Genomic DNA, 281,726 nt, shown 5'->3' with positions numbered 1-281,726 from the left:
GGACATGGTAATGAAAGCCTATACATCACAATCAGACCGACAATCCTATTCATACTGCAACACATTACTCTCACTCCTCATAATTATAGAGGGGTGACAGACGGGCCTGTGAGGCAAGGTAGAGGAGGAGGCGGAGGGAGGGGTTTGCCGGCGAGGTGGCTAAGCAAGTGTCACAGTTTGTGAGTGGCTTCTTCTCTGCACTCCTGTGATCTCCTGATACTTTGAGTGACCAGATTAGGTGGAGGAGTCCACTGGGTTTAATTCTGCATAGTTCCAGTATCTGACCCTTAGATGGATCTGTGTAATTACACACACGCGCGCAAAAAAAGGGGGTCCTAAATTGGGCATTTTCCCCCTGTGGAAAGGTTGTTCCACGAAGACACACTGACCACATCTTCCATCAGGCTGAGTGACACGGGCACAAACACACTCCCTCGCTCCGAGGGATGTGATGAGATGTGAGGGGGACAGCTTTGCGATCAATACCATGAGCAGGAATCAGCGATGGGGAGAATAAGACAATGGCCTATCAGATTGAGGTTGACTTCTCCTTGTATGTTCGGCAGGCCTGTGACAATAGATTGGCCCAGAAATCCGATGGCACTCGGCGAAAGAGAAAAAAATGAGGAGACAGATGAAAAGAAAGATTGCTAATGCTCTCCAAGCAGGCATTTTAATCTGTGACAGAGGAGGGATTTGGTGAAAGCCATTATCACACAGCAGCCCCCACCTTCTCCTCGCGCCCCTTTCTTTTCTGATAAGGCAGCCTTATCAGACTGCTCTGGGGGAGACCGCGTACTTGTGTGTATGTGTGTATGCATCCACACCTTTGCATGTGTTTGTGCTGCAAAATGGGATATTCCAAATGCGATTCATTGGATTCAAGAAGCCCATCACCTTAAGGACTCAGTCAAACGGTAAGCATTGCAAAGTGGATTCAGATCACAATAACCCAGTTCACTAAAGGCAGGAACCTGCAATGCAGAGAGGCAAGTAAGGTGCATCGTTACATGTGTTCGTCGCTGAGGCCTGAGGGAAGAAGCCGACTCAATTTTGTTTGCATGGGGCTTTGCTCCTGTTTTTTGCATGCGTGCATCGCTCATCTTATAACTGCAGAGATTAGGCCAGGAAGGTGTCTTCATGAAAGGGACACTAGCTGCTGTGCACAGTTCAGCCGAGGCCTTCCAGACTATAAAAGCCGCCTGTCACACACTCATGTCCTGCTTGTTTTGTGAATTTAAAGAATATATGTTTGGGTGCAACCTTTAGGAGAACTCCCTCCTTGTCACATCTATCTGGAGAAAGTGATAAGTGTGTGCATGCATGAGTGCTTGCATGCATACATTTCCGTGTTTGTGTGCGTGTTGCACAGCAGTCTTTACACACCTCGTGTCACTCCTTTGTGTCTCCTCAATGCAGTGTCCCTTCTGTGATCAGGACAATCCATCAGGCCTTGCTGCTCATTAATCACCACACACACACACACACACACACACACACACACACACACACACACACACACACACACACACACACACACACACACACACACACACACACCTCTGGGATCAGGGCAGGCAGTGAAGAGCAGCAGGCTTGGAGCACTAACACCTGCACCACAGAGAGCAAGTAAGCACAACATGAAATGACCTCAGAGACCCTGCAGAGACACATCTGCACCTGGAGGATCTTTGTTCCTGTTTTGATGGAAACTTTTCTTCTTTTTATTCATTTATTGATTTGATTTTTATTTCATTGCATTTACATGTTCTTACATCACATTGAGTACAATATACTATATACAGTTTTAAAAAGACATCTAAAGCATAACTTAGTTTAGTGTGTTGTATCACACACCCGTGCCCTGCTTGGGTTGTTAGCATTGTATGGGTCTGGGGGCTTTGTGTGTGGAGTCTGCACCCACAGTGCACAGACATGTGTGGATTACCATCTCTGCCGATTCTAAATTGGCCTGAGGTGTGACCGTGAGGATGAATGGTTTTCCTGCGACAGTCCGTCCAGGCTGAGCCACTCGCCCGGTGACCCTGAGCTGGATGGAAGGAGTTTAGCTCTCACATTATTGGTGCTTGACACAAACACGGGGTGTCAGGCTCAGCGTCTGCACCTTTTGTTTTGATTGTTTTGTCTTTACTCAAGAACTATTTTCACACATAAACTCCAGACAGTGTTCGCAGAATTTGGTCATGCCACAGTCTGACGTTAGGCTTTCTCAGATCTTCTTCCTACCAGGACAAAACAAGCATTTCCTGAGCCGTTCAACCTTTTATTGACCCAACCATCTACCCCAGCCTCCTCCTTAGATGAGCCCAGTGGTTCTAGAGTCACATCGGCCCGCCCCTCCGGTGCTCCCACAGGAAACAAGTCATAATTTCTAAAGCTCTGAAATTATCGCAGTCATGCAGCTCCCCATACATTTCTTCTGGAGAAACTTCAGCACGAGTTGGTCACCACTAGACTCAAAGGCTTCTTTGCCTCTGCAGTTTGCCTCACACCTCCCCACACGGCCTTTTACTATGGATCATCAGATCAGATCTGAGCAGCCCTCCATAGAACCAGCCTACTGGCTAATTCACTATTGATCCTGGCCCATAGAGCAATTTCCACTCGTGTTTGGTTTGGGACTACAGTTTCGGTCACGCTCCGTCTCTCCCTTAGGGGCAGGGAGGAGCCCCTGCCACTCTCTTATCAGACAGAAAGCACACACACAAAGACTGCAGGGGATGGAGAGGGATGCGGAGTGTGAGGCGAGCGTTGCTTGTAGAGAAAGAGGGAGGTCATTAGTGGATGGTGAAGAGTTTGAGAGAAGGCAGCTCCGCTCTGGCTTTGTGTGAGGCTGCAGCGTGTTACGTAGTCACATGACTCTGTGGTTGTGCTTGTGTTAAGATTCACAGAAACAGGGGGGGAAATCTCCACTTCACTCTTCCATGCAAAGCACAGGCTGTTTATTTCAGAAGGTCATCAGCACTGGCTCTGAGCTGGTGACGAGGTGACGTGACCGGGCAGATTCGTTAGGATTGTGCCACTAAGCAAATGTGTGTTGAACCGGGCCGCTGACAGACAGACGTACTCCCCTCGTGCTGCGAGCTCCTGCACGTACACAACCGGGGGGTGGGGTGGGGGGCTCCACAGATCCACGTTCCTCTTTTCCCTTCCTCTATCTACTCACCTCTCACTCTCTATTGCTGCTGTCTCTACATCTCTTCTAACCTTCCCCGCCGCCCCCAAATACACCTTCTCTTTATCTACCCGCCTCTCACTCTCCATCCACGGGTCCTTTCCCTCCCACTTTTCCTATACCTGTCCCTCAAGCCTCCCCCCTCTGGTTCCCCTCTGTCTCTCTTTTTCTTTCTCCCAGTAACAGCATTCCCTGGACTAATTGCAATTCTGTCAGAAGGTAAATGCTTTGTGACCAATCGCTGACAGTCACGCCAGCCAGCCGCCCGGGCTGCCGCTGACAGTCATTGTGGGGCAGACAGGACAGCCTCGGCAGCGCCTGCAGTAAGTTAGGAAGCGGTGTATATGGATGTGGCCTCTCAGCTGAATAGTGAGACTCCAGCTGTCTGCTATTGTGTGACACTCCCATTACCCCACCACAGAAAAAGGTAGACAGCCACAGAACAGCTGGATAATGCACTGTCTGACTGACGACACACTCTACCTCTCACACACTCACTCTCACCTCGTCTCCAGGCCTATGACAATGCCGACTTGATGCTGTCAGGTCTGGAACCAGCCGGTGTGATATGTCAGCGCTCGCACTGCTGGCTCCCGACGTTCAATATTAGAGCAAACGCAAAGGTGGCTGGGTCAGGAGAGAGTGGGAACTGATGATGAATGATGGATTAGAGGAGATGCGGGGGAAACAGTTGTATTTTTATGCTGAATTGCAGCAGCGGTGTCGCCCACATCTTCCCAGTTACAACCAATGAAAACACAAAACGTTATTTTGCTATGAAACCGTGCACGATACGTTCTCAGGGAGCAGAAATTAGAATGCAGGATTAGCCTTACCAACAGCTCAGCTAATTAAAGCAGGCTGTTGACAGTTGTCAACATGACCCTTTGCACGATGGTCCCCTGGGGGTCCTGTTAGCATGCTAATGCTAATCCCCAGTGACGGGGGACAGGGCAGGGCTGTCCCCTGCAGCCTCTGCTGTTGTGACCACAGGATGTGTCAGGACAGGCACGATGATGTGCTAACACGGAGACGTCCCCATGTGCATGTCACACATCTGTAATTAGAAAAGAGGCAGCGGGAGAGCTGGAGGGGACAGTTGTTGTGGGACCACTTGATCTCTGGTGTCAACACAGCTCAGAAAAGAGCAATCTGTGCCTAAAACTGGCTCCTAAAAGAGCAACAAGCTTTAATGAGACGGTTTGCTTGAAGTAAGCCCAAGAAAAGTGGAAAAGAAAAGCACGGGGCCACAGATAATACCCCCCCAGCCGTGGGAGGGTTATGAGTGAGATTTCCTACACCTGTCTGTCTATCTCGCTCTCTCTTCTCCTTTCCAAGGGAAGGTCAAGGACACATGAATATTCATGGAGGAGCCTGGCACAGGATCGATGGCTTTTAATTGTTTTCTCTTGGTTGGTGGAGGGACGTGCCAGTGTCTATTGATCTGTTTGAGCAGAGGCCACTCACAGAGCACGACTCAGAGACCTTTTCCTGACTGAACGCACAATACACTGTGTGTGTGTGTGTGTGTGTGTGTGTGTGTGTGTGTGTGTGTGTGTGTGTGTGTGGTGATTACGATTTTCATGCACAAAACCACAGGCTGCGTGAAAGTGCCTCCAGGGCCTTAGAGCTACACAGGGAGGTGGAACAGACCAGGAGAACATGTATGAACATCTGTCCCACGGGTCCAGAAGAAGCTCCTTACATTACTGAACATTACAGGATCAAAGCTGTTTTTGAGGGTATGAAATGAGGGAGAGAGAAACATCCATGGCAGGTCATCATATCGTTCTTAACCGTGTTCACGTTTTAGTGCTGCTAATGATTTTGTTTCACCTTTATTTGATCTACTTCTGCTCCACAGAGGTGAATGCTGTGCTTTCTCATTCTTACATTATATTAAAAAGCAGTTATTTACTGCAATTTTAATTTAACACAGGACTCAAAACACAAAAAGCCTTTTAACTGTCATGACTTGTGGTTTTTAATCGGCCCAAGGTTGAAGACTCTCCTTCTCCCCAAAGTTTGCATTTTTATGTCAACTTCTTCTCTACACTCGGTTTCATGAAAGTAAAGCAAACAAAGAAAATCTCGGGGACACTAGGAAAAAAACAAATAGTACAGATTATTGGAGAAAGGGTGAGACAGATAAGAAGAAGGCACAGGTGAAACAGGGCGGGGCAGGAAGAACAGGAACAGGAAAACCCCAACCTTCAAAGGAAAAGAGAAACTAAAATGAGACAAACACTTCTGACATTTACAGACGTGAAATACTGCAGTCTGCATTCACCTGTAAGCTGGATCTTATTAGGTTTGGCTCGAAGGCATTTTCAGGAAAAACGTAAACTTTTTTGTGTCAAACTTCTGGGACCACGTGTAGCTCATAACATTTTTTTCTTCTAGTGTAAAGAAGCACAAACGCACTGTGGAAACACATTTCGTGAACCGTCTGCAGGACGCATGAACAGCCAGTGATGTCCTATGTAAAGTAAGTGCAATTTAAATTGTGTTTCCGATGTTTTCACATTCAGTCAATCTGCTGCCGTAACTCAAGACAAACGTCAGCGCAGCTCTGCGGCTCAATCGTTTATTGTCCGTGTCCAGACCTCCGCTGGCTCACAGGAAATTAAAGGTTTCGACAATCGCTTTGATGACGCGATCCATCCCTGAAAGCTTGTAAGAAGAGAAAAATACAGTGAAAAGGGATTCTGCGTTCTCTCTCTGCACCTTTCACCCTCCGCAGTATTATGATACTGATACAGTATCATAATACTGATACAGTATTATGATACTGATATATATACAGTATTATGGTAATACCGCAGTATTATGATTCTGATACAGTATTATGATACTGTATCAGTATTATGATACTGATATATATACAGTATTATGGTAATACCGCAGTATTATGATACTGATACAGTATTATGATACTGTATCAGTATTATGATTCTGATACAGTATTATGATTCTGATACAGTATTATGATACTGATACAGTATTATGATTCTGATACAGTATTATGATACTGATACAGTATTATGCGGTATTACCAAGCGGCCACTCTTTGACTGTTGTAATCACAAACCATCAGGTACACTGTGTCTGTCCTCTGAAGACCAGTGTTGGTCAAGTTACTTGAAAAAGTAATTAGTAGCTACTTACTGATTACTTCTCCAAAAAAGTAATCCTGTTACTTCACTGATTACTCATTTGCAAAAGTAATTAGTTACTTAGTTGCTTTTTAAAAGCATGATACACAACCTGAGTAGGTAATAAAGTAACAGATCTTTCAGCCTGTGAGGTAGTCACACTCAAATGTCAAGGAAGGAGGTAGGGAAGGAGGTAGGGAAGGAGGTAGGGAAGCAGACTACGCACCTCAGGCTTCCAGAGGCGAGCAATTTATTTACAGTGAACTCAATTTAATCTGTAACTTAACAAAACTTCCCCCCAAAGTAACTCAATTAACAAAACTCAACAGAACATGGATCTCACAACACAACACAATTCTCCTCTCTCCCCTGAATCTGGTGCAGACTGGCTTTAAATAGGGCCAGCGTTTCCCTTCAATTAGCCCAGCCAGTGCCACGCACTCACACTGAGGGATCTAAAACTCTACACAGATGATTAAAAAGACACAAAACCTCTTCACACTTCTAATTAGCACATTTACACAACTAAATGGCAGTATTAACGAAAGGAAAAAGATTCAACAAATCCCTTTAAACCTTGACTCAAACAAAAGGAAGCGTCTCTATGGAAAAAGAAACCCCTCCACTTGGTTCGACCTGCTGATGTCATGTGTGACATCAGCAGCACTTTAAAATGAGGAAATGCTAGGCGGGCGTTTCCCCACAGCTGACCTCATGAAGACTGAAAAGACAGAACAAAGTATGAACAAATGACTTAATCTGTAACATAATAAAATATAAAGAAACGTGTAACTGAGTATTCAGTGTAATTTGCAGAATGTTTGATTTGAAGGCAACAGAACGCTTCCACAAACAAACCCGAGATAGTGAGTGCAGCAATGTGACAAATAGCAAATCATAGCAAATACACAGAAACAGAATAATGTGCAAAAAAAAGGTCAACACATATGGGACACATGCAGAGCACTGCAACTGCTCTGTTGTCACACAGCCCAATTCAATTTTTCTGCATAATCCATCATATAAAATTGAATCCAATGGAAATCTCTTTTTTAAAAATTGTTTTATTAGTTTTAATTTTTTAATTTTCTGCACCTTGCATTAAGCAAAGATGTAATTATATGCAAGTCTTTGACTTGAAGAGATGTGTTTAACATTGAAACCTATTGTCTGCATGTTCCAGCAGATAAAATCAAATCACGTTTTGTGTTCACTCTTTCAAATAGATGCAAGTAAAACACAGTAAAAATAAATAAAATCAAAGACTCAGCAGCTCTTAAATCTATTGTCAGCTGTTTCGCAGGAGTGGGGCGGGTGGAGGTTTGCCCACAGCGGTCATGTCAGTGGGAGGATGCGGGGGTTTCTCTGTGAGCGTCACGTTCCCGTGGCAGCGCGCTCGCTGCGCGCTCAGATTTAAGTTTAATTTTTCGCTGTAGAAACAAGTTTCCCTCCCACGCAGAGTGAGCAGCTGACGCTGATGTTTGTGTCACTTTTTACAGAATTAAACTCAAAGTAATGTGATTACTTCCACGCTGTAAACGCTGCACGGTCGTACTCTCTCCATCGCTCCATGTTATCCATTGTTGATCTGCACACGTCTGTTACCACGGACGCCGCACGCTCGCACGTCACTGTCATGAGACTCATCACGACGGTTTAGTAACGCAGTAACGCAGCGTGCTAATGGGAAAGTAACGGTAATCTAATTACTTTTTGCAATAGTAATCCCTTACATTACTCGTTACTCGAAAAAGTAATCAGATTACTTTATTACTGCCCATCTCTGCTGAAGACTGAAACAAACAGCTGCTCTGAGAGGACAGAAGAGTTCGGACCACCTTTCTTTAAAAACACGAACATATCCTGTTACATTGGGGAGATTTATGTTTCACAGTGTTTGTACTGTTGTGAGAAACATTTACATCTGACTGTTTACACTGCGAATAACAGATGAACGCGCTCACCTGCCTCCCAGCCAACCACATCTTTTCCTCTGGAAAGATTATCCCCTTCAGGGGTCTCTTCTCTCTATTCCATTTATTCTCTTGTAGCTGGTTGAATTTGTCAATTTGAACAGGCAACGTTGGGAGATTGGCAGCAAGTGAGGAGTAAAGATGAGGGTGTGCAAAGTGGAACAGAGGATGGGGGGAGGAGAAAGAGAGACAGATACAAAAAGACTGTGACAGTCATCCATTTGACCCAGGCTGTTGAGTGAGATCAGTCTGGCTTGTCAAATCTCTGTGCTAACAGTGAATAGCCATATCTGTGCAGAGCATAGAAGGGTGTCATGCACTATGGTTTCATGGTTCAGGATAAGGCTGGATGAAGCCATTGGCTTGATGACACAGAGACAGACACACTTTCACTTTCCTTCAACTCCTCGTCTCCTGCTTTCTGCGACTGAAACCGAACTGAAACAGGGGCGCTTGCTTCAGTCCAGTGTGCCTGTTTTTATAGAAGAAGACTAACAACGAGCAGCTTCGCTATATTTTAAAGAGGGCAAACCATTTCTTGCTCACAGATTAAACCCACCCTCCAATTATTGTACAATAAGAACCCTTCATCCCTACTTCAGAGAGGCCCTCCTCCTGCTCACGTCTCCAATACACTGTAATAACCTTCTCATCCACACACACACACACACACACACACACACACACACACACACACACACACACACACACACACACACACACACACACAGGACCTATTACTGCCTCATTAGCCTGAATCATACAAGAATTAGACTGCAGCCTGGCGACAGTAGCACGGAGAATGGCTCTTTTTTTGCTCAGGAGTCAGGGGTTAAGTTACCAATCAAAATAGCCAGGCAGATGTATCGAGACATTTTAATATTGGCCATTGTGGAAGCTGTAAAAAATTTTAATCTCTCTCTGGCACGGTTGCCCCCTAAGGCAACTCAAATAACAGTCTTCAGGAGGGGGGTCGGTGTTCAAAGAATTGATGTACCCTGTGGCATTTGGATAATTGTGTTGGAATTGCTGCCACCTTGAACAGTTTTCAGGCTGAGCAGCTTTTCTTTCTTTAAACTATTTGCTTACCTGGACCACAGATTTCTCTGTTTTCTAACTGCAAGTGTTGAAATCTTCACTTTCTCCAGAAAAGATGTCGAGCCGCTGAGATCATCCAGGTACGCTTACACATAATAATGCAAAGGTGTCTCTGCTGCGCTCTTTCATGCAGGATAAATAAACGTGGACAGCTCAGTGAAAATGCATCACTTTATATCCAAATCTGAGCAACAAAGTCAAACCGTCACAATGAGAGCAAAACAACATATTAAATGATTCATATAGAAATACAATAATTATTATATTGAATATTTCACGGTTCTGTGCATTTTCATCGACATGAATCCAAATTAGAATCACTGTATGAAAATAATTGTTCTATGAAAGCACGATAGTCATTAGTGCTCTGTGATACTGCACGTTGGGCCGCAGTTTCCAGCACTGACACTTTGGCCTTACAGCGAGCAGCGTGTCATCACTTCTGCAATTCGTTCCACAGTAATTAAATAATTAAATAACACAACAACCTTTCAGCTTCTTTCAACAACGTTTTCTGGAGACTGGAGTTTAAACGCGCCGTCTGCACGCTGACTTATTATTATCCACTGAACTTAAAGACAAAGAATCGATCCTGTCACGTTAGCGTCGATCCGATACCAATACCAGCATCGACACTGTCGATCCGCCCACCTCTCACGGGCGCTGTGGTGCCTCTGACTGTGTCGGCTCCTTCCCTGTTAGAAACGAGCCTCTCCAGTGCTGCCGCACTCTTCCTTTGCACCGTGTAACCAGCTCCTGTCACGGGGACGTGTGAAGCAACAACGACAACAACCTGCTTTGTTTGAAACCACAGAAAATCAGGGTTCAGCACTATAGAGCCAGCATACTGAGCACTCAGTTTAAAGGGCAAACTGGGGCAGGTGTTTTTACTGGGCCCCAGTTAATATAATATAAACCAGCAGAGGGGGCAAATGATGAAGACTGGGCCGAAACAACAGGACGCTCAAACTCATGCAACACAGAGCACCTGTATAAAAAAGGCCAAAGCCGACTGTACTTCCTCAGGAGGCTGAGGTCTTTAACATCTGCAGGAAGCTCCTGAGGATGTTTTACCAGTCGGTGGTTGCTGGAGTACTTTTCTATGCTGTGGTGTGCTGGGGGAGCAGCACAGCAAAGAGGGACTCATCCAGGCTGGAGAAACTGATCAGGAGGGCTAGCTCTGTGGTCGGCATGAAGCTGGACACTCTGGTGACAGTGGCAGAGAAAAGGACATTAAAGAAACTGATGGACATTATGGACAATGCTGGGCATCCTCTGCACACGGCCATTAACAACCAGAAGAGTCTGTTCAGTGACAGGTTGCTTCTCCCCAAGACAAGAACTAACAGACTTAAAAACTCCTTTGTCCCACACGCCATCAGACTGTTTAACTCCTCTCTGGAGGGGAGAGGGAGGGGAAACAGGAGGACAAAGGAGGGGGGAACAACTAAGCTGTAGTGCCTCTTCACCTCACTGTACAATACTTTTTGTAAATAGTCAACAGTGCAATAGACTCAATACTTGAAATGTGCAATTCCCTTGTATTTTTATTTTTATTCCTATTTATTCTATTTATCCCCTTTGTATATTTTATTTATATTTGTCTCTGTATTTATGTGTGTGTGTGTGTGTGTGTGTGTGTGTGTGTGTGTGTGTATATATATATATAACAATTCTGTAACTGTAACTTCGGTCGTTGCTGTGCTTTTTGGAAGTCGAATTTCCCAGAGGAACCCACCCGAGGGATTAATAAAGTTCTATCTTATCTTATCTCACAACTCTGTTTATCAGGTTTTACACCTGCAAAGCAGATTGTTTCCATCTTACCTGTCGGATCTCCCTTCTTCCTCTTTATTTCCTTCTTCTTCTTCACGTGGATGTTCCTCCTCATCGCCTAACCCCCCACCCACCCCCCAACCCCCATTTCTGTGGTCCTGTCCTCACCCAGGGTTCAGACTAATGACTAGTGACAGTCCACTGAGGGGAGCGAGCTGTTTGCAGTCAGCAGTGCGTTTGTTGGTAATTATTTTCTAGAGTGTCACATTAGTGTCAGCCTCATGGCGGTGAGAGAGGAGCGAGGACGGGGCCTCGGCGCAGAGTGAGGGGAGGGGAAAGGGTGTGATGTTTGGTGGTGGGCAGTGTTGTATTTATGTGTGCAGACTGCATGGTGGGCTGAGGACACCGGCTGACAGCGCTGTTTGCAAAAGCTTTTACACGTTTCCATCTTTTCCCCTTCGAGTCTCACCTGGATTACAGGTAACATGGCTTTAAAATCCAAACATTAAAAAGGTGGAAAGATTACGACCAAAAAATGGGCAGAAAATCCAGGCGCAGCCACTCGAGACGGGTTTGAACAAGTGTTCAAAGGTGTTCTGTTGTCCAGCCGGCTAAAGACATGAAAAGCAGAAAGCAGGACCAGCTGCCTTTCAGAGTCTTCGTCGTCCATGTTTGTTAAATTAGTGCCACCCAAAGTAGACCCCAGAAATCCCTCTGACTGTGACAAACGCCCATTTTTTTCTTGACCTCTGTTTTTCCAAAGTCAGGAGGATAAACAAGCGTTTAGGTAAAGATGACCAGAAGATAGGAAACGCACACAGCAGGCAAGCAGCTTCCACATCAACGGATTATGATTCCCGGGTGGGACTGAAAACATTCCCTGATATTTATCGTTGAGAATAACACATCTTGTTACTGGTAAATTTGCCCATCTCAGCTTAGTTCGTTTGTTAAAGAGACCTGCTCAGCAACTTAACTACAGTGTTGACAGCTGGGCAGCAGGTCATGAATAATGCACACACGATGAGTAATCCATTTATTTAACCTCCAGATGTAAAGAGTGTAAGTGCGCGATTACAAGGCTGCCTATTTTAAACCATCAGCTGGGTGAGCGGAGCGCTGGAGCCGGCGGTCGTTATAAAAATGATATTTTCAGAGCCCAGTTTGAGTCATTTGGATTCACTGGCTGTTGTACTTCACTTTAGTGACGTGTCATTCCTGTAACGTGGTGAAAACCTGAAGAATAAATTCGTCATTATTGGCTCAAATCTGTGTTGTTTATTTCTGAAACACTGAACGTGCTGCACGTGTAACTTTCTGCTCGCCTGTCAGCTGTGTGCAGACGCACAGGCCGAGTCTCTGGACGAACAACAGGACTGCAGATTTTGGTATATTGACAAATAAGACATTAGAAATAAGATGTTTGGTGTTGTTCGACACAAATATTGTGCTGGCTATATGTTGATAATAATTAGGGTAAAATCATCATTAATTAATAGTAAGAATAATAATAATAAATATATAAAATAAATTTTTTATTGTATTTAATAAACTCTGAATTTAGCTGCTGTAATTGTTTTGGCAAATTTAGTTGGACTGTTTTCAGGCCTGTTTACCTCCAACAGACGATCTGTATTTTATTCTTTCTGCGATATTTAAATATTTCTCTCGATGAAACAACAGCCTGTTTAACTCTGCTGGGTTTATTAATATTTCTTTTTTTAGATGTGGGAACTTAGACGACTTGTTTCAGAATTATGAGACAGAAGATGGAAAATCAGCTGTTTTAATTCTGCTTATTAAGACCTAAATGCATTTAGTCAAATACATTATTCTGAATAATGCGTTACATATATTTCCCTCTGGCACTGCAAACAACAAACAATGATCAGCATTGTATGTGGTGATAATGGTTATAATGGTGATAATGGTTATTTTTTTGCAGGAGGTAACAAAAACAAATGTCCCCGTGTCTTTGAAAGCACGATGTAAATAACCGTGTTGGTGTACAGTATGATTTCTTATTGCTGTTTGCATCTGCAGCCTCTACTGGACCGTGACCTTTAACCACCGCATCACTTTGTCTTTCTTTTCTAATCCTTTCGTCCTTCCTGTCACTCATGAGTCCTACATCACCTGGTATCCCACCACACCTATCAGCGATGCATCGCACAGGTAACACGTTCCTTCAGTTTATCACCGTCACGTTTCCTAAAACTAGGCTCGAGTAAAAGCCGTCATGTGTCTGAGACACATTCCTGAAAGTGCTGAAGAAGTTGTGGGATTCTTAAACCGTCACACATTTGGCGGCAGAGTAGCGACAAAAGTTGAGGAAACACAACAGTGTGCTGTGAATGTGAACACACACAGCCGAGTGTGTTTACACGTGTGGCGGAGGGCAGACGCCCGCCCCCTCGGGAGGAAGCGATCAATGATTGAGACCATAATGCACCTCTCTGTATTCTTGCTCACATTCACGCTCACACGCTGCTTTGGGGACCCGTCACATGTTCGACAGCTCATCTCTCACACGTTCTCTTCCACTCCATCTTGCAGCTGTCTGGTCGATGGCCTCTCTGTGTCTCACTTCCACTGCTGAGTCTTTGGCAGACTGCTCTGCTCTGGCGCTGTCTCTCTGTATGTTAATATAGTAGCTAACCTCTCTCTCCATAGCACTGCTACCAGACAGTCTCTATGTTGATATACTGAGAAGAGTGTGGCACTCGGGTGCACGACTACTACCCAACTGACTCCAGAGAACTGAGCGCTCTTCATCTTCACTGCTGATGCTGCCGGGGCTCTTCCCGTCACCGTCGGTGAGACTTTGAATTGTGCCCGGCTCTCCTTTAACTTCACCAGCAGGTACACCCACCAAAACAAAACAATAATCATTCGGCCCGTTTTTATATCATTTTGCTTTTAATTTGGCAACATTGTATGAATTTTGAAGCCATTTTGCTGTAATTGGACATTGTGAGTCTCACAGCAAAAAGTAATTATCTCTAATTGGTCTGTGGGAATGATTACAGCAGTAACTTAGTTTATCCAGTGCCCCAGAAAAAAAGCAACAACAACTGATATGAAAGGCAGAGTAAAAAAAATAAAACTTGACGATTTACTGTTCACTACTCCAATTGAGAAAGTTAAAAGACTCTACAGATGACCTCTGGCATCCTAATAAAAGAAGTGAAGAACTCTCATCATGTTGATTTAATTCCCCTCATCTCATCTCTTACTTGCTGGGAATTACACTGAAGACCACAGAAACTAAGCTGTAACATTTAAATACCATTAAAACTGCTTGTAAATGATTCAAAACTCAATTTTCTTTTAAAGGAAGAAAAAAACGGAGCGAGATGGGGCAGATGAATATGACCACATAAACCAGAACCAAAAAGACACACACACACACACACACACACACACACACACACACACACACACACACACACACACGCACACACACACACACACACACACACACACACTCTAAGCATAAACTGCGTGCATTAAGATGTTATGCTCTGCGTGTGTACGGCAGTCAAGAAGACAGCCAAGTGACTCACCTCCTGCCAGAAAATGAAAGCTTACAATTAACATCGCATCCCATCATCCTCAGCTGAGCGGGCAGGCCTGTAATTGGCTGGCTGACCAGCCTGCGTGGCTTCGGGTGGCAATTTATTCTGGGAGCCGTGCAGTTACCCTGGGCGGCTAACGGTCCCTGTGCCGTAACCTGGCTGAGGCAGCGGGGACATCATTAACACTTCACTGGGCCTGCAGGACACACACCCATCATCCACTGCGCACCCCCCACGGCTACTAGCACACGGGGCAAATTGGAGGAACGGGGAAGATATAATAATCGTAATGTCAATGCAGCCACTCGTGGGGAGCGGGTGTTCACTGATCAGTTGGCAAATTAGGATATTTTTGGTGTTTCTTAGCCAAACAACAGAGGAGGGGTTTCCAAAAAAGGTGACTTTTGATTACACATTTGCAATTAAATGGAGGTCATTCAGTTTGGGAATCCTCTGCGTTTAATCCTCGCCTTTACCCCTGGCGTGTGCGGGTGTGTGACGGTATGTGTGACCTCAAAACAACAAGGACTGAATGAGAGGGAGCTCTCTAAGCGGAGCAGTGACCTTGCTTTGTCACGAGGGACACATGTGTTGCACGCTCCCGTACTGGTCCGAGGGCAACACGGCGACAGAGTCGGTCTGGTTTACGTGTCCCTTTAAAGGTCTGCATCTGCTGTCTGGCCCTCCACCTCTCCACCAGCGGCTGGGTGTGAAAGGAAGTGGTGCACATGGCAAGCTTCATCTCTGGGAGCATTTTAAGGATGCGGGAGACAGCTGAACTGTCCAGGCTAAACGGTGGCCCTCTTCACTCTTGGCTAATGCCATCGAGAGAGTCAGTGTTTATTTTTACATCTCAATTATGTGGTGTGTTTTCAGGCTGATTTAGTACAGCGAAGCCACTGATCTCAAGCTATGTTTCCCCACAACCCTCTTCCTTGTGTCTTCTTGGCCGGGATATTCCCATTTCACTCATTTCCTATCTCAGGACTGTGTCTCGCTCTCTGATTACACACACACGTACAAATGCAGGCACACAGGCTCACAGCCAAATGGCTGTTCATTAAAGACAGGGACCTGAGGGGAAGCAATCGTCTGAGAGACGGAAATTGCGTGTCACATTAGATTAGCAGTGTAAAGCCTCTGGATTGGCTCGAGGGAATAAGGAATTATTTCAATTACATTATTTCAAAAAGTCTTTAAGCAATACCAATACCGATAAAAACAAATTAAGAGTGATTTGGGCTGATTTGTGGCGCTCTGAGCTGTTCTTTCTGACAATGTGCTGGAAATCAGATATGAATAATGTAGATATTACGCCGCGCGTAATGTGTTGGACTTGAAAGCAGATTATCTGTGACAAATAATACCATTGGTTTGCACTGTGTCTCATCAAAAGGGAATATTCCCAAGTGTCAGTCACACAGGCTGGCGACTGTACATGCTCAGTGAGCCACGGAGGAGCAGATAACTCATTTACCTGCCATTCAAAGCAGCGGCGCCACACGCGCTCGCTCGCGCGTGCGCGGGCGCACAGAAAGCGATGAGTTGGTGAACTTAGTATATAGCACTAATGCACTGAAAGCAGCTGAAAGGTTTAATTTTGGTGCATGCACGTCCTTCATAAACTCAGACTGATGTGGTGGATTCGACTCTGCGAGTTAAGAAGCGCAGGTGACAATAACCGGATATTCACGAGTTTTCAGTGAAAGTTACCACGTTTGATTCTATATTCGCAGATATAATCTGACACTTTTAATCCCTCAAGTTCTCTTCTTATCCACACCCACCCTGGGCAGCTGATAAGTGCATTTTTCTTTTGACTCAATTTCACTGTAACTCACCTTAAACGAGGACGAGAAATTGAATGTGTCCATCGCACGCGGCGTGTCTCAGGGGGAGAGCGCGGAGGAGAGAGGGGTGGGGGGGACGAGGCTACAGAGAAAGAGGGCAGGGTAAAGTGGAAAGAGAGGGGTGGAGGGGGGATTGTCACACAGAGCGCACAGACCAACAGAGACAGACCGACCCGCAGCCAGTCCACTCACTGATGCCTCGATCCTGCGCAGGAACACAGCAGCTACGCGCCTCATCTCAGCCTTAACTCGTAAACACTCACAACATCTGGAGGAGGACCGAAAAAGCCGACGCTGCCCGCAGCTGCAGGTCTTTTTCCCTCTCTCATTCCTGCGTAACCGGGAGAAAGTGCCGCGTCCTTGAAATTAACTGTAACTTGGAAGAAAGGCAAAGTGAGAAAGAGAGAGAGTTGGCGGCGAAATAAATCTCGCTTCGAGACTTCATCACGGTAAGTGCCGACTGATGCTTCGCGATAATTCCAGTGATTACGCCTTCATTTGGTTTAATTGGTTTAATTGGCTTTTTGATTGCCATGTGTTCTGGTGTGAGGTTTTGTTGCGTGTGTTTTCCTAAAGTTAGGGAACTTGTGAGCTTACTGAGAAAAAAGCCCCCACTTTTATAACACACTCGTGGAAAGACTTGGAAAAACGGTGGGAGGCTAATTCCTGGGATAAACCGGGGTCGCATTTGCGCTCTTGGACGCGAGCAGAAAGTTCGAGGCGCTGAAAAACTGTCAGTAATTTGCAACGTTTCGTCTGTATTTTGCCAGTTTGTTCATTTAGGGGCTTTTTTTGTTTTAAAAAAATTAAGTCGTTTTTGTCCCTCTTAAGAGTCCCAACTTTTATTTTGTTTTTGGTAAATTTCCTGAATAGTTTTGCTTCTGATGTAAGAAAAAAAAAGTGCTTGTGTGGGCCCAAACCTTTTTCCCTGTTTGAGGCCTCTCATCATTTCATATGAAGCGCACTTTTTCAAACTTCTCAATAACTAAAGCGGCTCAGTCTTTTGCGCGTCAGCACAGATTACTTTTGTGCCTTAGAACAAAAAAGAATAAAAACAACAACAAAAATATTCCTAGAATTTAATTTTACCGGACACATTTGTCTTGATTTATTCTCTTTTCAAGTCTGAAAGAAGAAGGAGAAAAAAAGAATCGTCGTCTTTCCCAAATGCGTTTGCATGATTTCCCCAATTTAATCGCTTAGACTTCGCTATCAAAACGATCCTTTGCAGGCTCCAGCTACGTGTGTGTTTTATTGGCAATTTATTCCCGTCGTAATTATTTACAGGCGCAGTAGGCCTCCTCAAACCCATTTTTCTGCTGAAATTAGTCGAAACCTGTAATTGTAAAAATGCCTCACAAAAGCAGCTGGGTGTATTTCACAAAATGAAGAAATCAAGATCTTGTCGTTAAAGAGGACATCAAACAATTTCCTGTAAATTTGACAAAATGAAATAATTTCCTGTCTGCCTAACAACAGTCACTGAGAATCATTTCTTCTTGTGTCTCATCCAAACACTTTTCTCTCTCCTCTCGTTTGTCTCCTCGTCTTCTCAGAACCAGCATAAAGGAGGTGAATGGACCTCCACCGCCCCTTCAAGATGGACAGCCCCTCCTACCTACCGGCTCCACTGGCGTCCCCTGCCCTGATGGTCCTAGCTTCCACTGCAGAGTCTGGCCGAGACGCCTCTGTCCCCTGCCAAGCGCCGAGGCCCTTCGGCGTCCCCGTCTCTGTGGAGAAGGACCTCCACCTCCCCTTCCCTTCAGCCTCCTACACGTTTACCTCCATGTATCAGCGCCAGGGCCCCATGTCAGGCACCTTTTCGTCCCGAGACTTCCCGGCCTCCCTGCTCCACCTGCACCCACAGTTCACCCCACCAAACCTGGACTGCTCCACCCTGGGCATGCTCAACCACAGCGGTGTGGGCGCCTTCCGGCCTTTCTCCTCGCCTCAAGATGAGAGGGAGTCCGGGGGTTACCAGTCTGCTTTCACCCCCGCCAAGAGGCTGAAAAGCTGCTTTCCAGAGGTGGAGGGGAAGGAGTTTGACTTTGGCTCCCTCGGAGGCTCCCTCAAAGCTGGGGAGGAGTCGGGGAGGAAGCTGTTCTCCATGTCCGGCCTGCTGTCTGATGGAGAGGCTTCATCGAGCCCCGAGGAGCGCAAAGAGCACAGTGAGTGAGACGCACACGACGCGCTGTTATGTTTGCACAATTCTCCCAGCTCGTATCTAAAGAGAAAGCGCAGTCACTCATCGGGCTTCTTTAAAGTATGCAGCGTTTAACCAGCACATCAAAGGCTTTGCTCGCCCCTGACATGACAGGGCCAATGAGGGTAACATATCCTCTGCAGCTGCATCCACTAAAGGTGACAAATTGAAAGGAGCTTTTGTGAGTAAAGGCATATCTGAAAACATTTCCCCCTTCTGCACTTTAGTCGTCAGCATGTAGTCGGGCAAAGTGTTTACAGAGGCAGGCTGTGAGCGGCTTCCACACAAATAAATTGAACGCTGTCACTTATTCAGCTCAGTGATCATTAGCCACATATGACCATTAGGGCTGTTGGAAGTCAGATTTCTCTTGGTGGCTGAGGAACACAAATACATGGGAGCGTGTGGAGGGTTAACACGGGAGGAGTGAGAGTTGGAACGAATGACACCCTGTCAGAGATAACGAGGTGGCAGAGATAGAGAGGAAGGGATGGAGGAGGATACAGAAAAAGAGAGAGGGAGACGTGGCGATGCGCCTCAGCCTGAGCTTCCCTACGACAACCCTCAGCTCAATATGGCCGCCCACACCAGCCGTCTGATTTGTTGACAAATGAGTGGGAGAGGTGTCAGTCAGCATGCCGCAGAGGGAGAGACGCTCCTCATTACTCCCAGGGATAATTGCCCAACGACGCGGGGGCACAACACTCGCCTCAGAGGCAGCGGGGAGGGAGTGAAGGAGCCAGAGTCGGGGAGGCGATGCTAGGCATGATGGGAAATCAAACCCCCTCAGTGGCGGTCGCCAAAGGGGAGCGCCTGACAGATGAAAGGGACCAGGGAGGAGAGAGAGGAGAGAGCACCCAAAGGCTCAGCAGATCAGAGGGGGACACCATCGAAAATAATGACAATGAGAGGGAGCTGGGGGTGGGGGTGAGATGGAGAGGGGGCAAAGGCGGGGGGGGGAGATACGCGCTCTCGTACATTTCACCTAAAGGAAACTTTCATCCCACACATAAAGGGCGGCAGCAGGGACGAGTCGTCTTAAGAAAAGTTTGGATTGTGCGCCGTGTGTGTGTCTCTATGCATATGTGCTCGTCTTTGTGCAAACTTGCTGATTTTGTCGTCGGCTGGTAGCTGAGTGACAGGGCCAGGGAGGCGGAGTGGCAGCGAGGAATCTCAATATGGAATTTTAATAAGGACAGGGAAAGACGAGATGCCAGCCGGCGCGCTGGTGTGAGAGGTGTGTCTGCCTGACAGTGTTTGCTCGGCGCGCTCGTGCGTGCGCGCTTACCTCCTGATTTTGGGAATCTCATTTGGGGAATGTTGACAAGGACAAAAGACGGGGTCGACTGGAACATGGGGAGCATCTCTGTGCCAAAGGAAAAATGGATTCATGCACATTGGAAGCTGCTTTTCCAGCTTTATCCAATTAGATTGCAGCTCGGGCAAACTAAGAGCCTTAATGCAATTGAGCTCCCAGCACTTTCCTAAGTCTGACATACACTTGTTCCTCTTGACTGGGTAACAGACAGTCACTTCAGGACCAAAAGTCTTAAGTGTTAAGCTTGAAATCTTCTTTGGGTGCGAGAGCGCCTGCTGCTCGCACACAGCGGCAGCAGGCGCTCTCGCGGAAGTACGAAGCAGACCATAAAATCCTACCTTTAGTTTTTTCATCAGTGCAGAGTTTTGCTTCTTTTTAAATCTTCATTTAACATTTTCGGCCCTTTGTACTGAGACCCTCTGTGGCTCCGCAGCACACCTGAATATTTAAACTGACATTTACATTGTCAGAACGCACAGTAACTAATGGCTTTTCCCTGTGTGAGCTTCCTCCTCTGTGTTTTCCATCAGCAGAAAGATCTGCAGGAGTTTTTGTCTCCAGCAGTGCGCACAGGTGACCACGCGTTTTGTTTCCTCTCATGTTTCTTTGTCAGTCCAGACAAGCAAGCGGGTACACCGTACCTCTCCCCACCTGCGTCGCCTGTCATTGCCATCGGCCACCTTTTCTGTCCATTTAGTGTCTTCCTCGTGTCAATTTCCCCTCCCAGGCTCGCCGCCGTTTTATCAGGGAAGGTCTGAGATGCACGGTGTGCACTGACAGCTGTTCAAACAGCCACGCTCGCTTTCAAAGGGCAGATGTCTTCACTGGAGCGAGTCATGCTTATTTTCCTCAGGGAGACGCTTCCCACTGCAGGACTGAGCTGGAACTAAAATGCTCCTTTACCAGAAACACGAGTTTGGGAAACCGGAGGAGTAGAGTGGCAAAAAACATGCCAGGGCCAGATGCTGCGTGTGCGTACGTGCATGTGTGTGCGTACGTGCATGTGTGTGCGTACGTGCATGTGTGTGCGTACGTGCATGTGTGTGCGTCTCACAGTGGTGGCAAAGCTAAGTGACAGCTGTGATAATGGGAGCCAGATGTTTGAGAGCACTAGTGTTGTGATGCAGCACTTAAACGGCGGATTCAGCTGCCAGAACACCTTCACCTGCAGAAATCATGTGAAGGCAAACAGAATATTAAAAACAGCAGATAACAAAACTTTTAATTGAACTTTTCTTTGGTAAATAAAAAACGTCCTTGTCAGTTGTAAATCTTTAGCACTGTTTGGTGTATTTCACAAACGGCCTCTCCAAAACGTGACTGTACTTTATACTGCATGTTTACTTGTGTCAGGTTGGAAAAAATGATGAATGAAAGCCTAAACGATCTCCTGAGCGAGTGCCGAGCCTGCACGCAAGAAGGGCCACACTCGGCCTTTGAATGAGCCGCTGGAGGCGTTACCCTCACTCGGAAGAGAAGGCTCCGAGAGTCTCACCTGCGTGAAACGACGTCCCGCGGGAAGGTATCAGCGGGGAAACATTTAAGCATGACACACTCGGAGGAGTCTCCACCAGATGCGCTCAGTGTGCAAGTGTCCTCCACGGTTGGTTACTCACGGGTTGTTGGCACGCCGTGCGGCTCGAGCAGAATCGATATTCGCCTTAGACGTGGCGCGTGGCACATGATGGGTTTGAGCTCATTCCAAACGAAGCTGCAGCGAGTTTGGGTGAACATGAGTTTATTTATCATTTCTTAGGAAGTGAATTAAGGACTGCTGGTGTTGCTTCGGTCATGAAAATATGAATATTGTCAGCTTCTGCAGCCACCACGAACGCACATTTTAAAAAATGTACTTATTGTGCTTGTAACTTGTCTTACACGTTCACACCTCTGCCTCTCTCGTACTGCAGTTGTTTCTGCTGATTTGATAAGAAGGACTCGCCTGCCGTGTTTTGTGTGCAGCTGTCGTTGAAGGCTGTTCATATCGAGCTGAGCTTCTCGTTGAAAGACGCAGTGTTTACATCCCCCAGCAGACCACAGGAGATCAATAGCAGCCACTCAATGCTCATGCATACACATATAGTACCTGCTATAATTCCCTATGTGTACACTCCTTATCTGGCAGACTAGCATATGGACTGCATGCATCAACAGTCACGCTAACCTTATGCGTCAGGGCAGGGTTTGTTCTTTGCTATGATTTTGTTTTTCTGTGCTGTGAGAAAAGTTCATTGCAAAAAGTGACGTTTTGTAAAAATAGGAGGCAGGAAATGAAGAACTAAAGGAAATAAGACCACATTTATTGGAAAGTACGGTGTAGAAAAAAAGTGTAGCATCATTTTCTCCCGACTGAAAATAAAAAAGGATCTGAAATGTCACCGGGCAGCTTCACACACAGAGAGGCGATGCTGAGTCTGTTTAAAGTTGCATGGTGTAAGCACTTCGTACGCTGACCACACTGCAGTCTTGTTCCTAGTTTTCGGCGCTCGGGGAGGAAGCATTACAATATTAATGGTGGCTGCGTTTGATGTGAGAGCACGTCGTGGTTGGCTGTTCCCCCTCCTGTTGTGATGGTGGTTTGTCCTCCTAATGTTCTCCCAACTAAAGGAGGCTTTCATCCTGGCAGGAGGGGAAAGTCTTCTCAGCTTTTTTTGTTCTACCTCCTTCTCTCCGTCGTATGAAGGCTGGAAGCAGGGAGCTTGTCTTGGTGTAGAAGTGCGCTGTGTGGTCCCATATATGTTTGTGCATGTGCGAATGGAGTGTGCAGCATTTGTGTGTGTGTGTAGGCGTTCTCTACACATGCCAGCGTCTTCAGGAGGCTGTGGACCACACTGCTCGTCACAGACAGACGAGACTTCTGTGGGTCTGGAAGCAGATTTTACAGTAGCAGGGGGGAGGAGGGGGGAGGAGGGGGTCTTTTTTTGCAGTGACCATCAGCACCTGTTAGACGGTCAACAGAACATGAGTCATAACACATCTTGTAGTTGATGCCTCTGCCGCCGTCTCCTGCCGTGATCGTCCCACACGAGCTGGTGTGGCTGCAGAGTGGAAGGCTCGAGTGTGAGACATCGAGGTAAAGAGCGCGAGTTGTAACGAGCGCGGGGCTCAGAGGTCGTTAACACAGCCTCCTCGTTGAAACGAACGCCTTCTTTCCATCTTTTCTTTGCTCCGTTTCTGCTTTTCTATACGTGCAGCTGATCGACCTGCTGCCTGTGATCTCACATCAAAGCCTTCGTACGTGTGTGTGCGCATAGGAAACGCTCGGGGTAAAGATGCTGTTTCGCTAGATTGAATCCGTGTTGGTAAGAAGTAGCACACACACACACACACACACACACACACACACACACACACACGTCCTTCGTCCTGTCCCTGGAGCTTAACAAATCAGCGAGGCAGATAGGGAGGGCATGAAGGCCAAATTCTGGGGTTAAACACATGCCGCTGAGGAGACAGACAGCAAGACCCCACCAATCCTGCATGCTTGGATAACAGCCAGCAACCAACACATATATATGATGGAAACTATACGTGTGTGTGTGTAAGCGCTTGTCTGCCAGTGACACACACAGACCTCATTACAGCATGTCAATTGTGCTTGTTGCAAGTCTCCCAGCTGTGGAGGAGCTCGACAAAAGCCAATAAGTGAAAGGCACGCCAGGCGTGGTAGTTTCACCTCCCAGATACACGACTTCCTGACATCACTCAGTGGCTCAGGGAGCAGGATTGGCACTTTTTGTTGATTAACAAGTGCGCATTTTTTGGGGTGATTCACAAAATAAAAAATGAATAAAAGGAAAATGACTTCAGGGGCCTGGAAAATGTCAGCGTATCCATATAAGAGACACCAGCAGTTTACTCCAGTGAGCAACAAATTGAGAGTTTGAACTTTTATGAATAATTGTCATTTTGCCCAGTAGGATGGTAAATTCTCCTGCTATAAAATGCAGCGTTATGCACTGTGGGACTGTTAGCGCAAAGTGGTTTATACACCACGGGCTCCTGTCTCTGCCTTCCAGTGTGGGAATTTCTTGACGGCGTTGTGTAGTGCATAAATTTCACACTCCGAGTTGGGAAACTCAAACAACTCAGCAAACAGGGAGTGATTTTACACACTGAAAGTTGGGGTGGGGGAGTTAAATAATTATATAACCACGTTCCTGCACAGGAAACGGCACAGATTACTTCCACGTGCATCCTAAAGACCCTCTGATCGATCAAGTCGCTTCCAGCGGTGCTTAACTGTTTGCCCAACTCTCTGCTATGCACCTCTGCCTGAAAGGTCAAAGTTTAGCAGGACTGACCCCTCACCCCGCTGTGTAGAGGTGTAAACACTCCCCCAGTTCTCCACAGAGAGCTGCATTGGGTCTCAGCCATAAATCACAGCTCTGATAATTGGTAGGAAAGCAGCAGTCCAGCAGTATATAACCTTTTACGTGTCGTCTCAGGTCTTTATTATGGTGCTAATGAGTGGCCGTGGAGCAGGGTTAGAGCTGCAAGCAAAAGGGGAGGAGACGAGGTTCGCCTCAGTAAAACATGGGCGACTTACACTCACGCACATAAAAATACATCAGCACAGAAGCTCAGTGCATCATCTGTACCTCGTCTTGAGGAGATGCCAAGCTGCACACAGGGAGGAAGGATATGCGCGTATTCAAACATTCCCTTACACACACATGCATATGCAAGGAAACCGGCGTGCACGCAGCGGCTGGCAGGCTCAGCAGTGTCCATTACAAACTGCCATTAGTATGGAGATTGTGCTAATTGTCCCCGCAGACCACACAGGCAGCGCTCGGCAGGCCGGCTGCGAGTCTGTGAAGCCGAGTGAGAGCAGAGACTCTTTATATGTCCTATTGTCTCGGTCACGACCCTATTAGCCCAATCACAAATCAATCGCTGAATGATTATGGGATACATGCTGTGGATTGTTTCAATGCAAATGCTGCCATCCTGAGACTCACAGAGGCTGATCTTACATAACGCTGTCAAAGCGCTTCTGTAATATCTGAAAAATGAGATCCGCACGCAGATGTGCAGTGCAATTGTGCCAGCTGTGAATCCCCAGGAGTTTTATTTGAACAGGTTTCAAAAGAAGGCGTAATTATATTGTTATTAGAAAAAAAAAGATTGTCGTGTAAGGAAACAGGAAGTTCAAAGTGCCAGAAATCTGTGTTTGCTTACTCGAAACATTATGAGATCCTTTCAGGATTGCCCTGAATGCTCACCATGGAATCAAACAAGAACACTAAGCAGCTCTTCTAAGTTTGCTCGTGTTAGCGCCGGGCTCCGTATAAAGTGCTTCGAGGCAGCTGCTGCTTCATTAAATAAATAAATCAGACTGATGTTGGATCATTATCACATCAGCTGAGGGTTAGAGCTGCTTCTGAGCCGACCTTGGTGCGTGTTGCCCGGTTCAGTCCAGTCTCCTGATCAGTCATGTGGAGGAGAGTGAACTGTGAGCGGCGCCTGTGTGACCTCGTGGAGTGACAACACAGCGGAGAAGATCTACACCCGCTGGCGCTGCCACCGGCCTCTTTGTTCTCCTGTGTTTGCTGACGGAGGGCTCACACGGCGCTGCGCTCACCACGGCTACACGGCAGTGAGTGTAAATGACACACACACTGAGATGTGTGTTTGCAGACACATTTCTTACCAGTCGCACACAAAAACAGCAAAAGCCTTTCCAGCTTGTCCCCTCTGCTCAGAGCCTTGTATTAAAGCTCACTATATCTTTTTCCTAACAAGGCATCTAATTCGGGAGAGGCGCCCGTCTGTGCCGGGGTGCCTCACACTGCAGGCTGAGCTGTTGCGCCCTTTTGCCACAAAAGAAAACAGCAGCGTTATATACGGCTCACCTTTGTTTGCACTGTAATGGCTGATTGATGCAACGACTCACCTCTAAGGCAGTTGTTCTCACTTTGCTTGTTTGTCCTGTTGTAATTTGTCTCTTGTTTTCTTACTTCTACATGGACTGAAATGTAAAACTTTATTTTCACCTATAAAAGCGTGAACGCTAAAACAAGAACGACAAACATCAGCAAGTGCTTTCCTTCCTTGAAGAATACGTCGTCCTCGTGGATTTCTTTAGAATTTGGCGCTTTGTACACGATGAGTTATCACGATCAGCGCTTAAAAACCTCGCCTTTGTGTCTGCGGGTCACTGAAGAGAAGCTGCTCAATCATCTGTATCTTTCCAGCATTTGAAGATAAAACCATCGTCATCTGCTGTAATTGTTTGCTCCTCCAGGCAGACACAATAACATCCTCAGGAAGTGTGACTAACCCAAACACAGGTGTATCACACACCAGGTGCTCGTGGTGCTCTCGTACCAGCAGCAGTCGCGCGGCGTTTCTGACAGTATCAGATCTTATCTCGAGGAGAGAGATGAGAGCGATAGGTCTTATCTGCAGCGATGCTCACGGACGAAGCCAAAGTAGGATGCTGTCCGCTCACACTGCTTTCAGGCCCGTTGCGGGGTCCTTTTTTCCGGCTACACATTGCCTGGAAAAAACAAACCATTCAGACTTTGTTTGAAGTGTGCTACTAGTTAAGTCTCTCTAGAGTGCTGTTGCCTGATGGGTGAGGTTTCCACTGCTCACCTGCGCTGCACAAAGTGCATGTGGGACAGGTGTGTGATGGGAAAACAGGTGGGAGCGAGTTGGGCAGCGTATGCGCTTGTTTGTGTCAAAATGACTTGGCTAAAGCAACAATCCAGTGTAAAAAGACGGCACAGTAACAGCTGTGGATCAGACTGATCAGGCTTTTTTCTTGGCAAACGCTGGCGTGCACGACTGCAGTCGTTTCAGAATGTCGCAGATGCCAACAGACTTAATAAACTGATCCGTAAGGCCAGCAATGTTGTGGGGATGGAGCTGGACTCCCTCAAGGTGGTGTCGGAGAGGCGGATGCTGTCCAAGATAAAGACAATGTTGGATAACACCTCCCACCCACTCCATGACATGTTGGTCAGTCACAGGAGCTCGTTCAGTGAGAGACTGAGATTACCGAAAAGCACCACTGAACGACACAGGAAATCATTCCTGCCTGTGGCTCCCTGTACAACGCATCCACTTAACACACTGTTTACTGCTACAGCTACACATGTTTCTTTTCCAAATATTTATTTATGAGTGACTTATGTATGTATGTATGTATATATATGTATATATTGTACTATTCTTAGTTAGCGTATTGCCTGTCTTGTCTTAATGTTGGTTTAAAATGGAGCACTGTAACAAAAAATAATTTCCCCCAGGGATCAATAAAGTATTCTGATTCTGATTCTGATTCTGAAAACAGATTCTTTGAAACAGCATCTGCAGGGTTTTTGTTGGTTTTGAGCAAACTGTGCGATTTCCTCACGTTCAGGAGTTTTTAGTATTAATCACCTCAAAGACAGTAAGTTATTATTTCTCTGACTGTTGTTACTAAATGTGCGATCATTTCCTCTCTGGCTAACCAGATGAATTCTGTTCTTTCTTTATGAGCTCATCTTTCTCCTTTTAATCGGAGCATATTTTAATTGCCCCTTTTTTCCTGCCAGTCTTCATGCTGTATGTTTCCACTTTTAAACAAATGAAGCGAGTACAGGAGAACAAACAGAAAAATCACAAGAAAAATGCTTGAATTCAGTTAGTTCAGGTAATTTAAGAGCAGCCTTCTTAAGGCTGATTGATGAAGAGTGATGATGATGATAATGATGCTGATCCATGCGATCAGTTTTATAAAAAATGCTTCCTTCTCAGCCGGTCTGTTTCCTTCTCAGAGAGCAGTGTTTTAAAGAAGCTGTAGAAGCAAAATCTTCATTTTTTCTCCTTTTTGTCCAATCAGTCGTAACAGCAGAGCTCATGTTATCTCTGTTTTTATTATACTCCAACAGCTTCTCTGTAGCCTCTCAGCACCGTCTGTGGACCTCGTCTGCGTTTCCACAGCGTGCTTCATGCAACAGTTCAAATCGAGTTAATCTTTCTTTCCTGTTTTAAATAAGAGTGGCAGGCTTTGCTCCTGTCGAGTTTTGGTGCGTTACAAACACTAAAATTCTGGCCTTACGTTTGTTTAATGAGGCAAAGCTACGGTGCGTGCGTCTGCGTGTCACACCTGTCAACCACGCTCGTCTCCGGACCGGAGAACCGGACGAGGAGACGAGGTAATAAAGTAAAAGAAAAGTCCGCGGTGTCAGTGTCAGTGTCCTGCTGCACTAATTAAACTGTGAGTGTGAGACACACACACACACACACACACAGTGTTTGTCTCGATCTGTTTAGAAAAGTCGAGTCCTTGCAAGCAACAGAGCGATCCCCTCATTTTCTCCTTATTAAGCACTAATTGAGAGAACGAGTGAGAAGGGAAATGAAAATGAGCCGTGATGAGGACGCCACGGAATAATAGGAGAGCGAGCGAGCGAGCATTAATGTGTATTAATCAGCGGTCTGGGTAATAGCGATCTGTATTTTTGGAGTGATGTGTCTGTTAGCGTCTCTTTCTGTCATCCTGCCTCTTCCTCATAAACACCTGTGCTAAAGAAACACTGCAGAACTCATTGATCCATTGATTGAACATTAATGATTGTTTGCTACATAAAAGAAATATTGCATTAACCAGATCAGAGGAGTTGCAGTTGCTAACGTGCAGGAAACCTTTGCTACTGCTGGAAGGCTTTTCTGACAATTTGCTGGTGTTTCCCGACTTTCAGAGGCCAGCTCAAACACCTGCTTATTCCACCCTTACTTTAGAGGAGAGTGGTGGCCACTGTGTCGTAGATATTGTCATCGAATTGTCATATTTCTCTTCTCCCTCCTGGCAAAAATACATTTAAGTTAAACTTTGAAAACTGCAGAGGGAGATTGTTGCCTTTAGAGTCTTGAGAGAGCTTCAGGTTTTGACAGAGTGAGACAGAGCCGGATATCTGTGTGTTTCAGGCTGTCTTGTGAGTGCAGGTTGTCGCCATCAGAATGACTGACAGACCGCCGGTGAACGGCGCTGTCGCTGTCCGTTGTCACTGGCTTCCTGATCCAAAGTGACGGCATGACTTTGACAGACAGCGCTCAGCAAAAGCATGCCAGAGTCGAGAGCTGACACTTTGTGGCCCGCAGCTTTAGCCCTTTTCTTGTAAGCTGATTTCATTGCTGTGCAGCTGGTTTGGGTTTTTCCCTGTAATGGTTGTTGCAGGAATAAGGTGTTCAGAGTAACTAATACAAAGAAGTTACATCAAGTCAGGACCACTTTGAAAATGTACAAAGGAAAGTTTGACCTGATTTGAAGTTTGGCTGATCCAGTGACCCAAACAGACGCTCAGTTACCAAATTACACTGCGTTTGATCCTCACGTGAACAAAGAACCACATCACAGCTCTTTAAAAAGCGTAAAATAGTACCAGTAAGTCTGAGCAAATGTCCTGCACATATTTAAGTCTTAATGGCTCATTAAAATATTAAAGTCTCAGCTTAAAAAAGTCTGTTTTTATAGTGTGAAAACCTCAATATTTACTGAAACTCAGTTTTCTCTTAACCTTAAGTGAACCTTAACTTTGTCGCATCATGTAACTCATTTTAAACAGGGACAAATGTGCACGCTCAGTACCAACGCGGTTTTACAGTCTTACAGTTTCACACAGTTTTACAGTTTTACACAGTTTTACGCAGTTTCACACAGTTTTACAGTTTTACACAGTTTTACACAGTTTTACAGTTTCACACAGTTTCACACAGTTTCACACAGTTTTACAGTTTTACACAGTTTTACAGTTTCACACAGTTTTACACAGTTTTACAGTTTCACACAGTTTTACAGTTTCACACAGTTTCACACAGTTTTACAGTTTCACACAGTTTCACAGTTTTACAGTTTCACACAGTTTTACAGTTTTACACAGTTTTACAGTTTCACACAGTTTTACAGTTTCACACAGTTTTACAGTTTCACACAGTTTTACAGTTTTACAGTTTCACACAGTTTCACACAGTTTTACAGTTTCACACAGTTTCACACAGTTTTACACAGTTTTACAGTTTCACACAGTTTTACAGTTTTACAGTTTCACACAGTTTCACACAGTTTTACAGTTTCACACAGTTTCACACAGTTTTACAGTTTCACACAGTTTCACACAGTTTTACAGTTTTACACAGTTTTACACAGTTTTACAGTTTCACACAGTTTTACAGTTTCACACAGTTTCACACAGTTTCACACAGTTTTACAGTTTCACACAGTTTTACACAGTTTTACAGTTTCACACAGTTTCACACAGTTTTACAGTTTCACACAGTTTTACACAGTTTTACACAGTTTTACACAGTTTTACAGTTTCACACAGTTTCACACAGTTTCACAGTTTCACACAGTTTCACACAGTTTCACACAGTTTTACACAGTTTTACACAGTTTTACAGTTTCACACAGTTTCACACAGTTTTACAGTTTCACACAGTTTCACACAGTTTCACACAGTTTCACACAGTTTTACAGTTTCACACAGTTTTACACAGTTTTACAGTTTTACAGTTTCACACAGTTTCACACAGTTTCACACAGTTTTACAGTTTCACACAGTTTCACACAGTTTTACACAGTTTTACACAGTTTTACAGTTTCACACAGTTTCACACAGTTTCACAGTTTCACACAGTTTCACACAGTTTCACACAGTTTCACATTTTCACACAGTTTCACACAGTTTTACACAGTTTTACAGTTTCACACAGTTTCACACAGTTTTACAGTTTCACACAGTTTCACACAGTTTCACACAGTTTTACACAGTTTTACAGTTTCACACAGTTTCACACAGTTTCACAGTTTCACACAGTTTCACACAGTTTTACAGTTTTACACAGTTTTACAGTTTCACACAGTTTCACACAGTTTCACACAGTTTTACAGTTTTACACAGTTTTACAGTTTCACACAGTTTTACAGTTTTACACAGTGTTACGCAGTTTTACGCAGTTTTACGCAGTTTTACACAGTTTTACAGTTTTACACAGTTTTACACAGTTTTACAGTTTTACACAGTTTTACGCAGTTTTACACAGTTTTACGCAGTTTTACAGTTTTACACAGTTTTACGCAGTTTTACAGTTTTACACAGTTTTACAGTTTTACACAGTTTTACGCAGTTTTACAGTTTTACACAGTTTTACAGTTTCACACAGTTTTGCGCAGTTTTTAACACCCAGTTTGACTCCAAAGTTAAAAACAGGATTTTCTCTTGAACTTCTTACAGGGATTTAAGTACATGCAAACATCCTGACCTGTGGACTACAGCTGATTTCACAAACCTGTTTAAATAAAACCCTAAAACAACTACTAACGTGTGTTTTAGGACAACAAAGTACACGACTTTACTGGCTTTGTTATCAGTGATTGCAGTCACCATCTTTCCCCGTGCTCACTGGCGTGCTTCTTCTTCTTCAGCGTATCAGGATAGACAACAGCACACTTGTAGACACGCTACCTGCGTCAGCAGCAGCTGAAGTTTTGCATTGAGTGTGTTGCTATATCAGTGAACTGGAAACAGTAACACATTTCATGTTGGACTTGAAAGACTTTTGGTCCAGAAGTCCTGAAAATAGATTCAGGGTCAGGTTATGTAAACGAAGCTGGTCTGTAAAGACAGCGAGGAGCCCACGTTTCTAATCTAAAGCCACAAGATTTAATTACATTTGGTCTTGATTAAGATTAAAGCCTGTATTTTCACACACACCCAAGGACAGCTTCCACTTCCTCGCTCCAATCTGGAGTCACTATCAAAGATCATTGAGCCATGCATCTCAATGAGGGGCAGATTGATTGGTCGGAGCGGAGCGGAGGCAGGGTTCGATCTTTGCCCCGAGGTCCTGAGAAAGGAAATATGGTCACAGGGACGCAGTCGCACAGCTAGCCGGTCCACTCTCCATCAATGAGATGATTGGACACATGTATGCTGGGCCACACCCGCAGCTGATGGAACAATTGTGACTAATGGAGAAGATGAGAGAGAGAAAGAGCGAGAGGGGGAGGCGGGGGAGTCTGTGCGCTGATTGACCCGTGGTCAGAGAGGTTATGTCCATTGATCTGCAGAGCAGGAGGGAAGGGTTTTGGCCTGAGGTGCTTCAGAATGAGTCTATTTGGGGTTCAGGATTGGCGTCCATTCCCACCAGGAGCTTTTTCATCATCTGACTCTCTGCGACTTACAGCTGCTGTCTGCTGTTGTTGGCGTTATGCACATTGCACTACAAAGGCCAAAGGCCAATCAATGCGCTACAAGAGGTTGATACAGATCTTATTAGTCAATGAATGATCATTAGCGGTCTAACGAGGCATTGATTTGCGCAGGGGCCAAAGGTCGCCGTGGTTGTGGCGAGTGTCTTTAATACATTAAACACAATTGATTGCAGAGTAGGAGGGATATTTTGAAGGATGCTGGAATTAGATTGGACAGTGAGAAATCTGAGGTCAAGCCAGGAGAGGAAGCGTAGGTGCCTTCCAAGCCGCCGAATGCAGTTAGGATTGAGCACCAGGCCGAGCAGCACATTTGTCTCGCAGGTATTACCGCTGCAGCCACTCTGCAATTAATAAAAAGCAGATATGTAGAAGCACTAAGTCAAAGGCAACTGGACTTGCTGTTTCAAAGGCTGCTGCTACAGCCTTTGAAAGCTGAGGAAATGACTTTGCACATAGCAGATGTGTTACTACAGGGCCTATTATGTTGCTCATTAAATACCCAACCTCTCAATAGGCCATTATTTCCCCAATAAAAAACAAACGGCAACCTGCATGCTTTCCCTCCCCCCTCCCTCTGTCTCAGAGGTTTGCTCTACCTCACAAAAAGCCCTGACTAATATCCTGCATGTGATGCTTTTAAATAGGAAGCAGGCCGCGGGACAGGGAGGGGTACAGGTGTGGCAGGAGCCAATGGCTTTTATAGCCCTCCGTCTCCTCTGAAAGTGTGCCAAGGACCTGCCTGCACAACCCACCGCTGCAGCGCTCGCCGCCAAGCGTTAACTTTTCTGCCCCCGCCGATCCCTATGTGCCTACTGGTTATATAGAGTCTGTGCTTGTTACAGCTTTATGGAGGGATTTCTGATGTGCTTAGAGAATTGTTTGATGATTGGGATAATGATGCCATTTGGAGTGAGTTGTCTCAGCACTCAGCCAGTGAACAGAGAGAAAAACAGACCCAGGCTGTGCAAAAAAAGCCTCAGTTTCTGCCCTGGACGCTTGCTCGTACGTCCGTTGCCATTCAAAGCCGTCCAGTCCTGCTCACGTCAATCAGAATTACGCCACGTCTACAGGTTTGTCACCAGGGGGACGCTCGTCACCACGTCTGCCCCTGCAGAACAGCCGTTTCGTGCCCCAGCATAATGTCAGTGGGTGACATCCAGGCCTGATGCGATGTGGCATTCACTAAAGGTCACGTTAGGCATCGCCGCTTCATCTGCATCAGCAGAACTGGCAGCCGTCATATGGGCGTTGGCTTCGGCCATTACACTGGCCCCGGGGGAGGCTTGATGCTTTGAGGATTTGTCAGCAGGATTCTGATCCCGGGACCCTCGAGCTCCAACAGACTCGCACAAGTCGTGGACGTTTGCTGTTAATAGTGGCGAGGCAGAGACGTGGCACGCCGTGAGGCGGGGTGGGGTGAGCCGAAGACTGTTTTTAGCATGTTTGTCCATGCGCCTCCTGCACTGTACACGTCTATAAACTACAAAACAGTAAGAAATAAATATCTGATCCGTGCATTTTGTTCTCTCATGAACGAGGCAACAAATCCAGCCAAACAAGCTCAAGTGGGCCTCTGTAAGTCAAGGGTGAAAGCGGCAGCTGGACAAAGGCTAGACAGACAGGAAAGGAGGTGCTGAAGCGGCGAGACACAAAGACAGAAAAAGGAAACAATCAGAGACAGACAGCGAATCCATCAGGAGACGGGCCAGTCAAACTCAGCACAGTGCAGTGAGAGAGGGCCAGTCCAGCCAGTTGCCCCAGTGAGGGAACAGTTAACAAGCCCCACAGGCAGGTTTTACAGCCCCTGTTGTGTGTGTCGGACCCCCCAGGCTGAAGACGAGCTGAGGCTGACTGATACTGACAGCGTTTATGTGGGCAGGGGCGGAGAGCAGCAGGGCGATGGAGACGTGTAAAAAGGTGCTCATGAAGCAACGACTGTCACTTACAAGAACGCAGCACACACACGCACACACGCACACACACATGCATGCACACGCACACATGCATGCACACACACACGCATGCACACACACACACACGCATGCACACACACACGCACGCACACACACACACACGCACACACACACACACACACACACACTCCTCTGTGCATCCAAACAGTCTCGCTCCCTCACCATTAAATTTGATGTGTGTGGAGCAGAGGTGTAGGGTGGGGTGGGGGTGTAGTAAGATGAGGGGGGGCTTATCCAAAAAGTGGACCAATAAAACACCTGAAAATCAAATCCCATTGCTCTTATCGCGGCGCCATTCACAGACGTTATCTGTGCAGGTAATGTGGTTATAAATTCAATTTCAGCCCACAGATTTCATTGTTTACTGACGCCTGCATGTTCCGGGCGGCAGAGCGCGGAAAGCTCGGGAACGCTCAATGCGTGTCGGGAAAAGTCATTTAGGCTTCCGCTAGGGGATGCAAAAAAGGCAGGGGGGTGTGTTTGGTGGGGGGGAGCTGTCACTCTCTCAAGGACACCTGACTCCACTTTCTATTTTCAACCCCATGTTTTATTTAGAGGCCATTTTGCCCCATTTGTTTCCTCATTATGGGTCCCACAGCGCAACTGATGTCAGGGGACGACGGCTGATAGACAAGCCCGAGTATGGCTGGTCATCTGGACTCGGAGCCGAGCAAAGTGTTAGTCCAGTGTCATGACAGGGTCCTGAAGTTCAGTCCCATATTTACAGCACAAACTTGTTTGTCATCTTCTTTGCTAAAACAAACTGGGATCGCCACACGGCGTCATTTTCCCCCTCGGCTGTGCCCAGATGGAAAATTAGGTGCGTCTTGCCTACGAGCCCTCCCCGTATGATTGATGGCTTTCAGGAGTAAATCACCTCATCTACTAGGTAAAATCTAGATATAGTAGAGCTGCTCCCAGCTGTCTGCTTATGGCAGTAATCCATCAGTGGGGCCCAATGGGCCGAGTGGCCCTCCTGGGTAATGTTCCTATTGACAGCCTATGGTGCCAACACACTGACAGCAGGGGGCCGTCGCACCGTGTTAAGGTGTGTGTGTTACCTGATTTTACTCTCACCACCGCTGCCTGTCTGTAGTAAAGACGGGTCCACTAAACACACAGAAACACACTCAGGGCTCCAAGCAGCTACTGAATGTCTGAAGTAACCAAGTAGCCAACATTTACTCGAGTATTCTGCTTTTAGCCACCTGTTCAACTTTGATCTGCCACGTGTGCGACAGTTACTCGTCACAGTGTATTTGAATGCTGCTTACCTCTGATGTTTGAGATGTTTCTGGATCATTAAGCATAAAAACTGCAGATTTTAATAAACGAATCACTTCATGCTGTTGTGATTGTGTTCTGTTTCTGTAATGAATATTTATTCTTTTATGTTGTGAAACAGAAGCATTTGCTGACATGTCGCTGTGCAATAAATAGTCTTTATGCACCACCTTACGTATAAAGTCCCCAGAACACAAATTTAATGAAAATCATAAAACTGAAACTCTCAGTAGAAAAATCCTTCATGTGATAAAGTAAGTGATGGATTCACCTTGTTCTTGTTCAGCCTCTCAAACCCTCTGAAGGAGGAAGATTAAATGCTCTTTAAAAAAAAAGAAATGTCTCTTATGCGACTAATAAAATTTGTATCCAAGTTAAGGGTTAAGTATTTGAGTCTAACAGTCTGTGCACAGCAAACAGGGTTTTCATGACTGTCACGACGCAGTTTTCCATCAGCACCTCTAACTGTAAACACCTCACGTTCGCAGGCAAAGTCAAAGGTCTGTATGACGCTCAGGCCCCGGCGTGTCCGGTCTGCAAGGCCGTGCTGCGACCCGGAGAGCTGCAGGAGCACATGGAGCAGGAGTTAGCCAAACTCGCCCAGCTGCAGATCAGGTATCACGCTCACGCCCTGAGGATCCTCTGCTTTATTTCACGGCAAAGAACGTTTCCCTCTTACCACCGTCTAAAAAGTTTACACTACCTCCGTTTATCTGTTTGTCATTTTCTTGCTGTTCTCTTCAGCTTTGAGGTGATAATTAAAGTAGACAGATCCCTCTCTCTGGATGCCCCCCCCCCCTTCAGTTTCCCCAGGTGGTAGCTGCCTTCTTCTCTGTCACCTGCGTGCAGTGTTTACAAGCCGCCTCATTGTTCCCTACATATTTCATATTATAGCCTCTGGCCTCAAGGCAACAACTCATAGAGCAGGCAGATAATGTTCTGTTAATGGCTGCTTTGGTCTAAAACATACGCATAGATCAGACACACACACACACACACACACACACACACACACACACACACACACACACACACATTACCTGCTGCTTAGAACAGAAGAATGATTTCTCCAATAAAGGCATTACACTCCAAATCTGCTTAACGACCGCTCCGTGGACAGTAATGGTTTCAAATTGAACTTGGCCCACGGGGACACCGTGTGTGTGTGTGTGTGTGTGTGTGTGTGTGTGTGTGTGTGTGTGTGTGTGTGTGTGTGTGTGTGTGTCTACAGTATCCGTGTGACAGACACAATGTGAGAAGGAGTAAAATGAGGTTACACACGGACTCGGATACAAATCCAGACAAGATAAGAGCAGAGGTTGTTCACCAGATGACATTTAAAACACAATATTGTGTTTGTAGGTTTTGTGGGCACATTGTGTTGTTGACTTATGCACAGTAAAAACAGGTTTAACATACGAGCTTCTGTGTTATTATAGTGCAACTCCGGTCCAGCACGACCACTTCATAAGGACGCCAAAGGTACACGTAGCTGTGATGTTTTCAGCACATTCAGGAAGTCGGTCAGTAGCCGTCGTCCTGCCTTTGACTTGATTCTTTCTTTTTCGGGCTCCAGCCTCTTTCACTGTCCCTGCACATCAAGCGAGAGGGAAGTTCGCCCACCTCGCCCCCTCGACCGGCCGAGGAGGCCCACTCTGACCGATACCAGGTAGGATTTTAAAGAGTGCATTGTAATGAACATATTGTAAAGCATTAAATAAAACCTTACAATTACCAGTTTATGAAACCCAACGGGGTCTCATCCCAGAGTGTCAAACGCTGCATCCTTGTGCCGCTGACCTCACAAAAATATAAAGTTGTTGTTTTCCTTTTGCTGCTTTAGTTTCTAAGGATTGGGTTGAAATGCGCGCATGTCTAAGTTAGAAATACTCAGCCTGTGTGATGCTGTGGGGCCTTTACAAGTATCCATCTGCAGCGGGTAGGAAGTGAGACTCATCTCTTGTGATCACAACACAGGCGACAAAGAACAGCTTGTGCATATCTGTGAGAACGAAGGCAGCATTCGACCCTCAGAACGAGAACTAACAGCTTCATCAGATACAATCTATCCTACGCAGCATCTTCACAAAGAGCAGCAGACACACAGTGATGTAAACACAGAGAAGCACAGCGGCAGCGTTCAGATCACAGGGCACAAACATTACCTGCATAATTAAGTCTCTTTTTTCCGTGACAGCTTCCTCCAACAGCATCTTCTATTTTTATGGACAGTTTTTTTGAGTGCAAATGATGTTTTCTCCTCTGTTGCAGACGTTTCTCCGCGTCCGGGCCAACAGACACACCAGGTTAAACGGTACGTTGATCCACGTGGACCGAATGTTGTGTTTCTGTGCCGCACACTCAGTTTGTGGTTCAGAGTCCAGACCAGGCGACTGTCACGCCGTAAAGTTGAGAAGATGAAAAAGATATTTTGTTCACGCTCGTCGTCCCCACCCTCACCAGTCATTCAGATATCACCTCTTTTCCCACACCATCTCAGCTGGCCTAGCGCCCCCACGAGCAGAGGAGCTATTAACCTTTAAACTTTGACCCCTTGATATGTTAACAGTCGATGACCTCTGCTGGTGCAGGTGCTACGTCAAATCTGCCCCATTACGCCCCCACAGCGCAGGAGCCCACCTAGACTGCGCACAAGCTGGTAAGAAACACTGAGAAGCATTTTTCACTGAGGATTCGACACACACACAAGAAACATTTATTTTATTCATTTCTACTTTTTCCTATTTTATAAAAGACCCACCTCTGACACTAGTACATCAGCTCACTAATCAGTCAGTATTTATTTAGTTGAATGGATATAATTATGTTCATGCTTTTAATCCTGAAATAGCTGCTATTGACTTTTCAAGTGTCTCAAAAACTTTTCATGAAATGTGAAACATCCTTACGATACCAGATTAATATTTATTCCACCTGAGCTGCTTTTTTTAATAAAAATCTAAAAAACGTGTTTCCCACGTGTTTATTATAAATCACAGAAACTGTTGCCTCAGGGTGCTTTACATTGTAAGATAAAGACCCCCTGTGAGCACTTTGGCGACAGTGGGAAGGAAAAACTCCCTTTTAACAGGAAGAAACCTCCGGCAGAGCCAGGCTCAGGGAGGGGCGGGGCCATCTGCTGCGAGCGGGGGTAGGGAGAGGCACGTACTGAGATTTCTGACACTGTTACTCTCACACAAAAACCCACAAACAGTGTTGTGTAAATGTTTCACGTAGGAACTATTTTCTCCTCTGAAGCGTGCGGGTAGTTACCGTTACGGCTCAGCCGCGGAGCTTATGATGGTGTTCGCGCCGTGCGTCACGCTAAGAGACAAATGAAGGCTTTGTAGATCTGCAGTAACCAGATCAGGACTTGTTTCTGGTTCTTTTCCACAGAAGCTTGTAACAGAAACTCAGCCCTGAACAGTTTCCAGCCATTTCTAAATAAATGAATAAATGATAGCATGTAGCATGTTTGAAAGTAGGCTGACAGCATTTCTGCACGAATACAGAAACCTGCGCAGCGTCCCGGCGGCGGCTGACGCCGCAGACTTCCTGCTCCCGTTATTATTCCCGCGGAGACTCTGCAGCTCTTAGCTGACTCTTCAAACTGCCACTGCTGTCGAGGTCTGTTAGCCTTTATTGGGCCTTATAACCGGACAGCATAATGAGCTTCTAAATACACGTCAGGGAGGAAGAAGAAGAGAGTGGAAGGAGGAGGAGGAGGGGGGTCCTCTGTTGATTAATCAACCTCTCTCTCTCCCTCTCTCTCTCCCTCTGTCTTCGTAGTTTGATGAGCTCCTCCTCATCTATGACCGTCTCTTTAACCCTCATTATGTTTGCTGGGATTGCAGCACTCGGGTCACAGCCACCGGCTCGCCGTGCGTTCCCCTCGGGGGCCACTGTCATCCAGCAGGGAATTAGAGGGCCTTAAAACTTAATGTCCCCTTTTGCAATCTGCAGTCAGTCAGGGCAGGGAGAGGAGAGGAGGTTCAGTTGGTGTTCTGCCATGTTAGCTTTCATATTTTTAGAGAGGAAAGCGGGGGAGGACGGTGGGATGACAGCACGGGGACGGGGGGGCCGCTTTGAATCCCGTACTGCAGCTTCTGTCCACGCGAAGCATCTGCTTGTCTCTGCTTTAAGGGCCTCGTGCATCCATGCGGCCAGCTTGTACAGTTTGTGGAGTGAGCTCACACAGAAACAGAACTCAGTAGTTTTCAGTGTCGCATCCATATTTCCGGCTTTTAAATGTTGGAAGTTATTAGAAGTGAACGAGACGGTTTCCACAAGCAGGTGAATTTTACGTTTGAGTGTTTCCTCTGTCTGCACATGAACAATCATGACTTTTTGTTCCTTTAAGATTAAATTAAATACATGACACATCATTTATAAAGGTGAGGCTCTAATATTGAAAGGAAAAGAAATTTATTCATTTATTTAATGAACACTTTCACTGGATTTATTGTGTGAGAGCAGAACTTTACCTGTAATACTTCCACACTGGTTTTACTACTGAAGTGAAAGCTGTCGGTACCTCTTCCACCACTATTCGCTTTCTTCACTGTTTGCATGTGAAGTGTTGAGTGCAGGACGTTGGGAGCTTGAACCATTCATGCACTACTTTTAGCTGCTGACTCACAGTGTAGTCTTTGCATAATTTATCCTGTTATTTATCAGTATTTTTATCTTTTATTTAAATAAAAATATAATAATATGGAGGTAATAAATAGAGCTGTAAATATTAATATGAATATTTTTGGCTTGTCTTTCTTTTGCTCTGGGCTCAGTGTGAACCTGTTGTAATGACCCGTGGTCATGTTAGTCTTCACGCAGCTCGGTGACCTCCTATCACAGTTTAGGACAAAGCTCGGCTTCTTTAGATGGAACAGCGACTCAAACTCGCACGTTTTTATGTACAGGAACAAATAAGTTATACCCCAGTTATTCATTACACATAATTCAATAGTGTTACTAAAAATCATGCGACTTGTTTGATGGTGTTGATTTAAACCCCAAAGCTAATGCCTCGTCCCCTTTAACCATTATTAACAGTATTTCTTCTGTGTGTTCTGTGTTCAGTCAGGATGGGAAAGCTGAAGAGGAGAAAACCAGAGGAAGCACAGGTAGGCTCTCCAAGCACACGAGTCAGATGCAAGTATTTGTTTCCCTGACATTTGTGTTGTAATCAGAGATGAATATATGTAACGTGTGACACGCTGACCTTGAACCCCGAGACGTTGTTGCCTGGCTTTGTTCACGTGGCGCACGGATCACTGTCAGCTCGCTGTGTATCCACGTGAAAGCGCCGCGAGCGCCGGTTCACGGCTGTGAGGCAGATATGTAGCTCCGGGCTACAGGAGGCATATGGGCGTGTTCGTCCAGACAGAGAACATGTGACCCGATGTGTGTCTTTGTGTGTACATGCGCGGCGTTGTTTTCAGGAGGGGTCGGCAGACCTGTTGGCATTGGAGGACGACTGGAATGAGAGGAGAAGGATACAGATGGCGTCTATAGGCTTTAAAGGTAAGTGAATGTGTGTGTGTGTGTGTGTGTGTGTGTGTGTGTGTGTGTGTGTGTGTGTGTGTGTGTGTGTGTGTGCGTGTGTGTGTGTGCACCACTGAGGTACCCACGTGTGTGATCTTGTTCAGTGGAGGGTGAATACTGTGACTGAGTGGCAGCTGAAGAAGCGCTGAACTTTTCAGTCCAGATTACGGCGCAGCAGGATGCCTGGGAGGTTGGCTTAAGAGTAACCGCTTCTTTGGCGTGAGGAGCAGCTCTGACCTGGAAACTGACTGACAGGCGCAGTCACAGCAGATACACGGGCAACGTCGCATTTTCCTCATCACTAACGTGGCTGTTAACAATGATTCCCATTTGAATCTGTGTCACCAGGTGCAATGTTGGTGAGCACCACCTCTAAGGAGTGTCGAGACAGCGATGCAGACCTGGACGTGGACGGAGATGACACGCTGGAGTACGGCCGGGCACAGTATCCTTCTGAAGAGAACGCCAGCGTGCACGCTAAACAGCATGTTAATGTTAATGCGTTTACAGTAAAGTGGGGGGACTGGGATATACGCGCACATGGAGAAAGTTCTTCCTCGCACACTTTGCTGTATTTTTCTCCTGACTTCGTTTGCAGATACACAGACACAGACGTGATTCCCTGTTCGGGAGAAAGCTCCAAAGAGACAGCAGTGAAGTACGTATCCGTGATGTGTGACGATCACTCGGTATTCATTTAGATAAATATGAACTAAATTCATTTCAAAGCCGTTTCAGATGCTTTCAGATGGTAAATATACTTTGGTTTGTTTTCAGCAGCAACAGCAGCAGCGTGCCGCCTGAATCCAGAGTAAACTTGGACTTTAATAAATGGTCAAATGATGGTGAGTTAGGAATAATGAGGCAGCTGAGCACAGTTCCTAAAACTATGGATGTAACTGTAATCTGCTCATTGGTTTGTGTATCCAGGAAGTCCGTCTACAAGCAGTGGAGAGAAACAGGATGGCAGTGCAGCCGGTCTCACTCAAACCTGCAAAAACGCTGAGATAGAGATGTGAGTTTGTTAGATCTGTTGTTAGATCTGCAGTTTAACAGATTTATACACAAACTGAGAGACTGTTAAAGCCGGTCGCAGCCCGGGGAGTTTGTCCTTCCTGCTGGCGCCAAGCGCTTATTCATAGAAAGGTCTGATTGTTGGGTTTTCACCTTCCAACATAAAGCACACTGAAGCGACTGTTGTTGTGATTTGACGCCATATAAACAAATTTTAATCAGACGCCACCTCTCTGGGGACACCTCAGGCCCTCCAAGGTTTGGAGGCCTATCTCCACCCACCACCACTTCCCCTGCCGGTGGCGGACTCCCTCAGGTGTCGGTGTGTTGGTGGTTCTTTGTGTCTGGGGGTGGGCGTCCGGGTACACACCGGCTCACTCCTTGGCGACCGCTTGTCGGGGCCTGGAGCCTGGGGCTCGCTCGGGCCCCTTTGGAGGTGGGGTGCCCCCGGCCTCTCGGCCTGGGGCTCGGTCACTCAGGCACAGCTGGGGGCCGGCGGAGCTCACGGGCGCGTCACTGCAACTCCCCCTGACTTCTGCTCCGCGGCTGCTGGGCGAGCCCTCATCTGGGACTCTCCTCAGCTCTTACTGGGACAGTGGCGCGGCTGCCCCTCTGTTGGTCTTCCATGGTCTCTTGTGTTCTGGGGGCCTCTGGATGTCTGGAGTTTTGATCTCCTCCATACCTGCTTCACACCCTGGAGGACGGGGCTGTGGCCCCCCCACACTCCCTAGCAGATCATTACATGGAGAAACCTTTGGAATGCAAGCATGCTGATCCACACAGGTATGCACACATGGGTATTCACAGACGCGGACTAAAGCTTTCTTGGCTGCTGCCTCAAAGCACACTGTGTGCTGTCTATCTTGCGTGCTGCACAATATCGTTTATTATTTAGTAAATATTGATATCTATGACTAGCTAGTTTATTGTGATGGTGCTTTGTTTTCTCTATTATTATGTTGCTCTGTTGTTTGCTGTCTCCTCTGTTTGTTTTTTTTGTTTGTTTGTTTTTTTTTCTCCATACAGGTGACCCAGGAGTTCTTTTTTTTTTTCTCTCTCTTCCCCCCCCTTCTCACCGTCTCTTCTCCCCTTTGGTTTTCTTTCTTTCTCTCCCCCTCTCTCTCTCATTCATTCCCCCTGTCCTATTTATTAAAAAAAAAAAAAAAAAAAAAATGACAAAGGATGAACTGAAGCTCTGCCATCACGTAATGTCGCATACTGCTGTTTCTGATGTCATTTAAGGAAAAAAAAAAAAACAAAAAAAAAAAACAAATTTTAATGAAAAATTTCATTGGAAAAAGAAGTAAACAAAGAATATTTTTCCTTTAATCCATTATGTCGTTAACCCTTTCATGCCTACTCTGTCATATACAGCAGAAACGTTTCTGTGAGTTTATCAGGCTTCATCAGTGTGCCCCCCCCCCCCCCCCCCATCTAAATAAAGTGCACAATACATTTTTAAGCAATAAAAAAGTCTAAAACTCATATCTGCAAATTTCTGTTAAAGCCCAGCGTATCATATTTCATACGTGTGTTTTTGTGACATCATCAGCGTGATTTTTTTTTACCCTCAAAAAATGATATAAATTGCATGAAACATTTTTAATGACTAAACTGCAAAAACATGGCTCATGTAGCAAATTAAAACTTTCACATGCCGATTAAGACTTTTGTCTAAAGGACCAACAAACTGTCCGTTATCAAAAAATGAAAGATTTCAGGGAGTTATTTCATGGTTCAGGATTTAAAGGGTTAAAACATGTCAGAAGGTTCGATAAACATTAATAAAAAACGAAGTTTTAGAGGTTAAAGGTAAATCGTTTTTCCCTGCTGCGGGCTCATGCTTTCCTGCACTCTGGACCAACATTTGTTAAACCCAAATTTCATAAATGGTTCAATTAATGGTTTGTTTTTAGCAAGTCTGACACACTTTGTTCAAGTTTCCAACGAGCCCATGAACTGACTTTCAGTCAAAGTGAAAGAATCCGTCTTTGTTGAGTATTTGATGGATTTTTGAGCCGGTAACTCTGGAGACATGAGAGGAGACGTGGTCAGCAGCCATGTCCAAAGTTGTGCCTCTTCAAATTAAAGTTTGACGTCGTGGAGGCAGGTTGATCCAGCTGTTGCTTATCCCAGCATGCACTTGGTCCATCAGCCAACCAGAGGAAGCCATTCCTCTGTATCCTGGTCCTCTGTATTTATGCCATACCTGTTCGGACCGCCTGCTCTCACCAGCACATAATACCACACTATATCAGTGTGATGATGTCGTCAGTCAGGGTCTTAGCAGGTGATGCAGGCATGTACACGTTTCATTGCGCTGAATGCATTGCATCCCATCTGTACAGTATGTTTGCATATAGAGTCTATGCTATAATTGTGCGCGTGTATGTCTATTTCTGTGAGGACGCTGACACCTAACCCCCGCCCCGCTGCCCATGATAAATGAGACACCCAATGCAGGCAATGTGATTGCTGCTAAATTTCATGCTCAGTGTCCATGTTGGCCAGCGAATAATTTAATCTGTCTTCGATTTATAAATGACTCTCCAGTGTCTGCCTAACTCGTGTGTCCTCCCTCTCGTCCTCCTGTGTGTGTGTGCGTGTGTGTGTGTGTGTGTGTGTGTGTGTGTGTGTGTGTGTGTGCGTGTGTGCGTGTGTGTGTGTGTGTGCGTGTGTGTGTGTGTGTGTGTGCGTGTGTGTGTGTGCGTGTGTGTGTGTGTGTGTGTGTGTGTGTGTGTGTGTGTGCGTGTGTGTGTGTGTGTGTGCGTGTGTGCGTGCGTGTGTGTGTGTGTGTGTGTGTGTGTGTGTGTGTGTGTGTGTGTGTGTGTGTGTGTGTGCGCGCGCACAGGCTCTCGGAGGACTCCACGCTGACAACATTAGATGCACTTAAGGCTCGGATACGGGACTTGGAGAAACAGCTGTCTAAAGGAGACAGATTTAAATGTCTCATCTGCATGGTGAGTGTGGAGGCAAATTAAAGCAAAAGAGAAAAGAGCACAATTTCAAACTGTTGGTGTATGTTTGTTTCTTCATTAACATAATAAATACAGTAATATTTTTATGGAAAATGTTTGTCTGCGACTCCTCGTATGATCAGACTGTACTGCAGATGACCTTAATACTGTTTGATACACACGACAAATATTACAGTTTGCATCTGATAAAGCTCTGCGACATTTATTCCTTTAAATACTGACCCATTTTACACGGAAAGAATCAAAACACTGAACAATTATTCACTCAAATATTTATTTAGCCCAAATGCACCACACGCTGCTCTTCAAAGTCGACCCCAGTCTGAGACAATTTATTTGTTTCTATTATTTTACATGTAAAAATGTAAGTGATTAATTATTGGAAATATATAATTAATTAGTAATGAACAGATTTTTTGCATGGCTTTTTTTCTAAGTTAAATATTTTGTTGTGATTTTAAAAAAATTATTTTTAAAAATCAGTTACAAAGTAAAATATCACAGTGGGATGAATGAGATGAATAAATGAGAGATAATCCCAACAAACATTCAAGTCGCTTCCTCCAAAGCTCTGATTGTAGTTACATGTGGACACCTAGTGGCAGCTTTGTCGCACTGCAGGTAAACGTTGCTCACCTGTATTGTGCCTGTTCCTGTGTGCAGGACACCTACACAACGCCGCTCACCTCCATCCAGTGCTGGCATGTTCACTGTGAGGAGTGTTGGCTTCGAACGCTGGTAAAAAGCTGAACGTAAAAATGATGCAAAACATCCAGAACGAAGTAAAAGTCTGTAATAAAAGTCTCACCGTTCTTTTTCAAAGGGAGCAAAGAAGCTGTGTCCTCAGTGCAACACCATCACCTCACCTGGAGACCTGAGGCGAGTTTACCTGTGACTCACTTTCAGGGATTTCTTCTGTTTTGACCAATCAGGCTTGGACTTGTTGGGCAGCTGGCCTGTCATGCAAGCCCACCTTTCCCCTCTCCCGTCCCTCTTCCTTTTCCTCCTTCTTACCATCGTTGTTCTCCTAACAGCTACTAACTGAGTGCGACCTCTGACCTGTACAATATCCGTGTTTCTACTGCATCGTCCAGCAGATCAGAAGAAACCTCTGAAACCATCTGAGAGCTCAGGCACTGAGAAAAAAATGCTTTGAGACTATTTATCGATTTTTAAAAAAAATCTTTTTTTTTCTGTTTTATGGAAAGATGATTGAACTGCAAAGCACATGTACATAATTTTGTGTATGTATGTTTGGAGTGGTGTGTGTATAGGATGTTGACTAGCAGACTTTACTGTACAGAGTTTGTCTTTGCTTAGATCACTTATTCTTTGTTTAGCTCTTGTAGGTTGGAAACATTTACAGTAATAATCATCACATGGGGACTTGTTCTGTCTTTGTTATTGGCGTATTTCTTTGTATAGGATCACTCAAATCTAATTTTATCAACATTACTAAAATAAAATCTGTGTCTAAAGGCGGTTGTTTCCTGAAAGCTTTTAACTGTGAACACCTAAAGAGTATCTGCTGCACCTGCCGCAGGTGTGGGCCGAGGCGTGAATGGCGTGCATTCCTGTGTTGTTGCCGTTTGTCGACAGCCTTATGATGGCGTGTGTGCGCCCTTTAAGAAGTGGGTCGCTGCGGGATTAGCCAGGCAGAGCCCATCGCAGCTCATCTGGAGTTGAAAGACTCTAAAGCCTGCTATTCTGAGCCTTTACTGCAAGGCCACTTAGGTTCAGACACATCACAGAGAGACGTAAAAGAGCAATGCGCCTCCGCCGTAGAGTGGAGCAAGAGACGAGTCCAGTTTCTGACGGGCAAAAATTAATGCACACGTATTGAAGTGAGCGGGGTTGTGAAACAAAGTCTGCATGCAGTACACACACAGGACCAAGAAAGACCCGAAACACTCAGAAACAAAGATTCTTCATCCTCAACAAACACGAAGCAATAATTTTATATCACATAAAACTTTTATTTATTCAAATAATTAATCATCAAGAAAAATATAGTTAACCTAGTATAACCTGAATGTACAGCAGCCAGGTGAATGTCATTTGATCAGATTCTAATAAAAATGAAACATTTATGTTAGACTTGGACGGCAGAGTGTGTTTCTCAAAACAAGTCAGCATGCCCCGACGTGATTGGTTAGTGAGCTGAAGGGAGGCGGTGATAATCCAGACTGACAGAGTCGGTGTGACACACACGCACACAATCATCTGTTACTCCACGTCCCTCCGACACAGACGACACACACAGAGACGCTCTGACAAAAGGTAAGATCAATAAAACTCGAAGAAAACGAGAGTAAAACATTAGAATAGAATAGAATAGAATAGAATAGATTAGCTCTTTATTGTCACTGTTAGAAGAACAATGAAACACAGTTGTGCGTAATGCACAATAATGTAAGTATCTAAAGATGCTTGTGCACAAGTTATACACACACATGCGCAAATACGGATACACCCATACATAACACACATACATATACACGTACACACACATACCTACATGCACATACAGACACATTTATTAGAAAACAGCTCTGTTATATGAGTATAGAGTGAAAGAGTGAAAATTCAGTGTCTGCTCTTTGAATTAGGAAGGAAGGGTGCAGAGTTAAGATGTTAATAAACAATAATAGATAAGCTGTTGTTATCTTTTCAGGAAATGAAATGATGAGAACTAAGTGTTAATAGTGATAAACAGACTGTGGATTATCCTCCTGCTCGTGTGTTCGCTCCAACAGCAGTTACCTCAGTAACTATGTAACTGTAGATGAGGTCCCATCAGCAGTCAGCTGGTGTGCGAATGAAAGAGTGCTCGAACTGATCAATTCAGTCAAGGTGCCGAGTAAACCTGCTGCTGGGGAAGATTTTTGTGTTATTAAGTAATTCTGTTAACGGGATTCATCCGGTCTTTAGGTAAACGACTCACCTGTCCTGGACCTTGAGCGCCACCTGGCTCAGATCCAATTATCCCAGCTGACTGACCCCTCGCGGCTTGATTAACAGACATCCTTAGTGTTAACCTCCAGGCCTCTGGCTGTCTAACCAGTCAGCAATTAGGACGTGGACGCATTTTGATGCTTTAATTAAGGACACAGAAATTAATGTCAATTAATTCTTAGATTGCAACAGCAGCGATACGAGAGGAACAGCCTGCTTTTAACCCCACGGTGTGTCGAGAAGCTTGGATCAAAAGATTTAGCCTCACGGCACCTACGACGAGCAAACGGGATAGCTGAGATTTTTGCCAGGAGCAGCGATTCACAGGAAAAAGGGAGATTATTAAGGTAAAGCACCTGAAAGACACCATAGCTCACCGCCTGTGAAACGTGTTGGTCTGTACAAATCTCTAAGACATCCCTCTTCCCCCGTCTGCGTCCGTCCGTGGCTCTTAGGACGATGTCGGGACCGAGGCCCGTGGTGCTGAGTGGCCCCTCTGGAGCAGGGAAGAGCACTCTGTTGAAGAGGCTGATGAAAGAGCACGAAGGAGTCTTTGGATTCAGCGTCTCACGTACGTTTTTGTGCCAACTGATGCTCGGCTTCCTTTGCAAAACGTCCTGTCTGAGGAGGAAGCAGCAGCCTAATTCTGCACCTGCCAGTACCGGCTGTAAAGTTGACACTGATGTTTTTGCAATTCTTTCCCCGCAGACACGACGAGAAACCCTCGACCAGGAGAAGAAGATGGCAAAGGTACAACACTTATGAGTGAAACCCGGCTTTTTGCTGGCACTTTCTAAGTGGGTGCTCATGTTTAGTGCTTTCACGTTGTGTTAGGATCAATCACAAAACATCAGCCCTGCATCTGGATTTAAGCTTGCAGAGCTGAGATAAAAGTGGAGAAAAGTGGAGAATCTGACAAACAAGCTCCTTTTCATTTTGTTTCCTAGCCTCCCCCCACCCACTCCACACCCACAGCACTTCTTACTCCCAAGTGAACTGCAGGACTGGTTTGCCACCCTGTGAGGCTCCCTTGGTTTGGGATAAAGCTCTCTGTGCCTTTTTTGTTTTCTCCATAGGACTGAACAAGCTCCCCATGCTTCTGGGGGCTACTTTACTGCCCGTAGCAGCCGTCTTATCCTCTGAGGACATAGAAATGTCAGCCTCATGTCCAAATGAATCAGAAACCACAGATGAAGGTGATCTCAGTGTGATTCCTGATCACAGTGTATTTTTACCGCAGATGGATGGGGGTTACTTTCATCATCCTGGCACGTTGTGATTGGATTAATAGGAACTGGTCAAAAAATTGAAAATCATGTAAATATATATATTTTTAAAAAGTACAATGACCTCAGGAAGACGCGACAGTTTACACTTTGGAGTAACAAGCTTTTGAAAATAGCCCCCTGTGATGCCTCAGCAGTGATTCCCATTTCCACTCCCACACGTCTTTAGATCCACACTGGTGTTCCCATTTCCTCTTTTTCCCGATAGGCAAGATGCAAACAACCATTGGCAACATGCAGGAGAACAAAAGGTTATTTTTAAAATCCTTTTAGAACTTGTTGCATCCATTTTATTGCATTCTTTAGTCGAGGTCCTTTCAACTAATACTGAGTGATGAACAGGTTTCCAACTTTTAATAAACGAGGATTTTAACATGAGCAGAAATATCCGCACTTTGTTTAAATCCCCGTGACCTGTTCTCGTGCTTATTATCTCGTTGTTTTACAGTGTTTCTCTCCAAACTGATGCTTCAGTCTGACTCCTTCATGTTGTCATGTAATGATTGCTTCGTAGTAACGTGTTTGCTTTTGAAACTGCCCTGTGTGGGTCTGTGGGTCGCGTGTGGACACACGTGGAGAATGACAATCACAGTTGAAATTAGGCTCCGACACGCGTGATCAGCTGTGACAGGCTGTTACACCGTGACAGCTTTGCTACACTGTAGTGAGCTCCTGCTTGATTTTGCTTTGATAGATCGTTTTCCACGCAGAGCTCGATTCATTCCACACGTTGCTCCCCACAGACTATCACTTCACAACGAGGGAGGCCATGCAGGAGGGTATCGACAAAGGAGAGTTCATTGAGCACGCTGAGTTTTCTGGCAACATGTATGGAACAAGGTAAATGGATATGTGTGAGATATTTCACGCAGATTCATAAACACTATGACTTGCATGCATATTCTCAGAGGGGGGCTAGCCCCGAGTTAACCCGCTCTCTGTAACACTGCGTGTGCAAACCGCTCTGACGCGACAGCTTCTAATCTCGCGCGATTTCATTTGAACTGAACTGAGTTTATTTAAAAGCAGAACTGATCAAACTTTGCTGAGGAAACATTTGCAGGGACGTGAAGCTCGTTTTACGTCACGAGCCACGCACAGTCTTTCTGTGCAGAGAATTACCGACACATTTAATCAATGAGACATCTTAATGTAAGAAAAAGAGCCACGATGTCAACAGTGTGTCAGAGTCTGACTACATGCTACAGAAATGCAGCTGCAGTAAATGAAAGAAATCGTCTCGTTGGGCCTAAACTGTGAGAAGAAAATGTCTGAAATCTATAATTGAATTATGCAGCGAGTGTGAGTGGAAATCAGTAGGAAAAGCTGTGACACTGGAGAAAAGTCTGAAGCTTTCTTTACATTTTCCAAAGTGATCCAGTGGGCTGGTCCTGCCTGACGCTCCACACCCAGGATTCAGGGTTTGACTGATCAAACCAAACGCATTTCTGCTGAAAATACAATAAGATATCAGTGTCCTCATACAGGCTGAACTTAAGTCATTAGAAATGAAGACCGAGCCTTACATAAATGTCACACTGTGGGCTTAGTAACAAGGATCAAGCGGCTACATAATAGTCTGGTGACAGATGGAGCTTTAACCCCCATTAGGTCAAAAAGAGCAACGCTGCGGCTCAGCACCTTGTGTCACATTTAATCTCTTCCTCTTGTTCTGAAGATAACGCTCACTCTCTGAGTCTGAGCAGCTCGGATCAGTGCAGCGATCCTCTTATGCTCTTACCAGTCACTTCGTGTGAGAAGCACAAAATTACATTCAGTACCTGCTTGGATGTTTCTGCTCACGTGAACGGCACGGCTTATTTGACTCCTGTTTGTTCAGTAAGGCTTCTGTGGAAGACGTGCGAGCCAAAAACCTGATCTGCATCCTGGACGTGGATATCCAGGGGGTGAAGCGGATCAAAGAGACCGACCTGAACCCCATCTACGTCTCCATCCAGCCTCCATCTATGGACGTGTTGGTAAATCCTTTTATTGTGATTAATCCACAGCATATATCGATTCTTTTCTTGCGCTTTTAAGATGTATTATTTCTTCATATTTGCACTTTGAGCGTGCTTTAAAAGTGTGACAAGACTTCACCTGGTAGTAAGAAGCAGTTACAGGTAGGTGCTGTGATTGTTCTGTCGTCTCTCAGGAAAAACGTCTGAGGGACAGGCAGACGGAAACAGAGGAGAGTTTACAGAAACGTCTGGAAGCGGCACGCGTCGACATGGAGCTCAGTAAGTTTCCCATCATTTCCGGCGGAACGTGATCCCGAATGCAAAGCCAATTATTGCAATTTGATTTAATTTCTAGGTAAGGAGCCCGGAGTGTTTGATGCTGTGATCATCAACGACGACTTAGAAAAGGCCTACGAGGAGCTAAAAGAAATCCTGGATGAAGTAAGTAAAAGCAGAAAGTCTCTTTGCTCCTTTTACTTTAAACTCATCAGATGATTGGTTGAAGTATTTGTCACCTCTCTCTCTCCACAGGAAATTAAAAAAGTTCAGGAGGCCAAATCATAATAAGGAAATAAGCAGGCTTTCAGCAGGTGGACAGGAACACTGATGTGTCTCTGACTGGAAAAGCTCCATCTTCACTGGAACACGTGAAATAAGAAAAGCTCTTCCTCACGCTCAGCTGCATCCAGCTGCAGTTCAGACACACAGATGGAAACGAAGAGTCTGGACCGACGTGTCTCACATGTCCTTTGTGTTAGATTTAGTAAAAGCAGTGGCTGATATTAGGTGTGTAGTCCTACTTCATAGATTTCTGACATTTGGCTCAGCAGGTACGAATAAAACGCCACATCCAGCGCTACGTTCGGTCTTCACAGGCTGGCACAGATCTGCTTTAGCTCCACATCTAGAAAGTGTTCAGATACTATGACTTCTACCCGAAGTAGAAATAAATTCAGTCTTAGTCGAGTATATTATCAGGATGGACTCGTGCACATGAACCACAGAGCATCTGAAAATCACCGTTTGTGGTAGATTTAATCTAAAATGTGTTAGAGCTGAAATGTTCGTGTGTTGAACTGAAACGAGACAGAATAAAGAGTTTTAGGACAACGACTGAGCACTTTGAGTTGTTTAATAATGATTTAATCGACTAACTCCTGTAAAGCTTCACATAAAATACTGCGTTAAATAAGTTTTACGGAGACAGAACTGCAAAGCCAAGCATGTCCGTCCGTCTGCCAGAGGAGCAAAACAACATTTTGATCAACTTTCCAGCTCATGCAGCAGCACCGTGCACACCTTATGTGATCACACGTTATCCCTGATACGCACAAAATAAATCCCCAGACTATAAAACACAATCGAACACAGAAGCAACTCATTAAGACGCATCAACTTTTAAAAATCAAACGTTTTTCTAACCGGGCTCCAGGTTGGCAGACACAGAGCAACACTTGAAGCACAAACTGCTGCAGGTTTTCTTCTTCGTTGAGAAAGACGATGGTAACTTTGGCATCGTGGCGTCACTGGCAGAAGGAGGGACCCTGAAGCTTGGTGCGCACCTGATCTCGTTTCTCCTCTTTCTGCTTGAGGTAAGCTTTAAGTTTGTCGGTGGAGAAGCACACTTTGGAGTGACGGGCTTTGTGTGGGGCGCGATGGGCACGGAGCCACGGATTCTGGAGACTCTCGGCTGCAGTGGGTCTCCCCCTGCAAAGTTTTTTATCATGTCAGAATGAGTGCTAACGTGTGAGTGAGTACACTCTGGGAAAAGACTCACCAGGATTTGTTGTTCAGGCTGCTCTTCATGAAGTTCAGGGCTCCCTCAGACAGACCCGGGTAGCAGCGTCCAAACTGGATCTTCCCTTTCCTGATGTTTCTGTCGTGATCCCAGCTGTGCTCCGCATGAAACGGGCTGTCAGCACTCAGCCTAACGTAGGGAAGGATAAAGATGATAGTAATTCTTATTATAACAGAAGTCAGTCTGTAGCCTCCTCACACCATGACGTCTACAAACCCACATTTATCAGAACAGAACAGCCCTGCTACGTGTGGGATTGTTCTCAGATGATGAGATGTAATCCAAGTTTGAATAAACCTCTTTGCTTACATGATGAACGACAAAACTCCAACAGCCCAGATGTCGGTCTCTGGCCCAACACCCTGACCTTCGAGGATTTCCGGAGCTTTAGGAAGGATAATATACACTGAGAGAACAGACAGACAGAATATCTTTATAGAGAGTGGCACATTTACAGGCAGTGCATCTTTCTGTATCAGGAAAAAGGCTCAGACCAAAAAGAAATGGATAAAAGGATAAGAATAGACTTGGGTTTGTTAGACTATGGGAGCTAGGGTCAGCTGAGGTGGATGGAGTTAGGCGGAGTTATTTCCATCAATCCGTCCTCCGTAAAACAACGTGTACCTTTGCTGCAGGAGTCTGTCGGAAGGCCACGACAGTCAGAGGTTTAGTATGTTAGACCAATCAGAATGCAGCGTACAACATTTAGTGTGAATTTAAAAAACACACATCATTACCTCTGCTGTCAGAAAAGCCCTGGATGTGCTCGATGTTTAAAGGCTGTCCGGGCGTGAAGGACTGAGCCGAGCCAAAGTCAACGACCTTCAGGTGGTTACAGTCGTCCACCAGCATGTTGTCCGACTTCAGGTCCAGGTGGACGACTCGGCGGCCGTGGAGATAGTCGACCGCACTCAGGATCTGAACGAGCAGCTCGGCCACTTGAGTCTCTGCGTACAGATCTCTGAGAGGACGCAAACACAGACGTGATGGTCAAGCTTGACGTCAGCACCCGAGGTGCCATAACTAATGAATTAGCACAGAAATATTAGCTTAGCTTGATTTTTTTACATTTTGATATACAGTTCTGTTTGTTCTGCTTGATAACGTCTATTTAAATTCTTAGACTTCCCACCTCAAGCTCATTCATGTGTACAAGTTCTAACCTGAAGCTAGACTGAAAGACGAGGACACACGAGCGTTATTAGGAACTATGCTCCTCCTTCATGGCTGATGTTTTTGAGCGTCGCTTACCTCGCAGCCAGGCTGTAGAGGAGCTCCTTGCCGGGACAAAGCTCTTCTACTAACACGAGGTAGCCGGAGGTGATGAAAGCACAGTGCAGCTGAACCAGGTGGGGGTGGTGAAGCCTCCTCAGCAGCTGGTACTCCTTCAACACCAGCTGCCTCTGCTCTGCTTGGTAAGGGGTGATCTTGGCCGCAAACACCTGGCTGGTCTCGGCGTTCCTGCACAGGGTTACCACGCTGAAACGACCCCTGAAAGATGGATGGATGCAGCACTAAGTCACAACATAAATCACCCAAGGGCACTTTGCATAGTAAGGCCAAGACCTGAGCGTGTAAAGTGAGGTTTGGCTTACTGGGCCTGGTATCCTGTGTTATCATGCACACTGTTACTACCAACAGAAGGAATCAGCTCTTCAGTTATAAAGATTAGAGAAACAAAACATAACTTTATTGAACTGCTGCAGCTCGTTGTTGGATGTCTCACCTGTTGATCTCAGACAGGAAGTTGTAGTTCTTGTGTGCTGCTTGTTCTGATCCAATGACCTTTGACCCCAGTGACTCAGTCTGAATGAGAGGAATGTGGATCTCTGTATAACAAACACAAACAGCTGTTGCACCATGTTTTCAAAAAGAGCATAATAACAATGACGTGAAATCATAAAAAGACAACGTCCAATAGGAGACAGCGTTTCTCTTGCCTTCAGGATCAGTCGCCATAACAACGGGAGCTGAGGCGTCACTGAACGGTCCTGCTCCCGTCTTTGTGACACGACCCACCCTGAACACGTAAGAAGCTCCTCTCGGTAAGTCCTCTACCACGTAGCAGCTGTCTGCCACGTGCTCTGACAGGACTGTCCACTCCGCCCCTGTGGAGACATGAAACCATGACGCCAGTGTTGGTGCCGTTTTACAAATGATGTGTTTGCAATACATGCACACACAGGTACACTCCTCGCACTCCTCCGTAAGCATCACACTCAATCACCACCCAACCCTCTGCTCATAACCTGTGACCTCCTATAAGGAGTGCTGCATTCAACTACACTGTTTAAATTTAGGCCCGGGGGGTCCAACTCCAGGCCTCGGGGGCCGGTGTCCTGCAGGTTTTAGATCTCACGCTGGGTCAACACAGCTGATTCTAGGGATGCAACAATACCGATTTTTTCAAACCGATACAATAAATGGTAAATGGCCTGTATTTATATAGCTTTACTAGTCCCTAAGGACCCCAAAGCGCTTTACACATCCAGTCATAAGATAAGATAAGATAAGATAAGATAAGATAAGATAAGCTTTATTAGTCCCACACGTGGGAAATTTGTTTTGTCACAGCAGGAAGTGGACAGTGCAAAAGTTATGAGGCAAAAATTAGAATACAATAAGAATAAATACAGTACACAACTGTACAGAATAGAATAAAATAAAATACTATATACAGTAGAATAAAATAAAATAAATATACAATAAGATAAAAATAGAATACAAATACAAATACTATATACAACTGAGTAAAAATACAACGATGACAGAAAGGATTATTGCACTTAGTAGTCATCCACCCATTCACACACACATTCACACACTGGTGATGGCAAGCTACAATACCGATACTTGGATCCGAGTACTGGCCGATACAGAGTACAAAAACCTATCGGTTCATGGTATCGGTTAACTTTTACGAGTATGAGTACACACGCATTTTACAGTATCGGCCACGATACCGGATACCAGTATTGGTATCGGTGCATCCCTAGCTGATTCAGATGATGAGTTCAAGCCTCTGGAGAACTTCAGGACATGTTGAGGAGGTGATTTAGCCGTTTAAATCAGCTGTGTTGGATCAGGGACACATCTAAAACCTGCAGGACACCGGGCCTCGAGGCCTGGAGTTGGACACCCCTGATTTAGGCAATGGAAAACACCAATAACACAGTGCTATTAAAATTCCCTGGTGTTTTAGACCAGCGGTCCCCAACCCCCGGTACCGGGCCTCGAGAGTCGAGGCTCAGGAGTGAAATTTAAGGTTTTCAGGGTTTTAGCCTTATTTATTTATCGTTTTGATGGTTAACTCTGTTCCCTTCCCCCTGGGTCTGTTCCTGTATGTTATGAATAAATCTTCCTTCTTCGGTACCAGTACTGTTTTTATTTTGTTGTATTTATCCTCGACACCTTAAAGGTAAATATTGTCGGACATAAACCGGTCCGTGGCACAAAAAAGGTTGGAGCCGCTATTTTAGACCATAAAAATATAGTTTAGTCATAATGGAATAAACACTAAATAATTTCTTTTTCACACAAACAACAAAAAACACATTTCTGTCCTGCCATGTCTGCGAACGCACCGTCCGTACAGTACTGCACGCAGTAAGTGACGGGATCGCTTGAGCGAACCGGCCTCCACGCCAGGAGGACTCCGCCTCCATCCAACTGTAGCACCTCAGCCTTGCTGGGGTGAACGGGCAGGTCTGAATATTAACAAAGGGTAACAAAAGAGCATGTTCTCAAAGCAACAACTGTGATGTGAAATTTAAAGCAGATCAGTCACAGAATGTAACCTTTGTCCGACCTTTATTTTTAAACGCAGGTATTTTGAAGGATGGTAAGAGCTTTGAGCTCCTCCTTTTGGGACTCTCGAGGCTGCTGCTGCGCCTCCTTTCAGGTGGAGCGGGAGCTGATCCTTTCACTATTGGACCTGTTATAAATAAAACAGGAAAGAGCAAATGGTTTTAACTTCAGATTGAATAATACAGGATATCATTTCACAACAGTAACACAACGTAGTGCTTATACTGAGGTGCATCTGCGGTGCCTCACCTCCTTCACTCACATCCTCTTTACTGGAGGATCTGGAAAAGAGTTTGGTCAGACTTGAGGCTGACGCTCTCATTCTCTTCCTTAGAGACATGGTGGGTGTATCAGGCTTCATGATCTCGCCCAGAGTTGGTCCTAACTCCGTGTCCTCCAGATGGGAGTAGGAATGGCCAGTCCAGGATTGCCTGCGGAAGATATTAAGCAGTCCCAGTTTTGGTGACCTTCCTGTAGGTGGTGGAGCTTCGAGGGCTGGAGCAGATGCGTGCCTCTGGAGGCCGTGACCCTCTTTCTTGTCCCGGGCTCTGGGAGGCCTCTCTGGAGCCTGCAGAGAAGAGAGGCTGGGACTGGGGCTTGGCATTAGCGGCGTCCCCAGCTGACCTCTGCTGTTTGTGGACAGGTTGGGATTGGAGCGTGTGCGATTACGTGGTGGTGCCCGGGGAAACGAGCTTCGGGGTTTTACTTCTTGGAAAGAGCGAGGCGATGGTGCAACGAGGCGCTCACCCTGATCATCATATCCATCGCCGTCTCCTGATCTGTATCTCCCTCTGAGACGACCGTGACTCAGTTCTTCACTGGAGCCGAGTCTACTTGAAGACTCAGAGCCACCATGCTCCAAAGTAAAAGACTCAGCCAGAGACCCCTGGGAGCCAGCAAAGTCATCTCCCTCCGTCTGTGCTTGGTCCAAGCTCGAAGGAACAGAGGCTCCTCTAAAAGCCTGCCTCACCTGCACAGGAGTGACAGAGCCTCTTCTCGTGGCTCGCTGAGAATTTGGGATTGTCAGCAAGTTTGTCCCGGCCACTTCATCGTCTGTGAAATCTTCCTTTAGACTTTGCGACCCTTCTTCTTCACCGGCGTTCGCACGTTTGGGTGAAGTGGGAGACCGACGTGAATACTCATCTAGAGACCTGCTCCTTCTGTGAGGTGGTGCGTTAGCATGGGCGAAACCCACCCCGCTGTCAAACGAGCAGGACTTCTGCATTGCGGTCTGAACGGATGCCCGTCTCTGGCCACGGCTGGTCTCCGTCTCATCCTCCACATATTCAATAAGAGGCTCGTTGAGGCGTCCTGAGAAGCTCCTCCTGAGCGGCTTGCGGCCCCTCTCCTGCTTCTTAGCTTGAAATTTGTCCCTTAATGTCATGTGTCTGGCAGACAACGGCGAAAGCTGATGAGAGTTGCTATAAAAAGTGCTTCGGATGACGCTTCCCCGAGGAATACGACCTCCGTCACTCCCTGAACCCTCGTCCCCATCCGACAGGTAGAGCGATGGACTGCTGTCCTTGCTGGACCGACGTTCCCTCTGAGGTGTCCTTTGACACGATACTTCCGACGATGCGACCGATTGCCTGCTCATACTCCGCTCTAATACAGTCCTCCTTCCTACTATCTCTCCATCCTCTTCCTCGCCTAGTGTCAAATCCCCTTCCTCTTCTCCATCCTGGTGGAAGCTGGGAAAAGGATCTGGGATCTGTGCTCTCTCCATTAAAGGATCATAGTCTTCCTCTGTTTCCTCTTCCTCTTCAGTCTGGCTGCAGTGCTGGAAAAAGTCCCAGGAGTCAGCCTCGTCATACTCCGACGAAGAGCCACTGCTCGGGGAGGTACTGCTGTGTTCTTGGGGCTCTCGGGGCACCGTCACTGCCGTCTCCCTGAGAGGAGCATCTAGTAGCTCAGGAATGGGCCTCAGCGTGAGCACTGACCCAATGCATGTCAGAGAACGCTGAAGAGAAAGAGAGCACACTCAGACAAAGATGTTTAACACTACAGGAAACCATCTGGTATTTCCTTTTGTATCCAGGCAGGTATTAAAGCTGCAGCAGGAACTCACCTGCCACTTCCTTTTTGAAATGAAGGCTTTCAGACTCCTTGTATTGATTTCATCCGTGTCTTCTCCTGCATGTTCATCCTGACAACAGTCCCAGTGTTCAGTAAGTTTGACATTCACAGTTTAAAGGAAACACCTGATGATATGACCTCACCTGGATCCAGTCATGGCCCAAGCACTCAAAGGCAGACGGTCGCTTCCTAGGTACAGAAACATCAGAGACATTCTCTGTTTCACCTTAAAGCAACTGGATCCAACATAATGAAGCTATAAGAAGCTTAGCAGCGTTAGCATCACTGACACAGGGTACTTTCTGTCGTTTGCACATAACTTTAAAAATATCTCACGAGCCCACGTAAAACACCAAAAGCGCTTCCTTACTCTGGGTCAGGCTGAAGGAGCGTGTGGAGAAAGTTCTTGGCTTCCGGGCTCCTGTACATGACATCAGGGGCGGCCCAGTTCAGAGTGCCCTCCCCCACCCTCAGCAGTGTGGCGCGGTCAGTCTCGCCCACAAAAGGGCACCGACACACCAGACTGTCCAGATAAAGTTTAAGAGTCGTTACATTTTTGGATGTTCTGTGTTTTTAAGATTTCAAGATTGCTTTCAAAAGGCGGAGATACATACCAGAGAAACGCGACAACCCCCACGGCCCTGACAAGACAGAAACGATTCAAACGTTTTGTTTCAACTTTTAACTTTTGTGCACTACTGCAAATAATCGTTTACTTTTATTTAAATCTCCGTATAAAACTAGAGGGTTGGTTCTGCATCTGGATGTAGAGAAATATACAGTATTTGATTTATATCTAAAATACATGTAGCCGTTAAACTCACCAAATATCAGTGGCCACAGTTACTGGTTCTTGGTGAACAATTTCTGGGGCAACAAATTCAGGCGTCCCAAACATGCTGTACTGGTGCCTGGATGTGTCTATTTCCTGGCAGAAGCCAAAGTCACAGATTTTGATCTCGTCTCTTGGGGGATACACCATGAGGATGTTTTCAGGCTAAAAGGAAGAAACATGAAAAAGAGACTTCGTGAAAATAAATCCCAGAGTAAATAATGCAATGCAGCAGAGCGCTCACTTTAATGTCCAGATGCAGGATGTTCATGCTATGAATGTGACCAACTCCCTCCAGAATTTGCTGTATGAATGACTGAATCTGAAATAAGAAGACACAACACGTGTCATGCACCTTTTCTGCAAGACTCAAATCATTTAATAAAGTAAATTAAATATACCTCTTTTTCTGAGACCGATCCTTTCAGTAATAAATGATCCAGAAGCCCGTGAGAACAGCAGCTAGAAAAGCTGTTAAAGAACTCACAGCTTCAATATGTGGTCAAACACACAAATTAACTGTAACACGTAAGAGGTAGGATACATTTCTGTGATCAGCACCAAGGTGCGTCTGGTGCAAAAGAAGTCCAGCAGACAAGCCACTCGGGGGTGAGCGAGGCGGGACAGCAGGTCCCTCTCCTGGAAGGCCCTGGTCCGAGTGCTGCTCCGCAGAGGCAGAAACTTGGCAGCAAAGACTTCAGCGGTCCTTCTGTGGACGACGCGCTTCACTACTCCGAACGTTCCCCTAAAACACAGAAAGATGATTTACTGCACATGAAATCTTGGCAAAGATAATGCTAAAGAGAAAATGCAGATTCACCTTCCGATTTCATCGTGGACGTCATAGACAGAGAACAGCTTCCTTCTTTTTCCCAGCTCCACCTCTCTCTCCTGGAACTCCAGGAGTCCTGCAGGCAAAAACTAAAGCTGCAACTAACTCCAGCGCTGGAAACAACAAACACATGCTACAGCGACGAGCAGCCCTTTGGTTATTTTGAGCTCCCGTGTTACCTTCTTCCACTGTCAGCTCAGCCTGACACGATGCATAACCAGAGTTGTTGTGAGCGAAGCAGGCGTACATCCCACTGTCCTCACCCTCGGTGCACACTATGGTTAATGAGCAGCGGGCACCATGTTGTCCCATCCTCACATTCTCATTGGCTGCAAGCTCCTCTTCATCCTATTAATGTGAACCAGCAGTTTCATTTATAAATAAGCTTTCAGATTGAAACCAGCGGTTTGTGATCTTAGAACAATGTGATTCCCTGTTACAACCTTTGAAGAGTTGATATAGACCAAAAAATCCGTTTAGAAAACAACTCAAAAAACTCTGCTCATACCTTGTACCACTTTATCTTAGGTGCTGGTCTTCCTGTGATGATGGCTGTAAATGTCGATGGGTGACCCGGCTCTACAAACAGGTCCTCGATGGGTATCTGGATAGAGGGAGGAGCTAAACAAGAAATTTGATTCATGAGCTAATCATGTAAAATGTGATATTATTCTGCATGTTATGAGTAGGAGGCAAGGATACCATCTGCAATTTCTTGTATTTGCTCTGAGATGTAGATCTCCTCTTCTTCCTCGAGGTAACACATGGGCTGCTGTGCTGCTGGATCGGCTGACGTGGGGGCGTAAAGACTCACTTCAGCACCACCCTCAGCGCTGGAGACAAACATTAGATTAAGGACACAGTTATTATCAGAGATGGACAGTAACGTGTAATGCGTTACTGTAATCCGATTACTTTTTTCAAGTAACGAGTAAAGTAAGGGATTACTATTGCAAAAACGGTAATTAGATTACCGTTACTTTCCCGTAGGAACGCTGCGTTACTGCGTTACTAAAACTGATTTTTTTGCAGAATGTCTCATGACAGTGACGTAAGCGAGTGCGCCGTTCGTGACAACAGCTGTGTGCAGATCAACAGTGGATCATATCTCGAGTGCAGAGAGAGTATGAGCGTGCAGCGTTTAAAGCGTGGAAGCACTGACCTTACTTTGAGTTTGACTCCATAAAAAGTGACAAAAACATTAGTGTCCGCTGTGCGTGGGAAGAAAACTTCTTTTTACAGCGAAAAAAACCCCTAAACTTCCAACAAGCACCGAGTAGCTATGACGTAATGGGAAACTCACAGAGAAACTCGCGGATTCTTCCACTGACCGCGGCACACCTGCACCAGGGTAACCCTCCGCCTGCCCCACTCCTGCTTTACAGGTGAAAATAGAGCAACAGGACCGCTGAGTCTTTGACTTTATTTATTTTCTGCTGTGTTTCACTTGCATCTATTTGAAAGACTGAGTGTAAACACAAAAAATATTTTATTTTATGTGCTGGAATGTGCAGAAAATAGGTTTAAATGTTAAACTAATTTCTTCCAGTCAGAGAATGTTGCAGATAATTAAATTTTTGCTTGATGCGTAAAGTTAAAGGATTAAAACTAATAAAACAAGTTTTAAAAAGAGACTTTTCCATTTGATTACATTTTGTATGATGGATTATGCAGAAAAAGTAGAATTGGGCTGAAAGATCTATCACTTTATCACCTATTCAGGTTGTAAATCGTGTTTTTAAAAAGTAACTAAGTAATTAATTACTTTTGAAAATAAGTAATCAGTAAAGTAACAGGATTACTTTTTGGGGGAAGTAATCAGTAATTAGTTACTGATTACTTTTTTCAAGTAACTTGACCAACACTGGTTATTACACAGTAAATGCTTAAAATCCAGATCTAGTTTCACAAGCAAACCATTAAACAGAGACAAACATTCAAAACATGATCGGGATGTAATGTGGAAGCGAATGTCAGTGCATAAAGCTGAACTTACTGTTCAGGACTTTCGGGAGGAAAAAGCATCCTTGCAATAGAAGTTGGGTTGAAATCAGCCTGTAACCATTTCTTCACAAATGCAGCAGACCAGCCCTCTGAGTCGGGATCTACGAAGATCAAAACCAACTCAGACAGAAAACAATGGCAGTAATTATATATTTCAAAGGATTTTACTCTTATTAATATGTTGAAAAAGGAAACACGTAGGGTACATTACCTTACAGCGCAGGAACAGCAACAATGTGCTGTGATCCTTACCTTCAGCCTCTGGGTTGGATCTTACCAACCCACCACATCAACAGGACATGGACACATGCCCCCTGCTAGACGGGCGCAAAAGTGACACTTGCCCAGCACATGACCATCTTTTGTTCACAGGAGTGAAGAGTTAGCTGGGCATGCGTTGGCAAGAGGAGAGAGGAGGATGCTGAGTGGTTATTTGTTATCATGACAATGATGACTTACATGGAACTGTCCATGTGAGGAACCTCCTGCTTTAGGACCAGTACAGGGAAGATGAGAAAATACGTAAGTTACGGACAATGGAAGGACAAACATGGCGTCAACAGTCCAGAAAATATAGATATACTTAGATCGTACATGCTATACTTACACTGATTGCTCTATTCTACTGTATTGCTCTGCTTTAAGTGTGGATTCTGTAGCAAAACTAGCAGAGTTGGAAAATCACTGCATAATATTCAGTAACAGCTACTTCCAAGCTTTGTATATTTATCTGTTTAGTTTGAATCCATGCCTTCTGTGAACAGTGGAAATGTGATGAAACACACAAAACGTTGCATACGGGGTCTTCTCATGGGATGCTGTGCAGTAAGGTATGGTGTCTATGTTGAATGGTAGCCACTAGATCCCATCGTTATGGCAACAGAACAAATGTTAGCTTTGAGAACACCATGTGACCCTAAAACATTTCAGACGTCCCATACATGCAGAGGGTGACGTGCTACAGCTCTACAGTCTGTTATTAGAGAAGATCAACAATGACTCAGGTCTGAGGAGCTTGGAAAGAAAAAAGCGTCTGGACTTTCACCTCTCATCCGAGAAGCTTCCTCAGTTCTAGGGTCAAATGGTGGAGAGTCCCAGATTTACACACCTTGGCCGTGCGATTAGGTGGAGGATCATTAGGGGGTCCATGTCCCTCTTGGTGTCAGCGTCCTGGGTCGGAGCGACCCAAGGTCCCGGAGCAGTTATGAATTATATTATTATTATTATATATGTATTTTGTTATTGCTGTCCCTCGTTCTCCCTGCTTGTAGATATATGTGTGTATGTAGGTGTGTGGGTGTGGCCCTGGCAAGTGATTGGCCACACCTGAAGTCCGTGACACACCTGCAGCTGATCAGGCCTCGTCGGAGGAGCTACTTGAGAGTGTGGTGGAGCTCTCTCCGACGCGGGATCATTGCGTGAAACTTCCAAGTCAGTGTGTTAATCCAGGAAGTACTGATCGTGTTTGCCCGCGGGAGGAGGAGCGTGGAGAGGAAGGACAGCACGCACAGGGTGTGCAGAGTCACGACAGCGGGGAGCACGAACACGGACGCCACTGGAAGACACACACGGGAGTCTTGGGGAGCACGGGGATTAATTGTGCATCGATATTTACCACACTGTAAATAAACGCACTGCTTATACACAGAGCACCACGCCTGGGTCCTCCTTTCCCCACATCCCCACGGTGACACTTGGGGGGACACTCCCACAGGGCTTAAATCTGGGACTCTCCACCATTTGACCCTAGAACTGAGGAAGCTTCTCAGGTGAGAGGTGAAACGTCTTCAAGCAACTTAAAGAAGTCCAGGCGCCTTTCTTTCCAAGCTCCTTAGACTCCGATGACCTGGATGACTGAGAAGCTTCACAGACAATGACTCAGGTTTTAGATTAGTATTAGAGAGGATGAGATATTTATGTGTAAGTTGGTTTTTGCTGGAAGATGGTAGTTACAGATACTGAGATGATATGGATATGAAGTGTGCATTTTTCATGACGTGCCAAATGGGAAATGGGTTGATGGTGAATAAATGTTGACGTGGTTTTATCTCGTGTGATATATGACAGTTAATAGTTAGGATTTTGCATTTGCTGCACAGTGCAAATGGAAACTGCATCAACTCTGTGGCATGCAGCTACAGTGCAGACTACACCCAACGCCATAATCCTTAGGAATCTAGTGACAGCTGGTAGGGTGGTTGGAACTATTCATGATGTGAGTGTGTGTGAAACGGGGAAAGGAAAACGTGAGTAAAGTCTGAAAATGGTGTAAACTTGATCAAATGAATGAAGGGTGGAAAGGTGAAACTGATCCAAACTGTTTGTAGTGAAGGGAAGAGATGTCACATGGTGTGATGTAAGAACAGGGTGACTGGACAATGGCATGTGCTTCACCCTTTCTCCAACGCAGCTGAACTAGTGACAGTGTGACCCCCACCCACTTAAAAAGGCTCTTATGGGTTCCCATCCTAGGTGGAGGATGTTAACTTCATTGGCTGTAACTGTCTTACCTTTAGGAGGTAAGTCCTGTGATTGGTCATTCTCGCGGTCAGTCGGGGGGACATAGGCGGGGCATAAACCTGCCTTGCACTTGACGCCACCAAGTTCATTCCAAAGCTGAACAAAATAAAACATTTTCATACATATCAAAGGCAGAGCTCTGACATTAGTGACACCAGCTGTGTTCACACATGGACGATGTTTTATACCTCACACTCGTACTGCCCAATATCTGCTTCAGTTGCCCTGACGACGGTCAGAGACAGGATCCCGCTCCGTGCATCATTCATAATCAAGTATTTCTGCTGGTCAGTCAACTCTTTGCCATCCTTCAACCACCTGTCAAGAGCAAGCAGTGCTGCATTCAGAAACACAATAGTTGCAAAATCGTAAAGCGACTACAGCGGTCAGCTCTGCGCTGCGATACCTAATTCTCGGTAACGGAGTGGTGAATGTGGAGCAGGAGAACTGGATGTCCTCTCCTTCAATGAGACAAGCACTTTCCAGTCGACTCACAAATCTGGGTGGAGCTGGAGAAAAGAAGCATGAAAAGATCAGGTTTAGCCTAGAAACAACCAAAAGCAGCAGCTATTATATTAATATTATAAGAGGTAAGTATTCACACTACAACCTGGGTTTGCCTCTTATTTGTAATTTTATTTAATTTAATAACTGTACAGTACTCTGTTTATAGTAACCACTGTCCTTGATGTAAATATAAAACTGTATGTTTCTTTCCTGTGTCCTGTTTGTTTGTATATGTGTCTTTCTGGCTGCTGTTACAACCAAATTTCCCCTTGTGGGACAATTAAAGGATTATTCTATTCTATTCTATTCTATTCTATTCTAGTAACTCCGGAGCTCTCAGGGGAAATGTTCTTACCCTTACCCTTTGTAGGCAAATTTAAAGTTGGATTTATGAAACGTGCATAACGGTGTATGTTGTTGCATGTTAGTAAATCAAAATCATTCAGACACAGCAGCGTTGTGCAATCAGCATACTATCTGCATACTGCCCCGCTCCATTTCTCTGCAGAAAGAAGCACAGATGTGAAATGGCAAAACAGGTGACTATGGTGTAAGAACGAAGCCCGCACCTCTCAGGCAGGGAATAAGGTCAGACTATAGAAAATTACACAATGCTGTCTGAGGTCCAAGGAGTAAGACGGAAGAGGTGTAGCTTTTGTGATCAGGAGATATTTTATTTTGTATTCTCACAATCAGTTATCATTGATTAATCATTTACCATTGTTGAATCTGTTGACAGTATAATCTTTTAATTACATCTGTGTTACTTTGAGCAAATATTAATGCACACTGACTGTTTATATAAAGTTGTTGCACTTTAGTGCAGTCACACCATTTAGACCCACCAGTCCTGTTGGGCCCGGCCCGCCTGCGTGTAGTTCTGCACGTACGCCGCCCTGTGATCACATGCACGCACTTATGTAACACACACGCACGTTCACCTACACACTTAGTAATAATAGGAGGGTCGTCTGAGGACAGTTTTCTGATAGATACACTTTCACAAAATGCACAATGTAATACACACTTGTTTTTCTCTTAAGAGTAGCAGTTGATGTCTATATAAGGGAAAACTTTGTGATAGGCGGGGAATTGTTATCATTTGAGATCATTTCCAGTAAAGATCCAACTGTGATGTCATAATGGCAATATAAGGAGACTGATGCTTCAGTTGACGAGAGGATTCGATTGCAAATTGTCTTTTCCCACACTTAGTGCACAAAGTGTGTAATAAAGTTCACTATTTTCGACACCTACTTCGGCTTGGGCTTGCTTTCTTCTCTTCCCTAACTCGAACGAACCTTAACAATTCCTGGTGCCGAAACCCGGGAATTGTTAAGGTTCTAGTCTAAAGTATTTGATAGTTTGAAGGAATCGTAATAGTTTTGTATGTTACTCGCATATTTTTATACTCATAACCTTATACTCTTCTTTTTGTAACTTTATCTTTTTAGTATAGAGTAAAAGTAAACGAGCCTGGGAACAGTCATCATGAAATTGTGGGAAAATTGGAGAATAACGGGGGTGTTGGGGTTAATAAGTGTTATAACGTGTTTCTTTGTTTTTTGGCAGACAGGTGAATTGCCCAGACACAGAGGTTTATCTGCTCCAGAGCCCGAACCGATCAAATCGTCGAAAAAAGTCAAGCGTGCGGTTGGTTCAGGTGGGGATGATGGGTGTCTCAAAGCCAGTGGCGGAGTCGAGTTTGGGTATGTTAATGGATCTACAACAGCGTTCACATTCGATTTGTGTGAGGTAATTAAATGCTCGGGTGACGGGAATAGCTGGAGAACATATAATGTGTGGGTTTGTTATCATCCAATGATGTGTTACCCTAAGTCGGTGTGGGGCCCATCATGGGATAGTGACATCTACACCTATGTAACGGATCAGTGGTGTTCTTGGCAGGATGTGGTCGCGTGGACAGGAGTAGGATGGCAGCCAACGGTGCCACCGGCCCTTGAAGGAATAGCTATTCAGAGAGATTATTCTGTTACAAATAACCCTATTACTCTTTCCCTAGGACCATGGAGTGAACTCCCTGAACCTGGGTTTGATGGAGGTGCGTTTTATTTAGTAGTAGGGGTAGATAAAGTAGGGACAGATCCATTCGGGTTAATTCGGGTGAATTTATTTAATCCCAGGTCTAAACCGCTGGGAAATGACTCAGCACTGAATCTCACGGTGCAAACGGATCCCGTAGAGACAGTTACTTACAAGGATCCAGAAGAAAAATGGTTTGTTGCCACTGATTATACTAGGTTAAAACCTCAGGAGTTGATAGAGCGTGCCACAGGTTTTGGAGATAGGAATCTTTGGTTAGATTGGGTGGCTCAAAATGCTAAGGAGCAGAAAGTGGTTGATTGTGTTGCTTGTGCTACCGCTCGACCACATTTGTTTACTGAACCCGCTCCTCTGTATCCAGAGGATGAGTGGGGATATAATTGCATGTTGAGATTAACTAGAGAGGCGGTGGACACAGGTAACTGCACCACTTTGTCAGGTTTATATCCGCCAATTGATAAACGCACACAACCAGGTTCATTCACACCAAAACGAGATAATTATACATGTTTTGAGTTTTCTACAGACAGAGTGAGATTTAGGCTAGGAAGGATTGATCCAAGCTGGTGTCAGAGGACAATCACAGGTAGGACTAACAATGATGTAAGTGACCCAAGCACAATTATAGGCACCTGGGCGAGAGGTGGGCTATATTATTATTGTGGGGAGTACACCCTTTTGGTGCAGGTTCCCTTGGGGAGTGTGGGAACGTGTGCTCTGGTGCGCCTAGCTGCACCTTTGATGCTCATAGGCAGTAGGCTAGAGACAATTCCACAGCAAGGCGCGGATGTGTCTACAGCCAGACGGAGGAGAGCCACAGGAGCTATCCACAAGTATGATCCAAGACGGGACTCGCCAACCTGGATAGACTCAATAGGAGTTCCCCGAGGAGTTCCAGATGAGTATAAGTTAGTTGATCAGATAGCGGCTGGGTTTGAAAGTGTGTTTCTGTGGGTGACTCCAAATAAAAATGTTGATCGCATTAATTATGTTCATTATAATGTGTTGAGACTCTCTAATCTCACTAGGGACGCGGTGGAAGGTCTTGCAGAACAATTAGGTCCAACGTCGTTAATGGGAATCCAAAATCGCATGGCGCTGGACATGTTATTGGCCGAGAAGGGAGGCGTGTGCGCGATGTTCGGAGATTTATGTTGCACCTTTATTCCCAACAATACAGCTCCGGACGGAACGGTCACGCGGGCGTTGGAGAATTTGAAAGCGTTATCTAGGACCATGCATGAGCAATCAGGCGTGAACTCGAGGCTGGGAGACTGGTTCACATCTGTTTTTGGGCAATACAAGGGATTGTTTATGTCTGCCATGTTTTCTCTTCTAGTTTTTCTAGGTTTATTGCTGATCGGGTGTTGTCTCATTCCTCTGGTGAGGCAGGTGTTGGGTAATCTGGTGAGCAGGGCCATAGCTTCTGGTTCAGCTGGGTCAGCTGGTCCGGAACATATGATGCCGTTGCGAGAAGCCGCCTGGACGGAGGAGTGACACAATATCTCTGAATGTTGGCCTTTTTTCAAAAGGCCAAAGAGGAGGAGTGTGATCAGGAGATATTTTATTTTGTATTCTCACAATCAGTTATCATTGATTAATCATTTACCATTGTTGAATCTGTTGACAGTATAATCTTTTAATTACATCTGTGTTACTTTGAGCAAATATTAATGCACACTGACTGTTTATATAAAGTTGTTGCACTTTAGTGCAGTCACACCATTTAGACCCACCAGTCCTGTTGGGCCCGGCCCGCCTGCGTGTAGTTCTGCACGTACGCCGCCCTGTGATCACATGCACGCACTTATGTAACACACACGCACGTTCACCTACACACTTAGTAATAATAGGAGGGTCGTCTGAGGACAGTTTTCTGATAGATACACTTTCACAAAATGCACAATGTAATACACACTTGTTTTTCTCTTAAGAGTAGCAGTTGATTCAGTTGACGAGAGGATTCGATTGCAAATTGTCTTTTCCCACACTTAGTGCACAAAGTGTGTAATAAAGTTCACTATTTTTGACACCTACTTCGGCTTGGGCTTGCTTTCTTCTCTTCCCTAACTCGAACGAACCTTAACACTTTTCAAAGTGTTTCGACTGGAGTGACGAAACATTTAAAAATAAATCAATAAATAAAAAGCGACGAATATGATTTCCCCTGAGATCACTGCAGCTTAAATAAAAAACACAAAGTTGATACGAAAAAGCCCAACAGACCACGAGAAAGAAGAGAAACAGGTGGAAGACACGGACAAGGTGCCGTGTGTCAACCTAAAAACAAAAACTCACTACAATGAAAAGAAAGATCCAAATTCTCAGCATCAAGAAATCACGCTGCCGTGATGGAAGTCATCCTGAAGAAAGGTAATGTTTAAGCTATGATAAAATAAAATAACGTATAGGGGAATATGTTTAAATTACAAAGGTTAAAGGCCACATCGCTACATTTAGTAATTTGTTTAATTTACATGTTTTCTTTTTGTTGCAATTCTGTGCATTTTGTTGTTTATGCTGTTTAAAAAAAAGGACATTTTTGTAAATAATAACCAAAAGGCAATAATAAAAACAATAATTATTGTTGTTGTTGTTAGTTGTAGAAGTAATGGTGAAAGCAGTAGTAGGTGTAGTATTCATTTTAAAGATTTGTGTTTAAATTCCTAAGGCAACCAAGAAGTTCTTTATTTGTTTTACGTCTAAATGTGTTCCTAATATTGATCAATCATGGATACGTGCGTGAAACAGTCGCGTGATTTACGCACAGATTTGTTTGTAAGTAAATCAGCATCACAAAACTTTATCAATCGCTGAGAAATTATACAAAGTAGTTCCCTGACAACAAGGAGAACCAAAACTTTCTCGATCCACATGTTTGAAAAGACAAAACAAACACTAACATACAAAGTAAAAGACAAAGACAAAAGTAAGAAAAAGTTAAAGTAAGGAGACAAAAGCATCAGCAGCTGAAACAGGCTGCGTGCCGTCTGACGCATGCGCACATATCAATCGAGCCCCAGTGTTAGCATAGCTTAAACTCGGATTGGTAACTCACCCTGCACCACCACCTTAGCCAGAGTGCCAGCTCTGCCCATGAAGCTGGTAGCGTAGCACGCATACTCTCCGGAGTCCTCCGCAGTGAGGCTGTCCAGGATGAGACTGCAGGAGCCCGACCGGTCTGCGGTGATGATGTGACGTGGGTCGTCCTCCAAAGGAAGGCCATCTAGGAGGAAGGGATCAGGATCCAGGTAGGTTCATCACTGTGACCATAACACTCAATTATGTGGTGATAAACTCGTCTGCTATTCTGGACACTGTCTCCGTGACATGTCACACAAATACACGTTTTCTTTTCTTTTTAGGAACACAGTAATACCTGAAAGTGAAACCACCTTTTTGGGTTGTCTTGATGCATCTCAATCATCCAGGTAAGTAAATCTCCAAAAGTTGATTCTGTTCATCTGGACGTAGCGTTTTGTGGGAGAAACGTTTCGTCATCATCCAGGTGACTTCTTCAGAAGATAATTTGCATAATTAAGATGAAGGAACTGACCTCCCAGCCCATTGTTCCTTCAGTGGGCTGGTTTCAGTCATCATATGTACTCTTTATAAGATTGAAACCTGCAGTCAGCTGAGACTGAAGCAGTCACCTGGATGAGTGACCAAACGTTTCTCCCACAAAACGCTGCGTCCAGATGAACAGAATCCACTTTTGGAGACACTGGGTTGATTTTTAAAGTGGAAAAGGTGAAATGCAGTTTTATACCTAACACGAGTTCAGATGACAAAGGATTGGCACGTGATGAAGTGCGCAACAAACTTACAAGACAACCCGATATAAAAACACGAAAACACAAATGTATTAAATGTTGGATTAACCATTACAGAAGCATAAAAATGATGCTGGTACTTCAGGGCAGGTGTAAGCCTCACATTAGGTGGTCGTCTGATAAATGTGTTCAGCACAGTATGTAAAAGTTGGCTTAACTGTCAGTTCTTCATATAAGTCAGAGTTACTTTGAATGCAAAATGTGGATACACGACGGCATAAATAACAAGATATGTATGCGAATGAGGGCAAACAATCTGATCTGATAAAACATCAAACAGATGCAACCATGTGAAGTATAATTTTCTATTATGTGTCTATTTTCAAACCTTTGAGCCAGCTGATCTCTGGTTTTGGAGATCCTGACACTTTGCAGGTCAGCTTGATTGTTTGTCCCATCTTCGATGTGCAGTCAGACAGCAGTGAGCCAAACACTGGGGGACCTGTGGATGCAAACACACAAATATACATCAAGCACACAGCGTAACTGGACCCATCAGTTTATCTTTGACTGTTTATCACTGAAATAACTTTTAATCCAGCGTTTCAGAACTGAATGTTGCCGTGTTAGGTTAATGAATGAAACAGTATTTAGTTTTATGGTTTTATCATAAAAATGTTCGATGTTCAGTACCTGGACTAACAGACTTACTGTTAGTAGGCAGGCTGGAACGTTGCTGTAGCTCCTTCAGGTCTTTAAGCCAGGACAGTTTGAGCAGCGTGGAGCTGCCCTGCAGCGTGTACCTCCTTATGGAGCCTCTGTGTTCGTGCCACAAGCCCCAAGACCTTTCGTCTCCACCCACAGTCTCCTTTATTTCCACATCATTCAGCTGGAGACAATGAGGAGGACGAGTAAGTGGGAGGACGACATGAAGAATAGGAAAAGCAGTAAGTGTACGGCGTGGTGCGACGCAGAACGACAAATGACCTTACCTTCATTTTGTTCTTGAAGGTGTAGGTGTCTCGGTTCATGCTGGTGTCTTTTTTCAGTTTACACAGTACAATGCATTCCCTGAAGAGAAAGACTTGTCTCTGATGCCCTCTAGAGGTGGTCTTAATTTCTGGAGTCTCCTCCAACACTGTGAAGGATCCCTAAAGAGAAGAAGACGTGAAATCATTTGTGCGTTTCTGCACAACTAGAATGTTACGACAGTTTTTTTGGTTTGCTTGTTTCATGCTGGAACCAGATCTAAACTGTATATAAGTCATTTTTGCCCACCTGACGCACGGGCTCGCCCAGGGCAATAAGAGGAGCCGGGTAGTTCTCAATCAGAGACACCTTGTGCAGGTTGTCTGACCTCCAGGGAAGGCAGGACACCAAAGAGAAAGCATCCTCCAGCAGATGGCAGCTCTGGCCACTCTTAGCTTTATTCTTGATTAACTCCTGCAGGTAAAAAGTTGAACTTTTCATGTGACACACTTTAAAGAAGATTAGCCCTAATAGCCTTAAATGTTAAATGGTATTAAATCTATATGCTGACCTTTAGTAATGCTTGGTAAGTTTGAATTCTTTCCACTGGTTGCTGGAGGAATGTAAGGACATCCATAACAGCACCGTCCAGCTTACCAGCTTCTGGTAACTCCTGAAATATGCCAGGAAACAACAACACATTAGACTGATGTAGTAATCCTGCTCTCCACACCTTTGTTTCAGCAGCATTAAATGTTTATACTTGAATTCAGTTGTGAATACCTTGAAAAACTGTTGGATGGCCTTGTCAGCGATGCAGGCCTCTGCCTGAGCTTGACCCACCATGTAGTGCAGATACTTCTCAAAGTCTTCTCTGTGTTTGATCAGATGCATGGCCACGTCATCATCTGTGGCACACTCCCTCAACCCAGGAAGGACACACCTGAGAAAACACGAGTTCTGTTACTGTGATTTGACACGTTGATGCGTTTTGCCTTTGATCTAGCACGTGTGTATCACCTCTCGTGTAACAACACGATGTCTTTGATGTTCCTGAAAATGAGCTCTTTCTGGTTGAGGACGTTAACGGGGACGCGGTAGCTGGAGTCCAGAAAATTTAGCTGCTGAGATATAAACATCTTCATCTCTCTCACAAACTCCTCCTCTCCGTCAATCAGGCCTTGGATCAACTGACTAAAGATACAGGGAAACAAATGGATTCATCACAGAAGCCAAGATGTTATTCAGGACCAGCTGTGATGACCAACACCAAAGTATCGTAGAAGTGCATGAACATACATGAAATATGTATGCATGTATTTACTCTGACACAGTTTAGTCATCATCAGTATAAGTCATCCAGTATCCCAATACTAGTAAAGCTCATCTGGCAGTATGACGCACCTCAGGCCTCTCCTGTACTCTTCTCCTGTACATCCAATTCCATCAAGATCCTCTTGACGTGCTCTCAGCTGAGGGAAGGTCTCCTGTTTAAAATGACAGTTATAACTATTAAAAGCTCATTTTTTAAATCCTCAACGTCTTTGTTGATATAATAATAAACTAACAGTATAGATTTTCAACATGTTTGTCATGCGGATGTCTACATCCCACCTTTCTCTTCTTCTCCAGGTATGCTGGACACAGCCATCCCTGCCGAGCAGGGTTGGTTTTGGTGGGTTTGGTCCTCACCAGCCATCTGTCAGGATGAACAGAGTCCAGCACCTCTACAAACTGGCCCTCCTTCAGAATAAAACTCTCCTTACTGCCACTGTTAGGGCTACAGTGAGCTCGAGCCACATATATTTCAGACGTCTGAGGAAGAAAACAGCAAATACATTATTTATGCCTGGGACGTGTGCAATATTATTTTGTCATACAGTGACTTTCTCAGATTTGTTCCACTGATGCTTAAAAAGGACATAAAAATAGACGATAACGTGCATCCAATCAACGTAAATCACCTCTCGTCTGTCCTCTTCCCCCTCCGACTCAGATCCAGAGACTGTGCTGTCCAAGGGCGTGTGGGCACGATGTTTTGGAGATGGTGTCCTCATTTTACTGTCATGGGCCCCTAAACATTTGTAATAGAGGATAGCTTCAGTACACCTGCTCAGAAAGTTGCATAAATAATATATTAAATAAATAACCTTGCTGACCTTTGATCTTTAATAGCGTCTTCGGAGGTTGGGTTGTCTCTTCGTTATCATCCTTCGGAGCTGCTTGTTCTGTTGGTTTTGGTTCTTCCCTGTGACAATATTCATATTTTTGGCATCTTTACAGCCAAACAAAATGACATTCATAGAATAAATCAAATGTTTTATCTGGTACCTCGGTGTGATTGTGGACATCTCAACAGGTTCCATCATATCGGGAGCTGTGTCATAATCGGAGGGACTCGACACTGTTGAAGGCAGAGTAATGAATCATTAGTGCTTCAATGTGACCCAGTCAAGTTTTTAAAGCTAAGTCACTCACTGGAGCTGGCAGCCATGACAGAGGACCGTCTCCTCTCTTGGGGGGTCTGCTGGGGCGCATGCTCTGTCAGCGTGTAGGCCTCCCACAGCGACACGTTCATGCTTTCTGCATAGTCCTCTGCTGACGTGGGCACCTGCGCTTGACTCGGTGGCAGATTCTCATTCTGGTCTTTGGGCGGGGCTGCGGGCTTTGTTGGGGCGAGCTGCAAAGGAGTAATGGCTGCAAGAGGTGGGTGTACGGGCTTCTGTGCCACAGGAGCAGGCTGGGGGGTTTGCACCACTGTTATGTTTCCATTGTAGGAGGTCACACCAAACTTATTGACCGCCTCACAGGTATAAATTCCTCTGTCGCTGTTTAACAGGTTCTTGATCACAAGTGTGCATTCTCCATCATCTGTGGTCGTAATCCTGCATCTCTGGTCGTTGCAAATTTGTTGCCCGTTTCTGAGCCACCGTACTGCGCTGGGCTTTCCCTCGACAACACACATTAGTGTGAGCGTACTGTGAAGATCTGCTGTCTGGTTCTTAAAAACCTCTTTAAAAACAGGTCGCATGTCTTTGCGCGTCTTGAAGCCTTTGAAGGCAGCCTGGATCTTGACCGCAGCCTCTTGCATTTGTGGTTCATCCTCGGTGCTGATATCGATCTCCGGCGGAGACTCCTTCAATGGTTCTGTCGTCTGGAGTGCAATCTCAACAAAGGGTTCGTGGGGCTGGACATCCCTGTGGGCAGCTGGTATTTCAGTCAGAGCCTCTGAGAAAGTTTCATCTTCAGAAATATAAAGGAGGGGAATGTCTTCTGCCACCTGTGTTTGTTGTTCTTCCTCCCTCCTCGTTGGCTTCACTGCCAGTCTCACGTCCTGGTCCATTTCCGGTTCTTTTCTCATGGGTTGAACTGGCTGTTTTAATGGAGGGTTGGCAGGCTGCTCTGTTTCCTCAGTTGCTGACTGGTTCCTCTCAAATGCTGGTTTCTCTTCGGCCTGTTTTATTAACGGCTTTAGAAGCTGTTTCATAGGTTGGTCTTGAACTTTTACCACTGCTGTTGTTGGCTCTTGTTCCTCTCGATCCGTCTCCGTGTCCCGTGATACTTGTTTTTCTACACCTTTTACTTTGCTTTTTGTCCTCACAGGAGGCTTTGGATGAGTAAACGCATCTTCCTTTTCTACCGGCCGTTCTGGTTGTTCAGTCGGCTCTTTTTCTGGCTTTGTTCCTCTCTCTGACTCTTTGGACACTTGTTTATTCAGACGACCTCTCTGTTTGCTGTCTTCTTCAGAATCGATCTGTGTCATCTTTAACATTGTAGGAAGGATCTCCTCACCATCCTTCAGTAAATACTTGATTGGTGGCTTTCCATCTGTCAGTTTTCCTTTAGATCTTGTTGGTGGTTTCAAAGGCTCTCCTTCTGTCTTGTCTAGTTCACCTTCATTTTCTAAAGATGTCATATTTTGATCTTTCATTGATTCTTTGCTAATCAACCCTTGCGGTGGTTTCACAGGAGACTTGTCATCCTGGCTTATCGTTCCTACTTCTGCAGCTGGATGTTTCTGCTTCTCCTCAACTCCACTTGTTTTTGCCAAATGTATTTCTAGTTGTTCGGAGCTGTTTTCAGTTCCAGGTTTCTTTTCTTTTTGTTTCCTTTGTGCAAAACATGTTTTATCCAAAGCCCTGTCTGATTGAACTTCTTCGTGGTCAGCTTTAGCTAATTCTTCAGTATGTCGTCTTGTTTGTTTCATCTCCGGTAAAGCATCAGTTTCTTTTTCCAAATGCCTAGCTGGCTCCTCGACCTCCCCGTCAACCCTATAGTCTGTAGTCTCCTGTAGTCTCACAGGTTTATCAGCTTTCTTGTTCACCTCCCTGTCCTTCACTTTATTAATCTGTCCATGTGCTGCGTTCTGTGCACCATCCGTGCCTTTTTCTACAGCTCTTGCAGGCTGAGTGTCCTTTTGGACTTTATCATCATGCTTCAGCGCAGACGGTCTGAGGTCAAAAACAAGCTCCGTGTCTTTTTCTGAATTTGCAATTGATGCTTTTCTTGCCCTCTTTTTCGGCTCAGGAGGAGCTGGTTTACCCTCTGGGACCACTGGTCTCTGCGTCTCCTGAGCAGGAGTTGTTTCTTTTGCCTGCAGCATGATTGTTGGAGGTTGTGCCTCTGCTGGAGTCGGTTGTTGTCCTGGACAAAGGAAATGAACATGAGTGTGTTTACCTTCTTGTAACCTCGCCGATCAGCAATAAATCAACGTACCTTTTACTTGCACCATTGCAGTGGTCTCTATGCTTCCTGCCTGACAAGAGTAGTTACCACTGTCTTCAGGTTTGAGCTCATTGATGATCAGCTGCAGGAAGCAGCCGTCTTGCTTCATCTCGTACTTCCTGCTGGCCCTCAGTGGGAGCTTGTTCTTTCTCCACTGTATTGATACGCTGGGCTTAGACAGCTCACAATACAGGGAAGCTGTACCTCCTGCTTCAGCCTCTATGCTTTCTAATTCTTTGTTGAAGAATGGAGTGAGCTCTAGGTGGGATAGAACAGCCCAACAAATAGTTTGATACAGGGTCAACTAAGAAATACAGAATGCTACGATTTAGCTTACATAATGCTAAAGTGCCACAAGTGCTCAGAAACTGATATTAAGACTCCGTGAATGCAGCTGAAATGCACTCATGCACAAACCTTTCACTGTTACAGTTGCGCTGGTCTCTGCTTTGCCTGCTTGGCACGTGTAGCTGCCGCTGTCTTCCACTTTGAGTTCCTTAATCAGCAGCTGCATGAAGCAGCCCTCCTGCTTCATTTCATACTTTGCATTCGGTCTCACCAGTAGCCCGTTCTTCTTCCACTGCACCATAACTGCAGGTTGAGACAGTTCACAGGAAAGGGAAGCCACGTGTCCTTCTTCAACTTCCATGCTATGTAAACCTTGCTTGAAGAATGGAGGGAGCTCTGAGGTGAGGAAGGAAGGTAACGCTATGTTTTTAATATCTAGCTCATAGTGAACAATGGACTATGTACAAGAAGATGTAATTGTTTTACTATGTAAATGTCTGCTGTGGATGAGTTTAAAACCAGTGTACAAACCCTTTACTGTCACAGTCCCACTGGTTTCTGCACCTCCAGCTTTACAGGTGTAGCTGCCGCCGTCCTCAGGTTTAAGATCTTTGATGTGGAGCTGGAGCAGGCAGCCGTCCTGCTTCATCTCATACTTCCTGTTGGCTCTTAATGGTGTGTTGTTTTTCTTCCACTGCACTGACACCCCAGGTTTAGACACTTCACAGTGCAGGGCTGCTGTGCTTTCCTCCTCGGCTTCTACATTTTGTAATTCTCTCTTGAAGAAAGGAGGCAGCTCTGGTAAAATAGGCAAGGAATTTAAAATTCATAATGTATAAGGAACCATGCTAATACATCACTAACTATATTTTCTCTTTAAACTACAAATATTTCAAGTGTGTGAGTTTATTAAAAAAAACTAAACTAATAGATTATGAATAACAAATAATAGGACAGGATAGAATAACAGAAGGCAGCACTAATATCAGAGCTTTACCAAATGATTGGGAAAAGTCTTTTCTCGCTGCACACACCTTTCACTGTCAGAGCTGCAGCTGTCTCTGCAGCTCCTGCTCGACACGAGTAGCTGCCGCTGTCCTCGGGTTTGAGCTCTTTGATGTGGAGCTGGAGCAGGCAGCCGTCCTGCTTCATCTCATACTTCCTGCTGGCTCTCAGAGGCAGCTTGTTCTTCTGCCACTGCACTGATAATCCAGGTTTAGACACTTCACAGTGCAGCAAGGCGGTGCCTCCTTCCTCGGCAGCCACATCTTTCAAATCTTGTTTGAAAACAGGTGGGCGCTCTGGAGAAAAAGTCATCATACATACAGGATACATACAATACTTCAGGCATAAACAAAAGTCGTATAAAATATCTTTTCAACAGCTAATGTAAGATAGCAACATACAGAATGAAACGTGTGTGTTTGTATGGTGGATTCTGTTTTGCATACCTGTCACGGACACTTTTGCAGTAGTTTCAGCCGTCCCTGCTTGACACGTGTAGCAGCCGCTGTCCTCGGGTTTGAGCTCTTTGATGTGAAGCTGGAGGAGGCAGCCGTCCTGCTTCATCTCATACTTCCTGCTGACTCTCAGAGGCAGCTTGTTCCTCTTCCACTGCACTGATATCCCAGGCTTGGACAGCTCACAGCACAGCGATACTGTACTTCCCTCCTCTGCCTTCATATTCTGCAGCTCTTTTTGGAAAAATGGTGCAAGCTCTGCAAAAAAATAGAGGAAGTAAAGGTAATGAATAAAAATGTTCCTGGATTACCCGAGTGATGCTTTAGACGTTAAAATGTCCTGAAAATATACCAAATGCAAATCTATAGTTTAACGTACCTTTTACTGACAGATTTGCACCAGTTTCTGCGTTTCCTGCTTGACACGTGTAGTAGCCGCTGTCCTCGGGTTTGAGCTCTTTTACATGAAGCTGGAGGAGGCAGCCGTCCTGCTTCACCTCGTACTTCCTGCTGGCTCTCAGAGGCAGCTTGTTCTTCCTCCACTGCACTGATATCCCAGGCTTGGACAGCTCACAGCACAGTAAGGCTGTACCTCCTTCCTCTGCATCTATGTTTTGTAATTCTTTTCTGAAAAAAGGTTGAAGCTCTGGCAAAAATAAAAGGTTGAGGGATTATCATTAAAAGAAAAATTAAGGTAAGGGCAAATAAGTTATAGAAAGTACATGTGATGTAAAAAGATGACTAAAGTTTGCTCCACTTGTTTTTAACAAGTATAGATGATCAAAAGTAATTTTAAAGTAGTTCCCAGTGATCAAGGGCTTGTGAACACTAACGTTTACCATGTAACTGGCCATAATCACAGACCTTTCACTGTTACAGCTGCAGTGGTCTCTGCACGTCCTGCTTGACACGTGTAGCAGCCGCTGTCCTCGGGTTTGAGCTCTTTTACATGAAGCTGGAGGAGGCAGCCGTCCTGCTTCACCTCGTACTTCCTGCTGGCTCTCAGAGGCAGCTTGTTCTTCCTCCACTGCACTGATATCCCAGGCTTGGACAGCTCACAGCACAGTAAGGCTGTACCTCCCTCCTCTGCCTTCATATTCTGCAGCTCTTTTTGGAAAAATGGTGCAAGCTCTGCAAAAAAGAAGATGGCTTGAAAGTAATGAACAAAAATGTAGAAATGCAGAAATGATTTCTACTCAGATATTAACGATGCTGTAAAACAAACCAAGCAAATCAGCCATTCACACACCTTCCACTGACACATTTGCGCTGGTTTCTGCACTTCCTGCTTGGCATATGTAGCTGCCACTGTCTTCAGGCTTGAGCTCCTTGATGTGAAGCTGTAAGCTGCAGCCCTCTTGCCTGATCTCATACTTCCTGCTGGCTCTCAGAGGCAGTCTGTTCTTCTTCCACAGCACTGACACTCCAGGTCTGGACAACTCGCAGTACAAGGAGGCTGTACCTCCCTCGTCAGCCTCCACACTTCTTAATTCTTTCTTGAAGAATGGAGGAAGTTCTGGAAAATGTGTTAAAAGGGAGAAGAAAGTCCTTTTGATGTCACACCATCACCACGCATTATGTTTCTGCCACTGGAAGGATGCTAACACAGTAACACTTCACACACCTTTCACAGACACAGTCGCACTGGTCTCTGCACCCCCTGCTTGGCACGAGTAGCTGCCACTGTCTTCAAGTTTGAGCTCCTTGATGTGAAGCTGGAGGAAGCAACCGTCCTGTCGCATCTCATACTTCCTGCTCGCTCTCAGGGGCAAGCTGTTTTTCTTCCACTGAACTGGAACTCCAAGTTTGGAGAGCTCGCAGTACAGGGTGGCTGAAGCTCCTTCTTCAGCTTCCACACTCTGAAGCTCCTCCTGGAAGAACGGAGGAAGCTCTGGGGGAAAAGGACAGAAATGGGAATAGTTTAAGAAGAACGCCTCACTGTACGTGCTGATCATAAGATTGTTTAGCTCATTGCCCTGAAGTACCAGTGACGGCGAGTTTGGCAGTGCTCTGCATATCTCCTGTATCACAAGAGTATACACCAGTATCCAGGGGGTCGACGTCACGGATGAGCAGCAGGTTGACTTTTCCGTCCTTGCGCATCTCGTATTTATCACCATTTCGAAGAGGAACGTGGTTGCGTTTCCAGGTAACCAAGGTGGTGAGGTCAGAGGTGGTGCAACTCAAAGTTGCCGTCTCGCCCTCCATGACCACTGTGTCTTTGGGCTTCTCCTCCAATAAAACTAGAATTTGATATCAAATCCCAGTGATCATCAGGGGGTACATAACTTTGAAGCATTTTATTAGTTTTTACTTAAATACACCCTCTCTACTGTGTTCTTATGCTCACCTTTAGGCTTAGGAACAACCAGCAGGCGTGCAGAGGTCCTCTCCTCCCCGACCACAAAAGCAACCGTGCCCGTCTCCTCAGGCGTTGTGATGGTGAGGACCAGTCGGTGCTGGCGGCCGCGACACGTCATCTGGTTCATCTCGTTCTTCTGCAGAGGGCTGTTCCCAAGCCACCAGACGCCCTCGCTCACGTCTGCGTGGCTCAGCTCGCACACAAACACCGCGTCCTCTCCCGCTGTCACCGTTTTGTCTTGAAGCTCTGTAACGATCCGAACGCGCTCTGTGGAGGAAGCAGGAGCTAGATACAGCTTCAGCAGAAAAGGGAATTTGATACGTTTACATTAACTCAACTCAGAAGGGTCAGCTCTGGATTTCGTGTCATGTAAATAAATGAGCCCAATACTTCAACAAATAATGACATTAGACTGCCATATACACCCACCCCTGACAATCAACTTGGCAGTGGTCTTTTTGCCCCTGGTGATGCAGCTGAACTCCCCAGCATCCTCCAGATGCAATTTCTTGATCTGCAGAGTGTGACTGGGGCCTTTCTTTGTCACGATACAGCGTTCTCCTTCTTCCACCACGGTGTTGCCCTTCTTCCACGTTACGGGCACATTAGGACTGGAGACTTCACAGGAGAACAGCACAGACTTCCCCTCCACCACAGTTTGGCTCTCGAGTTCCTTTTCAAAGAACACCGATGCTGCCGCTGCGTGAAGAAAGAGATATTCAGATTACTTTTTTAACAAAGAGGCGATGATCACAGTGTGGTGGGCGTGGCTTGCACTGCCGTGCAGGTAAGGCGGACGCACCTGCACAGCATCCGCAAAAAAGTGTGTGTCGTGAACGTCAACCTTGAGTTGTAATAAAGAGATGCTTGAAAGCATGAACGTGCACCGGGTCTGCTGTGGGTTTGTTACAGTGGTGCTGAACCCCAGGAAGGGGACACAGCAGACCCGCGACTGGGCCAGCCGGGGAAGGAGCTGACCCAGATGGTGGCTGAGATGGTGGCCACACAGCAGGAAGAACTGGAGGACCTGGTTAAGTGCCGCACGCAGAGGATCGCGAGTCTGGCGGCTCAGATCCAGTCCTGGCCGACATCGCCGCCACCCCCACCGTCATCCCTCGAATGCATGGGAGTGGCCGACGTCGGGAATGTTCTGGCGCCCGTGCCGGTCCCCAAGTTGCAACCAGCCAGGACGCAGCCTGCCGCCGCACCCATCCCCACTCCTCAGGTGGGAACAGCTTGTACCGCCTGTTGTTGCCTTTTCCTGCTCCCTGGAGGAGGGCCACGAAACAACCACTGGGTCCACCAACAGCTCACCCACCTGCTCAGCCCGAGCCGGAGGTCAGCACACGGCGAGCACGGGGGGAACCTGCCAAGCTGTCGCTGGAGGAGCAGGCGGAGCACGAGGGTCCATGCCTGACGGGTGACAGGAAGGAAAAAGAGGAGCTGCGCGGGGGTTCACGCCTACTTGTGGAGGAGGCGCGTGAGGATCCGTGCCTGCCGGTGGTCAGGGAGGCGCGTGAAGGTCTGACAGAGGCGCAGTTCTCACCGGGGTGGTAAGCGGTTCAGGAAAGGGATAAATTAATGGGTTCATATCAATTGTGGGATTGCGGTTCCACAAATACAACTCCAGCATGTTTAATGCACAGTTATACAGCGCAGGTCGGGCCTGAAGGATAAGAGTTCAGCCTTGGCAGGGGATCAGTCCGACAGGGCCTCCACTCCTGGCCGCCGCCAGGCACACAATGCACCCGACCCCTACGGTGCCTCCTGCGGGTGGTGGACCTGCAGGAGGATGGGCCTGTGTCCCCTTTTTGGGCTGTGCCCGGCCGGGCCCCATGGACTAAAGCCTAGCCACCAGACGCTCTGCCTCGGGCTTGGCTCCAGAGCGGGGCCCTACCAGGGGGCAAAAGCCCCCAGACAACATAGCCCATGGGTCCAGGGTAGCAATTCGCAATAAAATGCAATAAAGAAAAGTAAACTGTTCGAATACCTCTCACGTTGACTTCAGCTGTCGTCTTCTGCTCCCCGAAGGCGCAGCTGTACTCGCCAACATCCTCTGGCTGGATGTTTCTGATGGTCATCTCAGCTACCCTCCCCTTCAGCGTCATCTGATACCTTCCTCCATGATAAAGCTGGTCCTCCCCCTTCCACCACTGCACGGGCACCCCGGCCCTGGATAGTTCACAGCGCAGGGACACGTTGCCTCCTTCAGGGGCCTCCTGGTTCTTCAGACCCATTTTGAACGTGAGCGGGATAGCTGTGGATGTGGAGAAGAAAATCGAATTTGAAGTCTAACGATCAGGAAAGAACATATTTCATTTGGTAAACGTAGGCTTTAGGAGCATGAATGAACCAGACACTTTCACATCTACACTCTTGGCTTACGTGTGATTGTGACATTGGCTGTAGTCTTGACATCTCCATAGAAACAGCTGTAGAGGCCGCTGTCCTCCAGTTGTGCGTTTTTGATCGTCAGCTCCATGACGCTGTTTCGATTTTTCATCTGGTGCTTGAAATTATTCCTCAGCAGCTCTTCTCCTTTCCGCCACTCCACAGCAAGGCCGGGCTTGGACAGCTCGCAGCTCAGGGTCAGGCTGTTCTCCTCCTCCACCTGCTGGTTCCTTAGCTTAGTCTTGAATGTGACCGGCGGCGCTGCAAGAAGCACCAAAGAGGAGTTATGGAGTTATTTGACTTTTATAAAAGTTCATTCTTTCAAATTGAGTGTTTCTAGTGTGGGAGCTGGGTTTACCTCTAACTGTGAGCTCAGCAGTGGATTGGCTGTCTGTAGTCTTGCAGGTGTATTTGCCGGCATCGCTCTCCTCCACGTTGTTGATGATCAGCTTGGTGACGCGTCCCTCCTGTTTCATCTCGTATTTGTATCCAGGCTTCAGAATCACTCTGCCTTTCCTCCAGTCCACCGGAGCTCCGGGTTTGGAGAGCTCACAGCAGAAAACGCCACCGTCCCCCTCCCTCACCTCCAAATTCTCAACCTCCTTTGTAAATGTAACAGGAAGTGCTACAGAAAAGAAAACAAAGTGAGTGAAATCTGAAATTACAAGTCATTTTCTAAATCTGCCGTGGTTAACAGGAAGTGCTGGGTGTTTTCTCCTGTGGTCATTCCCAGCTGGACAGTTTGTATCTCTACCCCAGCTGTAGTGAAGCTTACCTCTTACTTTGATGTCAGCTGATGTCACAACAGTCCCAACAGAACAGCTGTACTCGCCAGAGTCTGCCAGAGTTACGTTTCTGATTAACATCTCCGCCACTCGGCCTTCTTGCTTTGTTTGTATTTTTTCTCCCTCTTTCACCAGTTGAGCGTCTTTCCTCCACTCCACGGGGACTCCAGCTTTGGAAAGCTCACAGCGTAAGGTCACGCAGCCCTCCTCCACAGCTTCCTGGTTCTTCAGTTTCTGCTTAAAGGTCACTGGTATTGCTAAGGAGTGATAGCCAGAAACATTACAAAAACATTTGTAGATTGTTAAAGCTTAATTATAAATGGCCTGTATTTGTATAGCACTTAGTCCCTAAGGACCCCAAAGCTTTACACATCCACACACATTCACACACTGGTGATGGCAGCTACATCGTAGCCACAGCCACCCTGGGGCGCACTGACAGAGGCGAGGCTGCCGGACACTGGCGCCACCGGGCCCTCTGACCACCACCAGTAGGCAACGGGTGAAGTGTCTCGCCCAAGGACACAAAGACCGAGTCGGGGCTCGAACCGGCAACCTTCCGATTGCAAGACGAACTCCCAACTCTTGAGCCACGATCGCCCCGTGAACGATGTTGCTGAATGCATCTCACCAGTAATAATTGTTGTTGCCGTGGATTTTATCTCATCACAAATGCAGCTGTAGGTGCCGCTGTCCTCGGGGAGGCTTTTCCTGATGTGGAGCTCGTGGATGCAGCCGCTCTGCTTGATCTGGTATTTGTCTCCGTTTGAAAGGACAGTGTCTCCCTTTGTCCACTGCACGGGGACCCCAGGCTGGGACAGCTCACAGCACAGTGTAACAACACCGCCCTCCTGCACCTGAATATTCTTCAAGTCTTGAAGAAATTTGATGGGCCGCTCTAGAAAAGAGCAGAGGAGACATCCTGAAATGCACGTCAGCTTTATGCTGCTGTAGCTCTGACAGGTAGACACTGAGATGAAGTCAATGACATATAAAATAGATTTAAACAAAGATATATGTATATACTGCGTCATTTTTGAGTCACCATACTTCTGTTCGTCATCTTCATCTTTAAATGTTGCTTTATGACATTCAGGATGCTGGAAAACTGCTACAGTGAAAGCAGCAGCGCTCACCATTCACTCTGATCTCAGCTGTTGTCCTCTGTTCTCCACATATACAAGTATAATCTCCACTGTCCTCCACACAGAGGTCTGCGACCTTCATCTCCACCTGCAGGTCCTTTTTCCTCATCTGGTACTTGTCTCCATTCTTCAGCAGCTCTCCTCCTCTCCTCCACTCCACCGCGGACGCAGGTTTGGTGAGCTCACAGCGCAGAACCACACCGCTGCCCTCCGTCACCTCCTGATTGGCTAGCAGTATCTTGAAACTAGGCGGTAACTCTAACGAAAACCAAGAGCCACAGAGAACATCACGTGTCGCGCACTAAAGGGATGTGATTTTAAAATACATAAACAATTATTACAGATAAAATTAAAGGTCACACTGAAATCCATAAAGCATAGGAGGGTTGTTTATGGTACAACTTCAGCAATGAGTGGAAAACACGACTACAGGTGGAGAAATCCAGTATCCAGTGTCCACTCTGCTACAAAGCTACTGCAGAGGAGACGCGGGTATTCGATATGCGCTATAATGGATTAAACTCTAATCCATTATATTCCAGGCTGTGTTTGTCTCATGATGCCTGCATGAGACAAATGATGGACTGCTGCTCATAATAAGATTCAGGAAGCTTTGGCTTCAATGATGCAGGACTTTACAGTAGAGGACACACTGTGACACAAACTGGGTGACGATATGGAAACATGAGTGGGTTCACACAGTGATGACGGTCTACTTAGTTCATTCTGACTATTATGTGGCTGACCTCTTTGACGTCTGCGCTTGGGTGACTCTGTTAAATAATGACATCAAAATTCAAAAAGAAGGAAGAAGAGTGCTTTATGAAATCACGATCAGATGTCGGGGGTGCGTCTCACCTACGACTGTGAGCTCAGCAGTGGATTGGCTGTCTTTAGTCTTGCAGGTGTATTTGCCGGCATCGCTCTCCTCCACGTGGTTGATGACCAGTTTAGTGACGCGCCCGTCCTGTTTCATCTCGTATTTCTCTCCAGGCTTCAGAACGACTCTGCCTTTCCTCCAGCTGACTGCAGCTCCAGGTTTGGAGAGCTCACAGCAGAAAACGCCGCTGTCCCCTTCCTTCACCACCAGGCTCCGGATCTCCCGTTTAAATGTTACAGGAAGTGCTGTTGGAAAATGGATCTTTTTTGGTGATTGAATTTGCAAAGTGCCGTTTACACCTACCCGCTGTATTTGTTTCTTATTCAGTCTTTATTTCTGCTTTTTCATGTAGCACAGAGGTTAAATAGCCAGGACCGATGCAGTTAAGGTCACAAACTGATTTAAACGTACGTTTCACTTTGACTTCAGCGGTGGTTTTCTCATCTCCTGTGATGCAGCTGTATTTTCCTGCGTCTTCCGGTTGGATGTTTAAAACGGTCAGTTTAGCCGTCTTTCCTTCGAGCTCTGTGCGATACTTTCCCCGAGATCCCTCCTCAGAGAGCAGCTGCCCCTGCTTCTGCCACTGAATCGGGACTCCCTTCTTTGACAGCTCACACTGCAACGTCACGCTGCTCCCTTCTTCGGCCACCTGACTCTTCAGGCTCACCTTAAATGTCGCAGGGATCGCTGTCAAAGCAGGCACATATATTTTTATATGTGTGAAGTAAAACAAAGGCAAGAACGAGACAAATATGATTTACAGGTCAAAGTTCAGTGAAAAGACATTTTTCTCAGGTCTCTGTGCAGTACGTTGAAAAGCAACGTTTATCGTTACTGCTTCCACAGAGATAAAGAAGGTAAGTAGCAGCCAGGTGATGTGCTTAACGAACTGATCCTCAGGAAGTGTGACCGACAGAAGCAGAAACGATGGAAGTTTGCTAGTGTGAGCATTTGGGTCTGTGACACCTGAGCAAAGGTCAGACGGTGCAGGCCTCATTTAGCAGGGCTAAGTAATAACGAGATGTGGCACCGAGAGTAAACTCACCAATAACTTTAACCGTAGACTTTGTCCTCTGCTCTCGGCACACACATGTGTAGACACCGCTGTCCTCTGGTACGGCATCTCTGATGCTCAGCTCCAGGACCGAGCCCCTCTGTTTTATCTGGTGCTTGTCTCCGTGCTCAAGCAGATCTCCTCCGAGCCGCCATTCCACTGGGACACCAGGTTTAGAGATCTCACAACACAGCGTGATGTTGTGTCCTTCCTCGACTTGTACATTTTTTAGCTTTTGTTTGAAGACGATGGGAAGAGCTGAAAGGCAAAGTAAGTGGACGAGATAAGTGAAGCGCCTGAAAACAAACATGCAGCACGTCCTTCTTTCACGGGTCTGCTCTGAAATTCACTGAGGTAATTAATTAAAGCCGTAATGTGTGGGTTTCAAATGTGTGACTGCCTGTACCTGCCAGATACACAGAAAACACTAGAACATAAGTTACCATTAACAGTCAGAGTGGCGGTGGTCTCCACGTTTCCACAGATGCACGTGTAGATGCTGCTGTCCTCGGCGGTCGCATCAAAGATCCTCAGCTCGACGAGCATGTCTCTCTGTCGTACGTGACATTTCTCTCCATTTCTAATCGGTTCATCCCCGCCTTTCCTCCACTCCACCGACTGACCGGGTTTGGAGAGCTCACAGCGTAACGTGGCAGTGTTGCCCTCCTCTATCAACACGTTCCTCAGCTTCTGCTTGAAGGTGACTGGGAGAGCTGAGAAACCCATTAAGACCAGATAAATAATCACAGATGGCCTCATATTCCTTTATCAGCTCGTTGGTAAATAAAGTCCTACCAGTAATCCTGACAGTGGCAGATGTCATCTGATCAGCACACACACAGCTGTAGACCCCACCGTCCTCGGGCACAGGTTTCCATATGAGGAGCTCCAGTGTGGTCTCCCGTTTCCTTATCTGGTACTTCACACTGTTCTTCAGCACCTCATCCTCTTTCCTCCACTCTACCGGGATCCCAGGTTTGGAAATTTCACAGCGCAGTATGACGCTGCTGCCCTCCTCTGCTTGCATATTCTTGAGTTGTTGTATGAATGTGATAGGAACAGCTGGAAAATAAGGAGTGACATCATAGACGTGAATAAAAGAGGATAAAAGCTTGTGTGATAGTTTATTGCATTAGCAGCTGTACCTGTGTGTGGCTAACTGCCATATATCAGTGCACAGTAAGTTATTGCATGTTGCATGCGTCTGTATTTCTCACTGCTCCTTTTATACTTGCATGAGCTCGCAATGGATGTGAAACATGTTGTAAATGCTAAAGAAGAAGTTTTTGGTAAAGCTGTGTCAGGTGAGTTTGTAGTGTGATGAAGACTTTACCGTGTACTTTGAGACTTGCTGTAGTGTGGTGGTCTCTGCACTGGCATGTGTACTGTCCAGCGTCCTCGGGTTTCAGGGCTTTGATGGTCAGAGAGTTGATCGTCTTCCTCTGTTTCATCACGTACTTGTCTCCTGGCCTGATGCTCTCAAAACCTTTCTTCCAGTGGACGTGGACCCCAGGCAGAGAGTACTCACAGGTCAGGGTGACAGCTTCTCCTTCTTTGGCCTCCACATGCTTCAAATGGTGGATGAACTCTGCTGGGATGGCTAGGAGTGACAATGAGGAGGTCTTTGCTTATTATAATTTCTCCAATGTAATCATATACAATCTACCAGAAATGTTCGACCCACAGCAACCACGTGACAAATAAATCCCTATTGGTACCTTTGACAGCGACCGCGGCCCTGGTTGTAACAGAGCCAGCACTGCACTCGTACACTCCTGCATCTGTTTTACAAACTTCTCGAATGGTCAGCCGAGCTTCGCACCCCAAACGACTGGTAAAGTATCTTGAGGAGTTCCACATGAGACAGCCATCTTTGTACCACAGGATGTGACACGGCTTGGAGGTCACACAGGACAAAATCAAACCACCTCCTTCGATGGCCTCGCAGTCCTCAAGTGACTTACAAATGGTGGGACGCCTTTCTGGTGTCATGAGCAGATGAAGCACAGCACATGTAAGATGTGACAAAAAATACACGTTAAAACCCAAAGATCTCAGCTTTACCTCGAACCAACAGCGAGGCGTACGATCTTTTGTCCCCTGCTGCGAAGGAAATGGTGCCGGTGTCTTTACGGGCCAGCTGTTTAAACGTCAGGGTGTGGAAGCCTCCTGAAAGCACCTGGATCTCATTGAGCTCGTTGGTATAAAGCAAAGTCTCATCCAAATACCACTTGGCCCCAGCGTAGTCACTGGGAGAGATACGACACCTGAACGTGACCGTGTCCCCCTCCAGACACTCGACGTCTTCCAGTTCATCCAGAATCACCACCTTCTGACCTGCGAGACGGAAAAGACAAAACTCTGACAAACTTGCAGCATACATGACCCGATCAGCACCATTAGATTTTTACCAAACATTTTACTCAGCAATGATAAACGTTGCATTGCAGCACTCATCGTATTGGCATTTCTCCCAGTGTGTTGGTTCCTTTGTTTTACAGTGTTTTCCATCACTGCCTGATATGGCCCAGTTTGATTTAAATGATCCACGCTCACCTTGCACAGTCAGCTGTGCCCGGCTTTGCATGGTGCCAACGTCACATATATAAATATCTGTGTCCGATTTCTCCAGTGAGGTGATGGCGAGCGACAGCACCACGCCCTTCTGCCTGATGACATACTTCCTTCCAGGCCGCAGCTCAATCAAGCCCTTCAGCCAGGTCACACGCTTGGCTGGCTGCCTCGTCTCGCACTCGAGTGTCACCTTTCCTCTTTCTTCTGCTCGAGTGTCTTTCAGCTCCCTGGCAAATGTGTGCTGTAACTCTGAAATGAAAAGGCAGCTTAGTAAAGCCGATCCAGCCATGAAAAGCCCAAAGACATATAAGCGTGGAGACAATATCGATCCTTTCAATCTGCTGCAGCCTGTGTTTTACCACTACCTGTAAATGGTTGCTAACCAAGAATGAATGAAAAGTCAAATCGAGGCTACCTCTGATCTCAAGCTTGGCACGGGAGGCCACGCCTTCGGCCTCACAGCAGTACTCTCCAGAGTCTCGGATAGTGGTGCTTTTGATCACCAACCGTGCCAGATGTTTCTCCACGCTCATCTCATACTTGGGGCTCTCCTTGATCAGACGCCCGTTTTTCAGCCAACGGATGGTGACTTCTGGTTTGGTGATTTCACAGCTCAGCTCTGCATCCTCACCAGGCACGGCCTTGACGTTCAACAAGTCCCTGAAGATGTGCACTGGCTTCTCTGTGTGAGAAAGGGCACATTGGCTCGCTCAACATCTTGAAACAACTTACAGTGTAGGATATGTATAATGTGTATAAACTCTCCAGGCGTGACCATATCTTAGGAAAGATTATGTACCTTGAACAAAAAGCATGGTCCTACAGGTTAGATCTTTAATGGTGAAGACCACATCTCCAGCGTCAGTAAGTAACGCATCTCTAACTGTCATCGTATACATGCGGCCGCTGTTGGTGAGCTGAATACGGCTGTTGGTAGCCATGAGCTGGCCGTTAATGGTCCAGGAAGGTTTATCGTCAAGATCATGGGAGAGAAGACACTCAAAGGTGCAGGTGTCTCCCTCGAGGACAGCCGTCGTCTTCAAACGCTGGACAATTGTAATGTGTAAGTCTGTAAATAAATACAATCAGTGAATGACCACATATGTCAGCTGAATGCTATACTAACTGTGGATGAGAGCTCAGAAAGGTTTAATGCCACCAACACTCATTAAACATGGTGCAGAGTAAAGGAATAATGACCTTATTTAACTTCTTAAATGGTTTCAGAAATACAAGAGCTTTTACTGATAAACTCGCATAAAACAATTTACCCTGTGGTTTGAGAGCTTATTAGAAATGGCGTTTCTTCTTCTACTCACCATTAGAGATGGACCGATCCGATATTACGTATCGGACATGAAAAAGTGGTATCGGTCCATCTCTACTCACCATGTACTGTGACTTTGGCTTTGGTCTGACTTGTGCCGAGATCACACGTGTACTGTCCTGCATCGTCCTTGCTCAGTGAATGGATGATCAAAGCCATGGACTTCCCAAACTGGAGCAGCTCGTGTTTGTCATCAGCTGTCAGAACTACACCGTCCTTCTTCCAAGCAGGGCTCGCCGTCTCTTTGGAAATCTCACACTGAAGACAAAGCTCCCCTTGCTCCTCTCCAACTGCATCCTCCAGAGGCCTCAGGAACACTGCTGGGCATTCTGGGACACATTACAGGTTAGTCTTTGTGTTGTTATCATTGCAATTTATGTTTCTGAGAAATTTAAGCAACTCCTTCTGTCACTGACCTTTGACCTTTAAGGTGGTTGTCTCAGTGAGAAGGCCCGCTTTGAAGGTAACCCTGCTCTCCTGTGGCCGAAGCTTTTTGATTGTGAGGCTGTGCATGGTGCCCATGTGGTGGATCTTGTTGATGGCGTTGGAATAGAGCCGGACATTATTGAGGAGCCACTCCACATTGGCCACCACGTAGTTGAGTTCACACGAGAAAGTGGCGACGCCATTCTCCTCAATTTCCACCGGTTCAAGGTGTTTGATCAACTTCAGCGTCCGCACTGCAATACAAAGGCTCAATTCATCAACGTGTCCTGAAAAGGCTTCATATTAACGTTTGCATCACCCTGAACCTACCTTCTACTTTAACGTGTGCCGAGCTCTGTGACCCTCCAGCCAGACAGCGGTACTGTCCCGCATCCATCCCCGTCAGGCCGTGGATGGTCAGCCCTGCTCGTTTCCCCTCCCTCTTCATGCTGTACTTGTTAGAGGATTTCAGAGCTGTGCGGCCCTTAAACCAGCGCACCACCCTGGGAGATGGGGCGAACTCACAGCTCAGAGTCACAGAGCTGCTCTCTTTTGCCTCCACGTCATCCAAGTGGTGGACCACCTGAAGAGGCCGCTCTAAAAGGGGAGACAGGTTTAGTTCAGCAGCGTGTTTCCATTATTTCACTGGAGAATACCATGTTATCAGTTTGAGGCGGTGTGGGAGATTCACCTTTAACCGTAAGCTGAGCGGTGGAACGACTCTTGCCAGCGACAAAGACCACCGGGCCTGACATGGAGCTTTCTGTGGAGGTGAAGCACAGGCTGTGGAGGGTGGCCTCCCTGTCAATGTCCACTGCCGCGCATGGCTCCATGACCTCACCGTTCAGCGTCCACTTTGGTGGCCTCCCTGATTTCAAGTTGGTCTCTACCTGGAATCGTGCAGGCTCTGGCTCCATCACCTCCACCGATTTCATCCCCCGCACTATGGTGATAGCCTGCTCTGCACGTACAGCATAATACATATTACCTCTACTGCACAGCTCCTGACATCATAGTTTGATTTCATAAGTGTGGGAACCTCACCCTCCACCAGAAGCTGGCAGGAGGTTTTATCATCCTGTGCGTCACATGTATAGGTGTCTTCATCTGACGAGCAGACGTCATTGATAGCAAGCTGCCTGTAGATATCTTGGCTGATTAGCTGATACTTCTTGCTGGGAAGTAGCTCCTTCCTGTTCTTGTACCACCTGACCTCAGCGTTAGGCCGTGACACCTGGCACTCTAGCAGACCTCGGTGGCGATACATGGCGATTTTTACTCTCAGAGGACGCACTATTTGGACTGGAAGCTCTGAGAGTGGAAGAATAAACTCAGGTTTTATGATCTTTATTGTTTTATAAGAGCTATTTCTTGTGTGTTCATCAGGATTTCCTTCATGCCCAGTGTGAGGTATGAATCTCGGGGCTCACCTTGTACCGTGAGGGTTGCACAGGATGAGACCCACTCTGCCGTGAACCTGATCTCTCCTGCATGTTCTGGTCTGACTGACTTGAAGGACAGAGAATGAGTTTCACCTGAAATCACATTAAACCCAGTATTTTATTCTGCTTATTACCTTTTCCTCGGTTAATTCTCAGAGTTCCCCTTATGGTTCAGGTACCAATGACTGAAGCTCATCAGTTCAAGCAACTATAAGGCTAGTTCCCCCAAAATAAGGCCTACTGCTAAGATAACTGATCTTTTACCTTGGTGTCTGATCTTGATGCTGTCCCCAGGACGGATCCGGCAGTCATCTCTGTACCACCGACCATCCACATCCATCTGGCTGACCTCGCACACGAAGGTTACAGGTTGACGCTCGACTGTGTCGACATCTTCCAGCTCCTTCACGATGTGAATGTCCCTAGCTGGCAGGAAATATCCACACTATGACTCGAAACTTAGTGAAAGTAACCAAAGAGAGCTTTTTGCCACTAAAATATTGGCTAACTGCAATCTGACATATTACTCCATATCATTATTTATTTATTGAACTAAATGGCCTGTATTTGTATAGCTTTACTAGTCCCTAAGGACCCAAAGCGCTTTACATATCCAGTCATCCACCCATCCACACACACATTCACACACTGGTGATGGCAGCTACAGTGTAGCCACAGCCACCCTGGGGCGCACTGACAGAGGCGAGGCTGCCGGACACTGGCGCCACCGGGCCCTCTGACCACCACCAGCAGGCAACGGGTGAAGTGTCTTGCCCAAGGACACAACGACCGAGACTGTCGGAGCCGGGGCTCGAACCGGCAACCTTCCGATTACAAGGCGAACTCCCAACTCTTGAGCCACGATCGCCTGAACGAACTAAAATGAAAGACTGTGCGCTGTGACTGTATGTTCTGCGGTTCCATAGCTTTGTTGGGTTCATAACACTGATTAACACCGTCTGTCCAAGTCCAGCAGTTGTTGGACATTTCAACTACAGCATGCACTTCACTGCAGAAACTACAGCCTCTTAAAGACACGTATGAACCTCGAGTTAGTGGTTCAGGTTATCGAAGCCCCGGAGAAAGTCACTGACCTGATTTTGGGATCTAACACAGAGATGGTCTGGGCCATATAAAAACATTCAATCCTGTGAGCATGCAAGTAGTTCTGTCACATTACCTCTGACAGTGAGTCGGCCTGAGGTCTGAATGCCATTAGCTTGGAAGGAGAACAAACCGGCATCTCCCAAAGCCACCCTGTTCAGTAAGAGGGAGTGTTTCTTCCCGTGTGTGCTGATGCGACAGTTGGGTTTAGATTTGAGCTGCGTCCCATCCCTCATCCACACGCCCTCTATGTAGGCTAGGTTAAGAGATACCTCAAAGGAGCAGCTCTCACACTCTGAGACCTCTGCGTCATCCAATCCCTTCACCACCTGCAGACGGTTCTCTGGCAAACACACACACACAGGCGGCGTTAGAGGCCTAAAGGCCTTTGACTCATGGTGAGAACTCTGTTGAAAAAGCACAAATGCATTTAGAAATAAACATACTTGCAGCTGCTACTATTCCTCCAGGCTTATTGTCTCCCATGTCTCTTGTTCTTGACTGGAGAAGTTTGTTTTCTATCACAGTCAGCAGGCTGCAAATACAAACGTACCCGAGGTGACCCTGAGTCATGATATGTTGTCTAACCGTGTTACAAAAAGAGAAATCAGCTTTTCCACGAACTCATTCAGCTCACAGTTCAGGGGTACAGACATTACTGATTTCTGCATAAGTGCTTAAATCTTTTGGACATCATTGCAAAAACAGATTAATTCCTTTCAGGCTAACCATCAAACCACAACGTCCAAAATGGTAACCCCATCAAACTGATATACATGGCATCAGTGTCTCATGTTGTTGATCCCTGTGATGGCGTGCCAGTCAGTAATGAAGAGCAGAGTAATCTCTGTCACCGCACTTGGCTGAGTTCATCCCCACCAATATAGACTCAGCTGTGATCAAACCTCCATAAGGCAACATGAGCTGAACTCAGAGGAAGGGAAAGCTCTGAAAAGCCAACAAGCGATCGACCGATTGATATGATATTTGAGATCATCAAACACGCCAGCTCCTCCCAGCAGCGCTCCAAGCATAGGCCAGTCTGCTCCATTACATTACCTACAGCTAAAATGGTATTTTATGATGCGTCACACACGCCACTGTCTTTGGAACCAGTTATCTAGATTACCTAATATTTTATCATAAGCCTATTAAAATCTATTCTGCAAAATAAACACCAGAGAAATAAAAACTGAAATCCTTTCAGAGCAATACAGCAAACCAGCTTAATACAACTCTGCAATATAATTCAACTATATTCCAGTGATACTCTATTCAACAGGGTTTCTTGTTGGCTATATTCAACTGCAAAAATAAAAAATATCATTTCTATACACATTTCCAAATTAAAGAAGAATACATAAGCTTACCTGCACCAATGCACCAGCTCTCAAACTAAGCAGGTGATCTATAGGACGAACACATGCCTGCATGCACTGTTTCTGCACCTGTTTCAAAAAAGCAAAACTACTTTATCCAAAGCAAACACGAGCTGGATGAAACCTCCAGCGTGGCCACTGATCCTTTGGGAGTGCTGTGCTGTTTCTCACAGAGCCTTTAAGGTTAACAAGATGCATTTAATCCACCAAAGAGCGTGTCCATGCCTCCTTGTGCATCCCAGTTCCCAAAGTTGACAGGCTATAGTGCTTTCTCTTTTTTTCCTGCTGTTATGGAGCATAGTGCTGAACAGCTGACATATCTCTCCCCACACACTAACCTCCAAAATAGCCTTCTGTCAGTATGAGGGCAAAGATAGCTTTGGCTTTAATGGTGCAAGGCACCATATGCTCGACATCACTGGAACCATGAAAAACAATCAGAATGTAAACAGTGGTCCCAGTGTCTCTGATGGTTTTCCACCGTGCATCAATGAGGGGTTGACCAGCTTAGAAACATGACAACAAAACGTAGATTCACCTTATTTTAAAGCAACCTTTGTATTGCATCAGAAGGTCTGCAGCATTTTCTCTCAACAATGAGACCAAAATGACCGAACAGCATCAGACGAGTCTCTGCACCATGAGGCTGATGGGGTTTAATCGCCTGCTCTGTACAACCCCGACCCACAGGTTCAAGGTTCAAGGTTCTTTATTTGTCACATGCATCATAGTTATACAAGTATAACACACAATGAAATGTAGCCTGACATGTGCAAAAAAATTGGGGGGGGGGGGTGTAGAGGAAGAACATTATATATATATATACACACATTGGGTGCCACAGTGTCTAAAACCTGTTACAGATACAGACGTCAAACAGGTAACAGGAAAGAGGTGGTTTCTTCCACTGTTAATGCTAAAAGGTCATGAAAGATGCATACGTCCTTAAAATCGTTACAAAACAAGTTTGAATGTAGGATTTTCTGTCATCCACACAGGGTCAAAGCATACATACGCACATGTAAAATCAAATCAAGACCCACCTTCATAAGACACCTTTGGAGCCTCGGGCATAACTCTGGCTGCATATTTCACCACTCATCACGGCCTGGTGGGTTTCCTTTTAAACATAGTCAGTAAATTTGAAGTTGGGGTTTTGGGACGGTCCATCAGAGAAGCATCACAGAGCTACATCAGAACAGCTGCAGATCAAACACAAACAACTGGACAAAAGTACCAGTTATTTGGATATGTCACCACTTTGCTGAGGAAGACCAGCCAAGCTGTCGCCCTCCGCTGAGAGGATGTTCAGGAACAGCCCAGAAACCACCAGGGTTAAAGTGTGTCATGAACTCGAAACCGCTGGAACACCAGCGTCACTGTCCACAGTCAAAACAAGTTTTACACAGACTGAGAGGATCCCGACCAAGACAGAAGCCACTGCTCCATAATCGAAGCCTTAAAGTGCAGTTGAAATTTGCAGGCGTACACATGGACAAACCAAATGCCTTCTCCAAAAGATCAAAAGTCAAGCATGGTGGTAGTAGCAATATGCTCTGGGGCTGTTTTGCTGTGAGTAGTACTGGAGGCCCTAAGAAGGAGACCCTCCAAAATCCTCAATTTCACGATGGTTGGATAGATTTTGCTAAGGGACATTTAACCTAATGTTATTTGGGGCGGGGGTTAAGGAAAACACAGAATAAATCCAAACTTGTGCACCAATTCTTGTTTTTTAAAAGTTCAAAGAAATCATTAAAACCTCAAATTACTCTGACATCCATGTCCGTGATTACTGTATGTAACCTTTTGACCACAACTATGGTCTGTGTGGCTGCATCTGGGATCTGAAAAGCTCAGTTTGCCCCAAAAACCAAATACAGGAAACATTACAATGAGACGGTCAAAGCCCAGCAGCCAACCGTGCTTCAGCCTTTATGCTATTGTTTTAACCATTTTTACGTAGTTCAGATTTGTGGGAATCCCTCATCAAAAAGAAGAAAGCCAGAGCCAGGCAGCATTGTGTAAACCTCAGTCTGACAGACAGTCCCATGTGCCAGTGAAACTGTATCAGCAGAGATTATCTCTGTGGGGCACAGAAAATAACCTGTCATCACTGCGAAGGAGAACGGTGGTCCACAGAAGCCATTCTCAGTTTACAGAAGCTCATTCACTGCAATGTTTAACAGGTAAAATATCGAGTCGGTGTAGGAACAAATATTTCGTTGTATTTCTGACTCGAAGGCTGTCGCTGTTTCTGAAGATGAAAGACGAGCAGCCTCTGATGTCTTGATCCTGTGAAGATGTCCAACAGACGAGCTTTGCATGATGAAATGTGGATCTTTGTGTACAAACTCTAAAAATAGAGTCACGGTAAAGGAACCAAGTCAATGTGAAGATCTGCCGAGGGAATTTAGAACTTGACGAAACAGCTGAACTAAGCCTCTGGATCATGTTGGAAACACTCCCCCTCGTGTGTTTGGCATTTCTTCTGAGCCTGACTCTCTGCACCACACAGAGGCAATAACAAAGAGCACACTGTAGGACTCTGCAGCACGCTGTGATTATTTAAAATGTGGCTCCTGTCGTCGTCTCGGTGCCCTGGAAATGAATTTTACTCTGGCTTTGTGTGTGACACCTAAAGAAAAGAGGATCTCCTTAACCTTCATAACTGAGCGCTACAGCCAGGAAGCCACAGCCTGAACATTAAATGTCCTTGACTGAGCCGCCTTGGCACATCTAATAACAGCTTAGCCTTCAGTCTCACAGCTACAGCCACCAGTTTGACAGGTCAAGGGTCATATTTACATATATATACAAACTGCACCTCAGAGAGAACAGGCCATTCAGAAGTAAGGATGAAGAACCTGCATCTAGATCTTCTTCTTTGTATGGAAGCCCACAGTCTCGGCCTGGCATCCACCCAAACAAACATGACAAAGCTGAGAGGATAAAATCCGACACCAAGCGAGCGAAACGCAGAAAAAGCGAACGCACTGCAGAAGTGGGCGTCCTTGTTCCCACGTGCATACTGAAAAAAAGACCTCCCAACGTTTTGGAAACATTTTACTGACATAGAATTGAAAATCATCAAACTACTGCATTCAATAAAATGTAGGATGCTAATGATTTGAAAACGACTGCGTTCTGTTTACAGGTAACTCCTGCACAAGAGAGAAACTTCACTGATGTGGCTGCAAACACAGGGACTGCAGCTTAATGTGTGTTACTGACGCAGGACAGCGTCAGCCTCACTGAGGGTACAACTCACACACTTCAGTAAAAGACAACAAATAAAAGATCATTTTTTTCCTTTCTTCTTGGTATTTTTGTCTTTAGCTGGTTCTTCTTCTTCCTTTCCTGACGCAGCTTTACTTCTCTTCTTTCCCAGGGGCGTCTTTGCATACCAGCTCTGTTGGAAAAAGAAATCCTTTTATGATTTTAATGTCAGTGACAACAATACTGTCAAAGAATGTAAATGTAAGCAAATCCTAAAGAGTAACTTAACCTCTAATAATCTCGTGTCTAACCTTTATATAAAGTGATCCGCAGTACTTTTAGTCTATTTTTAGCCAGAGTAAAGCGGGCTTCAATATTCTGCTTCTCAGCCTGTCGTTGAGTTACTCTTTACATCAAAGACATCCACGTTACCTTCAGGGCCTCCTCCTCCTCCTGGAACACGGGGTCAATCTGGGCTAACGGGGCGATAAACTCGGCTGCAGTCAGCGGTCGTTTTGCCTGCTGGAAGACTCGATGTTTGGTAAGAACGCTCTGAATCACTTGGACGATGTGTCCTGGAGTATAGCCGTCAGAAATCTTTGCCAGAGAACTGAGGTCCAACGCCTCGGTCCCTTCACCTCCGTGTTTTCTGATCAGCTGCTTCCACAGGACTGAAGGCAAACAGAGTCAAGTTTAACACCAACGTCGTCGAAATATCGTTACATTCATTACAAAAACATGACGTTTAATTGTCTTTACTGCGTCTTGAGCCGTAGTCAGGTCTTGGGATGAGGAGGATTTTGCTGAACATTTTGCACAGAGACTTGATCTCGGCGCTGTGCGGGTCTCGAGTCGTTCCTATGATCAGAACGCGATCCTCCCCTTTGATCAGCTTCAGGAACTTGGGCAAATCTTTCTTCAGCCGCTTAGGGTCCAACTATTAACCACATGGAAAAATCAGCTTTACAACATTTGTACACAACGACAATCCCTTTGTCTGCTTTACCTCTTTTTCCTCTTTGGGGATTTTCCTGTAAAACATTTTCTCTGCATCTTCGATCCAGATCACTGAAGGCTGCATCAGTCTCGCAACCTGTAAACGATCAGGAGGAACTTAGCAGGATGCAAATGTTCATGGTGATGTGGGTCATTTCTGCTGCTACGCCAGCTGAACACAAGCCTGTCTTTAGATGCACTCTAGTCTGTGAGCCTCAGCCCTCTTTCTTCCGCCTTATTTGGGTTACACTCACGCTGCATTTTTCTATGCACTGGCTTCTTTATTCTGCTTGACATTAACCAGTTTGTCATGTAAGTTCATTAAGGTTCTGCCTTCATAACTTTGAGTCTTTAAGATAATGACAGAAAAATCTGAATGCAGTCTGATTTTACCTTTTTTAAAGTCTTTAAATCACCAAATTCTTCTCATTTGTGCTGCACACGCGAGATTAAAAGCATTGATTGCGGTTGGCCGTTTCACCTTAAACACCATGTGAAGCATCATGGCGAGCCCGCTCTTGCCTGGGTACTTTCCGGCTGTGTTCAGGGGAGACAGATCAAACAGGCAGGCGCCCGTCTCGTGGCAAACCGCATGGACCAGCATCTTTTTACCCACACCCGTGGGTCCGACCAGCAGGACCGACTTTATCAGAGGAGCCTTCTCGTGTACCACCTGAGAGCCTGAAAGTGACGCGCATGTTATTTCAAACTACAGATGTTTTCTGTCCCGTTGATGTGAAAGATCGGTGCTGGCTTTAATACCTAACGGCAGAACTGCGTACAGAGATATGACTTGTCGCACATCTGACAATGACGGCATGGGCTCAATGTCGTGTTGCCTCAGCGTGGTCCCCAGGTAGCTATAGTCGCCTAGGGAGTATGCAGCAAGTCACCTGTTTGTTAGTTTCACATCGACACAATACAAATGTTCTGCAAAACCATAATCAGTGAATAAATCTCACCTTAACAAAGGCTGGGATATAAAATGATGTAATAAGTTACAGCATTTTATTTAATCTGTACTTAACTGAACTGTGACGTATGAATATAGACAGTCGGTGCAAAATCATCAACATTACATCGAACGACTGCGTGAGATTAGTTTTAGCAACGCGAGCCAAAAGAGGGCAGCACAGCCACGCGCCATAGTTTCTACTTAACACAGCTCAGTGGTGAATTTCCTGTGGAGTACCAGCACATCATGCACAAGCACACAAAAACAAGTTACAATTAGACAAAAGCATTTCTGTCACAGTGTGTCGTGTCTTACCCAAGAAATCCTGCAGCTGAACATTACGTGTCTGCTTCAGTAAGCCCTGCTCCACCAGCTCCCGACACAGAGACTGCAGAGTCCTACAGATGTGAATAAAAGATGAAATCTCTTCTGCATTGTGCTGAACATCCAATCAGGCTGCGCGTGACCTCACCGATCAGCCGTCAGGTCTTTTTCCTTTTTCTTCTTCTTTCCACTCTTAGAGCCTTTCTTCTTCTGCAGAAACAAACACAATCAGCAACACGCTTCAAGGAATCAGCGTAAACTGCGGCCGCCGTCTCTCAGTCAGGTACCTTGGCGTTTGCTTTCGTCTTACCGCCCTTGTCTTTATCCACAGACAGCTTCCACTCAGCCAGTTCGTGTCTCATCTGCTCATCGACCTGGTGCGAGCAAAACATCACCAGTGAGTGAGGCAAACCCAAGCATTGCATCGAACTCTCTGTTAAGACCAAACGAAATGTTAATTTAAGGCTAAGCAGAAGCAAACGGGTGTTTTGCTGTGAAATGAGCCAAGAATTGCTTTTACAATGGTGGCTCGTGTGCTGGAGCCTTCGCCGCACCTTCACTCGAATTTCCGCCTCAATGACTTTCCTCTTTTCTTCCTTGATCAGCTCCGGGTCGTGCATTTGGTTAAAGTTTCCGTACTCGCTGCGATTGTGCCAAAAGTCTGAGGATGACAAAGATGCAGACTCTAAGTATGCGCGTGAAAGGTTGGCGCTGCTCATCAGGACGCAGCGTGGGGGAAGCGGCTCGTCACTTGGAGGCTGAAGAAGTCACCTGGATGAGTGACGAAACTGAAAACGTCCAGATGAACAGAACTTACAGAGTTACTTACCTGCATGACTCAGCATGCATCAGGATAAACTGTGATACTCACAAAGACTCATGATTGGCCAAAACAAACAAAAACCTTTACGCTTTGTTGCAAACTGGATGTGAATCACGAGTTTTAGTGTTAAAGGTTTTTAACATTTAAACAAACTGTCAGTGTTTGGCGCTGGACCGTACCTGCGTAGATTTTACTTTCAACTTCGAGGTCCAGCAGAAATGCAGAGGGCAGCATCTTCAGCCCTGCCTCCTCCACCTGATCGTGATGCAGTTACAGCGATGAACACAAAGTGAAGCGTTTGGTTTTGCTTTGATTGAGCTCAATATTTTGCTATATTCTTATCTAAGATACAGTAATAATCATTTTACAGATTGTTCTACTAAATTAAAAACAGCGGTGTCTCCCCACCTCCTCGTCTTCCTTCCTCTTGTCACTTTTCCCCCTTTCCTTCTTTTCTTCTTTTCCTTTAGCTTTGGCGTTGGCCTCTTCTTCTTCTTTTGCAGCAAATTCTTCCAACAACTAAAAAACCCACCAACGCCACTGTTTACGAACAATATTAAAGCACAAATAAAACCTTTAAATCAGACTGGATTCTACCTGCTGAGGGGTCTTTTCAGCAAAAATGAGGGCAGAACCTCCATCTTCTTCATCTGGGTAGTCTGGAAATGTTCCTGTAGCATTGCTAAAACATCGAAGATTCAAACGTGAAACTAAACCCACCAAGTGTGAAAAAGCTCCGTGACCAGAGGGAAAAATCATGGAAACAAACTCTCTGCCAGCTTACCGGCACTCAGTGAACCACTGCTGAATTTGCACCTTCATGCTTTTGCTCATGTCGTCCCCTTCCACATCCCGTAGTTGGTTCATGACATCCACTGTGGCCTTTTGGTAAGCCTCCTCGTGCTCCATCTGTTTTACTCGTGTGGAAGCCGCGATGGCCTGGGCCGTCATTTCCGCAGGGCGTGGCTCCTCATACTTTGGATCCATATTCTAGAACAAAAATTCAGCACTCTAGTGTTTCCTTATAAACATTAAAAAGTATCTTGATGAAGCCGCATTTTACCCACCATTCCCAGAAGAATCATCTCCTCCTCTCTGGCAGTTTTTGTCCTCTTCCTCTGCACGTAGCCCTTCCACACCTGCGAGTACATTCAATTGTACCTGTGAGCATGAACGAGTGCTTGCACAGAAAAAGAAGATGGCACGTGACACGTGGTGTGTGAGTAACGATGGACCTTTTGGATGCAGACTGCAGCGGATTCAGCACTTTCTGCTCCAGGTTCCTTGATCCTGTACATGGTGTTCATATTTAAGTTTTTCATGTTGAACTTTGCCCTTTCACGTCCTTGTCGTGCCCGCTCTGCCACTTGAATAATCTTCACTGCCTCCTCTTGACTCATCTTCTTGGCCATTACAGGCTGTGGGGACAAAAATAGAACAGACAAAAGTACGGGAACACCTTCTGCATGACGCCGGCTCATTAAATGTAACAGTTGTTGCATAAGCGTGTAACAAAATGACAGGAACAAATTAAGCGAGAAAGTTTCAGGGCTTTAAAAGATTTGGCTGCTTTTCCACTCACCTCAGGAGTTTCAGTGACCTCCGCCATTTTCAGGATGTCAGTCAGCATGGCCTTTCTTTGCTGCACCTCTTTGCTGCGTTCACTGTGAAAGTAGCGAGGGATGGGGATCTCGAGGTCGGCCTAACAGGACATCAGAGTAAACAGTGGTTACTATGTTGGCCCTGGGCGCCGGTGTGCAGAAGCTTATTTTGGTTTTATCTTGAACTCAGAAATCAAACGTACAGGTATGAGCTTCAAATCATGAAGCACATCATCCATGTAGTGGTACTCTGAAAACTCTTTCTCCACCATTTCATTTTTCAGCTCTAACACTCTTCCCATCACACTTTCAAGAGCTGAGTGAATAAATCTCCTCTTCTGAGGGTGGACCACCAGGTCATAGGCTTTCTCCAGCTGTCTGAAGATTTGGGTGTAGCGCACAAAAAGCACGGCCAGACGCTGGAAGAAAACGACTCTGTCTTTTTCAGGGCGCGGGGGCTCAGCTGGTAGTTCTTCTTCTAGCAGACAGCTCAGCTCTAACTGGGCATCTGCCCACAGCTGGTTGTATGTCCTGAAAAAGTGGAAGCAATCTGATGAGTTTGTGCCAGAACGAGCAGTCTGTGAGTGAGAATCCTGAAAGGTACATAATGCAGGTTAGTGATTGTTCAAAGAATAACAAGAATAAACGATCATGACTTGCAAATGCGAATAACAACAAAGCTAAATATTTAAAGAGCAGAAACCAGCACACGTGTCAGCGCTGCTATTCAGCTGGAGTCTCATTACTCATTGGGATTGACAATAATAATAAGACCCTTTATTTATTCTGTGATCAAATATGCTGCTAAATTTGAAATATCCCTGCTGTGATACTTTCTTTAGTTTGACTTACTGGGCACAGATATTTTCACGTTTTACGCACAACAAGCAAACATTAAACACTTCACAACAACAAGCACGTGGCTTTTGAACAGGTTACCTTTGCGACATATTTAGATAGAAAACGTGTCTCTAACCAAAGAAAGGTCCCACGGAGCCGAAACTAAACCAAGGTTAGCTACAGCTAACGTTAGCTCAGCCTTCAGTGCGTGGTCTGTTTCCATAGTAACAGTAACACAGGAAGTCTGTCCGCGTTGAAAGTCGTGTTTCGCTCCGCATACCCTCCAAAGGTGTCAAGATACCTTTGGGCTCCAGTTGAGCGCCCCAGAAGACAGTGGTTATGTTCAGGGACCAACACCTGACGCACAGTGCTTCTTCTCCACAATTAATATAAAAACATATAAACATCTACACCAACAACAATAATAAAAACAGTAATGTCATCTTCCTCCTCCTGTGCTTTTTAAACCACCAATAAACATCGAATGACGAAATGCACATCTAAAGCTTCCACATGAGCTCTTTACGCAACTAGGTGACGTGAATGCATGCAAAGTGCAAACGTGGATCTCTGTTAATAACTGATTACACATGAAACAATGACTCAATCTGAAGACTTCACGCATTAATAGATTTGCCTCATTGTTACACTCATACAAACTTTGTATTTTAAACTGGATTGGAGCCACAGTTCCAGCAGCTGAGTCAGCAGGTGTGTCTGTATCAGATGCATCTGAAATGTAGCGACCCACTAATTACACCACTCCGTAACCCTGCCACACCTGTAGGTAAAGTTTTAGAGTTATACACGGACATGACTCTGTTCAGCATGTGTGGGAAAAAGCCGGATGGCTGCTCCAGGAGGCGCAATATCTGCGGCGCTTAGGCGGTCACAAGACTTGGACATCGGTGAGCAAAAACATCGGCACGCTGACAGGTCAGCTAGAAGCTCACATGCCCACAGATTCTTCACTTCTCTGCACCCAACATCCAACAAGTCGCTCTTTTTGGAAAAGTGGACACTCGTGCGCTTCCGCGCCACGGTCTTTGTCGGGTTTTTTTCTTTCTTTTTTAATGGAAGTTATAGTGCACGGGGGACTTTTTCAGATCTTCGCCCATTATTGCATCTATAAGAGGGTCGTTTTTATTTGCAAGTAGCCTGTCCCGTTCAACTACAACTAGTGATGTTTTTGGTGCGTAAAGGAGTGGCTCATGCCTAAGTGAGCGAGTGCCACTGGAAGAAATTACACCAAAGATGTCAACATTGCTTTCCCACCCACTCAAAATCGATTGTATTACCTTCAAGAAGGTGGCTCCTCGTATAAATAGGAACGCATTATTTCAAGAAAGACGGTGGTGAGCACAGTCTGTTGGCTTTCTCTCCTATCGGATCGGAAGAATTTGCTGAAGACAACTGTGTCCACCCTCCAGGACATAAGCATCTTTAACTCCTAAACTAGTAAGTTTGAAGTTCAGTTAAATGCATTTGCGTTACTCTTGTATTAAACAAGGGGAAAGTGGAGATTTTTTAGAAGTTACCTATTTTATCTCCAACATGCAGATTTTATTAATTTTGCTGTAATAATGAAAATGTGAAGGACTTCAAATATCAGTGCTGATTCGTCCCTTCATGTAAATCATAATGCAAACTGTCCAAGTGTGTTTTTGGTCAGTCCAGTCAAACAAATGAGGCATTTCTTTTCGTGTAATGACTTTCGTGTAACAAAACCCGTCTGCTCATGCTTTCAGACAGTAAAGTCATGCAGGTGGAAAGGAAATGGCACGTACTGCTCACTATCTTCTTTCTGCTCATCACTTCGGGTCAGTGTATGGACAGCAAGGAGGACAAGCAGAAAGAACGAAGGACCCTGTTGGATCTAATCTTACAGGTTATCAGAGACAGCCAGCAACGGGAGAAACCCATCTCCAGGCGCTGTAGCAGTGGACTCTTCACTTCAGCACAAGACATGAAGTTCTCCTCCCGGGAAAAGCCTTTCTATGTCCCTAGGCTGGATAACAGTAGACTCTCAGGTAAGCTGATAAGATTTATTTTTAGGTTCTGATGATGAAGGCATAATCCCCATTTTACAGTTGGGGACAGCTGTCAGTGTTCTGGGCAGTGCTGCACGCCTTATTCAAGAGCTTCTTTTAGCTGAATGGAAACTGGTTTGTTCGAGTTAAATTTTGTAATTTTGTGTGTCACTGGTGCTCAGAGAGGTCAGCATCCACATCCGTCTGGCCTCAAGTGTCCAGCTAAATTTAAAGTGGTTTCCATGAACACAATGCAGGTGTGCTTCATTTTGAAGACCTGTTTTCTGACCATGTTTCTTCAACACGTGTTTAACTGACTGTTGGACAGATGGAGATGTGGATAGGCTAATTAAGGTAGGAGGGGCATGGTGATGCTAAACTTGTGAATGAGTCATTCAGTATGATTGGACTCTTTAACGTGAGTGATGAGCGCCCAACATGCACACAGGCGCTGTAGTGTCCTGGAAAGCATCTCCGGTCACATTCACGTCTGCAGACAGAGCAGATAAAGCAGACTGGTTGTGCTGTGTCACGTACACGGCATTGCATCAGTGATACTCTAACTAAAATACTGTTTTGACCGTTATGGAATGAAGAGCCTGTATGAGGAGACTATAAACACTGGACTTTATTTATCTGGGAAGACTATCCAGAGCATGTTACTGAATGTTGCCCTTGCGACATTTAACAGGATTTTTACTAAAACTGAGTCGTCTCAGACATTTCAGTAAATCTGCATTAATGCTGCAACTCTTCAAATATCTAAAACCTGGCAAAGAAGGTGCGCTCGAATGTGATAAAGAAAAGGAATCCAGAAAATCCTTTTATGCAACTGTTTTTATCGCTTTAACAGACTCAGAGAGTAGTCGAGGGCTGTGCCTCACTGGTATGTGTGGGAGTATATTAAGGGCTAAGTTAACATAATGTGCTGTTTATTTCCAATATCAGACTGTGTCCAACACCACTATCAATTAGATCCTGTCGTAGAGATGTTGTGCAGGCGTTATACAGCTTAAAATCTTGGCTCCAGCTCATGCAGTTGGAAAAGTACCTTTCAGACCACTGACTGGATGGAATTCATCTTTTGAGGATATAAAAAGCAGCACATTAGCAAGCGGTGCGTGCAACGCTACCAAAGATTTGTGGTCACGCAAGGATGGATGTTTTGAACACAACGAGGAGGAAAGAGAAACATCGATAAATCCACTGATGTGTGCGGCACACTCACCTCTTCCTCTACAGCTACGGTTGTTTCAAGAAACACGCCATGAAGCCAGGCACTTATTTTCTAGCTGGTTTTATCTGTTACATTGTTACAGTTTAGGACTGGCAGCTAAAAACAGTGTCGACACATTCACTAATCCTCCACATATGTAGACCCTGAAAACCTGACCCGTGTTGCTCTTATGGGTTGTCTTCTGTCCGTCTTCCTAAATTAATTTTGTAATATTCTCTGTGATTTTTCTTAGTGCATCTAAGTGATTTTCTTCCATATTTATCCCCCCGTAGAGCATTGCACAAATCTCTTGCTGGAGGGTTAATGTAGCTACTTACTTCTTCTGATGGGCATTAAACTCCCATAAAATAATCTCTTTAGCCTGTAAGCATGGCCATTGTGTTGCCTGGATGGACGGTTAATACAAACAGAGGTCCTTGGTGTCTTTATGAATACACAAAATTTCCTCAGAGTGCAAACCGTGGACAAAAACACGAGTGTGTCAATCAGTTGGAGAAAAACTACATTTGGTGCACATCTGAGGAACTTAATAGAGAATGAATAATGTTCATTTATGATTCTGCAGTTGGGACGTGTGCAGTAAAATCCAAAAACATTTCAAAGTTATTAATAATGCAAAGCAGCTGTGCATCGTCACGTAAAGCAGCGACACTGCTGAGATTCTTGAAACATAATGCAGGATGCAGGAGGGAGACTGTTAACACTGACGATCCCTCCGTCACTGTGGTTCATGCATAACTTTGCTCAGATGGTGAGAAGCTAACAGTGAGTTTCTTTTCCAGAAATCTTTTCCAGAGATGCAAACATGAAAGAGAAAATCATTGAGCATTTTGGAGGTAAGAAACCAAAGACGACACTAGGAGCACAAACTCTGTCTCTAATGCAAGACCGTTTGTTTCTGACAACTAACTGTCCCAGCATTGATGGCACTAATCCAGTGCAAATTCCTCCTTTTGCCCCTGTGAAAAAATCCTTTTCTTTCCAAGCCAGCATGCAGTCTGCTCAGGTCATAGAAAACATCACGAACACTGGGGGCTGCAGTAAGTTAAGAAAGGGTTGCTTGTAGGGCAGCAGTGCTGAGAAACAGCACATGGTCTGAAGCTGACAGTATTAAGCTGAAGGCAGCGGCACATTAAGCTGATTATTTGTCTCAGGAACTATGTGCAGGGTTCATGAGTGATGTGAAAATCTGGAAGCTTAAATGTTAGATGTGCTTCTAATTGAAGACTCGATTCCCCTGCACACTAAGGCCAGGTCCAGCTTTAGTTAGCACATGTCTGTTCACATTAACTGTAAGCTTAATTACACCTGCAAATAAGATTCAAAAATGATTGCTTTATCTGATGAGACCTTTTTCTGTTAAGCAGGACCAGTCAAGTTCTCATCGGAGTGCAAAACACACTTTCATAGAGTTTATCACAACACGAGGGACTGCTCGACACCAGCATGTATGTATGACTTCTTCTCCTGTTCTGTTTCTGCTGATGTGCTCGATGATCTCTGCGCTTCCTCAAAACCTGCTTTTACGGGTTTACTGTAACGTCTTAACAGTTTGTTTGGGTTGGAGTTGTCACACTATGACATTTAAATCAACTACCAGTCAAACCTGATCCGAGTTCAGTTTATGAGTGCTAAACTCTGTGCTTAATAAGACAAACTTTATTGCTTTAAACTGTTCTTAAATTATAAAGTCATTTTGATTTGTGGATGAGGGGGATATACACCACCGCTGGCTAACATTTAGGGAGTAAAAACTGTAGTGATTGAGGGATATCGTATCTGTATTTATGCCAGAAGCATAGATAGTAGAGGTGGGAATCACCAAACATCCCACGATACGATATTATCACAATACTTAACGCACGATACGATATTATTGCAATTTTAAAAAATATTTTGCGATATTCAGATTCTGTCCATAAAGGTAAACTTCATCAATATTCATTTTATCTAATAACAAAGTCTCACACTCAGTCTTTCTCTCATCTCAGTTTTATTGTTGACAAACTGAACGGTTTGTATTACAGTCTAGTCCAACTTAACTGAAACCATCTGGTACAATTACAGCTATTCTGAACTATGCAATATGAAAACTATGCAGCCCCTTCAGCAACTGAAGAATTTGAAAGTAAATTAAAACAAAATATAATTTTACATTAAATAAAAAAGTTTTAAACGTAATTAAAATAAAACATGTCTTAAATTAAAATAAGTAAACTGTCATGTTTATTGCTGCCATAAAAACAGTTAAACACATTTGACAGCATCAGGATTGTTGCTCAGAAAAAGGATCAACATGCTCTGAAGTCAGAGCACAAACTTTTTCTGTAACAAAATATCGATTTGTGCTGTCCCTGTATCGATATATTATCAGCAAACAAAATATACGATGCTACACAGTATCGATTTTTCCCCCACCCCTAATGAATAGGGGATCATATCAGAGCGGCCGTCCAAACAGAAGCCTGAATCACTGTCAGCCTTCTCTGTGACAGCGATGTGACCCACGGCCTGCAGTACCACACTAAACTGTGTGATTTACAAGACTGACTGCAGAAATCGCAGCTACACTGGAAATGAATCGTTCACGTTATGTAAAAAAACTGTGAGTGTGTTTTTAAGTTCTCATGCAATCGTTCTTACTTCTGAGATCAAACCTGCGCACACGCAGCATTGAAATAAAACGAGTTTGACACTTGAGCTGTACACGATAACGCCGAGGGTTTCTAGTAAAAGTAAACAGAGCTAACGCGCTGCAGGGATTTCAAAGCTCAAACACGATGTTTTATTATTTGATTCTGTTGTTAAGACAATTTGGTGATGTATTATGAAAATCCCGGTCTTCCTTCTGGGATATTAATGATATGGGAATTATGAGGAAACCGTCCACAGACATCAGTGAGTGCAGACGGTAATGCTGGGTGCGTTTGTCACACAATAAATTAGAGCGAGAAGCTCCTCCTCTTCCTGATGTCTTTCACACATGTGACCGAGTCAAACAGGCATCAAACTACATCACATAATCAGGATTGTCCCGAGGTTAAGGAAGTTTATTTAAAGCCTGACAATAGTGAGACAATGCTGGCCAATGGATCACATACAGGATGCTGGGTTGGCCCAGAGGATTGTGGGACGCAGTTCATGTCACGCAGATATTACAGATGTCAGGGTCAGAAAACGGGACTCTGTTTGTATTTCAGGAGTTATCATGTGGCAGCAGCGCTCAGAACCTTCTCTTAGGTCTATTTCTTTTTATATATGTATGTGTATGTATATATATACACAGACATACATACATATAATTGGCTTTTTATCTTTTACCAGTAAGTTAAGTATACTTTACTATAGATGCCACAGCAGAACATGGTTTAACAAGTATTTCACTGTGAACCTGAGACCTCATGTCTACGTTACTATTTTTACCACAAATCAAAACGTTTCATGTTTGTTTTTTACTGATATGGTTACCAGGGAGGCGTTATATTAACATCATGTTTTTCTCCCCAGATTACAAACGATGTGCGAGATTGCTAACACGATTAGCGATGAGTCCACTCTGCATGCAGTCCTAGATATTGCATGTAAGTTTTTCCTGCTTTCCTGACTGTCATCATTTGTTGTCATCATCCTCTGAATAGACAATAAACGAGGTTAAAGAAGACAGAAATATTAATTCAGAGGTCTTTGTTGCTTTTGGTCAGTTTAATTGAATGTGTGATACAGAGCTGGGGGGGGGGGGGGGGGGATTTTTCACGTAAGTAGAAATGTTAAATTCAACATTTCTTTACGTAAGAAGACTGTATGCTTTGATGACATGCTAGCCTGTCAGAACAGGGTTTAAATTTAGGTCTGTAGTGGAGTGAGAGTCAGAAAGAACAGAGATGCAGATTTTATACATTCAGTTCTCTTTATGCCAAACATGCACATTAGAGCATGTAATTCATGTTGTCAAGCACATGTGAGGAAATGGCACACAGAGATAATAAGACTTCACCCGTGGTCTCCTGCATCCACAACAACAGAGGGGTTAAAGTAAAAATACATACATATATATATATATATATATATATATATATATATATATATATATGTGTGTGTGTGTGTGTGTGTGTGTGTGTGTGTGTGTGTGTGTGTGTGTGTGTGTATATAGTCTTTTTCCATGAACGTCACTGCTTCCCGACGTTCGTGGGAGAAACGCCACTCGTGTACTTCCTCACACTAAATCTATTAATACGACCGCTCTCAGGACAGAGCACGGACATCAGTGGAGTAATTTACGACGCTGTCGTTGTCAGGCCTTTTTAAAATTGATCTTCTGTGACAGCAGGTCTGAAGGGTTCACTGCTGTCTAAATGCTGCAGCGTAAACGCACACATTCAGTACAGGAAATTAGCTGGAGAGTGATTGCTCTTACAGTTCATCTCTACAAGCGGTCATCTTGGTTCATTGGATTTTTCTGTAGTGGAGTTGGTGATTATAAATTTGAAGAGGCTGACACATCCCAGGTATTCAGTTTCTCAAGTGAATCAGATAATAAGATCCTGTCGGCGAAATCTGACAAATGTAACAATCAGAGGGAATATTAAAGGATTCGTTATGTCGTCATTCTGGTCATTTCTTAATAGAGATGTTAGCAGAATTACATCGTTGAGTGGAAAACAACAAAAATTTGCATGGAGGTGTTGGAGGTGAACGTGGAAGTATAATTAGTTTTCTAGTTTTAGTTTTCTAAATACAGTTCCTGCTTTGCGGGGGCGTCTTAGCCTTCTTCTGTTTGCCTTGCAGGGAAAATCTGATTTGCAAAATTTTAGTAATGAACAAATCTACTGTAGCTAGCCTAGCAGTCGTTAACTGTTAGCAGAGGAGCTTCTGAAAACCATCACGTTTGCAAATAGAAAAGAAATAGAGCGTGGGAGACAGGAAGAAGAAGAAGCAGTGTAATGGCGTGCAGCAGTGGTGCACAAACACGTGGGGAGTGAAAAGGAGCCTGTTCCAGCTGAACTAAAGGATGCCTCAGGGTCACCTGATCCTAACTGTAAGGAAAAGCCTGAACTTGCATGTACGCTGGGGGTGTCTATCTCCTGGATCCACAGTGGGAGCTGCTTCCACAGAAGACGCTCTGCCTCCCATTCTACAAACTCTGGGAGCCACAAGCAAACATGCAGTCTGAAAGGATGCAGGAAGGAGTGACGGTTCATCCTCATCGAGGTTTTGTATTTTCTTTTGATTGCAGGTCCCAGAATAACAGAAGAAGGATCGACGTGGTGCCAAGGAAGTGCCTTCAAACCCACAGCAGTCATGAGAACGTGGTTGTGTTTCTAGTGTTTCTACTTTCTGTTGTTCTCGCTGTCATCGCCGGACGCCGTTGGTTGTTTTTGAATGGATGTACCTGTATATACCATGTATCTGTAAAGAAATATTAATTTAATATTAAATGCACCTATTTATTGAGAAGGAATGTATATAATAATTTCACAGTCATTCAAAATTTGATTCTTTTTTGGTTATTACAGTTATGGATGAGGAAGAAGCTTCTTTTCTCATCCATATATAAGACTCCCACTGTTATACTGATGTTACGCTCTGTCATTGACTTCATTACATTTTATTTGGCACTGGAGTGAACTAAAGGATGTGGCTGACATTGAGAATATATGGAATAAGAGCAATGGTGATAATGCACTGCAGTACTGAACAATAAAGAATACTGAAGCACAGCATGTCGCCATCATTGAAGATGAGGGGAAGCTGGTGGAGAGCAGTGTGATGAGCTCAGGATTAAGCCAGCCTCTCCAGTTTGCAGAGGAAACACCGTTCGGTGTCCTGAACGAGACTGCGTTTCATTACAGCTGTTATGCTGTGGGAAAGCCACAGCCAGTGGGTCTTTATGCTCCTTCTGGCCCGAGTATTTCTTCTTCTTTCAGTTTTCAGCACCTTTCTGACGCTCTCTGAACAGGGACCACCATTACTAAACTCTCTCCTCTAACTGGAGCTTGTTGCAAAATTTCTGGCAGATTCCTCTGCTTGTCTCTGGCAATCACACACTCAATCTTAGCTGTCAGATATCTTGGACTCGACGGGATGTTGAGCAACCCGAGCTCCAAAGAACCAGCTTTGGATAAGCTCAGCAAAGGTTTGATGAACTCCTCAAGTAGTCACACGTGAAAGGCATTTTTCAGAGTTGTAGCTGTTGATAGGGAGAATCTAAATTAGCTGCACGATGGCTGATGGTGGGCTTTGAAAACATCTGTGTACCGTGCGGAAGACTTGACAAATTGGCTCTGGCGAAAGTTTCTTGCAATTTACAAGTGCAATCAAGCAGGGAAAGAAAACCGTTTGAAGAAAGTTTGTTCACGATCATCAAAATTCACTGATTGAAATGTGCTTTGTGTTCAAGCCTCAGGCCACCTGCTGTATCAGTTAACAGGCTAAACTGAGCGTAGTCTCCAACTCGTCTGACTTTGTGCCAGGAAAGAAAGAAATGTGTGTTTTTTTCTTCCAGAGGTTCTCTCGTGTTTTCTTTTAATTGAATTCACTGTGAATTTCGGGGACAGGGGTCAACTTGGCTGTGGTTACAGTACAGAGCGCTTTAAACTGCTGACAAAATAAAAAGGTCAGAAATCTATTTCTCTTTTTCATGTCGTACATTTGTGCTCTGAGAACAGTGACAGTGATTGCTGTTTTTATTTGGGGAGTGAAATAAATGACCCACGTACACGTGAGGATGCTGATAAGCTAAGAAAACATACCCTAAGCCAAAGATTACAACAGCTCTGTTCTCACGTCAGTATGTCTCTGCAGACTTAGCAGGAAAGTGTTTCTTACAAGGGATCATGCATTATTCAACAAAGTTTGGCCTGTTGTGGGATCGTTAAAAAATCATCTGCAGCGGACATCAGTTCAAAGGGTTGTGAACTTAAACTCCGTTGAAAATATGTGGGTGGGGGGCGGGTTGGGTTGTTTTTTAGTGCTGATGATGTACAGATCCTATCAGTGCAATGTTTCCAGCATGATAGGAGATGTCCTTGTGCTGCAGGGCAATAAAATCGGTGATAGCCTCCCTTCCACAAATCAAAGTTGCTTAGGAACAGACGAATCCGGCTCAGAAATTTATGCCCCACCAAAAACCAGCATATTGCAAAACCAAATAGCCGAAAGGATCCAGATGAAGCACTTCCTCTGTGGCGTACTGTGCGGTAATGAACTGGACCAATTAGGCAAAAGGGTGATGTTTTCAGCCCAAACTATAAAAGGATTAGGAAGCTAAAAATACTGCTCGCACCCCACGGGATACACTGGGGATCCCTTTCCCTTCGGGCAGGCAGAGCAGGGACACCGGATCCTAATCTGAGGAGGATATCACTTATCTGGAGACAAACAGCACAGATTAGGAGAGGAGACAGAAGATGCACAGGGGACAGTATGTGGGAGGGCGTTAATACAATTACACACAAGCACCAAATCCTTCCTCTGGTGCCTCTGAGAAATGCTGCTGTAATAAATAGCAAATAGAGACCAAAGCCATGCCATTTCCTTCCTGTCAGGCGGTACCGAGCTCCATCAGAGCTCAAGACCAGTGAGGAGAAACGTGTTCATGGAGCCATGTTTAGATGGAGGCTGGAGGACACGTTGCTGTAAACTTCGGGCCTTGTTCGGATGTGATACCAGCTCACCAAGTGGATGCAATGCTCCCATTCCTGCAGTTTTGTTAGCCATTTGGCACTTACTAACATATTTCATGCTAAAACCTAAATATGGGCTCTTATGACGTAAATATCAAAGCCCTGCCCCATCCACAGAAGAACACTTTGATCCAAATGCTTGGACCCCAAGGCTTCATTCAGTCAAACCGCCTTATTTATAGTGATTGCAGTCGTCTTGATGACTGTAAAATTGCTGTCGAGGGTTCATTGATTCACTTCATGTCTCATGATTAATTCATCTCTCTTCTCATGTCTTTTGCGAAATGCACAAATCCTACATGAGTCACCAATAATGTCAATTCAGATAATACATCCTTCATCGGGAATCTGACAGCTGAAAGACGACTGCATTGTCATCTTCATCATCACAGTCCAGTTCCTTCGTGGCTTTTTCCATCGTGCTGAAAGAGCCGTTGTGGGTTTGAGTGATGTGAAGAAAACACCTGTTGTTCTTTTGTGTGTTTATAAAAAGATTGTTTGGGGATTCTGTGACCCCTGCGCAGCCTGGGCCGGTCCGTGCCGTGCCGTGTGATTTGATGAGAAGTGCGCCGCCGCAGCTGTCTGTGCGCCAGCCTCTTTGATCGCGTATCCTGGAGGTGTTGGAGCTGTCTTCCTGCCACCCCCTCTGCATGCCCCACACTGAGTGTGCTGCCACGGTTAGGTCTGAACGCACCGATTAACTTCAAGGCATCTTTTTTTTCACCCAGACGTGACATATAGTTAAGAGTTAATTTACGGTCAGTTTGTTCCCATTATGTGGAGAAATTACATAAACCGTCCTTTTTCATGATCGTTAAAAATAAATGCTTCACATCACAGAACATCAGCGACATCAATGAAAGTGATTTGTGCACGTGGAATATCGTTTAGAGTAATGTTTCTGGGGATTTTACTGTGTTTTGAATTCATGCCAGAGCCACAGACAACCGACGATAAACACGTCATTTTCCACAAGATGCTTTCATTTATTTAGCAATTAATCTATCATATAATTACAAACTCTTCTCAACCTGTGCATGGAAACAATAACGGCTCCATGCGGGTTTGAAGTTTTATAGCCGTGCCGAGTCCGGCCCAGCCAGCTGGATGACTTTGGGAACATGTGAGAGGGTGAGGGAAGCTTTTTTATTCCAGGGAACATTGTGTTGCAAGTCATTTCGAAACGATCGAGTCCTGATCGCTGTTTTCATCCGAGACGGGGCTTCAAACACAGTTTTAGAGGCAGACAGAGAAAAGCACGATCTTAGAGAGCTCTGCTGTGTTAACTGATTATTGAGAAAAGTGAAAATCACACTGATTTAATGGTCAATAAAATGTGACTTTAAAAACTGATAACGATTCATCTCATAAGTCACGACTCTTTGCCTCCAGTACTGCGCAGGACATGTTTATGAGCTGTTGCACACAGACGCACAGACACGTTTCAATTGTAAATGTACTCAGATACTTTCTTTTGTTTGTTTTTAACAGACTCAGCGGGTTTATTGGTCTGGCTACCTGAGAACTGCCTGAACTACTTGAGTCTAAAAGACTTTGCATCTGGATGTGAGAGTTCAGTGATTTCTAACAAAGCTAACCTGCCCATGGACGCTAACTTTGCTGGCAACAACTTTGCAAAGAGTATCCAGGAGGCAGATCTTATGGGGCGCCGTTTGTAAACTGAAACATGCCGAAATTAACAGCAACATTTTTCCACATTTAGCTCTAAATCTTACAAAAACATGTTTTTTCGAGTCATTTTTTACAACATTTAGTAAAATATTTGTAACTTTTCATATTTAAAACAGGATTTTAAATGTTAAATCTAAATGCTAAATGTTAAATCTAAATGTTAAATGTTAAATGTAAATGCTAAATGTTAAATGTAAATATTATATTTAAATGTAAATGTTAAATGTTAAATGTAAATATTATATTTAAATGTAAATGTTAAATGTTAAATGTAAATATTATATATAAATCTAAATGTTAAATGTTAAATCTAAATGTTATATATAAATCTAAATGTTAAATGTTAAATCTAAATATTATATATAAATCTAAATGTTAAATGTTAAATCTAAATGTTAAATGTTAAATCTAAATGTTAAATGTTAAATCTAAATGTTATATATAAATCTAAATGTTAAATGTTAAATCTAAATGTTATATATAAATCTAAATGTTAAATGTTAAATCTAAATATTATATATAAATCTAAATGTTAAATGTTAAATCTAAATGTTAAATGTTAAATCTAAATGTTAAATGTTAAATCTAAATGTTATATATAAATCTAAATGTTAAATGTTAAATCTAAATGTTATATATAAATCTAAATGTTAAATGTTAAATCTAAATGTTAAATGTTAAATCTAAATGTTAAATGTTAAATCTAAATGTTATATATAAATTCTAAATGTTAAATGTTAAATCTAAATGTTATATATAAATCTAAATGTTAAATGTTAAATCTAAATGTTAAATCTAAATGCTAAATGTAAATATTATATTTAAATGTAAATGTTAAATGTAAATATTATATTTAAATGTAAATGTTAAATGTTAAATGTAAATATTATATATAAATCTAAATGTTAAATGTTAAATCTAAATGTTATATATAAATCTAAATGTTAAATGTTAAATCTAAATATTATATATAAATCTAAATGTTAAATGTTAAATCTAAATGTTAAATGTTAAATCTAAATGTTATATATAAATCTAAATGTTAAATGTTAAATCTAAATGTTATATATAAATCTAAATGTTAAATGTTAAATCTAAATGTTAAATGTTAAATCTAAATGTTAAATGTTAAATCTAAATGTTATATATAAATCTAAATGTTAAATGTTAAATCTAAATGTTACGGGAAACTAAATATTTAGCTAATATGCAAATTATTGTACGGGTCAACGGAAATACCAAAATAAAAGCTTCAAGAAAACCTCCCGCGCTAAAGTGTGCCGGTCGTGGTCAGGTTCTGTGTTTGCGCTCCTATCACGGTCACTTTTGACTGCCATGAGCTGCTTCGACTATTCCCTACCAGCATGTCCAGCGATTTAGCTGAAAACATTGGAAGAGCCGTTTTGTCGGCCATCCAACGATTCAGCGGTAATGCACCCTCGACCTCACAAACGCCGCAGCACTTGGTAAGTTTATTGTATAGCATTTTGGACGGGTTGATAGCAGTGTTAGCAAAACTAGCAAAGCTAAATTACTTAGCTAGTCCTCAATTATTTCATTTGGTAGGCAGCAGACAGAGATCGAACATCATACAACTCTATTTATTTATTTGGTAGGTAGGTAACAGTCGTTCTTGATGTAAATGTTTCCTTAGGAATCCAGCAATGCACCTGGACCAAGTAGACCTGCCGTCTCCACTGGGATACCATACTGCTCGGTAGGCCTTCTTATACATATCATTTAATTCATTTATCATGAAATTTCCCCTTGTGGGACTAATAAAGGTATGTTATCTTATCTTAGCTGACTGGTTTTGATATACAGTCAGGTTCATAAGTAGTTGGATACAGACACATTTTCTAATGTTGCTTCTGTACATTACCAGAATGAATTAAAAATGAAACTACTCCAATGCAGTTGAAGTGCAGACTTTAAGTTTTAATTCAGTGGGTTGGACTAAATGAATGCATAAAAATGTGAGAGGGAAAAATTAATTTGTAAACACAATCCTATCATTTCAGAGGCTCTAAAGTAATTAGACAAATTAAATAACTGAAAATAAAATGATAATTTCTATTACTTTATTCAAAACCCTTTGTTGGCAATGACAGCCTGAAGTCTTGAAGTCATGGACACCACCAGATGCTGGCATTCCTCCTTACTAAGGCTCTGCCAGGCCTTTACTGCATTGGCTTTCAGTTGCTGTTTGTTTGTGGGCCTTTCTGTCCTAAATTTAGTCTTCAACAACTGAAATGTATGCTCAATTGGGTTAAAATCCAGTGACTGACTTGGCCATTCAAGAATATTCTATTTCTTTACTTTATTAAAGTCATGGGGTGCTTGGACTGTATGTTTTGGGTCATCTTCCATCTTTATTATTAAATGCTGCCCAATCAATGTGACTACTTTTAGCTGGACTTAAGCAGACAAGTATGTATCTGAACACATTCAGCTGCTTCAGTCCTGTGTCACATATTCAGTAAACACTACCAGTGCCACTGGCAGCCATGCACGCCCAAACCATCACACTGCCTCTGCCATGTTTTACAGATGATGTGGTATGCTTTGGATCATGAGTCGTTCCACCCTTCTCCATACTTTTTTCTTGCCATCATTCTGGTAGAGGTTGATCTTGGTTTTATCTGTCCAAAGAATGTTTTTCCAAAATTTAGCTGGCTTTTACTAGATGGTTTTTTTTTTTTTGTTTTTTTTTTGTTAAGTCCATTCTAGCCTTTCTATTCTTGAGGCTTATGAGTGGCTTGCACCTTGCAGTGAACCCTCTGTATTAGGGCTGTTCGATATGACGATATGAAAACATCTATCATTTCATATTATACGCTATCATTTGTTCTGTGGTGTCGCAAAATAAATTTTACGTCAATATTTTTCATCGTTTTGATGGTCACTGTAGTGGCTGTATTAATTTCTTAATTTTCTTTTTTCTGTTATGTTCTCTTTGACCGCATGTTGTCTGTTCACAGTAAAATTTTCAAAATGCAAACACTACATCTCAAATCAATTCCAGGCCTTTTATCTGCTTAATTGGTAATGACATCATCATTTCATCGAAAAAACATGTTTTTGTAAGATTTAGAGCTAAATGTGGAAAAATGTTGCTGTTAATTTCGGCATGTTTCCGTTTACAAACGGCGCCCCATAGATCTGGTCAGTCTGGCATTAATTGTGGACATGCATTTTGTCACTGGTTTGTCTATTGGCTCCAGCTTTCCAGCTGTCCTCTCATCCAAAGACTGTTATTTCAGACAACAGAAAACAACATGGCAATAGCCACAGGCTACCTTACAACCATAAACTGTGGGTGCACATGTCCATCTCTTTTAAATGAGAATCCCCCCGATGAACAGAGCACTAGCAGAAATCCTTGTGGTCATGTCCCTCTGAGGTTTGCTTGTGCAGCCTGTTTTTCATCTACATTTTATTTATTTTTGAGCACCCCGTTATGGAAAAGAAAGGTGCCCGGTCCATCCACTTTAATTCCTGCAGGCAGTTCCCATAGCTCTGCAAGAGGCCTCATGACAAGCGACTCAATTGACAGGAATGCAAGTGTTTCTTTATGGGCTTCCAGACCGTAGAGTTTCCTCATAGAACTGGATTATTTTAATTTATTGCCCACTAGTCATTTATAGCTACTATCCATGAAAATGACGTGAATGTCTGGATAAATCTATTCATATTTAAAATAGAACAGGGACGAAGCAGCGTTGAGAAGAGAGCCAGAGAAGAACTAATAACTGAATTAAAGTGGTGTATAAACATGCGAAGAAACACAGTGCATCATGGGAATCCCAGCAGCCTGGCTGCCTGTATCATAACTAAGGATTCCTTGGTTTGTTTAACAGCTTTAAACAAAACTTTTAACGAAATGTTTGATAAATGTAAAGAATATTTGCTGTATAACCTTTAAATCGGAATTCACTTTGTGGTGAACGGTGCATGAAGCCTTTCTAATTATTATTATTATACTTTTATAATATTGTCCTGTGAGCTCTCTGGGTTGTATGTCTGAATGAAGGTGCTCTAAAACGGTACAAAAAACCATTTATTTAATAAACAATGAACCCAAAATACATTTAATCATTACCTAAAACAAAACAACAGTTAAACAGGCGTGTAAAAAACACGATTTAGCCCTTTGTTCCTGAGTGGTTGAATTTTTATCATTTGCTCTAAGAGGTGATGAGTCTCATTTACATGCTGAAGAGCATTCCTATGAGTTGGGTCCAAAACGTTTCTGGATGCATTTGATGGATAAATGTAAAGATGAAGCTCGGTATAGTTTTAGCTTCGGCTGCCTGTCGAGCAGTCAGCAGCTAACACTGACTGAAGTGGCTTTGTGTTCAGGACTGCTCCTTTATTTCTCTTTAAAAACAATAAGTACATGCTCTCACAGCGGTGACCTGCTATTACAGACTTGCTCTTGAAACAGAGCATCAACCCAGTAGTTCCATTAAAGCTGTTGTCTTTGTATGTGTGGTGAAGTATCCGTGGATTTTCCTGTCCCAGTCTGATCCTTAAGGCCATGTTCATGGTCTTTTCTGATTACCAAGATACAGACAACAAAGAGCAGCTTACATAACAAAGTTACTGCACTGCAGTATTCAGTACATACTCGGTGTTCTGCAGTTTCCATCAGGATGGCAGGCAGCAGGAGGGCACAGTGCTTAGTGTAGAAAACATCAAGCATGGAGACAGCTGAGGTATTCAATTATTTTATTGTCCACACAGGTGGTTTGTCCAACGTGAACAAGCATCAAGGCAATGATGAGGAATGTCACACTCACTAAAAGTTCATCTAGATTATATGTGTCACAAGTCCTTAAAATAATAACATGTTACATATATTTTGTATAGAGCGCTTTGAGTCCATTTACCAAATATTTATCAGCAGAGAAATCAAATTAATTTAGTGTAAAATGTGGATACGATGCTTTTATGTTAAAAGGACCAGCTGACAGCAGAAGGCCACTGTGGTGAACACTGTCCTGCAGCAACACATCTAAAATATTCACATGCACATGTTCTTATTGCCAAACTTTAGAAGACCAACTATTCCCCAAAATATGGTAAATGTGCGGGCAGCAGAATCAGGCTGTGACAGACGACACGATGGCGGCCGACAGCTTTCCATGTGTCTGCACAACGCTTCGTCTCAGACGGACAAAACAGCAACGCAAGTGCAATCGAAAGGTTCTGGGAGTGTTCCCGTTACGTGTGGATGGAGCACGTCGTGGTCGTGTGCATCAGCTCACACGCTGCCATCAGAAATAAAAACGTCATGTTAAGAACGTCTTTATTATTAGGAAACGTTTTGGCCTGAACAAAATGTGTCAACATCAAAGTGTTTCCTTTCCCTGTTCTCGGCTCCGTTTTTATGTTTCTGTGACTTTGTGACCTTCAAAGCCAACTGAGGACAAAACCTGCAAATTATGGCGAGCTCTGCGGCTCTTCGTGGACCGCCCCGGCTTCATTTTACTAAAGGGCATTTACTGGCAGTAGTCTGTAACTCATCCCTGTTGAATGAAAACAAATGAAAAAGTAAATGATAAAAACACGCGGAGTCATTATTCAGAGACATGTTGCACAACCAACATCAGGAGTGCACGTATTTTTGTGACCAGCGCCAGATGTGCCTCTAAAAGTTTAACTGCAGACCTCAGAAGCAGCACTTTGGGCATTCAAAATAAATAAATATACATCCATTAAAAAGCTGACTTCCAGGGAATGTGTCAGGCATGGCAGGAGAAGAGGAACAAAGCAACTACTTGGAAAAGGACGGCGGCCAAATTTAAACGGGTCACAGTTTTCACTTTCTTACGGGCTCAGGCTCTGAACCTTTCGATCACACTTTTCTGTATCCACTGTCAAGTTCGTACGTAATAAAACCGACGTGAAATAAACCAGAAGAATAACAAAAGCAAACTGAAAACAGATGATCGCTCAGAGAATAGGCTCCGTGTCATTCCAGCTGACACATGCATCCTTCCACCTGCAAGAAGAGCAGACTCGTCTATTACAGCTTCAGAACTCGTTACAGGATTAAAAGGAAAAGCAAAACATGTCGAAACATTTTATGGTTGTTTCAGGGATCTGTCTGTATGACGGCTCTCACCTTGTTCGGATGCAGAGCTCCAGAGGAGGAGTGAGGTCAGTATCCACCTCCTGACTGCTCTGGGACAATCTGCCGACCGCTAAAAGTAAAAACATTTTTATTTCGCAGCTTTAGGAACACTCAGAAGCAACGACTTGAAAAATCTGACTGAAAACAGGTCACGATTAACCCAACACATTTTAGACGTCATGTAAGGCAGCGGTCTCCAACCTTTTTTGCGCCACGGACCGGTTTATGCCCGACAATATTTTCACGGACCGGCCTTTAAGGTGTCGCGGATAAATACAACAAAATAAAACCAGTACCGGTACCGAAAAAAAGAAGATTTATTCATAACACACGTGGAAAGACCCAGGAAAACCGAGTACACGATAAAAACGATGACAAAATAACGCTGAAAACCGATAAAACCCTGAAAACCAGACATTTCACACCCGAGCCTCTACTCTCGCGGCACGGTACCAAACGACTCACGGACCGGTACCGGTCCGAGGCCCGGGGGTTGTAAGAAGACAGACTGGACACACGGGGCTGCAGACAAAGACAATCAGATAAACGATGCTACGTACAAACAGTGAGGCGGATCTCCTCCTGCTGGTTGGCCAGTCCATCGAAATAGTAGAGGTCGAACTCCGTGCCGCCGCCCTCGTGGGTCAACAGCTCCCTCTGCAGGCCAAACAGCACGCTGAAGTGGCTTTCACTGCACACCACCCAGATGGGGTAGCGTGGCGTCTTCAGGTAAGCTCCTACCTTAGAAGGAGAAAACCAATTGTCTTTGATCACATCAGCCATACAGAATCACTGAGTGATGCAATACGTGTACTGAAAGCAGCGCAGACATTACTGCTCTGTACGTAAGCCAAACCCATCTTAACCATTTATTCCCGACGACCTGATGTAAAGACGTCTCGTGTGTAAGACGCCAACGAAGCGAACTACGACAGAGTCGACGTAACAGGTCGCCGAGCAGAGCAGCAGAGGAGTGAAGTCAGACACAGATGGTGCTCCAAGACTTCATGAGTTTGGAAGCTCTGCACCGGCCAAAGAAACAACTACAACAGCTTTGAAGGATTTGGGTGTTTCTGGAGCTTTTGGTGTCCCGGGTGTGCACAAAAACAGCTGAGCCGTGACGCAAACCCATATCCCCCTTATTCAAACTTTTCAACTATGAGAGGAAAACCCTGCTCACCTCAGGGTGTGACCTGACCAGACAGTCTGTGAAATTCAGCCCCAGAATAATGCTGGTGGCCTTCCCGTCTGCGTGGACGGGGACCAACTGGTCAGGAGTTCACTCATTTACCAACACGCTACCAGTTATTACGAAAAATCCAGTTAAAAATGAAGATTTTTGAGTACTGGTTTCCAAATGCTGCGGCACATACGTTTACTTGAATATCATATAGATTCTATAATAGTTTAAGAATATACTTGTGGCGATGCTCCCATCATCAGAGTGAACAATGGGCCTGAAGTCAGGGCTTGTCGGTGTAACATGAATCAAACTGGGATGTGGTCTGTTAGAGGCTCGGTGTTTCTCACCTTACAGATGTTATAATGTTCAAACAAGGACAGCAGGCCGACGTCGCAGTGACCTTTGATTCCTTTGAGCAGAGTCATGTTGCCGTTGCCCGAGTCCAGCTCCACGTCATCATCGAACACATTGGAAACTGCTCTGCCACACAGCAACAGGTTGACCAGCTCCTGGTGAGAAAACACACAGTTATTACTGCGTCGTGTTTCTGTTACCTCCTGTAAAGCTTAGACAGCGTGGCGCGTACTGTCAACACGTATGTTTAAAAACAACAAAGACAAAATGAAGAAATGTTCCTCTGACAGCAAACGGCGCAGAGAGCGAGCGGCCTCGGCCGAGGGGTTCATTGCTTTTTCACTGTTCAGTTAAAGAGTATTGTTTAGGATTTAGTGACACCTAGAGGCGAATCTTCCAAGCTACACTTCAAAGACACCTGATGTCGCACCATCACTGCAGATTCACAGCCCAGAAACACAACAACACTGTGACAGCTTTACAAGCAGCTTAGAAGCTGAAGCTAATGAATCTTCTTATATCCAACTAGCACAATACCTGTGTGCAGTACCCATGGGCTCCAATCAGCGTGGTGGTGGGCACATCCATATCTTCCTGTACTCTAAAGAAAGAAGAACCACATCATAGTTGTTTCACAGTCTGGTTCCAGCTACTTTGTTCTGCATAAAAGATGTTTTTAAAAAAGTACTTTTGAATGGACCGCGAGAGAACAGCAGACACAGTCAGCAGCACGCAGCCCAACATCCCAGGTTCAAACTGTGGGGAAAAAACAGATAAAAAGGAAAGTGGAGGATAAACGTTTGTGCCCTCGAGAGGGAAAAGGAGAAGAAATGTGCTTCTCTCACTTGCTCAACATGCTGCTCAAGGATCAACTCCAGATCTTTGAGGTTCTCCACAGTCAAACAGGTGATCTAGAACAAAGACAAGTCGTAAAACGTCAACAGAACAAAGTTACGGTTACGGCTCTGAATCTTACGTAAGTTTGACAAATATCATTTCATGAACCTCACCAGTTATCTTACATTCATTCTGATTAGCTTCAGTGCAAATATAAAAATGTGTACCTTTTCAAGCACCCCCTCAGATCTGTAGGGTCGAGCTGGGGTGAACTGATTTCTCCCTGAATTTCTGTTTCCAAACAACAAAACCACAGCAACACCTTCATAAACGTAGCGACACGAGAGCAGACTCACACCAACGCAGTTCCTAACATCTGCACAATATCTGCAGATACAACACCAATAAAACGGCTGTGTGCTTCAGTAAAACTGGAGATCTCACATTGCAACTGTGGCTTGCTTTTCCTCGCCAGCCCTCCACAAGATCTCAGCCAGAGCCAAAACGAGACACTTTCTCCTGATGCTGTTGGACGGTCTTAATCTCCTGAAGGGGGAAAAAAATCTCATCTGAGCGAGAAGCTCTCTGGTGATAGTACGGTTGAAACTGAAATACAGAAGTCACTTGCTGAACATCATTCCCCCGTGTGAAGTAACAGCTTTAGAAAGTGACTGGAATAAAGTGCTCGCAGGTTCATGCCATGAACTAAAGGGTGACTTACTGCAGGCCCGTGGTACAGCTCTCAGTGCTTTCAAACAGCAGTTTCTTAAGAACAAAGGCTTGAACAGACGCCAGAACTCCACAAGGACCTCCCTTAAAAAATTCAAAGCCACAATTAAATAAAGCCTGTGAAAATAAAAACAATTTAAGCATCCGGCTTGATTGAAATCACCTTTCTCTGCACAATCCCATATCGGAGGTCATGCGTGTCTGAGAATGTGAAACCCTGATTCCTCCACTCAATATTGAAACAATTTAGGCTGGATCCAAGAAGAAGTGTTTTTAATTCCTAGAGGGAATAAACGGAAAACAAAGACATAATCAAAGGCAACTGCAGAAAGTCTGCGCAGCAGCTTGAGAGAAACCCACCGTGGCAGTGCCCTGGTCCATCGGGCGACCGGCGAGGCTGTGTTCGGGTAAGGTTCCCCGCAGAGGGGCGTCGCAGAGTTCTCGCAGATCGTCATCATAATCCTCGATGTCATCTAAATAATTAACACAAATATATCCTTGAAAATCAAAAGTTAGGCACCGATTTGTTTTCAAAGGGCGAGAAACAATCAGTGAAGCCCCGGACCGCACATACAGAAAGTATTTGCCCTAAAATAAACTTTAATACTAGATGAAGACAGCCCAACGCCGTTTTTAAACGATGAGTTCACTTTTAATGGGAAAAGATTATCCAAACCTTAAACTAATAACTGCTTGTGCCACCAACAGGAATTTTGGACCCGTTTTTTGGCAGAATTGCTTTGATCCAGTCACAATGGGGGCTTTTTTTTGCAAGCCCCTTTTTGTTTAAGGTCATTCCAAAAGTATGATTGTTTGTTTTGCTGCCGGTGTGCTTCAGGGCTTTGTGCACTTGAGCTTCACAAACAAACGTATGATTAAACCTTCTCCTTCTGGATTTTATAGCAGAGAGCAGAATTTGTGGTTCCATCAATTACAGCAAGTCATTCGGGTCTTAAAGCAGCGAGGCAGCCATCTAACTAATGCTACTAACTCATCAGGGAGAGTCAGGGTGTGGCTGCTGACATCCACCTCAGCTTTCCCGAAAATGAATTAACCACGGGTAATTTATGAATAAAGAAGGTTTGGATAACTTTTAAAATCTGCGCTTTGCATTTACTTGGGTTATCACGCTCTAAGGTTAAAATTTGTTTGGTTTTCTGAATGCTTAGGTGTGACAAATATGCAAAAGAAATCAAGAAATCAATAATCAGAAAGGGACAAGCACTTTTTAACAGCCCTGTACTGCACAGCACTTACCCAAGACCATCGCAGACGCATCCAGATCAGCCACACTTGGCCTGGTCTTTGCTCTAAAAAAGAAAACAACGTGTAAATATTGAGAACAAAGCCTGGGAAAGCAGTGAGCATGAGGCCATTACTTATTATGTGGAGTCAAACAACTTAAAGCTATTTTACTTTGCTGTCGTCACCATGCTCAGTCTCACTCGCTCAAAGCTGTTTTCACTCGGTGTTCTCTGTGAAACGCTCAGCGCCTCGCGCCCCGCTCGTACACGGTCAGCTGAGCCGATTTCACTTCTGCTGCCTTGTAAACTTCCAGTCACCAAACGTCCATCCTGAGTGGGTCTGGTTTCCTCTTCTCCTCTGAGTAGCGGCTGGGACACCTTTCGACTGTTACGTTTTCTGTTTGATTCCTGAAAGGAGAAAGTGGAGGATTAACAGCAGATGAGCACGCGATCACATGTGTTTTTAGGCATAAAAGCTTTAGTACCTGGGGTACCGGTCCAACCAATATGCCTCTCCTAATGCGATTAGTTCTGCTCCTTTGGGTGGTCTCAGAGGTGGTTTTTTCTGGTTCTTTTTGGATTAAGCTCTTCTTGTCTTGGAGGGAATCCATCGCTGGATGGTCTTGTTGAACTCCTAAGTCAGGACCCCGGAAACCTGTCTGATTATTACTGGACTTTCTATCGTTTGCTGGCATCAGTGAAGCATTTGTAGCTTGAGAAGGGAATGTTGCTGTTATATCAAGCCTGTGAAAGACAACAGCATATTCATTTAAGCACATTATTACAAAAAAGAAAGTAAAATCAGTAGAAAATAATCACAAACGCTGCCTGTAAAATACCTCGATCTGGTCTGTTTGCTTGGAACAGAAGCCGGGCTGCGGTCCTCCTCTCCTCCATTATCCATCGAACTAGTTTGGGCTCTCCGTGGGGAAACCTCACTGCTCACTGGTTTCTCATTCTTTACTTGTTCAATGAGATGCTTTACAATAACCTCCAGTAATGTTTTCAGAGGGTTATTTTGAAGCTGCAGTGACAGAGAGATCAGCTACACACGTTACCTGTTGCGCACCACAGCAGTCACCTTGCAGCTTTAACGCTTACCTTGTTCTTCCTGTAGAGATCCTCAATGCTGAGAATCTGCCTCAGCTCCGACCTGTTGTTGATACTGGCCTCTGTGCGTGGATGCTCCTCATCCATGCAGGCAATAGTCCTCTTCAGCCCCTGAACAACATTTCCAACAAAAAACAAACAAACTGGGAATTAGTCTATTTATTTCCCCTCATATTGCGAAAGCTTGCATCTTGGTCGCATGCTCTCCCTCGTGCACTGCTGCTACGACTACATGCACGTTTTCTTATTTTAAATAAAGCAGGGCTGCTTACAGACACGCTCGCTGGACCAGAATCGCATCGACACAAGCTCGCAGCGGAGCTGCAGCTGGCTAGCTAGCAGTGTTAGCGGTTTGCACAGAAACGCTGTGATGGGCTATCAGTCTGAATTACCACACGTTAGCCGACTCACCTTACGACTCAAATACTCCCGTACAAGGGACGAAGACACCTCTTCGACTGAAGGGACCATGCCGAGGACGAGTCTGTCCGTGTTAGCATACATGATCAACGAGAAGCGGCCATGGTGTTAGCAAACAGCAGCGGGATGCTGCGCCGACAGCACTGAAGAGCTGAGTTAGCTGCTTATTGTTAAGGTCTTAATAAATCATAGCTGGGTACAGTTTAGGTTCAAACAGGGTGAAAAACATGCAATCTCCACTCGGTGTCGTGGGGTGTCCTCGCGGGGGCTACAGCTCCGTGAAACTGCGGCCCTTCCTGACCCTGTACGGCTGCGTTACCATGGCAAAGCTAGTCGTTCACGGACGCTTCGAGCTTTTTTGATGCCCTGGGCTACTTTAGCCTTGGTGCCCTTCTCTCAGGTTTGTGGGTACAGCTTCTATCCGGTACAGCTCGGTAGCACTGGATTCGACCCCCCCTTTTTTTTTTTTTTGAATTACGTTCGTTCAATTTGTGTAGTGATTTGTTCACTACACATGATGCAAATCTCCTGTTGCACCACATCCCAAAGCGGCTCTATAGATTGAGATGTGGTTACTGTGGAAACCATGTGAGTACAGTGAAGTCACTCATGTTCAAGAAACCAGTCTGGGATGATTTCATATCTAAATACCACAGAGATGCACCACAGATAATAAATTGTTACGGACAACAAACAGCTCAGGAGCTGCTGCTGAAATGATGTTTCATCCTTCATTTAAATACATCACCACTGTGATTTTTTAAATATTTGGTTCATGATCATTTCCCCTCCGTGACTGTTAAGTTTGGAGAAATCAGTGACAGTTTACAATCACACTATTTCAATTACCACACCACCCTGCCAACAAAGAGGAACAATGTGTGCTTGGAGATGAGAGAAGGTCTACATTTAAAAGAGAAATTGGACGATAGCTTGAGGGAAATAAAGGGTCTTTGCCTGGTTTTAGCAGGAGACTAATGTTGGCAGAATTCATATTTGGTGGTAGTCTGCCCTTTTCCTCGATTTCCTGCAACATGCTGTGGAATACTGGTGCCAAAATTGTCCAGAATTCTTTGTAGAATTCTGCAGGGAAGCCGTCTGGACCTGGAGCCTTATTATTGGGCATACTTATCAGGGCTTCCTGGAGTTCACTTGGCGTCAGTGGCGAATCCAGTTCCATTGCTTGACTATCTAGTAATTTTGGAAGAGTTACGTTGTCAAGAAACAGATCAATTTCATTTTTAGATGGGTTTATTTGTGGTGAGTATAAAGTTTCATAGAAGTCCCTAAAAATGTTGTTTATTCTTCCAGGATCATATATTGTGTTCCCCGATAAATCTTTAGCAGCACATATAGTTATTTTTTCTTTATTTATTTTTAGCTGGTTAGCTAGAAATCGACCTGATTTGTTACTGTGTTCAAAATTCTGCAAGCGAAGTCTTTGTATAAGGAATTGTGTTTTTTTATTAATAGTTTCATTTAATTCTAGTTTTGTTTTGCATATTTTGTTCAATGTTTCCTGATCTTGGTCGCACGCGTAGGCTTCTTCTAGTGATTTGATGTTTTTTTCTAATTCCTGAATATTTTTGTTTTCTTTCTTTTTGTGTGATGAGAAAGAAATTATTTTACCTCTCATCACAGCTTTCCCTGCTTCCCATAGAACAGAAGCAGATATTCCGGGAGTGTCATTAAAGTCTAAATATGAAGTCCATTCCTTTTTAAAGTATTTAATAAAGTCTTCGACTTAGTTTTAAAAACCTCCACAGTGCAGGTCTGCCTAATATCTTGAGGGAGGCTGTTCCACAGAAACTGGGCACGAAAGGTAAAAGCTCTCCAACTGTCTTTTTTCTGGCTCTAGGAACCTTTAGAAGGCCAGAGTCCTGAGATCGGAGCGCACGAGATGGAACATAAAGGTGTAAAAGGTCGGAGAGGTATGAAGGTGCCGATCCATTTAGAGCCGCGTAGGTGAGCAGCAGGACCTTAAAATCTGCTCGAACCTGACGAGGTAGCCAGTGATCTCAGAACAGGGTAATGTGCTCAAATTTCCCAGTTCTTGTTAAAATGCAAGCAGCTGCATTTTGCAACATCTGTAGACCTCTGAATCTTTTCTTTGGTAGCCCAGAAAGAAGAGCGCTACAATAATCAATACGTGAGGACACAAATGCATGGACAAGAACCTCTGCAGTGTCGCTTGACAAAACTTGTCTGATTTTGGCGATGTTCCTCAAATGATAAAAGGCGGTCTTTGTTATATTTTCTATATACTACTGTTTAAGCTTTTTCATTAATATGTAGCTAAATTATAAACAGAAGGAAAGTTAATGAAGTTCTGAGAAATGTGTGTGCTTATAAACGCTCGTTTAAGTGCGTCTGTTTCACCTCCTGCTGTGCACGAGGAACAATGTGTTCTAGGACATGAGAGACGACAAAGGAACAGACTGACCATGAAATAATCGTGTTTGCAGAAAAATATCTTAGAGCTTTATGTGACCTTGTATCTAATCCATGTGTCTGAAAGTGCTATGAAACTATGCTGGGAAACCCACGGTTCAAACAAGCTGACAGGACTGCTCTTCAACGTCCTCTCAGACTATCACAATTTTGCTTCTTCTTGCAAGAATAAAAGAAAAAGCTCTTTCAGCACATCGATCGGGGTCTCCATTGCCTTGGTTTTTATTAAAGTGGTGTCACCTTTGGATTTATCTGACATTCCGCTCCTTCAAGTCAGATCCTACATCCCAGCCCTTTGCCAAAAATAAGGAACCTGCAAATTGTGGGAGGCCTTGGGACCATTGCTGGATACCTTATTACTCCCACTGACCACAAATTCAAAAGACCTGTCCGACAACATTTGTGTTATCTGAATCTTATCCAATAAATTTACCAGGAAAATGTTTGATGATAAAATCAGACTTAAGTGTAATTCCAAGTGCAAAGGGAAAGCGAGCCATCAGGTTAGTGAACGAGAAGCTTGCTTGTTAAGTCATTGAAGTGCAGGGAACTTCTGCAACCCGATCCTCAATAACTTCTGATCTTTGCAGAAAAACCAAGACATAATTATGCCATTTAAGACAACTTAGCAACAACTATCAGAACTACATTGTACCTTATATTATAAACACAGATACCCGACCTGATTTAAATGATCAACAGATCAAAATGGGAAGCAAGCCACACACAAAGAGATGACGTCTGATGCACTGGGAACTACTTTGAGATAACATAGCCACATTTAACTGTAGAGAGCCTTATTGAGCCATGGGCCATGCTATGCCTAAACAAACAGGAGGGCTGGTACAAGGTTAGAAAGATTTCTATGTGATGCTGAGGAAGACAGCAAGGGTGTACGATGTGCTCTGCCCTTCCAACCTTTCAACTGCATTGGAACCAAAGAGTGAAAAATCACCCTGCTCCAACCAGACTGGGCCAAGCTCCAACTAAGTGATGTGCAGCAGCTGACCATTACTGGTTGTTGCTGTGTGCCGTGTCTTCAAGGACTGATTCAGAGAATTATTATTACAGCACTGATTAAGGTAGATTGCATAGATGATATAATTTTGTATACAGAGGTACCCATGATGGGCAGATGGTGGCCATGATGACACCAAGTTTTGGCGATCTATAGCTTTGTGTTTGGTTTAGCTCCTTTACATATGAACTTGGTTGTAGCTTTTCTTTTGCGTTTATTATATTTTATTTGCAGTCTGTTTGGGTTCTGGTTAATCTTCCGAGTTCAGTCATATTAAGTTGATTCCCTTTGTGATCCTTTTTCCCAGCCGTCGATGGTCCTTCGTCTCGTGTGTGATGTTCTGCTTTGCTAGCTTTGGTTCTTTTGTGGGTTCTGTTCAGCTGTGTTCCCCAGATGTTTCCACTCTGCTCTTACCTCATGTGTGTGTTTACGTCTTCAGTCTTCCTCTGTTCTTTCTCACATTGTTGTCATACGTGTCCTCACGCTGTGTGTTCTACGTTTCCTCCATAGTTCATGGCTTTCCATGTGAGGTATTATTACCCTTTATACTCATGTATTTTGATCTTCTTGATATTGTTTAGATAATAATAATAATAATAACTTTATTTATAAAGTGCCTTCAAACAAAGTGCTGTACAGCTATTTGACAGTAAGAAGATGAATAAATAAAAGAGATAAATAGCAGTACAAGTAAAAACAGTAAGAATTTAAAAACTAAAAGGCAAAGAATTAAGACCTGTAGGATAGGGTGAACAAACATGTCTTCGACTTAGTTTTAAAAACCTCCACAGTGCAGGTCTGCCTAATATCTTGAGGGAGGCTGTTCCACAGAAACTGGGCACGAAAGGTAAAAGCTCTCCAACTGTCTTTTTTCTGGCTCTAGGAACCTTTAGAAGGCCAGAGTCCTGAGATCGGAGCGCACGAGATGGAACATAAAGGTGTAAAAGGTCGGAGAGGTATGAAGGTGCCGATCCATTTAGAGCCGCGTAGGTGAGCAGCAGGACCTTAAAATCTGCTCGAACCTGACGAGGTAGCCAGTGATCTCAGAACAGGGTAATGTGCTCAAATTTCCCAGTTCTTGTTAAAATGCAAGCAGCTGCATTTTGCAACATCTGTAGACCTCTGAATCTTTTCTTTGGTAGCCCAGAAAGAAGAGCGCTACAATAATCAATACGTGAGGACACAAATGCATGGACAAGAACCTCTGCAGTGTCGCTTGACAAAACTTGTCTGATTTTGGCGATGTTCCTCAAATGATAAAAGGCGGTCTTTGTTATATTTTCTATATACTACTGTTTAAGCTTTTTCATTAATATGTAGCTAAATTATAAACAGAAGGAAAGTTAATGAAGTTCTGAGAAATGTGTGTGCTTATAAACGCTCGTTTAAGTGCGTCTGTTTCACCTCCTGCTGTGCACGAGGAACAATGTGTTCTAGGACATGAGAGACGACAAAGGAACAGACTGACCATGAAATAATTGCTGTGCAGAGAAATATTGTTGACTTGCATGTAACCCTGTATCTAAACAGACACGGAGAAGCTGCATTCAGCTTTTATGCTCCTTATATCTGGAACAAACTCCCAGAAAGCCTCAGATCAGCTGAAACACTCAGTTTATTTAAATCCAGGTTGAAGACTCACCTATTCTCAGCTGCATTTGAATAAAGCACCAAATCCACACTTTTAAGCTTAAATTTCAAAACTTACACTAACTACTGATCTTATCTATTTCTGATTTTATCTGTTTTGATTTTATATACTGTTTTGTTTGTTTGTTAAGCTTAAATTTCAAAACTTACATTAACTACTGATTTTATCTACTGTTCTGATTTTATCTGTTTTGATTTTATATACTGTTTTGTTTGTTTGTTTGTTTGTTAAGTGGGTTTAGAGCTCTGGGTAGCTCCCCAGCTGGGTCTAGACTGGGTCTAGAGAGTATTTTAAATTCAGGGAATTTAAAATAGAAAGTAGCTCGTCCACAGAAGGACTGGTAGCTCCCCTTACGATAAGGGTTCAGATCGCGCGAACAGGTGTGAAATGTGTGTGTTTAGTTAATTTGTTTGTTTGTTTTAATCAATTTTAAATCATGCTTTTTATTTGTTTTTGTTTCTAATGTCTCTGTAAAGCACTTTGAATCACCTTGTTGTTGAATTGTGCTATACAAATAAATTTGCCTTGCCTTGCCTTGCCTAAACCATGTGTCTGAAAGTACTATGAGGAAAAGCTGAGGGGCCTGGCTCTCATCTTCCTCTCAGATTATAAGAGTGAGAGTGTTCTTGCAAGAATTAACAAAAAGCTTTTCCATCAGTCTGACAGTGACGTAGTTCCTCCTGCAAAGTGCAGGATGCAATGAGCAGCAGCACTGTATACAGAAGTATTAGCCTAAGCTTATGCTAGCACAACCTCGCCCAGAGCAAGGAGGGCTAGAAGGGCCGCCAAACCACAGGCGTAGACCCTCCAAATATGTGGAATGATTAAAAAAGAAAATACATCAAATGCATGTTTTTAAACTGACAGTGTGTAAATTGCTAAGACTATAAACCTCTTTTTGAGGAACTTGCTCCTTGGTTGAACATTATGACCACAGGCCCTGTTCCTGCTGTGTAACTCCTCAAGTCTGAACACAAACTGTATTGAAATCACGTTTCAGCTGAACGTGTTCTGAATACAAATGTAGAGATGCAGATAAAGAAAAATAACAAAACTAATACCTACGTTTTGTGACAGAACAACAACTAAAGAGGTGCAGTTCTCATCAAGTGCAGCTGATGAACGGGCAGTGCGACGATGCGGTTCGAGGGCAGTTGCCTGCTTTGTCTAAGGCATAGGTGTCAAACTCTGGCCCGCGGGCCAAATTTGGCCCGCAGCCTAATTACATTTGGCCCGCGAAGCCATACCAAATTACTATTAGAGCTGGCCCACTGATATTATACAGCTAATATATATATTGTTTAGTATTAAGCTCGGCTTGTTCCATATTCAGTTTTTCAGCAAAACGTGTCCATAAGAAAAGATTCATTCTTATATCTGGAGGAATAAATATATTTCAATAAATATTAACGTTAGCCCGCGACTTTGTTCCAGTTTTGAATTTTGGCCCACTGTGTGTTTGAGTTTGACACCCCTGCTCTAATGTGTAGTCAACCAAGGATGGGATCCAAACATGTCTTTGTAAGGGAGGAAAACTTTGTGCGGCCTCCTTCTTGAAACTGCTTCATCCTGTGTTCACAGCGTGTTGCAGTTTACTCAGCAGTGTTATCCTGTAGTTACAAGGCCCTTTGATTGCATTTGAACACAATACTTACAATGTCAGGTCACAAGACATTTTAAATACTTTGCTGCCTTAAAATAAAACTTATAGAAAAAAGCAATGAACCTATTCTGGCATTTCATTCTAGAAAGGTTACATTTATGTATTTGCAGTTTCCTTCCCACAGTCTTTTCTTATGAACATGTATAATGTTCTTTTATTATGTGCATGTCTTTATTGTTGTATGTTTTCTCTGCACAGCTCTGTGTTGGACAAAAAGATGTCCACCTCAGACGGTTTGGAGCCATGGTGCGCTGTCCATGTCTTAACGGATCATTCTGAGTATTCGAACATTTTCATGGTTTTTATGGGGAACTTTTCATTTTGATAAATTACCACCCACTGCATTTCCATGGCATACAGCTCCATTCATTGTGCTGTACTATGGATGCATGCTACACTGGGATGCTAGTGTTTGTGGAGTGATGATGGGTTTCCTCAGGTGTAGCTTGTGGTTACTCATTCGTGACGGGACAGTCCGTCCTTTCAGGCAACAGGTTGCAGTTTGTTGCTGCAAAGGTTGTAACAGTGAAAGAAATCAACAATGCAGTTCTTTGTGTTCATTTTATTAAAAGGTTTTTTTTCTATTTATAATATACGACAAATAATCGGACATGTCTACTTTTATATTCATTATCAATCCTCGACAACTTTAAGTGTAGTACATTTAACACAAAAATGGTTGGTGCATGAAAAATTCATCTGTAGAGGCTGCAAGTAAAACTCAGGGATGCAGCTGTTTTGTTCCTGCAACATGTGGCTGCCTCTAAATCGTCGATATAACTGCTGTTCTTTAAGTGAATGCACATCTTACATTTAACATTTCAATACCTCAAGCTTAACATTTGCCATTTATGGACCAAAACGTGTGATATTTACAGAACAGTACCAGAGCAATGCAGGAAATGTGCTGGTATGACGAGTATTGTCAGGGCCGCGCAGGAGAGATCGTTTTGAAGTTTTGGTGCAGCCCTTGTCGTGGGAACAAGAACCACGTGTTTTTGGCACAGGTATCATCTTCCATCCTAGAGGGGAGTGCAGCTTTACATTTGAGCAATACGTAAACAACATCTTGTCTTTGTTTTTTGCATATGTGTGTTATGTGTCCCTCCCTTAGGAATGCCAAGCATACTGCTATTTCCTTCCCTCTGTTTGACAATGCCAGGAGGGACGACGTTTTACAAAAGGAGTGAGAGACAGAGGGAAACTCTCTAGATCACGAGGCGGCATCAGTAGTCGTAAGCTGCAAGAAAGAAACAGAAGGACGGTTATCCAACTCGCCGTCTGGCAGAGTCTACGAGGAAGAGGAGCATGCGATCCACTTCGTGAAGAGAGGTTCATATCCAGACGGGCATGCAATCACACCAAGGTGGTCTTACTTTCTATTGTGAGGATGCAGGTACTTGCTGCCGTGCCTCTGCTGTTCACGGCCTTGCACATGTACTCTCCCTCGTCCTCGGGGAAGGTCTCCGGCAGGTAGAGGCAGTATGTCTCTCCTCTCTCTATGTACTGATAGTCCTCACAATCTTGAAGCACCTCTCCCTCAAACCACCAGGTCACCTCTGGCTTTGGTTCCCCGGTGATCTTTACGGTGAACCGAACTGGCTCAGAATCTACCACCGACTGGTTTTTGAGGGGCTTTTTAAACCACGGGGCCCCTGACCTGGCGTGATCCTCCTCATCTTCGTAAGCCGCAGAGCCGTTAATGATGCTGCCCTCGTCCTCCACGTCGTCATCCTTCTGCAAACAGAGGACAAAACAATCACAAAAAGTTGTTCGTTTGTTATCTCGGTGCAGTTTGTCATGAAAATGGAAGATTTACTTTTTGGAGCGCGGCATCAATCTCCTGCTGCTCAAACTGCATCCTCTGCAGTTTCTGCTCCTCTATCCTCCTCCGTTCCTCCTCCTCTCTTGCTTTGGCCATCTGCTCAAAGCGGGCTCGCATGTCCACTTTCTGTTTGAACGGTGACTCTTCGGCCCTCGCTGGAGTCGTTTCCTGGTCCTCATCCTCCGGAAAAAACAAAAACTTGTAATACATGCTGCCGAGATCATCTTCCATTGATATGAAAAAAAACCACATGTGCTATAAAGTGCTCTTACCTCCTGGAACCGCTCAGCTTCTCTCTCCTTAATTTCATCATCGATGGCCTTCCTCTTGGCTCTCTCCGTCTCGATCTTCTTCTGAATCTCCTCCTCAGTCAGCTGCTTGATCTTCTCAAACTTGGACTTGAGGCTTTTGGCCTGAATGGAGCCGGTTCTCTTGAGCTTAGTGAGCTCTTCGTACTCTTTGCTTACAACATCCGAGCTTTCATTTATTTCTTCCTGTAACGATATGTGGAACACAACTTTAAACATTTAGTCACATTTTTCTGTAAAACACGCTGTCGACTCGACTGGCTGCTGTCTGATATTTTCAGCTGTTCGAGACTGACCTCGCCCATCTCTTGTCTGAGTTGTTCGAATTCCTGCTTCTCTTGCTCCATTTTCTTTTTGCGCTCCTCTGCCTTGCGTCTCCTCTCAGCTTCCTCCTTCTCTTTCAGCAGCTCTTCAAAGTTGATCTCCAGTTTCCTGGGGTGCAGGGCTTCCTGAGACTCGCTCTTTACCATCCCTTCGTCCTCATCTAGTACCTAAACACACAAGCACCCACAAAAGTGTTTCAGTATTTTAATGTTTAATGAAATCCTGCAGCAGTAACATCTTCAATTTGCAAAAGCAAGTGCAAATCTAAAGCATTACAAACATTAGATAAACAGCTGCATGCAAAAAAAACAAGATGCATCGTCTGGAGGCCACTGTGTCCTTGTATGTGTAGGGAACACATTGATAATAAGACTCTTGGAGTAAAAATAATTTATACTATATCTGAAACTGAAAATCTCTTACTGTTTCATCTCCAAATGCAGACTTTTCCTGATCCAGACCAGGGCTCTTGAAGAAATAATTGAGACAAGGAAACAGCAGTGCAGTTGTAGCCCATCATTACTGATGTGCAGCATGAATCTATTACAGGCAACACTTCTGCAGGGTCACTTAAAGAAGGTGTTGGCTTAATCCACTGATGCTGAATGAAACTGTGTTTGATTGTTTTACAAATATCGTAAAACTGCTTTTCATGCATGTTTTCCTGCTCTGTAACAAGAGAGCTGAGCAGCAAAGCAGCAGCAAATCAACTTGAGGCTTTAACAGCACAAAAAAGCAGTAACACATTAGTGATCAGTCCAATACATGCAGACTGTGCAACGCTTTTGTCACCAAGTGATGGACGTTTACCATGCTCTTGCGGGCCTCAGCAAACAGCCTCTTTTCCTCCTCCAGTCTCCTCTTAGCCTCCTCCTCTGCCCTTTTCTGCTCTTCCTCTCTCCTCTGGCGTTCCAGCTCCTCAAAGCTGACACATATCTTCCCAGGCTCGCTGCCCTCCAGGTTCAGCAAGGCCATCAGCACCTCGTCATCCTCGTCTACAAGCTGAGTGAAAACCCAACGGTGCAAAGACCACATTAATGTCTGCCTGGTTTTAAAAAGCAGTTGATCTCACCGCCTGTACACACAGTAAAGGCAGCTCTGCACAGAAAGCTCGATAATTATCCAGACTAGTTTGTTTCACTAACCAGGCCAACCAGCTGCTGACTAGAGTGTAACGTTCAGTTGGCAGATGATCGCTTCCTCACGCACAAAAGTTCAATCTACACTTTTAAGGCAAACAAATTCATTGATATGATCAACAGATATGTATCCACTCTGAGAGAAAGGTTTTGTATTAAATGCAGATTTAATATTGACCATGCTTTTCCTGGCTTCAGCAAAAGCTCTTCTCTCCTCCTCCATCCGTCTCTTGGCCTCTTCCTCTGCTTTCTTGCGCTCTTCCTCTACCCTTTGTCTCTCCAGCTCTTCAAAGCTCAGTCTCAGTTTTCCTGGGCGAAACTCCTCCTTGTCTTCCTGTCCTGTGCTTTCCTCGTCTTCTTCCTGATGGGACACAAACATATCGCAAACGTGATTAGGCCATCTTCACAACACAAAAGTGATTTGGAAGCGCAAACACAAATCCCCTAAAGTTGTTTTTATGAGATGTTAATCCCAGGAGGACTTCTGAAATATTTTCACATGGCTCGTGATTTATATCTTGCTTGAAGTAACTGTACACTGGAAGATGCTGGCAGTCAGAAGGAAGGTTGTTATATCCGTCTGTAGATATGTATGTGTGGTTTCTCTGGTAACGCCCTAAGCTTGAGGGCGGTACCAGAGGAGGGTTGCAAAGCGACATGCAGATGTACAGCAACTATGGGAATGCTAAAGCTGCTGAAGCGCACTTGTTGCCTTCATGAGATCTGCCAGTGAATCGCACATGTACAAAAGCTATGCTTGCTGTTTTGCAGTCATGTGTACCATTCCCAGCCTGGCCTCCTCAAAAGCTTTCTTCTCCTCTAGCAGGCGGCGTTTGGCTTCCTCCTCCGCTTGCTTCCTCCTCTGCTCCTGCCTTTCTTTCTCCAGCTCCTCAAAGGTCAGTTTCAGCTTTCCAGGAGTGACTTGAACCTTATCGGAAGCTTTCTCCTCTTCATCCTAAAGCAAAAGAAAGCAAGAAAGCAGACCTGTGGCTGTAAAACACAATATCTCCTGTTAACACTGCGTTCACATTGACATCTTCATTTACCTGTTGATTAACTGAGCGTCTCTTCACTTCCCGGAAGGAGCGCTTGTTTTCGTCGTAGCGTCTTTTTTTCTCCTCTTCTGCCTTCCTTTTTAGCTCCTCCTCTCGATTCTTCTCCATGTCTTCAAAATTCACTTTGATTTTGCCGGGAGGTCGTGACGGCTTCGCCGGGACCACACGCACCAGGATTGTGTCATCTCCTTCCTAAAAAGTTAAAACAGCCGATAATCACGGTCTAGAGAATTCACAACAACAATATCATCACAGTTTATATTAAAGCAAATGTGACGAGTCAGATATGATATTATTATTACTATTATGTGTGTTGTCTGCAGCACTGAGAGAGCAAACCTCCCACGTTCACTGGGACTGTGTGTGGGTAGGGAGCGACTCTGCAGTTCGCAGTAGGTCAGTGTACGGGTGTCAGTCTAAGATAGCAGCAGTCGCAGCAGGGAAGGCTCGAGCTAATTCTGTCTGTGGGAGGTGTGGGAAACAGCTGCCAGTCATCTGCTGTCTACACCTGGCAGCTCTGTTCCAGCTGTTTCCAGATCAGTGCATTCCTATATGTGAACAGGCTCTTTTTAATGGTGTGATCTGAAGCGTCATTGTCTTATGTGGTCAACGAGGCACAAAGGAAACGGTTAAAGCAGCAGTCAGGGGTCAGAGTAGCTTTTTAGACACGCTTTGAAGAAACTGATTTGACTTCATGATCTGATCTTTACCATAATCAGGGTCCCAGATACACGTAATTGTGTAACGTAACGTACAAAGTACAATGGAATCTGTTCACTGGTACAGATTCAGCGAGATATTTGAATAAGCAAAAGTTATTGTTTCAAGTTTGAGGAGAAAACATCTTTTGGGTTTGTTTTTTTCCGATTGTGTTTCAGTGAAAGCAACAGTGTTACGCTCCTGCTCTTTCAGGCTCAGTGTTATTAGTGATGACTAAGGCAGAGCTTTGCAGCCACATTCAAAGTTTCACACTGAACAGGATCCATAGAAAAGTCCCATTTTCAGACAGCATTGTGAACCTTATTGCTTTGCTACAGCAGCAGAATCAGGTCAAAGAAGTAGTGCACTGCTGCTTGTAATTGCCTATTTGGCACGAGATCACTGACGTAACCATTTCCAAGAACTGCACCGTCTCAATGTATAAGAAGCCTGAAAGTGGACTAATTGGAAATCTCCGTCTGATTTAGCTTGAATCGTTTTCCTGCATAGTGAGGTTAAATGTGTGCCAGCAGTTCACAGACTGGTCATGTTAGCAATGCTACTGGTGGATTCAGACCTACATCCAGTCTGTGCCAACTCTTTGGACCTCAAATGCCCATTACAACTCATCCGAGAGGCAGCTGAGGATTAACCATTACAGTGGTAACCACACTGGTTCATCGCAGCCTCTCAAACACCAAAACACACTTTGTTTTTGCTTGAGCCCAGGTTCACTGACCTCAGCGGCTTTTTGAGCCAGTTCTTTCTGGATTTTGGCTTTCTCCAGCTTATCCTGGGCCTCCCTCTTCTTCCTCTCTTCCTCCATCCTCTTCCTCTCCTCCTCCTGTCTTTGTTTTTCCATTTCTGCAAACTTCCCCTTCACGCTACCTGAGGATTTCACAAAGCGAGACACAAGCCTTAAGCCTCGTCTTCCTCCTGGATAGTCATCGCTCATTACCATCCCTTACCTTTGATTTTGGGGACGTAAGATTTTTCCACCTTCGCTGGCTTCACCTCCTCTTCCTCATCACTGGAAGCAAGCAGTTCTTTTATCTGTGATCGAGCAGATAGAAAGTGTGACGAGGTGAGGTTACGGTTTAGCTGGGATCATCTCCTTTGCCACTCAGGAGCCATGCTGGTCCCAGCAAGAACACGAGCCTAATCCCTGCTAATAGCAGGGTCATGTGGCTTGCAGCAGGCCTCTGATTGGCCCGTCGTGTTGTTGAACAGATAGGGGATGAGTGCAGGTGTCCGAGCCTGGCCAGCTACGGCACAGCAGTACACAGGAAGGGCGTTTTGTCTGAGTGCCTGATAATCACACAACACCGTATCACTGCCTGTATTTCACTGCAGTCGAGTAGGAAGAAAAGCTGAACCCTGGAATTCTTGATCTCTGACCTTCTCAGTGGGACTGATGTCTGCTTTTTTCTAATGGATTAATGACGTTTTGGTGATATATTAAATCAATTTAAAGCAATTTACCATCGTGGACTAATCTGATTAGTTGATCACTGGATTCAGACGTTTCGGGCATCGTTCATGCTGCTTCACTATCACGTGACCCGCTGGATATTTGACATATGGTGAATTCTGAATTTAAAGTAGTGGTGAGAAAGTTGTTCAGTGCATATTAATATGGTTAAAGATGGCTTTTTACAAAAGGTCACTTTAACAACAAGCACAGGCCAGTTTGACTGAACATGGGCTCATATCTACAACGTTTAGCAGGTTAATACATGAGATGTGACAGATGTGACAGATGTGTCGGTGCAGTGTAAAAATCGAGTTCTCTCACAAACCGCAGTCTCTGTCACGGCGCCATGCCTCATCATGCCATGCAGATCACAGTGGGAGGTTAGTGGGGTTATCAGCCTTTGACCTGCTGCTTCCTGCGATGCCACTCTCTCTCCTTGATGTATTGCTCCTTCCTCTTCTGCTGCTCCTCCCTGTTCCTCTGCCTGCTGCGCTCCTCCCTGGCCTTCTGCATGGACTCAAATTTGCTCGTCACGTTCTCCTTGTCTTTGTTGAGCTTTGGCACGTAGCTTCTTGCCACCAGCTTTCTGGATCTGAGGAGTTTCTGTGGTTTAACAGTCGAAAAAATGATGAGTTCGTTGATGTAACTGTGGGAAAAAATGGTACCAGAAATGTAAAGATGCGGCCAGTGTTTTCCATCTCACCTCTTTTTTGAATGCCACATCAGAAATGTTCTGGTCTTCATTTGTTTCAGGCTCTTCCTCCTCCTCGTCCTCCTCCTTCTGTGAAACACCATTAACATCTCCCGAGCTCTCGTTTCGCCCTTTCTTTTCTTTGTGCTCCAAGCCGTTCACGTGTGTCTTGTCGGTCTCATTGCTCGCCGTTTCATTCCTGCCACGAGGTTTCTGATCTTCTGTGGATGCTCTCTCACCTCTACCCTCGACGTCATTGGCTGTCACATCGCTTTCTTTATCTTCCACGTCGTGGGCATCTACAGCTGCCACCTCAGTCATGTTTGTACCACAGTGACAGGCCGACAAACACACTCTGTTTAAAGTTCTTCACCTGCAAAGCACACAAGTCACGGTTCAAACACTGATGACCAGCCAACCTTGCTTTTTTATTCCACCAAACGTGTTTTTAAGAATCTGCTGTTAAACACACAAAGACACAACTCACTCATCACAGCAGAATAAAAGCTTAAAACTAAACTGACAGATACATGCTGAGTTTGTTAACCTTTGCCATGTAGTGCCGCACATAAGTGCTCCCTTTGGCCGACAACATGGCAGACTACATTAATTTTACATGATTAAAATCCTAATTTTAAAGTTTTTTTTTTATTAATCTGTGTTTTGAATCAATCATTTTAATGCCATTTCTATCTTTGCCTAATTTGATTTTCCATCCTTTAGCTGAATATCAGCGTAGCACTTTACTGTCGTTTTGCTACATTTCACAGTTACTGTCTGTCTGCACTGTCACATTTTTACCACTGCAAACAGAGCTGTTACTCAGTATCTGGAGAAAGAGTGCAATGGAAGCTTGCCGGCCCCTATTTATAGCCCACTTGTGGCTCTAGGGCATGTGATCGTGACTATTTCTGATGACTGATAGGCAGTTGGACACAGCTCGAGCTGGCACCCACATGTCGCCCCACAGACCCTCGACAAAATGGCCAAACTGAGAGCAGGACAACTGGATGAATGAGAGCTGTTTGGACTGTTAGTCACCCCACACTAAAACTGTTGCTGTGTATCAGCGTCCCCAAATACCTTTCAGACTCAGATATGAAGATCTCACTGTGACCCGGCACAGCTAATCAGAAGCTCTGCCATTGAACCAACAGTCGACGCACTGAGGCGGATCACTGTAGGCCTCACAGGTGGGTTCAGCCCGACTTCAGAAGTATTCGAAGCACTTTTACATTATAGCAGAGAGTGGCTAATTGAAGCAATTATAGTTATCAATTTTAGGCCTACAACACACTGCTGGAGCCAGGGTAGGTTGTAGCTTGATTTAGGGACGGCTGATTTGATTTTCCACCCTCGTTTTAAGAGGTGAATGCCAAAGTCAGACAGTGACAGTGTTTGTTGCCCTTTGTGGATCTTCACGCCATATTCTGACTGTTTAAATTCCAATTTAGAGGGATTTTGAAAGAAATCCATTATAACTCTATTGCTGCTGATAAATAAAAAGAACCTGCTTTGTAATAAATACTCTCAATATTTAAACAAACGCTAGTGTGATTTCTGTGCACAGCTGGCAAAATCATGCCATAAAAGCCTGATTCTAACCTCAGTCACGTTTAAAACTATTATTAAGCAGTGAAGCTAGAGCGACACCAATGAGCATGGCTAAACCCGCAGTAACCAAAGAGCTGGTTAATCCTAATTCAGGGTGTAGGTAAATAATCTAAAACCACACACTTTGGTCTTTTCCAATCCCCCTCGTGCTACAGAATTATGAAACCAGACTTTACCTCTTCAGTGCTTTCGTCCTCCTGCTTTGATTGATTTTCTTTCTTATTCCTCTGGGAAGCCACAAAACCTAAAGTGAGACCAAGCGGAACAATGCGAGGAGCGACCGCTTCCACCCACTCGACTGGCTTCTGGTTGCTGGTTGCCTGTTGGTGAGCAGTTTCCTTAAAAGTACCGTTACTTTCTACCGGACACTGCATTCCGCGCGCGCCTGCTGCAGGTTCAGCTGTTCAGCCCCGCACGCGCTCCCACACACATGCACGCGCACCGGCGCACGGCCCTATCCCGGTCATTTATTCACAGCTCGAAGCCTTTGTTTTTAATAAAATAAATACAGTAATTGTTTTGGAGGATTTCTGGCTGCAGACTCAGCGTTACTTTTGTCAGATTATTATTTATGTATTTATGAAAAGATCGTTACAAAAGTGTAATTAGCGAGCTAATTATTGCTGATTTTATACCAATGACAACAGATGGATAGGTTATCATTTTTGGTTTTTATTAATTTGTCTGATTAACGTTTTTGTTTTGTTTTTAGAATGAACAAAATGAGCATCATCATCATCATCATCATCATCATCATCATCATCATCATCATCATCATCGTTGTTGTTGTTAACCAAGGACGCACTGCTGAGATAAGAGCAGCTCGTTTGGACTGTTTGGTAGAACTGGAGTCTAAATGCAGACAGATTATAATTATCTGCTCGTTATCCAGTTCAGCGCAGATTCAGGACTTATCAGTTCAGAGGGACAGCAGCTTGCCCTTTCCTTTTTTCTAAAATGACCTAGATGTTGCTGTCAGTATGCTATGCAGTGACAGTTGGTGCTGACATTGTTGTGCCAACACAAATCCAGTTGTTCAGTGTGTCACATGCGCTCAGGAACCAGGCATCTGTTTAACTTATCTTAAGTCAAATAACTGAATAACAGCTCCACGGTAGTGCTGATAAGCCTTCTTCTTTAAACTGAGGTGACAAAGTGTTTCTCTCACTGTAGATGGATGTAAATAGAAACCTGGCTGCAGACAGCCCGCTCTAATGCCCCCATGCACAGCTGCTGACTCACTGACCACACAGGCATCCGGCAGAAAGTGCACAAAGTTAAGTCCCCATTCAAGCACTCCAGGGCCCGTATCCCTAAGGATTCTGAGAATCCTCTCAGAGAGCTCCTAACTTAACCTAAAAATTCCTTGCCAGGAGTTTTAGCTTAGAAGTGATTCCAGAACATTTTCAGTGAACTCTGAGCAAGGAATGGATGGAAAATCCTATCTTAGTGAGGAGGTGTGGTTGACCCCGTTGCTAGGTATGAGTCATCATTTCAAAAGCCGTGATTGGTTGATCCTACAAGTTTGATGGAAATGAGCTTTTGGTGATAATGAGCAAAGGATGTACCCTCAAATCAATAAACATAATTATACACTCTAATCTTATGCTGACTGTAATTGTAAATAATATTTCACATTCAAGAAAATATCTGGAAAATGAATAGTAAGCTGTAGGGGTTATAGCCATTAGAATCTAAAATATGTGAAAACTTAAACTCATTACACCCTGTTCAAATAATGATTCGTGTCTTATTTGCTCATATTAATATCCTAGCTGACATATTTTGTACTTTCACTCCCATATGGACCCCGTTGAAAACAAGATGGCCTATCTCAAGAGGCTGTCCTTAATGAAGTAGAAATCACAACGTTACAAGTCCAGTGTGGTCTTAACGAGGGTAACACGGCTCAGCTTTTAGCAATGTCTGTGATTGCAGACCCAAGTCATCACTGCTGCATTGTTGCATTTTCCCGGTTGCCAAATACCTCGGGGTTGTGATTACTTTCGTCTCCGGTGTAATAGCGTTGTAGCGTCGAGTTGGTGAAGTAATTGCATCTCTAAGGAGATCCACCACAAACATGATTCCTGCACGATCCAATCTGTAGCGTCTCAATAATTCCCTGTCATCCAGTGTTTGCAGGACATCTCTCCTGCCTCTTCTGTTGGCCATTTTGTGCAGCTGCTTAGGGGAACTCCTAAGCCACTAAAAGTCCTCTTCCCTGCTCTTAGCAGATCTTGCCTTAGGAGCCCTTTTAAGCGTTAGGAATCTTGAGGAATAGCTTTTATATTAACTGGGATTGTCGTGTCACTTTTAGGGGAAATTCTAAGAAAACGTCATGACTCTGAGAATTTTCTTAGAATTTGGCCGCTAGGAGCCACTTTTTGCACAAAGATTCTTTAGGGATACGGGCCCAGGAATGTTGCAGACAGTTTTTGAGAGGCTGCGCACAAAAGGCTCTGCTGATCATGCTGCTCATTTGTCAAAGCTTTGGTCATATCTACTTTTTGGACATGCCAAAAATGTAGGAAAGCTTCATGATTCTAGCAATTACACTGTGACTATGTGAGAGGTGTTGATATTTTGGACCCCCCCCTCCCAAACTGAAGAGCTAAAACTCGGGCTAGTGTTGCACTTCTAAGTGAAACATGAGAGTCACAGTGCCTCTGGAAAAGAAAGAAAGCTCGAGGAGTCCTTTGAGGAAACAACATTAAGACTAAGCTGTTGTGTTAACTCGTTCGGTGCACACAATTCATCAAAAGTGCACAGTGTAGATAATAAACACAGAGAGTTTGCCAAGGTCACTACACGTCTTCAAGCAGGCATCGAACTTTGGATTGTTGTATCTGCGTCTCGACTTTGACTGATGTTTGCATTTGAATGATCACATGAACTTCCTGCCCAGATTAAAGCATTAGCTGGTCAGGGGTACTGTTCAGTGAGCTCTCGGGGCACTGGGGTCGTGGTCCTCCTCTGTTTCCGAGTCCGGTGGGGTATTAGGGACAACAAGGGGACTGCTTTAAATAGCACCACAGCTGTGGAAACTAATCAGCACTGCAAGGACAGCTAACCTGAGTCAGACTGGGCCTTAGCATCAGCTGCTGCAGCACAACAACTCAGACTCCCCTGTGGATATTTCATGGTGGTACAGCCCGCGCCCCCACGCTGAAACCCCTGTAAAGTGGCTCACCGGGTCAAAACTGCGCCATGTGCTGCTGAATGGACACACCTGTCCACACCTCTAGCAAAGGTACACATAACTTATGAGCAAATTTCAAACCACATAACCAAGCAGTCAATAGAAAAGGCCGGCGCTACGTGACACGCTCATGAGCTCAGCAAAAGGAAAAAAACTCATCAAATCTTTTATGTCTCTTTTCATTTAAGTCACTTATAAACAGGCTGATTCACACAAGCAGGACTTGGACCAGTTAAAACACATTTCAGCGACCCTCTGATTCTTCCATCCACGCCTCATATAAAATATATTCCTGACACTTGGTCATGATGAAGCTCAGCCATGTCGGACTGTGAAGCAATCCTTCCTCCTGAGCAGACAGGCCAGTCCAGTGGCATGCAATCATGATACAAAGTTGTGCTTTGGAAACAGTTAAAAGGCAAATGGAAAGTAACAAAGTGTGATCATGAGCAACAGCCTGCTCGGGCCCAGAGCAGTACTAATCTGCAGGTTGAGCTGGATGATTGCATTTTTAGAAGAAATTGCTGTGTTCTGGCCAGACTTGGCAATGCACTGTAGGACATGAACTCTGTGATGCCTCTGCCTTTTCTCCAGCCTACATAGTTAAATGTAATCAAATTAGGTGATCCGGAAAGAACAGAACAACCCTTCATCAGCTGAGACATGAACAGATGTTTGTGCTGTTTTCAGAAGAACAAGCAGACTGTTGTTCAGCTCGTGCCCCCGTGTGTCTAAATCAAAATAATCAGAATGAATGCTTGTTAGCATCCGTGTTTGTTTTGTTGTTGTTGTTTTTAACAGTTTCTCTCTTGAACTACATTATAACTAATTTGGGTTAATGTTACATACAAACATGAGATCAATGTGGTTTTATTTGGCTCTTCTGTGTTAAAGTAGGGACTTAGAACATTTCCGTAATAATGATTCAAAACAGCCCAAAGTTAAAATATTCCAGTTATCTGATAACAGGCACTGGCTTCCACTCTGCACCACTGGCTTGGTGACAGCCCTCCGAGGGACGGTTATTATGGTACTACCCATGACTGGACACAATATTAACAAGGGCAGATTTATATGTAATCGTGCATCAGTCAGCAGCTGGTCTCATGGCCCGGGGCTTGTGTACATTTATTACCTGAAATCATGAGGAAAGCTGGTTTATCCTCCTGTGCTGTTAAACAAATTAAACCTTGTGTACATTTTTCTTTTCCGGACCTTCATCGAGGCGCCTTCCTGTCAGCGTGGATGCAGAATATGAGCGTCTCTCACTGCCCCCTAGTGGAAACAAAGGGAAAATACCTGTAACAGTCCTGACCGTAAAATGAAAGGCAAGAAATATATCATGTGAGCTGGTGACTAATTATAAATATTCATTATTCTGCACTTGATGTCTTTATGCTTCAGTTTAAAGGTTGTTCAACGACCTGAGCAAACTAAGAAACTCATTATGATGTGTTGACCTGAAGCCCCTTCATTAAAAGCCTGTGTGTATGTGTTTGCATTGATGTCGTCGGTTTGTGTCACTGTGGCTGAACCAGTTATTAAGTAACAAAACACGTTACTTCACTTTAGAATCAGAGCCTTTCAGTCTCACTGAAATGTGAAATTAAGTGATTTTATGGAGAGAACATTAAGATTTTCTTTGACTGTTGCTGAATTTTGGGTTTTTTTGTTACTTTATTTGAGCTTTGAATACTAACACCCTTGTTTCTTTTATTTCCATGATGTTGTGAAACATGTGTCTACAGGTGTGTTTATGCTTTATTGGTAGTGCTGTAAGAAAGTCAAACATTAATCATAAACAGTGGATTTCAGACTGTGGGCTGGGCGCTGCTGGGCACAGAGCCAGTGGACGTGTGGGTGTGGACTAGTGGAAATATCGATTGAAAATAAGTTAAATGAATGTGATGTTTGTTGTCATAAAATGATGACAAATATATGTTTGTGTGTGTGCGTGTGTGTGATTTTTGTAGAAAAAAGTACAATTTTCTTATACCCCACCTACCTTTATTTCACTAAAATGTGACATCTGACATGTTTTCAGCTTCCAGAGTTAAAGTATCTTCTTCTTTTGGGTTCCAACACATCAACCCTCTGCCTGCTCTGCTTCAGTACATCCATGAATCTTCTCTGTGGTCTTTCTCTTTTCCTGCTGCCTGGCAGCTCCATATTCAAGATCCTTTCTCCAACGTATCCATTGTCCCTCCTCTGTCCCTCCACATGTCCAGACCATCTCAGCTTTTCCTTTCTCATTTTGTCTCCAAGCTGGTCATCCTGAGCTTCCACTCTGATGTACTCATTTCTAATCTTGTCCGTTCTGGTCCCTCAGGCCAAAAATCTTTAACTCTGCCACCTCCAGCTCCTTCTTCTGTCTTGTTGTCAGTGCTGCCATCTCTGAACTATACATCATAGAAGGTCTCACTAAACCTTCTGGGCATGAGCTGATGGCTGGATATTCTAATAGAGAGCAGAAGTCACGATTCCATCAATTACAGTGTGCAGTCGTCCAGGTCCTGAAGCAGCAAAGCAGCTCAGACCATCATACTAACAGACTAGCTACGATGGTCTGTTTATGAAAAACCTTCCAAAAAGCTCAGTTTTTGTCTCGTCAGTCCGCAGATTATTTTTCCAAGAGTCTTGGGGATCATCAAGATGTTTTTTTTTGGAAAATGTGAGACGAGCCTTTGTCTTCTTTTTGGTTAATAGTGGCTCTTTCCGTTTTTGCCCACTCTGTCTTCCTTATTGTTGAATCATCAACACTAACAATAACTTAACAGGTGAGGCCTGCAGTTCTTAGACATTGTTTTAGCCCTGTGTGGAAAGCTTTTTGACACAGGGCCAGGTAGGTTTGGATGGCTTTTTTTCCCGTAATAATTTAAACTGTCTATTGTTATTTGCCTGAGTGTGACAAATATGCAAAAAATAAAAATAAAAAGATAGAATCTATTTATATATCTGTGTGTGTGTGTGTGTGTGTGTGTGTGTGTGTGTGTGTGTGTGTGTGTGTGTGTGTGTGTCGGGGGGGACTGGCTCAGTATTTACAGGAAATACATTGTTATTCACAAGCATTTGTGCCCCTGTGCCGAGACAAAATACTGAAAGCAGTTTAGCGCGCACGCTCCACACATGCGCACTATTGACAGCGCCCATCACGTCGAATAAACAACTTCCTGGTCCGGGAAAATCTGACATTATCGCGATAGACGGGCTGATCTGTTAGTACTTCTGCACTTCAGCGGCACGGGCCTGACGCTGGAATGCAAAAGCATAAGTTATTTAGCCCAAACAAAGAACCGGGAAACGTCGGCGCACCTTTTCAGAAGTATCACAGCTATCCCTCGGGACTCCGCTACAGCCCGAGACATGAAGGGGACTCTTAACGTGTGGTAAGAGCCATGGAGCCGTTTTAGTGGCTAACGTTGGCTGGCTTTAGCATAGTTAGCTAGCTAATCCATCAACACCCGGGCTTGTGACAGCAGCTGACCAGCCAGCCGGACCGAGCTAGGGTTAGCATTAGCATATTTAGCTGACAGGCTGTTGAATTAAGTTAGCCTGGTTTAAACGCATTGTTGGTTTAGGGGTTTATGACGCTGCGTTAGTGACAGGTGACATCGGAGCGTCTTCCAGGAGTGGCAGGATTGTCTTTTAGGGTGCACAGGTGCGGTTGTTTATGTGAGTGATGTACGGAGGCTAATTGATGCTGATAACTAGCCTGCTAGCTAGCATTGGTATGTCGTCGTTGCTTGGTGCAACAGTATGGCAAACAAACAACAGACTGACAGCCACCTCCTTACTTAGCACGCGTGTGCTAATGGGAATAAATGGCACAATAATCCATGTTTTCGTTTCGTCTGTGTCTTCCATTCACGGATTAACTGTATTCGGTTAAATAAGCAACATGACATGCCGCACAGTGACTGTTTAATTGATACGTGCGTTAAGATTACTGCTGACACATAGGGTGTGTGACTGTCATTTGGCAGGCCGACAGTCCTGATGGGATCATTGCAGGAATTTCCACGTTCAATTATTTGTTTGCTTTGTTTGTCATCAGGGGATGAGACGAGATCGGTTATTTCGACATTTGCAGCTCTGGGCTCGTTGACTCTCTGTTTTGGCTCAGGATGGCGCAGGGAGGCTCTCAGCTCGACTACCACATCCTGCAGGACCTCAAGCAGCGTTTCCCAGAGATCCCAGAGGGGGTAGTGTCACAGTGCCTTCTGCAGGTACATATTGAAAGCTGCTATTTGGATTGAGACTTGTTATAATATATGTATTAGTGCATCATGTGTTTGCACTAATTCTTGCATCGTAAAAACATTGCAGAAGATATTTATGATCAGAACATGATACCTATTAATCACACTCCTTTCTGCCTCAGAACAACAATAACCTGGATCTCTGCTGCCATCTGCTGGCTCAGGAGAGTAACAGATACCTGTATGGTGATTTCCATCCCAGTCCAGAGGAGGGGCGGCTGAACCGAAATCACATGCTACACATTAGCTTGGGCTACCCAGGTTCAGATGCAAGCAAATCAAATGGAGGAGCAGGAGGAGTAGGGCGCTCCCTAGTGCACAGCACCAGTGACAGTCACATCGATCCGCAGCGACCCAACTACCCCGAACCGCTGTCAGCCCCTGCCGCCATGGCTCCTTCCCCTGGATACAATCCTTTTTTCATGAATGATCAGAGCCGCTCGGCCAGTACTCCCACCCCTCCACCCACAATGCCAGGCATGTCTCCCACATACTCTTCTGTTTCACATTACACCATGAACCCTATAACAGTCACTCTTTCGCAAAGCATACCCAACGTCCCACAAGCTCTGCAGATCCCTCCTGGACACTACGCAAACAACACCAACCCAAGCCTGTACATTCGACCCTCGCCATCTCAAAGCCCGCAGCCAGCACCCTGGTCCTCCTCAGGTGCACCTGTCTATCAACATCAGCAGTCCCCTTACAGCACTCCCACATACGGCTCACCTTACAGCTCCCCACAGCATCAGGTCCAGGCGCAGCCCCAACCGCAACCCCAGCTGCAACCCCAGCTGCAGCCCCAGCACCAGCAGTATGTCTTCCTCCCTATTAGCTCCCCAACTCTTCCCAGCATGCCCTACCATCACCAGCAGCCGCCCCAGCAACAGCCTCCTGTTTACAGGCCGTACCAAACAAAGAACCTCCTTAAGAACCAGATAGAGATTACTCTGGAGGGTCCGCGGCCTCGCAGCAATTCACCTGTGCACACTCCTCACCCCCAGGGACAACTTTACATGTCTACCAGTTCTTCGCCCAGCTCCCCTTCGAGGGGCATTGCAATGAGTGCAGGTCCGCAGTCGTACCACCCTGGGGTGTACATGCAGGGAAGACCTCGGCCTGCCTCGTCCCCTCAACCGGGGCAGTCAGCCTATACGTTCAAAATCAAAGTGTCCCCAGGAGGCCAGGCTCAGAGGCCCCCGAGCTCACCACCCGTCACTGAAGCCGAGCCTATTCTCAACATAGTAGACCAAGGGGCGCACAACGCCGCCCCTGCACCCATCCTGCCCATCTCCGCTCTACCGGGGACTATCACCAGTCAGTTTCAGCCAATGCCCAGACGTTCCAGCTCGGGCTCTGATGACTATGCCTACACGCAAGGTAAGGGCTTCTTGTTTTGGTTTGTCCATCAAAATCTTATATTTCAATATTCATATCATTTTATATATGTTATGCTTTGCAATACTTAAGATCTCGCCTGTCATGGGTTTATTAAGCAGCGTGACAACTTCTGCTGCTCATTGTTTGGACAGTGTGGTTGCAGCTGCACCTTCAGCCTTGTGATATTTTTTTACTGCTTTGTGCTTGATTGTCATCTTTAAGTATGTTTGGTTGTCTGCGTGTTGTGATGAGAAAAGGTGATTGTCAGCCTTTTTCTTTTCTTTTTTTTAATTTAAGGCTGCATGTTGGTCTTTTGCACGTGTTAAGTACACATGACACTGCTTTCATGTGATTGTAGTCTTCCCCACGCCCTCTACCTGCACCACTTTCAGGCTTATAGCAGATTGGAGTCGCAGCAGAGCATTGCAGCTTTTCTTTTCTTTTTAAAAAAAGCCTTTTTGTGTTTGGTGCGTTTCCCTTCAGCTCTCCTGCTCCACCAGCGGGCGAGGATGGAGCGTCTGATGAAGGAGCTGCGGCTGGAGCAGCAGAAACTCGAGCAGCTGAAGGGTGACGTCAACAACATGGAATACGATGCCCTTCAAAGACGCTTCCGACGAGTCAACTCCACCAGTCTTATCCCCCGAGTAAGGCCTGAACGTGTGCTTGTCTTACATGTCAGTCTTTGTGTGCTGCTTCACTGACCAAAGCTATAAAGGCAAGCTGTGAAATGATCACTGATTTTATTGATTATTATTTTATTCACTGGGAACTGCTTGATTATTCTCCCAAGACCTTCGTGGCTGCTGCTTACCTTGCAGAGTTTTCACTTGACTTCATTTTCGTTGATGTGCTGAAGGACTTGTCTGTGCATGTTTGTCCTGTTTGTGCAGTATTATCTAATCTCACCCGCTGCACACGCCTCACCGGTCCAACACCTGCAGTGAATGGCTTTTTGTGGTGTTAAGGTATATTGCCACCACTTTGTGGTGATATGTTGCCTGTAAAAACACCATATTTAAGGAGTATTAGAAAATCACTGAGACGGTCAAGCTGGTGTTAAGACTGGTTTGATTTCACTGCTAATACATATGAAAGTGGAGTGCGAGTGTGGGAGTGGGCTAATCAGACCGGCTCGTGTGCTTACTGTCTGCAGCCTGAGGAGATGACCCGACTACGCAGTCAGAACCGACAGCTTCAAATTGATATTGACTGTACACTGAAGGAAACAGATCTACTGCAGTCTAGAGGTATGTACGCATCACTCGCACACAAATGCATTCCCACACAAAGCTTTGAAGTGTCTCTGATTTATTTGAAAGCACTGATCTTGAAAGAGCCGAGGCCTGAAGCAGACGGTGTCGGGTCCAGAATGATGGACGAGTATCCGCTGCAGCGCATGCAGATGCAGGCTTGTGAAATGACTGGCCGGTGCGTTGCAGGCCTCGGGCTGATCTGTGCTCGACCTCCACTCTGGGCCCTGCGTAGTATTTCGCTGGCACATGATTCTTGTTGATTCTGCAGTTGAAACACTTGGCCTACAACACAGCGTGTGGACATTAGTTCCAATCCTTTATCTGTTTAGCAGGAGTGATGATGATGATGGAAGCAGCACACTCTCAGGGACCGTTTCCTTCAGGATTCATTTGGCTGTGTTCGTCTGACCCTCTGCTTTGCAAGATGTGCTGCAGAGAGCAGCCCCACAACTCGATGCTGCCACAACACACTCCATGGCACATTGTGTGTCTGTGGATGTGACATAAATGTTGGCCTGTGCGATCAGACGTTTCGTTCAACAGGATGGCAGCAAATCACAGTGCTCGTGTTCACCTGTGCCAGCACCGTTAGGAGTCTGATACCTAATTTTCTAACAAAGACAAGATTATCAGTGCCGTTAATTCAAGATAAGCTCGTGTGCCTGTGAGATGTGGCCTCATGTTATTCATGTCACATCGTGAGATTCTTGTTGTCCTGAAATGGTAGCTGTTAAAGGTAAAATTAATTTGACAACACGCAAACATTTTACATAAAACTTGTTTACAACTTTCTTCTGCAAACTCGAGGACTTTGCTTACAGAGAAAATCCAACAGTTATTTAAGTAAACGTCTCACCAGCCTGATAAAAGCAATCACAACATGTGTGAATGTGTCATTAATCTGTAATCTATTATTTCAGTTCAAACAATCGTTGTGAAGCCTGCTTGTTTGTTGTTTAACGATTCTGTGTGTGTCTGTTTTTCTTTGCTTCAATTTAATATAAAAATCTTTGAGAAAAAATATTTTCCTATAGATGATAAAACACTTAATTATTTGTCATCAAACAGTTAAAGCAACAATTACTTGATGCTCCCAAAGTAGGATAAGACGTTTCAAGTAGGCCTGCACGATGCTCGTCTTCTTCCAGGTGTTTGATTGGCCGACAAGTTGTTGAGTAAACTGAGTCTTTGTGACAGCTGCCTCTGTCTGTCGTTGCCTGTTGGGACAGTTCTGGCTGAAACAGGCTCTCTTTAAAACAAACTAAAGCTTTCTGTCTGATCTCTGCAGGGAAGTTTGACCCCAAAGCAATGAACAACTTTTATGACAATATTCAGCCTGGTCCTGTGGTGCCACCCACATCTGGAAAGAAAGGTAAGCACTTCTGCAGAAGTCAGAGACATTTTAATATTTTACCAAGGTGCAGATTTGAGGCTTCATTCAGATCTTTGTCTCACTTTGGTCTTAATTCTTACTGTTTGGTCTGTTCATGCTGACAGCTGTGAAATTAAATGACACAGAGCTTTTTATAAAGTGCTGCAGATGCATAAAAATGTGTCTGTTTAAACATGTGGTTGCTCGGCAGCATCGTGATGCGATAGGTGTGTAATTCAACTATAAACGAGTTTTTGTTGCCTTAAGATTAAAACAAGTCTTTTATAAAAAAGGATTTTAGGAAGATAAACGTTAAAATCAGGTCAGTTTAGGTTACTTAGTTGCTAGGCAACGTGTCGACATTATATCAGACTCAACTGAACTTTAGTGGATAAAAATCTGATTTCACTGTTGTGAAATTAAAATGCTGTGTAGCTTTTCTAAGGTGCTGTGGTGGCCCCGCAGCTTACACGATCGCCTCACTGAAACCCTTTCGAGCATCTGGAGTTAAAGTTGGCCAAAACAAACATGCGGCACTTCCCACACTACCCACCCAAAAGTAGAACTGGCTGTAGTGCAGGACATCCACTAATTGGAAAGTTGGTGGTTTCTTAGCTTCTCCAGTTTGATAGCAGATACTGATCCCAGAGCTGCTTCACTCACATTCGATAAAATGATAGTTTAGCGTAGACAAAAGGAGTAGAGTAGGAAGGTGCTGTATGAGAAGCAGTTCATCTAGCATCATAATATCTGATGTAGAGAAAAACCTTCAGGGCCAGACGATGCACCTGTTGCTCAGCTGCTGAGTGTAGCAGGACCTCGGACAGAGATGTAAGATTCGCTCTGCGGTTTAGTAAATGCATGTTTCTGTCAGGTTTCACCCTTGGGCGATCGTGGCTCAAGAGTTGGGAGTTCGCCTTGTAATCGGAAGGTTGCCGGTTCGAGCCCCGGCTTGGACAGTCTCGGTCGTTGTGTCCTTGGGCGAGACACTTCACCCGTTGCCTACTGGTGGTGGTCAGAGGGCCCGGTGGCGCCAGTGTCCGGCAGCCTCGCCTCTGTCAGTGCGCCCCAGGGTGGCTGTGGCTACGATGTAGCTGCCATCACCAGTGTGTGAATGTGTGTGTGAATGGGTGGATGACTGGATATGTAAAGCGCTTTGGGGTCCTTAGGGACTAGAAAAGCGCTATATAAATACAGGCCATTTACCATTTTTACCATTTGAATGATTACCTGCATTCGTTTTAATGCAGCTCTGAGTTGCAGCCTTTCATTACTGATGCGCATGTTTTACCACGTGAATGAGCTTCTTTCTTTTTGTCAGAAGGGACACAGGCCTCGAAGCGGGTGCCCCAGACGGACGAGGACTTTGAAGGCGCCCAGTGGAACTGTGAAAGCTGCACCTTCCTCAACCACCCTGCACTAAACCGCTGTGAACAGTGCGAGATGCCACGCTACACCTGAGCTTACGCACTGTGCTGTATCTCCACTCCTGCCTCATCCCTTGCAAATCCCTGGATACTATAAGCCCCGCCCCTCTACAGTCTGCAGAATCTGTGTAGAGGTCTCATCCCATCAATCAGTATACGTCCCCTCCTACCTGCTGAGGAAGAGCCACTTATCCCTCTCGTCCTGCTCTGGTCCCCTACTCCTGTGCACTTTGACCTTTGTTTTCTTTGATGGATAATGACCACGGAGGGCTGGAGCTTCCGGCGGCAGACATGTAAGAGCATACTGCGGCTCAGACGGCGGGCGCAGCAGGCTTCAGAGATGTCAGAGCGCTTTAAGGATTGAGGAGGAGGAGCTGTGGTTTACCTGGCGACCATTCCATGCAGAACTAATGACTGCCCTGTTTACACTGTGCCCATTCCCGAAGTACAAATGGAGACACTTGTTTTATCCAGGACCTCCAGCTCCCCCATTCTGACAGTGGAACAATGAAAGCAATGAGTATATAAGTTGTGACTAATGCGAAATGTAGACTTTACACTGTATCTGGCTCTGTATGAGAGCTCACTGAAAGAACACTAAAGACACTTGCATACGAGTATGTTCCTGGTACTTTTATGCATATTATTACCACCCTGTATTATGTGTTCAACAGATGTTGATTTCCTGTGCAAATGCCTCAACTTGCTGTACTTAATAAAAGAGCTGATTCTATGTGACTTGATCCTGCGCAGGTGCAGAGTTTCTCTCCTTCCCAAATGAAACACGCACGATTGATTTATTTTCTACTACATGTTTATTGTGTTTATCAGACCAGTGGGAATTGTAAATGCATGCACACATTCATTTACTTTGATGTTGCAGGAGGGAGTTCATGAACGCTATAAAGGAGCTTTAGGAAGACGCCCGTTACCACAGCACGCCGCCGTAGGTCGTCTACCTCGCGGTCCTCGTTTCACTCGTACACAGCACGTCTCACTCTGGCGTGCACCTTCGCTCAGACGCTAAAACCGAGTCTGTTGCCTTTTTCAGCTACAGTCTAGGGAAGCAGATGTATTTTTAATGGTGCCTGTTGAGAGCGTTTCATTTCCTACTGAGAGGGAAGATAAGGAGGCATCACACGGGTAGGTCTGTGAGCACATGCTGGGTGGTATGATCATGCACACTGGCTCAGCAGACGTGGTCATTTGCCCTCTACCTTCCTACTGCTGTGCTTGTAACTAACAAGCTTTATTATTTTATTTATGATGCAGTTTCCTGAAAAAGAAGGTATGACTGGGGGTATTTGAAAGGTTCTCACAGCAGGTTTACTAAAGCCAAGACTTCAGGTGATCTCACGATCGGCCGCTACTTTTAGATCGCCCTCTGACACTGATGCTGGATCTTCCATAGTGTAAAAGCTATGATCCGGGGCCGGGCAGCAGCCTAAGCAAGGATGCCCAGACCTCCACAGCCCAGCCACCTCCTCCAGTTTATCCTGGGAAATGCTGAGGAACCTCTTCAGCGCGACTCCTGTAGCTGGACATCTTAAACCAGCGACTGTCCTCCCTACGGAGGGCTCAGGTTCAAACAATTCAATTCAATTTTATTTATATAGCGCCAAATCACAACATAAGTCGCCTCAAGGCGCTTCATAGATACAGAGAAAAACCCAACAATCATATGACCCCCTATGAGCAGCACTTTGGCAACAGTGGGAAGGAAAAACTCCCTTTTAACAGGAAGAAAACAGAAGCTAATGTTTGCAGTCTGTGGTCATGGATACTTGGAATTCCAGGGAGCGATCTAAAAATAACAGCTGTGCTGGAAGCTTTGTGGGCGTGTCGCGGGTAAAAGGTAACTTTGAACGTTAGATGACCAAATTAAATTCAGGCAATGCTTTGGATTTTTTTTATAGTTTTGTTCTCAGAACTTCTTGATCGCATCTTGTAAATCAGGTTTTGTGTAGAAGACACTCGTGAGTGAGTCATTAACTAGGATTGTGTTACTTCCACCCGTTTGGAAGGTGTTAGCTGTCTTAGGTAGCTTCTGTTTGTTTATTGACCCAGTTATAATAGACACAAGCAGGACAGGACAAATGCAGTGAGTCCAGGGAGCTCCGTGACATGCTTTCTCCGATATATTAAAGTCTGCTGGCAGCAGAAGAAAGCTTGGCCAGCCTCCAGTTATTGTTGCGTCTCTGGGGAAATGTGGCATGTTGCATTCTTTAGGTGTGCCTCCTCAGTTTGTCATCCTCAGGATATCACTTCAAAAGAATGTCTTCCTCTCTACATCTCCTTCTCTTCTCTGATTGGCTAATTAGTCCATCAATTCCTCCGGGTATGGGGCCAGCGAATCCATCTGTTCACAACACACCTTGTGTCCAGAACTAAGACCTACTGGAGTTACACTTAAAGGGGACGCAGGATTATCTGACCGGTGGCATTCGCTCCCAAATGAAAGTGCCTCGCTTCTTTATATGACTGGGTTCGCTGCCAACCCTCCTAAGAGACCTCTGGGCTTCAGTCCAATGAGCAAGGACAGCATTTCAGACAAGTTCACAGTATCAAATACAAGAGCTCCTTTCCAGTCCTGAAATTTTTAATGAGCATTTTTTTTCCTATTTCTGGTCTGGTTGTGCGATGTGTAACAGAGGTGCTATTACTAATGTGGACACTAGCTGGGTGAGGTCCCAGGTTTCTCCTCTTGTCTTTTCAGTAGTAGTCTTCATAGTTTTTGGGGTTGAGGCAGTAGAGGAGGGCGCCTCCGAAAGAGAAGATGGTGGATCCCCATGCCAGGCCGTAGCCCCAGTTAAATTCATGGTAGATCCTCAGACTGACCGTCTCTATGAACTTGATGGGGAAGAGAACCAAGCTGCACACTTGGAGCACAACTGCAAGAAAAACAGACAGTTCAGACGCAAGATGCATCATTAAAGTTGGGGTCTTCCTGTGCACATTCGATGAAAATGTATTTTCTTTACATACCTGCAGAGAAAAGCATGACGGCCACAGGCTTGTAGCAGCGACTCCTGGAGCCAAAGCACAGGGAGAACAGCGCCACGAGGAAGGCGAGCAGCGTGAGGGCTGCTCCCCCCAACAGCAGAGCCAGGGTGGCGATCTGCCAGTCTGAGACGAGCACAAACACAGGGGCAGAGAGGAGGGAGAGGGGGAGGGAGGAAAACCGTGAAATCACACTGAAACAGAGAGTGACACAGGTAGCTAAAAAAAGGTTACTCTGGAGAGCCGTGTCGGCGCTGCTGACAGGAGGGGGGAAGCGGAGAGACAAGATGAGGACGGATAAAGGGAAGAAGACAGAGGCAGCAGAATAGGTCACAGGCTGCAGTGGTTAGCCACAGTAACAGTGCAATACTCAGTCCCTCAAAAGTAAATAACACTGGTGGTGAATTGCCACAGTGTAAACACAAACTATTTGTGGTTCGGAGGCTGAGCGATGGCGGCGATGGCTCGGAACATTTCTGAGCCACCGGGGACCCGTTGGCGGGGTGCAGATGAGGAATGCAAACCCTCAAACTGAGCACAGCCCTTTTTCTGGCACGAACACGCGCCTGGTTACACGTGCACATTTCCAACAGTCCAGTAATGGATCCCAATGGAGCAGAAAGGTGACTCTGACAATGAGTATATCCCTGTCGGCTGATGACTGCTCAGCAGCATCCTCAGCATCCCATCCACACTTGAGTGGAAATAGCTGTCTGCCCCAAACAGACGCAGCTGTGAAAGGCAGAAAAATACGATCGTAGGCTTCTTCTTCTTTTTTAGATGCCTTGCCTTTTTCTTGAGAAAACAGTTTTTCTTAGTCTAAATTAGCCACGGGACACCAACTGACTGTTGAGAGACAATATACGTTATTGTTTAGAGATTAGGGGTCTCTTTCATTGCTTTACTGTTTACTTGCGGAAACAGGAGGTCTGCATGTAAACAGGAGGAGGATATTATGATGAAGCATTTGATTACACAGGAGGAAATCATTTAAAGTACGGTGGGTGGAAAAAGGTAAACATCAAAGCATAAAGGGGATTGGGCTCTGTATACGCGGCTCAGTATTACAGAGTGTGGAAAAGTTTACAGTGACTGACTAAAGTTTATTTAGTCTGTTTTTAGTACGTGTACGAGGTATTGTTTATTACGGAGTCTGGGAAATAAAAAAAGATTAAGCATGGCTGAGAATACTTCCTCTCTGCTGAGGCAGAAAATCATTAAAACAGCAGAAGAAAGTGACGGAACATAAGCTGCTTAAAATACAGTTCCCACTCTTGTTGGAGGGAAATTTTATTGGAGGGGCCAAGCCGCTCAAATATAAACAAACATCAACCACTTCTGACCAAATATGGCTCAGGATTTAGAGTTTAAAAAATGGGTCCTGTCACCACAGGATGCTGGAGCGAGCCCACAAAAAGCAGAGCACCACTTTTCCTTCAGCCTCCCTGCTTTCACAACCACAGCGACCCCCTCGCTGCTGCTGCCTCTCAGCAAAGAGGGAGGGTTACACTGACTTGACCCGCAGCTGTCACAGACCCATCACTGTTGAGATACTGTATCTTTCCTGGGTCATTTTGGTGCCCGCAGCCCAGCCAGCGCGCAACTTTATCATGAAAACAGCAGGATGCAGAAAGTCATCTCATCTCAGAATTGGAACGGATCCTGTTCGCTGTGCGAGAGACACAGCCAGAGTTAGGGTGCTTAAAGGCTTTGACGAGCAGGAAGTGCCAAACTATTAATCTGAGCCCCGCACGATAACAGATGGAAAAGGAGATACAGTACACAAGATCCAATCTGAGCATTAATTATGGTCCTCTGTACGGATGTCAGGAACTGCTGAAGTGTTAAGCAAATAAATCCTTCAAGGCCCCCGATTCAGTTGCTTTGTCTCAGACAACTGTGGAAGATCTGTGTCACAGAAGTGCCTCGAGTGTCTCTCTCTCTCGCACTGTCACACAATCTCAGCCTCACTCTCTCAAGGCAGCAGGATGAAGGCCTGTTTGAAGAAGCACCATCTTCAATCGGAGGCTCCAGGTTCGTGTCCTCTGTGTCGCTGAGCTGAGGCTCTGTCCCACAGAGCCGGTATGTGGCCTGCACAGTTCTGTGACCTCCCGTAAAGAGGAAGCAGGCCCCCAGAATGGGATAGCTAACATATTACATTATTTGCCATCACTGCATCTCACTGAGCTGGACGTGCTCACACTCTGGCTCCACATTGATATCCTGATCTCGCACCACCCTGGCATGAACACACTGCTGCTGCTGCATTCCTGGCTCTATGTGGAGTCTGTAGCGTTTATACTTGACCACCGGCAGCTCCTGACTACATGTGTGTGCGTGTCTGTCTGAGAGAGAAACACGCAGACAGGATAACCTATATGCATCTGCACAAACACTAGAGCACGTAATGAGGCCATACTTGATGTCTACCTTACAGCACATTATTACGGTTTAAAGAGAACTTTGTGCAGAACAAGTTCAAAACATCTGAGCTGCTGTTTCAGACTAACAGGATCTATTTAATGCCCGAAGCATGACACCAAGGAAATATCGCGGGTTGATGAGGGGAGGGGGTGGTTAGAAACTGATTACTGGGATTCAAATCAATAAGCCCTAGCCAAGCACGAGCCTGAGGAAATGGGAAGTTCACTGTGTGCATTTACTGTGGTATGCTGCTGCTGCTGGGAGCTGACACGGAGACTACGTGTCTTTATATGGCACCAAAGTGCACTTTGTCTGCGCTGACAGAGGAGGAATGGGGCCAGAGTGGCCCGCAGTTACTCATCTCAGACAGAAAGAAAACATTTTGTCAGTCTAACAAAAATGCAATTCACCAGTCAGCACGCAGGAGCCGCTCAGAGACAGCAGAAACACAGACAGGAAATGTTAGACAGTCTGCTCAGGGATACAGCAGGATAAACCCGTGTAAGCTTTAGGCACATTTACAAGAAAATTAAAATGACAAACCTTCTCTGTGCGATCAGTTTCGACATTTTTTTGCTTTTATTGTGTTGCAAGATGGATCGTCATCTACAAACTGTGGCTTGAAAGCCTGCCAGTGCGTTAGAAATGTCATAAAGGGCTGTTGCACTGCTTTACATATGCAGTAGATATTTTGCACAGCGCTACAAACACTCAACTAGCGATAGGATCAATTTTCTGAGAGTTCAGCCAGCTTCTCTCTTCCTTTCTCTCGGTGGATTAGTAGCTATGATGGAAATATGAAATGCTTCTAGAAAAAAAAGCTAAGTGAGGGGACTCCATAAATAATTTTTTTCCCTAATAGAGAAAATTTCTGGAGTGTTTCAGCTTGTTTCCCTGGTTACTAATCTGCAGGCATCTGGATCTCGGGGGAGTTCTCTGCTCTGAGCTGCCCCTGCTCCTTGGCCGGTGAAGAAACCCACACAAAGGCTCATTTTGATCGCAACAAAAGGCCAAATGAAACCCCAGCTGGACCGCTCCTGGCGAGGCAACATTCCCACATCATTCTGTGGCGCACTGAGCAAACGCTTTAAGCAAAAAAGAGTCAAACGGCCTAGAAAGAAACCAACGCGTCTTATTCATCAGACTTGTGAGACTTCACTTTTTCCTGTACTCGATTATTTCCCAATTGGACAGCAGTGCGCAACACACCGTTCTAGATCCTATTTCATGCAGAAAATGTCGGCACTTTAAATTAAACAGGCAATAGCTAATTATAAAGTAATTAACATCTAGCACTCTCTGGGGTGATGTTTTATAATTCTCACCCACAGAACAGATTGGTTCAGCAGCGCACTCTCCGCGGGGACCCTTTGTTATCCCTGAGAGCTGTGCATCGCACTTCATTTGAATATGAATGTAGGTGTCTGTCTGCGCCCACAACCCTGCGATTTCGAAGGTGAAGCATCCCTTAAAACTACAACACCCAACTGGTTTAAAACTTTCAGCCAACATGGTGGCACGTCACGCCAGCAGCCGCCAGTGTTAAGCGTGTCTGTGCGGGCACATGAGCGTCTTTCTCACCCGTGGCCAGCGTGCTGTTGCAGGACCAATCCTCGGAGCTGACGGGCTTCCAGCAAGACGCCCACAAGGACAGGGAGTACTGATCATCCGCGGTGACCCACGCCGGGCTCAACATGGCACCGACATCCAGGCAGAGAGCGAGAAAGACGCACACAAGTCCCACCAACTTCAGGGGCGTCAACGCCGTCACCCGCACCTCCTCTGTGCCGCTCACGGATGAAGCCATGTCTAAAGTATCTTACTCATTAAATAACAAATAGTAGCAAAAAACAATGAAACAAATGCGGGAAATCGCCAACCTTGAACCAGTAATAACTTGCGGTTGTTCCCTCTTGAACGCGCACAGTGTGGTGGCGAGCCTCCGCTCACTCTGCGTCCTGAGCCTAGAGGACGCTGCCGCGGTGTGTGCTGTGGATCCGGCGCTCTGCCGACGGAACCGTGCCACGGAGCTCTAAAATAACGGGGCTGCACCTGCTGGGTCCTAGTGCCAGGGTGTGTGTGTGTGTGTGTGTGTGTGTGTGTGTGTGTGTGTGTGTGTGTGTGTGTGTGTGTGTGTTCTAATGCTCTCACTGATAACCAGACAGATTTATGTTTCCATATTCAGATATTTGGGGGCTCCCAGCTGTTGTGGTCCTGCTCTTGATTTGAGATCAGTTAAATCTGTGTGTACTTATGTTACAGACCTTAATGTCACGGTACTGGGTCGTGTGACCCAGTGTTTGAGTTTTTATGTATCTTTTGTATTAATTTGGTTTCTAGTTTAGCTCATCTAGTTAATTTCTAAGTTGCAGTTTAGTCCTTTGTGTCTTAGTTGTTTCTGGCATCTCCCCCTGTACTGTCTACCTGTCATGTTTCATGTCTGTGTGGTCCTTGTTGTCAAGTTCGTGTCATGTCTGTCTCCATATTTCCTGTTTTATTTTGAAAGGCTCTGGTGTTCTTGCTGTCCTGTCATTAGGTTCATGTGTGGCAGCTGTTCTTCCTCATGTGTTCCCCTGATCACCCCTGTGGGTATTTAGTCTGTGTACCTTCCCTCTGGTCAAGTTAAGTGTTTTTCAGGATTCTGTGCAGTTCGTGTTTGCCATTTGGTTTATGTTGTTTTTCATGCAGCCGCACGATGAGGTTCCGTGCAGGTCATGTTCATGTCTGTTTCGTCACGCCATTTGGTTCACAGTTTCCATGCATCTGCACAGCATTCTGTTCACAGTGATCATAGTTTTCCCTTTCAGTCGTGTTAGTGTTTTTCCAGTTTAGGTTTCTGGTTAGTTGCCTCTCTGTCCCTGTTATGTTTTGTCTACTCCCCTCTATATCAGCCCAAATAAAGGCTCGCTTTCAGTTTAAGTTCACTCCCGTCTCCTCACCTGTGTTCGCACCTGGGTCCACCACACACACCTCCTTATAGCGCTTTATCACCCCAGTAGAGCGCTTTGTTCTCAGACTGTTGGCTTACTTGTGGTTCCAGGATATTTAAAAGTAGAATGGGAGACTTAAGCTTTAGCTCAGTTTGGATTTGGGCACCAGACACCCTCTTAGGCTTAAAAAAAACATTTTTCATGAAGCATATATTTAGGGCTGCATCAGGTGACCCTGAATTCTCCCTCAGTTATTCTGCAGAAGGCCTAGGCTGCTGGAGGCTTCCCATGATGCTATGAGTGTTTTTTCTCCCCGCCCTGTGTGTTTATACACCCCTCTGTATTTTGTTATTAATCCCTGGCTTTGTTCGACACCTTGTCTTTTGTCCTGTCTCCCTCCCCTCACCAGGGACCCGTCACAGCCCTGAGCCTGCTTGTGCTGGACGTTTCTTCCGGTTAAAAGGGAGTTTTTCCTTCGCACTGTCACCAAAGCGCGTGCTCATAGGGGCTCATCTGATTGGGTGCAGTTTTCTCTCTTTTCTCTTTATCATTGTAGGGTCTTTACCTTACAAATAAAAGCCCCAACTTAAAACCTTTTAATGACGCAGCCTTCCGATGTTGTTTTGTTAAGTTTTTCACTCCCTTAAGTCACTTTTCCAAAAACTGACTGCAGCTTCTACCTGGTGATAGGAATGTTCTTTCTGGCTCAAAAGGCATTGATGTTATTCCCGAGAGGCATGTTTGACATATGTTTGACGGATTATAGGCCAAGAAGTCATTTCTGAAAGTTTACATTCTTGCAACAATGGATGCCCAATGCATCCATAAGGCAGCATGTTAGTGCAAGAATCTGAGCTAATAATTAACTAATTTTTATTCTTTAACTGTGTGTTATTTTACAAATTTAAAGTATTGTGTACAATTTATCATCAGTTTTCACTGGATGCCTAAATACATGTCATAGTGTGAGTGTGACAGTAGGTGTGTTTTATTGTAGGATACAGGAAGTCCAAAAAGCATAGCTGAATATTCCTGAGATGCTGTCTGTGATCTCTATGTTATATGAAATCATTGTTCAAATTGCATTATATAACCATTCAATATAAACTCACTGGACACTTTATTAGGTACACCTTGGTGGTACTGGGTTTGACCCCTTTTTGCCTTCAAATCAGTCTTAATTGTTTGTGGCATAGATTCAACAAGATGCTGGAAATATTCCCCGCAGCTTTTGGTTCATACATGATAGCATCACACAGTTGCAGCCGTGTGACGTGTACAGACCATTCTCTGTAAATGCCAGATATTGCTATGTGGGAAAAATCCCAGCAGACCGTCTGGCACCAACAACCATGTCATGCTCAAAGTCACTTAAATCCTCTGTTCTTCCTCATTCTTATGCTCAGTTTGAACTTTAGGAGGTTTTCGTTTCTATGTCTACATGCCTGTGTGTTGCTCCCATGGGATTAATTCATTGGATATTTGCATTAACAAGCAGCTGAAGAGGTGTACTTAGGTAAGGCAGAGAGGGTTTGGACATGTGTAGAGAAAGGGTCGTGGATATATTGGACAAAATATGTTGAAGATGAAGCTACCAGGAAAGAGGAAAAGAGGAAGACCTCAGAGAAGGTTTGTGGATGTAGTGAAGGAGGACATGCAGAAGGTTGGTGTGACGGTATAGGATACTAGAGACAGGGTGAGATGGAGGCAGATGATCTGCTACGGTGAACCCCACAGCAAATCTTCTGCAGTCACCAGAAGTGGAAGATGAGGGCTCGGCTTTTGTTCATTCACTTTGGCTTTAAGATCATCCTCCCTTTAGGCCAGCTTTGTTCTGATTGGCTGCCCTTCCCAAACAGAGAAGCTGGTAGGTGGAGCTGCTGTGCTGATAAAACTACTTTAAGGACGTCTCCACACAATGACATCATCAAGAGTGCTTTGAGCAGTGCGAGGTTGTGGATCACAGCGCAGACACCGACTGTATCACTTTAAACACTCTGTGAGACAAACCTTTATTCTGTCTCACACAGACTCAGAGCTACGGTTAGAAGGCTGCTCGTGTTCTTTCTAATTGAACTCAGTGATTTTTGTCCCCATGGACGAATCTTGGAATTAATTCATATTGATCACAAATGCACCCTGAGAGAGACGTAGACGAGTAAATTAACTTCATAGCTACATTTAATTAGAAATGCACCATCAGCATCTGTGTTGGAGTCCTTGTTAGTTTTAGGTTATAGACCGCAGTTAGCATGAAAGGAAACTGAAAATAAAACACAACGTTTGAAGTTTCATGAACCAGTACATTGATATTATATGCAGGTCTGTACTGTACTGTGTGTGTGTGTGTGTGTGCGCGCGTGCGTGCGTGCGTGCGCGTGCGTGCGTGTGTGTGTGTGCGTGCGTGTGTGTGTGTGTGTGTATTTACCCATCCAGCCTCTCCTGATTACAATCTGTTTTCATCAGTAATGATGTTGAAAGACTTTGCCGGCAGGAACATTTGACCTACACTTTGGTAAGACACACACACACACACACACACACACACACACACACACACACACACACACACACCACACGACATCATAACTCATCAGTGTTAATATACTGCTCGGAGTTGCATATTTGATTGCACGTCTAAGGCACAAAATATCAATGCTTAGATTGAACTGATGACTGACACAGAACACTGAGCACGAGGGAAACCATGTGGAAACAAAGTGAAATGAACAACTGTATCTTCCTCTGCCACGAGGAATTGGAAAATGTGGTGACGTGAGCAAAAAATGAAATGTCAGGCAAACGCTAGAGATAAATATATTCTTTAATACTAACGTCGCTGCACAGCAAAATCTCCAGTGTTAAATTAACACTGGAGAGTGTCTATATGGGTCCACACTGTTATATGTTTAAAAGTAACCTAGTCAGTTTTGAAGATTAACAAAGACTAACACTGAGCAGTGCTGATTTTCTAACACTGGAATATTTCTAACATTTTGAGTTATTTTCCAGAGTTAGAAAATCAGCACTGCTCAGTGTTAGCCATTGTTAATCTTCAAAACTGACTAGGTGTGTGAAAGAGGATGGTTTTCTGGATCTGCATTTTAGAATCATCCTCACTATCTGAGATTTGAAGTGAAATTTGTCTCAGCTTGGCAAATATTAACGTCCCAAAATCTCAAACCAAACAGAAGATCTCTGTGAAGGTTCTCAGTGATCCAGGTCATCGTAGTCTAAGGAGCTTGGAAAGAAAAGCGTCTGGACTTCTTTAAGTTGCTTGAAGACGTTTCACCTCTCATCCGAGAAGCTTCTTCAGTTCTAACTGGTGGAGAGTCCCAGATTTAAACCCAGTGTTAGTTTCCCCCCAAAGAGGACCATCAGGGGGTCCTTTGTCCCTCTTTGGGGGGAAACTCCCACTGGGTTTGAAATACAGTGTACCCCTTTGGCCTCTACAATTCTCCTGTGGGAGCGGTTGGCGTCATTGCTTTCCTAACACTGTACAACACACATATAACGTATATTTAGCCACCCTGATGTTTCTGGTTGTTATTTTAGTTCATTTATTGTCATCATTGTGCCTGTTTTTGTTAGATAAATGTGTAGTATGTGTGTGCCACAAATGTGTTGTAGGCGCCGTTAACGCTGAATATATAATTCTGGCTAGCTTGGAAGTTGTGATGGGCTGAGCTAACCCCCCCTGTTTGTATTTGGCTGCAGGAGCTGGAGCGAGTAAGTTAATGACTTGGACGTCTTTCTTTCCTTTACCTTTCTTTGTCAGGCACGCAAGAACACACGGTTACAATAGCAAGGGTTCGATTTATTCTATTTAAATATTTTCTTTCACTTTTTGTTCTGCTTAGTTTCATTTTAGCGTCTGTGATTTGAAGGCATGTAGGTTTGGTTTTCGTTAGTTTCAGTCTTTTTATTGTCGTGCGGAAAGATCTAAGCAGCTGACTCAGTCTTAGACGTCCAAACTCTCAATAAACATGTCAATCAAAGCCTTATCAGAAACGTGAAAAATGTTAGATATAAGATTAAAATGTTTTACCTAAAACTACGAATATTTCCTCTTTTATTTTATTTGAGCTAGTTTTCCAAGTTCACAAAATAGTTTCATTATTTTTCATTATTCTTTATGTTTTTTGTCACATACGATTTTAGCTTCGTTTAATTAACCTTGCGGAGGATGGAGAAAGCAAGAACTGCCGCCTTTCATCGATGACCTTTGATTTTTATTGGGTGGCCTATTTGTGAACTAACTTGCATAATTAGATTATTGGTTACATTTATGTATCTTTAGTTATTTTTTCCACATGTACCTGCTATTCTTCGTGCTAACGGCGGTGTGTCTCTTTAACTCGGGGCAGTTCGTGAAGCCGCGATACCAAACAGACCTTGTGCGCCTGCGCAGTTTGTACAACAAATCTTTCGGGCAGCGGAGGAGACGAACGGTCGCTAATGCGCATATTTGGGGACGAAAAAAGGTAAGTCGCAGCGATAGGCGTTGTGTTTGCAGCAACACGCGGTTTCGAGAAGCAGTGAAGCCCGTAGCGTTTGGCGGGACTCTCTCCCGGGAAGTCTTTGTTTGGATCCTGTGTTGATGGCCAGATTGAATTTAAAGGTGAAGGCTCCGTGAGCCCACTAATCGACCTGCCAGGACACTAACCCGCTCAGCCACACACCACCGAAGCTAACCTAACCCGATAGAGACCGTTAGCACAGCGCCGTGTCCCCGGTGGCTGTGTGGGGCGGAGGCGCTTTGTGATGGATGATTGTGCTGATGGTCATCTATTTTTGGATCCGTGCGGAGCGCTGGACGGCAGCCGCCATTGGTCGCTGTCACTTCAGCCACGGATGTCTCGTGGTCATGGCGTAACGACGCCCTTTACCGTGTCCCTGTTAGAAAACGTCGGTCTGTGTGAGAACAGCAGAGATGTGGTGTCTGAGAAGGAGCTTGGAAACCGTGCTGCTCGTCTTTAAGTAGGACCAAAGGAAGGGTGTAGCTGCTGAGGTGGAAGTTCTTGTTAACTGTCATCTTACTCCATCAGCAGGTTCAAACTGAAGCTTAATGCCTGTTTGCTTTTCTGCAGATAAACCCCCCCAAACAGACCCGCGGGAATCATGGGGAGTGGTAAGTTTACCCACAAGCAGAGACGGAAACACGGATTCCTCTTTTTCCTACTCTCGCTTGTTTTTCCTGTTCCATTGTGTTGATTTTCCTCATTGTCCATGCTACTAAACCACTGCAGTGCCCCCCCCTTGTTGACACAGTAACAATTCCCATTCTGTCCGGGGGGAAATTCCTGTTTGGATTTTGCTCTTTGTCCTTTTTTCTGCTTTTAAGCCTTTTGCTGGTCCCATTCCCGAAGTTATGAGTCAGACAGCCGTTACTTGTTAATTTGGGCATGTTGTGGCATCTGACTGTTTCCTTGGGGGAGTTTATGTTTATATTCTGGGTGTGAGAAACAGAGAGCCACCTTGTCTCTTCAAGTCCGTTCTTCCAGTTTCTTTTATTTGGCAGAGGGACGGATGCCTAAATCAAAGGAGCTTTTGTCTTTATGTAGAAATGTGGGCACTGACCAGCGCTCGGCTCGGCTGCCTTTGTTTCAGTCCCCACCTCGCTCCTCTCCCCATTTTCCTCATTATTCTTTTCCCAGCATCTCTTTCCTTTTTGCCGCCCTTTCAATGCCGTCTAAATTCCTCCCCCATGCTGTTCTGCTTGCTGACTCGCCCTCACTTTCCTGTCATCTTCATTCCTTTCCTGTCTCTGCTTGTTGATTAATGCATTTTTTTCTTTCCCCTACTCGCTCCTGTCTTTGCTTCCTCCCTCCTCCACTCGTTTCAGTGTTCCTGCCAGCAGAAGCGGCCCACTCGGTCCTGCGGAGGCTGCGCAGGGCCAACTTTTTTCTGGAGGAAATAAAGCAGGGTAACATCCAGAGGGAGTGTCGGGAGGAGACCTGCACCTATGAGGAGGCCCGGGAAGCTTTTGAGAACGAAGAGAAGACGGTGAGAGGATGAGGAGGCGTGTCGCATCACACAGTGCACATCAGAACTCCAACATGAACCACGCGTCGTTTTTCTTTAACAGGAAATCATTTCCCATTGGGGCACATTTGTGGAGTGCTGGAAATAAACAGCTTAAAGTTTTCCTGATTCTTATAGATGAGGACAAAATTATTAGCCCACCTATGAAATTTAAAGTCTTTCCCGGGTGCTTCTTCAACAGAGCATGTTTGTGCACAATAACAGAACTGTTTCAGATTAGTTTGACCGGGGTCAGTATTATTCGCCCTTCTGGAAAAATAGACCTTTTTATCGTGCCACCGCACAAAGCACTGCTGGGAAATGATGTGATTTAACTTGGTAATGCTCAGAGCTTCTAGAATCAGGATAAAACTGAAGGTTATTTTCCTATTTTCACTCAGTATAAAAACTTCAGCGAGGGTCTGAGCTATCAGTTGAGAAAGCATACAGAGTTTCCAGAGTAGAAAGCAGAGACGATGCTTATGTTTGGAGAGAGAAGTGAGAGGTGTACAACCAAAGAGCGCTGGCTCCACAGTGAAACACGGGGGTGGGAGTATTATGCCGTGGGAATGCTTCAGCCCACTTTAAACAGAGAGTCTCAGGATGGAAGGAATCGCGAAGAAAGAAGGAAATAATAATAATAATAATAATAATGGATACTTTATTGATCCCCATGGGGAAATTACTTGTTTTTCTCTGCATTTGACCCATTCACTCAGTGAAGCAGTGGGCAGCCCACTAAGCAGGCGCCCGGGGAGCAGTGTGTAGGGACGGTACCTTGCTCAGGGGTACCTCAGGGTAGCCGTTAAGTGGATTCGAACCGCCGACCTTCCGATCATGGGGCGATCATGGGGCGACCACTTTACCTACTGAGCTATCCCTTGAACTTGAAAGGAAGCTTTAGAAAGAAAACCTCAGGCAACCAGCAGCAAATCTGGGTCCTAATGTCTTCCAACACAACAACAACCCAAAACATGCCTGGTGAAGAACAGCTGGTCTGCACGGAGCCCTGACACCAGTGCCAGTCTGTGGGGGGGCCTGAAGATCTAGGCCAAGGTGATCAAGTCTGGAGGATCTTGGGAGATTCACTGAAGAAGACACGTGTTAGCATTGGGGAGCTAATCATTTTGACCCTGGTAGTAAAATAACATGATCATCCAAAAAACTAGGATGTTTGGATAATTGAAACTGCTCGCCCTTTTTAAAAGCACTTGGGAAACTTGAAACATGAAAACATGGCTTCCACTGCAGCTAAATCCCACAGGTCAGCATCACCGGTGGAGAGTAACCCACGCCAGCCGCTCTAACTACAAGTGATATTTTGTGGCGTTCATGTGTCCAGCAGTGAAATCCTGTGCCGAGAGCGGAACGAGGGTGTTTGTCAGAAAGTGATTGCGATCAGCAGGAAGAACAGCCCAGTGCAGCATTGTGTGGAGGCTGGAGCTAGGTCATGTGTGCGCTCACGTGGTCTCTTTTTGTTTGTTTGGGTGCTGTTGTCGGTTTCCTTGCGTTGCAGTAATGTGGATAAAAAGCGCTTGCAGTGGGGGGGGGTGCACGTTTGGGCTGTTTTATTGACAGTGTGGATGTTCTGTGTGCAGAGGCAGTTCTGGGAAGAATATGTGCGTGAAAGCAGTCCGCCTGGAGGCCTGGAGCCGGCGGTGGGCGGGATCCACTCGCTCTACCTGATTGTGCCGCTGCTGCTGGTCGTGGTCATCATCGCCGGCGTCGCAATCACTGTGTGGCGCTGCCACTCCCGCAAACGCTCACAGCGCAGCCCCAGCATGGGACTCTCGCATCACAACAACGTCTTGTCAGTGGTCTCTATGGACCACTGGGGGAGGGAATACCACGGTGACCAATCAGAACTCAGCATCCACAGCAGCCCAGCGTATCCAGGCTCAGAGTTTACGTCAGGGCGCGGAAGCGCCGGCGACCCGCCGCCATCTTACGAAGAGGCTGTGGGCCACACGGACGTCCAAATAGAGACTGAGCCGCCCCCACAGTATGAGGACATAGTCAACAGCAGTTCTGTTAGTGTCAGTGGGGGCCAAGGGAAGTGAACGTGTTTTTAACCAGCAGCCTAACAAAAGCCCTAACACACACTAAGACTTATTGTTTAGCAGTGCTACTGCTGTGGTTTCACCAGCCCCCCCTGCAATCCAACACACACGACAGAAACACTAATAACTGTTTGGTCAGTGGACTAATGCAATCATCAGTGCTGGAACAGAAGTTGCACTAACCGTTGAAGGAACGAGTGATGGTGCAATACCACGCTGCTGCTTCTCCTCACGCTGTGTCACAGCTACAGATTCACAAACAGGGTTTGTATCACAGGTGTGAGACCAATGCTTTAGTGGCGCTCGGTACCGACTGATGCCAGTTTGAGACCCGAGTGGGCGGCGTCACATCATTTGTTTTTCATCTTTGAATACGTCCTTGTCAAAAATACTTCATCCACAAGTTTGTGGTTGTACATTTGCCGTGTGTGACTCGATCATAAGTGAACATAATGCAGACTTTTGAGAAAGGACATTATTCACCAGCCGGTCTCTCGTGGTGGGCCGGGAGCCTGCATGTGGCTCCAATGAGGGTTTTACCTGTAAACAGTAAACAGATGTCAAGGCATAATATATATTTTTTTATTTAACCAGGAAGATCCCACTGAGATTAAAAACCTCTTTTTCAAGGGAAACCTGGCCAAGATAGGCAGCAGCAGGTGTCTCCCAGTTACAGAAATGACTCAGTTAATATGCCTTTAAACCATGAGGTGACACGCCAAACCAAAGCATTGGTCCATCTTTAGTAAACACAAAGGGTTAAGGGAAGGAGGGCAGTTCTGCGTCATTACCTGCTTATATTTCGGTAACGCCTGTAGTTCATGCTGTCCTCGTGAGGTTAGAGGTGTCTCCGTACTGTCTAATTTGATTTAATGGTCAGGACTCACTGGCCCATGAACACCAGTGGGGCCTCTGACAGCTGCTTTAACTGTGGAACGCCCTCCTTCCCAAACGGACCTCCTGGATGTGAAGCTGCAGCTGTGCTACAGTTACTGACTTGCACATAAATGTGGGGCAGAAAGCAGCAGAGACGGGTTGTCAGGGGAAGCTTCTGTATTTACAGTCACCGTGGATAAAGTCTATGTTTAGCATGAGTAATGTATCTATGTAACTGTGTATCTGTGTGCAAACATTACGGGGAGGCATTTTTTAAAGCTTAAAGGCCAGTGACTGCACCGGTGCTGATGTAACCGTAGTACAGTCGGTTGTGAATAATGAAGGGGCGAAGCTCAGAATGAGCTGTTTCATGGAAAGTAGGACAGTCTGTTTCACGTTTGCTGTGTCACTCAGCAGTAACAATGACGTTGTAATCCTCAGAGTGCTCGGTCTATATGAAACGCTGCTGCTGCTGCATACACTCTAAAGCCAAATATGTCGTCACTAATGCTGATCACTGTCACGCAGCAGAGCACTGAACGTTTGCAGCGTGACCTTTGAGCCTCAGCACTCGCTGCGACACTGAGCTGACTCGTGCTGGTAGAGGTAGCAATTTTGGTTCGGCCACTTGTTGTACTGTTACTTAACCGAACCCTGTTTTTACAAAGCCTTATCGAGGAAAAACACGTTACATAACACTAAAAGGAAGGAGCTTGTTATAAATCTTTCACTTGTGCAAAAGCTTGAATTAATTTGTAATAAAATATTTAAAACTCGCTGCATGAATCTTTCAGCGTCTCGAGAACATGTTCAGTTTGTTTGGGTGAGCACTTGTTGCCCCCCCGCACTGTTACCATCATCACTCACAAAGGGACAAATTATTCATCGCCTGGTGGTTTTCCAGGCGCTCACAAAGTGAGATTCTTACCAAGGATACAGATGTATCCAGTGTGAGCTTCACTTTATTTTAAAGGAACAGAAGAAACTAGAAAAAGACAGATTGTTGTTTCCACCTGGCCTGTGACTCACATTCGTCCTCTGTGGGTCAGAGATCGTTTACTGCTGTTCAAACAAACCATAAAGTGATTCATTAACCACAAATCAAAGACCAGCACAAAGTGAATGGGCCTCAGCAGAGAGTGGCGAATATCCATTTATTCATTTTGTGGCAGAAACAGTCATTGTGGACATTGAAACCAGCTTCTATTAACATTAGATGGCAGAGCTGACACAGTGGCTCAGTTTGTCCTTTTCAGGTGTTTGTTGAAAGCGAGCAGAGGACGGCTTTAACAGCTTTGAGCAGAGCGAGCCACATTTAGCTGGTCATAGAACAAAACACACACGTTTAAAGGAGCACAACGGAAGTGCAGCTGACCTGAAAAGGAGGTCGCCCATTAAGTCACATTATTTGGTCTTGCAGTAAGCAATGGCACCAAGCTCATGAACTGAGTTTGACATTATTCAGGGTCCGTTTTACCACGGCTCGTTTGACAAAATGAAAAAGCTCTTCAGACATCTACAGCGCAGCTCCATATTATAAAAGCAGGGTTAAATGTTGCCCAGCTGGTCGATCAGCCAGCTTTATAAAATAGATGTTTTTGTCCATACTGACGTCCAAACCCGGGGGCGCTCCGGTCACACCCAGTCTTTGGGGTTTCGTAACGCATCCAGCATCTCAGCCTCCCGGGTGCCTTTGGCAGGCTCGTGCATGTACTCCCACCTGAGGATGACGAGTGATTCTGTTACCACGCGACGCGGGCAGCCTGCTGTTGACACAAGCGAGGTGCAAACAGTGCTTTGAAGAGGCAGCAGCTTACCTTGCGGTGAGTGGGAGGGACATGAGGATGCTCTCGATTCTTGAGCCGGGCGTGGCCAGGCCAAACTTCACTCCCCTGTCGTACACCAGGTTAAACTCCACATACCTGCAGAGCAACACATCCTCACTGTAGGCTCAAAACTTCCTGTTCATTGTTTAAGGTGATCAGGTGCTGTATGAAAACACATAAGAACAAACCAAGGCAGCCCATGCTCTGGGTTTACTTTCACAGGAATAATATTGTAATGCGTATTTATTCATTTTGTTTTCTTTGTTACTGTGACAGGTTTGTGGTAGAGATGGCACGATACCACTTTTTAATGTCCGATACCGATATCATAAATTTGGATATCTGCCGATACCGACATGAATCCGATAGTGTTTTAATCAGTACGACTGTTTTATTAATATCTTGCTGCATTTTGTACAAGTTCATACTCAAGTTTAAAAAAACAAACACTAAAGCTGTTCTGTTGAACCTGTGTGTAAAAACTATTTCATAGTTCAGCAACACTGATCAATCTAATAAACGTAAACCTGCTCCATCCTCCCTATTCTGGTATTTTAAAGAGTACTTAGCAGAAATATTAAGCAACCTGACTAATAGGGTTGAAAACGCCCCACAAAAAATAAATAACTAGGGAACCACCCCCACCCTCCGCTTCGTGATGCTTAATCGACGTAATCAACTTTCATTTCATGTGTGTAAAAGAAAATTCACAGAAATCAATTATTTTTCAAGAAATATTAAACAGATTCAACATCTTCCTTCAACAGATTTGCAGACTGCACAGATGGTACCTTCCCAAAGGAAAAAGTACTATAGCTTACTAGGGTATATTAGACTTAACAGTTACTACACTCAACAAAAATATAAACGCAACACCTTTGTTACTGCTCCCATTCCCCATGGGATGGACGTAGAGACCTAAAATTCATTCCAGATACACAATATAACCATCCCTCCCAAACAGTGGTCACAAATCAGTCCAAATGTGTGGTAGTGGGCACATCTGCTATATTGAGATAATCCATCCCACCTCACAGGTGTGCCACATCAGGATGCTGATCTGACATCATGAGTAGTGCACAGGTGTACCTCAGACTGCCCACAACAAAAGGCCACCCTGGAATGTGCAGTTTTTTGCGCTATTGGGGGTCTGGGGACCCAGAACCGGTCAGTATCTGGTGTGACCACCATTTGCCTCATGCAGTGCAACACATCGTCGCATGGAGTCTATCAGATTGTCAATTGTGGCCTGTGGAATGTTGGTCCACTCCACTTCAATGGCTGTGCGAGGTTGTTGGATATTCGTGGGAACTGGTACACGCTGTCGTATACGCCGGTCAAGCACATCCCGAACATGCTCAATGGGTGACATGTCCGGTGAGTATGCTGGCCATGCAAGAACTGGGACATTCTCAGCTGCCATCTGCCCTGAACAATGTGAACCATGATTCATCCGTGAAGCGCACACCTCTCCAACGTGCCAGACGCCATCGGATGTGAGCATTTGCCCACACAAGTCTGTTACGGCGACGAGCTGGAGTCAGGTCAAGACCCCGATGAGGACGACGGGCATGCAGTTGAGCGTCCCTGAGACGGTTTCTGACAGTTTGTGCAGAAATTGTTTGGTTGTGCAAACCAATTGTTCCAGCAGCTGTCTGGGTGGCTGGTCTCAGACGATCTTGGAGGTGAACCTGCTGGATGTGGAGGTCCTGGGCTGGTGTGGTTACACGAGGTCTGCGGTTGTGAGGCCGGTTGGATGTGCTGCCATATTCTCTGAAACGCCTGTGGAGACGGCTTATGGTTGAGAAATGAACATTCAATGCACGGGCGACAGATCTGGTTGACATTCCTGCTGTCAGCATGCCAATTGCACGCTCCCTCATTGCTTGTGGCATCTGTGGCATTTTGCTGTGAGACAAAACTGCACATTCCAGGGTGGCCTTTTGTTGTGGGCAGTCTGAGGTACACCTGTGCACTACTCATGATGTCAGATCAGCATCCTGATGTGGCACACCGGTGAGGTGGGATGGATTATCTCAATATAGCAGATGTGCCCACTACCACACATTTGGACTGATTTGTGACCACTGTTTGGGAGGGATGGTTATATTGTGTATCTGGAATGAATTTTAGGTCTCTACGTCCATCCCATGGGGAATGGGAGCAAAAACAAAAGTGTTGCGTTTATATTTTTGTTGAGTGTGTATACAGTAATGGACTTCTATACATCAGATTAAAACTTTGGGTGTAAGATTCAGATAATTTTTTTATTAAAAGCTCGACATTTTAAATGAGAATAAGAAAGAAAAGTATGTCTTTGTGCCCCCTTTTCCCTGTTCATGCCCTATCGGCCCCCCTGGCTAAACTTTGCTAGATCCGCCCCTTTGCTTTACTTCTCTGGGATAACTTCCTCGGAGATGAAATGCCGGGTTGGTAGCGAGGCAGCAAATGCTGAACCAGACTGCCGACAGGCCTCGCACGCCACAGCCGCTCTGTCACGTGACGCATACTGCCCCGACGTGCGAAAGTTATGAGCTGAATTACGTCATGTCACAAGTTTTGTGAGGTGCTTTCTGTATGTGCCAACACATACCACACTGAGCTAATCTGAACAGTCTAATCACTCTACTGGTTTCCAGCTTGCTATGTACTTCCCTCTCAAACTCGCCCTTTAAGTCAGTCTCTGTGTTGTTAGCGACTCCCTGCCAGGATCCACTCCAGCTTCAGACCACACTGCAGTCATTAAGTAGCTCAATCACACAAGTGAAGGAAGACTAAACCTGAGACTGGCAGTCACTGCAAGTGTGTGGCCTGAAAAACAGGACGGACTGACTTGGATCAGCTGGTCTGTGAACCCTTTATAATTTTGTGTTTATTTGAGCTCAAATATTCTTAAAGGAAAATCTGAATAAAAATAATATCAAACTTTGATGTTTTACTTGTTGTAGAAAATGAGCAAAGGTGCAAAAATAAGTGAAGCTTTGTTTCGGTGTCTAGTGTGGATCCCTCCTGCAGCAGTAACTGTAACTAAAGCTTTGTGTCGATCCGACCTGTAGCTTCTTCCTCTGCAAAGCACAGCATCACCTCTGGGACGTCTGCGTTTCCTTGCATGACGTGCTCACTGCAGGTTCTTCTGCAACATTTCTGCGTGTCAGGACGCTCACTCTGACTTCAAAACGGTCCCTTTAGTCTTCTTCGACTCCTCTATGATACAAAGACTTGTGTGTTTAAGGTCACTGTGTTGATGTGTGAATTTTATTATTTGTGCAAAATCCAAGACGAGCATGAACAGCTCTTTGTTGAAGACCTCAGAAGTCTTGTTTGTAGACTTCCACAAAGATCTGAAAATCAAACTGATCAGATGGGTTCTCTCTTATTTACCGTTTGGTGCTACTCACCGACCTCGTCGAACCTGCTGCCAGTCCTTCTCCTCATCAGAAAAAGAGTCATTGAGATGTTTGTACACGATGGGCAGATAGCAGGGCACCACCGTGCGGGCGCAGCTCTTGACGAAGCTGAACACTTCCTCCTGATTCGGGGAGTCCAGGTCGTCAAAGAAGATTCCTCCTATACCGCGGGTCTCTCCTCTGTGGCGGACGTAGAAGTACCTGTCACACCTGGGCAACATGCAGTAACATATACTGAGACAGAAGCAGGGCCAAATAAATATCCAAATATATGACATACGACAAATGAAGTCTGAAAGACAGATTTGCCTGTATGTTGATATCAGTATTTATAATGACCGAGTAATGAAAATTTAGAAAGTAAAATAAAACGTTTAAAAAAAAGAGAAAATGTCCTCTCAACCACGTTATGAGCAGTGATGTTCCAGTTTGTCCACCAGAGGGAGCTCTGCAACTTCTCTGTTGCTTGGACCACCACAAACACACCAACTCAGCAGATTCAACAAAACAGCAGTAATATCTTAGTGAGGATTAAAAATAAATATGAATTGTGTTTATGTTCCATTTTTCCTGAGAGAAAAAGAATATCGGCCAATATATCAGACTTTTAAATCATCAAACGTCAGTATAGGTATCAAAGCTCCAAATGGGCTCTAAATGAATTAACAGCAAGTCGACTGAAAGCATGTCTGTAGAGACAGTAAACTGTGCTACATTTAGTGGATGAGAGGGGTGCCAATCGTCTCTGTAACAGGAAAGGCATATTTATGAAAACATCACATTATTCCTTAAATGTAAAACCTCATACAGCAAACATCAGATAAACCACACCCATCATTTCCCACTGAAGTCAATCCCTGACTAACGTCTTGCTTCAACGGTTTTTCTGCAACTGCAGATTTTAGGCAAAGACTTCCTCTTATCATAACTCCACAGTGGGGATACACCCAGTGCAAATCCACACACAGCGTACGTGCTGAAGGACGCACGTGCAAGTGCAGGGGACGAGCGTGGGGCTAACCAAACCGTACCATTTCTTAAAGTCGGGGTAGTGCTGTGGGTGGTGCTTGTCACAGGCCTCCTTCAGGGTTTTGTGGAAATGAAAGGCATCCTCCTTATCTATATACACCGGGGTCAGGTCTGTGCCTCCACCGAACCACCACTGCTTAGTGCCTAGAACAAGGAAGAAGGAAACAAGGGTTATCATTCACTCCACACTCAGCTGTGTCACTGACACTGAGAGCCAACTGCTGATGTGATGAAGGCCTAATGCTTACCATCTTCCTCCTCAATCTCAAAGTATCTGTAGTTGAAGTGCACAGTGGGAATATGGGGGTTTTTGGGGTGAATAACGGAGCTTACTCCCATGGCAACAAATGGCAGTTTACCTGGGAAAAATAAAGATACCAATATTAAAGTTTAAACCGCTGTGTTCAAGAACACAAATCGCAGTAGTCAAAACTCACCATCTTTCCCTTTGAGGACCTTTCCTCTGCTCCTCATCTGCTTCGCCGCCTCCTCTGTCAGGTTCCCAAACACCACCGACACATTAACACCCGCCTTCTCAAACACCTTTCCGTCCTGCATCACACAGCTGATGCCTCCACCACCTGACACAGACACAGTCTGTTTACTTTTGGTTCTTCTTTAAGCAAATATAATCATGTTACACTCTGTTACGCTGTACGTGGATATTTTATGTCAGGCAGAAGCGCCTCACCTTCCTTCCTCTTCCACCGGTCAACCCTGAACGTCCCACCGTCCACTTTCTCCAGGGCTTTGCAGAAGTCGGCCTGAGTCTCCATGATCAGCATCTCCATCTTCGTACGCATCTCGTCCTTGTTCCCCTGCAGCACACTAATGTCAGTCACCGGCGGAGACATGAAGCCCCGGCACCTCTGAAGAATGTCCGCTTCTTCCCCCGTCTCCTTTGCGGCTCGGGGGACCCTCGTTGCCATCTCTGCGCGCTGGAAGTGGTCAGTGTTAGCTAGAAACCCCGCTACGGCCGCCGCCGCTGTTACTGCTGCGGCTCCGCTGAGCGCCAGGGCTCCCCTCCTGGTATTCCCGGACCTGCCTGCGGTCCCATGGGACATGAACCTCACGCCGGTACCCCTCGAAAACCATCTCGTTCCCGGAAGCAAAGGCACTGACCGACTGTGAGTGGAGGCTAGCCGCGAAACGGACTCTCCGGCACTAGCGAGCCCCTTTAACGGAGAAGTTAAACATCGTCTCGCGGCGCTGTGAGCCGTTTTGTTCACCGAGTAAAAGACGATGGTGGCCATCTGTGGACAAGACACGATTCTCTGTCCGTGTGTCCGGCCTGTCACTGTGTTCTCACCACCAACTTAAAACTGTGTCAGAAGTTTCACCTACGTGATATCAGGCATGTCTTAGATGAAGGGGCGTGGTTTGTCAAAGGAGATAAACGCAACATGGGAAATGTCGTTCTCCATTATCGCGGTGCGGGGCTCAGAATGATGCATGCCTACACAAAACTCCAAGACCCAGAGTTCAGTGCGCCACACAAACGTTGCATTCAAAGACTTCAAAGACTTCTCTGTTTGGGGAGGCATTTAAGGACCTCTGTTTCTCATACGATTGTTCATAACATTGATTGATTTTTTAGACTTCTGCGGGAAATCTTCGTCTTAACTTCGACGACGTAACCGGAAACCCCATTTAACCCTAACGCTGCAACCTCCTACAGCTTTCAGGTCATTGCGGGCTACATGTTACATATCCTGGGAGGTGCACATCCGGTTACATGGAAGTTTATCGGGGAGCGTTAAAAGGAGTTTGTGCTTACTTCATAAGTTATGACTTAGAATTGCAGCAGAAGTGTAAATCAGGCATTACTCTTTATCAGTGAGTCGAAATATAAAACAAGCTGATTCCCTAGCTTGGGGTGTCAAACATAGGGCCCAAGGGCCAGAATAGGCCCACCACAAACTCCAGTATGGCCCACTGGATGTCTTTGGAAAATGTGATGGGAGGCAGTTTGGACTTCTAACTGTACTTTCATAAGTTTAACAGCTTTTTCTACTGACAAACACCACCATGGCCATTCAAACTACACCAAAGTAATTAAGAAAAAGATGGGGAAAAAAAAATTTTTGGACCATCTACTATAGAAATATTTATATATATTTATAATTATTTCTTTATTTTAAAAGTGGATGCTTCTGAAAATTAGCAAAAACTTTGTGTTTAATAATTACAGCACCACCTGGCCAATGAGCTACCAGAACTTTCTGTAATTGAGTAATTTCTTACAATTTAAGCCCAGAGAGCCATGCTGATAGCATCATTTGTTTATCGTGTGCAAAAAAGACATATTGTTCAAATAGCACTTCTTTTTCTTATATTAGGATAAATGCAGGAATAAATGTGTTGTTAAACATTTTCACACTGACAGAAGTTTCACTGCTCCTACAAACATAAGATCAAACTGATTTAAAACTATTACAAATCTCTGCTCTGGATCCCCGCTTTTCTTATCAAGAAAAAGAAAAAAGTATAACAAGTAATGATTAAATTTTTTTCATCCATCTAAACTGGTTTGATCGTCCTGGCATTGTGCGTACAGACTCCCTATCATATCTTCTTCTTCAGTATTTTTTAATTATAACGTGTCTGGTTTTACACAACATTTCTGGATGTAAAATCCCCAGGCTCTATGGCTTCCCTTCTTATACATTTTTATCATTATCTGTAACAACGAAAGAGTTTCGGATTAGTGTAAAGTTTGTGTTCAGGGTTTTGACACACTGAGCTGCACTGTTGGAGGTGGTCAGTTCTGTGGAGCTTCAGTGTTTCTCCGCACTTAAAGAAGAGGCAGTTGGGAGTAAACGGGAAAAGAAAGGGTCTGACAGTGACACAGGAAAGGTAGAAAGGTAATAAAGAGGGTGGGGGCAATAAAGAAAAAACAGGGGTTATGAGGAGGTGGACAGATAAGAGGTAAAGAGATGGGATGGATGAAGGCTGGGGTAGATGGAAAAATGTTAGGGGAAGGGTGGAGACAAGGCAGAGGCATGGGGAAGATAAAGGAAGGTAATAAATAAAATAAAATACATATTCAAAGTGGGAATACGGTGATGACGACGATTATGATTAAAATATAGTCATACAGGGTGTAACAGTAACAGAGAGATAAACATATCTGTATTTATAAATGACATACTGGGTAATGATGTATAAATGATGAATTAAACACTTACTAATACCTTACTAATGCTTAATACTGTGACATTATTATTAAGTATATATATCCAGTTGCTAGCTTGATAAAATCGAGCTCTCTTGCTGCAAAGAGGCAGAAACTTGTACCCACGTAGTGTGCACTGTTGCTGATTCTAATCATCCACGAGTGTTTTTTTTATTGACTCATACATAAAGAAATACGAAATTTACTTTTGAAAAGTAAACACATCATATAATGTGTTCGTTTTTATAAAGTCCTGAATCATTCACCAGCATCTGCAGCATTGCTGCCACAACACTTCCTGCTGAAGGCTCCTTTCAGTTGTTTCATTTTTGAGAAACATCTTTGCAAAGGTTCACCCTTTAATCACAAGGCTTGTTATAAACAAATGAGAGCATGCAAAAGTATAACTTCCAAGTTTTTTAAACTACTTTGGGGTGAAAGTCTAGAGTTACTTACTTTAACCTGTGCTAACCATTTACACTGATGTGTTGTACACATACTTCTTATCAGAGAGGTGGTTGGAGATAAATGACTTCCTTGTAAATTTTCTCTTTTCTCTGCCCTCTTGACACTTTTTAATCTTTCATCTGTTGCCTGATTTTGTTTTACTTGCCTGCCTTTTTTATTCTTTAATAAAACCCAAACTTAAATAAAAAAAATGTCACGACGTATAAAATGCAAATAAAAACGTAATGCAAAGACTCGCGAATCTCACAAACCCAAGTTTTATTCAGAACATAACACAGAAAACATATCAGTGTTTAAACTCTTCGTATTCTGGTTTTGTTTACATTTTACACGTCGTCCTGACATTTTTGGAATTGGTTTGTTTTTTTATTCTCACCGTAGATAAAGAGGCAATTTTCTAAGTGCAGCCTATCCGGGCTCAAATGTGCGCTTTAGTTTTGTTTAGTCATAAAAATGTGCAATAATGGAAAGACTCGCACAAAAGGACCCAGTTTATCTATAGTGCTTTAAATTTAATCGACCTCAGCCTGGAGGAACAGATAACTCATTTAATAACTTTACTTTATTAAATATTTACGGTCTTTTAACACCCCCTGGCTTTTCCCTCATGTTTACGCTGTGTTCATGGAGATTTTCTTTTTTGTGAATGCGTTTAGCAGGTGGCGTGCGCATGCGCATGTGTAAAGCGTGTTGCTGGTCTCTATGACGACGTGTCTATTAAACCTTTTAGGGGCCGTGGAGAGGCTTGAAGCAGATTATGTGCACAGGTGTTGCTCCACAGGCCGGCGGGGACTACGCAGGCCAGTTAGACGGTCGATTTGTTGTTTTACTGAAACAGGAAGAGCTGCTGCTGGTGAGTTTAACATCACTGTTGTCACATTTTACACTGCTGCTTTAAAACCGATCGATGTAATCCGACTGGGTCCAGTCTGCTCTCAGCCTGCCCTCTATACGCTATAAAGCGATTGAAACAAATAAAGTAAAAGCTAAAGACGACTCGACTCTGTTTCTGTGTTTTAAGCTGCCTGGTGGAAGCGGCTGTGACCCAAACACACATGCACTGAATCAAAAGCGCGTATAAATCTATAGATGTTAGCAAGTGAGGGATATTATATAGGTATTAAAGCCAAAAAGAATTGTAGATTTTGACAGCTATTCAACTTTGATCTAATACATGAGATGGGCACAAAGCCCTGCTACAGATTTATACCTAACATATAAATGAACCCACTTAAAAGTGGCTGTGATGGAGTTTTTACCATAACATGGCAAATACAGGTGCTCACAAACGCTGCAACACAGAAATATATTTCTTTTGGATTGTCTGTTGTTAGTTTTCTTAAAGCACAGGCCCGCTGTGAATAACGCCGGTCTGCCTCTATGTGCTGATCTTTGCATTATTCTTTATACTTAATGTTAACGAGCTGTTAGTGGTGCCCAGGTCGTTGGACATCAGCCATCATTGGCTGGATGTCATGTTCCTACACTTGGGTAAATAAGGTTATCTGTGCTGATATGTACCTCCTTTGTTTTCTGACCTTTACTGTTATATTTCGGCATAAAATAAACAGCACATATTATAGAGGGACACTGGATTTATTCAGGTTTCTGTGTGATCACCACAAATAATGTATTTAATGAGGAAGACTATGATTATGCACTTTTTGTCTCATGTATTAAGCACCAGTCAAGAAATCATCCAACCTGTTGGTGGCAGCCTCTCTGTGATTAAACACTACAAGAGAAACCCGAGAACACAACCAGCAGATAAAAACAATATAACAACACAATCCACACAAATGCAGCATCATAAACAGCAGGTCAGATACTAAGATTTAAATCAAGGGAAATTTAAGCCTCAAGTTTGAGAACAATGCACGTTTTACTCTACAGGAAAGATGCTCACCGTGTAATCCCAGATGTATCCTGCAGGGTGTTTTCTGCACTGTGATCTGTACTTATTAGACTTCAATGAATAATATAAAACAGCTACTTTTCTCTTGAAGCCAAGTCACCCTCTCACAGAAAACAGTGAGCAGAAAATAATCATCAGTGATTTTAAACCTGAGGTGTGGTTGGGCTGCACAGGTGATCTCCACGGTCTACAGCGATGATCGCATCGTCACTGTGCTGTCTGAGGCTTGACTTCACTTTCTTTGGGTGCTACAGTGTGAGTGTGTGCAGGGAGAAAAACTTTTATAAGCATTATGTCACATCCTTCCGTCCCCTCTTTCAGTTCGGTGGTAGATGATGAGCGAAACAGTTTGCACAAAGACTCAGGAGGAGTACGAGGACGACTTTGAGAAAGATCTGGACTGGCTGATCAGTGAGGAAGGCCGGAGCGGGGACCAGGTAGGTCTGACATTACATCTCCTGCATCTCGTCTTTCTAATCTTTCTTTCCTTTTTAGCATGCAGTATATATCTGAATGCTGCTCTACTTGCTGCAGGCTGAATGAGGTGTGTATACCTGAGCCTGCTCTGTGAAAGTGTGACAGCGAGCAGTGTTGAGTTACCAGACCTGGCACACCGAGTTTGGATGTGAAACCTATGCTGCTGAAATGCAGCGGCATACTTTCACTGTTCCACTGCTGGATGTAATATTGATGAGCAAAATAAAACATACCTGTTATCTGTTGCTCAGTATTGATGTTGCACCTTCATTTATATGCAGACTTAATTAATGCATGCAAAGTACGTCTGTCTTATCCCCCACAGGGCTCTGACTATGAGGACATAGAGGCAGACATTGACAAAGAACTGGAGGAGGGTGAGAAACGACAGGGAATGAAAGGAAAGGAGAATAACTACAAGGAAACAAAGCGAGACAACAAAACAGAGCAACTGGAAGAAGATGAAGAGAGGTGGCCATCTCCCATGGAACCATTGGAGTATGACTCAGACAGGGACAGTCCCAGTAAGTCATCACCTACAGCCCCACCTCCTCCAGGGATGGATGACCAAACAGACGAGGAGAAGAAGTACATCCTCGAGAAGATCCAGCAGGCTAACCGGGAGCTGCAGGATCAGGAAGTGCCAGATATGACACGACGGAGGCGGTTGCATTTTAAAGAGACATTGGTGGACCTGGTGGTGCCTCCGCTGCAGTTTGAGAGAGATGGCAGCAGCGATGAAGTAAAGGGGAAAAATGGGAGCAAGGAAAGAGCTGAGGATGCACCGGCAGATACTGAAGTGTCGGGAAAGCTGTCCGAGCTAAAGATTTCACCTCGCAATGAAAGCAGGAGTTCTGAAGGAGGTTCTGGCAGGGCTGGGGAGAGCAGCGAGGGAGGCCAGGGGATGAAGGAGGGCAGAGTCCTTGTGGAGAAGGACGGGAAGTTTGACCTGGTCAGCCTAAAAGAGGTGGAGAGTCAAGCCCTTTTCCCTCCTTTAGCGAACAACTTCAGTGACAGTTCACGCTCCTCGCCTCGTGTTCAGGAGCAAAATGTAAACTCTGTTAAGATCCACAGTTCCTCCTCTTCTCCTCGCCTTCGGGCTGCCTCCTTCTTGTTTCCACAGGCAATAGATCACCTTCGGGCCCCCAGACCTCCAGCACAACCAAAGAGCAGGCCTAGCTCAGCCAGCCAGAGTCAGAGAGGCAGTCAGAGGAAAAGCAGCAAGAGGCGGGTGCAGTCTGCCACGGAGACACCCAGCCAGGCCACGTACACCCTGACCCCACAGCAGAAAGAGCAGCTGCAGAAGATCCAGGAGAGGAAGCAGAGGCTGGCCAGAGAGGTAGGAAATGCAGCGAATTAGGTCATTTCAAAAAAAGGTCTGGCTATGGTTGCTACATTTCTTCACAGTTATTATGTTTCTCAGGCAGAACAGAGGAGGCGTGAGGAAGAAGAGCTGAAGAGGCAGGAGAACGAGCTGGCCTTCAAAGCCTGGCTGATGAGGAAGAAAGAGCAGCTTCAGGAGGAGAGAAGGATCCACAGAGCCCAGGAAATCGAGAGAATGAATTGTCAAGTATGGCCACACGGGGGCACAGTAAGCTCATAACACAGTCGCTACACGAGGACCACTTTTCCCCCCAACACTTTCCGTGTCTTAAACTTGGATGCAATACAAAGAAAGTGTCTGGTAAAAGTGACCCGACTGAGGATGGTAATACGCTGCTTCTGCGTCCCCCGTTAGAGAGACTCCAACCCGGACCCGGAGGAGGCCTTCAGGTCATGGCTTCAGAGGAAGCAGGAGCAGCAGCACAAGGAGAGGCAGCTGGTGGAGTTCAAGAGGCTGGAGGAGGACAGTGGGTACCTGTTACACAGCCGTGAGGAGTGCGACGAGGCTTTCAAACTGTACGTCTGCTTTTAAACTTCGTAACCTGCAGAAAGTTTCATATGATGACTTCCTGGCACACGTAAGAGTAGAGACAATCACGTCTGTCACCGCTTGTTTCTGCTCTAAGGTGAAGTTAAAGATTTACAGGTTGAATTTTGGTTCGTTGATTTATATCCTGTCAGGAGTAAAGTTACATTTAGACAATATTAATAATAAAAAGCAGGCTAATGATGCAGCCCTCATCTGGCTACAAAGGGCAAATATTCTGAAAGCGTGCTGGAAGTATCAGCTGACTGACAGATACCTTTTTCCTCCCTCAGGTGGCTGAAGCGAAAGCGGACGGAGAAGCGAGCGGAGCAGCAGGCGGCCCGAGAGCACTCCCGCAGGCTGGTGTTAGAGGAGCGGCGTGCGCGGCGCATGAGGGACTTGATGTGCACCGCCAGTGAAAGCAAACCGTTCAGAGTCACTGAACAGCTGGCCTACCGCTTCTGAGCCGAACCAACCCGGCACGCCGACCAAAGCCACATGTTACCTTTAATCAGGGTCCCCACAAACTCAAACTAAGGACTCGGGCTCGTTACAGAAAGCAGGTATAAACTCCCAAGTTTGTTAAACACGAGATGAGCGAAATCCAGGTTATTTGTTCCAGAAAGAGGGTTAACTGAAACTCTGACTCCGCCCGACACACTGTTTCATTTCCTCATTGATAGGGTTAATATCAAAGTGTGTAGCAGAATGCATTAACATGCACATGAAACCCCAGGTTTAGTTTAGTGGTGCATTTAACACGAGTGCTTTCAGAATCAACCAGCCTTGGATCATGGATGTGATCAGCACACACTGTAGATTTATTAACAACTCAAAATCTGTTGGCTACATGTTTGTAACATGCTGACTCTGTGGTCAGTAAGGCAGCTGTCTGCTAAATATCTCAGTGACACTTTTCTGTCCACCTCTTTTCTTTTTTACGATAAATATGACTCAGTCCACTGGATGGGTAGGTGGATGGATGGATGGATGGATGGATGGGTGGGTGGATGGATGGGTGGATGGGTGGGTGGAGGGATGGATGGGTGGGTGGATGGCTGGGAAGATGGATGGATGGATGGATGGGTAGATGGGTGGGTGGCTGGATGGATGAGTGGGTGGATGGATGGATGGGGGGATGGGTGGATGAATGGATTGGTGGGTGGGTGGGTGGGTGGATGGCTGTTTGGATGGATGGATGGGTAGATGGATGGATGGATGGGTGGATTCCCTGCTATGGTGAATCATGATCAGTTCTGATCAGCGGGAAGCACAAGCTCAGAGTTTACTGACCCTGGTTTCTGTAGCAGGGCCCTGGTGGAGTTTCTTGTTCGTCATTTTTGAGCTCGAGTACATTTGTAAAAGTACCACAGTGACCTCTCCTCTGTAAATAACTGAATAACAGGAAATACAGGTGTGGCATGGTTTGAGTAAATGCTTGCACAAGTTGTGAGTATGGGCGGAGCTCCTGACAAAGTGCTGCGATGTAATCCTGAATAAAAATGACCTTTTTCCTATCGTCTGTCTTTTCTCTGAGAGTTTGGTTACATAAATACGTTTTCTGATAAATAGTATTGTTAGTTGCTATACGTAATTACACACAAAACAATAGGGACACAAAACACGTGAAATATTTTTACTTTATAGGCATGTACACATACATGTGTTCTTCAGCATTTCAGAATTAAACAGTAAAACATTTTGAACCCACGTAGAAAAGCCAAGTTACTCTTATTTATTTTTCTTCTCCACCTGATCTCCAGTGCACGACTCGACCGTTCTGGACCAACCACACAAAGTAATAAAAGACCGTTATTCAACACGTATTCCTTGAAACAGGAATAATTGGCATCTTTTATGAAAAAAAGTTTCTTATATTAAATGTAGCCAGCAGCTGTCATTACAAGACAAACACAATGAAAAACCAAACACACTCTGTCCTCGTGTCAGTGAGCATCTTAGGCAGTGTTGTGCAGTGATTTATTACAACTAATGAACTAAACTGACTAAAGATGTTTCCCGTTTCACTTAAATATTCAACAAGACACTAATTATTCAGATGAGTCTCATTTTAGACTGAGAAAACAACAGTGCACCGCATATTTAAAAATATATTACAGTCATAGAAATACAAACTAATAAAAAGGGATAATGTGCTTAATATCATACTTGCCTGTACCATTTGTGAAGACACAAGTTAATATATGAACATACAGTGAAAATGTTGGTGTTTAAGTCTGTTGACCAAAGCAGTGAAACTTCACAGTTGAGTGAGATTACAGATACAAGCTGACGACATCGTGTCGCTCCAAACACACGGAGGCTGTGATTGGATCGAACGCCCAAGAACCAAAATGTAAACTCAAGGTTGAACGAGAAGCAGGAGGAAAAATCAAAATAACACAAAACGACATTGACCTTGCACTTCCAAAACAGTAGAAAAATAGAAATGTTCTGATCCAGAGGTCATTCAATAAATAACATATACAAGTGTTTGACTGAAGAAGGTGGCGCCATTCTGACGTTTCTACAACTCATCTTTGGGGTTGATGTTGAGACCTTGACCGAACACATGCTGCGTGTCCAGGGCCCGGACCACCTCGTCCGCCTGCAGTCGCTCCTGTAGCAGGAAACAGTTTGTCCAACACATTTATTAAACAGCACAAATTCGGTGAGATTTTTTTGTGTTTGTACATTTTTGGTTAAAACATTCTTCCTTTCCAAACGGTCCCAGTGATTTCTACCCGTATAACCAGTATCACACAGGATTACTTTTCATAATAAGTTGTTCTACTGTTGAGACTTTAATACAGCAGCATGTAATTAAGTACACAGTGATCACTGGCACATGACTCCTGCCTCTTAAGAGGTCCTGACATATCGACAGAACACCTGAACCTTTTCTTGATAGAACGACAACAAAGTGCACGAAACAAAGTGTCCAGCACTGAATCCTCTGACAGCGTCCTCCATTAGAAACTAAGGTAGTTTTTATTCTACCAACTGAGTAACAATGTGACACTGTTACAGTGTAACCAGTTACTTCTCTCAGTTTATTCTGCAAAGACGGTAACTAGACACTCCACCAGCAGATGTAGACAAAGAAGCTACGTTTTACCAGTTCTCTGTAGAGTGGGTTCAGGGTGAACCAGAGAGCCACAGCACACCTCTGTCCACTCGTAACGGCCTTCACGCCGTGTGGATTTTCCCCTCCTGATGAGAAACCTACCATTCTGCCACACTTTGGTTTCACTGATGCCTGAAGGGGACGACAGAAGGACAGATGTGAGGCTACGATGATCTTGTGATGTGAGCACAAAGCTGAAGATAAACAGTGACACTTAAAAATCATCAACTTCACACATTATTAGGATTTTAAAGTAAATATTATGTTCATGAGTTTTTGGGTTTCCAACGGTCCAGATCCTGCACACCATGCTGGGATATTCCAGCTTTCCAGCCATCAACTCTGTGAAACACCTTGTTGGTGCAAAAATACTCATGCTTGTCAGACTATGTTAGCATTTTAGACTCAGCTGAAAAAAAAAGGGCAACAATGTGTCCTTTGGCTGGTTTCAATTTAAAATGAGTTCCTTGCCAGGTTGTCTTTGAATGATTAATGTGTTAAATAGCTTAAACAAAAAAACATTCCTCTGAAAACTAGTGATAAAGCAGCCTGAGCAACTACTGCTCAAGAACATTTAACACGAACTTACAAGTAAACGTGTTTGGAAGCAAAACAAATAAAAGCTATGAAATCATCTTTGCTGGGCAAACTTCTCACCGTGACGGTTTTGGCATCCATTTCTGTAAATATGAACTCCCCTCCTTCAAAGTCGGCATTTAGATATAACAGTGCACTGAAACAAAGAAGGACATTGAAACAGGAACGTCTCACAGTATAAAACAAACCTCACAAACACTTTAGTCTGGATAAACCTCGTACCTGTAGTCTCTGTATGTGTAAGCTGGAGGTTCCTTCCAGCACTCATTGGCATCAGGGTCCAACAAGCAGTTGTCAGCATGGATGGGATGGCTCAGGTCATTCCTGTGATCTTGCTGACCTAAGGGAAAAATGACAACACTGCTTTTCATGTGACGGTAAACGCAACAACCATCCATCTTCCTGGATATCCGGTCGTAAAGTCTGACGTCACTAGCCGTGTCTGGGCCTAAACTCCGCTGCAGGTCCATATATCAAACGATCACTATGGCATTACTGAGAGTTGAAAAACTGTCTAAAGTCTTTCATCTTTAATAAAATGATCAGCGTTCTGCTCTACCAGGTGTAACAATTGAGTTTAACATCCAGGCATCCATGAAAACGGAATTTATGACATTTAACGGAGTTAGAAGTTAGCAGGGAGTTAGCTCGCTAGCTTCTATCTAAATACAATATAGCATGTCCTGACTGCGGGGTTTTGGAAACAAATTAAAACGTACAGCTCTGCTATCACTTCCAGCATAAATGAAGACAGAAAACTAAACAGCAGTGACGTTTGTAGGGTTACTGAAGTTGGGCTAGCTGGTATATAATGATGTGCTACGTGACCGCTAGCGACACAGCTATGTTAGCATAATATAAACAAGCTAACTTTTTTTCCACTGGATAAAAGTTAACGTGAGTGTTCTCGGTGGTCAGGAACAAATGTAATCGCATGGCAGGATGCTGTAAAAGGACCAAACTTCAGCCAGGAGAACAACTGAGATAATCCATCCACAATACGAGGTTAGTCATTCATGTACTGCTGCATGGGCTGGGCTGTAGTTACATCCTAAGGTTTTAAAAACTGAGCTTAAATAAATGATTAGCGGTAATAAAAGCCGAGGGAGGTCAACAGGGATCACTGACTGTTTTAGGAGCTTTTTGAGATTAAATAGAAGAAAATACAAAACATTAAACATGTTAACAACACAAAAGCCATATTAAACGCAGACTACTTTAGGATTCGTCACGTCATCACTTAACGACCGGATTTGAAATCATTGGTGTGAAAGGCAGCATTTTATTTCCTTTACTAAACACTGGTTTTGGCATCAGCTGAAGACCTTTGATGGCTGTCCGGCACACCAGGTGTGTGTAGGAGAAGTGCAACGTGGAGTTTAGCACGAAATACGACTCGATGATTCGTCTCGCCCGCTCGCTGGTTTCGTAGAAGAGGCGAGCACTTCTCATTGGCACTCTGCCCTCAAAGCCGTGCTGGGAGGAGAGAGGGAAATTGTAAACGCCATCAGAGTGAAGGTAACCTAACAGTCCTGTTTACAGTTTATGAAGCTTGTCCTAACATTCATAACCAGACTGGAAATTAGAGACTTGTTTGTTTAGTGACCAGTGTTTACCTGCAGGGTTTTAAGCACACTGGCTCCTTCGAACTTCTCATTGGGAGTGTGAGGGGACATCCTGCCTTTGTAACCGTCTCCTGCCATCGTGACAGTCTTTAGGACAAGAATACAAAAACCACTTTAAATACAGTTTCACACACTGAGACAGAAACAAATGCACGATCTGTAAAACTGTCCTTACATGTGCCAGCTGTCTGAGCTCTGCACACTCTTCCTCAGATAAAACATGATCCAGCAGCACCCGCTGGGTCCCGTTCAAAGCCGCCGAGTTCTGCACCAGCTGCACGCCCTCGTACAACAAGGGGCCCCCTGCCCAGATCACAGCATGGGAAGAATGCAGACTGTTATCTCAGCCAGTGGTGGTCTTCATCCTTTTAGCTCCTCATTCTGCTGTGTTAGCACCAAACTTTACCTTCCTTGAGACTCTGCGGAGACGTGACGGTGACATTTTTCTTATGCGAGATGGGAACATACTCCATCCAGCCATCGGTGCCTGAGGGAACGCTGAATGTGGAGAGAACCTGGTGTGAAGATACCCACTCAGGAACAGCAGTACGAACATTTTCTGAATTTAAAGCTCACAACACAAATACTGGAACTGTGTTTAGCTTCGTAGACATCTCCACCTGCCTGGAGCTGGAACAAACCAGCGTGCCCTTTGAAGGTTTGACACACAGATTTAAAAACGTCCGTCTATAAAGCTGAGCGAGCGTGGCGAGGGCGAACCAGCACATGCCTTTAATCTAGAAACTTTGGATTTGTGAACTGAAGGCAGTCTTTTCATTACCAGACAAATATAATATAAACAAAAGGATGAATACACATCACGTTGTTTACAGTGTTTCACCTGTTTGAGTCATCTCTTCCACCTGTGCTCCTCCAGTAGTTCTGAAAGAAAAAGAGAAACTGTAAATGTGCATGTATTGTTACGTGTGGCGGCATGGCCAGCAGGTGGCGCTGTTAGCTGAGCAGATAGACGTGCAGCAGCCATGCCAGACACCTGTTACCCCTGCTTTGAATGAGCCAGCAGCAGCAGGGGCGCATTAAGGCTGCTACACACTCTGCAGGAGATCTGCTCTGCATCACAAACATACGGACTCACTTACCAACAACTGCTCGTTAAATTACAAACTAAATCTCCTTCATTTTTGGGGGAAAACAAAATTAAAGAACGTCGGTTTGTTATTAAGCGCTCAAAGGCTGCTCCAGGGTTTAATAGCATAACTTACCCCTTCTGTGAATTCTGCACCCATGATTTTGCTGCCAATCAGAAGGAGCTTTAGTTCCTGTTTGTGCCTCCTCAGGTACCATGCAGCTTTCTGTTGAACAAAAAAGGATTTATGGTGAACAGAGTAAAGGAAAATGTCATCTGCATTGTTTTTCTGCTCTCTGACAAACTCCACCTCTCTGAGGTTAAAACCCTGCTGTCGACTCACCTGATAACAACCAAACTAATTAGTTGCAAATTGTTTCTGTTTTAGTTCCACTTACTTTTCCAACCCTTGACTGCAGAGACACAACAACGGCATCAGATGGCAGCAAACAGTAAACATGTCTCACTTTAAACATTTGATTTATTTCTATGTTATAAATAATAAATAACGGTTTTATTTTGATCTCTCGTGCATAAAACACCTTCAGACAAAATTATTCATATTTTAATACGAGTCCTAGATAACTCAGAGGTCTGTCCATAATTTCTCCAAGCTCTAAAAGTCACAGGGTATTCCTCTTGTCCGTATGAAGGAAATGAGAATGAGACCGTGTTTCCTTTGGCTCTCTGCGCTTCAGTGCCAGGGCTAATGGTTGTGATGTGCTCATTTTCTCAGAGGGAAACTTTCCCTCCTCAGGGTAAAAAAAGAATAATATTGCAGTAACACAGAGAGCTGCTCTGCATTGAGGTGGATTGTATAAGATCTAAAGCTCCCACAGTGTCTCACACACTTCTGTGATTTTTTCCTCCTCCCGAGTGCCTAAGAAGCCAGACTCATCAGCGGGGAGGCGGTCGGACGTGGCACGGGACCCCGGACTCTGTAAACGAACTCTCCCCAAAAGAGGGAGAGGACGCAGAAGAAGAGAGTCTGCGGCCCAGTGACTCTTCTGTAAACGGATGGGGATGGAAAGACAATACACACACACACACACACACACACACACACCTGTTACATTACTGCACATCCATCTCAAGTGGAATCTTTAGCCTTTATTTAATCTTTACTGTTTCTTTGACAGTACACACACACACACACACACACACTGTCTCTAATGAATAACAGGCTTTAGGAGAAAAGCTGTTTACTTGGAGCTGGACTGAGGCAGCGTTTCCCTCTTAAAGCAGCTGATCAGAGTTTAGGAAGAACAAACGCTCAGCGCACAAGTAGCTGATGAGCAGTAGTCAGCCTCTGCAGATTTCATTTTCACTAGCTTGCAGACATTTAGCCTTTAGTTACTCAGAATAACAATAAAAAAGATGGCAGGGGAAACTATGTTGCCGTAAACATTGCATGTCGATAGAGTGAAATGTGCCGAGTGCTGCCAGCTGGATGGAAAACGTACACGAGTGAAAAGCAAACTTGAAGAGGCAGCAGCTGCCAAGTGGCAAGTAGCTGCTTCATCCAAGACATACAGCAGGAGGGCCGCTGCCTCTCGTCTCCTCGGGTTTCCTTAAATCCACACTTTTCCTCTCCAGTCCCGGACGTCTCACGCCAACACTCCTGTTACATTACTGCACATCCATCTCAAGTGGAATCTTTAGCCTTTATTTAATCTTTACTGTTTCTTTGACGCACTTGCCAGTTACCTCAGCCTCATTCCTCTCAGCGCAGAAAGGTGTTTGAAAGAGTTTGTTCTCATAACTTAAAAGAAACCGCATAAAGCCCGGAGCGCCTCGATTAACCTGATTACACCGTCCAGCTTTGAGTCTTTGAAAAGAGGGAAAAGAACAAGCAGAATCACGTCTGCAGATAATTAAGAAGTACCGGCGGCGATCAGTGCTACCCCTCAGCCTCCTAGTGATGCACATATGGGATGAATTTCAAAATCCTACGTCACCTTGTTCCCCAGTTATCGCATTCACAAGATTTTCAGGAAACATCACCTCTGACCTTGAGGTCAGAGGTCACTGAGACTCGAACTTTGTGTCCACGCCACCTGCCTTCCAGTCGCTTCAGTGAAATCTTCTCAAATGACTTGTTGGTGTTTTATTTGCATTTTTACTTTCATCGGTAAAACTTCCATCTTTACATACGAACTCAAACAAACAGAGGCCAAAACAAATGATCGCAGCTCTCTCATGCAACATCCTGCATACTCGAGCAGTAACGTAGCCGGGCACAGACACTAAACACACTCGACACGTTGCTCTTCTTATGAAGTTTAATTTAGAGGCCCATTCACTAAATTCATCTGGTGTCTTCACGTCCAAACACATCAGCTCCTTACCTCTCGTGGCTCAGCATCATGTCCCAGCTCCTCTCTGTAGTAATCGGCGTTTTCCTTCATGAACTCCTCTCCCTCGTGGAACAAAAGGTAGGTGAGGGCGCACTGCAGCGCCTCCTCCAGCCTGCCCGCTGCAGAGAGACACACAAAGCAAATGAAGGAGTTTTATCTTGGAGTTTCCACAGGAGTAGACTGTATCATGCATGTCACACATGTGCAAAGTGTGTACCGAGTGTTTTGTGAAAGGACTGGAGTATGTGAGTATATGAGACCCATGTGTCACAGCTGACGTTCCAAAACTCTCATTACAAACAAAGCCAAAGGTTGACGTAGTGGAGACGGCGCACACACAGGCTCAGGTTGCTACAACAGAAGGAGACCAGCGCCCGTCACCGAGCGCTTCCTGAGACGTCTGCGAGCACAAACGCACTCCTGACGAGAGGCTGAAGGTTAACCAAAGCTCTCCTACCTCTGCTGCAGTTTATTATCTCCTCCCAGGCGTCAGAGTGTGGAGCTTTGAGAAAATGCCACTGACGTGTTTAGGAAAAAGCTGCAACGGTATGAGTCCTGCTGGTGCTGAGGAGTGAAACAGCAGGAGGTCACAGGCAGCGACGTTCCTGCCTCGCAGGCAACAAGCACCTGCCTTAAACTTCCAACCTTTAACAGGATGTTAGCGCGAGCGCTCCGCGCATGAACTTTTTATCGAGAAAACAATGTCGGACAAAAGTTCAAACTTTTTAAGTCTGATTTTTGAGTCATTCCCATTATTATCACACAGCAGCCAAAGAAAGAGACACACCCACACTCAGACCCACTGATCCACGATTCCTTATTGGAGCCACATGTTTACAGGTCATCACGATAATCAGTGATGTCACAACTCCTCAGCGCCATCTTTTCCCGTCTACGCGTTGTTGCCGTGCCAACACTTCTGTGCTGAACTCTTCACTCCCTCGTTTAGATGTTTTCACACTCGCGCGCACCACAGAGCACCAGCATCAGGTTCAGCCACGCCGTTGATGCTCGTGATACAAGGTGAGACTCGACCGGCGTGCCGATCCACTCGTCTGCAGCTCTTTGTGGTCGTGGGGCCTTCGTGTACACACATGTCTGTGTTTGTGTGGGCGTTGGACTCATGGGTGGATCCATCTTCATAATTGTGCAGTCAGACTGAGCTTCACACAGACAGTGTCTGAAAGTATTGTGCAGTCACCATTTTTTACACTAAAGAACAACCTACCTTTGAAGTAGGCAAACTGAAGGTAATCGTAGTGCAGAGGCAGGTAGTTCTCCATAGGTGAGAGGCGGCCGGGTCGAGTGGCGAGGTCTCTGACACACTCGTGCTCGCAGTGCAGCACCTGAGTGAAGTGATCTGCAAACAACGAAAGATCTCAGAGCTGGTCTTTGATTTGAGTTTAGCATAAATTCCTTCTGCTGTGAGACGAGGACGTGACTCTTCCAGGCAGGTAACCACGGGGTCGTGCAGAGAACGAACTCTCATGTTGTTGCTTTATATGTTCATAGTTCCAGAAACTGAAAAGATGTTTGACAATAGGCCTGAAAGAAGCCGCAGGAGGGATCCTGTTACAGGATGTCCTGTGTTCAAAGTGCACAGACACGCCATAAATGCACTCCAACATACACACATAACAAACTTCATGTTATAGTTACTGCAACTCATACAGATGGTATGAGACCAGATCTGGGATTTACGCACATTAAAGGCCGACTTTCAGCTGGTCTAATGGAAAAGAGCCCGAGCTCATCTCAGGGCATCAAAACACTGACGAGTCCCAGTAAAGTCTAATCTAAAACACAGAACATCTGAGAACTTTCCGAGTCCAAATTTGGAAAATAACTGGATAAAAACGTTGATGAATAAATGAAAAAGGTTCTCGCAGTTTCCAGTCTTGGCAGATCTTTGTAGAATGAAACATTAATGGAAATTCAAAAAACAAGGCTCAGCACATGATTTCCTCATGTTGATCCCTGAGAGGAGAGCCAGCAGAGCTCGATGAGCGTGCTTTATGAGGACGTGTGCTCATCGTTTATGTGCAAGTATACTGAGGCGATGTCTGAGCAGCTGCAGCAGCGCTTTCCTTACTCTCTCGCAGGAGCAAAGGTCGGATCTGAATCATGCAAAGGGATTTGACTTTCTGGGTCAGTGAAGGAGAAAGTAATCCTTTAAAACTCCCGTATATGCGAGTCATGTTGCGCATTATGACGATCGCAGCCTGTGCCGTGGCAGCGCTGTGGAAAATGAGCCTCCAACTGTAAGTAAAACAAAGCCTCTCAGCGTTTATGCATCCTGGATACGACTAACCTGCAGCTACTGCTCAAACTCAAAAACTCTTACAATAATAATAATGATAATAACACCCTGCCCAGTCACAGTGTAATATAATAATACTAAAATTATAACTGTGATCTGGTTCAACAAGATCATTAAGGTCTACAGAAACAACACAAACTGACAGCAGTATGTGAAGCATGAGATAAATGCCTGTTATTTATCCAGCTCATTAAAAACGTTTGAACAATATTTTGTGATGAAGCTATGCGGTTAACCTTTCGCCAGCTGTCAGTGTGATGGACGCCAGGCTGCCAGTGACCTTTGGAGTTGAACTGAGAGACGCCATTAGGGAGATAAAGTTGTGTAAATTACACTAACTTTCATTTTTGTGGTTAAAATCCCCCAAAACTGTCGACGGGAAAAACACTGAACCGTTTAAAAAAAGCTTATCTCGTGGTGTGTTCAGGTACAAGAATAAAAGCTCCTAAAAGTCAGCTTCACAACACGTTTCCTTTTATCTGTCACACCTCGAGTCTCAGCTACAGAAACCTTCATATTCTGAATGAATAAAAACCAAAACACATCCAATAATTGCATGGATGTCACTACAATTTTAGTTAATGAGCCCAGGCATGTAGTAACTAATGCTCCTTTAAGCAAAGACGCCAAGAACAACGATCGCAGCAGTGGAATGAGGTGACGGGAGAGAGAGCTGGCCTGGGTTCAGGCCGTTTCTGCCAAACATGGTTATGAAGCATGTCGACTGCCTCCCAGAGCTAACCGCACAGCTCTGCTAATAATTCTGAACAGACTCAACTAAACTGGGATTTATTGGGACTCTTAAACATGCAGCTCAAACTCGACTCTGACTGGTGCAGACAGACGTGCCATAGCTTTTGACTTTGCGCGGGACACGTGAGAGAAGACGTGACCTCGGTTCTGGATCTCAACTGCTTTCTTTTGTTTGCTTACTGCAGTGAAAAGCGGGAGAGCAAAGCAAAGGTCAAAGGGCAGACTGGAACCCAGACGCCTCCTCGACAGAGCGCCTGATTTCTTACCTGATACGACTTCATGGAGGCTGTAGCGGTATCGGAGGTGATCTTGGCCCTCAAACTTCTGCGGGCCTTGGCACAGCGCCCGACAGTCCACGTCTGCCTTGTAGTATTCCACCAACGCCTCCTCAAAGAGAGCAGTCGCTCCTTCGTAGTCGCCTTTATCGTACAACTGCACTGCCGCTGTGAAGGAGCGCTGCGACAGGAGGCGATAACCAAGACAAAAACGATTTCAGCCATATAGTCGCAGAGCAATATGATTCCCATAATGATGACAGCTGGTGAACGTCACGTTCTGCCGCTGAGGAAGGGCGGGGCAGCACATGCTTCAGCAGAAACACTTGGGACTCATCCACAGTTAAAACTTTGAACTGAAGCACAAGTTTCACTCAGTGAGACACTCAGAGGCAGCTTCACCACAGCTGCCACTGAGATGTTTCCAGTCATTAAACTGCAAGCACCATTAACACAAAGCCCCTTCAAACAGGAAGCGCCGCTTCCCATGGTTTCCAACTTTTGGAAAGAAGCAAAGTAGGAAAAGTGAAACCTCGGGCAGAAATGCTTTTTGTAGTAAATTCAGTACACGTGGTTTATGAAGATGCATCAGGACATGAAACCCAAATAAACTGAAATGTCTGACAGATTAAGGTTTTGTGTCTTGCCTGGTGAGGCCGGGCTTCTCGGTCCACAAAGTGAGTTTCCTCGACGCCCTGCAGGTTTTTGTACTGCTCCAGGTCCCGGCCCATCTCCACATGCTCTGGATTGGCCTGGAAGTAGGTGTGAGCCGCCTCTGCAGCCTTGTCGGGCCGCTGCAACTGGAAATAAAAAGAGCATAGACAGAAAGAAAAAGGGGTTATTGAAATAGTCGTGTCAGCAGAATTAAGAACTTAAAGTTTGTGACGGGCATTTTTGGAGCAAACTACAGTAGAATTCAGACAATAAATTTATCTTCATGTTTGCAGCATTAAACAGATGGACAGCTCTCTGTTATCCATAAGCTGACGTGCTATACCTGGAAAGAATCTGCAGCCGTTCTTCTGAAGCATCTGCCCGAAGAAACAGATTACTTTCCTAAAATGTTTGGCATCGATTTTTGAACTCATAAAATAATCATTTGTACAGTGTTTCTTCCTCACTCAAACTCAAATGCATCCAAGGTGCTCGTCTGCCATAAAGCAGCAACACGGGGGGTCAAGCACACGCTCAGCATGTGCAGGAGCTGAAGCAGCAACGCTGCACCTGAACAACTGCTGCCCATAAAGCCAAACAACGAGAGGTTTAGACATTCAACGAGACGAACATTTGGGCGTGACCACTGATGCTTTTTACCTCTAGTTCTCCATCGCCTGCTGAAGTTCAAAGCAAGCACAAAATAGGAAAGAGAGAGACTTTATTGCCCGACAGGCTAATAAGAGTATTTCAGAAGCTGCTGACCAAACAACAATCAAGCTGATAGGAAGGAATCAACCAACGAATATAGAAGAGCATCTGTGAACACACACCACACTGAATCCTGAAGCAGCCACAGAGCCCACCGAGTGCTGAGCCAACAACAGGAAACTCGGTACCAGATTGGAGAAGAGAGGAAACTCGCTGCCGGTCTGCTGGCTCTCGGTGGGCTGAGGATTTGATGTAAACGATGTGAAAACCTGGATCCCTGTATCAATAACTCCTGCTGGTGTAATGATGTGGGGGATTGAACACTTTGGGCCGCTCAGTACTAAGGCAGCACTTGGTTACTGTTACAAACCAAGTCCATCCCTCTGCGACGGTGGGGCTGGTTGAAGCCACGCTGGGCTCAGCATATATTAAGCTGCTTTTTTTAGATGTAACCTTTACAAAACACCGCTGCTGGCTCCGGCCTCAACCGAACAGCAACAAACCAAACAAACGGATCAGGGGGAAGATTAAGGGCATCTTGAGCAATTTGAATTCCAACGTTTGCCCTTTTCATCTCTAAAACGACCCACACGGTTTTAAAAGTCGGCTATCAGGACGCGCCTGGTGCCTTTCAGATTAGATAGTCATCGCGTTCAAGCCTCAACACGGACACATTTCTCTCTGCAGCCAACTCTGTATACAGTCAACAAACAAAAGGGCTCTAAACACCAGCCTGCATTGGATCTGGTTCACTGGATGTCACTCTGTTTGAACTCAAACATGATAAGTGCCTGCAGGTTTTAATCTGCCGTTCTGTTGGATGGCTATAAACACTGTAAACATACACGGCAGACCCAGTGGCATTTTGATGCTTTTTATTAAAGCTTTGACGGTTGCTGTCCACAATACTCACAGAGCTGCAGCTCTCCCGCTGCCCGCTCAACACTATCACAACCACCCAACCACAGGACCCAGTACAATATTTAATTCGGCGGGGCGTGATTGCGGATGCCGTGCAGGTGCGTCCGCCTCCTCTGCACGGCACCGCAGGCCACGCCCCGCCACATACCCCCATCGCCCGACTGAGGCCGGGGAACCATCCGGCCGAACGTACTCCCCCCACCGCGAGCGGGAGAGGGGATCAGCCCGGACCGTCGGCGCCCCCGGGCCCTGGCCAAGCGACGGGGAGTTGTGAGTTCAGGTGGCCGCCTGCGAACCCAGCAGCGTCGGCGAAGCTGGTCCGGAGGTCGGCCGCGTGGCAGGTGGACGCGGCGCGGTCGGTACGGTCGTGCGCCCCGGCTCGCAGGCAGCTGGGCAGATGTCCGGCAGGCACCGGCCTCTGGTGGAGGTGAGGCCGCTCTGCTCACCCTGCTAACCTCGGGCTTCGGTGGCGCGGACTCCCTTAGCACGGGCACCACCGACTTATCCCGCGGCTTCTCCGCCCCTCCCGGTGGGAGCAGCTCACGTTCCCCTCGCTGCGCCGCCATCGCCGCTGCCCCTACCGGCTGGAGCGGCTCCTCGGGCGCCGCCATCGCCGCTGCCCCTACCGGCTGGAGCGGCTCCTCGGGCGCCGCCATCGCCGCTGCCCCTACCGGCTGGAGCGGCTCCTCGGGCGCCGCCATCGCCGCTGCCCCTACCGGCTGGAGCGGCTCCTCGGGCGCCGCCATCGCCGCTGCCCCTACCGGCTGGAGCGGCTCCTCGGGCGCCGCCATCGCCGCTGTCTCTCCCGGCTGGAGCGGCTCCTCGGGCGCCGCCATCGCCGCTGTCTCTCCCGGCTGGAGCGGCTCCTCGGGCGCCGCCTCCACCGCTGCCGGCTCCGCCGCCTTCTTCCGGGGCGCAGGAACGGGCACCGGGCCCTGCAGAGCCCCAGCGGCTCCTACGCGAGGTGTGGGGACAGGCGCTGTGGCAGGCTGCGTGCTAGCTGGTCGCAACCTGGGGGCCGGCACTGGCGCCTGCACGGACTGGATCTCCTCCACTCCAGCGCCATTGGGAAGCGCCGGTGGGGGTGGTGGTGGTGTCGGGCAGGACCGGATCAGCGCCGCCAGATTCTCCATTCTCTGCAGATGGCGTTCAGTCTGGTCCTGCAGCTCTTCCCGCCTGCGGCGCCACACCGCCGCCTGCTCCTGCTGCGTGGCCGCCAGCTCGGCCACCATTCTCGCCAGCTCCTCCCTCTGCTGGCCCACTCCTGGATCTGCCGTGCCTCCCGTCCTGGGTTTCGGCACCACTGTAAACATACACGGCAGACCCAGTGGCATTTTGATGCTTTTTATTAAAGCTTTGACGGTTGCTGTCCACAATACTCACAGAGCTGCAGCTCTCCCGCTGCCCGCTCAACACTATCACAACCACCCAACCACAGGACCCAGTACAATATTTAATTCGGCGGGGCGTGATTGCGGATGCCGTGCAGGTGCGTCCGCCTCCTCTGCACGGCACCGCAGGCCACGCCCCGCCACAAACACGCTACCAACAAAGCCAAAACTGAGCGATAAAGAGCTTCGAAATTCAAATGAAGTGCTCGACAGTGACCGAACTGTAGGCAGAAGCAGCCGAGTAGAGAGCAGAACGATTACAAGAGAACAAAACACAGAAAGGTGAAAGTTGACAAGGTTGGAGACGATGTCGGCTGCGTATCCCCTGGAAGGCTGCTCAGCAGAGCCATCTGACGCTAATTGTCTCAATCCATCATGTCGCCAACAGGTGCAAATTTAAAGCAGACCCCAGCATTTCACAAGCTAACCTCTCTCCAGTCGAGTATGTCGGACTGACAAAAACAGAACTCCACACACGCCAACCCCTCATTTGGCCACCAGGCACCGATTCATGTTTGCCAGTAAAAAGGCATTTGTTACAGTAAAGGTCTCGCTTTGTGCTCCTTTGTTCTTTATTAGATAAAGTTCGGGAAAGTCCACATGTATGCACGGATATCCTTTCCTGCAGGGACCTTAATGCACAAACTCACATGCTGAAGATAGACAAACAGAGACGTCTTTGTGTTTTCTGTGGGGGATAAAATCTTCCAAGAAGTGTACATCATGAAGATCAAGATCAGCTTCTTATTTTAAAAAAGCATGGATGATCTTTGTGGCACGAGTTTGGCTACCAGCCCACTCCTGCTGCAAACACTGGGAACTCCACATTTTAACTCAGCGTAACATAAAAGGTTTGAAAGCTTTTGAAAACCACACAGGAAGAAACGGAAACATCAAATTTACACAACCACGACGTGCACATACATGCACGATGACGAGTAATGCAACCTTCGCTGGAGTGCACGGTCTGAAGTGGACCAGAGGGAGGAGCTGATGGCACAGCACACGCTGCTGCGTTCGAGATACAACATTCTCCTTTAAGACACTGTTGTCAGCTCTGATCATCTGCTTTGTGCACAGTACCAGCAGGTCACAGCAGCTTGGTACACAGTACAGCCACCTATTCTCTCCCCAGCTGCTAACATACATTCACAGGGACGACATGGCTCAGGGCCTGCTTTACCAAGGCAGGAATCATTCCAGCCAATCAGACACAGCACACAGTGCGAGGACCCCTGCACACTCAGGACTAAATATACTGTTCATTAGCAAATAGCAAAGTTTAATAGTGCCGGAGGTCATCAGTCTGAGATGCTCGCTACCATTTTATGGAGAGATAAAACAAAGTATTTCTGAGAGTCGGTGTACTGACTCAAACTGCGAAACCCCCAAGTGAGTCCAAGCTGGAAGCTTCTGCATTGAAAACATGTTCATATATCAAACACTCCCTCAGCATGACGGAGCCCGAGTCAATCACGGCTGTGGGATTTCCATCACGCTATTCGGCCGAACGTTCGGCATAAAGACAGTCATGTGTAGGTAAAGCCAACTGATGTTTTATTAGCAGCAATATTTCTGCATGTGGTGCAAATATTGCATCGTTGGTATCACTTCTGACTACACTCAGACTAAATGCTGAAACAATTCATTTTTTGCTGACCGTGCAAATCAAGCACCTGACTGCAGCAGATGGCCCCGCCCCTCCCGGAGCCTGGTTCTGACGGAGGTTTCTTCCTGTTAAAAGGCAGTTTTTCCTTCCCACTGTCGCCACAGTGCTTGCTCACAGGGGGTCATATGATTGTTGGGATTTTCCCTGTATGTATTATTGTAGGGTCGACCTTACAGTATAAAGCACATTGAGGTGACTGTTGTGATTTGGGGCTGTATAAATAAAGCTGAATTGAATTGCAGTGTCGTCCTCACTCGTGCATGAAACAACACATTTCCCACACGTGGGACTAATAAAGGTTATCTTATCTTAAACCAGAGACATTACAGGCAGACTTTCTGATGGTAGTTTCTTTTCCTGTCAAACAAACGATTGCAACTGTGAAAACTGACGGATTTTAAATGAGTTAGCCATATTACACGTATTCATTTGATTGTTAGAAAACTGCACTGTCAGTCACAGTGAACAGAGTTCAGCTTTCACTCTCTCCAAAACAACACAGCAGGAATATTTTTCCTGTGCATTTAAAACTCAGTTTCTGCCACAGAAAGCAAATCTTATGATGTACAAGATGTAAACTGTGCTGACTTTCTCCTCCCTCGTGAATTTCAAAGCCGCACCTGTAGAGATGAATAAGCACCAGTCAGTGTGTCCAGCCTTGAAAAGAGCGACCTGTGTACGAGCTGCTGGACCGCCCTGCCACTCAGAGACGTGCTCTTGATGTGGGAACGTGTTAGTGCCAAGTTAAATGTGCATTTGCATGCTTTTCTCCTCTGGGGCTCCACCTTCCAGTCAAAAGTATGCAGATAGGTGTGGGCTGGCGCTGAAGACGCAGTGATGATGTGACACAGTGCACACATGGCAGCGCTACAAGTTCCTCTGCACACAGTTCTGAACAGCTGAGAGATGAGCAGTCTTTATAAGCTTCTAGATACCAAGAAGTTTGAGCTTTGAGAGTGTTACACAGATTTTAGTGTTTACGTCAAAAGTAGGGGCAGGAAAAGCTGCAGGATAGTAACAATTTCAAGATTATAGTGCACAACTCCTCTCCTATTCCACTTCTTCTTGCAAAGGTTTCAAACAAACTCCTCCCAAAATGTTACAGCTTTGAAACTTGAGGGTATGCAGGCTGAACACGGCGTTATTTTTCTGCCACTATTCTGAGCGCACGTAAAAAAAGTTTGGTTTTGTGGCACAAATATAACGGTGTAGAGAAAGAGTTGAGCGCGAACGGGCAGAAATGTTGAGAGCGTGAGCAACACATTGTGAGCGAGCGCAAATGCAAAAACTGAGCGAGAGGGGCTGCTGTTGTGTGTGTGTGGATAATAGCAAATACTGAAATACATTTTTTGTACGCAGCAATGAATTTTGTTCACTCAAATTCAGCTTTTCTTTGCTCGAAATAAATTTCTCCTCAAAATGCAACACTTGCACCTGCAAAGTTTGTTCACGTGCGCTCAGAATAGTGGCACAAAAATAACGCCATAGGCTGAAAGCCGTCGCTGCTGTATGCTTCAGCCACTCAGTGAAACTGCAGTTTGTGTGCATCTGTCCTGATAGAATTAGAATAGAATAGAATTCAACTTTATTGTCATTGCACATGCACAGGTACAGGGCAACGAAATGCAGTTTGCATCCATCCAGAAGTGCTTTAGTGATATAGATATATTACAATATATATTAGCAATAATATAGATATGTGAGTATATTACAGAAATGGGTCTATTATGGTATGTTATAATGTACACGGTATGAAGTATGTTGTGAATATTCTATAACTATAAGTATGTACAGGCTGTAGTGAGTACAAGCTATGTACAGGATATGAACAGGATATAAATATGAAAAACTATACAGAATATGAAATAAATAACTTTACAGAATCTGAGATATACAGCTATACAGAAATGGGAACTATGCAAGTTGTAAACAGTTGTAGGATTAAAAATTATCGTATTGTACAAAATGATTATTTACACAGAGCTATACAGATCTTTAGGATATGAAAATGTCAGTACCTCGGTTTATCTGCCAGATGCAGATATGAAACGCCGTCATAGTTGGCAGGAGACGAGTCAGTCATGGTTCAAAATACGTCTCCTTACCAGGGTTGTAATGGCTCAGCAATGGCTGGCTCTAGCAGATCAATAATAAACGAGGACAGGACTGGGATTGGTCTCACCTGGTGAAGAAACCTGCACACACCTGCTGACTCTTAAGGCTTTTTACTGCCAGTGAAAGCTGCTGCAGCTATACTGAGTGAAAACTTGACACCGGTGCCTGCAAGAGAAACCCACCGTGGGAAAATGTGTCCAGATGGATGATCGCCTCCGATGAGGCGAGCGCATGCTTCCTTCTGCTTTGCTTCAGAGGTCACCAGCGAGCGCTTTGATTGATAATTCAAGCGTGGAAGGAAGTCTGGAAAAGACCTCGTGTTTGACGCTTTCAGTGCCCGTTTTGAGACCACGTGCCAACATTAACAGGAATGAAGCCCATTTTTAAAAAACACAAACTTTAACAGAAACATATTACAAAGCTTGCTTTTGATTCACGCGACTCTAATTGGCAAGGAAAATGTTGTTACACCTACACATTAGCCTTTCCATCTCGCACACTTAAGTCTTTGAATCTCTGGAGCTTTGATGGACAAAACATTGCTTCAGTAGGAGCTAGCTGGACACACGGCCACATAATGTCTTTACTGTGTGAGGAGGAGTGACCGAGCCGCACCTTCATCTCAGCTACACCAAGGCTTGACTTTTTTTGCTCTACTGATATAATCAAAAAGCCCAACACATTATTTGGACTCCAGCTCAGTTTTTCCATGCTAGCGAGGAAAGCAGCCAGACGCTCAAGGTGCACATGAAACACGGCTAGCGCATGAAGCACACGCTGTGGGAGAAGACAAAAAAGAAAAGTGGGCCAGTGGAACTTTTCCTCTGAGTGATGTCATGGTTAAAGTGGTCCGCTTTGATCTGCTCCATCCTCCTCCTCTCTCATTTGTCCATTCCTGCTGACAGATCTGCACAGTGGCCTCTTTCTGCCCGTCCTTGACCCTCCCCGTCCTCGGCCCAGCATGTGCTGATCTAATAAGGTCACGCCAAAGGAATTCCTAAATAAACCCTCACCGCTGCTAAAAAGCCTCTTTCATTCCACCCATCAAGATAGGAGTCCCGTGTTTCTTCCTGAAAGTGCCTCAGACTGTACACTGAAGACAAAACAGCAGTAGATAATAACGCCACTGTTCAGCAGCGAGCTTCAGACACGTGTTGTGAAACTGCTGGCTGTCCTTAGAGAGCGAGGGGAGGGTGAGCGTAAGCGTAAGCGACCACAGTGGTCTGAACTCATAATGTACAACAGGCGCTCATGATCCAGAATCTCATTAGCTATCCAAACATAACGAGTCCATGTATGAGCTCAAGTGGATCAGACAACCTGACCTGAGGCGGCTGGAATCTGCAGGCATGTCTGGGCTGCGACTGACGACACCGGGCTGCAGGGGGAGCATCACTCCCTCCAACTTCAGCGACATCCAAGGAAAGACTTGCAGGAACGCCAAGACAACCTGCCTTTCCCTGTAAGCTATGCTGACGCCACCACATGAGCTACTGTATCCTTGGACAACCATCACACTCTTTCCCACGTCAGATCGTGCTTCCCGGGCAGCGTCAGGGAACACAGGACCGACTTTGTGTGGAAACGTTGAAGAAAACATTAGGTGCAAATGTTTGAAGCAGTGCAGATGGGGTGGAAAATCACCCATGATGTCTTTCTCCTTCCCCCTCCTCCCAACACCTTCCTCACATTCCCTCCTGCCTGAAACACAATAACACGCTCTCTTCTTCCAGGGAGAAACAGGCCAGCTTAGCCAACGTCTTTATTTGGTTATTATCCCGCAATCTCACACTCCATCGGTTTTCATCCACATAAAAATAGGTGCCTCTTTCCCAAACTGGAAAAGTGTTGACCAGTCCAAGAAGTGTGAAAACAGTCTTGTCTGTTGCTTTGTGTAGATCTTTTTTTAGACCCTGACAGAAACAGGAGCCCGTGAACGAAGTGCCACCGGCCCAGCTTTCTCAGCAGCTTCTACCATGTTGCACGGGATTCAAGGAACTTACTTCAGCTTTGACTCTCCCACAAGATTAAAGGGGAAACGTTCGGTATGTAAGAGTTTAAAAAAAGCTTTACATTCACACAGGTGGAAACCTACACACAGAGGTTATGGGTAACATGAGCTGACTAATCCCAGCATGCAGCGCTGCAAATGAAACAGGCTGACGCAGCCGAGGATCAAACTCGTCCTTGGAGTTGGTGAGAAAGAGACGAGATGTCACAATAACCTCTGAAAGCTGTTTGCTCTCATCTTATCTCTCTCTGAATAACCACAGAGCGAGGAATCCTCCATTTTGGAGGATGTTTTGAGAAACGGCACATTTAAACACACTGCATGCCAATCAGGCTCAGGGGTCAAAGGTCATTTCCAGATGTGGCGTTTGTGTGTCAAAGCTAAAATAAAGACAAATGTTGAGTTTACACGAGAGAAGCGCAACAAATGAGCGAAACTGTCAGTGTGGGAGAGACTGCCTCTGCAGACAGCATCCAGCTGCCCCCTCAGCCCGCACTCCCCAGAGGAACAGAAAATATGTTAGTTCATGGAAACCTGCTGATTACCAGCTGCCTTTCAGTGACACCCACCTACTTCTTCTGTGGGGCCTTTGCTGAGAGGCTGAAATGCATCCAAGAGCCACAGCTGGACCAGAAGATTTCAACAGAAGATTCAGGAATTTGGAAACACTTGAAGCCTTCAAACTTGTGTCCTTTTAGTTTGATAGAAATCTCCATTGAATGTGCAATTAAGCTCATTTCCCCACGTCTCTGTAAAACTGAGCGCATCAGCTACCACGGCAGAAGGAACATCCAAAAATGCACTCAGCTGCCGAGAGTCAGGAGCCGGTTCAGACTTGGTTCAGCTTCACTCTGATTGGAGTAATGGACCCACCTTTTCCCTCGGGATTAGAAAAACAAAGAGTGATGGAGTGGTTCTGTTCAAAGTGTCATAAAAAGACTACAGCCCATAAATCACACCACAACCCTCTGAGCCTCAGTCAGGGGGGAAAGAAAAACCCTTTTACTGCATGGGAAAGGTGAAGAAATGTCCAAAGAAGCAGAAACAATAAAACCTGCGTGAGTCAAAGACGGAGCCTCGTCTCTCTAAGCTGACGTGCTCCAAGAAACCAAAAAGAAAAACGTCTCAAACCAGCTATGACCGCTCTGTGTCTAATTCTTCCCTTTCACGACCGTCCCGCTGAGTTTCGCATCTCCTGCAGAAACCACCATCACTGGAGAGCGATGCAGCGAGGAGGTGGGAATGGGGAGAAAACGCAGACGGGAGTTCAGCTCGCAGTAAGAGGCAAAACGCCGAGTTCATAAAATATTTACTACAAACTTTTGGACGCAGAGAGAAACACTTGGCGTTTCTTCTGATGTGGCGTTCGCTTGTTCTCCTTTAAACCAATCACATTAAGGATGTTTTTCCAGGTTAGTTTAAAAGTGCTTTTTATTATAACTCTGTTATAAATCTGCCACAAAGGCAGCGGACTCTGTTTTGTGAGCTACAAACTATTTGCTGCTCCCTTATTTACAAAGGGCTCGTCACAGCAGGAAGACGTGTGTCGTCTCCGGGGAATCCAACCAGGAATCTTTGGCGTGTTAGCCAAGTGTGCAAACTGCCACACTACGGAGACACTCTGGGGAACTACAGAAGTGAACAAATAAATAAATCAAGCCACATCTGTGTCAGCTAATATGAACATAGGAGTGAATTTCGATTAGCAGCTGTTCAGGAATGAAAAGCTCAGGATAAATTAGCTGCATCATCCACTCAGACTGGAACAATTATTAGACGTAGAAGAAATTCTCGATGTAGCTGAAACCAAACCAGACGCGCTTTTATGTCCTCCCGCTGCGAGATTTCAGCACAGCCTGCTTGCACACGACAGCGACAATAACTCTGATTCATGAGCACGTTTTTAACAGCCCAAATACATTCTGCACATAATGGGATGATGCAAAGAAAAGCACATGAATCCTCAGTGGAAGCACTGGGACGAGACGTTTTCTCCGCATGTCGCCACTTCCCTCTTGGGGGCTGTTTGAATGCCCCCCCCCAGCCTTTGTGGGCTGAGCGTGGCTCTTTGCACACATTTGCTGGGGACTGCAGCGGAGTGTGGACACAAACGCACGTTCAGGATGTGTTGGGACATGTGGAGAGGAACTCCCGCTCCCATGAAAAGGGTGAAAACATGTGATGTCAAACTGAGGGTACAGCTGAGCAGACCTCTGCGCTGCATTAACAAGTCAGTTCAAAGGGCTGTGATTTCATTGGTCGGATACCTTCACACGTGTTTTCTAAATTTATCCTTGCCTAGAAAAGAAAATGAAGAGAAGGAATCCAGTCCGTCCACGGTGAAACCAAAATATTTTACTGTGATTTCTGGAAATGAACATTTTTTAGTGGAAGCAGTTATGAGGCAGATACAGAGCAATGCTGCTCTGCACTCACACACAGCACGACTGCTGATGCTGTCACATTACACAAATGTAACATTCCTGACACCCAGCATGGGGACTGGAATCCAGCTCAAGCCTGCCAGTGCATGCACACACACACACACACACACACACACACACACACACACACACACACACACACACACACACACACACACACGTAAAATCACATGATAATGGTTATGAGACATTTTAATGGGAACCTGTCAGACCTGAGGCTTTGTTTGTGTCCGTGCATCTTTCCACAGCAGTGGAATTCAGAGGTTTGTGCTGCAGTCACCGTAAAAAGAAGGAAAAAAGTCTCACCAAGCAGGTCTGTGCCTGTCTCCCTCTTCCTGTTTGTGGTCACATCCTCTGCAGAGGCATTCGCCCCCTACCGGCCCTGTTATTTGATGGGCCTGGCTGCGAGGAGCTGGACAGGTCTGAGGTCAGGGGTCGCGGAGGTGTCGGGCTGATGACCCAGAGGTGACACGTTGCATGCTTTGCATGCTTTGCATTCTCAGGTAGTCATGGAGGAAGCATGGAGCATAGTGGGGGGAAACTGTCCAATAAAGAGAATATCAGGTGTCGATTCAGATCCAAACCAGCTTCACTGGTTAGTGACATTTATAATTACAACATAAATACAACATAACCTAAAAATCCATATTTATTGAATTATCTTTAGCTTAAGAGTCAATTTAATATGAAATCTCTGGATTTTATTGACTCAAAGTCCGTGTCCAACAGTCAGGAGGAACAGATGATGGGTAACAGAAACAATAGGACAACATGTCTTCATTCACCACCAGTTGTTTTATGAGGCAAGACTAATGGGTTAGTGAGCCTTTGCTTGGCTGAATCACCTTATGCTGAATACATAACCTGAAGCTGCTCATGTTCAGAGTTTCAGTTTAAAATCAGCTGGAAGCAGAACATCTTTACAGGTTCTCTGCTCGGCCAAATGCAATTTACAGCTGAGGCCCGGCTGTAAAGTTACCGCAGCACAAACTGTCAAGTACTCGACTCTAGTCTGTGCACCTAATTCCTCATCTTACTGTGGACCAATCGTAGCATCTTTTACTGTAGTATTTGTGATGCTCTCTGTCATCAAATCAACAGGTAGTCGGCTAACTTTGATCTCCACTGTTGAAACCTAGATAAGGACTATTTATTTCCTTTTGCATTTCTAAAGCAAATCTTGATGTAAAACGTCATCAAAAGTGTTGACAGGCTCAAAAAGTGTTACAAAGGGTGAGATGTGACAGTGCTGCCGTGGAGAAAGGATGTTTTTAAAAGGTCAGTGCTCCTAAACTGCACAGTGGAATCTTGTTTGTGGTTTTTGGGAAGCGTGAAGGACAAAGAAAGACAAGTTAACCGTGAGGCGGCTGAATATTTATGTCACAGTTACAGAGATGAAATGATCTAGAAAACTTTACTGCTCCTATCTTACAATCATGAATCCAGACCTGCGGCGTGCATTTCCTCCTTCAGGCCTTAAATATGATTACAGGATTTCCCTGCCTCATTACAGAAACCTGTTTCGACTTCAGGTCCTCTGTTCGTTGTTAGAAGGGCAGCGCTCGCATGCCTCCGCTCTGCGTTTCCATTAACCTGCCCCCCAAGTTTGAGTGAGAGCACGTTTGGTATTTATTCCACAGCAAAATTAAAGAAATATGAAGTGTGTCTGTGTCTCCATGAGTACTGAAAAAAAGCTGAGCCCCTGTAACCCTCAGAATAATACGTCTCCACAGCGAGGTAGGTGACGGTGGACAGCGAGTGGGTCAGAGACCCCCCACGGAGCAGTCTGCCGATGGTCCTCAACTGTTTGCCACTGGTTGTAACAAATCCTACGTGGCCACAAACACTGAAAGCCTCACAGCGCCTCAAACTCTGCTTCCTGATTAAACACCTGCAGGACTGCACGAAACACTGAAAAGGAAAAAAGCAACCAAAAGAGAAAAAGGCCAACAGAGTTATTAAGCACAAACATTCAAATCCATCCGACTCGTGTTCATATTTCATGACTGTCACCACAGCAAAGATAAATGACACCACGACAACCGCGTTTGAAGGGTGGAGCTCGTGGACGTTACCAGGAAACCACCAGGAATGCCCCGCCCTCCGATGACAACACAAATCAAACAAGGACAAAGTGGCTAAAACTCTGGTGTTTGTGGCCTCTGGGCCCCATAAAGCCCACAGCCACAGAGCCTCTGCAGCAACATTATGAACCCAGAGCTGCAGCCTTTGAACTGTTGCTGCTTTGCTCTTTAAATACATCCAGGATCGACCACAGGCCCGTCCTTTTGGTAAATGTTTCTGTATGTGTCTCTAAGTGTCGCTCGTGATAGTGACTGACGGCAGCTGAAGCCTCAGTATCAGCCGTCATGAAGCACATCGAGATTTCCATCAGCACCCCCGAGTCTGCGCTGGTCCTGCTGCAGTGCTGCAGTATCAGGCAATGCAACCGAAACATCTGCAGAGGTTAATCTAGAGTATCGGGTCAGGAGATGTGTGTAGGCAGAGTGAGATAAAAGTGTTGATTTAGTGCCACAGAGCATGTCCCGCATGTGTTTGTGTGCAGCCTTGCATGTCTACACCTCAGCAGAGGTTTATTTGAGCATCCTCTGCTCGTGGATGATCCTGTGCATCTGCACTACACCCGTGAGTGCTCCAGCTTCCCGACAGGGACTGAGAGCTTACAGGCTGCTCAGTAACAGAGCGAGGAGGTTAAATTACCATAAGCGCTGACCCTTGGGTGGGAGGGGCACAGGTGGCCTCGTGTGTGTACTCTGTTAGTCTGGCAGCTCTGACACTGCTCGACTTCAAACTTATTTTCAGGGCGACGACTCTGCCAGCTGTCATAAACATTTCAAAGAGCAGCTTCTGGTCCTCAGCTACAATAAAACCCCGGAGAATATTTTGAGATGTTTGTCGGGCGTGAGCTGCAAATGCAGAGGTGACGTCTCAGCTCCAGGTCTGGGACTCTGCCCTATTAATAAACTGTGAGGAAGTGGTTTGGCAAAGATAAACACACGGGAGGACTTGAATTACACATCTGTTCATTACAAGAGGTCTGCTTCTGTTCTCTGAAAAATCTAGGTCATCAATGGCAGAGCGGGCAGCAGAACCCTTCACGACTCCCTTTGTTTCACATACACGTCGCTCCAGTTCACAGAATTATCAAGTAATGTGTTCAACATCTGAAAACTTTTCAAAAGGCCCAGAAATACTCGTAACTCATAATACCATTCACAAACGAGCCAGAGAAATCCAGGACGAAGGGAAATTCCCGACAAAACATTTGGCGACCAAAGCTGACAGACTTTTGGGACAATAAACAGATTGTCCAGCGGGTGTTTGTGCCAGCGAAACTTTCAAAACAACATTAAATAAACTGGTCGTGTGCAGCACGCAGGATTGGAGGAGCCAAAGTGCAGGAGGGCTTTGCTGCTGAACACCAAAATAACTAAACTGAATATCCTCCTGTTGGAGGAGTTTGGTTTGGGGAAAGTTTTTAGGCTGAAATTACATAATTGATAAAAGCACTGTCAAAGTTAACATCTCAGAGAAAACTAAGATGTACTGTCCAGCTTTCTGGGGCCTGGCTGGAGCTGAGACGTCTTACGTTTCATTGGTCTGTTTCAGATCGTAGCCAAAGATTTGTAGCTGTGAAGACCTCTGAGAATGCAGTACCTACAGATAAAAGGTCAAAGGTCAAACATGGTAAATGGTAAATGGCCTGTATTTGTATAGCGCTTTACTAGTCCCAACGCGCTTTACACATCCAGTCATCCACCCATTCATACACACATTCACACACTGGTGATGGCAGCTACATTGTAGCCACAGCCACCCTGGGGCGCACGCACATGTGCGACATAAGACATAACATGACATAAGACTGTTTTGTATATTGATCCTGAAGATCATTCTTCAGACGCAGACACACTACATGCGATCGCTGCTCCAAGTTCTTGCAAAGGAGGAAATGAAGAGTGGAAAATGTCTGAGGCTAAACTTGGACAAGACTCAGAGTCTGAGCCAAGACTTCCAGGAACTCCAGATTAATCATGAACCTGAGATTTGGTTTTTCAGACAAGAAAGAGGCAAACATGTGGATGTTGTGTGCAGACAGCTGAAGCATCCACATGTTTGTGTCTGGCTCAAACATATTATCGGTCTCAGCCTTTGGATGATGGCTTAGAAAATAAAAACAGTGAGTCTTAAAAACTCGTCAGGATCTTTTTGTTGTTAGTGTCAGCACTAAAAAAGCATATTTGGGGTCTGACTTTACAAGAGTAACATAAATAAGAGTCCACGGGGAGGGGGGGAGCAACAAAAAGAGACACAGCTGGGCACCGCTGGCCTACATTGCTCTACTTTCTCTAACAGCACAAAGAGAAAACTTATGTGACACATTAAGCATCAATCTGTTTTCATGGTGCTTAATTATAGGAGCCGAGGGCAAAAAGACTTCTGAGGTCAGACTTTTATAGCGGAGCGGGATCTGCCGAGGCCCCATTAAACCGTCAATCCCATTTGGACGACTGAAATATAAACTAAAGGACACAAAGAAGTAGCATCTGAAGGACAAATCCTCGTCCCATCTCAGTCCATTCAGGAATTTTAAAGCCACAATGCTGGACGTATTGCAGGACTTAAAGATGTGACGACAGTGTCAGAGCTGCGCTGACGTTCACACCAATCAGTCAATAACCTCAAAACGAGACTGAAAACTATTTTTGTTGTCCAAGTAGGTGAACAGCGACTTCGTCCAAATTCCTTAAAATCGTATTTTCCACAACCAAAAAGTAAATTTTGGAGCTGTTATTTGAATTTCCCTTCTGCACAAGAATGTGTTTACTCTTGGCCAGACCAAAGTCATCCCACACACAGCTGCTCGAGCGATACGAGGCAATGATGGATCGGTTGCCTTGTCTTACCCTTGCATGAACCGGCATTCACACCTAGAGCGAGGCCGCGTAAGTTTAAGATAAGAAAAACTGCCCTCGAATCAATCAACTACACTAATCTAGGGGGAAGAAAAAGTCCAGTCACTGAAATGAGGCCTTTCCAATGAGTCACAGCTCAGATAACAGGATGTCCCCGGGGGGGCGAGAGGAAATCCCCCACAGTCTGGAGAGGAAACATACCACCAGACCTCTCAAAGCTAGCTGTGTGGAAAAGTTTGAGTGTCGCCAACATGAGGTGCTTTTCCTACGCTACCTTCTACACAAACACGGGAAAGAAATGCATCATCATTACTGCTGATGTATGTGGGGGCAGATCCAGAAATATGACTTCCTAAGAAGAGGCTGATCTCATTTCCTCTCCATTCACAGCTGGCTCTTGTTGAGCTCCTGAGAAAGAAATCAGCTCCAATGTTGCCTTTTTTTCTCCCATTTTCTTGTCTGCATCCACCCAGGACAGAGATGTGACACAGCCTCCGGCCACGACTGCTCTTTCCATTAACTTCATTAGCTGCGATCCACAGACACGATATTCCAGAGACGTTTGTTTGGGTTTCATTGGCTTCAGTGTCAACGCTGTGATCTTCATCATGTGCAGTATTGTGAGGAAGACTAATAGATGGAAACAGGCAAGAAGAAGGAAAAAAGTAATCCATCATAAAAGGCTCACATTCTTCACCGTCAGTGGAAACGCACACTGGGTGATGTAGCCCGAGGAGGCGCTGCACAGGAATGCTTGTGTTAGCAGCTGAAAACATAGTAACACACTTACAACATGTGTGTTTGTCCCAAAGCACAATGCCTAAATTACAAAGCGGGGCTGACGAGTATGTGTCTCAACTTTCACTGAGGAATCCACCCACATGCTCCGAGTGCTGGAAAAACCCTTTGGTGCCGTAGGTAATAACCGCCCCGACGTGTTTCCTAGGCCTGCAGGATAACCACAGATGTTTGAAAGCAAGCCATGACAGCTGTAAGAGGTGGGACTGATAAAGCACACCTAAGACAAGAAACATCCCCCTGCCCTGCTCTGACATGACAAAAGTCAGTGAAGGTCTACTTAACACTTAAACACAGGACAAATTTAGCTTCACTTAAAAATCCTCACATACAAAGGCCTTGAATAACCAGGCTCCATCAGCCTACCTTAAGAAATTCATCCCATCATATTCCCAATATCCCAGTAGAGCACTTTGCAAAAGTAGAATGGGAGGCAGAGGCTTCCAGGCCCGTGTCCTGTAAAACCAGCTCCCAGTTTGGATTCAGGACACAGACACTCTCTGCTTTTTTAGATAAAGCTCACCGTCTGGATCAGCTGATCCAGAACTTTCCCTGTTATTCTCCTACAGGCTCTTTGTTTATACACCATCCTCATCCTCCAACAGGCAGGTGGCTGCCCCGCACTTATCCTGGTTCTCCTGTTAAAATGAAGCTTTTCCTTCCCACTGTCACCCAGTCCTTGTTCATCGTGATCATTAGATTGTTGAGGTTTTCCCTCTAATATTGTAGGGTCATCACCTTACAGCATAAACTGTAAGGTTTATACCTTATAAACTTTATACAGTATAAACTGCATTGAGGCCAAATGTGTGCTTGAACTGGTGATACCCAAATAACAGAGGAGTTGAACTGATCTACTACCAGATCACCTTTACAGGAGACACCAGAGCCAGTCAGGAGGTGTGTCTGGTGTGTTAATGAGCAAGAATGCAGGCTGATGTCATCAATATCACGTATACTTCAGTAAATTTGTTGTTATGGTGTTCACTCAGTGAAATATTTATAGATCTAAGCCACAGTTCCTTAACGAGACCCTGAAGTTGTTATCGTGTGAGGAAAACTGTCTACTGGCTGCTGGACGATCCAGTTCATTCATTCCTACATCCAATGGGGAGTACTCCTCATGATGTCATGGCTTTTATAGCCAGCTATAAACAGCTTCATTTGTTTTGTTGTCATACCTGCTGACACATACTGAACAAAAGCGTAAAAAAAGTTTGTATAATTTCCTTCATGTGTTTGGTGGGAACTGGGAACAATCCCATCCAAACATTTGGAACCACGGATTCAGATGAGCTCACTCTGACCTGGCAGCAGTGCAGCGTCTGAGGCCATTACAGAGCTTGCCCTTCACGCCACACGTGCAGCCCGGGTGGAAGCCTCCCACTCGCTGTCGGTGCACCGAAACCTCACCGCCTGTGCCATCAACCACAGCCAGGCTGTACTGTAAAGCCATGGAAACATGAATGACCCAGACTGCACTGTATGTATGACACGTCTGCATGCTGCTGAAAACCACACCGCCAACGGCAAGTAAGAGGACAAGAGGGGTTGTGATTGTTGGCTGTGACAGAGCCACCGAGTGGAGGCCCACACTGGAGTTTGAGTGAGGAGGCAGACAGGATGAAGAGGCTGCTTTATACATGGAGCATCTTCTAAGAAGGTATTAATGTGCTCTTATTTAAGGATAAAGCCGGCCTGCTGTCTGAATCTAGTGCCAGCTCCATCGTGATGAACAAATGAAGTCGTCATTGCTGCAAAACTTAAATTCACGTTTTTAGCCCAGAGCAGCGTTTTCCCCACAGACTATAGCAAACAAAAGGAGAGTTGTTTACTGTCCAACATCCACATGATGTCATGAAGACATTTCTGCACAATGGCTGCACTGTATAGAAAGTCGCTGGGCCTAATACGAGTCCATGGTACAGACTCTCTGGGGGAACTAACCACTCATTTCGTCAGAGTGACACAGTTTCAAAGGTTCAGCTTTCTGCCCAAACCATGTAAAAATTCCTCTTGGATGAAGAGATGCTATAAACCACTGACCCAAAGAGAAGTAGCCCTGTCATTGGGTCTGTTTGTATCCCCACTGCTGCTTAGTAACCAACCCACAAGGTGAGTTTCTGTGTGGGTTTCGTTAATATCGCCAGACGTATGCCAGCCTTTTTGAGGCGGACGCTAATTTTAGGAAGAATTTATTTTTTCCCCTACTTCATGCGATATTACACCATTACTAAATGATTCCAAGTATTTTTATTATATTATATCCTATAAAAAAACACCTCAAAAAACACCTTAATGCATCTTAATTCAGTTTTTTAAATATATATACAGTATATAGCACCAAATCTCAACAATGGTTGCCTCAAGGTGCTTTATATTGTAAGGTACACACTATGTGATAATACAGATGATCCCCCCATAAGCAAGCATTTGGCGACAGTGGGAAGGAAAAACTCCCTTTTAACAGGAAGAAACCTCCGGCAGAACCAGCTGACAGTACAGTACATCCAGAAATCTGTGGTGACGGGAGGGACACGGGACAAATTACACACTGTGGAAGACAGAGTTTAATAATTAAGTATGGAAGGCAATGTGGCGCATAAACACAGCGAGTGAAGATCGTTGAGATTGTATCGCCACAACACTGGCGAGCAGCTGATAACTGTAATTCTTTACATTTTGTCACTTCTGTCTGGAGAAAAACAAGCTGTGAGAGTTATGATGCTAAAGTGCTTCAACATGAAGAGTGGCTTACAGACAGGCTATGTCCATCTTTTAGCTAATATATTGATCTGGTCCAAATGAGAAGAAGTAGCAAAGTAGTAAAAGACGGTCGTGCGTAGTTCCACACTGTTGACCGACATCCAAAATGTTGATGGGCTCCATTGCACGTGAGTCACGGTTAAAGTAAGAAAGTCAGTTAATTACAGACACAGCTTATGATTGATTTCAGCTGTGCCAAGGAACACTACACTCTCACAAACATTCACCATGAACCAGTGAGATAATCTTAGGGCTTGACACCTATAATTAACAAAAACACTAACTACACTGTATGGCCTTTAAAAAATCTGTTTTATTTTACAAGTTTCTGGTCATCCAGGAAAGCGACATGAAAGGAAATCTCCTGCTATGTCAGCACGTTGTGGCTCCATGGAAAAATGTACAGAAAGCTCGCTGTAAACCAAGTGCACGTCTGCTCAGTATATGCTTAAAAGGCTTCTTTGGATTTATGTTTCTAATCTGCTCGGGTGTGAAAACAGCAGGACCTCATCCAGAATAAGCGGCATGGTTGCTCTACAGATGTTGTTTCTGATGCAGCCATGAAGTGTATACAAACGATGCATTGTTCTCAGCCCACGGCCCCACTCTGCAGCGCATAGTTTCCACATTTACACCACTTAATAGCACAGTTACACAACAGCACAGGCTGTAAATCACAGCATATTCTAATATGTAGTGAAAATCATTAAGTAACCATTATGTTGGAATGGCACAGTACACTTACTGTTGCGAGTTAGCGCCACACGACACTACTCAAACCCCCAAACACAGAATATATTTCTCTGAGTCAGTGAGCTTGGCCTGCTTCAATACATCAGCCGTTTACTTGCAGTTTGCTGTGGCTGTAAACAGAGTTCGGACCCTTTGTTACGGCCCTAGCAGGGCCTCCTCCTGAAGGTGCCTGTGTGGGCGTGTCCCACCACCTCTTCTGCCTGAGGTGCTACCTTTCCCTGTTACACAGCTGACTCACATCAGTAATTAAAAGTATTTAAGCCCAGGGAAAGGTGAGCTCTGGGCCAGAGTGCCGTTAGTGTGGTTACAGCTTGTGAGCTGAGTGTTTGTTGTGTTTGCAGCTAGTGAGCTGCTCTCTTTCTTTTTGGCTTACGTTTTACTTTATTGACCAACGCCTGAGTTTTGTTTGTTTTCTTAAATGGTGATAGCGGCTTGTCCGTCTCTTTTAGTTGAGCTACTTTAATAAAACTATTTAATTTAACCCTTTTGCCTCCTTGACTCCTTTTTCTGACCCGGACACTTTTTGTTACTTCCCCCTCACCGCCTGGACCCTTCTAGGGGAACGTAACACCCTTATTTAGAAACATTCAGCCTAAGCTGATGTGTTTATTATCAGCATGCTTCTAGGACTTAGCTTGAAGCAAAGTAAATATTGAAGATTCAAATCTAAAACTTAAAAATGTTCTTTATCATCTCTTGAAGGAAAATGTCCTGTAACACCATAACAAGTACGACAGCAGTAACACGACGCTGTAGGGCAGCTTTTCTAAGACAATGAGCACAAAACAACATCAGGCTTGAGGTAATGCGACATACATGTTCATGTGCAATACTGCAATGCATTGTGGGCTGCCTCTTGTTGAGTCTGACCGTGGCTGTGAATAGAAACGTACGCTGCAGACAAACTAAGGGCTGGTCGGGACCTCGACCTTTCCCGCCCGAGCAGTAACTCTGTGCCAGACCTAAAGCACTCCAAGTATTTGTGTCTGCTAAATTAAGAGGCCTGTCGAATCCATTGGATGGGTCATGTTTCCACACCAGGCAACAAAGATAATCGTGCAACTATTACATTCCTACAAAACAGACATTTTGCTGCATGAGAAGAGACACTGGAGCCTTCTAATCTATAAAAATAGTTGGCTGCTGTTCAGGAGAAGAAAATAAGAAGGACATCGTTCCACTGGCTGAACCCTCATTATCGTTAGTTACCGGGTGGAAATGCAAAGACCTGTCGATAATTACGACCTCTGCATGGACAGAAGAAAATGGCAACATATTCATCAAAAGCAGATTCAGTTTCAATTCTCAAATTCAGTTTTAATTATGAAAATGACTGAGCGAAACAAGAAGAGGCTTTCCTTTGTCCTCTGTGCAATCGAGCCGCGAACCTTCGGATCCTCGCGTCTTTCTCAGGACTCGTAAGGATCAGTAATATCCTCCATAACTAAAACCACACAACTCAGAGATTAAGCAAACAGGAAGCAGAGACGGCACAACAAAGCAGCTCCAGGCACAAGACAATAAACGACTGTAAACACGCCACCTCGCTATACAGAGCAGGCGTAGCTATGGTTACACTGGAGACGCTCGGGATGGACGTCAGACTAAACGAATGCGACTCTGCTTTCAGCATAATGTTTACGATTACAGCAGGAGGAAGCGTTTGTTCCCGTATCGCTCCTCTACACCCCCCCAAATTTTTGCACATGTCGAGGAGCGTGTCAGGCTACATTTCACTGTGTGTTATACTTGTATAACTATGCATGTGACAAATAAAGACAGCATGGAGGAAGCGTTTGTTCCCGTATCGCTCCGTCTAACAATGCCATCTGCATGTCGACACTCGTGTCTTCTCTTTCACTGAGTGTCAGGATGTAATGCATCGTCTTCAAGTGGCAGCTCTCAAAATCCCAATGGGAGAAAAAACGTTTACGTTCATGTGACGTCACATCGCAGAGAGCGCTTCATATCAGCCGCTCGTCCAAACCATCCACTGCTAAACTGTCAAACTGAATGCAAACACATCCAAAGCGAACCAAAAGACAGCATCAGAGTGGTGCAGTGTTTCAAACAGGCCGAACACGCCGCAGTACACAAACATTACATCGTGTGTATCAGCCAGACTGGATCTCTGGATGTGACTCAGCGAGGTTAAAACTGGATCATCATCATGTTACCTACAAAAATGTAACTATTACTTCATATTACATTATATATCTTACTTATCATTATCTCTTTGCAGGTTCTGGTTTTAATTCATTTGCCATTATATCATCACAAACACATAAATACACATTCAGTTCTGCTAACTAGAATTCACAGACCTGTACACTGTATTATTAAAAATAAAAAAAATAACAGACAGCGTCTAGTCCTGAAAGATGAAGCCGATGAGGATGTGCCTAAACTCGCTTTTGTTAGCCATGAGAGGATATCTGTTGTTGCAAACAGAAGTCTAACTATAAAAGTGTAAAAGAAAAAGCTCGCCTGCTCACTGTCACCGCAGTAAATGCTTTCCTTTAAGGTCTCAGGAGAGTTTCACTGAATGCATCACCGTCCCGTGAGAATAAAGAATGAGAAAGCATTATTAATATAATGCTATTAATTAACATGATGCTGCGAAATGCTTGTGGTGCCAACCCAGCAGGCCCGTTCAGAGGAGACCTACAGGAGGCCCGTCCTACTGTCAGTGTGCACAGTCCTGCTGCTACAACAGACCTGACAGACCTCTGCAGTCAGAGCGGGCTTCCTTTAACGTGGACAGACACGCCGTGGTGGCACTGAGGACAACGTTGTGCGTGCACCGGTTTTTGCGTCTCACTGGCTCGAGCGCGCGGCAGACTGATCGAATTCTGAGGCGTACGAGTGGATTTGCTTGTGTCTGACCGACCTCTCCATCGAAAGTATGTTTGGGTTGATTGACACATCGCAGTGAAATGGATTTGTTGCATTTCATGACATAAAACGTTTGTTTTTTGACTAACACGCAATGTCCCTTAGTCCCTCGCTCACGTCCACACGATGAAAGGCAGCTCACAGCTTTCCAGACCAGCGGGCGTCTTCATACACACAGCCTTCTTCTCTTGGCCGTTTTGAACAGACTCTTTCCATTAGACGCATAAATTCATTTGTTTTGAACTTTTTACTTTTGCCCAGTCCAGGTTTTAAGTCCTGCATGCGTTTGTTTGTCTCACACTTTCAGCCGGTAATCAGTCTAAGAAAATAAAAAGGTGCGAGCGGGAGCTGATGTAAAAACTGATTTGGGTTTCACAGATGATGCGATGCGGCTGCTTGGGTGGTGTCACGGCGGGGTGCGCCGATGTGTGTGGAAACAGGACCCAAAAGCAGATGATGACGAGGAATTGTAATGATTAACAGAAAGGTGAACCTTTAATGCGATGACGGCAGGGAAATGAACCAAGAGACCAAAAACAAACAGGCAAAACGCTAAGAAACAAAATACTAAATGGTACTGAGACCAAAACCTAAACTATGACTGTGGTGGAAAAATAATAAACAAAGACCATGACTAAGACTAATAATACATAACAGATGAAAACTAGAACTATGACTGAGGTGAGGTAAACAGGCTAAGACCATGACTAAAACTGTGACCCTGGTGAGATAAACAGACGAACCGACAATGGCATGAAGAAAACAAAAGGCTTAAATACAGACATGAGGTGATCAGGGGAAGTGGGGACACATGGGGGAACAGCTGACAGACATAAACCTAATGACAGGACCAGGAGAGAAAGCTAAATACAATAAACAAAGAACACATGACATTGTCAAAATAAAACAGGAAATACTAAAACATGACAACACAACTTAACAGACCTAATACGTGATGAATAATTACAAAACCCCAAAACATAGAAAACCAAGAACAATAACTGCCTAAACTAAAGGAAAATACGAAATAACACAAAACTGATCACATAACAAAATGAGACAAATACAAAGAAAACTCAGAGTGCTGGGTCGGAGACCCAGCCTGTGACAGAGCCCCCCCCTCAAGGGCGGATTCCAGACGCCTGAAAACACCCAGAAAACAAAACCACAACAACCCACCAAGGGCGGGCGGCGGGGGCCCAGGACGGAGGGCCAGAAACAAGGCCACAAAAAACAAAGAAACGAAAACACACAGAGCAAACACAACAATGGCACAAAAAGTCCGAGACCCGACTTCAGGAGGGCGACCATGAACCCGGCAGAACAGGAGCGAATGGCGAAGCGGTTCAGGTGGCCGCCCCGGAGGCCGACAACAAAACAAAAGACAGTTCAAAAGTTCAGGAGGCCGACCCGGAGGCCAACGGTCCAAGAGCCCAGAAAACAGTTCAGGAGGCCGGCCAGGTAGAAGGCACCGGTGGCGACGGAGCAGATCAGGAGGCCGACCGGGCGGGAGGCAGCGACGGCGACCGAGCAGGTCAGGAGGCCGGCCGGGCGGGAGGCACTGGTGGCGTAGCAGTTCAGGGGGCCGTCCATGACGGCGGCGTAGTTCAGAGGGCTGTCCATGACGGCAACGACGTCCAGTCATCGGCCGGACAGAACGTGCAGGACGAGCAGGCCGGACAGGACGTGCAGGCCGGACAGGACGAGCAGGACGTGCAGGCCGGACAGGACGTGCAGGACGAGCTGGCCGGACGGGACGAGCAGGCCGGACGGGACGTGCAGGAGCAGACGAAGCTGAACACTCGGAGGCCGGACCAGGCGGAGCTGCAGAGGCAGAGGCCGGACCAGGCGGAGCAGCAGAGGCAGAGGCCGGACCAGGCGGAGCAGCAGAGGCAGAGGCCGGACCAGGCGGAGCAGAGGCAGAGGCCGGACCCGACGAGGATGAAGACTCTGACGAAGCTGGACCAGACGAGGATGAAGACTCGGATGAAGCTGGACCAGACGACGATGAAGACTCTGACGAAGCTGGACCAGACGACGACGAGGCGGCCGCAGGTGGCGGCTGAACGGTCCCCTCGGACCCTCCAGCTGACGAGGCATGAGGCTGGACGGGCTCCTCGGGCCCTCCAGCTGACGAGGCAGGTTGCTTTTCAAGTTGCAGCAACACACAGTCTATAGTGGGTGAAATGAGTTCGTATGAGTTCTCAGACTGAGGTGTGGCAGAACCAGGTGAGGCGTCGTCCTCAGGCTGAGGCGTAGAAGCAGCAAGCAGTAGCGCAGCAGGTGGTGGTCCCGCAGGCGGCGGCACGGGAGCCGCAGGAGGTGGCGCTGCAGCCACAGGTGGTGAAGCAGAAGGTGGCCAGACGGGCTCCTCAGGCCCTCCAGCTGACGAAGCGTGAGGCTGGACGGGCTCCTCGGGCCCGCCAGCTGACGAGGCGTGAGGCTGGACGGGCTCCTCGGGCCCCCCAGCTGACGAGGCGTGAGGCTGGACGGGCACCTCGGGCCCTCCAGCAGACGAAACTTGAAGCCGGCTGGGTTCAACTGAACCTCCAGCAGACGAAGCACGAAGCTGGCTGGATTCTTCTGAAACTCCAGCAGACGAAGCACGTAGCTGGCTGGGTTCTCCTGAACCTCCAGCAGACGAAACATGAGGCTGGCTGGGTTCTCCTGAACCTCCAGCAGACGAAACATGAGGCTGGCTGGGTTCTCCTGAACCTCCAGCAGACGAAACATGAAGCTGGCTGGGTTCTCCTGAACCTCCAGCAAACGAAACATGAGGCCGGACGGGCTCCCCGGGCCCTCCGACTGACACTGAAATTGGCTGCACCAGCTGTACCTCCGTCTCCAAACCGGCCTGGATAGCAGTCCCACAGCAGCTTAGCTGAGCCTGATGGCTAGCTTTTCCAGGGCAAACAGTCTCTGTATAGCCGGGCTCATTAACCGGAAAAGTAGTGTCAGTTTCCATAACCTCCGGAGAAAAAACATGAGGTGCCAAGATGTAGTCACTCACTTGTGTTTGTGTAATGGAGCGTCGGCGGCGCGCACGCCGCTTTTTCTTAGGAGTGGAAGACGGCGGTGAAATAGGTGGAAGTCCCTGGTAACTCCGAGGTCCCCCGAGAGCCAGTCGAGTTCCCCGGAAAGAGTGCTCGTGCTCCGGAATGAGCCACGGCTTCCACCGGAGCTCCTCCTCCAATAGAGCGCAGTATATCGACTGACGCTCGTCGTGATCTAAATCAACGGTGTCCAGCGCTTCCTCGCGCTGGACCGTGGCAGGAGTATGGCGAGACTGTGATGAGGGCGTGGAAACTGGTGAGCTGAGAGGTGGTGACGCTGTGGCGAATCTCAGCGAACCGACACGAACACACTCAGGTTCCGGAGGCAGCAATGGAGATGACTGATTGTGGGGTTGTTGTGACTGGTGGGTGCTGGAAGCCATTTCCTGACTCGACAGTCCCTGAGCCTGCAGCATCTCCTTTATCCTCGTAAAGGCAGCAACTATGGCAGGTGAGTCCGGGAGCTGGAGAAGGCGGGGATCCCTCTCCATGATAGCTTCAGCAACGCTAATCATTACCCGCTTGCTCTTTAAATCGGGCGCTGTAAAGATGCGGTCGAGGATCACTTGGATCCGAGCAGTCTCCTCCAGACACTCGGTGAGAGCAGCATCCGCTGGGTCCATACTGGTCGGTTCGTTCTGTCACGGCGGGGTGCGCCGATGTGTGTGGAAACAGGACCCAAAAGCAGATGATGACGAGGAATTGTAATGATTAACAGAAAGGTGAACCTTTAATGCGATGACGGCAGGGAAATGAACCAAGAGACCAAAAACAAACAGGCAAAACGCTAAGAAACAAAATACTAAATGGTACTGAGACCAAAACCTAAACTATGACTGTGGTGGAAAAATAATAAACAAAGACCATGACTAAGACTAATAATACATAACAGATGAAAACTAGAACTATGACTGAGGTGAGGTAAACAGGCTAAGACCATGACTAAAACTGTGACCCTGGTGAGATAAACAGACGAACCGACAATGGCATGAAGAAAACAAAAGGCTTAAATACAGACATGAGGTGATCAGGGGAAGTGGGGACACATGGGGGAACAGCTGACAGACATAAACCTAATGACAGGACCAGGAGAGAAAGCTAAATACAATAAACAAAGAACACATGACATTGTCAAAATAAAACAGGAAATACTAAAACATGACAACACAACTTAACAGACCTAATACGTGATGAATAATTACAAAACCCCAAAACATAGAAAACCAAGAACAATAACTGCCTAAACTAAAGGAAAATACGAAATAACACAAAACTGATCACATAACAAAATGAGACAAATACAAAGAAAACTCAGAGTGCTGGGTCGGAGACCCAGCCTGTGACAGGTGGAAATCCTTCATTTATAGCAAAGGTTCATTTGGCTCGAGACATAACTCCACATATGTTGGGGTTTAAAATAACTGCTCGCAGCTTTCTTGTGCTATTTTCTCATTTAGAAACTAATGCATTATTTTTGTAATCAACAGTGTTGTTTTAGTGTAAGCACCATGTATAATGGTGTAAACAAGACGGGGAAATGTGATGTTATAAAGCATCTCTGTGATATGACAGCCAGTGCTTTTAGACGGCTTATTCTTACAAATGACATGAAGTTTACCCAAAATATTCAGACCAGCAGCTTACCCATGATGTCATTGGTCCATGACCTCAGAGAAGGATCTCTGCTTGGCTACAGATGACATAATGTGCAGCCAAAAAGGACAAACGTTCCTTTGGTTGCACACTTTCTCCTCCTTTCTCCCACTGCTGTCACATCACTGTGATGAAGCAGACAGGCCTGTCGTTGGCTGCCTGTTGAACTCTGTTATTCGTTACAATTCAGAGATCTACAGCAGATGTGAAGGCCCCGAGGTCAGTAACACCCAGGGTCAGGTCAACATGGGATCGTGAAAACACGGGGAGAAAAAACGTTCTCTAAAGACAAAGGAGCAGGTCTGAGCAATGCTGAGCATCAGGATGTCCCGCTGGTTCTTTGGTAGTGAAGAGTCAAAAGGAACGATCTGAGCAAACTGGAAATAGGAAGGCGTGGCCCTGCCAGCTGTTCATCTTGGTGATGTGTAGCATAGGGTGGATGCAGCTGCATGGCTGTGTTTGTATGCTCAGGAAAAACATCTGCAGTGGGACATTTACAGCACAGTCTGATAACCGTCTACAGTATGCCAGTCTCTTCTGTGCTAAACTCAGCAAATGCACTGCAGCTCTGCAGGACGTTAAACCTATTTCTAGTCTTCAAGCTTCCTACATGATCGGTCATCTCAGAGGAAGCATGTGAGAAGCACGTGCTCTGCTCAACACCCTCGATTAAACCAAAACCTCGCTGAAGCAGACCACCTCCCAGCGTGTGCCCACTGTGATAAAAACCAGACAACTCCGGACAATCTCCCAACACTGCCCGCTGTTCCTGTGGTAAAACGAATGCTACGTAAATGTGTGCACATGTCGGGACCCTGTGTGCAGCCTGATGACAGCAGACTGGGCTGATAAATGATCAACACTTTAAATTGGATGTTCCTGGAAACAGCTGTGGGTCAAAGAAAATAAACTGTCCTCTTAATATTAATGAGAAGCCTGGTGAAAGCTCCAAAAGGAAAGGACATTAGACACACTTCACTTTCAGCTACTTCCTGCTCACACTGGTGTGAGAGCTTTGGTGTGGACCACACAACTGAACCAAAGACAACAGTCACGTCAGCTTTTTAGGCAGAACAGAGGACAAACATTTCCCCAAGCATTTAGGGGATGTGTTTTCCACGTTGCATTGGAATTTAAGATAAAGACCTCAGAATTAACTTGCATGCTTCAGTTTTGGGCAAACCCCATCTCCTGGTGACGAGGTCTCCAGTTTCCAGAGTCAGTAAGGACTATTGGACCCATATTAGATCCTCAGCTCTTAACATCAGCCAGGTTACCACACAGCTTCACTATGCATTAAGACACAAGCCACACTGGGCCCAGCACAGCTGTGTTGCTTTATCCCTGCACTCCTTTTGGAGCGCTACAGCCAAACTACACTTGCACAAGCCTCGAGCTAAACCCATTATTGTCAACACAGCGAGGTCGAGAGGGTGGAGACGATCACAGCTCGGCCCAAGCAGAACCACAACAGCAGAACAGTATCAGTTACCTTCTGCTTTGCTAGTTCAGTGGAAATGTATACACTCACATCTTGCCATTGTCGTGTGTGCTTAACCAAACAGACAAAGGGGATAACAGGCATGTGACCTTACTCTGCTCTGAGGCCTGCAGCTCTGTGCAGCTGGGACCTCACACAAAGCACCACAAACCTCCTGCCATCAAGAGTCATTTTACCCACTTTAGTGAGGAAGATTCAGGTTCCTGTGCACTCGCCCTTCTTTGCGGTTTCCACTCTTAACGGCGCACAACTTATTGCGGTCGAGCACAAAACCAACTTAATGCGACCGCACAATTTATCAGAACAAGCTGTGGGCTGGATATGAGACACATCACAACCCGATGAGTATTCTACCTTTGAGAGGTTGGCTAACGTGGCTTAAACCAGTGCCAACAGTTCAATTGTTCAAAATGTTTAGTCTGAATAAGCAAACGAGTAAAGCTCTTGAAGTGACCGCTGGCTACGCGCAAGCAAACATTTTGATTAAAAGAAAACAGCAGCAGGGGAGATGGAGTTTAGCAGCGGGCATGCCAGTGGGTATGCAACTGATCAATGTAGGCTGTAATTCATTATCTGTGAGTCCCTCCTCGTGGTGTCAGCAGGCAGCTCTGTCTGCAGCATCCTCCAGACCATCCAAAGCTGACTTTAGTATTTTTCTGGGAAAGTCAACACACGTTACTCAGGCACACTTTGTGCAAACACACGTCTCCTCCCTGTGTGCTTTGACACACTTGACTGAAATAAATGTGGCTCCCACCCATCTACCAAAACACACCTCACGAGTTACCAAAATCAGTGAAAAGTGTGTAAATGCAAACCGACTTTTTCCACGCTAACTCAGGTTTCTGTGCTCAGACACCACAGAAACGTTTCAAAGCCACCAAACAAAGATCGACAGCCCCCATCAGAGGCATGCGAACCCTTCAATGTGAGAAAAGGGGGACAAAATCCACATGAACACGTCTAAATACTGTTCTTCCGCTTTTGCCCAAATCCTGCTTATCGGATAAAGAGGATATTGTGAACTTTCATGAAAAAGGAAAACAGTGCAGTCACCATGTGGTCAGTGTGACTAATCCGTCAGTGAATCCAAACTGAAGGCGTCCTGATTCCTGTCAGATCCAACTACGTCTGTTCTTCTACTTGGACTCATTTCCACAGAGGCCAACTCTGCTCCATTCATCTGTCTTTTTCATGACTGCAAACCGACGCAGTGTTTTCAGCTGATCCTGAACCAGCCTTCTGCTCTGCGGCAGCAGTTTGTTAATCAGGGCAAGAACAATATAGGTGCCACGCCCCCACATTCCTGTCATGGGTTCTCTGCTGAAATCCAGTCATGCAGAAGACTTTTGGCACTGCTAAGTGCCACAATGTCTGATCATCTGGGCAAATCGCAGCATGCTTCACCCAGGAGGGCATTATGATGGTGCAGGTGTGGAGCATTCTGACTCTGAATGAGGTGTTCAGTTTTACCACTCCTGTTTCCCCGTTACTGGAACAACACAGTAGCGCATTTGTTTTTTGGAACATTTCCATTTAATCTTCATTGTGTGACAGTTAAAGAAACACCAGTGAATCCATCACAAGCAGCAGCACAGCTAAAACCTTTTAAGGTGGACCTGAAGCATCAAGCCAGTTGGCCTGTTGGACTCACGCACACACACAGGCTGACTAAAGTTTAAACTCAACGCATCACGATGGTGAAGATGCAAGAAGATGTAGTCGTTTTTCTTGGCTTCGTGCGTAGATGATGAAAGTTTTTGGCTCTGGTGAGATAAGCCGCGATCTTTGAGGGCTTAATGTCTTGCAACTTTGAGCACGTGCAGTGGAAGCATAACCTGCTGGTGATCCTATGCGTGCACGTGTCCTGGTAGCCCTTGAAACTAAATTTGCGGCTCTCATTCATTTGGACAGCAGCTTGGTCTTGTTAACCCCAAATAACCGCCCAGAGGCAACCTTTTCTTGGCTCGCCATTTAACAGATGGTTACCAAGTGGCAAGCCAAGTCTTGTATACCTAAAACTAGAACTTGCTGGTTTTAGTTTGTGCTCAGACTAAAGCAGAACACGCTCGAGACCAAGAGCAGACACACACACGCCATTCATAGTTTCCTCTTTTCAATTCTCCAACACGTCAAACCAGTTCTTAAACATCACGATTAAAAACAGTCTGGGTGTCAGTGACAAACAAATCAAGGCGCTGCTGCACCCAGACGTTTGATGAGACCTTTAAATTCAATGATCTTCTCATCTTCCTTCCTTCACTTCTCAGGTCAACCACAGAACGAGTGCTGCCGACACAAACGCACGACTCAGACTCAGCAGCAGCTGGACTGTTTTTGTTTGCTGTAACTGTGCCAGATGCAGAGCTCACTCTCTGTGTGCTTCAACCCTCGTGTCCCCTTATTATGTGCAGATGACGACACCATCATCTCAGACTCAGGCTCACTGCTTTTAATACAAAATCTTTTCATTCTTTCTTAACAAACAATCACTTTGTCCAGGATCTCGAGTCCAAACTAATGTGGACGTCTCAAAACAAGGAGCAGACCCCGGCCCAGCCTCCCAGGGCGCTTGAGTCTCACAGGTTCGTCAGTTTCTTTTCATTTAGCTTTTCTCTGATTCACGTACACACCCGAGGTTTTATATAAGCATACAGGATGTATGGAGTAGTATCGCAATCACGACCTTCCAGCTGTGCTGTAATCAAATCATCGTACTCATGAATGAGTTCGAGTTTTAAACTATCCCAAGGAACAGCAGCAGACTTGAGTGTCCTGACCTGCTGCCACGTTCTAGCACCATGCTGGGAGACACGGGAAAGTCCTCAAAGCAGAAAAGATCAATGGGACAGTCGGACAAATCGTGAGAAAGCTGCTTTCCCTCTGTTCTCATCTCTCAGAGAAAAGTAAACTCGAATGAACAGATTTACATGATTCCTGCCAAGTCTTTGCATTTTTCCCATCACTGCTGATGCATTCAGTCCCGTTCATTATTAGAACAAAGCCCATCAACAGGGTCATTAGACCATCCCACTGTCCCAAATCTGTACGTGACGACTCTAATGACAGTGGGCAGTCTGAGACGAGCCCTGCTGGGTCTGAAAAGTCTCGGCTTAATCTACAGTAAGATGAAAATTATGTGAAGCAGGAGAAAATGTCTCCACAGCAGTAATAATGGACCATTACCTGTACACGATGGAGAAAGGGAGACGCAGCTCACTTTGGACCAGAACATCCACTATGCTGACTTTAATGCAACATGTTTTTACCTGCTTAACTAATCACAGCACTTCCCTTTCAGACTACAGAAAAGTAGACTGGGAGGCAGAGCCTTCAGTTTTCAGGGCCCTCTTCTGTGGAACCAGCTCCCAGTTTGGGTTCAGGAGACAGACACTATCTCTGCTTTTAAAGCTTGCAGGGCTGGATCAGGTGACCTGGTGACCTGGTGAGTGTTTTCTTCGTCACTGTGTGTTTATGCATCACTCTGAACTTAACCATTAGTTATTAATAATCTCCTGCACAACGTGTTTTTGTCGTGTTTTTCTCTCTTCACCCTGAACCGCTCACAGCAGACGGCCGCCCTTGCCTGAGCCTGGGTCCACGGGAAGTTTGTTCCTGTTGAAAGGGAGTTTTTCCATCCCACTGTCACCCAGCGCTTGCTGATAGGAGGTCGTTTCATTATCGATGGTTTTCTCTGCACCCTTCAGCGTGGTCTCCTTCTTTCCAGTTGGTGTCCTGTTTTAAAGTTTGCACGTGTGCTGGATTTTCTCCATTTTATCAAAAAGGCCATCCTTCAGCTTGAATTTCATTGACAAAAGCAATGAAGCCAAGTTAGAGTGTAACAATTGTTTTGGTGTGACACAAATCCAAAAGTGCCACGTCAGCACCCTTTGTGGGCATTTTCTCTGAGCTGTGGTTGAGGCCCTCACTCCCAGCGTGCTGCCTTCAGGCTTGGAGCACACTGCGGACTCATCCAAGTTTTTGGTGAACTGCTGGAAACCCTGATATAGGTCTAGTGTGAAATGCCAGAAAAGCTGATTGTAGTAGAAGTGCTGGACTCGCCGCAGAGATGCACAGGGAGAATATGGTGACGTAAACAGTGGACGAGAAAACTTCCTGAGCACACACAGTATTTGGTGTGAACTTTGAAGATTTAAAATGTGTGGTGTGGGACTGAATGATGGCTGCCCCACCGACTGTCATAACAAAGAAAAATCTTTCATGAAACTTTTTTGAGAAGTTAAAAAGAAGTTTTAAGTTTTTCAAAGCAGCTCTTGGAATAACAGTGGATTAAAAACAAACTGTTGCTGGGAGAGTTCAGCGAGCGCACAAAGACCGCTACACAAGTTTCCCTTAATACTTACAAAAAAAGGTGATGTGCATCTTTTTTTAGAAAGGTACACAAACCACAAAAGGAAAATAAAATATTTGCCCCGCTGAACGACGGGCGAGCCGGAGACTTTCACCCAACAGCAACATTATGCCGTACAGCGTCAGGAGGAGGGTGTGGCACAGCGGAGCGTCAGAGACTACAGGAACACGCCTTTTTATAACAGCGTGCACTTAATGGTCAATGTGGCCAAACAGAGCAGCCCCGCTCTGCCCCTCCTTACCTGTGGTGAGCTCGCTGTTTCCAAAGGGCTCACAAAGATGTCAAAACAGAAAAGGCAGGGCTGTGTGTGTGTGCGTCCTTTTGTGGGGAAATAAAAACGAACCATTATGTGCCATTTTGTTCTCAAAACAGAGAAAACATGATTCTTTGCAGACGTAGAGAAACGTTGTCATATCTGGACGAGCATCTGTCTGTAAAGTCGAGTCTATAGTCACGTCTAGACAGGAGAGAGCGCTCAGCTCTGAATCTTTCGCTGCTGATTCAGGAGAAAGAACAAAAACCACCTCACAGCGAAGCAGCAGCCCTAACACGATCAACTTCCTACCACAGTAGCAGCTGTGTGTCATCACCTGGGCATGTGGGGCTGGTCTACAGTCAGCAGCAGTCCACATGTGGGAGGACGGTGCCAGCTGTCAGCCAGCTGGGTCAAACTGCCCTCATCTGACTTCAGTGAAACAATCTTATTCCAGTTTTTCCTTTCTTACATTTTATAGCTTGATTTAAGGCTGCCACAAACGATTATTCTGATAGTCGACTAGTCACCGATTATTTTTGCGATTAGTCGACTAATCAGATCATCACCCATTGGACGTAAAACCTACAAGCTGTAGGTTGCACCAGCAGCATCTGCTCTTATATAACTATCATTAGCTTACAGCTTTAAGTGTTTAAGGTATGTGCTAACTAAAAATAAAGACAAGATGATAGTTTATTAAATTTTAATTAAACTTGCAGATAACAGGACACCGGAGTAAATTCTGGAGCATCTCACACTTCTGATAATCAGCTGTCTGCTTGACGTTTATTCAGCTGTGTAAAAACTATAACTTTAATCTCATCCAAACCGATTTACTCAGGAACAAATAAAATACTAAAAAAAGCCAAACAATAACATTTTTAAGTTATCTAAGTGACGGCCGGGAGTCCGGTGTTCTCACGGCTCTAGTTAGCCTAGCCCCCGGCTAGCTATCGAGCTAGTGGGTAACAGACGTCTCCGAAAACGTCGGAGCGCTTTTGAAAATATGCGGTGTCCTGATAAACTGAGCAGATATTTGAGGTTTACACAGCTACATTCTCGCCTGAAAATATGTTAAACGTTTATTTTGTGACTCAGAAAGAATAATAAGAGTAATATTAAAGCTAACTAGCTGCCGCCATTGTTGGAAACTGAGCTGGGCGCTATGAATTCTGGGACACAGCTTCTTCTCCTTCGGGGTTTAAGGGCAGCTGGCATCCTTGTACTTGCAGTGCTGCCATCTTCTGTTTCAGTCCGTTATTACACTCTTAAATCCTGCTATTATTCCTGCGTCTTTTGTGATCTTACAAAGCTTCAAACGACGCGTCGACTATTAAATCAGTCGTCGACGATTTTGATAGTCGACGTAATCGTGACTAGTCGACTAATCGTGGCAGCCCTAGCTTGATTGGCACAATCACATGCCGCGTGATAGTTGCACTAAGAATTAAAGCGTCCAAGCTAACGCGTTTACTGCTGAGGGACACATGAAGAAGTCGTGTCACAGCTGTAGCCATGTTGAAGAGTTCTGGTCCTCACGATCCATCCAAAACTCCAGGAGACGCTTCCCTCACCTTTTCTCCCCCCTCCCACACAAACTAAGAAGAACAGTGACTGGACTGACTAAACCAACACGGGGCTTTCCAACTTTTCTCTAAACATCCTTTAATGAGAATGACCAGCAGTGTTTACAGTTTGGTGAAACCGTGCACAGACAACCCACAAATATTCACAGACTGCCAGGGACACAAACCTACTCCTCCTTGGGGGACAAAAAGCAGCACACGGAGCCTGAATAAGCCATTACACTTTGTTCCCAACTCTCCTGCTTTATCTCTCTCTCAGATTGTTCCCACGCTTTGCTTTGCGCTCACCAAATGATGAGCCTCATGGGAAGTTCCATTTAGAAAGTCTGTGATAATGCAGACGTCATCTTAATTTGTGCCTCTTATAGACCTGAAGCTGTCCAAAGAAAAAAAGTCAAAGGACAGGCTGAATTTGTTAGTTCAGCGCACTTCAAGTGGACCTTGATGTATCCGCTTCATACAAACAAGCAGCTTTGTAACACTGTGGATGTGGGAAGAGAGAGATCGAAAACCCACAAACGTGTTGAAAAACCAACAGTGCACGCTAAGAAGCCACAAAGCCAAACAAAGCAAAGCACTGCTGTAAAACAAAGTGCACAGATCAGCACGACAGCATTCACAGCAACACAGTTTTATGTTACAGCACATTGTTGTGGATGGAGACTGAGAGCATCGCTGTCAGCCTACAGATGTATAGAGCTGCATTATCGTGACAAGCATGATTGATCTACAGGTAACTGAGCTGGTGGAAAAATCCAAGTATTTGTACTTGATTACAAAGTGTCACTTTGGCTCAGCAGTGTATCTACTGTATAATGTATTTATGAAAATGCTGTATTTGTGTTTTACCAAGTCTTCTAATATTTGCTGGTCTGGGTCTCTCAGCCTGAAGAACAACGATGGATTGAAGCACTTTGTGAAACTGTCGCAAAGCAGCAGCGCTCCGTGTAGAGTCTTCTGGGTGGGTGTGTTTCGTGGGGTATCAAATTGCCCCTCGGGGATCATAAAGCGTATCTTGACTCTTAAAGTGATGGTTGCCAAGTTTTCAGTAAAAGAAAACTGGCAAGTGTTTTTCTAAATACTTTCATTTCCCTTTGATGTGTATTAACGTGTCTTGCAACAATAACACACCTACTGCACGCACCGTGTACGTGGGGTACATTGCGCAACACTGGCACAAGCAAAACTCTGCTGTTCTCTCGTCTCTCTGCTTCTTGTTGTCAGGCAGCAGAAACTTTTTCCTTTTTGATGAGGAATGCAGCAGGTAGCGCTGAGCAGACCAGCCAGACAAACCTTCCCCCGCCGAGTCCACAACAATAGTGCTCATTCAGCTCCAGCAGTTCACTCCTTCTCCCCCTCCTTACCTTCTGATACGCCTGCTGGAGGTAGTTGTACGGGATCCTCCTGCTGAAGTCCTGCACCACATCTTCGCTGACTTTGTGCAGAGACTGCGTGCCAACTTTCTCCTCGATGCATTTGTTCATACACGCTGCTCTCCGCAGGACCGAGTCGAAAAAGCGCAGATCCGAGAAGCTTTCATCTAACGGATGCTGGTCCTGGCACCTCAGCCGGCATCGGACTCTGGTGGCCCGGACCTGTCTGTGGCTGCTGAGCGCTCCCTCCATGTAGCGCACCACGCTCTCATAATCGGCACTGTAAAACGCTTCCACCGCGTTATCATATAAAAGGTCGTACGGCTCCAGCACACCGGCGGAAGATGGCAACACGGCTGAGAGCAGGACCGGGAGGAAGATAAGAGTCGGAAACAAGTTTCCATCCATCCTCTTCTCTTCAGGCTGCGAGGAGCTGCAGGCGGAGAGCACACAAAAATCAGCTCAGCCTCCTTTTCCAGTTCATCCAAGCGCTCCTCTCAGAGGGATCAGCCGAGCGAGGCGGAAATGGAATAATTACTTATCGAGGACGCACTTGTTACGACCCCCTCTCGCTCCTTTAACTCCTCCCCTCCGAGATGAATGGCCAGGGTACACTCAAAGCTTGTTTTCGTAACAGGGAAACAGCCCCCACGGGGAAGCACGGGCAGTCCCGTGGGTCCCGTTTATTCAACGTTGAAAACACGAAACGCTGCGTTTAAAGGAGGAATGCACCGTTTAAACTGTTTGGGTTCATTGAGATAAAAAACAAAATCTCCAGTTTTAGACAATTTGAGCTCACTGAGACAAACCTGAAGATGTTTTCAGTCATAAAGAAACACTGAAAAGGAGACATTTGACTTCTCAGACCTAAAGAGTTTCCAAAAGTAACCGAGAGACATTCAAACAGGTAAGCAAATCCCCCAAAGCTGGTTCTGTTCACTGGATGTGTCGCCTTCACAGGGAGAAACGTTTTCGTCGCTCACTCCTTCCAAATGAACAGAATCAACTTTCTGGGAGTCCTAAACAACAAACTCTTCAGCTCATCCACATCAACGAAACTTCGTTTCCACGCTGTTTGGGCAACTTCAATAACTCTCATGTTAACTCAGCTACGCTGTTTAAGAATAAATTCAGTTATACTGCGAGCGCAGGAAACAACTAGAAAATTCTTTGTCAACAAAAGAAAAACGCGCTCGCTCCGAGTCCCCGCCAGACGCAGACCCACAGCTTTTCCCACATCAGTGGACACTGTCTCCCTCTTCAGGTTTTCGATGTACAAACACTTTTTTAAAAACACCACAAAACGACATGAAAGTAGAGTCCAGGTCAAAGCACTTGCATAGACTTCTTTGATAAGTCAAGTCACTTATTTACATAGCTTTTATTCCTGGTCTCCAAACAAGTAAATTATAAAGAAGCAAGAAACCAAACGTGACAGAAATAAAAAGCACACAAAGCAGATATTTCAGTGATAATAAAAATGTGATGAATCGATAAAATAGGGGGGAAAGTCTAATAAATAATAAATGGAGAAGTAAGGTGAATATAAATAAAACATATAATTTCAGAAAGAAGAGTCGAAATAAAAGAGCTGTAAGAAAACTGTCCAACTGTCTTTAGTTGGACAGTTTTTTGTGAGTCTGTTTTTTAAATGTTATTTCATCTGTTATTGACCTAATTACCAATTAAGCCAAACTGAAATATGTGATTACTTAATTTAATTAAGCCACTGTATGTGGATTGCACCACTAGGTGGCAGTCAAACCAAGGAGATTTACACCGATCACTCATAATATGAAGAACCACAAGAGCCCAATGAATGTAATACACCGCAGTGCAACACGTTTTAGACACACCAATGAGCTAAACTAGAGCTGTATACATGTTTACTATATGCTGTGAATACAATATTCTAATATTGAGATGATCTTTGAAAGTAAGTCAATTATTTGTGTGTATGCTACCATTGTATATAGTGTATAATCTTACTTTTTTCATTGATTGTACTAATTTGTATTTTTGTATTTCCTTCATATATCTGTACCTGAGCTGAGGTGACGCAAAAATTTCCCCGTTGTGGGATCAATAAAGTCTTATCTTATCTTATTTCAATGGAAGAAATGTAGATGACAGTCTATGCTGGCGGTGGCAGAGCATTTAAAGCTCCGCCCTCCCTGAGCCTGGTTCAGCTTCCTTCCTGATAAAAAGGAGTTTTTTCTTCCCGTTGTTGCCAAGTGCTTGTTCAAAGGACGTCAGATCAGATTGAATCAAATCTAATCAACTGATCACATGGCAGCAATGCACTCAATGCATTAAGGCATACAGGCATAGCTAAGATGGGCTGCTGAAGGTCAAACCGAGCATCAGAATGGGGAAGAAAGCTGGTTGTTGGTGCCCAACATGCTGCTCTGAGTATTTCAGAAACTGCTGATGGGGGATTTTCCAACACAACGATCTCTAGGGTTGTCAGTGTGAACAGTTCTCTGGGTGGAAATGCCTTGTTGATGCCATTTGAGGTCAAAGGCTGGTCTGCTGTGAGTCAATAAGAAGGAAACAGTAGTTCTAATAACCACTTCTAACAGCGAAGCCATGCATCTCTGAATGCACACAAGTTGAACCTTGAAGCACATGAGCTACAGCAGGTGTCACTCCTGTCAGCTAAGAACAGGAAACTGAGGTTAGACTTGACGTGGACTTTATAAACTGGACAAGAGAAGACTGTAAAAATGTTGCCTGTTCTAATGAGACTTTTTGGTGTAAACAACCATAAAGCATGTATCTATGCTGCCTGTGAGTTCACTGTACTGTAATGGCCTCTCCTATCAGCAGGGCTCAAACCAACAATAAGATAAGATAAGATAAGATAAGATTAAACTTTAAATCAAATCAAATCACTTTTATTGTCACATCACATGTGCAGGTACATTGGTACAGTACATGTGAGTGAAATTCTTGTGTGCGAGCTTCACAAGCAACAGAGTTGTGCAAAATACAATAATGTAAACAAGCAAAATACAAGAATGGCTACATCTGAGACTAATAAATATATGTACAATATATAATAGTATATGCATTTCTGGATGTGTATACTAAATATTTTTCTACGTGTGTGTGTGTGTACACATATTTTACAAATTAAATAGAGTAAACAATGAATAGAATATATAAAATAAATAAAATAAAATATACAGAGTTGAATATGTGCAAAACAGTGGCATTACTGTACAGTATGGAGTGCATAATGTTAAAGTTCCAGTAGTGAAGCTGAGGTGTCTATGACGTGTTCAGCAGTCTGATGGCCTGATGGAAGAAGCTGTCTCTCAGTCTGCTGGTACGGGACCGGATGCTGCAGAACCTCCTTCCTGATGGAAGCAGTCTGAACAGTTTATGGCTGGGGTGACTGGAGTCCTTGATGATCCTCCCCGCTTTCCTCAGGCACCGCTTCCTGTAGATGTCTTGGAGGGAGGGAAGCTCACCTCCAATTATCCGTTCAGAACACCGCACTACTCGCTGGAGAGCTTTGCAGTTGTAGGCGGTGCTGTTGCCATACCAGGTGGTGATGCATCCAGTGAGGATGCTCTCAATGGCACAGTGATAGAAGGTCCTGAGGATGCGGGGGCTCATGCCGAGTCTTTTCAGTCTCCTGAGAAAGAAGAGGCGCTGCTGCGCCTTCTTCACTGTTTTGTTTGTGTGTACTGACCACGTAAGATCCTCAGCCAGATGTACGCCAAGGAACCGGAAGCTGCTCACTCTCTCCACAGCAGCGCCGTTGATGGTGATGGGGGTGTGTACTTCTCTGCACCTCCGGAAGTCCACTATCAACTCCTTTGTCTTTGCGACGTTGAGGGTGAGATGGTTGTCTTGACACCAGTGGGTCAGGGCGCTGACCTCCTCCCTGTAAGCCGTCTCATCACCGTTGATAAGACCCACCACTGTAGTGTCGTCCGCAAACTTCACAATGATGTTGGAGCTGTTAGTGGCCGTGCAGTCCTAGGTGTAGAGTGAGTATAGGAGAGGGCTCAGTACACACCCCTGTGGAGCACCAGTGTGCAGTGTGACGGGGGATGAGGTGATGCTGCCCAGTCTGACCACTTGGCGTCTGTCAGACAGGAAGCTAAGGATCCAGCTGCAGAGGGAGCTGCTCAGTCCTAGATCCTGCAGTTTCCTGTTTCCTTTATTAATCCCTCGGGTGGGTTCCTCTGGGAAATTCGGTTTCCAAAAGCACAGCACCGACAGAAGTTACAGAACGTGAGCAGAATATTTTATATATACACACATATATAAATACAGAGACATATATGAATAAAATATATGAAAGGGATAAATAGAATAAATAGGAATAAGAATACAAGGGAATTGCACATTTCAAGGGAATTGCACATTTCAAGTATTGAGTCTATTGCACTGTTGACTATTAACAAAAAGCATTGCACAGTGAGGTGCAGAGGCACTACAGCTTAGTTGTCCCCCCTCCTTTGTCCTCCTGTTTCCCCTCCCTCTCCCCTCCAGAGAGGAGTTAAACAGTCTGATGGCGTGTGGGACAAAGGAGTTTTTAAGTCTGTTAGTTCTTGTCTTGGGGAGAAGCAACCTGTCACTGAACAGACTCTTCTGGTTGTTTATGGCCGTGTGCAGAGGATGCCCAGCATTGTTCATAATGTCCAGCAGTTTCTTTAGTGTCCTTTTCTCTGCCACTGTCACCAGAGTGTCCAGCTTCATGCCGACCACAGAGCTAGCCCTCCTGATCAGTTTCTCCAGCCTGGATGAGTCCTTCTTTGCTGTGCTGCTCCCCCAGCACACCACAGCATAGAAAAGTACTCCAGCAACCACCGACCGGAAAAACATCCTCAGGAGCTTCCTGCAGATGTTAAAAGACCTCAGCCTCCTGAGGAAGTACAGTCGGCTTTGGCCTTTTTTATACAGGTGCTCTGTGTTGCATGACCAGTCCAGTTTGTTGTCCACCCACAGCCCGAGGTACTTGTACTTGTACTTGTTGACCACCTCCACCTCCTCTATCTGAACCGGCAGTGGACCTGCTCTGGACCTCCCACAACTAGTTCCTTGGTCTTTGAGGTGTTGAGTTGCAGGTGGTTTGTGTGACTCCATGTGAGGAAGTTCCTCACCAGACTTCTGTACTCCTCTTCCTGATCATCTTCCAGGATGCAGCCATTTGCATCATGGCTGTACGGCAGCTGTGCGATGGCATCGTGCTACTACGAACCAAAATGTTTTCAGCACCTCGTTAAATTTTAGCCAGAGAGAATTAGGGCCGTGATTAGATATGACGACTGCTTTCTTTCTGTTAGTCTTTTGCTGGCAGTTCAGGAAGGAATCTGTGCGGCACACGGCCACTCCCTCCAGAGTCTGCATCCACTTAAATCCACACCCACGTCTTGTTATGTTTCGAGTGAGGAGCGAGATCATTTGTTTCCACAAATTAGAAACGCACTAATGGAGCAAATGTGTATTTGCTAATAATTAATTTCACTGTTCTCTCCGAGCAAATGATCAAATCAAAGCATGTATTTATCCTTCGATTTTCCTCTTGTATATTTGCCCACACAAATGTTCACATGGTGCTTATCTTAAATGGTTGGTTTTACACACTGATGACTATGAAATGCAGACTGAACAAAAGTAGGTTTCTTACTGTCGTTCCATAGTTTGTCTAGTCTGAGAGCAACCCTGTCAACGCTTCTGGTGTACAGTAATGGATTTAATGACAGTGTATGAAAGGAAGGAAACGAATACACTGGAGAAAACACACTCATTACTTGTACACTGTGGCGTTTAAGATAACTGCTGCCTGGATACAGCAAACAACAAACTCTTATGGACTTTTTATATTCAACCAAATGCAGTTTGTGTGTTAAAGCAAAGTCTGAACACATGTTAAACTTATGGCACTGTGTTTATTTTACAGCTGTGGTGGTTAGCAAGCAGAGTATTACTGAAAACTGGAATCTGAATAATATTTTAAATTATGCGACCACAGTTGCTCCCAGACAGTAAGAACAGCGACTGACAAAACTGAATCAATAACGACAAATATTACAAAGTTACAAAATGTAACAAAACAGTTATAAATATCCCTGCAGATAACACAAGTTCAATTTATATGGTGGAAACTGAGGCGCCCTCTTACCAAACTGTAAAGCTTGTTATTTTCTCTGCAGAGGACGTGCACGATGAAGCTTGTGCACGATGAAGGGTGTGCACGATGAAGGGTGTGCACGATGAAGGATGTGCACGATGAAGGGTGTGCACGATGAAGGATGTGCACGATGAAGGATGTGCACGATGAAGGGTGTGCACGATGAAGGATGTGCATGATGAAGGATGTGCACGATGAAGGGTGTGCACGATGAAGGATGTGCACGATGAAGGGTGTGCACGATGAAGGATGTGCACGATGAAGGATGTGCACGATGAAGGGTGTGCACGATGAAGGATGTGCACGATGAAGGATGTGCACGATGGAGGATGTGTACGACTACTGCCGTGTGACTGTTCATTAGATGGAGGAGCTGTACAGCCAGACGGCCACGGTCAGGAATCATTTCCTGTGTGGCTCAGTGGCGCATTTGGGTAATCTCAGTCTCTCGCTGAGCGTGCTCCTGTGATTGGCCAGCACGTCATGGAGCGTTGTCCTTATCTTGGACAACATCCGCCTCTCTGACACCACCTTAGCTCCGTCCACTCAGCATTCCTGGCCGTGCAAATCAGTTTATTGAGTTTGTTGCCACCTGCGACACTTAACCTGCTGCCCCAGCATGCAACAGCGTAGAGGATGACGCTGGCTAGACTACTGAAGAGTATGCAGCTGATACATGATGCTTTTGTATTGTTGCACGTATGGCACAACCTCCAAATTCTCCCTCCATTAAAAAGTGCAGTGGCTTCATGGTTGTGGGTTTTTGTTTTTGTCAGCATCTAATAATAAATAACAAACTTAAATAACTTCATATAAAGTTTGTCTTCACAAAGGCACCTTTTTAAAATGTTCAAGCTTTAAATATCATTGATCGAACACAGGAAAACCCAGACGAGAAAAAAAACAAAAACAAAACAATTTTATTTAATTATGCAAACAATAAAAAAACTGACAAGTTACGAAATGAATCACACACTTTAGACACAAACAGATCAAAGTACAACAGAAAGTACTGCACTTTATGGCCACACTTTAAATTATGAAAGCAAATCTTATTTAAAGCTTATTATAAACGTGATGATTTTATAAGAGTGCAGGAGGACGACAGGGTCCTTCACTAACATAAATCTGTAATTACAGAAGAAATTTCAATGTTGAACCTTCACATCTTTACTGTGGGAAACAACACACGACGACCGATCCTGATGTGACCTCATTATTCAGTGAATGTAGAAAGTTTTTTCTTCTTCTTTGCTTTCAACTAGACGTAGTTGGACTTTGGATCACTGGTGGGAAGCAGACGGCTGGAGCTTATGGACACCGAGGACATGGTCGTGCATCTCCGACAGCTCAGGAAAGCACCACCAGTCAGAGTGAGCAGTCCACCGGCCCAGCTCACAAACACGGCATTACCAAACTCAGATCTGCCGGAGAGAGCAAATAAACACTAACTTAGCGTGCTGCATGTTTGCTCACAGGGTTCATGTGTGACGATATGTGTCAGCTGTACCTGATTAGAGGAGGCGAATGATAAAAGTTCTGAAGAACAACTTTGACAAACCAGGAGGTGATGATGATGGTCAATAAACCTAATCACAGACAGCACATGATATTGTCCATCACTGCAGCCCATTGTTGTGAATACATTAGTCGTCTCTCCACTCATTTAATTTTGGTTTCATGTGTTAGTTTAGATCTGAACGCACCTGAGAGCATGAACATGATTCCCCCGATCATCGCTGTCACAGATTTGCTCTGCGAGGCACCGTCCATGAAGTGGGTGCACTTCATCCCCACTGTGGAGACGAGCATTGCCAGAGCAGAGAGGAAGAGGCTGAGTGGCAACGCTATCCTGGTTGCTTGAATCTCATCTAAAGGAAACAGAAGCACAAATATGGGAATGTTTGCTAAACTGTAAATGTAGATTATACATTAAATATCAGATTTAGAACATTTTTGCTTGCAAAAGCTCAACAAAAAGCTGGAAGTAATTCCACACAAACATTTTTACTTTGTCAAAAAGAGACATTTCTGACTAATTACAGCCCCTGTTGTAAGCTGGGGTGCAATCCAAACCTACCTGGCAGTTTGATAAAGGAATGGTAAATTTCACAGGTGGCTCTGTCTTGGACTCCACCACAGGACATCCATAAGCCCTCATAGGAGCGGTGCTTGCCCTGGACCAGCTTCTTCCAGTCCACCATAACAGTGGCGGCAGCAGTGGCACCGACTCCGACCAGGGAGAGAAAAAATCCAAGCAGCTGTAATCCAGATGCGGCCATCTTATCCAGCAGAGGAGTTAACTTAATCGACGAGTCCTGAAACGTCTTTGGGAATGTCCAAATGATCTGAAATGCTGATGAGTGCCGCTGAAGTCAGTAGTCGCTCGTAGTTGCTCACAGTTATGCGTGAGCGCTGCTGCCTCCTGTTTTTAAAGTCCAAGATGCGTCACGCTCTAGATCCCTTTTTCCTCCTGCAGCCGTTGATGGGAAGAAAATGTTCCAGGAAGTCTTATCTTGCTAATTAACTAATGATGATAACATAGATTACACTGACATCCTAAGGAAAGACCGCCATAACATGTTTGAACAAATACGAAAAAGATTCCTCTTCTTTGGATGAGTCCTCCTGATGACCTCCATGAGTAGAAGTTTAATATTTAGCATTTAATATGTTTCTGCAAATCTGGCCTGATGATCAAACTGGGTCTCAGAGTGCACAGACACAAGAATGGATTTCAAGATCGGTGCAAATCTGATTTTTCTGCAGTTTCACTTTGCATCAAACATGTGCTTCAGGTGTGGCGCATGCCTAGTGCATTTAACCTGCACCTATATGAGACTGCAACAGGCTACGTGCAGGGAACTAAACTGTGAGCCCATCACACAACAATGGCCTGATTATCTAACGGGTTTCAATATGTATTTATTGGATGCATCTTTGGGTTGATGTACGATACAAAACATACTTTAAACTTTAAGCTTTGCATGATTCAAACTGTGCTGAGATCTACATTTTTAAGTATAATTTTACAGTGAATGAAGAAAATAAGCAGAGTTACTTTAAGGCAGCACATCTTACACATGCAAACATTTGTTGAATTTATTCTGTAACTTCTGTGTTGCATGCTTCAACTGATAAACTATTGCACAAGCACAATTTACAATGCACAGTACTGTACATTCTGAGTCCCACGAGATCCATTAAAGATGATCTTTGAACCAAACATTTGAACGTCAGCGTCCTCATTGTCATTCCTTTCCTCCATTTAACGTAGCAAGCTCGCGCTTACGTGAACAAACTCTTCATTTACTTCAGCAGTTACCAAATTATCTGACCATATTTGGTTCACAAGATGCCTGTTTGTTAACATTTGCATTGCCTGTTAGATTGGATCAGGGTCCAGCCTTTCCTGAAATAAGCACAAACATTTTGCAGCAATTAAAGTTACAGATCCCATCTGAATGTGCCACTTAACTTATTTATTATTCTTTTTTTCTTTCCAGCATTGTTAAGTTTGACTTGCAAGGTCTGCTTGAGTCAAATCTTATTTCCAAGGAAGTTTCTTTTGTTGTTGCCTGCAGGCAGAAGATGTTGGTGACAGCAGCAGGAAGGATGTTTTTGTGCCACATGACTTTTTAAATTACTTATTTTTAACAAATGATTGCACCAAGAAGTCGACACAACGGTCCGCACAGTTTGACACTTTTTAACCTTTCTTTAACTCCACACTGTAGTCAGTCGAGTTTTGCTTGGAGCATCAAGCTGGAGATTTCATTGTTTTTACCATCTTTCAAAATCTGTCTTCGTGCTAACGATCCTGTACGCAGACAGACCCTCCACTATGATAAAGTACACAGGACTGGTATTAGCTTTTTAACCTGTTTATAGCCTCATACTGTTTTCTATTTTTTGGTGCCTCAGAGGTCAAACCATCATCGGGGCGCTGCATCATCACTAATGTAGCACCCAACTCACGTAGCTCAAATTCAAATTTTATTTGTCACGTACACAGTCATACACAGTACGATATGCAGTGAAATGCTTAGACAACTGCTCGTGAGCTAAAAAAAAAAGAAAAGAAGAAAAGGCTATGAATAAGATAGGAAATAAATATGAAAATTAAAAAGGGTAAATTTAACTAGGAAGGAATAAAACAAAATATGAAAATTTAAGTTAAAAATGAAATAACTGTACAACACAAATTAGAATGAAGTTATTTCATTTTTAACTTTAATTTTTATATTTTATTTTTTTATATATTATTTTATAGCTCAGGATTAACTCTCGGTTAAGGTGATGATAGTACTATGAGCGGGGCCCTGGTACGTTACTTAATTTCACTGGTAAACAGCAGAAACAATTAACCAGTTTTAACCTTTGTACTTAGAAGTCTTGATATTGGCGGTGCCTCCACTCAGTGAAAATAATGAGTTCTGTTTAATCTTCACTAAGAATCATGAATTTATCTAACATGTTAACCCGTTGTTACTTTGTAGTAACCGTTACCACTTACAAACTCTGTAAATAATAATTATGACACAAAACTTTAAATTCAAAATGTATTTAGTCAAAATAAAGTATGATTTAAAAAAACATAAAATATTCCAAGTTCTGAAGCGTTTCCTTACAATTCAATTGGATGTTTTCTCTTCACACTCACAGTCAATGTTTTAGAAAACACATTTATCCCACAATCCTTTTAAGTTCAGTTCAGATTTGTAACCTTTGCGAGCTCATGTACTGAAACCGTTGCAGGCCTGGTCGTTGCTCGGGCTCGATGGGCCAGAAAACACACAAACGGCCGCTTCACTTGTTAAACAAGCAGAAAAACAAAACGCACGTGCTCAGGTCTACTCCCAAATCCGTTGGGCTAAATGCGAGGGCGAGCTGAGGGGCAGGCTCGCTTTGTGACCGGCAACGCTGCTGAGTACACTGGGACAAACCCACGGAAATCCTATCCACAGCAGAAGGGTCCAGAGGATTCCTCCACTGTGCGTTAGAGATTACTATTTAGTTTCATAGAGTAATCTGTAGCTTACTACTCGGCATACATAGCTATTGCTGGCTCTAAAATGCTAACATGATACATTTTAAGTTCTTCTACATTCTGTTTAAGCTCAATACTACATTCAGTACTCACTCATCACAGGGTAAACAGCGCATAGCAGGAAGGTAAATAGCCTGTGAGCGCTTTACACATTCACACACTGGTGATGGCAGCTACATTGCAGCCACAGCCACCCTGGGGCGCACTGACAGAGGCGAGGCTGCCGGACACTGGCGCCACCAGTAGGCAGCAACGGGTGAAGTGTCTCGCCCAAGGACACAACGACCGAGACTGTCCGAGCAGAGGCTCGAACCGGCAACCGTCCGATTACAAGGCGAACTCCCAACTCTTGAGCCACGATCGCCGGTAGACTCTGCATCCACGGCTATTGTTTTTGACTATTCTCCCGTTAGCTCGCCATCCTCCTCCGGTAACGTGCAGCTGCCGACTCTCACCAGTTTAGTTAGTGCTTATTTTTCTTTCGCCTCGCTTAGATCCCGCCTTCCTTACGTCTGATTGGACAATAGGTTTACATCACCCAATGGGATAGACGAAAATACAAGATTGACAAGCCAAAATGAACTCGTAAAACAACTTGCAGCAAATACAAAGTTTTCCTTGTTTCACATTAGAAAACAAACCTTTGGTTTTCTTGTAACTTTTAACTCCGTGAACACTTAAATTATGATTGACTTCTATTTATTGTGATTTTAAACACGTTTTTAATGCATTTGAATTCTTTTTTTGTTTTTTAAACACATGTGAAATATTTACAATAAAGTCTTTACATGACAATGTTTATATCCTTTTAACCTGTAGGGTCTAAAATAGATATTTGAGACCAGGCTACACTAATAATCCTGGTAACAGAGTGTATGAACTTACCGTAAATCCTGGACTACAGAGCGCACCTGATTAAAAGCTGCATGCTCTAATTGTAGGAAGAAAATCAATTTTGTACTTGTACAGGCCGCACCGTATGCGTTTCACCTGTAATATGAGACACAGAAATATTACACGTGAGGATTTTTAACGTTTAATTTAATCCGTAAGGTAACATAAACATGGTAACAAGTACAAGTACAAGCTGCAGTGTTCACAGTGTGGGGGGAAAGTAGCGGCTTATGACCCGAAAACTACGGTATTTGTGTTGATCAAACTGTAACACTAAAATGACATCACCTTGGTTGAGTAGGTTATGACATTTATAAAATAAAAAAATGACAAAGTGAAACAAAGATTTCATTCCAGGCTCGATTCAGTCCCTCCCTCCACGGAGAGCTGGGACGTCTGGCCCACGTCTGCCCTGACTGTGATGCACCTCTCAGGCAAAGAATTCACTGTGTGTGGATATTCAGATTGCTTATAATAAGCCTGCTTATTATGAATAAAAGTCATGCAGGTCTCAAAAAAGAAGGGAAACAAAGAGACACGTTAACATGATGGAAATGAAAAGCAAAACATTTCAATAATGAGAAAGTTTTATGAATGAATAAAACAGCAAAAACAAGGATTAACAAATGAGTCTGATAAATAAGCAAAAGTAGAAAAAAAAGAGCTTCAACAAAACGTTCCCAGTGTGAAGCAGGAAGCTGCTGGGAGGCTGACCTCAGTGACGTTTTGGCAGGATGTGGCACCAAAAGCTTTTGAAAACAATAACTTTTTAAAGGGAACAGTTCTGTATTTCACAGGTGCAGATGAGCTTTGTTGTGTGTGTGTGTGTGTGTGTGTGTGTGTGTGTGTGTGTGTGTGTGTGTGTGTGTGTGTGTGTGTGTGTGGAAAATGTTTCAATTGCCTTTAAGCAGCCGGAAGGAAAGTTCGTCCTTATGTGTGGATGAATTTATGTTTGGATTGCATCAGTAGATGGCGCTAAAACCACAGAGCTCACTCACCTGCAGCTGAAGAGAATATCCTCCTGAGAACAAGGACATTTCTGTCCTCTGTAATGGAAATTTGTTTTTGGTCTATATCCAAGTCCGATGCACTTAGCAGACGACATCCTGGGCTTACCACTGACATCTGGTGTGTTTGGGTGGTAAACAGGAAGAAAATCACACAAAAGTTAAACTCTTTGTTCCCGGATCCTCAGGAGGAAATATTGAGGAGCTCCATCTCTCCTGTCTGATCAGATGATGTTCTCAGTTCCACAGTTTCGTTTTCACTTCATATAGACAGATGTTTGTCTTTCTGACATTCAGTCCAATGAATTTAAATAACCAGCTGTAGACATGCCAGTAAGTGTTGAGGGGCACCAGTCATATAAGCTGCCATACACTGGTTGTGCATATGTGTGATATGTACATGACACAGCTGGAAAAACAAATGTTGGTGTGAGCATGTAAACATCAGTGATCATCAGAGCACACCCTGAAACCTTTTATCACACCATTAGCATCCACATGTTACCCTAACGACCCCTCTGCACAGAAACAGACACAGCACACCTGGGCAGTGACCTGTAGGAGCAGCTTGAGGTTTCTGAATATCTGAAAGGGTTTGCTGGGTTTCAACGACTCATTAAGAAACTGAAAATTCACTTTTTCATGGGTTTACAAGTGTGGGGGTCCCACTCTGGGCAGGGACACAACTGGCTCAAAGATCCACTTTACCCACTATTAAATACTTGTTTGAAAACAAATAATTACAATAAAACTTCTGAAGCTAAGTGAAACTGTATATAGCAGATGTACATGAAGGTCCTTCACCACTGCAGCTTCTGCTTATATGTCTGACCTACACACACACATGCATATATGTTCCTTATTTAAGAATCTCTGGGTTCCTACAAATAAAGAATCTCGATACATAATTACTAAAGTGTTCCTGGATCAAATCAAATCAAATCACTTTTATTGTCACATCACATGTGCAGGTACATTGGTACAGCACATGTGAGTGAAATTCTTGTGTGCGAGCTTCACAAGCAACAGAGTTGTGCAAAATACAATAATGTAAACAAGCAAAATACAAGAATGGCTACATCTGAAACTAATAGATATATGTACAATATATAATATATAATACAATATATAATAGTATATGCAGAGAACACGTTCACGTAATGATTCATCAGTTAGATCAGATGTAATTATCTACAGATGACTCACTGAAAGAGGTTGGTAGCCTCGTTAATCACAAACAGGGACACGCAGCTCTGCAGGATTCGTGAGTGTTTATTTACGGTTCCCAGCTCACAGCTCCGCCCTGCTCTCCACCCTCCTCTGGGCCCCAGCAGCTACTCAAATAGGAAAGGAATGATGGAGGGTCATCTGTGGGGGCCACACCCAAACCCGCTGCTCCACCCCTCCCCTGCAGCTGAGCCACAAACCACACCTCGCCACAGTGCAGTTGTGAAACAGGAATGCTACACAATACAAATCCAACAAGGTGGCACCTCCAAAGTGGCCACAGAATTAGTCATATGATCCGTCAGCTCTGCTAGTGTTGAACAAGGGGCAGTTAAGGATTACTTATCGGTGTTCCTGTAGAGAAATTTGGGTGGAGGACATTTATTTATTTATTGGAGCAACGACAAGTAACAGCAAGCTGTCCAGTGCTGGATCCTCTATAGAATAAAACTATTTATCTGATTCAAATTGTTGTTCTCAGCAGTCGAGTTAGACATGAACAAACGAGCACAGTAACATCAAATATCCATTAACTGCTTTATTTTATCCCATTTTGCTTTGTCACAATCAGCATCGCAGCGGCACACAGTCGCTCCCAGACACGGCCTGCATCCACTCACGTCCACATCCGCTCTTTGTTATGTTTCGAGTGAAGAGTGAGCGAATTTCTCCCCACTGTGACTCAGAAACTCGGAAGCAAACGAACTCTCACCTGTGTTAATCTTCTCACTCTTGCTAATTATTTAATCGAACGAGGCATTCGCGTATCCCTCACACTCGGGACGCAGCCCAGTCTCATGACATGAACATGAACCAAAGTCGGTAAACAGCTTCTGTTTTTGTGTATTTGCCTCCTGAAAATGCAGCTTATAGTCAAATCTCATCAGTTATCACTTACTTCCTAAACAATGGCAGTGCTTATCTTAAACCCACTAAATGCTGACTGAATGCAGCAAGTAGGTTTCTCTGAGAGCGACCTTGGCAACTCTTATATGGTCCTAATGGTCTGGAGTAATGGGCTTAATGACAGTATCTGTGAAAGGAAGGAAAGTATGACATCATTACTCGTACACGGCGGCGCTTAAGATAAGTACTGCCTGGTTACAGTAAACAAGTCTTATGAATGTTTATGCAGTTTTGTGCTGACATTATGGCGTCACATCTGACTGACAGCAGCTGATATCCACAGTGAACGATCCTTTGGTGCTGTGGGAACGGGACTGCTGGTCAGGTCTGAGCTCGCTTCTCCAGCCACATCACCTCGCCACAGTAACATAGCTTCACATTAGGATGATGTTTAAAAATGTATTTCAATGATCTGAGCCTTATCAGTTAATAATAATAAGAAGAAGAATCTTGGTTGGTGGTTATTATCTATCAAATCGATGATGTCTTTTTGTCTTTGTGAGTTTCTATAGATGATTTAACTGCATTAATGTTTCATATGTGTAGATGTTTTGTTGCACGTGTTTCTGTCTTTCAGTTCTGCCCACTTGCTTCTGATTTGTTGATTTCATGTAACCTGTCAGGTACTCTGCAGAAACTTAGCCTGTGCGGCTAATTAAAAACAGGAAAACACAGATTATAAAAAACAACATTATTTTATTTTTCTTCTCAAAATATACAAAATGTTATCTGATCAGGGGAAGCATCACAGATACAAATAAACACATAAAACACACACAAACAAATCCGTATATCGGAAAAGTATCAGAAATGACGCTGTCTCCACTTTACATGCGGCCACACTTCAAACTATTAAAAACTGTTTGTCTTCAGTGCTACTATGAAGAAACTCCACCTGACATGCTCACTTGTATATTTATCGATTTGTGGACTTTTTCAGACTTTAAACTTTGAACCCTGACATCTTTACAGCAGGAGAAACCAGAGCTGTGGTGGCATTTAAACCCAGGAGATTCAAAGGAGTTTCTTCTGAGCGATCCTCACTCCGATCTCAAAGACCTCTCAGTGAATGGACGTATTCTTTAAATAATCCACAAAGGGAAACCGGCTCCTTCTTCAGGTTCTTGTGGCCTTTTCAACTAGACGTAGTTGGACTTGGAGTGATTGGTAGAAAGAAAGTGGCTGGAGCTCATGGACACTGGAGGGTTGGTCCTCCAGCATCTCCGACAGCTCAGGAAAGCACCACCGGCCGCAGTGAGGAGTCCACCAACCCAGCTCACAAACACGGCATTACCAAACTCAGGTCTGCCAAAAAGAGCAGAGCAACATTAATGTAGCACACTGCGTGTTTATTTACAATGTGTATGCATACGTGTGTGTGTGTGTGTCTTGATGACAGTACCTAAACAGCTTGTGTCCACTGTAAGAAAGAACCATGTTGACAAACCAGGAGGTGATGATGATGGTCAACACGCCTAATGAAAGAAAACATCTTTGATCATTGCAGCACTCATGGATCCTGACCCACCTGTTCACTACAATAACAGCCGCTCTCAGCTGCTAACTTCATTATGACTTCTGTCTTCAGTCTGAGCACAGGCTTTGGACACACCTGAAAGTATGAACGTGATTCCTCCGATCATCGCTATCATGGATTTGCTCTTTGGCACACCGTCCATGAAGTGGGTGCACTTCATCCCCACTGTGGAGATGAGTACAGCCAGAGCAGAGAGGAGGAGGCTGACCGGCAGCACTGCCCTGGTAACCTGAATCTCAGCTGCGGCGAACAGAAGCACAAATATCGGTAAGAAATCGTAGCTTTATTACACCGGTGAGAGAAAGAGATTTGGTTTGTTCTCTGATGGCTCGGTGACTAAAATCCAAAGAAGTAACTGTAACTACATTTACTTTACCCAAAAAGCAGCGTCTTGCTTTGAGATGATTGTAGGTGCGATGCAAACTTACTCGGCATTTTCAGGATGGACTGATAAATTTCACAGGTCATTCTGTCTTGAACACCAGCGCAGGACATCCATAAGCCCTCATAGGAGCGGTGCTTGCCCTGGACCAGCTTCTTCCAGTCCACCATAACAGTGGCGGCAACAGTGGCAGCGACTCCGACCAGAGAGAGAAAAAAGCCGAGGAGCTGCAGTCCGGACGCGGCCATGTTATCCAGCAGATTAATAAGTCCTGAGACTTGTTGTGAGATGGAGAACAGTGATGAGCAGCCGCTGAAGTCAGTAGTTGCTGATTTAAAGGAGTCCCTCCCTCGTAGTTGCTCAGACCTTTGTGCGAGCGCGCTGCTGCCTCCTGTTTTTAAAGTGTAAGGGTGAGGCCCCCTTTTTCCTTCCGCAGCCTTTGATGGGAAGAACGTTTTCCTGGAAGTGGTATCGGGCTAATTAAGTGATGACTGGATCACACCGACTATTCTAAAGAAGAGTCGCTTCAACATCACGTGGCCTTACAATAAAAACGGTCTTTGGAAGACACCTCCTGATGTCTGTCTTAACTTTTGAGCCTACAAATCTGCAGAAATGTAATATTAGCCTACATGATCCCCTAATTTGTTGTGATGACGATCACCTAATATGTACCCTGCATGTGCCACTACTCTGGACATCAGGGCACTGACTCTCTGATCCAGTTTAATCTACGCAGACACAGTTAGCGCCGTATGATCAGCCCTGAGCCGAACAGTCTGCAGGTCAGGTTGCTGGACGCAGTTTCTGAGCTGTCACGGATGAATTGGCCGATTAGTCATGTTGACAGGAAAAGCTTTGGCTAATTCTCATTGCAGCCGCTCAGAGAGTCACAATAGTGTTGTTTCTCTTTTTGGGTTTGTAACATGTATTTGCATTGAAAGCCTGCTAGCCTGTAATCACTGGATCACTGGACTTTTCCATGTTTTGTAAGGATGTGACTTTCAGATGCTGCTGATCTCTGTTGAGGCTTGTGATTTGTCCTCTACTTGTTTTTTAAGGGCACACCTCACCAAGCTGACATTTTGGCCGGTGTTCCCCTAAAAGCTCTTTGGGGATGTCAAACTGTTTCCTTTGACATTTTTTTATGGATTTAACTAAAAACAGACAAATGATTTGTTTTCTTTAAAGAGACGATACTAACTTAGAGGCACAATTGAAAATTGCTTGTTTGCTAAGTCGGGAGAAACTTTGCTCCAGATCACTTTAAGAAATTGCAAGAATGCGTCTTTGGCAGCCAAATATACAGGAATGAAGGATGTCTCAAGGTCTTTGCACAGCGCTGTTCTTGAGTCCCAAACATCCGTTAAAGGTCTTTGAAGCAAACGCTGACGGTCAGCATCCTCATTGTGACTCTTCCTTTGTGATGCACAGCAGCAGGCTCGTGCTTACGTGAACAAACTCTTTATTTTTCCTTTGACAGTTACTAAATTATTCGAGCATATTTGGTTCACAGGATACGTGTTTGTAAACACGTCGCCTGCATCGCCTGCTAGATTGGCTCAGGCTCCGCCCTTTCCTGAAATATGGCTTCATCAAAACATTTTGCTGCAATTCAAGTCCCAGATTTCATCTGACTTTGCCTTAATTACATCACGTCTGTCCTTCCTTTAGCACTTGGGTTATTTATTAATTAACTTATTTAAAGTCTGCTTAGGTCATTGTTTATTTACAAGGAAATAAAGGTCACTGGGGGTCGCGTTATGAGCCTGCAGGGAGCAGATGGTTGGTGACAATATCAGGAAACCCGCTTTTTTGTACCCGTCAAGTATCTGAATTGGCTTCAGCACAACACAGAAGCCTGAAGTGAAACTGTCTGATGAGAAGCCGGCTTCCTTCTATTCTCACAGCAAGTTGAAAGCATATGCCAGCCTGAAGAATAATATCGTTAGCTTCATAGCATAAGTGCCTAAGTCATTGACTTAGTCAAATGACTTAGGCAATTATGCTATGAAGCTAACGATATGTCATCTTTCATCTAAGCACACGTTATTCCCACTATAATAATACTGTGTTTGTCAGCCTTACTCCATACGAGCAGGGTTTAATAAGGAATGCAGTCTAAAGCTGATGGTTTGTAACTGTGCAGTTAAATATGTGCCATTCAGCAACAGTAGCAGGTTCCAGTGTGTGCTGTGTGTGCAACAAGTGTCCCTAAAAGTAAGAAACGTACAGGTCCATGCTTACTTGTCAGAAAAGCTCTGACTGTTTGGCGCACTGTCAGAAGGCCTTCAGGAGTGTCCTGTGGTGCCTGTGCAGTTGGCAGCAGACCCTTTGAGTCCAGCTGGTTAAAGTTTAAAACATCTTGACATCAATGCGAAATCCCTGCATGGTCACAGGACTTTGCATAGATTCACTGAGTCTGAAAATAAGTGTTTGTGGCCAGATCTCAATGCTCAAATGTAGCAGCTTCTGTGTTTCAGAGGTCTAATATGCATCTGTCACACTGGAAATTAAAGGCCAGCACTGAGAGTGTACTGAATGAAAAAAAAGATTTATGAACTTATAAAGTCACAAGATAAACAACTTTTGGGATTTAGGTTTTATTGATCCAGCGAACACAAAGAAATCCTGGCTATGTCAGAGCCATGCCCCCATCCTCTGGTTTGTCTGGATCCTCCTCCATCATTTGTACAGTTTAAATATTTGCCCAATTCTAACTAAGGTGGTGCAAAATGTCTTGAAAAAGTTCAAACAGGAGCATCAAAGGCTGGAAAAGTAAGTAGCACTAAAAACGGACAATTAGGGGAACATTTGAATCCCAAAGAGCTTTGAGCTTCTGTAATGTTGTTTGGGCCCTTCCTGAGAAGTTTGTGCTGGGATGTGACTCACTGTCCTCCGCTGTTGCCATGGGAACAGTGGTCTGTGACTTTGTTTGGGTATCATAACCTTTTTCCACGTGATTGTCAGTAACTAATGTTTCTCTGCAGAACGTTGCAGATCATCGTTTATTTTTGTGTTTGTGAAAATAGAGTAAGCATCTGTTTCAATCAGCCCACCAGATCCAGCGGCTGGATTCAGACATCTGGACCCTGCAGTCGCTCATCTTTACTCCACTCAGTTTTTCAGCTTTCGTACCAGCACAGACTTTCAAGACTAACATGCTGCCTTCAGCCTCTGTTGGTTATGTAAATGTCTGCCGACACCCACACAGATGGGGCTGCAACTATTTGGAGAATTGTATTTTTTTTTTTTTTATTGACTCCTGCATCCGACTGGTTAACAAGCCTGGTTTAGCTGATTCAAAAACAGGCTCTGTGAGGACAGTGCAGGGTTGCAGAAAGCAGGAAAGTAGGACTATACAAATACGTATCAAAACTACAAAGAAACTAATTCAAAACTAATCCTCTGGTTTGTCTTCTTCAGTCTCAGCTGACTGCAGGTTTCCCAACCCTTTAAACAGTGCATTTGCATAACGACTGAAATGACTGACTGCTTATTAATGATCAAGAAACTGACCTCAGGAAACAATGAGGGGATGCTAATAACTGAGAGGCTGCCATGTGGAGACATGTTTTATGCTCAGATGAGACAAAGACTGAGTTATTTGGCTCCAGGCTTAAAAAGTATGTTTGGAGGAGTAAAAGTGAGGCTTTCAAGCCTGAGAACACCGTACAAACAGTGGTGCAGCCCCAGGGCAGCATCGTGCTCTGGGGCTGTTTTGCTGCCAGTAACGCTGGTGTTGCACAAAGTGGATGATGGAGGAGGACCAACTCCAAATTCAACTTCACCTCTGGGTGTCCCAATAGGACAATGGTCCCAAACACACATCCAAACTAGTGTTATGTTCTTGGAGTGAACGCAACAAGAAAAGTGACCTCCTACTCACACACACCACCCAAGAGCAAAAACAGACTACTTTCCAAAGTGCTATGCAGCCATTTACATTGGCAGCGAGCAAACAAAAAGAATAACAAACAAAAGATCCCTGAAGGGCCCGAAGCTTCCCTGTGAAAACAACAACCAAAAGACAACTTTACCCAAACAGGAGAAAACTGACCCGTACCAGGCTGCTGCAATATAGACACAGTGACAGAGGGACACAAACGCTACTTTACAAATCTATTTACAACAGCAATGAACACACACACACACACACACACACACACACACACACACACACACACACTGATACCAATTTGATACCAACTGATAAAAGGTTTTAGGCAAAGACCGTCTAAGTAATCAGACCCACAAGTGGTTTATTGGGTGGTGGCTTGGCGCATGGCTGTTGTTAAATACTGCGTGATCAGCCAATTATCCAATCGCAGAGCAGGAATAATTCCACTCAGCCGGCACTGGACTCCAGTAAGACACATCCAGGTGTCCACACCTGAGAGAGAGGAGAGAAAAAGCCCACAGCCATCCTCTGGTGGGAGGAGTCACACACACATGGCCTACGTGATCTTGGGTCATAACACCAGTTTTTGGATAAAGCGGGCAAACTTAAGCTTCTGGAATGAAATCTAAACATGGTCTTTTCTCACTCTTACAGGCGAGCTTTTCAACTTGAACAGTGATAAACAGTAACCTTTACAAAAGGTCGAGCTTACATAAAAGGCAAATAAAAATTCACTGTCACTGAGGGAAAAAAGCTCGATTTTATCACACAGCGACATTCCCTGGAATTACTTCCCAAACAAAGAAAGCAGCACTTATTTTGATTGTTATCGAATTCCAGCAGGCTGTGATTGTTTCCTCTAACAAGTAAAAGTGTTTGTTTGGATGGGAAAAGTCTCAGAAGCAGAAATGCTGTGTTTCACCGGCACACTTTAGGCTGTTTTTCTTGGGATAACAAAATCCTCTGAGATCAGTTTTCTGTTAATGACCTCATTTCCAGCACCTTGTTGTTGAGCAGTGTTGGGGCATTAGTGCTCTGTGTAACATGATAGTAAGTTTTTAAAGCTGCTATATCTTTCTTTAATTTAAATATATATCTATACTTCTTTTAAGCACCATTGTGTCTTTAATGCGATTCTTTATAATCTGATTTGCCGTTTGTGCCCGAGCTGGCCAAACCAGTTTTCACTCTTGAGTTTTCTATTCTGTATCAAGCACACGGTGAGATGTGTGAGCCCAAAACGTGAAAAGCTGACAGGAGCATGCTTCAAAGTAAACTGGTGCAGTGAACAGAAAAGTCCCTGAACCCTGAGTGGACTAAACTGGACTAAACTGCCAGATTAAAGAGTTCAGTCGGTAATTAGCGCAGCTGATCAGAAATACTGCAGGCTTCGCTTCCCGTGAAAACGCAAAGCACCTGCCAAATATCAGTAAACATAGGTTATAACTTTTGATTTAATGGAAAGATTCAAGGATTTCCTTGCAAATACTGAATAATGCAGGCCTTTCTCACACAAAGGGAGGAAGCGGGCATCTGGGAGGAGCTACGCTGTAAACTCGTTTCTGAGAAAAGCAGTGAGCCACCAACAACATGACAGCCAAATGTTTTCAACGTGAGCTGCTGGGAGAGAGGAGCAGGAACTGTGGGAGAAAGTTGAACTCGTTCCCTGATTCATTAAGAATGTGAAGTAGCAGTGCACTACAGGGGAATTCTTAAAGAAGCCAACACCTGTTCCAAGAAGATGGGTGACTAAACCAGCCTTTTTTCCACAGCCACAGTCAGACACATGAAGATCAGTGCCACGCTCAAAATCAGGCCACAGTATGTGAGTGAGACGCCATCTAGTGGCATCACTGAGCAAGACGAGGTGCAGGAGGCACCGAGAACACAGTGAGACTGAGGTTTACGGGTTTACAGGGGGACCCGGCAAAATCACCGGACATGTCCGTACGTATTTATGTATACCCCCACACACCGGAGCTAACCACGTTCATTATGCGCACATTCCACTGGCTGATTCAGTGCTAAAGTTTGGCGTGGCACACGCTGGCTCCAGTCCATGAACCAAGTTTTTCTTTGTTCAATCAAAAGAATATTTGCGCAATAAAGCCAAACGACAAAAATGAATTGATCAAAACTTTATTTGGCCCACAAATAATTCATTGCTCCTAACTTGTCTCTGGCTTGAAACATTAACGTTATGTGCGCACATGCTCTCAGTGCTTATTGGTTATTTTAGAAAGCTTCATAAAACCGTTCAACAAACGAATGGCGACAGTGAATCTTCTCATGTCCACCAGCTGTAGCACCGATGTAATTCAGAGGGACACATGGTTTCCCTTAAAGATGGTCCAGGCTTCCCCCCTTATAAATGTGCCATTCATTTCCATTGTTAGTTTAATTCCTCGGGGTCCTCTCATACCATGCAGACAATAGCTTTTATTTGAACAGAGCAGATCCCCCAGCTAGTAGGAAATGTTTAGAAACGAAGAGAAGGCCTCTTTTACGCAGTGACTGTTTCACACACGGACAACGTGGAACAACCTGCCAGAAATCCCCCCCTACACACACACACACACACACACACACACACACACACACACACACACACACACACCATGTTGCTGATATCCGCTCAGGCTGCAGATTCGTAGGTGACTTCTTCTTACATGTGCAGTTGCTATATTGGTTCACTCGGTTTTTAGCTTGACTTCCATAAATATGACACGCTTTTTGTTTTTCTGCGCATATCCAATTATTCAGCGTCCTGTAACTGCACTGGCTGGTCAGTGTGGCAAAACAAATTCAGTACGTTTATGTTCTTCAGTGCCTGCTTTAACAACACTTGGAGGACTGCCTTGGCATGCATTCAGCAGAGACTCCCTCCGTAGATGGGCCTAGCTGCTGCTTCAAACCAGTCGGGTGTCATTCCTGCATCAGGCACAGCACAGAGCGCCTCGGGCCAAACGGCCTGCTAATTTTTTTTATTTTAGATGAGATGAGAAGGTTTACTTTTGTCAGCATTTAGGCGCTGAGCACTTTCTACAGCTTTGACATAACCGCCAGTGGGACTGTGATAATTCTGAGTCAGGGTTGTTTGAAAAAGATAAACATTATCCATCAGTCCAAATCTAGGCTAAACATGTCGCTCCCGTTACAGATTAAGAACTGCGTTTCTGGAAAAAGTCGCGATAGATGATGAGCTTTGTTCTTCAAGTGGCAGATTTGATGATCCTGATCGTAAATGGTTAATGATTTTTCTTCGTTTCTAGCTGAGGGTGGGGCCCTAGAAGCAACTCAGCTGATGCAAGGCTGCCGTAGGAGTGATTGTTGGCATGAAAAATATTATTACTGTTTAAAGTGTTCACATTAAATGTAGCCCTTATCCAGCCGGCCTACAATCTCCAACATGCTTATATACACCAAGCCAAAGGGTGTAGAAGTAACGATAATAATAATGACAACCTTTCTTTCTTTTTTTCACTTCACATTTTGTAACTTCTGGCCTGAACTCTCATAAAAGCAGAGCTGGGGTTTTCTTTGTCTCTCTGAGGGTTGGCTCGGGAAGGCTTAACAGAATAGTTCTCTGACAACCTCTACCGGTTTTTCCTGCAGATGCGCCCCAGGCTTCACGGGGACGAGCACACAAACTAAAACATGCAGTGAATTAGATTAAAGATGACGGACACTTTTTTTTTCTTTGCAGACTCACATCAACGAGTCATGAGAGGAAACGATGTTTGTTCTCTCTCTCCCGAGATGATTTACTCTTTAATAACGTCTCTAATCTGGATTGACAGAAATGTAAGAAGGCGGTGACTCTCGCTCTCTCTCATGAGTGGGTGTGTCTTCGTGTCTGAACACGGCGTGCTCCAGTAGATAGACAGCTGCATTCACCTTTCTACCTGCCAGGTGAGACACGGAAAAGACAGTCAAGTCCTCGCAGTAAACCCGCTTCTTCACCATTCTGAGAGGAGCTGAACGCGAGTGGTCCGCTGACCCTGCACGCCGGACAGGTGAGCTCATTTACCTGTAGACACACACCGTGCTGCTGTTTTGTTTGCGCAGTTATGCTAACCATTTAACCAACTGCCTTGCTGATCAGGATGTATGTAATCGTGTTTTTCCCCTCCCCAGTTTCCAGGTAAAAAAACCCCAGACAATCAAAAACACCTGTTGCGTCCGGCTGACCTGCGATTATCAGCGCGACCCGCAGTGCTCAGTATCATTAACCGGGTACCAACACCTCGGTAGGCCCGCAGTTGTGAGCTCCGGCAGGTACAGGAAGAGCACCAAACGCCTGCCTCTGTCCGCAGAGAGATTCCCGCCTGCAGAATTTGTGTTATCCGCACAGCTGGAAACTTTGCCTGGGAATTTCTGTGCTCAAATTTCAGTCATTGTTTCTGGTCGTGTGTGTAACTTCCCATCCCGGCCTTTAGCGCAGGGCTGCCTGCCACATGGTTTGGAGGGATTTCTGTAAATCATGTTTTAAATCTGGGCTGCATAATTGAACTATTCCAGCGTCACTGACTGTTACACGAGCAGAGTCAACATCAGTGTCGCCACTGTATCATTTGATTTAGCAGCACTACAACCCAACAGCTGCATGCTGGTGGGCCTGACCTCCTCATGCATCTGCTGTCCCAGCAGAGTCTGATCTCCAGAGGATTGTAGCGTTTCCTTTAAGACTGCCCAAACTGAAGCCGATCACAGGTTCACAGCAGCAGCTGCTTTTCTGGCTGTTCAGGTGTACTTCCAGTAGTTCAGTTGTGACATATCCCATGGAGGGCATGGCAGTGGTGTTACCACTTGCAGACAAACCTTCAGTATTTCAGGTATGTTGGTGAACCAGCTCTGTTCTCAGAGGAAGGGTGTGACTGTACTTTAGAGTGGCAGAATTTAATTAAAACTGACAATAAAAGGCTACCTGCTGCTGGCACTAAACACTTCACATAAGGATGTTATCGCACACTGAGTACATGACTTTAGCATAATGAAAGGAAAAATGATTGCTTGTTTCCCTATGCAGCAATACAAATAAAGCAGCACTTCCTGCTATACTGTGTCTTCCTTTCATTTAGCATGGCTGAAATCACCTAAGTGACACTAAAAACTGAAGAGGAGTGATACGAACAGTCGCAGTTCAAACTGACTTTTTTTAAGTAGTAGGTGTAGTTTCTTGAAGTCTAAGGTTTTCAAGAGGACTCAAACCCAGAGGCTTTGAGCAGTTTCTGCCTTTGGAAACTCAAAACCTGTACTACAGGTAACTCTGTGGTTACATGTGCCAGGGTCAGAGGTCACTGAAGGCTTCAAACGTTCTGCATTACGGGTTCTCCCACATCAAGCGGGCCCCAGAGGGGGTGACTGCAGGTCGTCATGAGCAGAGGAGTGAAACTAAGGTCACTGAATATCTTGACCAATAAACTAATGTGACCTTTGACACTAACCCCCCCCCTGTATTCTTATCAACTAAAGCTGTGGGATGAAGCGGGCATGTCAGGTGAGATGTGCTGAGTGGCCTACAGCTTCACAAACACGTTGTATTCATGGTGTAAATGCTGATGCAATTTATTACATTTTGAGATGCTACAAGTAAAAGCAACTTAAATTCATTTTACTTTAAAAGTCCAACATGTTGATTCATGATTGGTAGATTGCATAAAGCCCTAAATCAAAGAAAACAGACAACACATGAAAGTAAAGTCATATCTGAAGCACAACATACACAAATACACATCACTGTGATCTGTACCCTCACCAACTGGAAGCACGTCCACTAGGTGGCGTTCTCATCAAAGAATAAATTAGGGAGACCCACCACAGTGGGTGCGCTAGCTCCGCTACAACCACAACTTTTAATCGCTCCAATTTGTAAAGTCCCTGAAAAACAACACGTATATGGCACATCTCATTCTGTCAACAGCAAGTAGCACACACTGTAGTTCAATGACAGTTGCATGTTTGTTCAACGCACTACGAGAGAAGAGTTTCTGCGTACAGCACAGGGGCTTGTTCTCCACGCAGATTTATAATTTCAGCAACATTTATTACAAAGCAAAAACTCTACGCAGCACCAAATGCTCAATGAGTGAGTCATTGTGTGGCAATCACAAACATTTCAGCAATGTGCTCTTCATTATCCGTTTTTTCCCTCTCATAGCCAAAAATATCAGGACCTGAAGAAATATAAAACAAAACACTAGAATTTCTCCTTTCTGCAAGCAGGAAGTATGAGACCGGACAGTCCTGGAAGTGACAGCGGGGAAGCTTGGCCAATGAAAACTGAGGAAACAATGTGAGGAAAAAAGAAATTTACAAAAATAAATATAAAGCTCCCTTTCTCAATAAAGACAACGAGCAGGATACAAGTTTCATGGAGGGAGAACCGAACAGTTTCCACATGATTTGGTCGAATGTAAAAAACAAGAACGCAGATTTACACACAGCGTCTGAGCATGAACTCAGGTTTGACACCGGCAACACATGCATTTCATTTGGTACTGGTTCTTTTATGGGCCAGCTGGAAATGACAAGCTCATATGAAATATTGGCAGAAGACTGAAATACTGTACAGCAGTATATGTGAGCACATATTTAGTTTCTACAGAGAGATTATTATTGGCTGTTTGCAGCTTTAGCCCTTTCTGATAATAAAGAGGGAGCCAGTTAATATTGATACAGAGCTGAGATGCATGTACACATCTGTACACTCTCAGTAAGCATGCACATAGAAACAGTAAGTCATATACAGTCATACCACTACAGTTTAAGAAAGACAGGGTTAAGTGGAAAAAAAAAAAAAAGTTCCCCTCACAAGCAAAAAAACCGCAAACACATCGAGCTGATCGATGTCCACGGATCGCCGCTAAGCTCCACCTCTTCTGCGCTGGAACAAGGTGGGAAACATATGAAAGCCAGAGCTACCAGCACCGAAATCAAGGCTTTGTTTTATAATTACAGCAAATAAAACAAAATATAATGCATCCCCTTCAGAGTCAAAGGCTGTGTGGCACATGGGCAGCCCTCACAGGGCCTCGCTGCACAGCACGGCGAGAACAGAGGCGCAGCACGCTGTAACAAAGAAGCTGCCACGTTGGTATCTAAGACACTGTAACAGCCACAGTGGACCAGACAGGCATGTCCCATGAAGAGTCTCGAGGAACTGTTACATCCAGCAGAGGCTTTAAGCCCTTTGATGGCACACAATGACCACAGCAGGGGGGCAGTTCCTTCATTTACACAGCAAAGAATCATGGGAGATTTCTTTTGGCTAGGCTTAATGTCACATCAGTTCAAAGAAATATGCAATCACATTTTACAGATCATTAAAAAAAAAAGATGAGTATTTCTAGCACTCACACATCCACTTCCTCAACTTTGGAGGATATTAAAAAAAAAAAAAAAAAAAAAAAAATCCCACTGCCAACTCATGACTGTCCGAAGGATTCTGGCCAACAGAGTGTGAATGGGTGAAAATAAAAGATAAACACACACACACACACACACACAGGAGGACTGACAGCATGTGTGCGCACGGGCGAGAGCCTGAGTCACCGCTTGTGATGGGCACCTGAAAAAGATGGAAGAGACAGAAAATGAGCTCCATATACTGCAGTGTAGCGCTGCCACAAACGATTGATAGTCGACGTAATCGTGACTAGTTGACTAATCGTGGCCCTGCTGCAGTGCAATTTATGCTGCAGTGTTTATGAACTCAAGTTTTCCAAGGTAGCGTTCAGGAGTTTATTAATATGAGTGACGAGAAACCAGCTCTGGTCGAACTAAACGCCTTCAGCACTCTCACGTGTTCATGTAGGCAGTGCTAAGAAAATAAAGGGAGACGTTCCTATTTAGACATTTGGCCAAAACAAACCACTTGAAAGAAATGAAGATGTTCATTTTAACATTGATGATGTCAAAGATGAGGCCTGGGGACCAGAAGACTGGACATCTGGACAGCAATGAAAAATGTAAACTTTAGACTTTTAACTGGTTTTTTTCCTACTGATAAATGACCAAAGTAATCAAGTAAACTTTTTGTTTGTTCATTCCCAACTTCAAGCTTATTTGGATGCAAACAACATCGGGGAAAATACAGTCGGGTCTAAGCTTTAGCACGGAAACTGCATTACTGCTAGTCTTTAATGATCTTCTCTCAATCGCTGACTCGGGGCGCCCTGTGGTCTTAGCTTTGCTCGATTTGTCCTCTGCTTTTGATTTGGTGGACCATAATGTCCTTTTAATGAGGCTTAAGGTGGGCATCACGGGCAGTGCCCTTAGCTGGTTTAAATCCTATCAGAAAGGTCCTTTTCTGTCACCATGGGTACCTGCTCCTCCTCCATTGCCCCGGTCACCTCTGGTGTCCCCCTGGGGTCTGTACTGGGTCCTATGCTGTTCTCTTAATACTTGTTATCCTTGGGCCGAATCCTTGAAAAATACAATATTTCTTTCCACTTTTATGTGGATGACATTCAAATCCATTTTGAACTGGCTGAGGATGTCACGTCATCGTTGCAACACTTCTTCAATTGTATGAATGAAGTTAAAAACTGGCTGCTGAGCAATTCCCTCATTCTCAATGATAAGAAGATGGAAATCATAATCGTCGATAGTCAGGCTGAACTCAATGATGTATTTGGGCCCTTTGCTGACTCTTTCTGATACCCGGGTGTTGTCTTGGACAGTTCCTCTAAGCTGGACAAACACGTGTCCTCGGTAGTTGAATCCAGTTTCTATCAATCACGTCTAATCTCCAAGGCCAAGCCCTACATACCACGTAAGCACCTTGAAAAACGTATCCATGCCTTTGTTACATCCAGATTAGTTTACTGTAATTCCCTTTATGCTGGTCTCCATTCTGCCGTCGTTCAAAATGGGACTGGTAGGTTTGAGTCTATTACTCCGGTTCTTTCTGACCTGCACTGGCTTCCCATTAAAATCACATTGATTTTAAAATCTTATTGTTCACGTTTAAAATCATAAATAATACCACACCCAGCTATCTTACTGATCTCCTCAGCTTTTACACCCCCGGGGGAGCGCTTAGATCAGCAGGCCAAATGCTCCTGGTGTGACCTACATCTCGGCTCAACACCAGAGGTGACCGAGCATTCGCCTCTCTTGCACCCTACCTCTGGAATAATCTCAACCTATATCTGCGTGTTCGTAATGGCACTGTGTTTTATCGTTTTGCTCTGATTAAAGCTTATCGTGTTTAACCTTCAGCCTTTGGCTTGTGCCTACTGTATATTGCATAGTTATGTCTCCCACCTGTCAGTATATTTGTATCTGTAACTGCACTTAATCGATTCTGTGAAGCACTTTGGCACACCCCTGGTTTTGAAATGTGCTATATAAATAAAACAAATAAAAAAACAAAAACTTCTTAGTTAAATACTGTAGTATTACTAGTATATTTAGTTAATTAAACTTCTGAGCCAGTGTTGAGTCTGACAGCCTGATGTATTTCTATCTGCAGATTCAAAGTTAACTCTTTCTTTGCAGAACACACGCAGCCAGGAACGCTGGGAGAGACACGGCTATTAGCATCAAGCAGACTAAAGTGCAAAAACACCACAGTGTTGAAAAAGGGCAGCAGCTGCCTTGTTTAGGTTTTCATTTACCTCTGTAAGTTGGATCAGGTCTGGCTGGAGCGCGAGGGGCAGCAGGGTGATCTGGGTAGACGTAGCCAGGACTGACATTCTCATAGTCATGTGTGCGCGGCTGTGGAGGCCTGAAACACGTGCAAAACATTAATACATTTCTGCTTCTTTACAGACTGGACATTTCTTCTGGTGAGAGCCGTGTACCTCGGAGGCTTGTAGTTCTTCTGCCTTTGGTACTCGTACTCCTCTCGTGTCCTGGGCCGGACAACGTCCTCGGAGTTTGGCTGGAAACCAACAGAAATTATGGTTCTTGTCCCACAGAGGAAATACAGTCTTATATGGAAAAAGCACGCATGTTAAAAATATGCACGGTCATGGAAAATTACCCTGTAGTCTCCCTCTTGCCGCCTCCTCTCCACTGCCATCCTTTCCATGGCCAGCCTCTCCCGCTCCTTCTCTTTCTCCCATTCGCGATTCTTCCTGTACTCCTTTTTCTCCTGCTCCATCAGCAGTCGGGCGATTTCCTGGCAAAGCGAGGCGACTAGGTCATTTACCCCAGAATACGTCCTACATGTCACATGACATAACTCTACACAAGCGTCCCAGATGTCATCAGAGAACACCTGGTTCACACGAAGCAGCCAAAGCGACACCTCCAGTGCTGCAGAGCATCTTTGCACGTAACATTTATCCATGTTGGAGGAGGAGTTTCCACACACTCACCTCGTCTTGTGCCACTTGGGCTGCACGCACGTGCATCTGGCTCGCCTGAAACCAGAGAAAAGGTTACGTTCTCACACAGATGTTACGTGATGTTGGAAACACACAAGAAAAACACTTTCAGTTTGGTTTTTGACATCAAGGCTTCAAGTTCTTTACAGCTTTGATAACAGAGTCAAATGCTTTACTGTCATTGGCTGCTCTGGAGCCAATCACGTTTCATCATGTCAAATCAAATAATGCACAACAAAAATACATTTATGGGCAGAGTTATTCAAACATTTTCATTTCTTTACAAAACTGATTTCTAAACAAAGAAGAAGAAACTCAACCACACACAGACCGACAGACCTTTAACTTTGCTCTTTGTGCACACTGTTTGCTAACTATAAGCTAATGTGATTGTTCCCTGTACGTCACGGTGTGCGTGCACATATGGACAACACGTACTTCTCTTCTGGTTTCCTTCCTGACCTTAATTTCCTCCTCTTGCAGTTTCCTGGCCACCTCCAGGTCCTTCAGCTCTTGCTCGCGCAGATCGAGCTTGGTCAAACCCTTGGTGGCCTCACTCAGTCCGTACTCGGTCTCTGGCATTACTGACCCGCCGCCATGGTGCGCAATACGACCTGCAAAAGGCAAATCATGACTAACAGAGCAGGGCTGCGATGATTATTTATTAGGATTCGCTTCAGCAAAAGGAAATCTCATCTTAAAGGTGCAATTTACACAATTACAGAATAAAGTAAAGTTTGTATCATTTTTCTTGATAAATTAAAATGATTTATGGATCAAAATCATTTGTCTGTTGAATGATCAATAATTTGATGCCACATTCACACAAAAATACATTCAGCAGCAGTTTGATCAAAGCCAATGCACCTTTAAAGGGCTGCAGTGCATCTCCACTGGTGTTGTTCGCTGTGTTTGGGTCATTTAAACCTGTGGCAGATCTCAGATCAGTTAAAACCATGAAATGGTAAAGTTTAGCTTGTTCAATTGACAAGAACACACAACCAGCTCTGAAGCCCTTTATCAAGGAAACATTTGAGCTTACAAAGCTCATCAAGCCATAAGAAAGCACACAGCACACGCCTCACTCCAAGCACAGAGACAAGAAAACTCCACACTAGGCGAAATAAATCATTGGCCTCAAACCTGAAATCACAAGATCGCTGATCCTGAAAACAGTGAATCTAACGTGTGTGTTAGCGATCGCTGTTAGACTGACCCACCACCTCAGACTGCCACAGAAAGGTTTAGCACACCACACAGCCCCCCCGCAGAGCCCAGAGGGAGCTCGGGGTGATACCTGTCTCTCCGCTGGGTTGACTATGACTGCGTTCCCTGCCACGACCCTCCCCCTGCTGGAGGTCCCAGAACTCCCTGCTGTCTCCTCTGCCTTCATCGCCCCTATGATCTCCAAACAGCTCATTGGGGTTGGACTGGACACGGTGCCGTCCCCTGGTCCTCTCAAAATCCTCCTCTTCCCCCTCCCAGGAAGCCCTCCCTTCCCTCAGCCGGTCCCGGCTGTGTGCTGGCTCCACAAAGGCCTCTTCGAGTCCTCTCTCCCTGCTCCGGGTTCTCGCTCTTTGTCTTCCTTTATCTCGATGTCCGTGTCCCTCTAGCTCTCTGTCCAAACTTCGTCCTCTGTCTCTGGATCTTTCTCCGTCCCGCCCCTCTGCTCTTCCCCACCTGAGGTCCTGGTCTCTGTCCCTCCTCCGATCTCTGTCCCTCCTCTGGTCTCTTGCAGTATACCTCTCATATTCCGGTTCTCTGCCTCCGTCTCGGTCGTACTGCCTGTTCTGCTCTCTGACCCACGTTTTGTCCCTCTCTTTAGGAATTTGTACTGGAGGTGGTCTAGCTGGCCTCTCTTTCCTCCTCACCACTCTCTCTGTGTCCTCGTATCCTAAATCCCTGGCTCTGCCAGTCTGTGAGGGCTCGTGCTCTGGATACCTGTCCCCGTGTTTGCCTCTGTTGTGCATCAGGTGCTCAGGAAAAGGATCTGCGTGCCTGCTACGGCCTCCTTCTCCCAGCAGATAGCCTTCTGGGTATCTGGAGCGACCACGGGGTGCTGCAGCATCCAGTTTTGGGTGTCTGCTCCTTTTAGGTTCTGTTGAACTATAATCTGGAGAGTAATCTCGACGTGAGCTCACCGGAGCATCGTATCGCCCGGGGGACGTCGGTGTGTGATGTCTGGGTTTGTCCAAGTCTAGAGGTCTTCTTGCAGCTGAGCAAAGCAGAGTGAGAAGGCACGATGATGATGATGGTGGTGGTTGATGAAAACAGGGAAAGTTAACAACAACAGACAGGTGTAATATAAGTCAAGACAGTGAGCACCGGGTTAGATACAGCACCTGTGAGGAGAGCAGTGGTTAGAAGAAAGAGGAAATGCAGAAGATGACATTAAATGACCCAAAACGTCCCGGCAGTTGTTACGGTTGGAAAATTAAAATGTTGCAAAGACAGCAACAGCGAGTGTTAGCCGCTATCAGACAGTCTGACTGGATATAAAGGCACTCAGGACTCATGATGGGACATCAACCAGTATATGATGTTTTTAAATGGTTACAAATGGTCTGCTCCTCCATTGCACTCCACATGCCACTGCTTTTGTAAATACAGACGCTGCAGACACACCAACAGAGCAAACTGTTGATCTGAGCACTTCACCTTTAAGGAAACCTGTTTGTTGGGAGTCGACATGTGGCTGAGAAATGTTTGAATGAATACAAATGAAAGGAAACGCACAGCGAGGAACAAAGCTCAGGCCAGTCCTCGCCGCACTGCCAGTCAGTGCAATGGCATTCCAGTTATCCAACCAGCAGCAGGGAGGTACGAGCAGAGCCTGACACCTGCTCAGACGCCCACGGGCATTCGCTGTTTGCTCACCTCGTCTCACTTTAAAAAAATAAAATATTCTCCTATTTTTAACCTTTTATTCTACCCTGACAGCTGTTCAGTGACGAGAAGCAACATGTTTTTGTACGTCAGAGAGAGAGACTGTGACATCATCACAGTCACAGGTGCAAACGCCCAGTGGTGACGTTACAGGTGAGCAGTTACATAAGTTCTCACAGTCTGCAGTCGATACAGAGAACAAGCAGGTGGACTGACAGCGAGAGGCTCGCCCGTCCCCGTCTGCGCCGACAAACACCAACACGGAAACTATTCAAATCAGCTTCCGTGACAGTTTAAATGAACAAACAAGCACAAGATAAAAATCACTCACGAGCACTTTAAGTAGAAACTGTGTGTGTGTTGAATTTTTGCAGAGCACCAAATTGCTAGAAAACCAGACTGATTTTTCTTCTGTTGACTAAAAGGAAAAAAGAGATTTTCCTCTGTGCTTCCTGTGTGGGAGCGACACCACTGTAGAGGTTTAGTGTTCTGAGTCAATCTCAGAAACAAAACACCCAAAAGGGTTGAAATGGCAAAGCTGGTAGTCAGCATGTCACATTAGATTTAGCAGCTGCAGAGAGAAAAGCTGAGCTTTTATTAGGAACAGGAAATTTACTTCCTCCCACACTCACACTCACAACTGTGGTTCAAGACCTGCGACCGCACTCATGCCTCAACAAGACGCAATAAGAAACGGCCGCAGCGCTTCAGGTACAGAAGCAATCGTGATGACATTTTGGATTAGGACTTGCAGCAAAGCTTCAATTTTTCAACATGAAACATAAAATTGTGACACTGAGCTGCTAACACGTTTTAGAAGCCCCAAAAAACACTAAAAACATGTTGTTGTTTTTTTAAATACATCAGAAGTAAATCTAAAATTGCTCCTAATTCACTAAATGCCAACTCTGGTACAAAAGGCTCAATCAGCGCTCTGCACTGGGAGTAAAAGGACGAGTTATTTCTCTGCAGGAACACGCAAGCCTTCCTTCAGGGTTAATTATGTGCTTATAAATGCATTCCACAATCTTCAAGTCAGCAACAATCGCCATGAGTGTTAGAGACACGCCCACCGCACTCAAAGCTGGAGACAAAACCAAATCCGGCACAGAAACAGAGACCGATCACCTCCCGTGGCCTTACTCATGACTTTATATTCTTCTGTGAAAAGCTGTGAGAATTATTCTTTAATCCTTGAAAGAGTAGTTGTCAAACAGCTAACAGATCATCTGCAGAGGCTTATTTGAAGAGTTTCAGTCAGGTTTCAGAGCTCATCACAGCACAGAAACAGCTTTAGTGAAGGTTACAAATGATCTTCTTATGGCCTCTGACAGTGGACTCATCTCTGTGCTTGTCCTGCACTAGACCTCAGTGCAGCGTTCGATACTGTCGACCATAATATCCTATTAGAGCGATTAGAACATGCTGTAGGTATTACAGGTACTGCACTGCAGTGGTTTGTATCATATCTATCTCATAGACTCCAGTTTGTGCATGTAAATGGAGAGTCCTCTTCACACACTGAGGTTAATTATGGAGTTCCACAGGGTTCAGTGCTAGGACCAATTCTGTTTACATTATACATGCTTCCCTTAGGCAGCATCATTAGAAGACATAGCATACATTTACACTGCTATGCAGATGACACCCAGCTCTATCTGTCCATGAAGCCAGATAACACACACCAATTAGTTGTATGGGTTGTATGGAAGCCCCAAACGCAATTTCATTGTTCTTGACAATGACAATAAATAAATAAATACTAAATACTAACTGCAGGAATGTCTTAAAGACATAAAGACCTGGATGGCCACTAACTTTCTGCTTCTTAATTCAGATCAAACTGAGGTTATTGTACTCGGCCCTGAAAAGCCTAGAAATATGGTATCTAACCAGATTCTTACTCTGGATGGCATTACCTTGGCCTCCAGTAACGCTGTGAGGAACCTTGGAGTCATGTTTGACCAGGACATGTCCTTCAATGCACATATTAAACAAATATGTAAGACTGCTTTCTTCCATTTGTGCAACATCTCTAAAGTTAGAAATATCCTGTCTCAGAGTGACGCTGAAAAACTAGTTCATGCATTTATTACTTCCAGGCTGGACGACTGTAATTCATTATTATCAGGAAGTCCTAAAAACTCCCTGAAAAGCCTTCAGCTGATCCAAAATGCTGCAGCAAGAGTCCTGACAGGGACTAGAAAGAGAGAGCAGATTTCTCCTGTATTGGCTTCCTGTTAAATCCAGAATTCAAAATCCTGCTCCTCACATACAAGGTCTTAAATAATCAGGCCCCATCTTATCTTAATGACCTTGTAGTACCATATCACCCTATTAGAGCACTTCGCTCTCGCTCTGCAGGCCTACTTGTTGTTCCTAGAGTATTTAAAAGTAGAATGGGAGGCAGAGCCTTCAGTTTTCAGGCCCCTCTTCTGTGGAACCAGCTTCCAGTTTGGATTCAGGAGACAGACACTATCTCTACTTTCAAGATTAGGCTTCAAACTTTCCTTTTTGCTAAAGCATATAGTTAGGGCTGGACCAGGTGACCCTGAATCCTCCCTTAGTTATGCTGCAATAGACGTAGGCTGCCGGGGGATTCCCATGATGCATTGAATCATATCTGCTATTAATCTCTGTCTCTCTTCCACAGCATGTCTTTATCCTGTCTTCCTTTTCTCACCCCAACCAATCACAGCAGATGGCCCCGCCCCTCCCTGAGCCTGGTTCTGTTGGAGGTTTCTTCCTGTTCAAAGGGAGTTTTTCCTTCCCACTGTCGCCAAAGGGCCGCTCATACAACGGTCAGCCGTTTTACAGATAGAAAACTAGCTTTGCTCCGACAGCCATAAGTCAACATAAATGAGGCATTTACATAAGTCAGCGGTGCTCTCCTCACCTCCATGATCTTCATCAAAGCGCGTTTCCAGCTGCTTATGTCTCCTCCTGTCCTCTTTCATCTCCTTCTCCTGCAGCTTACGAGCAATGGCCTGCAACAAAACAACGCAACAGTAAGCACGTCGTCCCGCATCAATATAGAAATGTCCCACTTAGACAAAGGTCATATTTCTTTGGGTGCACGTACAGTAGCTCGCTTCTCAGGCCAATTAGCACATGCTTCGTACACCTTATGGAGCACGTAGGAGGCGATCTGACCCAAGTTAGCTCACTCTGACTAATCTAACACAAACAGTGTTGCTGATTGGGAAACAGAATCTAGGATTTCTCAGCTTTCCCATTTATCAACAATGTCATTGTAATGTTTAAAAAAAAAAGAAAAAAAAAAAAGGTCCCAATTACTTAAAAATAAAATAAAATAAAATAAAAGTGGAAACAAAGGCGCAATGATTGGAAAAGAATGACCCGCCCAAAACAGGAAGACTAGAAACAACTGAGGGGTAGAAACAAGCAGCACTGCCTCAGGTCCACTTCCTACCGCATCTTTCTCTTCTTGCTGTCGCTGTCGCTCTGCCTGTCGGACCAGTTCCTCCTGAATCTCCTGGGCGATCTCGTTATCTTGCCGCTCGCTGGGGTTCACATGTGTTGCAAGCATGTACGAAGAGAAGAAGCGGGAAAATGTTACAGCAGGGATGTAATGGAAGGACATTTTTAAATTCACAGCTTTGCTTAAAGATGCATATTTACACTGACACATTTGTTAAATAAGCCTTATTACACTTTTCAAGTCTCAATTATTCTGATGACAAACTCACACAGTGGTGCTGAAACCGGCTCTGGTACTACACACGTTAGATTGTTGTGTATATAAAGGTTTAAAAGCCTCACTGACTTCAACACTGTGAAAATGATGCACTTTTTTGTCACTTACAGTTTTCAGTAATTCTGTTTCATAAGGGGAGTCAACACCCGAACCCTCAGCTTTGAAGTCATCCAGCATGTTGTGAATGATGGTCAGCGCGCCTCAGGCAGGAGCAGGAGGATCTTAGCTCACTGCAGGGTTGATCTCACTAGCGCCTTGGCTCACGCTCATCTTTGAAGCTGCACGATTTAGTCAAAAACACCATCTGCCTGCAGGGCTGGTGTGTGAAAATCCTTACAGTGTGTGCAGACGCACCTGAGTGTGAAATCTTACTAACAGAAGGAGGAGCTTATACAACCCACGCCGTACCTGGATTTGACCCGAGTGGTTAACGGCTTAGGATGAATTAAAGTGGCACATGTAAACAAACTGCTGCACCTGAGCGTCTTGAAACAGTACGTGCTGAGAAAGAAGTGATGCTGTTTAGTCCGGTGTCTAAGTGGCGAGTGTGGGATAGACGGTGAGCTTGGAACAAGACCGGCAGCACCGGCCTGCATGCGTCAGTGAGGCATCTGGCACCCAGGGAGTGCAATCCCTCTACTCGAGCCCTGCATGTTTATGTGTGTTTAAAATAAGTGGGTTCGGCGAGTCAGCGCTTTTATGTTGATTAAAACTGCAGAGCACAGAAAGACTCCAAGTGCCTTTTTGCACACTTGGGATGCAACTGCTGCTTTGGGCTGAAACAGAGACAACAGAGCTCTCTGCTATGTTCAGCGGAGCCAGATTTATGTTTCTGCATCAGGCCACTGTGGTTAGTAAGTGTACACGCTGCATTGCTTTGGACATGCAGTTGGAAGCAACCCAAACCCCTCGGGGAATATAATTATACATCAGCGGTGACAAAGACACCACACAGACTCCATAACAACTGAAGAAGATCTGCTTATGCCGTTTGTTTCTGCATGTTTCTAAAGCAGGATAAAGACTGAAAGCATTTTGTAGGTTAGCTTGAGTCTATGAGTCTCCTAACACAGATATAACATGTCTTTAGCACAGACCTGTTAGGAAGTCTGTTACATCCTACGCCTAATTGACGCATGGCTCAGCAACATCTGCTCTTAAATAATCTGAAAACCAGCTGGTCAGCAGAACCAGCTCCAAACCTCATGATTGCTCCTTGGCAAAAACAAGATTGAAAGCATACTGAATGACAGGATCTTCTCATTTATAACAATAACAGTGTTAAACCTACTCTGAACAATCACTCAGCAGGAGTCACCTAGAGCGCTGCGCTGGCTGACCTCGCTGCTGAAGCACAAATCTGTCCGAGGACGGGGTTTGGGAGTAATTACATGAGATTAGACTAATTGGAAACAGATGCCATCATCAAAGTAACTAATAACGCTCACAGCGAGTACTGCTGAGTAATCTGATGGCTTTAAAAGTCCTCGAGGTGCATCGAGTGCTTCATTTCAAAAACCAAACATCCAACCAGCAGATCCTTATTTTTCTACTTGGACAAATGTTGCTCATATGCACAACTATAACCAGGCGCATGCTTTTATGCAACTGCTGACTCTAGTATGACTTTTCATTAGCACAAAGCTCAATGAATAAATGTGCTCCATGGCATTATTGATTTGGACTTTATCTGAGCCATCAGCCACATCTCCAGGAATTCCTGCTCTTCTTACATTTAACAGGTGTGTATGAGGCTGACGTGTGAGGGACACCTACATGGCAACGTTCTCTTTCTGAGTCTTGATCTTGGCCCTCTCATCCTCCTCCTCTTGGAGCTTCTTGGCCACCTGCAGGTCGTTCTGCACCAGACGGCTCTTATAGACATTGGAGGCCAAGTGGCTCTCAACTGTTGACACACACACAGAGACACACACACACAGGCTTGACTATCAGTGAGATAACATAAATGTTGAACAGCAGAGGTTATTTGCAGGTCTACACGTCAGCGTCTGAGGACAAGAGAAACGCCGCGGCCGTTTCAGCCTCTGCTATTCAACAGACTGCGCTCTCAGTCGCTGAGGAATGAATGTTAGCGGCTGAGGCGTCGTTCCAAGGTTGTGTGACGGCATGCAGTCGACCATAACAGATGAGAAATCCTGCTTGCTGACGCACTTCTAGCACTTTGTAAGCAGCGCATCACTCACTCGCTCAGTTCTGTTCACTTTGTTATTGATCCGGGACAAAATTACATTTGGCAATTTGTACGCGAGGAGCTCCATAAGGTCTGTGTCTGTGATCGGTGGGATGGAAACAGGAAACCATGTCACAGCTGTGCCATCATGATAAAGAGTCGAGGGACTGACATCGATTTTTGGGGGGTTCTCTTGAATGACGCTGGGATTAATTTTTCACGTGCTGACAGCCCATGAAAAAAAAAAAAAGTCTGAAGGTATAACTGAAGTCACACCGTAAAATGAAGGACATTTATCCACTGCCATGTTTGCCGTGTCAACAGCAATCTGGATTCATCTTTCAAGGAAACAAAATGGACATTGTGAAATCTGTTCATAAAACACATCCTCTGAAGAGGCCTCGGGCCATTCAGGAAAAGAAACAACGCTGAGCTGTGAGAACAGACACGAGTGGAAATCTGCACGGTGAAAAGAAGCAAACACAGAAACGGAAGATGCCAAGTGCTGACACGGCCTTGCAGAAATGTTTCCATGTGACATTTGGACACTTTGCTGTTCTGCATGCTCAACATTTTGAATGGGAACAAAAGCCAGCTGTATCTGCACATGAACACAAACTCAATGTGCTTAAAATCTTCTTTTGGACGCCATCTGCTGATGTGATCCATGAAGAAAAACAAAACGGGGGGGGGGGGGGGGGGGGGGGGCACTGCATATTTAGAGAACTACTGAAATATATTAAATGGCATCCTCCCTTTTGACTTCCAGGGTCAAAGTTGAAAGAACACTCTGCCAACACAAACCTGATCAGTTACTGTGGCAACAAAGGAGCAAATGGAAATGAGCCTTGGTGGTAGATCCCTACAGCTTTAAAAGGGCACAATCACATTCATTACAGCTAATCTGCACTGAGAGTGTGGCTGGATGACATCTGCCTTCCTCTTATTTAGCAGAGCTCGTGGCATAATTTACCTTTATATGGTTTTACAATGGAGGAAACGGAAAGACAAACTAGTGTCCTCTACAGCAGCGCGTTCTCTCGGTTCACACTCTAAACTTAGTGCAGAGGTTCACCAGACTCGATAATAATACAGCAGCAGCCCGTCTCTGATGCACGGAAAGAACCTGAAAAAGATGTTGATGTGAGATTTCAACAACTTATCTTGATGCGAGGGAACGGAGCCCTCTATAATGACTCTAATTACTTGCATATAGAGCAGGGCGATATGGCCAAAAATATTTATCACGATATATATTTGAAAATTTGCGATAACGATATAACCGACGATATAATTGATGCGAGACAAAATACAACTCCACAACATTACTAGCGCAAAAAGACAACCTTCCATTTATTTTCACTTAAACAAGAAGCTGGTTTTTATGTACATTAAAGCTTTATAAAAATGTAACAGTGCAAATGCAAATTCCTTGCTGAAAGTTTAACTAAAAGGCATTTCCAGTAGAAATGGGCTGACATATCCTGAGCATAACCATGTATAATATCCACTGAAGTTAAAAAGAGGTGCTTTGCAACATTAAACTGTAGTGTGCAGTACGTATTTTTCGGACCATAAGGTGCACGGGATTATAAGGCACATTAAGCGAAACAAAGCAGTCAGATAAATCAAACTTTATTAAACTCATTCTTCTTGCTTCCTCCACTTCTGTACCATTGATTCATTAATGTTGAATTCTCTGGCAGCTGCTCTATTCCCATGTTGTTGCAGTATATTAATGACTAACCTCGTATTGTGGATGGATTATCTCAGTTGTTCTCCTGACTGAAGTTTGGTCCGTTTACAGCATCCTGCCATGCGACTGCATTTGTCTCTAACCATGAAGAACCTTCACGTTAACTTTTATAAGTGGAAAAGTGTTAGTGTTCGTCCTCCAGCTTCACTGTTTATGTTATGCTAACATAGCTGTG

At 44.9% G+C, this 281,726-nt stretch overlaps 16 protein-coding genes and 1 long non-coding RNA gene across 33 annotated transcripts in view; 7 read left to right on the top strand and 10 right to left on the bottom strand.

The window, feature by feature from the left end:
- Positions 1-16,796: 16,796 nt before the first annotated feature.
- Positions 16,797-46,619, top strand: rnf220b (ring finger protein 220b). The gene is made up of 16 exons (XM_085449212.1): positions 16,797-17,075; positions 18,183-18,794; positions 36,101-36,227; positions 37,052-37,094; positions 37,189-37,281; positions 37,884-37,926; positions 38,182-38,271; positions 40,692-40,735; positions 41,054-41,135; positions 41,505-41,601; positions 41,755-41,814; positions 41,934-42,001; positions 42,087-42,171; positions 45,022-45,130; positions 45,812-45,886; positions 45,972-46,619. Exons 2-16 carry the CDS (start codon positions 18,203-18,205, stop codon positions 46,041-46,043), a joined length of 1,680 nt encoding a protein of 559 aa, XP_085305338.1. The 5' UTR covers positions 16,797-17,075; positions 18,183-18,202; the 3' UTR covers positions 46,044-46,619.
- A 1,943-nt stretch (positions 46,620-48,562) lies between these two features.
- Positions 48,563-52,671, top strand: guk1b (guanylate kinase 1b). Its single transcript, XM_085449398.1, has 8 exons — positions 48,563-48,674; positions 48,812-48,853; positions 49,180-49,299; positions 50,133-50,229; positions 51,230-51,368; positions 51,545-51,629; positions 51,706-51,791; positions 51,882-52,671. The coding sequence occupies exons 1-8, from the start codon at positions 48,563-48,565 to the stop codon at positions 51,912-51,914; spliced, it is 714 nt and encodes a 237-aa protein (XP_085305524.1). The 3' UTR covers positions 51,915-52,671.
- Positions 52,465-96,146, bottom strand: obscna (obscurin, cytoskeletal calmodulin and titin-interacting RhoGEF a). Its single transcript, XM_085449397.1, has 79 exons — positions 95,866-96,146; positions 94,942-95,030; positions 94,572-94,838; positions 93,656-93,817; positions 93,380-93,484; positions 92,994-93,260; positions 92,641-92,910; positions 92,280-92,546; positions 91,940-92,203; positions 91,586-91,852; positions 90,996-91,265; positions 90,612-90,878; positions 90,179-90,445; positions 89,687-89,959; positions 89,341-89,604; positions 88,956-89,222; positions 88,418-88,684; positions 88,066-88,335; positions 87,614-87,880; positions 86,980-87,255; positions 86,547-86,813; positions 85,680-85,946; positions 85,175-85,441; positions 84,534-84,800; positions 84,117-84,383; positions 83,753-84,019; positions 83,358-83,624; positions 81,797-82,066; positions 81,356-81,634; positions 80,991-81,248; positions 80,630-80,896; positions 80,255-80,521; positions 79,870-80,136; positions 79,385-79,651; positions 78,997-79,263; positions 78,580-78,846; positions 78,077-78,343; positions 77,675-77,941; positions 77,249-77,515; positions 75,011-77,176; positions 74,864-74,936; positions 74,692-74,780; positions 74,497-74,606; positions 74,147-74,347; positions 73,937-74,019; positions 73,553-73,726; positions 73,316-73,475; positions 73,104-73,205; positions 72,842-73,006; positions 72,556-72,714; positions 72,275-72,452; positions 71,952-72,065; positions 70,849-71,016; positions 65,626-65,728; positions 65,408-65,537; positions 65,210-65,315; positions 62,692-62,800; positions 61,398-61,528; positions 61,204-61,316; positions 60,875-61,043; positions 60,684-60,771; positions 60,408-60,608; positions 60,265-60,325; positions 60,108-60,185; positions 59,856-60,028; positions 59,646-59,672; positions 59,402-59,554; positions 59,175-59,220; positions 59,024-59,101; positions 57,205-58,915; positions 56,957-57,082; positions 56,733-56,855; positions 55,089-55,256; positions 54,875-54,977; positions 54,400-54,639; positions 53,886-54,109; positions 53,458-53,554; positions 53,128-53,277; positions 52,465-53,057 (listed from the first exon to the last, which is right to left on the bottom strand). Exons 2-79 carry the CDS (start codon positions 94,979-94,981, stop codon positions 52,874-52,876), a joined length of 18,510 nt encoding a protein of 6,169 aa, XP_085305523.1. The 5' UTR covers positions 94,982-95,030; positions 95,866-96,146; the 3' UTR covers positions 52,465-52,873.
- LOC146679881 (uncharacterized) lies at positions 70,981-74,267 on the top strand. The gene is made up of 3 exons (XR_014918197.1): positions 70,981-71,041; positions 71,156-71,221; positions 74,165-74,267. It is a non-coding gene; the product is annotated as an uncharacterized LOC146679881 (long non-coding RNA).
- Positions 96,147-98,920: 2,774 nt separating the features above from the next.
- Positions 98,921-104,837, bottom strand: LOC146679879 (dynein regulatory complex subunit 11). The gene is made up of 19 exons (XM_085447914.1): positions 104,729-104,837; positions 103,993-104,320; positions 103,771-103,890; positions 103,424-103,606; positions 103,256-103,327; positions 102,973-103,178; positions 102,786-102,870; positions 102,597-102,707; positions 102,368-102,443; positions 101,920-102,026; positions 101,653-101,739; positions 101,514-101,575; positions 101,357-101,439; positions 100,849-100,956; positions 100,568-100,767; positions 100,097-100,183; positions 99,850-100,027; positions 99,523-99,761; positions 98,921-99,283 (listed from the first exon to the last, which is right to left on the bottom strand). The coding sequence occupies exons 1-19, from the start codon at positions 104,737-104,739 to the stop codon at positions 99,173-99,175; spliced, it is 2,454 nt and encodes an 817-aa protein (XP_085304040.1). The 5' UTR covers positions 104,740-104,837; the 3' UTR covers positions 98,921-99,172.
- Positions 104,838-104,947: 110 nt separating this feature from the next.
- alkal1 (ALK and LTK ligand 1) lies at positions 104,948-114,521 on the top strand. Of its 5 annotated transcripts, none has more exons than XM_085447918.1 (6): positions 104,948-106,087; positions 106,378-106,659; positions 108,679-108,732; positions 109,264-109,344; positions 111,404-111,477; positions 113,130-114,521. In XM_085447918.1, the coding sequence occupies exons 2-5, from the start codon at positions 106,389-106,391 to the stop codon at positions 111,466-111,468; spliced, it is 471 nt and encodes a 156-aa protein (XP_085304044.1). In that variant the 5' UTR covers positions 104,948-106,087; positions 106,378-106,388; the 3' UTR covers positions 111,469-111,477; positions 113,130-114,521. The 5 variants fall into 5 exon arrangements, with proteins under 5 accessions (XP_085304044.1, XP_085304043.1, XP_085304042.1 ...); XM_085447917.1 differs by having other exon boundaries at positions 109,261-109,344; XM_085447916.1 differs by lacking the exon at positions 111,404-111,477.
- Positions 114,522-121,984: 7,463 nt separating this feature from the next.
- Positions 121,985-129,835, bottom strand: mindy4 (MINDY lysine 48 deubiquitinase 4). 3 transcript variants are annotated; one of them, XM_085448824.1, is made up of 18 exons: positions 129,278-129,834; positions 128,858-128,977; positions 128,596-128,801; positions 128,242-128,500; positions 127,929-128,164; positions 127,770-127,822; positions 126,873-126,985; positions 126,676-126,792; positions 126,505-126,596; positions 126,228-126,329; positions 126,011-126,074; positions 125,792-125,857; positions 125,635-125,702; positions 125,484-125,547; positions 124,940-125,101; positions 123,970-124,150; positions 123,401-123,479; positions 121,985-123,277 (listed from the first exon to the last, which is right to left on the bottom strand). In XM_085448824.1, the coding sequence occupies exons 1-18, from the start codon at positions 129,368-129,370 to the stop codon at positions 123,229-123,231; spliced, it is 2,124 nt and encodes a 707-aa protein (XP_085304950.1). In that variant the 5' UTR covers positions 129,371-129,834; the 3' UTR covers positions 121,985-123,228. The 3 variants fall into 3 exon arrangements, with proteins under 3 accessions (XP_085304950.1, XP_085304951.1, XP_085304952.1); XM_085448825.1 differs by having other exon boundaries at positions 128,596-128,780; XM_085448826.1 differs by lacking the exons at positions 121,985-123,277; positions 123,401-123,479 and having other exon boundaries at positions 124,059-124,146; positions 129,278-129,835.
- Positions 129,836-136,611: 6,776 nt separating this feature from the next.
- On the bottom strand, positions 136,612-145,537 carry nexn (nexilin (F actin binding protein)). 3 transcript variants are annotated; one of them, XM_085448557.1, is made up of 15 exons: positions 145,375-145,536; positions 143,597-143,957; positions 143,299-143,496; positions 142,388-142,472; positions 142,159-142,307; positions 140,712-140,912; positions 140,447-140,620; positions 139,844-140,026; positions 139,337-139,528; positions 138,950-138,994; positions 138,499-138,693; positions 138,167-138,388; positions 137,889-138,074; positions 137,446-137,806; positions 136,612-137,309 (listed from the first exon to the last, which is right to left on the bottom strand). In XM_085448557.1, exons 2-15 carry the CDS (start codon positions 143,903-143,905, stop codon positions 137,296-137,298), a joined length of 2,514 nt encoding a protein of 837 aa, XP_085304683.1. In that variant the 5' UTR covers positions 143,906-143,957; positions 145,375-145,536; the 3' UTR covers positions 136,612-137,295. The 3 variants fall into 3 exon arrangements, with proteins under 3 accessions (XP_085304683.1, XP_085304682.1, XP_085304684.1); XM_085448556.1 differs by lacking the exon at positions 136,612-137,309 and having other exon boundaries at positions 137,316-137,806; positions 145,375-145,537; XM_085448558.1 differs by lacking the exons at positions 136,612-137,309; positions 138,950-138,994 and having other exon boundaries at positions 137,316-137,806.
- Positions 145,538-151,514: 5,977 nt separating this feature from the next.
- tab3 (TGF-beta activated kinase 1 (MAP3K7) binding protein 3) lies at positions 151,515-158,831 on the top strand. Its single transcript, XM_085447697.1, has 7 exons — positions 151,515-151,783; positions 152,452-152,623; positions 152,779-154,036; positions 154,520-154,680; positions 155,190-155,283; positions 156,578-156,661; positions 157,983-158,831. The coding sequence occupies exons 2-7, from the start codon at positions 152,522-152,524 to the stop codon at positions 158,120-158,122; spliced, it is 1,839 nt and encodes a 612-aa protein (XP_085303823.1). The 5' UTR covers positions 151,515-151,783; positions 152,452-152,521; the 3' UTR covers positions 158,123-158,831.
- Positions 158,832-158,884: 53 nt separating this feature from the next.
- Positions 158,885-165,999, bottom strand: tmem47 (transmembrane protein 47). The gene is made up of 3 exons (XM_085447698.1): positions 165,094-165,999; positions 161,074-161,214; positions 158,885-160,979 (listed from the first exon to the last, which is right to left on the bottom strand). Exons 1-3 carry the CDS (start codon positions 165,317-165,319, stop codon positions 160,801-160,803), a joined length of 546 nt encoding a protein of 181 aa, XP_085303824.1. The 5' UTR covers positions 165,320-165,999; the 3' UTR covers positions 158,885-160,800.
- Positions 166,000-170,817: 4,818 nt separating this feature from the next.
- Positions 170,818-176,776, top strand: prrg1 (proline rich Gla (G-carboxyglutamic acid) 1). 2 transcript variants are annotated; one of them, XM_085447236.1, is made up of 4 exons: positions 170,818-170,926; positions 171,533-171,573; positions 172,288-172,448; positions 174,065-176,776. In XM_085447236.1, the coding sequence occupies exons 2-4, from the start codon at positions 171,564-171,566 to the stop codon at positions 174,524-174,526; spliced, it is 633 nt and encodes a 210-aa protein (XP_085303362.1). In that variant the 5' UTR covers positions 170,818-170,926; positions 171,533-171,563; the 3' UTR covers positions 174,527-176,776. The 2 variants fall into 2 exon arrangements, with proteins under 2 accessions (XP_085303362.1, XP_085303363.1); XM_085447237.1 differs by lacking the exon at positions 170,818-170,926 and adding an exon at positions 170,933-171,453.
- Positions 172,389-190,607, top strand: ccdc181 (coiled-coil domain containing 181). 4 transcript variants are annotated; one of them, XM_085447234.1, is made up of 7 exons: positions 185,589-186,160; positions 187,544-187,659; positions 188,025-188,666; positions 188,823-189,038; positions 189,123-189,290; positions 189,438-189,598; positions 189,902-190,607. In XM_085447234.1, the coding sequence occupies exons 2-7, from the start codon at positions 187,555-187,557 to the stop codon at positions 190,071-190,073; spliced, it is 1,464 nt and encodes a 487-aa protein (XP_085303360.1). In that variant the 5' UTR covers positions 185,589-186,160; positions 187,544-187,554; the 3' UTR covers positions 190,074-190,607. The 4 variants fall into 4 exon arrangements, with proteins under 4 accessions (XP_085303356.1, XP_085303360.1, XP_085303359.1 ...); XM_085447230.1 differs by lacking the exon at positions 185,589-186,160 and adding an exon at positions 172,389-172,448 and having other exon boundaries at positions 188,025-189,038; XM_085447233.1 differs by having other exon boundaries at positions 185,590-186,160; positions 188,025-189,038; positions 189,123-189,269.
- On the bottom strand, positions 176,538-183,058 carry cpox (coproporphyrinogen oxidase). Its single transcript, XM_085447235.1, has 7 exons — positions 182,356-183,058; positions 182,102-182,245; positions 181,913-182,023; positions 181,667-181,808; positions 180,627-180,845; positions 177,220-177,324; positions 176,538-177,122 (listed from the first exon to the last, which is right to left on the bottom strand). Exons 1-7 carry the CDS (start codon positions 182,915-182,917, stop codon positions 177,038-177,040), a joined length of 1,368 nt encoding a protein of 455 aa, XP_085303361.1. The 5' UTR covers positions 182,918-183,058; the 3' UTR covers positions 176,538-177,037.
- A 623-nt stretch (positions 190,608-191,230) lies between the features above and the next one.
- On the bottom strand, positions 191,231-240,188 carry p3h2 (prolyl 3-hydroxylase 2). 4 transcript variants are annotated; one of them, XM_085449411.1, is made up of 16 exons: positions 239,600-240,188; positions 202,397-202,549; positions 201,741-201,930; positions 199,630-199,761; positions 198,393-198,520; positions 196,896-197,051; positions 196,181-196,270; positions 195,799-195,839; positions 195,364-195,455; positions 195,133-195,260; positions 194,949-195,044; positions 194,628-194,808; positions 193,555-193,672; positions 193,393-193,468; positions 192,727-192,867; positions 191,231-192,228 (listed from the first exon to the last, which is right to left on the bottom strand). In XM_085449411.1, exons 1-16 carry the CDS (start codon positions 240,014-240,016, stop codon positions 192,136-192,138), a joined length of 2,232 nt encoding a protein of 743 aa, XP_085305537.1. In that variant the 5' UTR covers positions 240,017-240,188; the 3' UTR covers positions 191,231-192,135. The 4 variants fall into 4 exon arrangements, with proteins under 4 accessions (XP_085305537.1, XP_085305538.1, XP_085305539.1 ...); XM_085449412.1 differs by having other exon boundaries at positions 194,658-194,808; positions 239,600-240,186; XM_085449413.1 differs by lacking the exon at positions 196,896-197,051 and having other exon boundaries at positions 239,600-240,185.
- Positions 240,189-246,659: 6,471 nt separating this feature from the next.
- On the bottom strand, positions 246,660-248,176 carry LOC146679869 (claudin-7-like). The gene is made up of 4 exons (XM_085449415.1): positions 247,840-248,176; positions 247,466-247,630; positions 247,270-247,348; positions 246,660-247,183 (listed from the first exon to the last, which is right to left on the bottom strand). The coding sequence occupies exons 1-4, from the start codon at positions 248,039-248,041 to the stop codon at positions 247,021-247,023; spliced, it is 609 nt and encodes a 202-aa protein (XP_085305541.1). The 5' UTR covers positions 248,042-248,176; the 3' UTR covers positions 246,660-247,020.
- Positions 248,177-255,519: 7,343 nt separating this feature from the next.
- Positions 255,520-257,300, bottom strand: LOC146679868 (claudin-7-like). The gene is made up of 4 exons (XM_085447290.1): positions 256,809-257,300; positions 256,456-256,620; positions 256,246-256,318; positions 255,520-256,148 (listed from the first exon to the last, which is right to left on the bottom strand). The coding sequence occupies exons 1-4, from the start codon at positions 257,008-257,010 to the stop codon at positions 255,983-255,985; spliced, it is 606 nt and encodes a 201-aa protein (XP_085303416.1). The 5' UTR covers positions 257,011-257,300; the 3' UTR covers positions 255,520-255,982.
- Positions 257,301-266,210: 8,910 nt separating this feature from the next.
- The window catches only part of ccdc50a (coiled-coil domain containing 50a), a 19,967-nt gene continuing 4,451 nt past the window's right edge, over positions 266,211-281,726 (bottom strand). Inside the window, exons 3-12 of one of the 2 annotated variants that reach the window (XM_085447288.1) lie at positions 279,381-279,510; positions 277,320-277,410; positions 276,783-276,873; positions 272,298-273,215; positions 271,463-271,614; positions 270,992-271,036; positions 270,655-270,792; positions 270,473-270,552; positions 270,287-270,396; positions 266,211-268,233 (exon numbers count right to left, since the gene is read on the bottom strand). In XM_085447288.1, the coding sequence (XP_085303414.1) occupies positions 268,214-268,233; positions 270,287-270,396; positions 270,473-270,552; positions 270,655-270,792; positions 270,992-271,036; positions 271,463-271,614; positions 272,298-273,215; positions 276,783-276,873; positions 277,320-277,410; positions 279,381-279,510 (1,775 nt within the window). In that variant the 3' untranslated portion in view covers positions 266,211-268,213. The remainder of the gene's footprint in view (positions 268,234-270,286; positions 270,397-270,472; positions 270,553-270,654; positions 270,793-270,991; positions 271,037-271,462; positions 271,615-272,297; positions 273,216-276,782; positions 276,874-277,319; positions 277,411-279,380; positions 279,511-281,726) is intronic. The other variant, XM_085447289.1, reaches the window with a different exon arrangement.

Source organism: Copadichromis virginalis, linkage group LG23 (genome assembly GCF_057382275.1).
Source record: "Copadichromis virginalis isolate Kocher_CV1m ecotype Utaka linkage group LG23, C_Virginalis_male_GT1.1, whole genome shotgun sequence".
NCBI classification, from domain to species: domain Eukaryota; kingdom Metazoa; phylum Chordata; class Actinopteri; order Cichliformes; family Cichlidae; genus Copadichromis; species Copadichromis virginalis.
The sequence above is the reverse complement of the archived record's forward strand: the minus strand, read 5'-3'. Positions and strand labels throughout refer to the sequence as shown.

What these genes read in the sequence shown, in the direction of transcription:
- tmem47 (XM_085447698.1), bottom strand. Translation starts at nt 165,319, where the DNA reads ATGGCTTCATCCGTGAGCGGCACAGAGGAGGTGCGGGTGACGGCGTTG. An exon ending in CAACAGCACGCTGGCCACGG is followed by an intron (nt 161,215 to 165,093) that starts GTGAGAAAGACG and finishes TGCTCGTCTCAG; the next exon opens with ACTGGCAGATCGCCACCCTG. An exon ending in CGTCATGCTTTTCTCTGCAG is followed by an intron (nt 160,980 to 161,073) that starts GTATGTAAAGAA and finishes TTTTTCTTGCAG; the next exon opens with TTGTGCTCCAAGTGTGCAGC.
- p3h2 (XM_085449411.1), bottom strand. Translation starts at nt 240,016, where the DNA reads ATGGATGGAAACTTGTTTCCGACTCTTATCTTCCTCCCGGTCCTGCTC. An exon ending in GAGAAGCCCGGCCTCACCAG is followed by an intron (nt 201,931 to 202,396) that starts GCAAGACACAAA and finishes CTCCTGTCGCAG; the next exon opens with CGCTCCTTCACAGCGGCAGT. An exon ending in TACACATACAGAGACTACAG is followed by an intron (nt 193,469 to 193,554) that starts GTACGAGGTTTA and finishes TCTTTGTTTCAG; the next exon opens with TGCACTGTTATATCTAAATG.
- LOC146679879 (XM_085447914.1), bottom strand. An exon ending in AAAGACCTGACGGCTGATCG is followed by an intron (nt 101,440 to 101,513) that starts GTGAGGTCACGC and finishes TCACATCTGTAG; the next exon opens with GACTCTGCAGTCTCTGTGTC. An exon ending in TCAGCTGCAGGATTTCTTGG is followed by an intron (nt 100,957 to 101,356) that starts GTAAGACACGAC and finishes CATACTCCCTAG; the next exon opens with GCGACTATAGCTACCTGGGG.
- mindy4 (XM_085448824.1), bottom strand. Translation starts at nt 129,370, where the DNA reads ATGTATGCTAACACGGACAGACTCGTCCTCGGCATGGTCCCTTCAGTC. An exon ending in AGCATGGTGACGACAGCAAA is followed by an intron (nt 127,823 to 127,928) that starts GTAAAATAGCTT and finishes TTTCTTTTTTAG; the next exon opens with AGCAAAGACCAGGCCAAGTG. An exon ending in ATGGGATTGTGCAGAGAAAG is followed by an intron (nt 126,597 to 126,675) that starts GTGATTTCAATC and finishes GAATTTTTTAAG; the next exon opens with GGAGGTCCTTGTGGAGTTCT.
- obscna (XM_085449397.1), bottom strand. Translation starts at nt 94,981, where the DNA reads ATGGGAGACAATAAGCCTGGAGGAATAGTAGCAGCTGCAA. An exon ending in TTGGGCAGTACGAGTGTGAG is followed by an intron (nt 65,316 to 65,407) that starts GTATAAAACATC and finishes TATTTTGTTCAG; the next exon opens with CTTTGGAATGAACTTGGTGG. An exon ending in ACCTGCGTTTAAAAATAAAG is followed by an intron (nt 56,856 to 56,956) that starts GTCGGACAAAGG and finishes GTTAATATTCAG; the next exon opens with ACCTGCCCGTTCACCCCAGC.
- ccdc181 (XM_085447230.1), top strand. Translation starts at nt 187,555, where the DNA reads ATGATGAGCGAAACAGTTTGCACAAAGACTCAGGAGGAGTACGAGGAC. An exon ending in TATGGCCACACGGGGGCACA is followed by an intron (nt 189,291 to 189,437) that starts GTAAGCTCATAA and finishes GTCCCCCGTTAG; the next exon opens with AGAGACTCCAACCCGGACCC. An exon ending in TGCGACGAGGCTTTCAAACT is followed by an intron (nt 189,599 to 189,901) that starts GTACGTCTGCTT and finishes TTCCTCCCTCAG; the next exon opens with GTGGCTGAAGCGAAAGCGGA.
- LOC146679869 (XM_085449415.1), bottom strand. Translation starts at nt 248,041, where the DNA reads ATGGCCGCATCTGGATTACAGCTGCTTGGATTTTTTCTCTCCCTGGTC. An exon ending in AATCATGTTCATGCTCTCAG is followed by an intron (nt 247,349 to 247,465) that starts GTGCGTTCAGAT and finishes GTCTGTGATTAG; the next exon opens with GTTTATTGACCATCATCATC. An exon ending in CATTCGCCTCCTCTAATCAG is followed by an intron (nt 247,184 to 247,269) that starts GTACAGCTGACA and finishes TCTCTCCGGCAG; the next exon opens with ATCTGAGTTTGGTAATGCCG.
- cpox (XM_085447235.1), bottom strand. Translation starts at nt 182,917, where the DNA reads ATGGCCACCATCGTCTTTTACTCGGTGAACAAAACGGCTCACAGCGCC. An exon ending in GGTCCTCAAAGGGAAAGATG is followed by an intron (nt 182,024 to 182,101) that starts GTGAGTTTTGAC and finishes TATTTTTCCCAG; the next exon opens with GTAAACTGCCATTTGTTGCC. An exon ending in TGAGATTGAGGAGGAAGATG is followed by an intron (nt 181,809 to 181,912) that starts GTAAGCATTAGG and finishes TCCTTGTTCTAG; the next exon opens with GCACTAAGCAGTGGTGGTTC.
- prrg1 (XM_085447236.1), top strand. An exon ending in TTGAGAACGAAGAGAAGACG is followed by an intron (nt 172,449 to 174,064) that starts GTGAGAGGATGA and finishes TTCTGTGTGCAG; the next exon opens with AGGCAGTTCTGGGAAGAATA.
- alkal1 (XM_085447915.1), top strand. Translation starts at nt 106,389, where the DNA reads ATGCAGGTGGAAAGGAAATGGCACGTACTGCTCACTATCTTCTTTCTG. An exon ending in GGATAACAGTAGACTCTCAG is followed by an intron (nt 106,660 to 108,678) that starts GTAAGCTGATAA and finishes TTTCTTTTCCAG; the next exon opens with AAATCTTTTCCAGAGATGCA. An exon ending in AATCATTGAGCATTTTGGAG is followed by an intron (nt 108,733 to 109,260) that starts GTAAGAAACCAA and finishes TTTTCTGTTAAG; the next exon opens with CAGGACCAGTCAAGTTCTCA.
- tab3 (XM_085447697.1), top strand. Translation starts at nt 152,522, where the DNA reads ATGGCGCAGGGAGGCTCTCAGCTCGACTACCACATCCTGCAGGACCTC. An exon ending in CCACCAGTCTTATCCCCCGA is followed by an intron (nt 154,681 to 155,189) that starts GTAAGGCCTGAA and finishes TACTGTCTGCAG; the next exon opens with CCTGAGGAGATGACCCGACT. An exon ending in AGATCTACTGCAGTCTAGAG is followed by an intron (nt 155,284 to 156,577) that starts GTATGTACGCAT and finishes TGATCTCTGCAG; the next exon opens with GGAAGTTTGACCCCAAAGCA.
- nexn (XM_085448556.1), bottom strand. Translation starts at nt 143,905, where the DNA reads ATGACTGAGGTGGCAGCTGTAGATGCCCACGACGTGGAAGATAAAGAA. An exon ending in GACGCTCAGTTAATCAACAG is followed by an intron (nt 140,621 to 140,711) that starts GTAAATGAAGAT and finishes CTTTTGCTTTAG; the next exon opens with GATGAAGAGGAGAAAGCTTC. An exon ending in AGGAGGCCAGGCTGGGAATG is followed by an intron (nt 140,027 to 140,446) that starts GTACACATGACT and finishes GTGTCCCATCAG; the next exon opens with GAAGAAGACGAGGAAAGCAC.
- LOC146679868 (XM_085447290.1), bottom strand. Translation starts at nt 257,010, where the DNA reads ATGGCCGCGTCCGGACTGCAGCTCCTCGGCTTTTTTCTCTCTCTGGTC. An exon ending in AATCACGTTCATACTTTCAG is followed by an intron (nt 256,319 to 256,455) that starts GTGTGTCCAAAG and finishes TTCTTTCATTAG; the next exon opens with GCGTGTTGACCATCATCATC. An exon ending in AGTGGACACAAGCTGTTTAG is followed by an intron (nt 256,149 to 256,245) that starts GTACTGTCATCA and finishes TCTTTTTGGCAG; the next exon opens with ACCTGAGTTTGGTAATGCCG.
- rnf220b (XM_085449212.1), top strand. Translation starts at nt 18,203, where the DNA reads ATGGACCTCCACCGCCCCTTCAAGATGGACAGCCCCTCCTACCTACCG. An exon ending in CCTAGACTGCGCACAAGCTG is followed by an intron (nt 38,272 to 40,691) that starts GTAAGAAACACT and finishes TTCTGTGTTCAG; the next exon opens with TCAGGATGGGAAAGCTGAAG. An exon ending in AAAAACGCTGAGATAGAGAT is followed by an intron (nt 42,172 to 45,021) that starts GTGAGTTTGTTA and finishes GCGCGCGCACAG; the next exon opens with GCTCTCGGAGGACTCCACGC.
- guk1b (XM_085449398.1), top strand. Translation starts at nt 48,563, where the DNA reads ATGTCGGGACCGAGGCCCGTGGTGCTGAGTGGCCCCTCTGGAGCAGGG. An exon ending in CTCCATCTATGGACGTGTTG is followed by an intron (nt 51,369 to 51,544) that starts GTAAATCCTTTT and finishes GTCGTCTCTCAG; the next exon opens with GAAAAACGTCTGAGGGACAG. An exon ending in TAAAAGAAATCCTGGATGAA is followed by an intron (nt 51,792 to 51,881) that starts GTAAGTAAAAGC and finishes CTCTCTCCACAG; the next exon opens with GAAATTAAAAAAGTTCAGGA.